Source organism: Peromyscus californicus, unplaced genomic scaffold (genome assembly GCF_007827085.1).
Source record: "Peromyscus californicus insignis strain IS unplaced genomic scaffold, ASM782708v3 Scaffold_4__1_contigs__length_199733344, whole genome shotgun sequence".
Taxonomy (NCBI): domain Eukaryota; kingdom Metazoa; phylum Chordata; class Mammalia; order Rodentia; family Cricetidae; genus Peromyscus; species Peromyscus californicus.
Window position 1 is genome coordinate 102,046,626 of NW_026294562.1, and position 237,839 is coordinate 102,284,464.

The window sequence follows — 237,839 nt, forward strand, 5'->3', positions numbered from 1 at the left end:
GTTAGGAGTTAAGTAAATGGTGGTTGAATTAATAAATAAATCAATCAATAGGACAAGTACACAGACCATATAGATAATCAGTTCAAATGCAAAGAAAAAATATACATTAAATTAAGTGAAAGGCAAAAGATAAATGGAACTTTCAGAAGCCATCGCAGCAAGGGATGCTCCCACACAGTGACAGCCACATGAAGGAAGAGCCTTGACATACTGGCCTGAGTTCTTGCTTCTGCCACTTCCAAGCTACAGGACTTCTGTCAAGTTGCTTCCCACCTGCACCTGTTTTCTCATCCACAAAACTGGCCAACCCAGAAGACTCCTCCCAAAGAACAGATGAAAGGTAACTGAAGTAGCAGATGCTGTGCAGGGTATGAAGAGCTGGAGGAGTGACGATTGTCACTTGCAAAGGCCAGACTGGGAAAAAGTGGTTGGAGCTGAAGCCTAGCAGAATCCTTCATATAAAGCTGCTCAAATATACACACTTTAAAAAATAAAAAGTAGAGCCGGGCGGCGGTGGCACACGCCTTTAATCCCAGCGCTCAGGAGTCAGAGCCAGGAGGATCTCGGTGAGTTCGAGGCCAGCCTGGTCTACAGAGAGAGATCCAGGACAGGCGCCAAAACTACACAGAGAAACCCTGTCTGGAAAAACCAAACTAAATAAATAAATAGAAAGTAGGACAAAGGCTGGAGAAATGGCTCAGTCCTTAAGAGCACTTGCTGCTCTTACTGATGACCTAGGTTTGGTTCCCAGCACTCACATGGCAGATCACAACTCCAGTTCCAGAATACACAGTGAACATTCCTACATGCAGGCAAAACACTCATACACATAAACTAAAAATGAATATAAAAGAAATAAAGAAGGGCTGGAGAGGTGGCTCAGAGGTTAAGAGCACTGGCTGTTCTTCCAGAGGTCCCGAGTTCAATCCCCAGCAACCACATGGTGGCTCACAACCATCTATAGTGAGATCTGGTGCCCTCTTCTGGCATGTAGACAGAACACTGTATGTGTAATAAATAAATAAATCTTTAAAAAAAAAAAGAAGAAAGAAAAGTAAGGCTGGCAAGATAGCTCAGCTGGTAATGGCTCCTGCTGCCAAGCCTAACAACCTGAGTTCAAGCCCCAGCTTCTCACAAGGTGGAGGGAGAGAACTGACTCCTGAAACTTGTCCTCTGACCAACACACACACACACACACACACACACACACACACACACACACACACATACACACACACATACACACACACACACACACACAGTGTATTCAAGTGGACACATGCATATGCAAAATAAATAAAATATAATAATAAATAAGTATACCAATAGCAACTGTTTGAATTGTGTCCCCCTCAAAACAACAACAAAAACAAAAAATGCCCATGTCCTCATCTTAAACCTTATACTTGTGAATGTGACCTTATTTGCAAATAGGTTCTAGGCAGATCGGATTAAATAAGGATTTTGAAATGAGATCATCCTGGATTTAGGTGGCCCCTAAATCTAATAAGTTCATAAGAGAAAGTTATGTTTTTCACTTTTTTCCAGTATTGGGGCTTGAACCTAGGGCCTTTTATGTGTTAGCCAAATGCTCTACCTTTGAACTCAGTGCAAGCTCTGTGTCCTTGAGACATAGAGAGGATGACATGGTCATATACAACTATATACAACTGTAACCCTAGCACCCAGAGTCTAAATAGGAAGGGTTGAAAAGTCAAGATCAGTCAGGGCTACATTGACTGCATATCTTCAAAGCAGAAGGGAGAAGCTGGGCTTGATGACTCACACCTTTAATCACGAGGCAGGGGCAGACAGATCTTAGTGAATTTGAGGCCAGCCTGGTCTACAAAATGAGTTCCAGGACAGCTAAGGCTACTCAGAGAAGCCCTGTCTCCAAAAACAAAAACAAAGTGGGGTGGGGGAGTTGGGCATGGTGGCACATGCCTTTAATCCCATCACTCAGGAGGATGAGACACACAGATCAGCCAGACTGATTTACAAAGCAAGTTTCAGGCTAGCCAAAGCCACATAGTAAGACTCTGTCTCAGGAAATAAAAATAAATGAGTAGGAGTTTGGGGTGGAGGTGCTGAGAGATGGCTCAATGGTTAAATTACTAGCTGCTCTTCCAGAGAACCCGTGTTTGATTCTCTGTATCCACATGCCAACTCACAAGCATCTGTAACTCCAGTTCCAGGCGATCAGACACCTTCTTCTGGTCTCCACAGGTACCAGGCACACAAGTGGTACACAGACATATGCAGCCGAAATACCCATGCACATAAAAAAAATTTAAAGCAATAAAAGAAAATAAAAATATTTTTAATCCCTCCAGATAGATTCAAAAAAGTCCCTTTTGGAAAATGTTTGTCGGGTCCCTTATATACAGGGAAAACCACCTTTAACTCCCCCCATCAAGACAGGGTTTCTCTGTGTAGCTTTGGAGCCTGTCCTGGAGCTCACTCTGTAGACCAGGCTGGCCTTGAACTCACAGAGATCCACCTGCCTCTGCCTCCCAAGTGATGGGATTAAAGGCGCGCCCCACCACTGCCTGGCTCCACCTTCAACTTTTACTAATTTCTAGTTAAAATTGAGAATTTCTTCAGTTCTGTCTATGGACCACCACGAAACGATAGCAATCCCTATGACTGATATAGAAAGGTAAGATGCTTTCCCACACACTAGACTCTGAGCAGATCTGAAAATGATGCTCACTGAAACACCTCCCTTCACTGTTAGACATCTACCAGCTCGCACTACCCCAAACATTAACAAGAAGCACTCAGACAGGTGGAGGAAGAGAACTGACCAGATGTTGTCCTCTAACAACTGTCCATATGAACACTGTGCACACCCCACAAATCATAATTTTAAAATGTAAGTAGTGAGTCAAGTAGGTGTGGTAACACACTCCTCACTGTCCCTAAGAATGATGCCCTTGAGAGTCACTCAGATTGTTAACATGCATCAGTCACTGAAGAGTACAGTGTTAAACTGTATAAATGGCCTATGGCTGTTTAATCATTCATTCATTGGAGGGTTGACAGTTGTTTGCACTGTGACGGATAAAATAAAGCTGCTATGTACATTCAGGAGTAGTTTTTTTTGGGGGGAGGGGTTGTTTTTGTGTGTGTGTGTGTACCTAAGTTTTTGTTTCTCTGAGATATATGTACAGCAGGGTGATTGCCAGGTGCAATGGTTTGAATACCTCACCCACATTCACCTCTTAGAAAATTTTTCTCCAATGTATCAAAATGAGACATTGGGCTAGAAGACAAGTACATGTTTTTTTGGATTTCTCTTTCTTTGTTTATTTTTGAGACAGGGTCTCTCTATGTAGCCCTGGCTGTCATGGAACTCAAGTTGTTAACCGGGCTAGCCTTGAACTCTGCTTCTCTAGTGCTGGGATTAAAAGTGTGTCTCACCATGCCCAGCTACATTTTTTTTTTTTTTTTGAGACAGGGTTTCTCTGTGTAACCCTGGCTGTCCTGGAACTTACTTTGTAGACCAGGCTGGCCTTGAACTCAGATATCGGCCTGCCTCTGCCTCCTGAGTGCTGGGATTAAAGGTGTGCGCCACTACAACCAGCAAACCTGGGTCCTCTAGAAAAACAGCCGATGCGGGTGCTCTTAACCACTGAGTCATCTTTCCAGCACCTTAACTGCCCCCTTAAAAAAATCCATTTGCATGTTTCATTTTATAAGAAATTCTTGGGGCCCAGCAAGATGGCTCCACAGGAAAAGGCACTTGCTATCAAGACTGACTACCTGAGTTCTGTCCCAGGATTCCGGAGTCCACATAGTAGAGGAAGAACCAGTTCCCTGACCTCCGAATGCTTTCTCTCTCTCTCTCTCTCTCTCTCTCTCTCTCTCTGTAACTGGCTTTTTCTTTTAGGCCACTAAACAGCTCCCAAATCATGACACAGAGACTTATTACTAGTTTTGAATGCTCAGCCTAGCTTAGGCACATTTCTGGCTAGCTCTTTTAACTTAAATTAACCCGTTTCTTCTTATCTAGTTTTGCTTTGGGGCTCATTACCTTTCTTACGTCTGTACATCTTACTTTCACTGCGTCTCTATGGCTGGCTGTTCCAGGAGAGGCGCAAAGCTACACAGAGAAACCCTGTCTTGAAAAACAAAAACAAAAACAAAAAAACAAAAAAACAAAAAAAAAAAGAAACCCTGTCTTGAAAAACCAAAAAAAACAAAAAACAAAAAAAACATGCATGAAAAATAAAGAAAATGAAATAAAAACTTTCAAACTTTTCATAATGACTATTATTTTACATTCCTACCAGCAATACACGATGATCCAGTTTCTCTACACCCCCTGCCAACATTGGTATTATGACTTTTTAAACTGTGTGTGTGTGTGTGTGTGTGTGTAGGTGCTGTGTTTAATCAATGAATTTCCAGGAACACATACAAACCAAATTCCTCACCAAAAAAGAGCTTTTTAACCTTAAAACTAGGGAAACACTGGAAGGAACAAGAAAACCTTGCATTGTCTTTTAAAGGGCAGTAAATTTAATGTTGTCTGTTCAGGAAGTATTTTACTGTTGTCCCAGGTTGGAGAGCTTCCACTGATGACAGAAAACTGAGGCTTTGAGAAACTCTTGGGGTGTGGCTGGGCCTCAGAATCTTGGTTTCTGCAGACACATTTCTCCCCAACATGTACAATCATCCTACCCACGATTCATCTCCAATTTCATAGCTAGCTTTGACTTAGAAGTTCTTCGGGACTCCCCTTAACTCAAAGAGCAGTTTCGTCAAAGGGAGATGCAGGTGTCACTGGGTGAGGTACTTCTCTCTGTGGTGGCCATTCACAATGATGGAAAAGACAGAGAGCACTCTCTTGGTATCTAGTCGACTGTTTTTGGCAAGGGAATTGGTGAAGCTGGCTTCAGTGGGGAAAAGCTTCCCTTTGCTGTGATATCCTTCAGGCTGTTCACTTGGATGGGCACTTAATGTAGGAACACAGAACAGCAAGAGACAACATGGATCCTTGAGTTCTTCCACTTGTAACAACTTCTTCTCTGCTTAGTCTAACTTGTGGCATGGTGACCTCCAATGCCACCTGTCTGAACAAGGGGCCTCCTAAGTGTGGCCAAGGGCCTGACCACACATGTGTAAAGAAGCACTGCAACTATAGGGACATCCCAAACTCAGCTCTTAAACTTTCATCTGCTCCGGGAGCTGCATAATTGTGGTTTAAATGGTTACTCTTTATCTATTTGTCTTTAATTTTATTTGCATGCTTGTAGCTGAAGTTTCCTCCAGTCCTGCCTGGCCCACGGTCAGGACAAATCTCTCTCACCCACCAGTCCCACAGCCGCTTAGACCCAACCAAGTAAACACAGAGACTTATATTGCTTACAAACTGTATGGCCGTAGCAGGCTTCTTGTTATCTAGTTTTTATATCTTAAATTAACCCATATCTATTAGTCTATAAGTTGGCACGTGGCTCGTGGCTTACTGGTACCTTACATCTTGCTTCTCATGACAGTGGCTGGCAGCGTCTCTGACTCAGCCTTCCACTTCCCAGAATTCTCCTCTCTCCTTGTCCCGCCTATACTTCCTGCCTGGCTACTGGACAATCAGTGTTTTATTTATTAACCAATCAGAGCAACACATTTAACATACAGAACATCCCACAGCATGTGCTCCTACCATGTATGTGCATGTGTATGAGTGTAGGTATTCGTGTGCCACAGCACAGGATCAGATGACAACCTTGGGTGTGGGTCCTCATCTTCCACCTTGTTTGAGGTAGGATCATTGTTGGCAGTTTCTCCTGCTGTGCATGCCAAGCTAGCTGGCACAAGAACTTCCAGGGATTCTCCTGTGTCTGCCTCCCATCTTCTTCCCACAGAGTGCTGCAATTACAGAGGCTCAGGCTATGTGTCTGGCGTTTATGTGGGTCCCGGGGATTTGGACTCACATCTTCAGGCTTGCTCTGAAAGTGCTTTTACCCACTGAGCCATCTCTCCAGTCTTCTCTCTACTTTTGGAAAGTCTGTAGATAATTACCCTTTGTCAGTCAATCCAATAGGAACTCTGTGCTTTAAGAAAAAGAAGATGAGGGTAGGCAGTGGTGATGCACACACCTTTAATCTCAGCATTCAAGAGGCAGAGGCAGGTGGATCTCTGTGAGTTTGAAGCCAGCCTGGTCTACAGAGTGAGTTCCAGGCCAGCCAGAGCTACACACAGAGAAACACTGTCTTGAAAAAATAAAACAAAACGAAAAGTAAAAGAAGGTGGAAGAAAGAGAGGGAGGGAGAGAAGGGAGGAAGAAAGGAAAGAGAAAAAAACCTGTGTTCTTAGACCAAATTCATCCAGTTCTGAGGTTTTCTCCTAAAATTGAAATGTATTTGTCCTCAATTGGATGTATTAAGAAAAATGAAATATGTCTGCGTTTTACCCAAGTTAGTTTGAGACACTGTCTTCTTTAAGGGCAGGAAACAACATCCCAGAAGACAAAAGCTAACACTTTGAGAACACTGAGAGAAGAGACTTCCCAAACTATGGAGGTCAGGGATTTGTGTGTGTATGACTTACAGTCTAAACATGAAGAGGGCCAGCAATGTGGCCAACCAGAGTATATTGCATTCACTGAAGACGGATAGTCTTCTCTTCATAAGACCAACAGATGCTGGGGTATTAGGAGCCCAAATAATATTCAGGCCATAAGATTCTGAGTTGGGCTTCATCTGATTTAAGGTGAATAAAGTGAAGATAGGTGTGGTGGGACACACCTCTAATCCCAGCCCTTGGAAAGTGGAGGATCAGAAGTTCAAGACCAGCCTGGGCTACATGAGACCCGTGTCAAAACAACAAAGGGAATAAAGTATTGTGTAATTTCTGTTCCCCTAAAGCTGTGACATAAGACTGATGCTCAGAACACAATCAACAAGAAAAAAAATAAGATAGGGAACTACATTGTACATGATGAACTTGCTTACCAACTAAAAATTGATGGGAAACTAAACCCATGTCAAGATGCAGATCTGTAAACATTATCCCAGAAAGGTGTACTTCTTAGAAGAGAAAAATTCAACCAAAGATAAGAAGTTGGGCCCGGCGGTGGTGGCATATGCCTTTAATCTCATCACTTGGGAGGTGGAGGCAGGTGGATCTCTGTGAGTTCGAGGCCAGCCTGGGCTACAGATCCAGTTCCAGGAAAGGCTCTAAAGCTACACAGAGAAACCTTGTCTCAAAAAAAAAAAAAAAAAAAAAAAAAAAGAAGAAGAAGAAGAAGTAGAAGTTGGAAATGTCATTACTATTAAGTTTGTGCTATGGATTTTTGAAATTTATTGACAATTTGCTTAACAACTGTCCCCACTGTCTCATGCTTTCCAGAGCATCAAGTGGCCCAGTGACCCCTTCTTTTAATAGTCTTTTATTATTTTGTGGGCCCCTCTTTTGACCCTGTGGATATTTTTATCTTCATATTTATATCATTATATTTATATCAGAAATTATTTTTCAGGTGAAGATTGCTGGGGCTCAGTGCAAGTGAAAATGGATAAGTTGGAAACAGACTTAATGAAATTGTCAAACTGACCTAATGACATTTGTTCTGGTAAATTAGCTACTCAAGGTAAAAAATGGTCGAATGACATATATCCATGTAAAAGTCTGGGTCCAAAACGATAAAAGAACAAAAAAGAAAAGACCACATATGCTGATGCTCTGGTTAACACGAGACAATGGGGACAGTTGTTAAGCTGGGAATGATGGTGCACATCTGCAGTCCAGCACCTGGAAGGCTGAGACAGGAGGATCATGAGTCTGAGGCCTGCCTGGGTTACATCCTTACATCAAAAAGAAGAAATGGTCGGGGACGTACCTTAGTCAACAGAGTGCTTGCGTAGCATGCACAAAGCCCTAGTTCAATATGGCATCAATGAGATATAGTGGATTACAAACCTGTAATCCCAGAATTCTTAGGGTGACAGCAAGAGGAATTAAGCCATCCTCAGCTACATATTAGTTTGAGACCAACCTGGGCTGCATGAGACCCTGGAGGGAGAGGGAGAGAGGGAGAGAGGGAGAGAGGGAGAAAGAACTATCAAATCACCACCATATTATTATTTGGTTATTCAATCATTTTTCATCAATACATAATTTCACTATGTATCTATTTGTGATCATTCTGATTATGGCTTAGCAAATATTCACTGCACTTCCCTCTACTGAGAAGGGCGCAAAGCCCATTCAAGTTGGGCTGGGCTATGTGGCTTATTTTGGCCTGTGGAATGTTCCTAGACTTAACAAGAGCAGTGGCCTTAAATGGGCTTGTGCTGTTTGACTTGGCTCTCGCACCTCAGGGAACTGCCATGGAAAGAGTATGCCCTAGGGAGACTCTGATCCAAGTTGGACGAGAACATGTGGAGCAGATCTCCGTCTAGTCCCAGACTGGAGTTAACTCAGTCAGCCCACACAGGAGGCAGAGCTGCACACCAGGCCCAGCCCAGATCTGCTGCTCAGCAGGCAACCTGCAGACCAGGACAGTGAGTTCGAAGGCCATGCAAAAGACTAAAGCAAGAAACAACTGCAATTATGATGAAGGATGGGTGGAACGAGGAAGCCCACGCGCTTCAAAGCATTGATGAGGCTCTGTTTTTCAGACTGGGCCTTGAGCTCACATGTGTTCACCGATATATATATGTTGTGTGTGCTATCATTTATTGCTGGGGGATTTCTTTCTGTATGCTGTGAATATATGTTGTTCCCATTGGTTAATAAATAAGCTGCTTTGGCCTATGGCAAGGCTGCTTAGAAGCAGGCTGGAAATCCAAAGAGAGATACAGGAAAGAGAAAGGCAGAGTCTAGAGAAACGCCAGCCACCACCGAAGGAGAAGCAAGATGCCAGCAGACTGGTAACACCACGGCCATGTGGCAAAACATAGATGAATAGAAATGGGTTAATTTAAGATGAAAGAGCTAGTTAGCAAGAAGCCTGCTTCAGGCCATACAGTCTGTAAATAATATTAAGCCTCTGGATGATTATTTTATAAGCAGCCATGGGACCAAGGGGCTGGGCAGGATCAGAGAAACGCGGGACTGCTGGGCCAGCCGGGACCAGAGAAACCTTCTAGCTATAGTTTATTAAGTTTTTCACAGTGAAATAAAAGAGAGAGCGAGAGCGAGAGTTTATGTAAGAGAGAGCCAGCAAGACAGCTCGGCACACAAAGGCACCTCCCAGCAGGCCTGACAACTTGAGTTCGCTGACCATAAAGATAAAGGATCAAGTGTGCTGGGGGCCAGGGGAGGGAGGAGGCAGAATTTGAAGAAAGACATCCCTACCTAACAAAAGTTGAACAAAAGAGACAAGAAAGGAAATTTCCTAGATATTTTCTTCCAGGTTCCAGGACATCACAGTGTCTTGAGATGACCAGATCTGTCGTGTCTGTCTTGCAACCTCTGGGTGGATACAGCTCAGGGGAGAGATAGAAAGGCCCTGAGTGACAAGTTGAGCCCATGAGTCAATTCAAGGACTCTTCTGATAGGAGAGGTATAAAATGTCTGTGGGTTGCTGGGCAGTGGTGGGGCACGCCTTTAATCCCAGCATTTGGGAGGCAGAAGTGGGCGGATCTCTGTGAGTTCGAGGCCAGCCTGGTCTACAGATCGAGTTCCAGGATAGGCTCCAAAGCTACACAGAGAAACAGAGAAACCCTGTCTTGAAAAAAAAAAAAAAAGTCTGTGGGTTAGGTGACTTTTTATTGGGAAGACTCAGTTATCTTCTCAAACTGTCAACACACCGGATTCCCCCTACCCCCGCCACACACACACACAGTATTAAAAAGACTGACCCATCTGTAAAGCCTGGAAGGTCTGTTTCATGTCCCCAGACTGACAGCTTGGCACCTCTGAATTAACCAGGGGAGGAAGCCACTGATACTTTCAGCACTGAATCCCAAGGGCTCCTCGTTTCTCCCAAGGATGCTTCCTCTACGCACGTTCCAAGGTGGCCATCTCAGAATCCTTCCCTCCCCCTGCCCACACTATTTAAAAGTTTCTTTCCCTCCCCATTTCAACATTACTGAAGTTGGCCATCTCCTCCCGGGATGCTGGCCACGGTGCAGCAGGGTAGCACACTTTCCGGAATTGAGTCGCCTTACTTCCTTGCTTGGACATTCTCCCTATTACAGTCTACTTTATATCCGCACCTCTGTGACATGGCTCATGGTCGATGAGACCTTAAGACAGAGGCACTAGAACAGACAGGAACCAGCCTTCACCGTGTCAGCATCTCCCAGTCGCACTATACTCTGATGCGGGCCTCCAGGTGGGAGCTGGACTGCCAGGTCTGCCGCCCTACCAGCGCCACCTGCCGGCTAAATCCCACCCAATCTATCACATCTTCTATTTCAAGAAATGGCTCGATCCTCCACCACCCACGAAAGCGAGTTGTCGTAGGTTGTTGCCTCGTTGTGTAATCTGCGAATCGAAGGCAGGGCTTTGCATATGCTAAGGAATTTCTCTACCACTGAGCTGTACTCTCAGCCCCACAAGTGAGTTTTTCAAAAGATAAATCACGGGACATGGAACTTCAGGACTGCAGGGAGTAGAGAGGGTACTGCCCACATTTGTCATCGATCCCTGCTCAGGAGGCAGAGGAGGGGGTAATCTCAAGTTCTAGCTTGCCTGGGTTACATAGTGAGTTCAAGACCAGCTTAGGCAACTCAAGTGAGATCCTATGTGGTGGCCCACAGAGGCTTCCTAGGGAGACCTTACTCAGGGTCAGAGAATCTGAGCTTGCTTTACCCAGCAGGGCTGCAAAATAGGATGATTTGGCCAGGGGCGTGTTTACCAGGTATTTGGAAGGGTCTACACTTGGCTGTATGGTGTGCTTTGATCTTGATAGGGGGATGTCTTTTGCCTCTCCCATTGGCATATTATAAAAAGCTCTTTTTTTTTTTTTTTTTTTTTTTTTTTGGTTTTTCGAGACAGGGTTTCTCTGTACAGCTTTGCGCCTTTCCTGGAACTCACTTGGTAGCCCAGGCTGGCCTCGAACTCACAGAGATCCGCCTGCCTCTGCCTCCCGAGTGTGCGCCACCACCGCCCGGCAAAAAGCTCTTTTGAATAAAGCTCTGGGTGGCTGGATATTGACCCAGGGCCCTCCCGAAGCTATCCTGTGTCTCTGTCTTTCTTATCATCTCTTTCTATCTTTCTACCTAATATTTCCTCATTCCTCTCTCCTCCACCCAAGAACCCTTTGAAAGGTGGGAGCATGTCGGAGCTGGACTCTGACAGACACCCACAATCCTATCACACAATAAAAGAGAAACAAAACCCACAAACAACAACAAAACATCTCTCCAAGGTTTTTTTTTCCTTTTTATTCTTATTTATTTTTATGTGTAGGCGTGTCTATGCACCATGTCTCTGAAGCCAGGGGAGGAGGGCGTTGGATGCCTGGAACTGGAATTAGGACAGTTGTAAACCACCGTGTAGGTGCTAGAAACTGAACCCAGGTCCTCTGCAAGAACAAGGAGTGCTTTTTTTTTTTTTTTTTAAAGATCACTAGATCTGTTTTTATTTTTTGTGAATGGGAGGAATAACGGATGCCATGCACATGCGTGGAGGTCAGAGGGTAACTCGAGGAAGTTGGTTCTTTCCACATGGCAACAGGGTTTAATTCAGGTTGACAGGTTTGGCAGCAGGTGCCTTTACTGAGCCGTCTTAATGGCCCCTCATTGTAGATTCTTTTTTTTTTTTAATGCCGAATGTCATTTATTGAAGGAGGGAGGAGGTCTTAAATACAGGCTTACAGCACAATGGGAGAACCCCAGAGGGCAGAAGTTCACTACCGATGTTTTACAATCTTGCATCTAAGCTGTTAATGCCCATTATGCAGGATACACAGACAAGGAACTTCCCTTAAGCATTCAGGAGGTGGAACCCAGCAGGGAATTAGCATAGGGAGGATATCAAGGTCAAGGTCAGCAAGCAAGGGAACAGTTACCCAAAACGGGGGCCAGGACCCTACAGGTCCCCCTTTTACTAAAAAATGAACTTCTGACTTAGGCTGCATGGGAAGTCAGCAGGTCACCTTACCCATCATGGAGACACCTGCCCAGGCTACACAGGCGCTCTGTCTTAGGTTGGTGAGCGCCCCCCAGGCATTACCCATCTCTGAATACTCATTATCATACAGGCTCAATCGTGTGTGAGTTGCAGAGTTAACTGTTGCCAAAGATCTCAAAGTGGCACTGGGCTTGCAATCTGTGTGTTCAACACAGAAAAGACCAACAGAGGTCCTAACCCACCCATAGCCAGTAGGCTAAAGGCAACTGAGCCATTCCCTTCCTTAACAAGCCTTACTGCAAATTGGAGTCCTTGTAAGATGGTATCCCAAAAGCGAATGGAACTTGAGTTTATAAATTTATAATTTTCAAAGCCAATCGAAATGTATATAACTATTGAATTAAATTTATCATGCCCAATAGAATGAAAGATTAATTAACTGTTGTAGCTACTTTTGCTGCCAGGTTCTCCACTGTGCTAGCTGTAGCAAGCAATTATGAAGTGGTAATCCCAGAAACAGTAGCAGCAGTGGCCGCCACTGCTATAACAGCAACGACGGCAGCAGCGATGTCAAATTCTCTTCTGGAGCGTCTGGACTCCGACAGACACCCACAATCCTATCACACAATAAAAGAGAAACAAAACCCACAGTACATGTTTTTCCTGTAGCTGTTCCTGATGGGTCTCATCTGGACTATCCAGGATGCCAGGGGCCATTTCCTGGCTTCCATGCAAACTCTTTCCTCAGGACTTGAGCTGGACTAGAGGATATCAATCATGTGAGAATCATCGAGGTCTTCTGAGATACTGTGTTCTGAGAATACCAAAGCCATATCTAGGAACTTCAGAAGACCCTACCATCCCCTCCTCATCTTAACCCATCTCCTCTTTACAAGGAACAGGTTGTTAGTCAGAACCACCCACCAGCCAAAGAGGTGATTCATAGTTGACGTCCAGGCTTGTGACTCAGATAGTCTCCTGTGGAAGAGCAGCTATAAAATGTCACAGAATGAAGCTGTTACCTGGTCTTCAACGCGGCAAAAGTCCTGTTCTGACAGATGGGTGCAGTGATGCAGTACCAAATATGTCCACAAGAGTGCAGTAGCGCCTCTAACCACCAGCGAGAGCTGGTCTTCAACCACCAAACAGTTCTTCAAGGTACTTTATTTATCCTGTAAGAGCAGGAAGGACAGATGGAGGTCTGTGGATGAAGGCAGATAACTTGATGTGCTTTTAAATTGCATTCTTAGGCTGAGAATATAGCTCAGTTGGAGAAGTTCTTGCTGAGTGTGGTGGGCCAGGGAGTGGCACTATGAGGAGGTACGCCCTGGTTGGAGGAACTATGTCACCAGGTCTCAAATGCTCAAGCCGGGCTCAGTGGTTCACTCTCTCTTCCTGCTGCCTGCCGATCCATATGTAGAACTCTCAGCTACCTCTCCAGCACCATGTCTGCCTGCACACTGCCATGCTTCCCACCATGACGATAACAGACTGAACCTCTGAACTGTAAGCCAGCACTAATTAAATGTTTTCCTTTCTAAGACTTGCTGTGATCAGGCAGGCAGCGGTGCATGCCTGTAACCCCAGCACTGGGTAGGCAGAGGCAGGTGGATCTCTGTGAGTTTGAGGCCAGCCTGGTCTACAGAGCAAGATCCAGGACAGGCACCAAAAATGCACAGAGAAACCCTGTCTCGAAAAACCAAAAAAAAAAAAAAAAAAAAAGACCCTGAGCAAGGACAAAAGCGCTGAGTTTGATACCCAGCACTGGGTAAAACTGAATGGGGGTTGCATGCCTGTAATCTGCGAGCACAGTGAAGGGGAGGCAGGACGATCAGAAGGGTTTTTCCTTTGTTTGCTTTCTTTTTGTTTTTTCAAAACAGGCTTTCTTTGTGTAGCCCTGGCTGTCCTGGAACTCACTCTGCAGACAAGCCTGGTCTCAAACTCAGAGATCCGTCTGCCTCCAGAGTTGGAATTAAAGGTGTGTGCCACCACTGCCTGGATTGACACTTCTTATATATCCTTCCAGAAATGTATTTTTTTACATATTTAAACACACACACACACACATACCCTGACTCCACATCAAGACAAAAACCTGTGAGTCCCTAATAGGAGCTTAATAAACATTCATGGATCCAATTCAGAAGACTAAAGAGCACAGACAGTGACATTATTCTGTGGCTAGTACAGGAAGGCCTTGACACTGGGAGACTGGAGGGAGCTCAGAGCTCAGTCTAGGGCTTTCAGGAGGACTTTCTTGGGGTGGTAGCTCTTGAGCTGTGTTCAGAAAGATGCATCTGAGCATATGAGTCTGTGGGCAGTTAGGATGCCTGGCAACTCACAAGCCAGCTCAGGATCATTTTAACAAGGGGAACAGGCGCCATGGTCCTTAGGAGCACCAACTCTAGGAAAGGATATTTTGATCTGGGACCCACAAGCCTGTGTCATTTATGAGGTCTGTGAAGCTGGATGCGGTGGTTGTTATGAAACGGTTCTCGGGAGGCCTTGGCGGGTTGGACTAAGGTGCCCCGGTGGGTGAAGGAGACATACCATGTGAACGCCAGGAGCGGCGGTGTGGCAAGGTGGAAAGTGACTCATACCATGCAGACACAGCATCCAGGTGGAGAGTTTATTATTAAAGGGGGTGGGGAGAGAGAGAGAGAGAGAGCAGAGGCGCGCACCTTGTGGTAATACAGAGAGGAAGGAAGAAGAAGGAGTGAAGGGGGAGGAATTCTTTCTTAAAGGAAATGAAGGATGGTGTCAGGATGCTGGGTGGGCCAGCGTATTATCTGCTTAAAACACATTGAGATCCTATCTCACAAATAAAACAAGGCTAGAAAGATGATTCAGCAGTTAAGAGGACCTGAGTTCAGTTCCTAGCACCCACATCAGGTGATTCACAACTGCCTGTAACTCTAACTCCAGAGAACCCAGCACCTCTGGCCTCTGTGAGCACTGGCACTTGTGTGCATTACCTACACGCAGACACACACATCTACACAGGTTAAAATAATAAAAATAAATATTTTTTAAAAAGCACCCTTAATGAGTGAACCTTAATTTCCTTCATTTATGACTGTAGGCAGTGATAACAGTGACTGTGACTCTGTTTCTAGCAGAAATCACAGGTATTTTCATACTACTATTTGCCAAGAATAAAATCAATCTAATTAAGAACAAAGAAAATTACACTCATTTTGGGCACAAATTTAAGCAACATTTTTTCCTTCTTTTGAGACAGGGCATCATGTAGACCGGGATGGCCACAAACTCACTATGTAGCCAAGGATGACCTTGAACATCTGATCTTCCTTCCTCCATCCCCAAGTTTTGGGATTACAAGTGTGTACCACAACTCCCAGTTTATCCAGTGCTGGGAATTGAACCCAGGATTTTATACATGCCAGGAGAACACTCTACCAACTGAGCTACATGCCCAATCCTCAAGCAATCCTGAAAATGTGCTCCAAGGCTTTACAAAATAGCAGCTGTATTTACAGCTTTAAACAAGAGTCAGAAGTCACAGTACCTCCCTCCCAGAAACAAGATGAGAGGATTTCAGGAGAGATATGTTTAAAGACATTAAGGCCTATGTGATGCTCACTGGCTGTGCTTCCACAGGACCAGGGTTCAATTCACAGTTCAATTCGAGGGAGGCCTTGCCATGTGGATATGGCTCCCAACCTTCTCTAACTCCAGTTCCAGGGGATCTGATGCCCTCTTCTGGCCTCCTTAGGCACTGAATGTACATGCTGCATAGATGCAGGAAAACACCTATGCACATAAAACAAAAATAAATAAAATCTCTCTGTTTTGTTTCGTTTTTTTTTTTCTTTTTTGAGACAGGGTCTCTCTTTGTGTAGTCCTGGCTGTCCTGGAACTCACTCTGTAGACCAGGCTGGCCTCAAACTCAGAGATCCACTTGCCTCTGCCTCCTGAGTTGGGGGACTAAAGGCGTGCACCACCATGCTTGGCTTAAATAAAATCTCAACAAAAAAAAGTTAAAACACTGTACTGTGGGGACACTTCATATAGAAATAAAAAACCAGCTGAGTGGTGATGGTACATGCCTTTAATCCCAGCACTTGGAAGGCAGAGGCAGGCAGATCTCTATGAGTTTGAGGCCAACCTGGTCTACAGAGTGAGTTCCAGGACAGGTTCCAAAGCTACACAGAGAAACCCTGTCTCAAAAAACAAACAAAAAAGAAAAAGAAATAAAAATCCTGTGGCTGGAAAGTTGGCTCAGTGATTAAGTCACTGGCTGCTCTTCCAGAGGTTTGGGGAGTTCGATTCCCGGCACTCACATGGCAGTTCACAGTTGTCTGTAACTTCAGTTTCAGGGGATCTAATGCCCTCTTCTGACCTTCGTAGACACCTGGCCCTGGTGGTGTACAAAGATACATGCAGGCAAAACACCCATACACATAAAATTAAAAAGTAAAAACCTTTCAAAACAAAAAAAAGGAATAAAAATATCTATTGACTCTTTGTTTGGTTTTTTTCGAGTGACATACTATGTTATTTTGTTGCTGAGGGCGGTACCCAGAGCCTCCTATATCTTAAGCAGGCCCACCCAGTTTCTTCTTGAATAAAATTCTGCTCCCTGGAGCTTTCCTGTCTCATCAAACGTGCAGTGCATTGTTTCATACCACCATCAGCATGTGCTCTCCTCCCCACAAAACCGAACCTGGCCACTCGCCAGAAGATGAGCACTGGACAGAAGCTGGGCTGGTCCCTATCCTTCCCTGGGACTTTCTCTACCACTGACAGGTGGGCAGGAAGAAAGCAGATATGGAGACTCGGGGTGAGATAGGAGGAACATGGTTCATTTAAACTAGACTTAGCTTTCTGTGCAGAGAGCCTGACCTCTGTTTGACACTAAAAGTTCCTCAGGTACACTTATGCCTGTTTGCAATTTATGCCATTTTATGACTGGAGGGTAAATATGTTAAAATTCATTTTTAAATTACTCATAGTTCTACTGCAAACACATAATGAAGCATAGTCTCAAAAATACTCAGTGTTGTTACCAGCAGTTGAATGTGGGATGGGTTGCTTTATGGACGTGAAGGTTTTGAACTGTGTGAAAGGGTCAGGGCACAGCAGATGAGAAGTCTCTGCCTTGGGCAGTCCTGTCTTGGAATAGTTTGTCTGAGAACACTGAGACCATGACTCCTTTCCTCCCCTCCCCTTGCAAGCAGAATCTTAGAAAATGTCTATGGCGGACCCAGACAGTTAGGAGGAGCTGGGCCTTGAGCAAGGTTGCTTTATATAGGACGTGAAAGGGCCAACAAGATGCCTAAGAAGGTGAAGGTGTTTGCTGCCAAGTCTAGGAACCTGAGGTGAATCCCTGGGATCCACACCGTGGAAGAGATCCAACTCCCACAGCTGTCCTCTGATCTCCACAAACTTACCATGGAATGTATGTGTGCATGTATACACACACACACACACACACACACACACACACACACACACACTAAACAAACAAACAAACAAACAAACAAATAAATAAATAAATGCAGTTAAGATTTTTTTCATCAGGTGTGGTGGTGCATGTCTTTGTTCCCAGCACTCAGGAGGCAGAAGCAGATGGATGAATCTCTATGAGTTCCAGGCCAGCCTGAGTGACACAGTGAGATCCTGTCTCAAATAGTTTATTTATTTAGGGACTAAAAAGATGGCTCAGTAGTTGAGTGTATTTGCTGGTCTTGCAGAAGACCAGGCACACACACATACATATTTAAAAAAATAAATCTCTTATATGTATTTTTAAAAGATTATTCATCAAATGATTTTTTAAGATTTATTTATTTTATTATTTTACATGTGTGAATGTTTTGCTGATATCTATGTATCTACACCATGAATGTGCCTGGTGCCCAAGGTCTATCAGAAGAGGGCATCAGATCTACTGTAGGGACTAGAGTTACAGAAGATTGTGAGCTGCCATTTAGGTGCTAAGAACCGAACCCAGGTCCTCTGCAGAGCGATAGTCTCCAGGCCAGACTCTGATCTCTTGCTTGATAGCCATTCCTGGAATGTATCAAGGGATTTCCTTAGGCCATCTGGAACAACAGGTCTGATGGGAAAGCACCATCCTTGGCTCCTCCGTTGGCCACAGGCTCACAGCTCTTTTAAAGAAGGCAACAGTCTCAACGCCGGCGAACGCTGCCACTCAGCAGTTACCACTTAGATCTGGTTCAGTGCCGGAGCCATGGCTCTTTCAACTTTGCAGACTCAAAATTACAGGCCTCTCCATCCTCCAGATTATAGGTTACAGCACAGAGTTCCTCCCTCAGCAAGGCAAACAGCAGAAAAGCTAGCTCCAGCTTGACTTTCTGTCTTTTTCCCTCTCATTGGACGTTGCTAAAAGCAGCAAGATTGGAAAATCAGACCATTCAGAATTTTCTTACCATTTCTGAACTTCATTACTACACCTCTAGCTACAACCTCAGTGTGTAGGCGACCAGCCTTGCATCGCTGGAAGATTGCCCCGTGAAACCACAGCTGGTGGTATCTGCAACCTCAGGTGGTACCTCCCGGTAAACGTGGGCTCACCCTGTACTTCAGTTTAATTAAGAGAGTATGCTGGGAGTGATGTTTGCCACTTCTAGGCCTACGCCTGAAGGATGGCTAGCAATTTCTGACTTTGCATTCTTGGGATCTAGCTATCACATGAAGAAGCCCACATTTGGACAAGGTAGTCAGGAGGACACAGGTATTTTGTTGAGGTGCTTCATGTGTTAGCAAAGTCATCCTGGACACTTAGCCTCAGGCACCATTTCAGTGCAAACAGACCTAGGGTGCCGAGGTTCTAGAAGTTTAAGGCCATCTTCAGCTACACAGCGTGTTTGGGACCAACCTGGGTTACATGAGACTCTGTCTCAAGCACATATTTACATGCACACACACCAAATAGAAATCAAAAATTCATATTTTAAATACTTTCTATGCAATATGGTGATAATTATTCTTTTTATCAGTCCTTGTTCCCAATCTCTTACAGTGTTGATGCAAAATACATATCTCACTCCAAAGGGAAACGACAGAGTTTATTCTGAGCCAAATATGAATGACTAGGGCCCAAGAAAGACAGATTCTGGTCACCCTGAATGACATGTTCTGCATAGAAATGGTTCAATGAGGGGTTGGAGAAGTGCCTCAGAGGTTAAGAGCACTGACTGCTCTTCCAGAGGTCCTGAGTTCAATTGCCAGCAACCACATGGTGGCTCACAACCATCTGTAATGAGATCTGGTGCCCTCTCCTGGCCTGCAGACATACATGCAGGCAGAACATTGTATACACAATAAATAAAAAAATCTTAAAAAAAAAAAAAAGAAACGGTTCAATGAATGTATAGTCATATAAAATGGCAGTCATACATCAACTCATTTATCAAATACATTTTTGGGGGAAGCAGGTAGGTGGGCTACAGAAAAGCAGAGAAAGCTCTGCAATAAGTGTTTATTTGTTTTTGACAAAGGGTCTCATGAGACCAGCCTGGCCTCAAACCCTGAGACACAGCCAAGGATGACCTTGAACTGGCTCCTGATCCTTCAGCCTGTGTCTCCCAAGCGCTGGGATGACAGGTGTGCACCAGCAGGCACAGCTCTGCTAGAGGTTTTAGATGCTATCTGGTGACACCCTTAACTGTTGGGTTGGTGGGAGGCAGTAGTCTGCTAAACTAATACATTCCAAAGGTTTTACCTAATCATCGAAAGAGATGTTGGATCAGATGCAGAAAATGGGCAGGAAGTGGACATTAACGGGACTAAATAGTCCACAATCATTTGGATCTGAATCTGCAACATTCCCACTCTCTACAAGCAGGAAGCTCTAAACTATCAACAATCCTGCAATCTTCAACATGTGGGTAGCCTTTCCAGGAGCGTCCAATCACATGGGCTGCTGTACCTCAACAGAACATTTCTTAAACACAAACAGACTTGGGGGGTTTCTGCCCTGGAGTTCCACTCTCAGGAGTTCTTTCTCACTTTTCCTTAGTAAATCTCTTCTCACGCTGCTAAAAAATGTAACAAACAAAAACCTTTGATTTTGGGGTTTATTTCCGTTTTCTTGTCTAGTTCTCTGACCAGTTCTAGTAGGTTTTTTTTTAAAACCAGTTTCTTTTAACTTATTTGTCTGTTTGTACTCACATATTTATTTCTTTGAGAGAGACGGAGATGAGTCTGGCCAAGTTCATGCCTGTGTGCCCTCGCAGAGGCCAGCCCGAGAGACTTGGTTCTCACCTTCCACCATGTAGATTCCAGGGATTGAACTCGAGTTGATGGGCTTGGCAGCAGGCACCCTTACCTCCTGGGCCCCCTCACCGGCACCGCCAGACACGTTTACTGGACACTATTCTAACGGTGGTAAGGATTTTATTGAGAGAGCCATTGGAGCCACAGGTGCTTCTGAAAAAGGCAGTTGCCACCACAGAGGAAGCAGCCAAGACTTAAGACCTCTGATGACAGGGACCTTGCTGAGTGGACTTGACCTCCTCCTGCCTCAGACAGCCGGACAGCCACCCTCGGAGGTGCCAAGATGGCTGGCACTAGATTCGGCATACTTTGAGCCAGAAACACTAAAAGCTGCCCAGAAACTCTGCTCTCTGGCAGCTGGGAGTCTATAATGCTTGCAGGTCCCCATTGGAGGACGCTCCGCAAGTGTGTGCTGTCCCAGAAACATCCCCCCCCCCCCCCCCCCCCCCCCCCCCCCCCCGCACACCTTTTGTTCAAATGCAGTGTCAGGAGTTTTGTCTTCAGAACCTTCTGCACTTGTTTCTCAATAACAGTGTCCACAACTTAAAAAAAAAAAAAATCTCTTAATACTCTTACTAGCTCTGGAATAACCAAGCACCTGGTTAACAGAAGGGATTGCAAATATCCTGGCTATGTTCACTCAGCTGCGAGGCTAGAGAGATGACTCGGGCTGAGAGTGCTTTCTGTTCTTGCAGGGAACACAGGTCCTTTCCCAGCACCTACATTGGGAGCCTCACAACCAACTTAACTTCATATTCCAAGGGATTTGATGCCCTCTTCTGGCCCCCAAAGGCCACCTGCTAACCTGGATTGGTAGCACCCACTGGTAATCTGTAATTCGAGCACTAGGAGGCAGAGGCAGGGGAACTGTGAATTCCAAGGGCCAGCTGGGGCTACACACTTAAGTCCCTATTAAAACACACACACACACACACACACACACACACACACACACACACACACACACACACACACACTAGAAAACAGTGAGTCCCTCATTCCCAGGCCCTATATCTGTCCTCATGTTAATTCTCACAATGTTCCCTAGAGCTGGACAGTGTTCTCACCCACAGGTGGGAGAGGAAAAGAGACTGAGAGGTGAGGCAATGTTCAGAGTCTCCTGGGGGGGGGTGACAAGTCAGAAGAATAATGGGAGGGGGGTCCAGTCCAGAGCAGCCACCGGCTCTTCTTCTACCCACCATCCCAAGGTAGGAAAGGAGCCTCATGCTTTTCCAAGGATGGAAAAGCCTCCTGCCCAGTCTACAGAACAGTACGGCTTCACGATGGCTCAGGATGGCTGTCATTCCCACTTGTATGTTCTCTCCTCAAACACACACAGCGGCAAGCTCTGCCTCTGGGCCTTGCTCGGGACACTGGACACACAGAGAGAAGAGGTCCAGTCACTCTGGCTGGGTCTTGTTGCCTGCCTGGGGAGCAAGGGGAAGGCAAAGAGGCTTTGAGGGCCATAGAAGGAGACATTTAGGAGGCACCAGCCATGGACAGGGCTGACCTATGTGAACCATGTGCTGGATCCATCCTGTCCCTCTACGGTTCTCACCATCTCCACTCAGGTCTGCTGGGCTGGTAGGCACACGGTTTGCCTCGGAATGGAACCTCAGTCATGTTCCCCACAGTGCGTCTTGGCCCAGCAGGATTTGGGGACAGCAGTCTGCTCCGGAGGTCTGGTTGCCATGGAGATGCTTCATCTTCCCATAGATCTATACTGTGGGTGAACACAGGTGGTGCTAAGAAGTTCGGTGGTTTCTTTGCTTTGTGTGGTTTCTCCCTTCAAAACAGAATCTCATGTAATCCAGGATGATCTGGAACTTACTACCTGACTAACAAGGACTTTGAACTTCTGATCCCCCTATCACTGCCTCCTGGGTTCTAGGATTACGGGTGTTTGCCACCAAGCCTGATTTACAAGAATCAAACCCAGGGCTTTGTGTTTGCTAGGTGAACACTCTACCTACTGATCTATATCCCAAGGCTGGGGGATGCTACACAGAAGGACCTGACAGTGTGAGATCAATCTCTGCCTATACCCAGGAGCACTGCTAACATACACACATACTACCTGATACACGTTATCTGTCTCCCACTGGCAGAGATTTTTCAACCATGGAAACAAAATATTTTCTGTTGAGGGTCAGGAACATACCATCCCCATTTCAGCACAAGCCCCTGTAAGTTCCTGCCAAGCTCCTCCCTGCAGTGAAAGCAGATCAAACTCCAGGGTGCCCGTTGTCCTGGACAGGTCCGGCACCCTGGTTTGCTCCTGCTTAGCAGCAAGCCACCTGGGGAAAAGGAAAACTTCAGTGTTCCCATCACACTGATCGTGTGTTAAAGATCCTCTTCCCAGAAGATGAAGTCAAATCCCTAAAACTCAACGGGAAAAACAAAATCAAAGTTAAAACTACTACAAACAGAGCCAAGCATGGTGGCACATGCTTTAGTCCCAGCACTCAGGAGGCAGAAGCAGACAGATCTCTGTGAGTTTGAGGCCAGCCTATTCTACATAGTGAGTTCTAGGACAACCAGGGCTATGTAGAAAGACCCTGTCTCAAAAAACAAAAAACCTGTTACAAACAACATGAAACTCAGAACTTTCCTACAGAATTCTAGAGCATGGGAATGTTCTAGCAGGGTCAAGTCAAGAGGAATGCTGGCCAAAGATGAAAGACCCATACTGGGGACTGGCCCAGTAAAGGAGCCCTTGCCCATCAGGCATGAGACCCTGGATTCCATCCCAAGTTAGGTGAAAAAAGATGGGACTGGAGAGACGGCTCAGCTGTTAAGAGCACTGGCTGCTCTTACAGAGGACCCAGGTTCGATTCCCAGCACCTACAGAGCAGCTCACAGCTGTCTCTAACTGCAGTTCCAAGAGATCCCATGGCTTCTTCAGGACTCAGTGGACACCAAGCATGCACATGGTATACAGACATACAAGCAGGCAGACAAAACACTCAAACACATAAAATAAAAATAAATGCATCTTTAAAAGAAAAAGTGGGGGGTCGGGGGAGAAGAAAAAGAAGAAAGCCTTGACAGCTTCCCTCGGAGAAAAGAACATGAATGATAGCCGGGCAGTAGTGGCCCAGGCCTTTAATCCCAGCACTCAGGAGGCAGAGGCAGATGGATCTCTGAGTTCAAGGCCAGCCTGGTCTACAGAGCGAGTTCCAGGACAGCCAGGGTTCTTGAGAAAGGACCTGTCCAGAACGATCGCTACCTGGAGCAGAAGGAAAGCCCTGAAGCACACCAAAGCAGATCTTCAGAAAGCACGCCAGAGCCCTTGAAGCAGAGCTGGAAGGAACCCTCTCTTCTCAAAGCCAGCTGATCTCCCTGAAGTTAAGGACATGGTCTTCGGCTGGAAGTGCAGAAGGGTAGGGAACCTCTTCATCTCCACACGGAGCGCAGGTGAGATGCAGCATAATGGAAATCGACTAGATGTGAGCTTCTAGAAGCAGCTCCTCACCCATCTAATGGTCCCGATGGTGCAATTCAGAAAGAACTCACACCCCCATTTCTGGGGAGCTACTTACTGTCTCTTCCGAGATTCTCAATGCCTGCCCTTAAGCTGTAGGGCTTCTCTCCTGCATTTCCAAATCTGGTGTTTCTACAAATCTCAACTGGGAAGTTCATGGCAAGATATCTACCTCCTCCCCATATGAGTCAGGGCTGTCCAGATAAATAAAAATGGTGGGAGATACTTTCCCATATAAAGAGACTTACTTCAAAGAATTGGCTTGCTAAGGTTGGGGAGGGAGGTTACAATCTGGAAGGCAGGCTGCCAGACAGAAATCTCAGGCAGGAGCCAAGGCTGCAAGTCAGTCTACTGTCTTCTTCAGGGAAGCCTCTGTATTAACCCAGCTTTAGACTGTGTGAAGCCCACTCACATTATTCAAGAATGTTTGAGTATATCTCCTGCAGCGTGGTGGTGAGACACGCCTTTAATCCCAGCACTCAGGAGGGAGAGGCAGGTGGATCTCTGAGTTGGAGGCCAGCCTGGGCTACAGATGGAGTTCCAGGACAGCCAGGGCTGTTATACAGAGAGACAATGTCTCAAAAAACACCCCTATCCCACCCCCACCAAAAAGAAAAACCAAAAACCAAACAAACCAAATGGATGTTTTTCTTTTCAGCAGTTCTCAACCTATGGGTTGTGACCCCTTTGGGCATCACATATCAGATATCCTGCATATGAAATATTCATATTACAATACATAACAGTAGCAAAATTACAGTTATGAAATAGCAATGAATTTTTGGCTTTTTGTTTGTTTGTTTGTTTTCTGAGACAGTGCTTCTCTGTGTAGCCCTGGCTATCTTGGAACTTGCTCTGTAGACCAGGCTGGTCTGGAACTCAGAAATTCACTTGCCCCTGCACAATGAAATAATTTTATGGTTGGGGGTCACCACAACATGAGGAACTGTATTAAAGGGTCACAGAGTTAGGAAGGTTGAGAACTACTGCTTTAGGTAAATTCAAGTGATTGTTCAGGTTATAAACATCTACAAACTATTCTTATACCATGCATAGATTCCCATTTGATTAAGTAGCTAGGGAAGGGGTTGGTGTTTGGGCCAGGTGGTGGCTATAGCCCAGCCAGATTGACACATGAAACTGTCACAGTCAATCTTTTCCAGGAAGCCCGGCTGGCTGAATCCCTCCCAGGTGGCTTTCCATCAGGAGGTCATTGTTTTACCATTCACATGGAATGAATTTTTTTTTCCCCAGGACACACCTAGAAAAACAAAGTATGTTAACTTTTTTTCCCCCCCAGTTTTTGGTTTTTGGTTTTTGGTTTTTAGAGACAGGGTTTCTCTGTGTAACAGTCCTGGCTGTCCTGGAACTCACTCTGCAGACCAGGCTGGCCTCGAACTCACAGAGATCTGCCTGCTTCTGTGTGCTGGAATTAAGAAAGTATGTTACTTGCTTGTTACCTTTCTCACTGCTGAGACAAAATGCTTGACAAAGCAATTTAAAGAAGAAAGTGTTGTACAACTGGTGTGGGTTCACACCATTGTACATCTGGGCCACTGCACATCTGGTGTGGGTTCAGCAGGTCTGTGGAATCAAGGCACAGAGGCACCTTAAGGATGAAGTTAGCCTTTCCAGCTGCAGGGGGGACCAGTTTCTCAGGACTGACTCCTCGTGTAGCTTAACAAAGGGCTTTTATTTATTGTTCTCCAATTTATACCTTTTAGCAAGTTGATTTCATATTCCAAAACCTCTTATCCCCCCCCAAAAAAATCAAGCTCCCCAAAGGGACAATGCCAAATGCAAATTCTCAGTTAAGGAATACCTGTGGTTTTCCCGGTTGTTTCTCAACCAAGTTTGCATAGGCTTTGTACCTTTAGAAAACTCTCAGACAAGATTCACACAGAAGGTACCAGGAGACAGAAGGTAGCAATCACAAAAGGCAGATTAAAGCTAGGTGCTAACACTCTTGGAGTCAAACCAGCTGCAGCTCTGCAGGAATTCCCCCAACAAGAAAGGGCTTATTTTTGGCTCACAATTTGAGGGTTCAGTTCATCACGAGGGTAAGGCATGGCAGTGAGCCTGAGGTAGCGGGTCACATGCATCTGCAGTCAGGAAGCAGAGAGAGATGTGCCAGGGCTTGGCGGGACCTGGAGAGAAAAACTCCAGCTACAAATGGCGCCCAACGGGTTGGCAAGAGTTTCCACCTAAAACCTGAGAAAAAAGATTCTATTTTTTTTTTCCGAGACAGGGTTTCTCTTTGTAGCTTTGCTAGCAAGAGTTTCCACCTAAAACCTGAGAAAAAAGATTCTATTTTTTTTTTCCGAGACAGGGTTTCTCTTTGTAGCTTTGCGCCTTTCCTGGGACTCACTTGGTAGCCCAGGCTGGCCTCGTACTCACAGAGATCCGCCTGGCTCTGCCCCCCCGAGTGCTGGGATTAAAGGCGTGTGCCATCACCGTCCGGCGAAAAAAAGATTCTAAAACGGACCTAAAAACAGCTTCCTAGTTGTCTCTCTCAAGTTGGCGGTTTCCTGGCATGCGTTTGACCGACAGTATGGCGGGAATGAGGCGTCTACAAGTGGCACATTATGATGCGTGGTAGATTTACTCTTTGCTAGTACAAAAAAAAAAAAAAAAAAAAAGAGGTTTCTGGGCTACAGGATGCTTTGATAGAAGCATAGAACCACTGTTTCTAAGAGTTGATGGCTCCCAGAGCTGGCAGTGGCCCAGAGCTGGTGGTAAATGTACCACCTACCACCGTCATGTTGGGAAGCTGAGGTGGGCGGAGTCACCAGCCAAAGCTGCTATTTTAGCCCTAGTAATGCTGCTGTTTAAAACAATAGATTCACAATAAGACAGATTCAGATGGAACAAGACTTTAAATGCTTTACAATTTTACAATGTGTGTAAAAATGTATGTGGGCTTGGAAGAGAGAGAAAAAGGAATGTATACAGTTATATAAAGAAATAGACAGTTCTTAAAAATAAAGTCTTTAAAGAGACAGTAAAGGTAGTATAAAAAGATGGATATTACACAGAGAATCTGGATTGTGTTGTCTTTGGGATTCTTAACTGCAGAAAAACATTTGATTGTAAAAGCTGTTGAGTTAAGCCAAAATGTATATTTTAAAGATACCTTGACTTCAAAATTTGGATCTAAGGATATGTTGCTTTGGAAAGGAGGCTCTGCTTTTGTTTCCACAGAAAGCCAGAGGCTATGGATTTGTTCCAGATTAAGATACATCAGGTTTGACCAGCCAACACCCCCTGAAAGGTCTCTGATGACACCATGGCCCAGATGATCCAACATCCAGAACAGTTTCAAGGTAACTGGCTCAGACAATACACCCTCATGGACTACTCCATAATCCTAAAATTTTCTTTGTGTCCCCATAAGATACATCGCCCCCCTCCAGCAAGAAGTAGTAAGAGAAGCTACGCCCAAATTCCCAAATATACCAAGCTGGCTTTGGAAATGGAATTGGCTCACTCCTTCTCTAAACCCAAATATAATGCTAAAAAAAAAAAAAGGTTAAGAAATTCTTTTTTTTTTTTTTTTGGTTTTTTTTTTTTTTTTTTTTTTTTTTTTTTTTTTTTTTTTTTTTTTGGTTTTTCGAGACAGGGTTTCTCTGTGTAGCTTTGCGCCTTTCCTGGAACTCACTTGGTAGTCCAAGCTGGCCTCGAACTCACAGAGATCCGCCTGGCTCTGCCTCCCGAGTGCTGGGATTAAAGGCGTGCGCCACCACCGCCCGGCTTTTTTTTTGGTTTTTTGAGACAGGGTTTCTCTGTGTAGCTTTGCGCCTTTCCTGGAACTCACTTGGTAGTCCAGGCTGGCCTCGAACTCACAGAGATCCGCCTGGCTCTGCCTCCCGAGTGCTGGGATTAAAGGCGTGCACCACCACTGCCCGGCAAGAAATTCTTTTGTTCCATATCAGAAGAGCCCTCTGGTGTGGAACAGAGAAAAACCAATATTTTTATTTAAATCAGGTTGATTATAAATGTGATCTCTTTCTAAAGAAGAAAAGGGGATACAATATAGATATGATAGGATGAAAGGGTAGATTATTGAATCTACTTTTAAAGAGCAACTTGTTTAAAATGTTTTACATTGCTATGGATTTTAGTTTATTGATACAAGTTTAAACTTAATTTTGTTATACTGTATATATATTTCTATTCTCATTTGAGGTATTATGTTTATGTAACTCATTCAGATTATAATGGATAATTAAGGAATACAGATTAATAATTAGTTTTCTATGATAGTCAAACTTATAGTCATGCTGTTTACTAGGTATACATAGATACAATTCAATTAGGTAGGTAATCTTCAAACACTTCAAAGACCTACAGAATATGGCATTTAAAATGTTTATAAAATTTAGACTTTCTGGACAATGAGACATGTCTGCTCCTGGCAGCACCGATTTACTTCAGAGAGGAGGATGGGCATTGAAGACACTCCATATGGAGTTTATTTTCACCTTGGCAAAAATAGCCATTTGGGCAAGAAACTGTTCTTGCCTGGACTACTTGATCAACTGGATATGCAGGACCCATAGGAAGGTGACCACTGAACTTTGCTTGGCAAAATGGTCCTTCAGGTTCCTGCTTTGCAGAGGAAACTGCCAGACATTCTACAGGACACAGAGAGAAATGACTGAGAGACTCTAGGCCTATGGACTGAAGACAGATGCCCCAACTTTACAAAGGAACATTAGGTGACTGTCCAGGCGGCCAGCTGTCTCTGTCTACCCTGCAAGACTCCCGAAAGTTGCTTGCATCCTTCTCCTGTTTCTCAGGTAATAGTATATCCTTCTGGAGTCTTTGATGTAGTTGAAGACTAGAGTTATAATTTCCTCAGTTATGATAAAAGATAAGTTAGATATAAAACCTTAGACTCACAAATATAAGATAGATAGGATATCTTCTTTAATATTGTAACTGTAATTCTTGCTTGATAATTGTTTTGTTATATGTAATTTTACTATGTTAAAGTTAAAACCTTCCTTTTTGAAAAAAAAAGAAAAAGGGGAAGTGCTGTGGATGATTGATTGATAAATAAAACACTGATTGGCCAGTAGCCAGGCTGGAAGTATAGGCGGGACTAACAGAGAGGAGAACTGAGAGAACAGGAAGGCAGAGAGGAGAAGACACCAGCCTACCGTCCAGGGAGCATCATGTAAAGGCAGCAGGTAAAGCCACAGAATACATGGTGACATATAGATTAACAGAAATGGGCTGAGTATAAGAGTAAAAGCTAGACAATGGTAGGCCTGAGCTAATGACCGAACAGTTTAAATCATATAAATGTCTGTATGTTTATTTTATAAGTGGGCTACGGAACTGCTGGGGCTTGGTGGGACCCAGAGAGAAAAACTCTAGCTACAGAGATGGATGCTAGTCTTTAATTTGCTTTCTTCTTTTTAGTCAGTCCCAGACTCCAGACAATGGAATGGTGCTACCTCAATTAGCCTAACTCTGCTCATAGAGGATTGCTTCTAGGTGGTCCTAGATCCTGTCAAGTTGTCAATCAATATCAACCATCAGTTACCCTGAGCGACCACATGATGTTGGCTCAAAATCTTGAAACACTATGAGGCTGTTAAGTCATTTTGATATGGGAAAAGGTAGTGTGTCTCTGAGTTTGATGAAGGTTTCCACACATCAGCTGGGCTTTCACTCAGGAGTTAGAGTGCCACACACACACGCTGTCACCTAAAACTTCCACTGAATCAGTGGCCCTGAGGTCCTTGTTAATATTCTGACCCGCCCCTTGGAAACTCGCCATTGGGGCCACCCTGCGTCCTGATGTAAAAGCCTGATTTAAGGAAAAAACCCCCCCCTTTCCTCTTTCTCTGTCAAGTTGTCAATCAATATCAACCATCAGTTACCCTGAGCGACCACATGATGTTGGCTCAAAATCTTGAAACACTATGAGGCTGTTAAGTCATTTTGATATGGGAAAAGGTAGTGTGTCTGTGAGTTTGATGAAGGTTTCCACACATCAGCTGGGCTTTCACTCAGGAGTTAGAGTGCCACACACACGCTGTCACCTAAAATTTCCACTGAATCAGTGGCCCTGAGGTTCTTGTTAATATTCTGACCCGCCCCTTGGAAACTCGCCATTGGGGCCACCCTTCGTCCTGATGTAAAAGCCTGATTTAAGGAAAAAACCCCCCCTTCTTCTCCCTCTTCCACTTTCTCTCCATTCCCATGAGGTGTGCACCCTCGACCCCCCTCCCTCTCTTCCTCTCTCTTCTTTCTGTCTTTCCCTATCTTTCTATCAGATAAACTATTTCCAAGTGGATGCAGCGCCTGGGGTATGACTTTCCACGTGCCTCTCTCCGCCACCGCCCGGGGCAGCATCTGCCCAGCATAATTTCCCTCACAAGTGGGATAATCCCCTGGCCCTGCGGGACTTGTCTTGTAAATTTGAAGAATGAAATTCACAGACCACAGGAGGATGGATTTTTAAGATAGATTCATAGGTAGGAATCTGAGGGCAAGAAGGCAGAGTCCCTGGATAGAAGGAGTGGAAACCTGGGAACAAGGCACTGTTGAGGCCCACCTTTGAGTTAATAAGGCTTTACGAAATGGAGGCACGGAGGTGGAGGGTACATTGACCATTATCACTGGCCCATTAAGGAGGTGTCCAGGTCCAGGGCAAGTCACATCCTCACATATAGTTTCGAGAAAGTGATGCTCATTAAGGAAGGGGAGGAGAGATACGGATAAGTCAGATCGGTCTTCTGGCATTTCCCACCTCTGGTCAGGGAAGAACCAGACATTTTGGCTTAAATGTTTCTGGTATCTCTGGCCTTCAGCAAGGGCAGATGGCTGAAAGAGCCAAGGGCGTTTCCAGCTTTAGCCAACGAAAAATTGTTTACTTTTGGATTCTTTTACCCTAAAACAGCCTGACCAGTTACTTTCTCTAATTTTCATCAATTTAATTATTATTTCTCCAGAAATTTGAATAATTTATATACTTAATTACCTTAAAAGCCTCTTTTTTTTTTGGTTTTTCGAGACAGGGTTTCTCTGTGTAGCTTTGCGCCTTTCCTGGAACTCACTTGGTAGCCCAGGCTGGCCTCGAACTCACAGAGATCCGCCTGGCTCTGCCTCCCGAGTGCTGGGATTAAAGGCGTGCGCCACCACCGCCCGGCAAAAGCCTCTTTTGTAGGTAAACAATACAAACCCAATAGCCTGATGTTTAAAGAGAAGTGTTGTACCCCTTTCTCAAGTCCCCCAGAGGCCACCAAGGAGCCAGTTTCTGGTGCAAACATATAAGGATCCTTTTATTCAGGTTCAACCTGGGCCGCTGCACGGCAGATGGAAGGAAATGTGGCAGCGGCCATGAGCCCAGGTGTAGAGGGTTTTTAATAGGGAAAAACCACAAGCCAGGATTGGCAATTTGGGATTGGGTAGAAGGGATATGGGGCAAGGTAATTTTTTGAAACCATTGGGTTAGACTTTTGGCGGGGAACCACAACCGTTGAACAGGATTATCTGGACTGCTCAGCAGGATTATCTAGATATCTTCAAGGGCCATAAATCACAGACAAGAAGTCTGCAGGAGGATACTGCTCTGTATCCGTTCGAGTTGTCATAGCACATTCCTGAGGTCCTTCCTGGAACTGAGTACAGCAGGTGGTCTGAGATGGTGGCCCTTCCCTAAGATGGAGCCTGTAAAATCAAGTCTAGGCCTTCCCAGAAGGACCTGGAGAGATGGCTCAGCAGTTAAGAGCAATTACTGCTCTTTTGGAGTACATGAGTTTGGTTCCCACCACCCACAGGGCAGCTCACAACTGTTATGATATTGTATGTGCTGGCGGTAGATCCTGGCAGGTAGAGCCTAGGTGCCACCTGGTGGGTGAGAGACAGAGACGCCATGCAGACAGTGCTCAATGAAGAGTTTTATTTGGTGGGGGGAAGAGAGAGGAAGGAGAGGAAGAAGGAAAGGGAGATATGGGAGGGGCAAGGGGTTTGAGAGGTGTGTACCTTGTGGGAGGAAAGCAGAAAAGAAAAGAAAGAAACGGGCGGAGTTTCCCCTTAAAAACAGGCTTTTACATCCGGGCATAGGGTGGTGCCAAGGGGCGGGATCAGAATATTAACATTTCTCCATTTTTGATTATTATAAAAAAGAGGTGAGTTGTGAGAGCAAGTAGGGAAACAAGGGCCCTGAATTCTCGAGGCTACTTCAAGCTGATGGAGGGGAACCGGGAGTTACTTATGGTGGGAGGCGTGAGTGAAGAAGCATCCAGTTTGCTGTCATCATGGAGATCTCAGGCGTCTGTTCCTTGAGTGAGCTGTGTCACTGTGAAAATCTCAGGCATCTGCTCCTTTGAATGTGCTGAGGGGGCAGGTTACTAGGAGAAAAAAAAATGGATTGTTATCATTGGCCTCATGAGCTGTGCTAGCCATGGGTGGAGTGATAAGAATGGACAGGGAAGTGCCCTGGTTGTACAGAAGCAGCAAAGTGTGAATGAGTGAGACAGGAGAGCTGGTATGTCCTTCACTGGCACATCTTGGAAAGCCAGGTTCCAGTTGCTGGTCGGGTGCCTGCCTGAGCCTGGAGAGGTGGTACCAGCAGTGAACTGAGGGATGTGTTCTTCAGAATTGTACAACTGTCTGTAACTCCAGTTCCAAGGGATCTGATGCCCTCTTCTGGCCTCTTTGGGTTCCTGTACATACATGGTACACATACACTCACGTAGTTAAACAGACGGGCATATTAAATAAATACATAAGCCAGGAGGTGATGGCAAACGCCTTTAATGCCAGCACTCTGGAGACAGAAGTAGGTGGATCTCTGTGAGTTCAAGGCCAGCCTGGTCTACAGAGCGAGTTCCAGAACAGCCAGGGATACACTGAGAAACGCCGTCACAAACAAACAAACAAATAATAAAATTAAATAAACCACTGGGGACAGTGAGACGGCTAAATAGGAAAAGGTACTTGCCCCAAGCCAGATGACTGAAGTTTGATACCCAGGACCTACAGGGTGGAAGGAGAGGACCGATTCCAAAAAGATGTCTCTGACTTCCGCACGCCTGTCATGGCATGTGCACACACATTATAGGCATATATATTTGCAATTTTTTTTTTTTTTTGGTTTTTCGAGACAGGGTTTCTCTGTGTAGCTTTGCGCCTTTCCTGGAACTCGCTTTGGAGACCAGGCTGGCCTCGAACTCACAGAGATCCGCCTGGCTCTGCCTCCCGAGTGCTGGGATTAAAGGCGTGCGCCACCACCGCCCGGCGTATTTGCAATATTTTTTAAAGATGTGTGTGTGTGTGTGTGTATGTGTCGTCTGTGTGAGGGCATGCCACATGTGTGAGGGTGCCTGAGGAGTCCGGAAGAAGGTGTGAGAGTCCCCTGGAACTGAAATTACAGGCTGATGTAGGTGTTGGGAACTGCACTCTCCTGAGCAGCTGGTGCTCTTAACTGCTGAGACATATCTTCAGTGCTGAATTTTATTTATTTATTTACTTCTTGAGACAGCAGGATTTCACCGTGTAACCCTGGCTAGCCTGAACCTCTCTATGTTGACCAGGCTGGTCTCAAACTCACAGAGATCCATCTGCCTCTGGGATTAAAGACACATGCCCTCACACCTGGTGTGATATATATTTTTTAAAGTAAAATAACAATGAACCAACAGTGTCTGGCTGGGGGCTGTGCACACTGTACAGTCAGCACTGGAAGGTGGTAGTCTGATGCCAGCCCAGGTTTCACAGTAAGATCCTTTCCTTACAGAAAGGAAAGAAAGCAGTCCTATGAAATTCTCTGCAGCTCTGCTGGGGTCTGTCTGCCTTTCTGAGTCACTTGGAAAGGCACAAAGTTTTCTTCTCTTCTGGCTCTTTCATGCCAATGCTGGCCAGAGCCTGAGTGTCTTGTACAATATTAGTGGGACCAGCCTTAATATTATACATCCCAGGAGCTCAGGAGAGAGAACTACTAACAGTGAGGACTATTTTTGGGAATATAGTCCACTCTATAGTCCACTTGCTTTAATTCCTCTGGCATAACATCCTATATACACAGCTTCAGTTCTGTTCTCATGCTCCTTTCTTGCCTGATTTCTCTCTATATTTATCTACTGTTCCCTCTAAATTCTACCTTAATTCTCTCGTCTTAATTCTGCCTCATCTAGGTCCTTTTCATCTTGTTCTTACCCAGCTAGTACTTCCCCATCTGGCTCTTCCTCATCTTCCATCTCGTCCACACGTTCTCTCTTAATCCGCCTTATCCCTCTCTGTTCTCTGTCTCTAAGTTCTACACATTCCTCCTAAATCTCCCAAGAATCCAGTTATAAACGCAAGCAATAGCAAGACCCTGGTCAAGCAAGGTCACCAGGCTTGAATTCTACAGGGTCATAAAGGCAGGTAAGAATTTTCCTCCGGCAGTGACCACCAGGTTTCCAGGGTCAAATGGAAGGGTGGTAAGAATCACATACAGGGGCAGTAATTGTTAATTATCATTTGCAACCTAAAAGGGAAGTGACTAATGGGGAAATGAATTAACTGAAGACTAAATTCAGGTAATATCTAAGAAGAGGGTTCTTATGTGCTCTACTATAGTCTTAAATGTGATTGGTAGAAAATGTTAAGAATCTGTAAGTTGCCGGGCGCTGGTGGTGCACGCCTTTAATCCCAGCAATCGGGAGGCAGAAGCAGGCAGATCTCTGTGAGTTCGAGGCCAGCCTGGGTTACAGAGTGAGTTCAAGGACAGGCTCCAAAGCTACACAGAGAAACCCTGTCTCAAAAAACCAAAAAATAAATAAATAAATAAATAAATAAATAAATAAATAAATAAATAAATCTGTATGTGGCTAGGTCAATGGGAGAAAATAAAACTGCCTTCTTTTTGCCTGTGGCTCCTGTCCAAGCTATCTGCCATTTTTCTGCAGGGTAGGGGAAAGTGTGCTCGGTCGCTAGGCAACCTGTGTACAGCTAGATACCTCTGGTGATACTTAAAGGGAGATCTGGAACTAGAGGTAAGGTTTGAGAAAGGAGGAAGTTAAGTTTAATTAGCACATCTGCCAGGCCTTCTCAAACAGGTAGTCTGGACACTTAAGTCTGTTTTTAGAGAGTACAGAGGTATCTCTGATAAGGTACTTTCCTCCATCTGGGGATGGTCCTGGCCAGATGCTGTTAATGATGATAATTACAGGGAGGCTTGAACTGGGCTTCTGACTGTGCATAGCTGTCAGAGCACAAGGTTATCTAAATATTCCATTAGTAGAGAGGAAATGGTGCCCAATAAATGATGGAAAAGCTACAATAGCATACAAGAAACTCATAGCAGGAAACGGCTGATAATCAAAAGCTAAATGTCACCAAGGCTCCTGGAGACTCAGCTTGACCTCTGGAAGGCCCTTGGCTTCTTCCAGGTATTAGCTTTGTCATAATCAGCTGAAATCCTACTTTGTGTATTTTTGCGGCTTGCAGCATGAGTGTGCTTTCACGGGTGCATTAGGATCCTTATCTCCAAAGCTCCTCTCCTTGCCATGTCTGCCGTGTGGCTGACCTCCACGTCAGCTTAACTCAAGCAGCACAGATAGCTTTTCGGTTTTTTTTGCGGGGGTGGGGTGGGGTGGGGGGGTGTCCTTCTTTCTGTTCCTCTTGGCTATCGCTTGTCTCCCTAGAGTTTTTCTTTTAAACTTTAGTAATGAAATTGTCCTCAAGCTTTAAAAAAAAAAGAAAAGAATGGAGCTGTGGAAATTGCTCAGTGGTTAAGAGCACGTACTGCTCTTGTAGAGGACTTGAGTTTAGTTCCCAGCACCCACACTGGGAGGCTCACGATCTATAATTCCAGCTCCATGAGATCCCAAACCTGTGGTTTTCTCTGGCACCTGCACTCACATGCACATGCCCACCACCACCACCACCTCCACATAATTTTAAAAAAAGAACTAGGGGGGTTAGAGATATGGCTCAGCAGTTAAGAGCACTTGTTAATCTTTCAGAGGACCCAGGTTCAATTCCTAGCGCCCATATGACAGCTCACAACCATCTGTAACTCCAGTTCCAGGGGGCCAACACCCTCTTATGGCATCCTCAGGCACTAGGCATGAACACAATGCACAGACATGCATGTAGGCAAAACATCCATACATATAAAATAAAATAATTAAATCTTTAAAAAAAAAGAAAAAGAAAAAGAAATAGGGCTGGAGAGGGGGCTCTGTAAGTTAAGAGCACTGGCTGCTCTTCCAGAGGATCCATGTTCAATTCCCTGCGTCTACATGGCAACTCAAAATGATCTGCAACTCAAGTTCCTGGGACTCTGGCGCCTTCTTTCGGTGTCCGTGAGCACGAGGCACACATGTGGTACACAGATACACATGCAGGAAAAAAAAAAACATACACATAATTAATAACAACTTTTTAAATTAATAAAAGAGATACAAAACAGCTACTCAACAGCGATCACCAGCGGGTCTATGAACTCCCAGGATTTACATTAAAAAGGCGTTTCTCTCTCTCACCTGCATTTTTTTTTTTTTTTTTTGGAGACAGGGTTGTGCTGTCCTGTAATTCTAGATCCTCCTGCCTCAGCTACCCAAGTGGTGAGATTACAGGCATGCACCGCTGCACCCTGTTGACTCACACCTTTCATTAATCTCCTGAAGCCAGCCCAACACTCCAGGGACACGTGCCAAGTCTTGCAGTATCGGTATCTGTGGCCTTAGTTTTCCCAGCTTCCTTCTCCCTTCTTCTTGTCTCTGCATCCTTCTCTATGAGGCTGATGGAGAATCTTCTCCCTGAACTCTCTACACTGCCGTTGGAGAACCTTTCCTGTTTCTTCTGGTTTGCTAAATCTGGAGAGTGTAATCTAGATGTTTGTACCATCCCTCCTCCCCTCTTGGTGAAAGATGGCTAGTTGCCTATCTGGGGGCAGGGGGCGGGATGGAAGAGTTGGCAAGGAGCCAGGCACTGGCAGGACCCAGGTCCCCCAGGTCCAGATTCTGAGGTCAGCTTGCCTGGTCATCCCTTCCCCTCCTCTCTCCCTGACTTCTTTCGTTTCTTCCCCAATCAACTCACAGGGTCCTTTTGCTCCACCCAGACAGAAATTGTGGGGTAGACAAGGAGGCACTCTCAAATGTTGGTCTCTGGCAGCTCTGTAGTCCCTAAAGTTTGCCTGGGTGTAGGCAGGTGGGAGCATCAGCAGGTGGCACCCTGTAGTGTCACAGTCCTCCGGAATGACTCTGGTATCAGGACATGAAGCCCTGCAAGTGATAAAGATTTTGGGAAGCCTTAGGCAGTCGGGATTCCTCAGTCCCTGGCTGTGGCTGGCATTTCAGCTTTGAGGCAGGCCTACTTACCAGGGGTCCTCAGCCCTTGAAAGCGGTCAGTGTTACAGCTGACCTGAGGTGTCTGAGATCCTCAGCCCTGAAGACTTCACAGCTCTCTGGAAGCCATGACCAGGGCTTGTCACAGCCTTTGCTCTTGCCCAGTCTCAGCTCTCCTAGCTCTCTTGCCATCTCTCTGTTTCTGTCACCCCGCTTCCCGCCCTGGCCACTCTTTAAATGTTCAGCTGCTCTTCTTCAGCGGTCTCGCAGCTGACTGCCTCGCCACTTTGAGGGCCACTCTGCTATCCCAGATGTTTCTTCCCTTCCGTAACCAGCTGACACGCAGGACCGACAGTAGCTAAGAAACTGGGAGAAGCTTCCTATAAGGCCTAATGTGCAACACCAGAGAAGGAATGTGCCTTTAGGTGACTAGATGAGCCTGAGCGACCCACTCATACAGCCGGAGACCTCATGTTTGGACCATTCACCGCCTGGCGGTTTCAGAACCGGTCACGGCTACGGAGGTTTACTTTTGGACCAATCACACCTTTGCCTCTGGAGAGCAGGCCCTCCGACCAGCCACCAGGGGGCGTGTTTCCCTCGCGCGTAGGTGGAGACTGACGGTGGCAGCCGGTTCATCTAGAGTTCACCGAGCCTTGTAATCCAAACTCCTGGAAGCAGCCCCGGCTGAAGCTGCTTTCAGGGGCTGGCGTCATCAGCCGTTATCCTACGCACTTTTTAAGCTCACTGTGGAGACTTCAAGACGAGCTTGCAGTGGCATAGGGGTGGACCTCCTGGCTGTTGACTCAGCCCTTTTTTTTCCCCCCTCAAGACAGCCAGAGCAGCAAGGGAAACCCATAAGCGCTGCTAATGAGGGAGTCCGATCACCCTATCCCCAAACCTTTGCTTATGTCCAGGAAGGTGAACATCAAAAGGAGTGTCTAAGTGAGAACTTAATTCATTATCATCAATAGTAATAGCGATTATAAGTTTTAGCAGTTCGACCGGCCAAGGGTCCCAGGGAGAGAGATAGCTCCCTGCCTCCTTTCCTCCCGTTTCTGTCCACTCTTTCCTCCTTCCCTCCACCTCCCTTCTCCTTCTTTTCTTCCATTCCTATCTTTCCCTCCCTCCTCCCACCCGGGCTATAGGGAGCAGAAGAGTTAGTCAGAGCTGGGTAGGTTGGGACTTTCCAGAGACCAGAGAATGAGTTCGAAGGCACGGAGATGAAAAACAGAGTGTTTTGGAAGGTGTGGTTCCTGGGGCTGCTGAGAAAGGGGATAAGCCCCTGGCTAAGAGGATCAATTGTGGTGAATCCCCTAGAGAGGCACGCACCGCACGGAAGGGCTGGCGCTCTGGGGTGGCCCTGGGTCAAGATGAAAGAGACCCAGGAGCCGAGAAGGGAGGCTTAAGGAGCCAGGCTGCACAGCCGAGGCTGGGATGATGGGCACAGTCTTCGAGGCCTCAGAATGAAGACTTAGCTCCGCCTAACGCTGGAGCAGAGAATCTGCCTGCCCCTCATCCCGTTTTCTCTGTCCCACCCTCCTCCCAATCCTAGCTTGGAGACCTAGGTCAACACCACCTCGGAATCACCAGGTGACCTGACCAGGAACTGAAGGGCAGAGGAGATCTCAGTCAGGAAAGCTGGGGAGGGGACCGGACCTGCGGGTGACTTTCATTAGGGCCAGTGTGGCCCTTCCCTGCCCCTCCCTTCAGGGCCCCACTTGGTAGCTCTTTCCTGATCCCCTTATCTCTGAGGCTGCAGAGCAGAGCCCCACGGCTGGAACCTCCTTGGGAATGCTGGTCTGACTGAGGAACCATGAGCCCTGCAACTCCGGTAAGGAGGAGTTCTCTGGGACAGGAGGAAGTTGGGGTGATGGCCCTTCCCAAACGGGTGATGCCCGGGTCTCTGGCATTCTCTGTCTGCTCCTGCACAAGTGGGAATTTTGGATTGAGTTAGTCAAAGTAGTGAACCTGGCAGATCCAGGTAACAAAATATTCCTCTTCGTCAAGTCCAGCCTCTGATTCATTTCCACTGTGCCCTAGACCTTCTAACCCACTAATCATGTGACTTAGCCTCCTTTCTTGAAAGTATTGCCCACCCCCCCAGGTAGTCACTATACCACAACGTCTAGGCTGCCACCCAATCTTTGTTATTTATATCTTGCCAGTCCACATCTTCCTAACACCTGCTTGTCTTCTAAATGTACTGAAGACTCCTGAATTTTCTACCAGCACTTATGTGGAGTTCTCAGTTCCACACTGGGGAAATGCTACTGACCCTTCAAGACCCCTCGGCCTCTGGGAAGCCTTTCTGAACATCTTGGGTGAAAAGGAACTTCCTCCTGGTTAAGCCACCCTTTCCATTGACTACTTCTACCTCCAGTTTCCTCCAATAGACTGGGAGTCAGGGATGGACTGGGAAGGCAGGCTTCTGCTACCCAAGAGCCCTATGGTGTTTAACACAGATAGAGAATGCTACATCCAAACCAGGGCAGAGCCTGGCTTCTCTCTGCAATATATATATATATATATATATATATATATATATATATATATATAATTTTTTCACAGATTTTTGTGTGTGAGGTGGTGTGGTGAGACATCTAATATGTAGCCCAGGATAGCTATATTATGGAGTTATGTAGTCAGGGCTAGCCTGGGATTTCCAGTTCTACTCATGTCAGCATCCCAAATGTGGGCCACCACATTCAGTTTTTTCTTCGGCTCAAGTATAATTTCCACTTAATTTTCTTTCCAGGGGGTAGTGTTTTCTTCAGTCTGCAAAGGACTTGGGCTCTTTACATGGGTCAAGCCTTGTGGGGCACACGACCATGGGTCTAAGCTGGGACAAAGGTGTTCAGTCCTTTGGTTTCAGAAGAGCGTTTCTTTTCTTTCTTTCTTTCTTTCTTTCTTTCTTTCTTTCTTTCTTTCTTTCTTTCCTTCTTTCTTTCTTTCTTTCTTTCTTTCTTTTTTTTCGAGACAGGGTTTCTCTGTGTAGCTTTGGAGCCTGTCCTGGATCTCGCTCTGTAGACCAGGCTGGCCTCAAACTCACAGAGATCCACCTGCCTCTGCCTCCCAAGTGCTGGGATTAAAGGCGTGTGCCATGGCAAGTTTCTTTTCTTGAACAACACACAGTTCTCTTACTGAGAGAGATTAGAGCTAGAGCTTCATATATAGTTTGGGGAGCACAAAGTTGCTCAATATAATCAATTTGGAAATGTCTATGATGATTGCGGGTGTGGAACTCTCTTACGCTTGAATAACAAACTTTAAAAAAAATTAAAATTACATTTCTCTCTGTGTCTGCGTGTGTGTGAGCACATGTATGTGCACCAGTGTAACCCTGCACTTGTGGAGGTCAGAGGCAACTTGGGAGACTCCATTCTCTTTCCACCATGTGAGTCTGGGGGTAGAACTCAGGCCATCAGGCACCTTTGCCTGCTGAGCCATCTTGATGGCTCAGCAATCTTTCTTTTCTCTATTATAATTATTGTGAGGAATCTTGCTATGTAGCCCAGGCTGGCCTTGAGCTCCTGGGCTCTCCTGGGCTTGAGGCATCCTCTAGGCTGAGACTCCAGAGCAGCAGTGAGTACAGGCTGCCATGTGCTATAGAGATTGGACTTGTTTGTGGTTTTGCTTCAATACTGGAGATGGAACCTGAGGTCTAACCCATGTTAGTCAAGCCCTCTACCACGAGCTTTATCTCCAGCCTCCTCCTCCTCCTCCTCCTCTTTCTTTCTTTTTTAAATTTTGAGATGGAGTCTAAGTTGCCCAGACTGGCTTTGAACTCATTCTGTAGCTCAGGCTGGCCTTGAACTTGTGATCCTCTTGCTTCTCAGCCTCCCAGGTATCTGAGGATTATAGATCTATACTACAGATCCCTTCATCCTTTCTCTTTCTGACTCTCTTCTCAGAATGAGACCTCAAGCTGTACATTCTTTTTGTTTTCATTTAAAATTTATTGTTTTTGAGACAAGGTCTCATTATGTAGTCTGGGAACTCTCTCTTAGACCAGACTGGCCTTGACCTTTGATGATCCTCCAGGCTCCAGCACTTGCCTCCACCTCTTGAGAATGTCAGGCCAGGCTTTCAACCACACATTCTCTCTCTCTCTTTTTAAATTATTTGATTATTTTTATGTGTGTGGGGATGTGAATGGCTATGCGTGTGCACGCGGAGGCCACAGTTCAACCTCAGATGCCTTTCTAGGTAGCCATCCACCTTGTTTTCTGAGTCAGTGTTTCATGGTCAGGCGAGGCTGGAAGGCCAGTGAGCCCCGGGGATCCACCTGTCTCTTTCTCACTGCCATACTGGCTTTTAAAATGAGGGTTCTGGGGATCTGAACTCAGTTCTTTGTGCTGAGACATTTCCCTTACCCCTTCAGGGTTTCTCTGTGTAGTTTTGGTGCCTGTCTTGGAACTCACTTTGTAGACCAGGCTGGCCTCGAACTCACAGAGATCCGCCTGGCTCTGCCTCCCGAGTGCTGGGATTAAAGGTCTGTGCCACCACCGCCCGGCCATCCACACATTCTTAAGAGAAATTATTTTATGTCAAGGATGGAGTGTAGATCAGTACTTAGCAGGTCCTGAAATACATCTCTAGTACCAAAAGGGCAAAAGTATTTTATGAAAATAAGTGAACAAATAAATGTCCTAATTAAGTTGGGTGTGGCGGTACACACCCGTAGACCCAGCTGCTCAGGCAGATCACTTGAAGGGCAGCCCTGGAAATATAAGCAGATCCTTGTTACAAAACAGACAAGAAAAGGAGAAAGGAAGAAAATAAAATTATATGTGTAGCCTTTTTTACTTACCCCTTCTGGGGTCAGCACAGAACTGCTACTCCAGGCAGCTTCTGCCCCGTGTAGGACTGCAGACTACAAATCCCAGCATGTCTCGGTCATTGAATTTCTCCACGCCACGCCCCCTCCCTGGGAGTGAGTTGGGTCTGGAGGGCGGAGCCTGGGGGCAGCTAGGCCCCAGGCACTGCCTGGGGAGTGCAATGCCTCAAGCTCTCTAGGGTGTGCAAAACGCAGGTACGACTGGCTGGGGCCGCAGCTTCATCGAGTAGCGGGCGTTTGTGGCAGCAGTTACCCCAACAGGTGTGGACAGGTGGGTGTGCATCCAGGGGAACCTGAGAGGGAGTGTGCACCTGACTCTCTTGTAAGATCTACGTCAGAACTTGGAGAGGGGAATGAGCCAGAGGAGAAACACAAGAGGCCAAGGCTTCCACTCTAGGTGTGCCAGCCCGAGTTGCGCAGCAACAGGTGTGAGCAGGTGGGGGAAGGGCAGAGGCGCCGCTCTTAAGTAAGTCCTCCTTTAATAAGAGAAGGCACCTGGACTTTTGTGCAAAGCTCCATCACATACAGGGATGTGTCACTTGCCCCGACCCTCTCAGTTCGACCCCCTGTAAAGTGAAGGTCTCCACCTAAAAGGGCTGTCTGGGGGAGGTTTGCAGCGGCTGGCAAACTTCGCTGCCTTTTAGAATCACCTTGGGGATGGGGTGCCTTTAAAGACTAGCAGTGCTTGCCCCCACCCCCTATCCCCAGTTATGATTCTGAGCCGGCCTGATCCTGCACGTTGTGCGGTGGTTTTTCATTTGGTTGGTTTTGGTTTTTTTGAGACAGAGTCTCACTGTGTAAGTCTGGCTGGCCTGGAACTCGTTATGTAGACCAGGTCAGCCTACAATTCACAGAGCTCTTCCTGCCTCTGCCTCCGGGGTGCTAGGATTAAAGGCTATGCCACTACACCCGACTGGCATTTCATGTTTTAAAAGCTCCTGGAGAGAAGCTGAGGTGGCTGGGTGTGGATCCGAGCTCCTTTGCTTCGTAGTCAAGGTTGGACCTCTCCAAGGCCCAGTTTCTCCGTCTCTAAAACAGGAATGATGGCGAGGATGGTTGGGAAGCTGAAGAGAGATAATGGGCGAAGGCAGAGAAATGCACCGGGCACACAGTGCTTAATGGCAGTGTTAGTGTGTGTACTTCAGAAATGGCTCTTCCTAGCATGGAAATTCATTGCCCCGACTCTGATACTGTGTGCTGGTCCCATTTCCAAATCCAATGTTCTAACATTTTATGAGCTTTAAGAATTCCACACTTCATCTTTACCTGCCTCACTCAGGCCAGAGGTGCACGGAGCAGGGACTTGGCAAGGTTCTGGAACTGAGCCTGGCCTGGCTCCCATCCCCACCCCCACCCGTCCTATTGCGTGGCTGCCTGCTGACCCCAGCGGGACAGTGTGCCCATTCTCTGCAGGAGCAGAGCCTTGGGGGGTGGGGTGGGGGTGGGGCAGAGGGTGCCTAGCCTGTGTTTGTTTACTAAGGCAGCCTTGCATGGTTCCTGGATGACTCTCGAGGGAGGGCAGGGCTGGGGGCTTCGCTCTCAGGAGCTGCATTGAATTGTGAGGTCTGTGTGTCCCGGCTCCTCTGACAGGTCCCGCCCGACTCCACCCTGGAAAGTCCTTTTGAAGAAATGGCCCTGGTGAGGGGCGGCTGGCTGTGGAGACAGAGTGAGTGATTCTGGGTTAAGTCCTTGTCTGCCTTGCACCTGATTCTGGGGCGGGGCGGAGGGAAACGGTGTGTTCTACACATCATGGCGAACCTTTCTCCCCTACACCAGGACCCTTGGCCTCCTCTTTATTCATGCTCTTCCCATTTCTGGCTGTTTAGTAACACTGCACTCTTCTAGACCGCCTAGATTTCCCTCGTTTGGTGAACCCCTTCTGCCCCTGGAGCACTAAGCTGGGTCAGAGGCTCCCTTCTCCACACTAACTTACAATACAACTGTTCTCACTGGTCAGGATTCCCGCCTCCCTTTCCCAGCCCATACTGGCCCTAGCCTCTAAACTGCGCATTCCTCGGGGTACTGACTAAGTTTGATGCCTTGTGTGTGCCCCAACCCAGGTGGGACACAGACCAAGGCCCAAAGCAAAGTGAGATACATCTCTTTTTCAGAACCATAGCTCTAAGAAGTCCTCTTTTGAGGGACATGTTGTGAGGCTTTGGGTGAATATAAAGTTTCATGTAGCCCCAGTTGGCCTCAAACTCACTATGTGGCCAAATATAACCTTGAACTCCTGTCTCTACCATCTGAGTGCTGGGATTACAGGCAAGTACCACCATGCCTAATTTTATTATTTTCTCTGAGATGGGTCTTAGTAGTCCAGACTAGCCTTGAATTCCTTGAGTGCTGGAACTACAGGTGTGGGCCTCCACACCTGGCTAGGAAGCCCTCTAATTTTTTTTTTTTTTTTAAGAGACAGGGAACTCTGTGTAGCTTTGCGCCTTTCCTGGAACTTACTCTGTAGCCCAGGCTGGCCTCGAACTCACAGAGATCTGCCTGTCTCTGCCTCCCGAGTGCTGGGATTAAAGGCGTGCGCCACCACCGCCTGGCCCCTCTAATGTTTTATATGTCCTATTACCATTTCAGTTGTAAAATGTCTAGAGCCACAGTGGCCCCAGCCACCTCCCGCCCCCCCCCCCCCCCATCATCCAGCCAGTGCTGTAAACTGAAGAGGAGCTGGCTTGGAGAACTTTGGGTTAGGAGCCCCCAGTGTCCCTCACCCCTGTCCACTCTCAGTTCATTTGGTTTGGCAGACACCAGTCCTGCTGGGTTTTAGGACCTCATGTGGGGAAGTGCAGACCCCAATGTGGTGCAAGAGGCAGAGACCCATAACTGTCACTCAAACCGTAGCTAAGAGACAAGATAGAGGCTTCCAGTAGGGAGAGGTCTTTGCCTTTGAAGAGATGTGGGCTTTTCTGGGAAGCGCCCACAAGTTGGTGTGAGCGGCCAGTCATAGTCCAACACTTCTATTGAGCCCCTTCTGTGGTGGCTGGCAGGGCTGAGAAATAGAGAAAGGAGGCCTTGTCCTCATTTTAGAGGGTAGATAGACAAGAAAGAAGTGATAGTCATGGGGGCCAGAGCTGAAGGGATTTGGGGAGCCCATCTGGGGCTCTTGTCCCTAGCAAGGTAGGGTTCAGCGTCCCTGGTGGGTCCGGAATATCATGCAGGCTCCATCCTCCGCCGCTGGAAGCGGAATTGGTTTGCTCTGTGGTTGGACGGCACGCTGGGTTACTACCATGACGAGACGGCACAGGACGAGGAGGACCGCGTGCTTATCCACTTCAATGTCCGAGATATAAAGGTCGGCCAAGAGTGTCACGGTGAGCAGAAGCACTTCTTTGATGGACCTCTGCCCATGTCGGGGTTTTTCCTGTGTCTGAGAACTGCAATTGGAAGGCTCTTGGTTGCTTTCAGAGAGCTCCCACAAATACCGCTCTGGGCTTTTGCCAACTGTAGGTCAGTTAGCTGAGTCTGGTGCTTGGTTGAGTTCCTGCCCTATGCTTTACCCCAGGGGTTAGTCCAGATAAAATACCTGCGGGTACTAGAGAGTGGTTGAAGATGAAATAAGGAAGCTCAGAGAAGTGATGTAACTGGCCTAGAGTCACACAGTGAATCTAAAGCTTCAACCAAGACTGAAGCCATACTATAGTACAGTAACTGAGAGATGCTCTCGGAAGGCGGTAATGTGGAAAGGCTGAAAGGGTTTGGAGGGTATAACGGACAGATTCTCAAGAAAGTATGTGGGATCAGAGGCTAGCAATGACCAGCAAACAGGACCCCAAGAGTCAATTCCTACCACTGGGTGTGGTTTCCTGGGGTGGGGGCAGCTAGGGCCTATGTTTCTGGAATCCTCATGTGTGTGTGTCTTCTTTCAGATGTGCAGCCCCCAGAGGGCAGGAGCCGAGACGGCCTGCTGACAGTGAACCTCCGGGAGGGTTCCCGCCTGCACCTGTGTGCGGAGACCCGGGATGACGCCATGTGAGTGGATTCACAGGACGTGTGGAGTGGGATCTTGGGGTGCAACCAGAGAGGGGATTAAGGCCAGTTAGCAAGGTTTTGTCACACAGGCTGAGCACAGGACAATGGTATAACTACTGGTAAGTGGTGCATACACAGAGAACTCGGAGACAGAGGCACACCTGTCTCGGGTAGTGGCTCCCTGACGTTTGGAATCAGACATTTGGCAGCCGGTGAAGTGATCCCTCACTCAGACTGATTGAAAGGAACAGGCATACCCAGTGGCATCTCAAAAGACCTGCTTGTAAGAGATGCCCTGATGGTGGGATTCTGAGCTGAGGGGTAGGCCTAGACCTGCCATCAGAAAACGACTGGCGGTGTCTGAGCAGGGCACCCCAATATTAGATGCAGCCCATCCTGGGAGGCTGAGGGCATCCTCCTCAGTGCCATCTATTCCCTTACATTCTTTCCCCTCCTACCCTCAGCCTGAGCAGCTGGGCCTCTGCCCTGGAGGAGAAGGAAAGAGATGGGTGTGGGGGTGTGGGGGCAGCCAAGATCTGGGCAGATAGCACAGAGCGGCCTTGTCCACCCCAGCCAGATGCCATGGCAACCAACAAAGGCCCAATTGTCCTGGATCCACTGGGCATTCCTGAGGCATGGGTCACGGCTTGGGGAAACTGTGCAAGTTAGAATGTAGAGGTGGGTTGCAGACAGAGCATCACTCAGACATGCAAGACTCAGAAGTCCTCTAGGACACCCCTGCCCCAACTCATTGGGATAACTGAGGAGAGGAGGCTGGACTAAGAGTTATTAGCTTGCCAGGTGGTGGTGGTGGCACACACCTGTCATCCCAGCACTCGGGAGGCAGAGGCAGGTGGATCTCCGAGTTAGGTCAGCCTGGTCTACAGAGAGAGTTCCAGGACAGCCAGTGCTACACAGAGAAACCCTGTCTTATAAAAACAAAAACAACAAAAAACAAACCAAACAAAAACCAAACCCAACCACCAACAAAGAGTTATTAGTTTACCTCCGGGCCCACCCACGTGACTAGGGCAGTAGAGCGGTTGCCTTTGTTTACCTGAGAGTTGGGAGAGGTGGGGCTAGCGGCTGGGTTGGGGATGAGCATCTACAAGGTGGGAGCCCCATAAGCCTACCCTGCAAACCTTTCCTTTACAGAGCATGGAAGACAGCACTGTTGGAAGCGAATTCCACCCCGGTGAGCCCCTCCTCTCCCCTCCTCCCCCCGCCTCCCCCCTGCCCCACATGCCATGGAATCATGGGTGACTCAGACTCGGTCTCTGCCTATTAGTTCAGTCTGGAGTGGAGAGATTCGTGCAGCCGCAGTCCCCTGGAGTCCCCCGTGGAGAAGGGAGGAGTCAGCAGGGGCTCCCAGGAGGGAGGGAGAGAAGCCTCCATGAAGACTTGGAGGATTGCAGGGAGGCCAGAAGAGAGGGACATGTGTCAGTCAGGACGCCACTCAGAACAGTCCTGTGAGGTGGCCGGCTATTGTCCCCTCTCTGGAGATGGTTAAGACAGGCTCATTCGTCCACACGACAGATATGGATTGGGTTCTTACTATGTGTCAGGGGCCACGCCAGGGGCCAGGGATGGAAGCAAACGAAGGCACGTAGTCTCTGCCCTCCTGCACACAGCCTGGAAGGGGCTAGATATAGACACAGCTAATTAATTCATTATTCCATGTTGATATCAGCCACTGCTCTGATGGCAGAGGCACGCAGTGTGCGACCCTTTCGGTGGTCTGATCCAGGTGTGAGTTCACTTCAACCTGAGACTTGAAGGATAAACATAAATTGGGTGAAAGGTGGGGCTATGGTGAAGGAAACAGCTTTTTTTTTTTTCCAGGTAAGAGGGACCAGTATGTGCAAAGGCCCGAAGGGGTTAAGATGTCAGGTGGGCCGGGGCGGTGGTGGCACATACCTTTGATCCCAGCACTCAGGAGGCAGAGCCAGGCGGATCTCTGTGAGTTCGAGGCCAACCTGGTCTACAGAGTGAGATCCAGGACAGGCACCAAAACTACACAGAGAAACCCTGTCTCAAACAAACAAACAAACAAACAAACAAACAAACAAACAAACAAACAAAGGATGTTGGCTGAAGCCCAGGAATGGGGTGAAGGATAGTGGGGAAGGAGAGCTTGTGAGGGGTCAGGCCTGTGCCTTGTACTAAGAATATTGGTTATATTATTTTTTACTTGGAGTATGACTTTGAATTTCAAGCTAGCCTTGAACTCATGTAGCCCAGACTGACCTCACATTTGCAGTGATCCTCCTGCCTTAGCTTTCCAAGTGCTAGAATTATAGGCATAAACTGTCATGCCTTGCTCTAAGAGTGCTGGTTTCTGCTAAGAGCACCAGTAAGCTGTTGACAGTTTCTAAGCAAAATGAAAGAATGGGCTGACCAGATCCGAGCTATCTTTTAAAATCCTTGAACTCATTTGTTTGTACGTATGGTGTGCCTGTGTATTTGTGGGTGTGCGCACAGGTGTGTGGAGGCCAGAGGTCAACCTTGGGTGGTGTTCCTCAACAGCCATCACTTTATTTTATTTATTTATTGATTGATTGATTGATTGATTAGTTTTTGGTTTTTGGAGACAGGGTTTCTCTGTGTAGCCCTGGCTGTCCTGGAACTCCTCTGTAGACCAGGCTGGCCTCGGACTCACAGAGATCTGCCTGCCTCTGCCTCCTGAGTGCCACTGCCACCACCACCTGACTCAGCTGTCACCTTATTTTATGACTGGGCTGCTCACTGGGACCTGGGGCTCACCAGTTTAGTAAGACTGGCTGGTCAACAAGCCCCAGGGGATCCTCCTGTGTTTGGCATCACGGCTTTTTACATGGATGCAGGAGATGGAAGTCAGGTCCATCTTGTGCTTGCGAGGCAAGCACGTTATAGACTGAGCATTCTCTTCAGTCCCAGACTTGTATTTTCAAAAAGCCATCCTGGAGCTGGTGTGGCAGTGTGGGCTTGTGATCCCAGCACTCAGGAGGCAGAGACAGTATAACTACAAGCTTGGGGTCACTCTGGACCAGAGAGCCAGACCCTGTCTCAAAAACAAGCACAAAAAGGCGGACTGGTAGGGAGGGAGTGAACGGGAGGGTGAGAATGAATAACCAGGGACCAGCCAGGAGCTGGGGCCAGTCTCCCGGCAACAGGCTGCAGATCTGGATGAAGTCTTGCTGGCCGCCAGGCTGAGGAGCCCAGGCATTTAGGAGATGCAGGTAAGAGTGCCTAGTGACTGGTGGAGGTGAGGGTCTGAAGCGTTGCCTGAGGCCCAGCGTGGGCCCCCACCTGCCGGACTCCAGACTCTGCTTGCCGCTTCTGCCTGTGGCACGGTTGAGACTTCTCTCACCTGCAGAGTGTCCTCTGGGAAGTAGCAGAGAAGACAGTTAGAAACCCTCTTGAGTATATCCACCTGCGGAGGGCCAGACACTATGCTAATTACCTGGCATGGCTATGTCACTTCATCTTCCAACAAGGGCTGGGGTGGGTGGCAGTTGGTTTATTAGTCCCACTTTACAGATGGGGAAGCTGAGGTTTAGAAAGGAGAAAAGGCCCGTTCAGAGTCTGACAATCCTAAGTCATTGGAGGAGCCTTCACTGGAGACTTGCTTAGCGGACTTAGTAAGGAGGCTGGCATTGGTAGGAGGAGCTATGTGAGCAGAGGCAGGGAAGATGGATTTGTGTGTGTGCGTGCTTGCAAATGTGTGCATCTAAGGGCTGGAGTCTGGCCTGGTTGGAAGGTTTACCATGGAGGGAGTGGCATTGGAGAAGTGACATCTGAGGTCATCAGGGTCATGAAGGGTCTCAAAGTCTAGTTGGAGAAATAGATCCCCCCCCCCCCCCCCCCGAGGCTGCAGTCAGACACTGGGGGCCGCCTTGGGTTTTCAGGTGGGAGGTGGATGTGAGAAGCTAGAAGTAAGGAGGACCAAGAACCATCAGGGGCAAAGAGCCAGGTCGGCTAAGCATCCTCTGAGCTCCGAAGTCCCGTCTCCCCCGCCCTCCCCCACCAGCAGGGCCAGTCAGAGGCACTGAAGACTCAGGAAGGAGGTGAGGGCTGACCGTTCTGCACTCTGTGACTCTATGAAGCTGTCTTGCTCCCCTCTGCCTGTCACCTCTCCCCTCTGCCTGTTCACTTGCCTGCTATACTGACCCCTCACCTCTGCCTGTCCACCTGCCTGCTGTACTGACCCCTCACCTCTGCCTGTCCACCTGCCTGCTGTACTGACCCCTCACCTCTGCCTGGCCTTCCATGCTCCCTTCTCTTTGCTCCCCAAATACACATTCCTGTGGGCTCTGGCTTGCTAGGGCTGGTGCTTATGTTTGTATCTGTGTCTGTCTGTCTGTTCACATCCATGTCTGTGGGCTTCTTTGTCCCTGAGTCTATGTAGGAGTGGCCTGTGCTTTGTATCTCCACATGCCCCACTCTGGGAGGAGGCTCGTGGGGATATAGTCACAGATGAGGCTGGAATTATGGGGGTAAAGAGCCTGGGATCCCCATGTGCATGAAACGGAGGCGGGGGAGAAGGAGGCCATTGTTCCTTCTTCCTGAGTGGTTGACACCCCTTTCCCCGGCTCTGACCTTCCCCAGCACACGAAGAGCTGGCATAGGACACTGGTAAGGGCCTGGTAACGTCTCCCAGTCTCTTAAGGTGTAAAGGGCATCTGACATCTCCCTCCCTCTCCCTTCTTGGGTTTCTGTGGCTGGAGCAGGCCCCAGCTGGAGCCACCGTCCCACCCAGGAACCGTCGGGTTTGCCCGAAGGTCAGGTGTACGACCCTCTCCTGGAAGCCCTGTAAGGTTGAGAGGCGGATCTGGGTAAGTGCAAGCTCAGCCCTTCCTGCCTCCTTTCGGGCCATCAGGATGAGCCTCCAAAGCCACCTGTCCCATCCCTTCCCTGTTCACGGACATCAATGGCTTCCTTCCTCACTGGACCACAGCTGGCTTTCAAGGCCCATGGTATCCGCCCAGACTTGCAGGCCACATCTCCTCACCCCTGTGCTTGCTCTGCCCTCTGCTGCAGCTGCCCTAGTTCTAACCTCCTGCGGATACCCATGCTGTCCTCTGCTGCCCGAACCCTTAGCTTCTTCGTTCACCTGGCCAGTTGATGCTCACCCTGAAAGAACTACCTCAAAGGCTGCCACCTCCTTAGTGAGGACAGCACTGTCACTGGTTCTTAGCACTGGCTTCATTCTGCCTGGCCTAAGAGTCACTTTATTCCCCTCTGCTTAGACCCTCTGAAACTGGAACTTCCTCCAAGGCAAGGACCAGGACTCATTTGCTCTGCCCAGGGAAGCCCAGCACAGGGCTGGGTGTACAGCATGTGCTCAGTCAGTGCTCAGTGATGGGGGACAGTCTTTCTAAGGAACTGGCATAAACAGGTCACAGAATGAGTAAGGAAAGAAAGGAAGGGACTTAGTTTGGGTCTATCCTTGCCCTGGATGTTTCTTGGAATCAGAATGTAGTACTTACTTTTCTTATCGCTGTGACCAAGTATCTCACAAGAAGCAACTTAAGGAATGAGAGATTTATGTTGGTTTATAGTTCGAGGGTACACTGTTGAGGGGAGGGAGGCATGGTGGTGGGAATCTGAGGCTGCTTGCTCACATTCAGCCAGAGAAAGGGGAATGCCAGTGTCTGGCTGGCTTTATTTCCCCTTTTTAGTTTGTCTGGAAGTCTAACCCATACCATAGGGGGGTGCTGTCCTATTCAGAGGGGTCTCTCGTCCTTAGTTAAGTCTCTGGAAACACTGCACAGACACACCCAGAGGTGTGTCTCCCAGGTGATTCCAAGTCGTTAAACTGACAATGAAGATCGGCCAGCACACAGGTTCTGGATCTCCATTTTTTCTCTGTCCCCAGGGCTCAGCATCACACCTGGTCTAGTGCTATGTGAGTGGACATGGGAGCTTGTGGTCTTATGTGGTCAATTGCAAACTCTTTTTCTTGCTCATTGGTGCTGTGTTTTAGACTTGCTTAGGGACTTCCATGACAGCAACAAATGTTGGTATCCTCTGCATGCTGGAACCTCCTAAGTCTAGGGTGGGGCCTAGGAACTGTACTATATTTATGTAAATATTTTTTGTGGTGCTGGGGATTAGACTCAGAGCTTCACACATGCTAGGCAAACACTGCTTTTAACACTGAACTATATATACCCCTAGCCTGGAAATCTGCATGTTCAAGACTGACTTCTGGGGTTGGGTTTGTGTCTCAGTGGTGGAGTACATGCTTAGCATGTGGGAGGCACTGGGTTGATCCCCAGTACTGGTGATGGGGTGAGGCTTCTGGTGATTGTGGCATGCAAAACAACTGAGCCCAGAAGTACTTGGTCAATAGATGCCATTTTGCAGGAGTCTCCCAGGATTAATGAGCAACATGTTCTGAGAGGTTAACTTAGCTTGATCAGTGTTACTCAGTTCATCACAGACAGGCATGGGACTTCAAGTGGCAAGGCCTAAAAAATGGGATTTGAAAGGCCATAAACCTCAGAACACAACACCTTTAGATGAGGCCAGGTTATTTACATGTAACTCACTGATGGGACAGCACTGTCTCCTCCCACAGGAGGGGCTGGACCATGGGAGAAGCCCTCAGGCTTCTGTTCAGGAGGTCTCTGGGGTGACCTGCCTGTTGCCAGGTGCTCTGAGTTTTCTTCTGGGCCTCCCAGAGCTGGAGGGTAGGGACAGGAGCCCTGGAGAGACATGAGGTTGTATTTTCCACCCACTCCAGAGCCTCACAGAGGCCAGCTCATTGTAGCTTCAGGGCAGGCTCATGGAGTAAGGTTGATTCCTCGCCCTCCTTAAGGATTCTTCAGTCTTCTCTGACTTCCCCCCACCCATTCCTTTGAAAAACACCCCTCCCCACCAAGATCCCTCTAGTGTCCAAGCTGCTAAAGCCAGTGGCTTGCTCTCTCGGCATCAGCCAATAGGCTGTCAGAAGAGCACATTGTGAAGATAGAATCCCAAGACCTTGTGTGAAAGAGAAGGGTGCCAAGAGATGGAAATGCAGCCCAGTGGTACACGCCTGCCTAACATGCATCAGGCCTTGGGTTCAAACCCCAACATCACACGGAAGAAAATGCTGGGTTTGGTGGCATGTGCCTATACTCCTGGCATCCCAGGCTGTGTATCACACACCCACTCGCCCCTAAGAGCAAAGGTTCTAGAGTCAGGCTTAGTGGTGCATTCCTGTAACTCCAGCACTTGGGAGGCAGAAGCAGGAAGATCAGGAGTTCAATGTCATCCTCACCTACATAGTGAGTTCAAGGCCAAGCTAGGCTGCATGAACTCCTGTCTCAGAAATGGGGTGATGGCCCAGTCGGGGGAGTTCTTGCCATGAGAGCGTGAGGACCTGGTTAGCCCCCCAGCACCCAGGTGAAAACAGCAGTGCCTTCCACTTTCTCAGTGCCAGGGAGGCAGAGACAGGAGGGTGCTGGGGGCTTGCTGGCCTGGCAGGTGGGGTGAACCAGCAAGTTCCAGGTTCAATGAGAAACTATCTCAACAATAAAGTTGAAGTGATTAAGAAAGACCTTGTATCAACCTCTGACTTCTACATACACACACATCTGCATATATACAAAAGGGCAAAATGGAGAAGGAACCCTTTAATTAATGTGCCCACATGATTTCTTGGTTCAGGTGCATGGTGGTGGCATTTACAGATGAGAACATTTCCAGAACAGCTGTGAGATGGAGAGGTAGCACAATCTGTTTGTGTTAGTAAAGCTGGACACAAACATACCTTTTTTCTGTTTTAGTTTTTTTGAGACAGGGTTTCTTTGTGTAGCCTTGGCTATCCTGGAACTAGCTATGTAGACCAGGCTGGTCTCGAACTCAGAGATCCACCTGTTTCTGCCTCCTGAATGCTGGGATTAAAGGCGTGCACCACCACCGCAGGTACGAACTTCTAAAGAGAGTTGTGACATTCTGGTGTGAAGCCTAGTGAGAGACACAAAACCAGAAGGGGGCTAAGAGGGAGTGTCCCAGGAGATAAGGGGGCCCTGACCCCCTCCAGGTTTGCTACCCCATGAGTAAAGTGGCAGGTATGGATTGGCAGTTACTGTTAATCATGCATGTATTTACCAACTCCTGTCATGTGCTATCTCCTGCTGGTGACACAAACTGAGGGCCTTGTCCTTAAGTGGCACACATCTGGGGATCAGGTGGAAAGGTTAAGACAGAAGACAAGGAGGAGACTATCCAATTCACAGAGAACCCAGGAAGAAATACTTCTGAGACCAGGAGGGCTTCCTGGAGTGGGTGACTTGTGAGCTAGGCTCTGGGAGGTTGGTAGAAACCTGAAGGGGAGGGCAGCACTCCCCCCACCTTCTGCCTCAGCCCACAGCACTGGGTACTGGAGACAGCAATGCCTGTCTTTAAGGATCAGAGGTGGTAACACAGGACAGCACCTCCCTTGGGACCCGCTCTGCAGTAGATGCTGGATGATAGTTATTTCAATTACTTCTCTTCCCTACTCTTCCTTTCCTTTGCTCCAGTCCTCCTTTAATTGATGCCTAGGGCTTGGCCACAGTTCTCTCTCCCTGTGACTAGGAGAGTAATCAGGTTTCTCCAAGTGAAAGGATGGTAGAGTTGTTAGACCTATAAAGGGAATTTGGGGGCCATGGGAAATTTGAGCAATGTAGGAAGTCAAGGTAGGAGAAAAGGCATCATTGGGAGCTGGATGTAAAGGTTGAAGTTTTAGAGGAGGAGGGTTATGGACTCTTATCGGGAGGCAGTGCCTTTCCCATTAGCTTCCTGGTACCCGGGGAGGAGGGCGGCCACAGGAGAATGAAGGGGTCAGGACCAAACCCAGACCAGGAAGTTCCTGGGCATTTGACCTGACCGGACTTCCCAGGTACGCGTCTACAGCCCGTATCAGGACTACTACGAGGTGGTGCCCCCCAACGTGCACGAGGCCACTTATGTCCGCAGCTACTATGGGCCACCTTATGCAGGTAAGCACCCCCGGCATGCCTACCCTCTGCCCACCACAACCCTGCACCAGACCTTGTCCATGACCTATCAGTGAAGACTAGGCTTTGCCCTTTTAGGGTACATGTACTTTTCAAATCCTCAGAATTCCAAGATTCTAAACAGCCATCCCTATTCCTGCTCTGATCTCCCAGCCTCCACAGACCCTATTCAGCCAGACTGCCCAGCAATGACATTCCTGTGCTGCTGGCGACCCCAGGTGGCTATTGCAGGAATGGCAATCACCTTCCTATTCCCAAGGTCTTGGTTACTAGTGTCCATCCTCAGATATTGCAGAGATCCCCAGGCGCCTAGGGATCCCGAGGTGTCCTGTAGCATAGTCCCAGCACCATGGTCACTAAACATCAGTGTTTAGTGTTTGACCTGTAGGACTCAGTGACAGGTGCGCTCAAAGTCTGTTCCTCTGGTTGCGGAGCAGAATGAGTTCATACCTCAACGTGGGACTGGATTAGGATCCCAGGGGCTGACCCTGACCCTCTGGCTCTTCTTACAGGCCCTGGTGTGACACACGTGATAGTGAGAGAGGATCCCTGCTACAGCTCGGGCGCCCCTTTGGCCATGGGCATGCTTGCCGGGGCTGCCACGGGTGCTGCTCTCGGTTCCCTCATGTGGTCGCCTTGCTGGTTCTGAGCCCTGGGGCTCTGACCTCTGCAAGTGCATGTAGAACACAAGACCCCTTTATGGGTCTTGGACTACCCTCTGCTACCTACCATTTAAACCCTGTCTCTCATTCTGACCTTTTCCCTTCCATTAAGCTCTCCACCCTAGCCCCTTCCTCTCAGCACTTAGCCTCCTTCCCTCTCAGAGGAAGCTAACATCTTAGGCAGACTTGGCTGAAATCCTCACCTATTGCCAAGCACCCCCATAAACCACACGCAGAGCTATTTCTTCTAGATACAGCAAACATGACTTCATTTGGCTCCAAGTGTCTGAGGGATGGAGATCACAAGAAAACAACAAAGCTAGTTACTAGTCTGACAAAGACACGCGGGGGCAAGGAGCAAGGCAGCCTGGGTGCCGCTGGCAGCAAGAATGAGTAGAGAACATCCTGACTCGTCTAAAGAATCAAAGAATACAGTTGGCTTGGTGTTGAGGCAGGGTTTGGACTGTGGTGTCCTCCAGGCCAAGGAGCTTGCTGGATAAAGGTGATGAGCATTTTATGGAGCAAAGTTTCACGATTTGAACTATAATGAGTATCTTGCCTGTTTTGTTAGTACTGGCACATATTCTTTCTCCATACACGAAGTTTGGCACCGTCTTCCCACTACTAGTTTCCCCATGATAGTTGAGCTAACCCCCTGGGTTTCCTGGCTGTGGGACAGGTGAGCTCCTTGGGACCTCCAGCCTTAGGAAGTTGCTTCCATTAGGAAATGCCTTTCTGATCCCAGGAGCTCAGCTCTACTGTGACTGTTACCATCTGAGGCTTTTTCTCTTCCTTCACTCTGGGGTGGCATTATTTCACTCTGGTGCCTGATCCACCTTGGCACCATCCTGGGGAACCCCTCATGTGCCTGCCTGTATGTGGCAAGCAATCTCTCCATTTGATCCTGTTCCACACTCTTCCACTACCCTGTCCCAGTTGCCAAGAGAAAAGCTAAAATCCCTCGACCGGTAGCTAGTATCCCCACTAGCATTCCCTGTAGATGAGGGTAGGCTCCATTGGCTCAGCTGCACACACTAATAAAGACGTGACTGTCCCCAGAACTGGCTCTGCTTCTTTTGTTCCTCCAGGGGATGTCCTGTTTCCTCAGGGCATCTCTGTGACCCACCATTTACTGATAGAGCGCATTATGAAGTTGGATGGAATTGGTGACAGCATGTGTGCAGAAGAATTTGTGACAACTCAATTCTTTTTTTTTTTTTTTCAAGACAGGGTTTCTCTGTGTAGCTTTGTGTCTTTCCTGGAACTCACTTTGTAGACCAGGCTGGCCTCGAACTCACAGAGATCAGTCTGCCTCTGCCTCCCGAGTGCTGGGATTAAAGGTGTGTGCCATCACCGCCTGGCTGTGACAACTCATTTCTAGACTTCGCTTTCCCTACCCATAACACGGCAGATGGAAGCTGGCCATCTCTGAGGACTCAAAAGGAGAGGCTATGCTAAGGTCTCTGTTCTATGCTCTGAGCTGATGGATAATCCAGGGCTGGCACTACCTGCTGAGACCTCTGATGTTAGAATATTTGTATGACTGTACACACACGCATGCCATAGTCAACAGCTGGAGTGTCTTTATCAATCTTCACCTTATTTTTGACATGTCTCACCAGTTTGGCTAAATTGACTGGCCAGTAAGCTTCAGGGATCCTCTTGTCTCTGCCTTCCCATGGCTGAGATTAAAGGTTCATGCTGTGTCACCCAGCTTTTTACCCAAGTCCTCATGTTTGTGTGACAAGGACTCTGCTGACTGAGCTACCCTCTCAGCTTCCTGAGTTAGGATTGTTTCCACAGTAGCTTCCTTACCTTAGCAGGACCAATTAATTGTTCTCATAGAAACCTGGTGGCGAGGGACAAACAGAACCGCATCAGGCTTCTGGAGGCTGTCAAGTAGCAGAAATCGCTGCTAAAACGGATTTAAGCCAAAGAAAGGAACACATAGGGCAGCCAGGGCTAGAAGCTAGATTCATGAATTGAGAATGAGACACCTCTACACTGAGGAAGCTGTCATCTGTCTCAAGCATAGGCACTGAGAATGAACATGCTGTGGGGTATTTGTACACTGTGTGAAAATGTATGCTGTGATTGGTGTAATAAAAAACTGAAGGGCCAATAGCTAGGCAAGAGGTATAGGTGAGAAGGCGGAGTCGCCAGCCAGGGACCAGGGATGGAGAGGAGACATGGAAGAAGCAGGATGGGTGGTACGTGATAGAATGCAGATTAATAGAAATGGGTTAATTCAAGTTATAAGAGCTAGTGGGACAAGCCTAAGCTAAGGCTGAGCTTTCATAACTAGTCTCTGTGTCATCATTTGGGAGCTGGCGGCCCAAAGAAAAATCTAAGACCATAGTATCAAGTTGAGTAGAGGGGGCAAATCTTAGAGGTCCACAAACCACAGGGCCAATCCCCAAGCCTCATCTCACTGCAGTAATGTCCCTGTTTTCATCAACACTTCTTTCTCGTGGTAACTGTAGTACACTAACGCTAGCTCTGCAGACAGCGGCCCTGTAAGTTCTCCGGCCTGTGGCCTCTATTTCTGTAACGGGGCAGCAGAGTCAGATGTGCCTGATCCAAGGCAGGGATCTCCTTTGTTCTGTACATGGCCAGAGAGTAAATACTTCAGACTCTGGGGTCATAAGAACTGTTTTATGCGTTCAATTCTATCTGAATGGTTTAAAAATATGCTAGAGTTCCAAAAAACCTTAAGTTGATTTATTTTTGGCTTTTTGAGACAGGGTTTCTCTGTGTAGCTCTGGTGGTCCTCGAACTCAGGACCCACCTGCTATGGCCTCCCGAGTGCTGGGATTAAAGGCGTGCCCTGCCACAGCTGGTTAAAGCTCAGGTTTAAAACCAGCAACGGGCTAGTGTGGTCAGAAGCCCTGCTTGCGAGGTCATGTGCCCCCCCAACCTATGACTTTATAACCCATGCCAACCTTGAACTCACAATCCTACTGCCTCAGGCTTCTTAGTACTGCATTTACACATACGCATCATTGTGTCAGCTAAAAGTAATTAGTCATTCCTTGCCTAAGAGCAACATAATCTCTTCACCAAGTCAACATCAGAGTATACATGGTATAACTTATGACACAAACCTAGCTATAAAGTCTGTGTGTGGTACCGTCTACTCCCTGCTGCTGTCATAATCAACACAACACCACAAGCTTAACAAAAAAGAACGCTATGACCAAGAGACATAGTGACCACATGTGGAAGGGTCTGGCTGGTATAATTTTGGTAAGCAGAACTACATTTAAAAATAACAGTTGCCGGGCGGTGATGGCACACGCCTTTAATCCCAGCACTCGGGAGGCAGAGGCCGGCGGATCTCTGTGAGTTCGAGGCCAGCCTGGTCTACAGAGCAAGATCCAGGAAAGGTGCAAAGCTACACAGAGAAACCCTGTCTCGAAAAACAAAACAAAACAATAATAATAAAATAAATAAATAAATAAAAATAACAGTAAGTAAAACAGCAATACAGATATTTATTATTGCCATCATGTATTATACATAATTGTATATACTCTACTTTTATGTGACTGAACACACAACAGATTATACTAACTTTAGCACAGACAACAGATGTTTTGTAGAATCACCCGGCATCATTTTTGAGCTCAGTTGGAACTGTATGAGACCTTGTTTGATATGTGGTCCACCACTGACCAAAATGTCCTATCTGGTGCGCGACTGGTTTACCCTGCCAACTGCTACCACAGTAAGGGCTCTCTCTCTCTCACACCTTGAAAAGATTTCAGACTCCCTGTTCCCCTTACGTCTGTTCTTGTTATTCATTTACTTATTTTACTTCAAGTGCATTTTATAGTTCTAGAAGGGAAGAAGCATATGCATACTCAGCACACTGGCAGGAATGGGAAACCAAGTCAGTAACTTTTTTGTGTGTTTTATTTATATATATACTTGGCAGCAAAATTGTGTTTTAAAAAAAAAAAATCGAGACTGTGAATACACTTTACTGCTTCAGCTGAAGAACCCCAAGCCAAATGAAAAGCTGCATACTGGTTACTTTCAAAGATAACATAAGAAGAATCAAATGCAACAGTTAGGAAGACAATCACCCCCCTTTTCAGAAATCACAATTCCTTCAAATAAAGAATGTGAACCATCTGCCATGTTGAATTGATATTTATTTCAGGACATGCCATGTCAAAATAAAACAAAAGAGTCAATCCTTGCTTTAACAGTAATATGTATTATAAAAGCACTTTACAACTCCATCCCATCTTTGAGTATAAGTTACAGGGTATGTGGGCTAATGATTATCTGAAAGTATTTCTCTATTCAGATCCATAATCCAAGTGCTCTCCAAGTATTACAAGGTGACAGTGAGTGAGAAGAGGAGAAAGAGGAGGAGAAGGGGTCAGGTTTTCCCAGTTAAGGATTTTGTTGCAATGAGGAGGTGAGGAAGTGTGAAGTTATTTTTGTTGTCTTTTCATCTTTATACTGTGTTAATGCTTACAACATAAACTCAGCAGGCTTCTCCTGAGCTAGAACTCAGAATGTTTTCCCTGCAAACAATGTATTTACAAATGTGTTTATTAACTTACACAGCAATCTCACAATAACTAGTAAAGATTAAAAGGGTGCACTCCTAGTATATTTGTTTGCAACGTTTCAAGGGAAATACATATTGCCATGGTGATGAAGCTCTAAATACTCAACAAAACACCTAAAAATTCAAAGTTAAAAAAAGGCAAAGAAATAAATATCACCAAAGAAAAAGATTAATTGTAGCTTAAATACAAAACTAAATTGCTAGTTAACTTATTTATATAGATCTAATAAAAAGCAAAAACAGCTCGAAAGACCCAACATTTTAGAAACGCTAAAAAATAAGGCATAAATCTGCATTATAGTGACTTTTATTTTCATTCTCTCCTTTCCCTCTTAATGCAAGCTTTCTTTGATCTGCCTCTAGGGGCTTGCAAGGAAATTATTTCCATATTCAAATTCGACCTCAAATGTACAGAGCAGGAGTATTTGCTATTCTGTGAGGGTTCTTTTGTTGGTAAACTTTAGATATCATTATGTCTACTAGCTACAACAGTTTTCTTCATGCTGTCAATTTATTTTTTTCCAGTTGGTTCTTAAAGGAAATTGACTTTTACAATGCCTTCTCTTCATAGCATTTTGTAGAAAAGAAACCCAAGTGAAATCTATTGCTTTAAAAGGTGATTTTTTTTTTTAAGACGATTAAAAAATTTGGGGAGAACTGTCTGAACTTTTATAAATTCTCCATGATGAAATAAATATTGAAAAACAGTTCTGAAGTACTTGGCTGCTTTTCTCTCCCAGAGTCTAAAGCTCATGTGAAAGGGTTACCTGTTCTGGTCAGAAACATGTTTTATGCACCTTTACCTGTAAGCACTCAGTCAATTCATTAGGAATCATTTTGAAGACACAACAGAACCCTTTCCTCATTCAGGCACTGCCCATCATTAATAGCAATAGCTGAGTTCTGACCTCAAAGAAGGTCTAAGTAGTTTATATCAGTGCTCAAGAATAATTTTGGACATTGTGGCTCATGGCCTGGAGCCAATGGCATCTATAAAACTAAGGATAATTCCAAAGGGCTTGGTTGGACTGCTGTTTGCCACCTCTTGTTTGTTTGGGGAGGGTATGAACAGGGAAAGGGAGAAGCAAGAGATAAGAAAAGCTGGGAGACAGAAAGAAGGTAGCAAATGCTGCTGTGAACACACTGCTCCTTGACAAGCCATACTCACACTGCTGAGATTTTCATCATTTTAAAGTACATTATCATAACATTAAAAAGGGAAAAAATGTTAAGAAAATGTATCTAATCCTCAAAGTTATCACGAATATGCTGAATTGTTTGGCTTTTAAAAATATAAATAATGAAGACACTGACTTTTTTGTGCTTGTGAAGCTAATAGATCATCTCCACGAAACAGGCAGCAATGATGAATTGCAATACGTTATTACTGAAGGGAAAAGGTTCAAGCCAATATTCACACTGCAGTCAATGAAAGAATATGGGGGCCAAAGCAGTGAGCTTCTGCAGAAGGGTTGAAGATGCCAGGGGAAGATTAGCAGGAACAGCCTCCTTCACTGACTGGTTGCTCCTGAGGCTTTTCCAGTTTTATGTCAATCACTGAAACAAAAGTTAAGGAGTCATATACAGAAAGTACAATTCTAACTCTGCTGAACTCTGACATCTCTGGCAAGCCCTTTCTACCTGTATTTGACTTCAGACCTATTCAATCATTACCTTTTAGATATATGTATCTCTTATATGTAACAAGACTCAATGAAATGAGCCCTATTCATGGTAATCTATTCTAAGAAAATTATTCTGTATGAACAAGAAAACTATATGAAGATGATATTCCTTAAAGAATTATATATAGTAAGAGTTTGACCATACCCTACAAAGTAATTCAAATAAGGGGGAAAATTTATAATGTTACTCCAACTCAGTAGAATTTATATTAAAAGTAATAAAAATACTAAAAAAAAAGTAATAAAAATAGTAAAGACTTGAAAAATATTAAACATTTAGAAATGTGAGTCATAGAATACAGTGTCATGAAGTCTTCAGCTTAATAAACTTGGCTTCATGTGAAAATATCCAATCAAAACTCTTAGAAATAACTGATTGGGCTGGAGAGATGGATGGCTCAATGGTTAAGAGCACTGACTGCTTTCCCAGAGGACCTGGGTTTAATTTCCGGCACCCACATGGCAGCTCACAACTGTCTGTAACTCCGGTTCCAGGGGACTGGACACCCATGGCAAAACACTAATGCATATAAAATTAAAAAAAAAAATAAAATAAAAAAAAAAAAAAAAAGGAAATAACTGATCATTAGATGTGTTTTGTTATGTCCTGTTCTTACAATAAGACGCTACAACACAGTTTCATTCTGAGTTATTTCTTGTGCCAAGTCTGGAAAAACCCAGAGTCAAAGGGATTTAAAATGCAACATCAGGAGACTGGGAGTCTTTGTTTGCTTAATAAAAAGCAAGTGAGGAAGTCTGGAGATAAGTTTCAGCAGTTTAGGGTGCTTACTACTCTTCAGAGGATCTGAGTTCAGTTCTGAGCACTCACGCTGGGTGGCTCACAACTATCTGTAACTCCAGCTCCAGGGGACCTGATGACCTCTTCTGGCTTTTGTGGTTCTGCAAGCAATCTTAAAAAAAATAAAGAGCAAGAGGGATGGAGCTGCAGCTCAGTTGGCAGAGGCATGCTCTGCAGGTAGGAAACCTCGGTAAAACCCCCGGTAACACATGAAGACCTACTTAGCCAGTACATGCCTATAACCTTTATACTTGGAAGGTCAAGGGTCAGAAGTTTTGAGGCTACCCTGAAATCAAGCCTATCTCAAGACCAAAATAAATAAATAAATAAGTATTCTAAACAAACTCCACCCCACCACAGAACAGAAAAAAAGAGCAAGGGAGCAAGCAACAAAATCTGAATTACAATAAGAAGCTAGGTCCATCTGGATAACTGGGTCTAATTTGCTACAGAAATCCTGAGTTTCTGTGCATCTAGGAAACCAATTTTTACATTCAAGATAACAGCCAACTGTGACAGTTAATCTTGATTGGCAACTTGACCAACTCCTTAACATCCAGGAGATGAACGTCTGAGTGTCTGCGAACATTTCCAGAGAGGTCTGAGGTGGAAAGACCCACACTGGATATGGATGACATCATTTCACAGGCTGGGGTCCTGGACTGAATAAATATCAGCATTCCCCTCTGCTTCCTGACTGCAGAAGAACATGGCCAACTGCCTCGCCCTCTCAAGTGAGTGACTCTGCTGCTGTATCTTCCCACTGCATCCTACAGTGAGGCAACACAAACCCTTCCATCCTTCCTGCTTTTGTCAGGTTCGTTTGTCCCAGCAACAAGTAAATAATAACTCACCTAAGTAAGGCTCCAAAGAGGAGTAGTAACAGTAATTTTTTTTGTTTTTTGAGAAAGAGCCTCTCTACACAGACCTGGCTGTCCTGGAATTCACTGTGTAGATGGAGGCCTGCATGCCTCTGCTGGGGTTAAAGATGTGTGCCACAATGCCTGGCTAGCCAGTAAACTTTCCTTAAGAAACAAAAAGGATACTGTCTTCTCGGCTTCTGTCCTGCGTGCTTTCCATTCCAGGTAAAGCTGCAGCAACACGTCGGAAAAGCTGTGGAAGAGAAAGTATTAAGATGATGACCACAGGATGGCAAGGAGAGGATGCAGCTTTTAGGTTAGAAGACAGCATCAAGAAGGCAAACTAACAGGTGGTGGTGGTACACGTCTTTAATCCCAGCACTTGGGAGGCAGAGCCAGGAGGATCTCTGTGAGTTCAAGGCCAGCCTGGGCTACAGAGTGAGTTCCAGGAAAGGCACAAAGCTACACAGAGAAACCCTGTCTCGAAAAACCAAACCAAACAAAAAAAAAAAAACACCAAAGAAGGCAAATTAAGGCCTTCAAGATAACTGTTAGTAAGGATTTATTACTGTCATCTTATAGCTACTATATAGTGATAAAAAGTCAATTCATAAAAAAAATTATTAAGTATATATACACCCAACATTAGCACACCAAAATATAAAATGTTTAACAGATCTGAAACAATATACAGTAACACAATAATAGGACAAGGGAAACTATACTGTTGACATACACCAGATCTGCAGGACCAGAAAAGGCCATAGTGAATGCAGGGACATGAGGGATCTATTTTATTCCCTTTCTTTTTTTTTTTTTTTTTTTTGTTTTTTTGAGATAAGGTTTCTCTGTGTAACAGCTCTGACTGTCCTTGAACTCACAGAGATCCTCCTGCCTCTGCCTCCGAGTGCTGGGATCTAAGGCGTGCGCCACCACTGACCAGCCCCATCTCAATTTTTACCCCCAGGCCCAAACTCATCTAATATGTAATCCTTATCCTTATTCACCCAACGTCTCTCCCAACCTTACTAACTAAAATTAAAGTCTACTCCATACTACTTATGGTTGTTTATCCTTAACAGTTATTGAAGTCAATAGCTATAAACTATGAACTAGATAGTATGACTTCTGCACAGTGGTGTAACCAAACAGCTATAGTTTCTCTCTAAGTCAATATCCTACTCAGGGAACAATACAGAGCTTACACCAGACACCCTGAACTTCTGGACCACACACTCAATTCTAGCATATCCAAGTCCCACCTGAATATCGCAAGTAATTCAACTGGAAGAATATAGAAAACAAACAAACCCAAGAAACAAAATAACACCATTTGTAAAACCCCTAAGCAGTAAAACTATCGAAACCCAGATGGCATAACTCCTCTAAAAATTATTAACCCTACAGTAAATGGCAACTAGTGAAACCAGATGAAACCCCAGAGAACTCAATGTAAGATATTATGTTCAACATGAAAACAGCTGAACAAAATAGGTAAGGTGATGGATGATATAAAAGAGGGATTCAACAAAAAGATATACTGCTGTGAGATGTCTTTCTGTATGCTGGAAATATGTGTTGCTCTGATTGGTTGATAAATAAAGCTGTTTGGCCTATGGCAAGGCAGCTAAGAGGCAGGTGGGAAATCAAGGAGAGAGACAGGAAGAAGAAGGGAGAGGCAGAAAAGACGCCATTCTGCTGTCCAGGGAGCAGCATGTAATGGCACACAGGTAAAGGAACACATGGGGACATATAGATTAATAGAAATGGGCTGAGTTCAGTTATAAGAGCTAGCTAGCAAAAAAATTGAGCCATAGGGCATGGCCATGCAATTTGTAATTGATATAAGCCTCTGTGTGTTTACTTGGGTCTGAGCGGCTACGGGACCAAGTGGGACTGGAGGAAACCTTCCAAATGAAGAAAAACCAATCTGAAATGCTGGAAAAGTATAGTAAAAGTCAAATAAAAAGCTTCACGGAAAGTGTCAGTAATAGAATGGATCAAGGAGAGGACAGAATATCTGAGCTTGAAGAAAACAATAGAAACTCTAGAGTGCACACAAACTCATGGAGAAGAAACAACATAAATGAATAAATAGGTTCTTGAAGAATTCAAACAATAAATAAAAAGAAGCATTCCTAGAATCAAATGAAAATGAAAACACAACATACCAAACCCTTGAGATACAATGAATGCAGTTCTAAGAAGGAAGTTTATAGCTCTAAGTGCCTACATTAAGAAATCAGAGACTCAAGTGACTTAATGATGCACCTTAAGCTCTAGAAAAAGAACAAGAAGCCAAATTCTAAATCAGCAGAGGGAAAGAAATCACTAAGATCAAGGCAGAAATTAATGAAATGGGACCAAGAACAAACAATGAAAAGAGTTGGTTTTTTTGAAAAGGTAAGATGCTGGGCATTGGTGGCACGCCTTTAATCCCAGCACTCAGGAGGCAGAGGCAGGCGGATCTCTGTGAGTTCGAGGCCAGCCCAGTCTATAGAGCAAGATCCAGGAAAGGCGCAAAGCTACACAAAGAAACCCTGTCTCGAAAACCAAAAAAAAAAAAAAGGGAAAGAAAAGACAAACCTTTAGTCAAACTGACCGAAGGGAAGACCTTTGTAATTAGTAAAATTACAGATGAAAAGGGATTTGTTACAACAAATGTCAATGAAACTCAAAAAATTATTAAGTCTTACATAAAAAAACATTCCACTACAATGGAAGAGCTAAAAGAAATGAGTAAATTTCTAGAGGCATATGACCTTCCAAAATTAAACCAAAATGAGACAATTTAAATAGATCTGTAACAAGCAGTGAGACTGAAGCAATAATTTATAATCTCCCAACTAGGCTGCTTAAACAAGGACTGAACAATTCCAAAAACAGCTGACATCACAATGTAGATGGGGAAAATCTTATTGGGCCCCACTCCTAGAAGAGCTATAAGCAATTAACAACTTCTGAAAGAGGGAGGATTAGTCTTCTCCAGAAATGAGCCCCCTAAAGGTTATCCAATACCAGGTAGTCAGCCCTAGAAACATATGTGCAAGTGACACTGAATGGACTCAGTAAACTATTTATATATTTAGTTGTTTATATGTGTGATGGTTTGAATGAGAATGGCCCCCATAGTCTCATATATTTGAATGCTTGGTCTGCAGATGGTGGAACTGTTTGGGAAGGATCAAGGGTTGTGGCCTTATTAGAGGAAGTGTGTCCCTGGGGGTGGGCTGTGAGGTTTCAAAAGCCCAGCCATTCCCACTTAGCTAGCTCTCTTTCTCTTCCTCCTGCTCAAGGATCAGATGTAAGGAAGGTCTCAGATACCGCTCTGACATCATGCCTGCCTGCCTGCCTGCCTGTTGCCATGTTCCCCGCCATGATGGTCACAGACTCACCTTCTGAAACTACAAGCAAGCCCCCAATTAAATGCTTTTTCTTTCCCCCCCAAGACAGGGTTTCTTTATGTAGTCTTGGCTGTCCTGGAACTCACAGAGATCTGCCTGCTTCTGCTTCCCAAGTGCTGGGATTAAAGGCGTGTGCCACCATGCTCAGCCTAAATACTTGTGTTTATATCCATAGATTATTCATGCTGCTCTGAGCCTTGTTCACAAAATTTTTCTGCAGCTGGCAGCGGCTATAGTGGCTAATACAGAGACTAATAACTGGTCAAACTGCTGAGAATAAGCGTGTGAGTGCTCACTAACTCACCTCCACCCCCAAGGCTCAGTGAACATCTCAGAAAAGGGGTTGAAGGAATGCTGTGAATTGCTGTCTTCTTGATGTGATATGGCCTGTGCATCCATGAACTAACATTAACTGTGGGTGCCTAGATTTGTACAAGTACAAGCCAGTCAAAATCTCAGCATGGGTTGGGGAGGAGCTAACAAAGCCCCACTCTTAGTTGAGGAGCTATTCCCACCGATGGTTGTTGGGGACAGAGAATCCTCCCCACAACCTTTGGGGATGTGGTCACTGGTACTTTGCCATGCCTCTGCCTCCAGAGTGCTGGGATTAAAGGCATGCACCACCACTGCCCAGCTGCCTTTTGTAAAATTTAAATATCAGCAGTTTATAAAGAATGAAGTAATCAGAATGTACTTTTATAGTAAGCAAATACTAGTTTTCATGTATTAGTCTTGACTACCAAATTCTGAAATAAGGAAAATCTACATTTAAGACAATAAAGCAGGGATTAGTGAGACTATGGGAAGTTCAAAACTTTACACTCAGAAATATTGCAATCATGATGAATTTGTTATTCTGTGTACAATCTGAACAGTTTGTAAATATTTTCTTTTTACAAAAACTATGCCAGCTATTTTTTCTCACTCTCTGAATTCTAATTGCTGTTGCTAAGGGAAATAAAACCTTATACTAAAGATCAGCTTACTAACAATTATTTCACATTTTCTTAATTTAGGATCAAACATTCACACTCAAAGAAAACTTACCTGCTTTACATTGTATCCTGCCTTTGCACTGGTTTCAATAAACATAACGTTCAGCTCTTTGGCTTTCCTCTCTCCTTCTTCAATTGACACTTGCCTATAGAAAAAAAATTTTTAAATGACAAATGCTTATTTATTCATTTGTTTTTTGAGACAGGGATTCTCTTTGTAGTTCTGGAACTCCCTTGGTATACTGGGTTGGTCTCAAACTCAACTCACAGAAATCAGCCTGCCTCTGCCTCCCAAGTGCTAGGATTGATCAAAGGTATGTGCCACCACACCTGGCAACAAATTCTTATTTTTGAAATATGAAATCGTAAGATTATAAACAAAGTTCTATTGATGTTGGTTATATAAACAGCCATTAGTTTGGAAACTTAACTGTCTATAGCACTTAAGAGCTATACATGTCTGTGTTTGTGTGTATATTTATGTTCCACCGCCATACTGGAACTGAACTTAAGAGTCTTTTTTTTTTTTTTTAGACACTTTTTTTTAAAGATTTATTTATTTATTATGTATACAATGTTCTGTTTGCATGTATTTCTGCAGGCCAGAAGAGGGAGCCAGATCTCATTACAGATGGTTGTGAGCCACCATGTGGGTGCTGGGAATTGAACTCAGGACCTCTGGAAGAACAGCCAGTGAGTGCTCTTAACCTCTGAGCCATCTCTCCAGCCCAAGAGTCTTTTTTTTTTTTTGAGATAGAGTTTCTCTGTGTAGTTTTGGTGCCTGTCCTGGATCTCAATTTGTAGACCAGGCTGGCCTTAAATTCACGGAGATCTGCCTGGCTCTGTCTCCCCAGTGCTGGGACTAAAGGTGTGCGCCACCACTATCCGGCAAACTTAGACTCTTAAACATGCTAGGCAAGAGCTATACAAATGAGCATATACAGCTTAATGACTTTTTTAAACTATATTTCATGTGTATAGGTGTTGTGCCTGCATGTATGTCTATTTGCCACATGCATGATTAGTACCTACGGAGGCTTTCAGAAGAGGGCATTGGAGCCCTTGGAGCTATAGCTACAAATGGTTGTGAGCATCATATGGGTCCTAGGTATTGAACCCAGGTCCTCTGGAAAGAGCGACCAGTAGTCTTAACCTCTGAGCCACCTCTCCAGCCCCTTAATGACTTAAAAAGAAAAAAAGACAAGCATCTCAGGGTAGGTGTGGTGCATGCCTTTAATTCCAGCACTCAGGAGGGAAGGCAAGAGTAGGCTGATCTCTGAGTTCAAGACCAGCCTGGTCTACAGAGTGAGTTCCAGGACAGCCAAGGCTACACAGAGAAACCTTTTCTCAAAAATAAAGAAATAAAAAATAAAAAAATAAAGAAAGAAAGACAGAAAGACAGATAAACAGAGTCTCTTGTAGCCGAGGATGACCCTGAACTTCTGATCCTCTTGCCTCAAACCTCACAAGGTACTAGAATTATATGGACACGCTGCCATGGCATTACACAGTGCCTTTGAGTGAACTCAGAGCTTTGTGCATGTTCTAAGTTAAGTCCTCTACAAACTTAAGTACATTGTCAGCCCCAATTTAACAATCTGTGTGTAGCCGGCAGTAGTGGCACACACCTTTAATCCCAGCACTTGGGAGGCAGAGCCAGGCGGATCTCTGAGTTTGAGGCCAGCCTGGTCTACAGAGCAAGATCCAGGACAGGAACCAAAACTACACGGAGAAACCCTGTCTGGGGGGGAAAAAAAATCTGTGTGTGTGTGTGTATGTGTGTGTAGGTCCTGGTGACTGTACCTGGGTGAATATGTGCCAAGATGAGAAAAGAACAAGTTATGCTTCCCTACAGTTATCTACTACAGTCGCTTGAACAGGGTCTCTCACTACTAGGCAGGCAGTCCTAGCAATCTTCTTGTCTTTGTGCCCCTAGTGTTGGAGTTAAGAAGGCATGGCCACACCTGGCTTTTTAAGTGCTAGGAATCTGAACTCAGGTCCTCATGCTTGCACAAGTGCTCTTTTTTAAAAAAATTAATCAATTTTACATCTTGACCACAGCCTCCCCTCTCTCCTCTCCTCCCACTGCCCGCCTCCTCTGTATTTGCTCAGAAAGGGGCAGGACTCTCATGGCACACCAAGCTGCCTTGTAAGACCAAACACTTCCCCTGTATTCAGGCTGGGCAAGGCAATCCAGCATGAGGATGAGGTTCCCAAGAGGCAAATCACCAGGGCCAGCCCCTGCTCCCACTGTTACGAGTCCACAAATAGAGCAAGCTACACAACTGTCGTATGCAAGGTGCCTTGGTTGTTGGTTCTGACTCTATGAGTTCCCATGAGCCAGGGTAGCCATTTCTGAGGGCTTTCCTCTGACGTTCCTGATACCTCCAACTCCCAGCTCCTACAATCCCTCCTCCCTCTCCTCAGCAGGACTTCCTGAGCTTGGCCCAATGTTTGGCTGTGGGTCTTTGAACCTGCCTCTATCAGTCAGTCACTGGATGAAGGCTCTCAGCTGACAATCAGGGTAGTCACCAACCCGATCACAGGGGATGGCCTGTTTAGACTATGCATCCACTGCTGCCAGGAGACTTAGCTGGGGCCACCATCATTGTAGGCTCCTGGAAGTTTCCTTACAGCAAGTGCTCTTATCCACCAAACTATCTCCCTAGCCCCATTGTGGTGGTAAATAAAGTTGCCTGGGGTCAGAGCTATTAGAGCCATAGCAAGTGCGTGGCAGTGGTGGCGTACGCCTTTAAGGACCTGGAGGGCGGTACATACAGGCAGTGACGAGGCAGTCACATGATTGGGTTTACAACCAATCAGAAGCCAGAACAGAGAGACTTGAGAGACACACAGGAAGTAGGGCTCTCTTTCGGAGAGCTCTCTTGGCTGAGGAAGATCCCTGAATCAGGAAGGGTGAGGCTCTTGGCTCTGACCTCTTGGCTTTCTTCTCTGAATCGGCTCTGTGTTTCTTGTCTGATAAAACCGTTGAATTACATCTACACTGAATTACATTTACACCCCATAAAACTAAGATTTACTTTACTAATTTATTTTTATTTGGCTGAACTCTTTGGATGCTTTTGTTTAGAGGTAGAATCTCATGTATCCTTGGCTGGCCTAGAATTTATTAGCTCAAGATGATTTCTGATCTTCCTGCTTTCACCACTCAAATGCTGGGATTACAGGCATATCTTACTTAACACACCTGGTTTTAAGCAGTGCTGGGGACTCAAATGCAGGGCCTTGTGCATGTTAGGCAAGTACTCTACCAACTAAGTGATACCTTCAGCCCCAATCTTTTCATTTAAAAACCATTTGTCTGTGTACCTGTGTGGGCACACATGCGGAAGTCAGTTCTCCCCTTTCCCCATGTGGACCCCAGGGATCAAACTCAGGTCATCCAGCTTATGGTAAGTGCCTTTACCTACTGAGCCATCACCAGCCTGCCCTTCTTTTCACCTTTAGAAAGTTTGTGATTGGGCTGCATGTGGTGGCTTATACCTATAATCCCAATTCTCAGGGAGGGAGGAAGATCCTGAGTTCAAGGTCAGCCTGGTCGATATGAGTGCTAGGCAAGCCTGGGTTTAAGAGTAACACCCTATCACAAATACACATCCAAAATAAATAAAACAAATCTTAAGAGGCTGGGATGTGGCTCAGTGGTAGAACACTTGTTTTACACACTGTCCTACATTCAGCACTGCCCCAAACAAAAACCATCTACAAAACAAAACCTGCTTTTCCCCCTTAATACCAAATCACAAAGGGGCTAGAGAGATGACTCAGTGGTTAAAGGTACTTGTTGCTCTTGCCAGTGACCCAGGTTTGGTTCCTAGTACCCATATTGGGCAGCTCACAACTGTCTCTAACTCCAATGAGTCTGATGCCATCTTATGGTCTGGGTGGGCACCTGAGCACATGCAGTAGGTATACACATACACATAAATAAAAATTAAAAAAAAATAAAACATTAAAAATATTAAACCATATGCATTTAGCCTTGTGACTCTAAATTTTACATAAAAACTTTTCATGCCAATTTGCTGCTATAATTTATGTAATGATTTACCAACTGTTAAAAATGTAAACTGAGCCGGGCGGTGGCGGCGGCGCACGCCTTTAATCCCAGCACTCGGGAGGCAGAGGCAGGCGGATCTCTGTGAGTCTGAGGCCAGCCTGGTCTACAGAGCAAGATCCAGGAAAAGGCTCAAAGCTACACAGAGAAACCCTGTCTCAAAAAAAACCAAAAAAAAAAAAAAAAAATGTAAACTGTGCCAGGTGGTGGTGGCTCACGCCATTAATCTCAGTACTGAGGCTGAGGTGGGCAGATAGGTTTCTAAGTTTGAAGTCAGCCTGGTGGTCTACAAGAATAAGTTCCACGACAGCCAAAGCTACACAGAGAAACCCTATCTCAAAAACAAACAATTTTTTTTTTCCCAATTATACTACCAATTCTATTTCTGCTACTGGGCAGAAATAGGCTTAACATCTCCAAAATTCTTTACACATAGATCACACTCCAACATTTTAGTTAACAGCACAAGTTCATCACCTGAATTTCAATATTCAACTCACAAATGAGTAAGTAATAAATAGTAAAAGCTCCACTAATTAAACAGTGTGGTCAAGACTAAAGCAGAAAGAATATGTAAAAGACTACTTATGAATGCTGAAAGCCATGCACATGAATTCTACAGTGAATGTTAATACACTTTGCATCTTGTGACTTGAATGAGCTTTGCTCATTTGACGAAGGTGTTACAATCAAGCTATTCATACTCAGCTAAGCCTGGTGCAACCACACAATCAAAAACCCCACATCACTGAATTATAATAAAATTATATGAACGTTTCTAAGACGACAAGTATGTGTTTTTAATTATTATGAATATTTTTTAAAGATAAGTTACTTGATGTAGTTTGCTCTTTAACAAAACACTGCTCCATTTATTAAACCTTAAGAAAACAGAAAATATTTGCTGGCTTCATTTGTAACAATTCTGTAAAAGAGCTGTTTATGGGCTTAGACAAAACAAATGTATCTCCCTTAAAAAGGGGGGGTATAAAATGAAAGGTCTACTTTTCAAAAACAATTTTTAGTAAACAAACATGCTGCTTAACATAGAAACCAAACATTCAGTTATTTCATACCTCTTATCAGCAAGATCTGTTTTATTTCCTACTAGCATGATGATGACATCACTTCCTCTTTCTGTTCTGACATCATCAATCCATTTTGTAGTTTGCTGGAATGAGTTAACATCTAGCATTGAGAGTGGACAGAGGGATTAGTGTCATTGAAAATGCTACCCCAGTTAAGGACAACACTTCCCACAAACACTCTGAAAGAGGGAAGGGGGACAGCACATTAAGACCCCATTTTTAATGTGCCTGCAACGTAACTCCATTTTACCTGATTATAACTGTCTAAATCTAAATGAGTCTGAAGAAAAAAAAAAATCCTCAAAGCTCATTTTAGAGAAAAGTTTTTTTTTGACAATAACCAAACTATTGTAAAGCACTACATAATTATAAAAACCAATGCTTTCTGACATCTAAAGACAGCTACAGCAGATAATATGGTGTTACATTGCCACAATGCTTTTTTTGATCACTTATACTAGTACATACCAAACATGACAAAGAAAGCATTTCAAAATGATGTCAGCCAGAAGTCCCAACACATCCAGAAAATTCCTGAAGGCTTTCAACACCACTGTGCTTGCACTGCTTCCTCAGTTTGTGATCACTTTAACCACATTTAAAAAAATCCTTTCTGAGCTGGGCACGCCTTTAATCCCAATACTCGGGAGGGAGAGGCAGGCGGATCTCTGTGAGTTCGAGGCTAGCCTGGACTACAGAGTGAGTTCCAGGACAGGCTCCAAAGCTACACAAAGAAACCCTGTCTCGAGGAAAACAAACAAACAAAAACAAAAAACCCCACACAAACCAACCAACCAACAACAAAAACAAAAAACAAAAAAAACAAAAAAAAAAAACCCTTTCTTCTGCCTCTACCTGCTTCTTCCTGGGATTAAAGGTGTGCCACGGAGCCTGGTTCTTACATTTGTTTTATATTAGAGTCTATGTGAAGTGACCTTAAGCTAATTAGTTTGATTTATCAGGCTCACTTCTAACAGAATTCATTCTTGTTAAGTATTCTAGCTAGAATACTTCAATATACTTTTTAGCAGCTAAAGTAACAAATTTATTAGTGTTTTAACCACATTCATGGAATTTCAGAAGAAAAATATGACAAGCTTTGGTTAAAGTAAACACAAACACTTTAAAGCTACAAAACCAGCCAATGCATTATAATGAACATTATTTTTTTTAAAAAAGTAGCAACCTAAAGTAAAGCTGCAAGAGGAGAAAGACTGCATACAGCACATATCCAAAAAAGTTAAGAAAAAAAGAAGAAAAATACATTGTGGAATATAATTTTCTTAATTTTGCCACTGTAATTACTGTTTAGTAACTATGACTTTTGAGTGAATACACAAAAAATTTCTGGTAATATGACTAGCTGAAATCAGCTGCTTAGACATAACAGTTTTTTGTTGTTGTTGTTTTTCGAGACAGGGTTTCTCTGTGTAGCTTTGCGCCTTTCCTGGAACTCACTCTGTAGCCCAGGCTGGCCTCGAACTCACAGAGATCCGCCTGGCTCTGCCTCCCGAGTGCTGGGATTAAAGGCGTGCGCCACCACCGCCCGGCTAGACATGATAGTTTTACACAAGTCCAAGATGCTGTATAACCTTGTTTTTTCCCTATAAATTATGGACTAGTCTATGGAATGATGTTAAGTATTGCCTTACATGTGTAATAAGACAATTTACAAAGATAATTTCAACCAGAGAGCAGTAACCAATGCCCCATGGAAAATTTATAGTCACTTAAAGACCAAAAGGCATTCAGGTTTTGAAGAAAAGAAAAATACTGTTTCATTTCCCATTTAAATTATTTTCTTGGAGAGAAATGAAAGTTTAATTGGTTAGCAACAAAGAAAACCAGCCACAGAATCCACATATTCTAACAAAAATGACTAACAGAAAAATACACATTATGCTTCTCTGTTTTTCTCTATGTAAGAGAATGACTGGAAGAGGGAAGCAGAGAAAACGCTAGCTGGTGGAAACTTTAAAAAGCCTCAAAAGAAGCCATGTAGGATCTGGAATACTTGGCAAGAGGCTTAAATACAGATTATCTTTGAAATCTGAGATAAATTAATGAATAATATTCCTTTAACTCTAATTATGGGATAGTTTATGGATAAGAAAATAGTACAGAAGCCTTGAAAAAGATTCACAAGTAGATCTGAAGGTGGAAACACTGGCATAGAGAAATAAAGCATATTGGTACAAACACGGAGGCAAGTATTTCTGACTTGGCTAGTCTGTGATACAGTTTGCTATGATAAAACATTTTACATGCCAGTAAGGAAAACAAGCACGAGACAAAACATGCATGCAGCTAAGCTAAAGGTTGAAAGAAGATTAGAAATGCATAATTCCCCCCACTCACTTGTGATATCATAAACAACAACTGCCACAGTGGAGTCACGAATGTAGCTAGGAATCAAGCTCCTGAACCGCTCTTGACCTGCTGTGTCCCATAATTGCAATCGCACCTAACAACAAAATCAGTCAAACAAGCAAGAAAAGTAAGAAAGGTCAACCTATTGCAGTATACCTACTTGTGATATCGTAAACTACTACGGCTGCAGCAGAGTCACGGATGTAACTGGGAATGAGGCTACGGAAACGTTCCTGACCCGCAGTATCCCACAGCTGCAGCCTGATCTGTGGGATGGGAAAAAATAAATAAAAACAAAAAACAAAACAAAAACCCGAAAAACTAATACTTAAAAAAAGGAATGATTTTGTAATATGAGTAGTAGACAACTCATGTAGAGTTTTAATGCAGAGGAATGAAAACAACATAAAACTCAGTATTATGAAGTTGCTTGTTCTGAAGGTACAATACTGAAAATGCTTTGTGAAAGATTTCACACAATCAGAAACAGAGCTTTCACCGCTCCCTGAACTTTGAATCCCAGTGTCTTCCAAATGACAAAAAGTAGGGTTGATGTTCAAATACTGACCATAAAAGAGATGAAGGTAAATGTTAACAAAAGCTATCAGATGACAGAGTAAAGAAAGGAAATGCTTCTCTAAAAACCTCTCTAAAGCTAAGATGTGTGTTTCCTGGGTCTGTGACTACTATGTGTATGCTTCTTCTATACACTTCTGCCCGGAACATTATGCATAATGGGGAAGGAGAAAGAAAAAAAGAGAATATATTTTTGCAATCTTACATAAAAATGCTTTACTTTTTTTCTGCCACATCCACATTATAGAAAATCCTAAAAATAAGTTTTCTTACCCAGACAAAGCAGTTTCCAAGCTCTCAAGTTTTAAGAAAAGCTATATTATATGTGAAAACATCCAAAAGGAAAAAAATGACATACTTCAGAAATAAGAAAAAATATTAGAGGTAATGTACTATTTTGGAGTTATTTTGGATACATAAAGTTATTCACTATTTAAGTGATGATAGGAATCTCTTCAAGGAGGAGTAGGCCAAAATATAATTTTCTTTAAGGAACACTCAACAATAAGGAAGATAAAAATCTGAAAGATAAATATGTATTTCCCCTATTTAACCACTCTGTTACATGTTCTACTCAGACGGTCTTTAAGTTCACAAATTATGAAACCTTTCTGAATAACCTGAGTGGTGCTCAAAAGATCCTGAGTGGTGCTCAAAAGATCTTTAGTAGCTCTAATTTCTTCATGAAAATTCCTTTAATTCTCTTATAAATTGATCTGCTGTTCTTCTCCTAAATCAAGACAGCAAAATAAACCTAAGGACATCAGGATTTTACAAACAAATTTTGACTTTCTTCCTTTGGATATGAAATGGAAGAAATCAGAGTGCCAAAAACAACTCTGTAATAAATTTTTTCTCAAGATCTAATATTGATGATTTTGCTAAGCACTTTTGATAGTGACAATTACTGACTACAGCTGTGATTCTAGTTTTCCAGCCTGGAGTGTTGCAGAAAACTGCACACTCAAAACATTACTCACTGTTCGATCCTCCAAGTACATTGTTTTTGATAAGAAGTCAATGCCAATTGTTGCCTATAAAACAAAACAAAAGAGTTAGCAAGTGATAATAGCTTGGTTGTAGCCAACAGTTTAGGTTATAAATAGGATTTATGAATTTCAAAGAAATAATGAATATACACATAACCACACTTTAGCCAAGTGAGAACTTGCTCTGTGTTGGAGACTAATTACTTCGAGCCCTTTATGTGATCAACTCTCATCCTCATTCATTAAAGATAACTCATTCTCATATTAATTTTTCTCATTTTATAGAGAACAAGACAATGGGGACAATTTCTGGTATATTTTTACCAGAATATTCAAATATTTGAATACAATCTTAGTCTGAATAACCTAATGCTCCCAAGTCAAAATGGCTTTATCTGCTCCCACAGCAATTTTATGAAATACTGTTGATGCAAATGTAACCATGCCTAAACTTCCCACATAATGGCTTGTTCTGGTGCTACAGAGAGCCAGAGACCCAGAAGTATGATTTTCAGAGGGACATGACTCTTCTAATATATAAATAATGTATTAAAGTAAGGAAAACAAATTTTCTCTTTATCATTCAATGCTAAGTATTTCCTGTGATCCAAATACAGTGCAAAATATTGTGTGCCTGGTTAAATAATAATTTTAAAAGGCAAAAACTAGAAAAAAACTGGACAAGTTAAGGAAGTCTAAAATTAAACAGGAAGATAAATTAAAAACGACTGGGACATGGGGGCTGCAGTGACAGCTCAGCAGTTAAGAGCAGTTCTCTTGCAGGAAAGCAGGTTCAATTCCCAGCACTCACATGGTTCACAACCATCCATAACTCCAGTTCCAGGGGATCCAATGCCCTCTTCTGACCCCACGGGCACAAAGCATGCCCGTGGTGCACAGACATAAAAGCAGGCAAAACACTCACATATAAAATAAAACGAATGAGGGCTGGAGAGATGGCTCAGAGGTTAAGAGCACTGACTGCTCTTCCAGAGGTCCTGAGTTCAATTCCCAGCAACCACATGGTGGCTCACAACCATCTGTAATGAGAGTTGGTACCTTCTTCTGTATACATAATAAATAAATAAATCTTTAAAAAAAAAATAAATAAAAATAAAACGAATGAATCTAAAGGAAAAAGAGGAAAAAGGAAAGAAGTGGCTGCATGATGGCATGTCCCTTCCTGCTTCTGATCCACTGACAAGTGAACTGAACTAGTTAGTCCACTACAACTGTCCTGTCATGATGGCCTGAATCCTCTGACATCATAAACTGAAATTAATTCCCAATCTCAGACTTGGATGAATTCTCTATTACAAAAAAAATCTAGTATCACTTCTAGTTCCCTCCAAGATATTAAATATAATTTTTCAATAGACTTTGAAAGAAGCAAACTGAGTAAGGCTAGGATTATGGACAAGATCATTTATACTTTGTGTTTATATAACCATTTACACATTACTGAAATTATTGAAAGCACTTTTCCCCCTTTTTTTGGTTTCTCTGTGACAGGGTTTCTCTGTGACTGTCCTGGAATGGAACTCAAGAGATCCACCTGCCTCTGCCTCCCAACTGCTGAGATTAAAGTCATAAACCACCATCGCCCATAGAATGCACTTGTGTATCTGTGATTGCATGTAAATAAATGAACTTTTAAAAATACCTTAACCGCCGGGCGGTGGTGGCGCACGCCTTTAATCCCAGCACTCGGGAGGCAGAGCCAGGCGGATCTCTGTGAGTTCGAGGCCAGCCTGGTCTCCAAAGTGAGTTCCAGGAAAGGTGCAAAGCTACACAGAGAAACCCTGTCTCGAACCCCCCCCCCAAAAAAAATACCTTAACCAATTCTTGTAACATTAAGAAATAAATTGAATAAATTGGCAAAAACAAAATACCTGATAGGTGTTGTCAAAACTGTCATACATGAATCTGGTGATCAAGGATGTCTTTCCAACTATAATAAAAGAGAGAGATTTGAACATATTTAATGCATTAGGTTCCCAGGCACTGCTCAAAGAATTGTAATTACATTGAATGGAAAATATATTCAATGGTTTTATCCAAAGTTTGCTGACAGGGCTTTCTCAATAACAGATAATTATCTTTTCATATTAAGGGCACAGGCAAAAGTATTTACCAAAAGTTGAGGAAAATAAAACAATCATGTTGATATTCCAAATTCACAAAAGCAAAAGCAGGTATTACTTGAACCCAATGGGAGAAGAAACAAACAATAAAACTCACAGCAGCTCATGCTCAATTTTAGTGACTCAAACGTGATCCATAGGAGTAAAAAGCACTGAAGGACAAATAGTCCTGAGATGGGTCATCAGGGTCGGTCTTAGGACCCTAAGATTGTTAAAATGGCATGTGAAGCTGTTCTGAAACTCATCTAGAGCTCAGATCAGTTATGGCCTGGCAGATTCTGTTTCACTGGTAGGGAAATTACACTGGGATTACAAGCCTGTGCCATTGTGTCTGACTATAACTCAACTCTGCATTGGAATTTTTAGGAAAAGCGTCACTTAGACTGAAATAGTAGAGTACTGGGAATTTCCTCACTAATGACTGTGTTCTCCAAGAACAAGAACCACATCTAATTACTTTTCTATTTCTCCTGTCACGTCACATAGACTCTAATATAAAACAATTGTAAAAGCCAAGCTCAGGGGCACACACTTTTAATCCCAGGAAGAGGCAGGTAGATCTGTGAGTCAAGCTCAGCCTAGTCTACAATATGAGTTCCAGACTAGCCAGGGTTACATAATGAGACCCTGTCTCAAAAGTCTCAAAGCAACAAAACAAAACATAATAAATTCTTTAAGTTAGAAAGGAACCAGGTAAATAAACTTCTCAAATGCTCCCTAAAATGTAAATATTTTGGGCAAGGGCTAAAAACCACTCAGTCACTGACATTTCAGTATGATTTTAAAAAGTGTTTTCTTTAAAAAAATATTATTTTAGCTTAAATTATGTATGTATGTACCTGTGCATGGGTAGGTGGGGGTACATATATACATAAGTGTGGGTGCCTATAAAGGTCAAAGGTGGCAAATCTACTAGGAACTGGAGTTAATAGTTGTGAACAGCCTGAAATGGGTGCTGGGAACCAAACTCAGGTCCTCTTCAAAAACATATGTATTCTTAACCTCTGAGACATCTTGCCAGCCTCAAGTTTTTATCTCAATACAATTTTTAGAGACTGGATCTTGACTTTTTTTTTCTTTCTTTTTTTTTTGGTTTTTAGAGATAGGGTTTCTTTTTTTTTTTAAAGATTTATTTATTTATTATGTATACAGCATATGTGACTGCAGGCCAGAAGAGGGCACCAGATCTCATTACAGGTGGTTGTGAGCCACCATGTGGTTACTGGGAATTGAACTCAGGACCTCTGGAAGAGCAGTCAGTGCTCTTAACCTCTGAGCCATCTCTCCAGTCCCCGAGATAGGGTTTCTTTGTTTAACAGTTCTGGCCTTCCTGGTACTCTCTCTGTGGACCAAACTGGCCTCAAACTCACAGAGATCCACCTACCTGCCTCTTCCTCCTGAGTGCTGGGATTAAAGGCATGTACCACCACTGCCCAGCTTTTTTTTTTTAAAGATAGTTTTTTTTTTCTTTTTTCTTTTTCTTTTTAAAATATATATAGCTCTGGCTATCCTAGAATTCTCTCTGTAGACCAGGCTGGCCTAGAACTCAAAGAACTGCTTGCCTCTACCTTCTGAGTACTAGGATTAAAGGTGTGCAACATCATGCCCAACCAAATAAAGAATCCTTAACAGCATGTGTAAGATCTCAACATTCATTACAACAGAACACTCTGAGAGAAAAACAAACAAAAATAATCAAGAAAACCTAAATAAATAGAAGGATATATGATATAGCTGTAAGGAACAATCAATGGGGGCTGAAGAGATGGTTGCCCTTGAAGAGGAGGTTCCATTCCCAGCACCTACAAGGTGACTCCTATCCCAGGGGATCCATTTCCCTCTTCTGGACTCTGTGAGTGCCAGTCACACGTGCAGGCAAAACATATGCATACATTAAATAAATAAGAAGAATCTATGCTAAAATGACTCCCCAAATCACACACAACACAAGCCCTGTTATAACAACCTTTTGAAAAGACTACCAAATCAATTCTAAAGTTTATTTAGAAATACTAGTAATTTTGAATAGTTAAAGCAATCCTGATAGCATTGAACAACTTCAAAACTAACTATGATCAACTGTCAGAGTCCAGACAGTATGATAGTGGACACTGGCTTAAAGACAGAAAAATACAACAATGGAACACAACTGGGTTCAGAAATAGATAAAAATCTCTAGGCAGTTGAATAAACATCTCTATTCCTCTGAGACCAAAGCTCTATTTCCTCTGACTCACACTCTTCTCCAAAAGGGACAGAGATCAGACTTTGTATTTCCTTCCATCATAGTATCTTGAGAATATTAAAGGAAAGTTCCAGTTTTAAAAAGCACTTGTAGCTTAAACCATTTCCCTGAAATGAAACAACAGTATTTTTTTGCCAGACATGGTGGCACATGTCTTTATTCCCAGCACTCAGGCGGCAGATGTAGATGGATCTCTTTGAATTTGAAGTCACTCTGGTCTACATAGTGAGTTCTAGGACAGCCAAGGCTATGTAGAGAGACCCTGTCTCAAACCCACGCTCATAACAGCATTTAATTCTCGACTATGATACTGTTACACATACCAGATGTTTTTAGTATTATGAACTTTTATTCTTATTCTCACTCTACAGAAAACTGCAGGGAAAACCTTTGGTCTGTGTGGGTGACACACATCTACAATCCTAGAACTCAAGAGGCAGAGCCAAGAGGATTATAACAAATTCAAAGCCACTATGATCTTCATTATAAGTTCTAGGGCAATAGCAAGACTGTCTCCCCACTCCACCCATACGTGAGCGAGTGCACACACATACACACTTTCTTTGCTCTCAATGAAAGTTAACAAATGGGCTAGAGGTAGCTTAGTAGTCAAGAGCACTTTTGTTCTCATAGAAGATCCAGGTTCAGTTCCCAGGACCCACACTGTGGTTTACAAGTATTCCTAACTCCGCGATCCAATAATGTCCTCTTCTGATCTCCATAGGCAGCAGACTCATACATATAAATATTTTTTTAACTTAAAGAAAAAAAAAAGAAAATTAGCAAATAATGTTACAACTAAAAAACTAGACAACCCTGAAATGTTCAGAAGTAAGGTAATACACATCTTTGCCCAAGCTCAGCTTGAACTTATCTATTCAGGTAGGTGGAACCATAAGGTGCTTGCCACAGTACGTACTCCATTGGTTTTGTTTTAATAAAATCTTAGGAGAAACCAAACCATGATTCAGTCTGGCTCTATAGAAAATGGATTACTGTGTTTTTTTGAGACAGGGTGCCTCGATGTACTCCTGGATGTCTTGGAACTTGCTATGTAGCCCAGGCTGGCCTCCAACTCACAGAGATCTGTCAGCCTCTGCCTCCAGAGTGCTGATATTAAAGGCCTGTGCCACCATGCCCAGCTGTCTCATTGTGTTTTAAAATATAAGAGTAGGCTGGGCAGTGGGGAGGCAGAGTCAGGTGGATCTCTGTGAGTTCGAGGCTAGCCTGGTCTACAGAGCAAGATCCAGGATAGGTACCAAAACTACACAGAGAAACCCTGTTTCGAAAAAACAAACAAACAAAAAACACGAGACAGCCAGGCGGTGGTGGCTCATACCTTTAATCCCAGCACCGGGCAGGTGAATCTCTGTGAGTTCAAGACCAGCCAGAGCCACACAGAGAAACCCTGCCTTGAAAAACAAACAAAAAGACAAAAACAAAAAACCCAGATAAACAAAGCCACCCTAGTCTTAGCTAGAGCAGTAAGAGAAGGATCATAGGAAAGGCAGAAACTCTCTCATAGATGACAGAATTCTATACTTAGAAGACTCTGGACTCCTTTTTTGGGGGGACAGAGTTTCCCTGTGGAACTCTGGCTGTTCTGGAACTCAGTATGTAGTCCAGGCTGGCCTCCAACTCAGAGATTTACCTGCCTCTGCCTCTTGACTGCTGGGTTTGAAGGCGTGTGCAACTACCACTTGACATGACATGACTACGGACTCTACCAAAAACTCTTAGATCTTATACTTTCAGTAAAAGTGTAAGATACTAATTAACACACAGATCTGTAGCTTTTCTCCATACCAGTAACAAATTTATTGAGAAAGAAACTAGGGAAATATCTTATTTAAATTGAAATTTTTACTTTTAATTTAAGTTTATTTTAAAAATTTAAAGGAACAAACTGTTTTCATCTTTTCTATTTACTTATTTCTATATATTTGGGTGTTTTTCCTGAATACATGTCAGTGTGACATTTGCATGCCTGGCACCCAGGGAGGTCAGAAGAGGGTATTGGATCCCCTGTGACTACAGTTACAGATGGTTGTGAACTACCATGTGAGTAGATGCTGGGAGGTGAATCCAGGTTCTCTGGAAAAGCAGCCAATGCTCTTAAGTGCTGAGCCAACTTTCCACCACCACTCCGCCCAAAAATTCAAGTATCTAGTAATAAACTAAGGAAGAAAGTAAAAGATCATAAATGAAAAGAAACTGAAGACACTACACAAAGACTTCTATGCTCTACATTAGCGGAATACAATGAAAATGGATAAATTACCAGGATAGGCTGGCTCCAAAAGCTACACAGAGAAACCGTGTCTCGGGAAAAAAAAATTCACATAAACTGGTCATTAATAACATGGACCATTGGACACAGCAGCTTCCAGGATGCCGACTGAGGAGAGGAAGCTGGCAAGCGGGGGGGGGGGGGGGGGGTGTCCTCACTTCTTCCACTCGTTCTTATCACAGTCCCACTTGATGGAGAAGCCCTGAATGGGGTTGACCTTCACGTCCATCATCAGCTTGGCCAGTCTCGATCAAAGGTAGGAGGGATGGGGCTGTACACATAGTGTTTCTCCCACATCAGAATAAGAGCTATGCCCACAACTGTCTTCCACTTGTTAATACTCCTGTTCATCTCAGCAAAGCTCTAGTTAAAACTGGATGTGGTATAATTGGACTTTCTCATCTCTGGACAAGCTGCCCCAACCAGCCTTCTCCTTCAGGGCTTTCCTGCTGGCAGACAGCAGCCTAACATGGGCCACATCAGGCAAGGGGTAGTCATGCTTATCAATATAAATAGGGAGAGCATAGTCTTCACTCTTCACAACACTTTCATGTGCTCAAACACACACCGAGGTGGAAATGGCTCTCTTGCCAATTAGGCTAAGTACCCTGGTAGCCACCAACATTCTGCCACTGCTGTTCTGGTGACTATGACTACCCTCTACGCCCCAGTTGCCTGTGACTGGGAGATCTCAGATCCCCGCCCCCACCACCAGACAGGGTTTCTCTGTGTAGTTTTGGTGCCTGTCCTGGATCTTGCTCTGTAGACCAGGCTGGCCTCAAACTCAGAGATCCGCCTGGCTCTGCCTCCCGAGTGCTTGGACTAAAGTTGTGCACCACCACCACCACCACCACCCAGCCGAGATTTCAGATTTTTAAAATCACCTGTTTCACGTATGTGGGTGTTTTGCCCGTTGAGGACAGAGAATCTGGAAAAGCAGCCAATGCTCTTAACTGCTGAGCTTCTCTCCAGCCCTAGCATTTTATATTCTAAAAACATTCTGTATAAGAATCTAATACAGTCAGTTCCATAAATAGTATTTGAAAACCATTGTCTTTCATAAGAATAAATTCCAAGTGACTGATCAATTACCTTTAGCTTAGGTAAATACTCCTTCCTATGGAAACAAGCTTCACACAACATTAAATTCTGTAATGTTTTTCTTCCTATCCCATCATTATAATAGCTTATGTAACAGTGAATCAAGTAAAAATGTGTGATTAGGATATTCTAATTAATAAAAAAGGTTAAGGGGCTGGAGGGATGGCTCAGTGGTTAAGAGCACTGGATGTTCTTGCAGACGTCCTGAGTTCTATTCCCAGCAACCACATGGCAGCTCACAACTGTAACTTCAGTTCCAGGGGATCTAACACCTTCACACAGACAAATATGCAGGCAAAACACCAATGCACATAAAATAAATTAAAAAAAAAAAGGAAGATTTCTTTTTATACTGAGGCAAAGAACACTAATTAAAACTAATAAATAGTGAATATTTAATTATCAATAATTATTCTATAGAGCATTATCTGTTCAATATTGAAGGGATATTCCTGAATCTGTGGAATCAGCTCTTCAAAAAAGAATTTGTCAAGTTGGGTGGTGATGGTGCACACCTTTGATCAGCACTCAGGAGGCAGAGGCAGGTAGATCTCTGTGAGTTCGAGGCTAGCCTGGTCTACAGAGTGAGTTCCAAGACAGCCAAGGCTACACAGAGAAACCCTGTCTTGAAAAATCTCCATCTCCTCAAAAAAAGAATTTGTCTACTTGGAAAAATAAAACATTCTTCAGATGCTTTCAAACTCACTCTAATATTTCTACAACTTCAGTCAGGAAATTCTTTCATATATGACTTATCTTCAGTGTTTCAACTTAAGCAAATATTCTGTTCTCAAACTCTGTCCACTAATTTTAGCTTTCATCAAAGGAACCTTATCGTCAGCCTTTATTACTAGTGTTCTAATGGAAAGTTTTCTATCTACCTTACTTCTAATCATATTTATTAATTAGAACTATTCTTAAATTTTTATTTATTTATTTTTATGTGTATGGATGTTTTGCCTGCATGTATGTTAGTATACAACGTGCATGCAATGCCCTCAGGGACCAGAAGAGGGTGTCTGATCCCCGGGACTGGAATTACAGATTGTTGAACCTATCCCCATGTGGGTACTAGGAATCAAACCTTGGTTCAAGGGCAGCCAGTACTCTTGACCACTGAGCCATCTTGTCAGCCCTTAATTAGGAGTCTTTTGTAAGAATAAAACTTTCCTTTCCTCTTAAAAATTTAGAGTAACATGGACTCATAAATTTTTAATTCTTCTGTAGGTTCAGACCAATACTATAATTATTTTGTTGCTAAAAGTATTTCAGCCTTTTCTACTGGGAACTTTTTCAGATTGGCTCTAGTTTTGTTTTGTGGTGCTAAGATCAAACCCAAGGCCTTGCACATATTCAGTAAATACTTTGTCACCGCTCTTCAGCCCTCTCAACATGCTCCCTTCCTCTTTTAAGCACCTCCTTACATTTTGCCATGACCAGAAACTCCAGGAACATCTTATATTTTCCTTGTTCCAGTCCAGAAACCAATCACTCGGAAAAGCTCTTAGAATTAAATGAATTAAAAATTGTTAAGCATTCACAACAGGACAGATAGACATATCAAATAACCAAATATTAGTTAATAGTATTACATATGAAAACAAATACACCAATACCTGAAAATAAGAACAAAGCTGGATTTAATTTTTTTAAAAAAGGGGGGAGGGGGTCTAGTTTGACTACTTAAAAAAAAGTTAGTAGTGGAGCTGGAGAGAGAACAGCTCAGCAGCTGCTCTTCCAGAGGACCTTGGTTTGATAGAAGCATGCACATGGTAGCTCAAAGTCGACTCTAGTTTGATTCCCATACATTCATATGACAACTCACAACTGTCATCGCTGAAATCCCAGGGGATCCCACACCTTTTTCTGGTCTCCACAGGCACCAGAGACATATATGGTGCAGACATACATACAGGCAAAACTCCCACACACATAGAATTTTTTTTTAATGTTAGTTTTACAGTAAATGAAGATTAAATATTTACTGTTACAGTTGTCAGGAAGTGCTAAGATGGGGTTTTTGTTGCAAAAATAACATTACACATAATTTGCTAGAGATGCCATAATAAAGAACAAGTAGCTTAAGCAATAGAAATTAATTTTTTCACAAGTTAAAGTATTAGCAGTGCTGATTCCTTCTGAGGGTGAACCTGCTCTAATCCTTTTCCAGACCTTCTTCTGTTTTTTTGGCCAATCCTTGGCCTTCCTTAGTGCATGGAAGCTTCAATATGATCTCAAACGTCTGGTATTTCCCCCTCAGTACAAATGGGGTTAAATTTCTCCAGCATTAGCTTAACTATTTCTCCAAAACTCCTCACATGCTAAGACACTGCATATTATGACCTTAACATGAACTTAGGGATATAACGTAATTTTTAAAAATGTGTATTTTTGTCTTCTTCCAAGTTTAAGGTACATAGCTTGTAAAGCCCTTGTATTTTTCTTATGACAGAAGTAATAAAACTGAATAGACCATTTTTTATTATTTGTAATAAACCCTAAACCCTAACTTAATGTCAATAAGGTGACTTCTGAGAATCCCAAGGATGAGAAACTAGTAGCCAGAACCAATCATATGATTAGAGTTGGAACTTTTAGCCCCATCTTTAGGAAGGGAACAGAAACAGAGGGTTAAGCTAAACAGTAATAGCCAAAGTAGAGAATCTTCCTTATAAAAATTTTAAAAGACAGGAACTGGAGAGGCGCTGGATTGCTAAACACATAGAGGTGTGCAAGGATTGGAAAGAGCATGGTAGCCTTAATCTCAGCCCTCTTCCCCACATACTATCCTATCTATCTTTTCCACATAATCTGTGGGGCTATGGGTAAAGAGTTCAGTAGTATGCTATGTGCCTAGCATGAGCCAGGCCCTAGGGTTTAATCCACAGCACTAAAATTCAAGGAGGTAGAAAACACACACACACACACACACACACACACACACACACACACACACACACACACACACATTAATTTATAAGCTGGCAGAGCTAAGATTTAGTTTCCTTTTTGGCTAGTTGCTTTGGTTTTGAGACAGGGTCTCTCTCCTTAGCTCTGGCTGGCCTGGAACTCACTATGTAGACCAGGCTGGCCCATCTCTATTTACCTCCTTAGTGCTGAGATTAAAGGCATGGGCTGTCACGCCCAGCAGAGTTTAGTTTTCTTAAATACAATGATAATGCTGTCATCTTTGTTTTTCTATTACTTTTTATGGTGCTAGAAATAAAAAACAGATCAAGAACTCTATTCTGAATTACATTCTTAGCTTCTGGCTTTTTGAGACAGGGTTTGACTGTATACCTGAATTTGAGTCATTATATTCCCCTTTCTTTTTTTTTTTTTTGTTTTTTTTGTTTTTCGAGACAGGGTTTCTCTGTGTAGCTTTGCGCCTTTCCTGGAACTCACTTGGTAGTCCAGGCTGGCCTCGAACTCACAGAGATCCGCCTGCCTCTGCCTCCCGAGTGCTGAGATTAAAGGCGTGCGCCACCACCGCCCGGCTTCCCCTTTCTTAACTTTGTTCAATTAATTCATATTAAGTATGAGTTTTTTGTTACTGTTGCTGTTTTTAGAAAAGCTCACTATATAGCCAAAGCTAGCACTGAACTTGAAATCCTCATGCTTCAGCCTCTGAAATGCTGGAATTACAAGTGTTACATATACTGTAAAATTTTAAATATCTATTTATTTATTTACTTATTATTTTATGTGATGAGTGTTTAGTTTGCACTTATGTGCATGTCTGGTACCCTCAGAGGCCAGAAGAGGTGTGGTATCTCCTGGAACTGGAGTTAAAGATGGTTGTGAACCACTGTGTAGGTAATGAGAATGGAGCCCAGGCCTTCTGGAAGAGCATCCAGTGCTATTAACCACTGAGCCCTCTGTCAGACACCCCAAAGGAAATTATCTTAAGAGTGCAAAACACATATGGCTAAACCACAAATTAACTTAAAAAAGACCCCCATAGATCTCACACTGTAGATCAGGCTGGCCTCAAGCTTGTGAGTGCAGAAACTACAGGTATTCTTTTTTAAAAATTAGTATTTTATAAGTATAGGTGTGTTGCCTACGTATATGTCTGTGCGTCGCTTGTGTGCCTGGTACTGGAAGAGTCCAGCGAAGGCTGGTGAATCCCCTGGAAATGAAATTAGAGATACTTGTAAGCTGTAGTGTGGGTGCTGGGAACAAAACCAGGGTCTTCTGAAGAACAACTCTCTTAACCACTGAGCCATCTCTCCAATCCCTGACTTTAACTTTTCAAACACACTATACATTGAGTAAGTCTCCATTTTCTGCTTTTCACTACTTTAAAAAAAGGTAATTTATTTATTAAAATTCTTTTGAGTGCTGCTATTCTCTACACAATAAGCTAAAAGTATGGCTATGAACAAGAAAGTCATAACCCAGGCATGGTGGCTCATACTGGTAGTACTAGCACTCATGAGACTATGGCAGAAATATCCCGAGTTCCAGATCAGCTTGTGCTACATGTGTACGTGGGGAGACCGACAAAAACACAGAGACAGAAATCCATTTGCTGGGGCTGAGAATATGGCACAGTTAGGAAAACGCTTGCCTAGTTAGTATGTATAAAGTCCATGGTTCAACGTTCAGCACTACACAACAGTGAGACACTGCCTCCTCCAGCCTACCTCCCCAAACTGACAAAAACAGTAATAGTGGGCTGGGAAGAAGCTCAGTCAGTAAAGTGCTTGCACAAGCAAGAGGATCTGAGTTTGATCCCCAAAAGCAAGGTTTAAAAGAGAAGAGGGGCTAGCCATGTAGGCATCTTATAATCTTAGCACTGGGGAGGAAGAGGCAGGTGGTTTCTTGGGGCTCCCTGGCCTGTCAGCCAGCCTAGCCTGACCAGAGAGCCAAGTCAATGAGAGACCCTGTGTTAAAAACAGGGAGGACAAGACCTGACAACATCCAATGTTGTCTTCTGACCTGCGGCATGTGCACGCACACGCGTGTACACACACACACACACACACACCACGGGGGTAGAGGGGGGCATGTGAGAGAAACAATAATGTCAACCAGGATTATTCAGTCCAGAAAGGTAGTAATTCTACAGGAAATATGGCCAACAAGAACTAAAGACCTAACATTAGAACCTGCACTGCAAAAAATAACTCAAATGGGCCTACAAGTGAAATCCAATATTATCTATAGAACAGGTAAAAAATAAAAAAATTAGTGTTTATCTCTTAAATAGAAGCAAGACAGTCAAAAATCAGTAATTTTTTGATTACTGTTTTTGAGGACTTCAGACAGGACACAGACAAAAAAAAAAAGAGATGAATTTACAAAAACCTATGTGGCCAGACAGATGGCTCAGTGGGGTTAAGGGCACTTGCTGCTTTTTTAGAGGATGAAGATTTGGTTTCTGCTACCCACACGGCAGCTCCCAACTGTCTGTAACTTTAATTCCAGGAGATCTATCACTCTCTTCTGGACTCAAGAGGGCACCAGACATGCCCATGGTTTACATATATATATGCAGGCAAAATATTCATACACATAAAAATAAAATTAGTGGTGCATGCCTTTAATCCCAGCACTCGGGAGGCAGAGGCAGGCGGATCTTTGTGAGTTCGAGGCCAGCCTGGTCTATAGAGTGAGATCCAGGTAAGACACAAAGCTACACAGAGAAACCCTGTCTTGCTAACCACCACCACCACCCCAAAAAAAAGAAAAAAAAAAAGAAAAAGAAAATTAGCAGGGCATGCTTTTAATCGCAGCACTGGAAATGCAAAGGGTGGGCAATCTCTGTAAATTTGAGGACAGCCCAGCATACGTAATAAATTCAAGGTCAAACAGTGCTAGGCAGTGAGTTTCTGTCTCCAAAAACAAAACAAAGGTGCCTGCTGCAACCTAAATTCACTATGTACACAAGACTTGTTTTTTTTTTTTTTTCCAAGACAGGGTTTCTGTTTGGTCCTTGCTGTCCTGGAACTCACTCTGTAGACCAGGCTGACCTCGAACTCAGAGATCCACCTGCTTCAGCCTCCCTAGTGCTGGGATTAAAGGCGTGCGCCACCACCCGGCTGAATTGGTAGTTCTTAAAAACTGTTGAGGACACTAAAGAATTCTGTTTATGCAGATTGCATCAGTATTCACTATACTGAAATCTAACTATGAAAAATTAAAAGTACTTAATAGATCTAAAATAGTAATAAATCTCATTGCATGTCAACATAATTTTTATGAAAAGAACTGTTTTACAAACAAAAACTTAATGAGAGTGGCATATTTTAAATTATTTGCAAAATTCCTTAATGTTTAACTCAACAGAAGACGGTTATATTCTTACAGCTGCTTCTGACATGTGTCACATACCAGGTAGGCTCTTAGAAACTACACTATTTACTTATACGGTAATAAGAGTGGAAAAGCATATAATATCTTAATATTCTGGACCCCTATGGGGTTTATGGGTCCCCCCCCTCCGCCCCACAGGTTCTTGTGAGATCTCTGGGGGTCAGTAGATCAGTTTGAGAGCTACTAGATTAGATAGTTATCAGGCCATTTTGTCCTTCTTGTAGCTTCATTTTGCAAATTAAAGAGTCCCAATGGAAATATTTTCTGTATCTTATTTTTAAACCTTAAAACTTGATAGTGATTAAGAGCACAAGGTACAAGTTTCCTATGTTAGTACTGGCCACTGACCTTTGGCAAATTACTCAACAACTTTTTATGTTTCAGCTTCCTTATCTATAAAATAAAAACAATAAACAGGACTTATTGTATATAGTGCTACTATGAAAATTAAATGTAAATATTTTTCTAAGAGGTCTGGAAAATAGAGTGCTTAATAAACACTTAAGTACTTTACTGAAAAACTCTAAGTGGTTTAATAGACCCTATCCATAAGGAATTTTCAGAGAATACTCAATACCCAATGCAAGAGGGTGACCTATACTATACTATTACAGTGTTCAATATCACTAGCCTCTTGACTCTTTTTCCCTCTCTAATACATTGAGGTTAAAAATGTTGACAGAAAAAAGGTATTATGAAGTGAAAAAAGCAGTATTAGGTATGCATGTCTCCTTGCCATCATATTTCCTAATAATCAATAACAATTACATTTGCAGTAAAAATCATTGTAAACCACTTAATGACATTCCTAAAAGTCCCTCTGGCCTTCCAGACAATAGCCTGATAATAACAAAAGATTCTCCTGAAGGAGATTTTAGGACTTATGTAGTTTAACATTCCTTTATCACATACTACTAAAATAAAGAGAAAATTGTCAAGATTCAAGCCATTAACTAGATCTGTCAAGTATTGAAGCAATTCATCTTCATTATAGAGCAGAATATCTTTCATTTGAAAAGCTAAATAAAAATCATATGACTATATCATCTGCATTATGTGACATACTTCTACAAATTATACTAACAGCAAATAAATTAATAGCTTTAACAAAAAACTTTAACCCAAAAAGAAAAAAAAGTGTAATATGCAGATAAATGTTTTTTTTAGTGAAATGGTTAATTCTCTAAATTACTAGTTCCCCTATCCAAACTCCAGCATTTGGAGTATCCTTGTATATATAATCAAATAATGTGAGTATACAATGTTATTACTAAACTATTAACTGCACGAGGGGAAAACACAGATTTTACCATAACAAAAAATATAGGCAATTAGCTTTGGCTGCTATTACATTTAACTATTGTCCTGTCATCTAATATTTCTGAGCAGCTACCATGAGACTGGTTATATGCTAGGCAACAGGGGTTCAATGAACAAACAAAGATGATAATTTTTATTTATGGAACTTGCATTCTGTTCTGCCTTGGAAAACAGACAAAACAAACACACAAAATATTATAAACGTGGTAAATGCTATTAAGGAAACAAAGAAGGCTATGCCAAAGAGTACAGTCTTTAGAAGCTGAATTGTGAATTCTAACAGACCTAAAAATAAATAATTCATAGCAAGTTACATCAATGTAACATAGACTCTACAGATCTTTGCTAATGCATAAGAAAACTACAGACACTGACCGTGAAGACAGAAATCAATCTTTCAGTGTCAAAACTATTGGATGGCATTACTTAGCAATATGATGACCTCAAAAGATAATTAACCTCACAGTTCTAAACAGCAAAAAGCATGCAAACATAATTCTAAAGTAAGCAAGTGAAATCTAAGGAGATATAACAACTTAATTTAATGTGGTATCTTGGAAGGAAAGCTGAAGCAGAAAAAGATCGAGTTTTTAAAACTAAGGAAATCCAAATAAACAATGAATTTTAGTTAATAATAAGAAATCAATATTGAGCCAACAATTTTACAAATGTACCTTACTAATGTAAGGCATTAGCTGGAAACAGGGTGCAGGATGCATAGGTATCCTCTGTACTATCTTATTTTCTGTAAATCTAAAACTGTGCTAACATATAGAAACACACACATACACACATAGCTAAATCTAACAAGACATTTATTTAGTAGCCACTTGGGAAGGCAGGAAATGCATGGAAGAGAATAGCTGATAAGTTATCTAAAGAAAGAAATGACAGAACCTGAGAGGATGATGCAAGATCTCATACCGTCAAGGCCAGGCTGGGCTATACAGCAAGACTGTCTCTCTCTGTCCACACACACATACACAAATATGAAAAAACTGTATCGAAACACATTACTTTGTTTGCCAACTTAAAAAAATGTCCTAGTGGCTGAGGATATAGCTCAGTATGTACAGTGCTCATCTACTACCACATAAAACCAAACATAGTGGCAAACATCTGTAATCCCAGCACTTGGGTGGAGGCAGGAGCATCAGATATTCAAGGCAAGCCTTGTCTATATAGTTCATTGGCTAGCCTCATTACATGAGACTGCCTAAAAAAGAAATTAATTTCAAAATAGGAAAAAGAAATGAAAATAAAATGGATTTCGTAGCTCACCCCTGAAATCCCAGTACTCAGAAGCTGAGGCAGGAGGATTCCAAATTTGAGGCCAGCCTAAGCTACCAGAATGTAAGTCTACCTTGAAAAAAAAAAAGTAATGAAAAAGAAATTAGAAGTCATAAAACTCTAATATTTACAACATAAACACTCAAGAGATTCAAAGGATACCTGGACACAGTACAAGTTAAGATCTCTCCTCATGCTAAAAACTTCAATAGAAAGATTAACGGATTTTATGCAAACTAAGTAGTCCAGTACACAATATGAGGCGGTCAACAAGCTCCCTAGACCGCACAATACGTACACTCAAACCTATTTATTAATAATGACCAATGAACTTCATTTTCTGTATGGGACTGTCCTGAAACTGCCATGTAACACTAACTGAATCAGGATCAGCTTCATGGGTTTCATCAAGTTACTCATCTAAGGAAATGTGTATTTTATTTTAAAAATTGTAATTTTATTTTTTTTTTTTTTAAAATGTAGGTGGGTGTTCATGGAGATCAGAGGACAACTTTTGGGAGCTGGTTCTCCCCTTCTTTGAATTTAGGTTGTCAAGCGTGGTGGTGAGAACCTGTTTTACTCACTGAGCCATCTTGCTGGCCTGGAAACATCTATACTTAAATATCCATAAGTAAACAGGAGGGAGACATGATCTTTCCATCCTACAAGGCTGTAAGAAGTCAAAACTAAACACACAAGAAAAATTACTTCCCAGGTCCAGCTGAAGGCAAAGTTACAACCAGTGTTAACTTGCTATAAAGCTCCAAATTGGTATAAATAGTTCAAGCTAATAATGAAACCTAAGAATATTTTCAGTTTCCACTCGAAATAATGTTTTCCATAATTTCATCTAAAATGCCAGTAGGCATTCCATGTTTGATTACTTGGAACTAATCCCCCAGTGTCTGAATTTTAATGGTTGTCATGAAAAAATATGGAGGGAAAAAGAAAGATTATAATATCTGAATCGTCGTTTGTATAACACAGAATAAAGCTGTTGGCACATATAATCTTAATGACAACCATCACAAAATTAGGACCCTGTAGCTAATAGGAAGTACAGTGACTGCAGAACCTTGACCAGGTAAATGACACTACAATTTCACTCACAAGACCCTACAAAATATTAAGTATAAAATAATCAGTTAGCTCAAATGGTATTCAAATCTAATTTAGAGAGCTAGATGACGGATCTATTACTACCCTATTACCCAAAGGCAAGCCTACAAAACAAAGATGTTTATTATTTGAAGCCTTTCTCACATGCATCATAAATATGTAATTGGAAAACACTCAAGAAAAAAAAATTAACATTTCACCCGTTAATCCCTGCTTGTATCATCATGAAGATACTCAAATGATGTTTCATGTTGAAACGAGAAAAAATGGAAGTCAGGTGAGAAAAATTCGAAGTAAACTGATCATGACATAGCATCTGGCAGAGATCGAAAAGGCATCAACACTGCCAAAAGAATCGTCAATGATGAAAATCAAAAGAAATAGGGTTTTCCAACCAGTCCCTACCCAAGGGGCAAAAATCGTCACTGCCAACGCCACCTCTTTTCAAGTCGCTTCGAGTTGAATACATTAACTCTCTGACCCTAACTAATTCTTCATTTAGGTGAAAACTGGGCGAGAATTGTTTTTTTTTTCTATGACCACCACTTCCCACCTTCCGGGAGACCGGTACAACTCGGAGCAAAGCCTCAGGGGAAAACAACGCCCAGATCCCACCCTCCTTCAGCCAAGGCTGAAGAGGGGCCTGTTCCCCAGAGTGGGGGGCTTCCCGGAGTGGGACCTCGCTCGCAGCTCCAGTGGGAACCGGGAAAAAGAGCGAGGCATAAGGGTGGGGCCCCAGAAAGCCGGCAGGGGTGAAGGAGACCACGCAGAGCCGAGGAAGAAAGGGATGGACAGGGGGCTGGGCGGGGTGAGGGCTGCGGAGGGCAGAGCGGCCCGAGAGGGCCTGGCTGCGGGCGGCGGTGTCGGGACGGCGACCGGTTAGGGTCCAAGCTAAAAGCCCGATGGATCCTAGCGAGGAGGAGCCGGGGGCGAGCAGGCAGCCAGAGGACCGCGGAGACGGGCTGGAGGGGGGGAGCGAGGCCGGCGGGGAGCCTCGGTGGCCAGAAGGGCCGCACCGGGGGCGGTGCGGGGAAGCCGCGGCCCGCTGCCAGGAGCGGGGGAGCCGCGCACTCACCGCTCTGCTCCCCCAGGAACACCAGCTTGAATTTCCTCAGCGGATTCCCGAAGTCTCCGCCCGCGGACATGATGGAGCCGGAGGAGCCGCCGCCGCCGCCTCAGCCCACAGACAGACCTCTCCCCGACCGCTGCAGCTCTAACCGGCTGACGAAGAGGGCCGAGCGGAAGGGCAGCCGCCGAGTCCTCTCGGCCCCTGCAGGAGGGCCAGGCGGAGGGGCGAGGCTGAAGGGGAACGCGACTCTCCACCGACCGGCAGCCGCCGCCGCCGCTTCCTCCCCGCAGAGTCGCCTAGCACCGTGCGACGAGGCCCGCGGCCGCGAAGGGACGCAGGGCGGTGTCGGAGGCAGCCAGGGGTGCGCTCGGGCTTCGCTAGCCTAGCGCCGTTCCTTCCCTCAGAACGCGGCGCCGAGACTGGAGGTGAGAGAGGAGGAGGGTGGCGGGGCGAGCGCCGCAGACGCGTCTGGGACCTAGCACGCGCAGCGCTCGGGCTCCCACAGCCGCCGCCGCCGCCGCCGCCGCCGCCGCCACCACCACCGCAGCCCAACCCGCTGAGTGCGCGAGCCTCTGGCGCGGTGCGGGGCGAGTCCGGGCGCGAGCCTGCCGCCCCGCCGGCCTCGGGCGTGCGTGCGTGCGTGCGTGCGCGCCCCCGGCACTGCCTTCCTGCTTTCCCCAGCTCTCCCTGCTCCTCCTGTGCGGCGGAGAAAGGGGCCGCTTAGGTTTCGACTGGCATCTGGAGAAGCCGGGAGGAGGCGGGACCGAGTTCCGGGTAAGCGAGGGGAGTGGGGAGGGGGGGGAGGGACGCTTACGTCACTGACAAGAGGAGCCAATCAGAAAAAGCGGAGAGCGGGCAGACGCGGAGTGAGGTGGCGGCGCGAGAGCGCGCGCGACCTTCGCGCAGGGAGGGGAAGGGGGGGGAAGGCAGAGGGCCCCGGCGGCCATAGGAAGTGTGGCGCGCGATTGGAGGAGGGAGGAGGGAAAGGAAGGTGGGACGGAGGCGGAGCCGGAACCAAGGTGAAAAGACCGCAGCAATGCGTGGGTGGGGTGGGGTTGTGCAAAGGTGTATCATAGGTGATGAACGGTTAACGTTGCTTCGCCTTTCCTCAGTTCTGCCTTTCACCCACTTGCTCTGTCTTTCTAAACGTAATTCCTTGCTCGGCATCTTCCTATATACATTCTCTTCCGTTGCTCCGTGGAGTTTCATAACTACCAGAAGCAGGTCTTCTCCATTTTGTGGGTGAGGAAACTGGAGCCCAGCAGGAGGAAATGACTTGCAAAATCCATATAGCCATGAAATGAAATCCAGGTTTTCTTATTTGAACCTCTGTTACCTCCTTATTAATTCCCTGGTGTCTGTTGGCTTGATCCTCTGTTGAGTGGCCCTTGTTCTTAGGGGTCGGTAACGTCACTTGATGACCATCTTCTACATGCTAGAAACAGGTTTAGATGTCATATAAACCAAACCCCTCATATTACAGATAAACGACTGCCCACATAGGGATGGCCCTTTGGAAAAGGTCACACAACATACTAGTGGGGAGCCTCAACAAGATCTCAAATCTGGGGAAGGAATGTTTAAAAGGTCATTTCCCCTTAAAGCAGGACCTCTGCCTATGTGTGCGCCTCCCTTAAATTAGCCACTTGAAACATTTTCACTTTTCTGCAGATTGTCAACCTGATTCACGATCCAATAAGATAATGGTGAATGCCATAAGAAAACGTGAACTAAGCGTAATGTGGACAATTACATAACAAATGTAATTAAATGTAAGGTTTCATCAAAATGGAATCCCTGAAAACAGTATCAGACAGAAACAAAATAGAGTAAATTATGAATTTAAAAATTAAGTAAAAGTGTTTAAGTTAAAAACATCAAAATCTTCTCAGGCTTTAATAAAAAAAAGTCTATGTATAGTATCTTATACACGTTAATGACAAGGCCAAGCAAGAACCTTTCCAAATGCAGGATGTCTGGCTGACCAAAAATAAATTTAGAGAGAAAAGAAGTTCTGAAAGTGTCATCTATTCTGATCTACCAAGGACAGGGCTATATCTTAGAACCTTCTCTACCAAAATGTACTGTCTGGAGCTGGGAATAGCTCAGGATAGAGCACTTCCTTAGCATGCTTAAAGCCTTGGGTTCAACCCTAGCACCAAATCAAGCAATCAATAATAAAGAATTAAAAATAAAAAGAATTACTTCCGGGCAGTTCCTCTCAACCAAGAGGCAGGATTTTTTGTTTTGTTTTGTTTTTGTTTTTGTTTTTTAGGGACAGGGTTTCTCTTTGTAGTCCTGGCTGTCCTGGAACTCACTCTGTAGACCAGGCTGGCTTCGAACTCACAGAGATCCACCTGCCTCTGCCTCCTTAGTTCTGGAATTAAAAGCGTGCGCCACACCACCTGGCAAGTGGCAGGCTTTTTAATATATATCTAAAATGAAAGTAAAAACTGAGTCATAACATAGATATTTGAGTTTTAAAAATATTTTAAATCACATGAATGGCTCACACCTTTAATCCTAGCACTCTAGTGACTGGTACTGGATGATGGAGAGTTTGAGACCAGCCTGGACTACCTGGCAAAACCTTGTCTAAAAAACAAAACTAGTCAAGTCTGGTGGTGCTTGATATAGTCCCAGCAGGAGGTCAAGCCTGGGTTACATGATTAATATTAGGTGGGCCTAAATTTCAGCAGAAGACACTGTCTCAAAAGAGGAAGAGGAGGAGGAAGGAGAAGAGGAGGAGGAGGAGGAAGAGGGAGAAATTGAAGTTGTTGTTTTGATTTTACAAGTAGCTTGGCAGGTTAGGTAGGACACCCCCAACAGTAACCCCGAATCCTAGCACACAAAGAACAGTTAGTAACAAGAAACTCCTTCTCAAATGCTTTTGCAAACCAAAGTGAGAGTGGCTTGTCTCTGACAAGTCCCAGGTTTTCTTTGTTTCCTGAAATAGCCTTTAGAGTAACATCTGAGGAGTCTAAGTGCTTTGTACTTCCTCCAGAACTTTATGAATCAATTCCTTCCTGTGCTTTGTTTCTATAGTACCTGGACAGCTGGGCTGTTAGGAAGAGAGGGCTGGTACAATAGAATTCTGACCTCACATATCTTAAAGGTTGATGCCTCTCTTTTTGTCCCCTTTCTCTATCTTCCTGGATCTCACAGTGTTGTCCTGGCTGAACCAAAATTCAAGCAATAATGTATCACTCTAAAGGAGATGGGACTCAGGTGCATCCAGCTAAGCTTTCGTTTTACATTGATGCATGTGTGGCTTCATTCTCCTCTGAAGCTTCTGTCATACTTACCAATTATTCCATGTAAGTCACAGATTTTGCCTTCAGAGATCCCCCTCTCCTGAGTATGGGGAATTGAACCTAGGCTCAAGAGTATCCTTAACCCATCTGCAGAGATCTTTCTTTCTATCTTTAAATTTAGTTTTTGTTTGTTTCTTTCTTTTTTCTTTTTTTTTTTTTAAGATTTATTTATTAATGTGTACAGTGTTCTGCCTGCATGTATACCTGCAGGCCAGAAGAGGGGACCAGATCTCATTATAGATGTTTGTGAGCCACCATGTGATTGCTGGGAATTGAACTCAGGTCCTCTGGAAGAACAGCCAGTTCTCTTAACCTCTGAGCCATCTCTCCAGCGCTGGTTTTTGTTTCTTTAAAGCAGAGCCTCACTGGGTGGCCTTAACTGGCCTAAAACTCACTGTGTAGATCAAACTGGCCCCAAAATTACGGAGATCCACCTGCTTCTGCTTCCTGGATGCTGAGATTAAAGGTGTGCACCACAATGCTCAGACAGAGATCTTTTTTTAAAAAATTATTTTTGTTATTGTGCATGTGTGGAGCACAACTTTCAGGAGATAGTTCTCTCCTTCCACTGTGGGTTTCAGGGATTTAACTCAAATTGCCAGACTTCCCATGGCAAGGATTTTTACCTCCTCAGCCATCTCGATAGTTATAGACATCTTAACAGTCTAAAAGGTGCCTGTGTGCATAGTAAGAGCTATAGGGTTCAACACTTGGAAAATTACTTCTGAGAAGAAGGAATTAGAGGTCTGTATTTTTTATCTTTTATTTTTATATATTTATTCTTGGAGAACTGTAATCTGAGACCTTTAAGTATGTCCAGGAATCTTATATATCAATTGTAATAAAAATGTAACTCACTTTCTTCACCCAGAGAGGAATTTTCTTCCTCCACACCATCTTTCTTTCTTTCTTTCTTTCTTTTGTTTTTATTTTTGTTGTTGTTTTTGAGACAGGGTCTCTTTATGTAGTTCTGGCTGTCCTGGAACTCACTATGTAGTCCAGGCTGGCTTTGAACTCAGAGCTCCACCTACCCCTGCCTCCCAAGTGCTGGGAATTAAGGCCTGTGCTGCCATGTCATATGAAAGAGGTCTGTGATTTCTTTTTTTGAAACAGGGTCTTTCTGTGTAGCTCAGGCAAGCCTGGAACTCATGATCTTCCTGCTCAGTCTACCAAGTGCTAGGATTAGAGGCATGTACCTCCACATCCAGTGATCTTGTATTATTCTTTATGGTAGACACTATTAATTGCCCACCTGAGAATAAACAAAGCACACATACTTTTCTTCAGCTAAGGTACAGGCACATGACACAATCTGAAGCAATCAGAAATGAAGGAGATGACCTAGAGGGTTTTAAGACAAAAATTTATGCCTTAATAAAAAGGTGCAGTTGAAGAAAACCTGCTGTTTTTCTGCCTTTGGATATGACTGTTCAAGAAATCGATAGTTATAGTTAATACAGTTCCTGTGAACATTCATATGTACCTCTGAGTGTAAAACATCAACCCATTGATGACGACTATCAGGGAGGCCAGAGGGAGCATGAGCCAATGTATCAATTCTGGAACTTGCCTTTCTCTGAATTTCTTTTTAGTAAAATGATAAATGTCCTTATAATTGACAATGTCTTTATGGTATATAGATACTTTACATTTCTTTGTATTATGAGAGATGAAATTGTCATCTTTGATTCTCAAAGCCCTAACACAGTTTCTTGAATGTTATGCCTGTGATGTTGTGTACATAGCTATACCATAGTAGTAGTTATCAAGATGGAACTGCCTTTTCCTGTTTACTACTCCCTAAAAAAGATTTATTGCTCTTATAGAAGCAGGAAATCAATAGAAAGAGAAAAAATGTCCAGGTAAAAGGACTGGAACCACATTGCTCGTATTTGAAACAAATAATAATAGCTCTGGCAGGAATTCAAATTCCATCAAATGTGATGGCCATCCAACCCACTCTACAGTGGTAATCATTGCTAAAAAATAATAGTGGTTCAATAAATAGCATAAAAATGAAGGATGCTCAATAACTCAAGGAGGCCAATTAAAAGAGTACAATTACTATATAAAGTGTGTTTAAGTTGTCTCATTTCAAAAGGACCATACAGAAAAAAAGAGTACCTTATATTAAAACCTTTTGTCAGTAATTAGCATGCGCAAGGCCCTGGGTTCAACCTCTAGCATCCAAACAAACAGACAGAAGCCCCATAGAGGGAAAAGAAACCACCCTCTTTTTCAAGTATATTGACCTGTAGAATAACCTATAATTATGTACCATAAGACAAGAATAAAGATTATTTAGTGGGAGTTGGAGAGCTGGGCTCAGCAGTTAAGAGCACTGACTGCTTTTCCAAAGGACCTGGGTTCAATTTCCAGCACCCACATGGCCCCTCACAACTGTCTGTATCTCCAGTTTCAAGGTATCTGGTGTGCTCTTCTGGCCTCCCCAGGCATAAGGCATGCAAGTGTGCACTGATACACATGCAGACAAAATACCCATAGACATAAAAAAGTTTTTAAAACATTTTTTAACAGATTATTTAGTCAAAGTGAAGGAAAGGGTGATAGAACTTAAATGGAATGACCTTTCCTGTAATTATAGCCAACTCACAGCTAAGAAGATATTTCTGCTACAGATTGATCTACAGAATCTATTTTTGATAATTCAATTTTGTTCTGTTCGTGTGAATCATGGCCATGTTATGAATAATGTGGGTTTTCAAGCCTGAGAAGTGGGGTGTTGCTTCCAGGTTTTGCCATTTCAGCAGGGAAAGATCTTGCTCCTCATTATACTAGGGCCAGAATGTGTAAAACTTGATACATTGCTGGAGCGTTCCTCTCCCTGTTCTCTCCCCCACGAATAAAATCTCCTCTAAGACATCCAGGAGAATGAATCACTCCACCTGCTACTAAGAGATACTCACCCTCGCAGTGGAAGAGAACAACTGCTTTCCCTGCTGTTTATAGAAAGAACACAGCATCTCAGGACAAGAAAGTCAGAACAGCCCTGCCGCACTGAAATACCAGCAGGCAAACTGCAGCTTGCAAAGAAGCCAAGAGAACCTGCCTGTCTGTGCATGTGCACGCTCATGTGCGCGCGCGCACACACACACACACACACACACACACACACACGTTTAAACAGCACAAATTAACTAGGATATTATTATATTACATAAAAATCAAAAGGTAGGCCACAAATGGTGGTGCAGGCCTTTACATATATTTGTGAATTAAAGACCACCCTGGTGTATATAAAGTGAGTTCTAAGCCAGCTAGGGCTAGACTCAAGTGAGACCCGATCTCAAAACTAACTAACTAAATAGATGAATGAATAAGACATCAACATCATTATAGAAATCATAGCTGGAACTATACAATGATGTAATGAGCAACAACGTCTTGGGAGAAAAATCTGAACAAAGTTGCAGTTCTAAGATGATGAATTAAAGATATTTCCACCTCATTCCTTTTCTGGAACTATTCCAGTTTTTCAAAAAAATAATTCAACTGCAAACTCAGGCTCTGATATTTTTACCCAAGAGCCATAATATTTTACATTGAGAAACAAAGACTAAGCAGAAGTAACTAACTAGCTAGAGTGTAGAAAATGCTTACTGAAGGGGAAAATAACAAGAAGCAGGCCAACTGGCTAAGACAGGCCCAGAAAGGATCAGGAGTGTGAAACACCAGGTACCATGTTAGAGAATTCACACGTCAGGCGGAAAATGCAGTCAAAATAAGATATTTTCATCTCCCTGATCCTACTTTCTTTCTTCCTGGCTTCACTTGACATATCGCTGCTATTTCTGTTGTCCTGGTTTGAGACTGTCAAAGTCAGTGTGTGGGCTGGATGTGGTGGCACACACCTTTAATCACAGCATCCAGGAAGCAGAGGCAGGTGGATCTCTGTGAGTTTGAGGCCAACCTGATCTAAATAGCAAGTTCTGAGGATAGCCAGGTCTACATAGGGAGACCCTTTCTCGACAATAATAATAATAGTAATAATAGGTAATATAAAAGTGGAGTTTAAGAAGTCAAAAGGGAAGATAATTGCTAAGTCCCCTTACACAGTGTGGTACTTGCTTTGCACACACTGTCTGAGTCCTCCCACGTGCTCTGGGTGTTCTGTTGTTACTTTGCACACACTGTCTGAGTCCTCCCACGTGCTCTGGGTGTTCGGTTGTTACTTCTGTACTGTTAGAAGTCAGAGAGCTCCATGAATGGGCTTTTCCATAAACAGAAAGAGGCCTTCTTCTCTTCACACATTTCTTTTTTTTTTTTTTTGTTCTTTCGAGACAGGGTTTCTCTGTGTAGTTTTGGTGCCTGTCCTGGATCTCGCTCTGTAGACCAGCCTGGCCTCGAACTCACAGAGAACCGCCTGGCTCTGCCTCCCGAGTGCTGGGATTAAAGGCGTGCGCCACCACCACCGGCCATTTTTTATTTTTTGAGAAAGGGTCTCATTATGTAACCCTGGCTGGCCTGCAACTTGCTATGTAGACTAGGCTGACTTAAAGAGGTCTGCCTGCCTCTGCCTCCTGAGCACTGGCATTAAAGCCTGACCTCCACAGGCTTTTAATGACGGGAAGAAAAAAAAAAGACACAGCTCCCTCTTTCCCATACACACATATAATCCATTCATGAACCTCCTGGTGGGAGCTTTTCATCTGGAAGAAACAGAACACTTAACTCCAAATGGTGTGAAGAGTAGGGTTAATCACAAGTCTCTGGCTAGGACAACTCCAGGGGTGATTAATGACCCCTGGCTTAGCCATGTTGATAAGGATCAAGATCTCCTATCTTTCTGTCTTTCTGCTTGCCTTCCTCAGAATTCTGACTTGGATGTTAGGTTCTAGCAAGATAATTGACGTAGCTCAAGTTGAAACAATAAAGTACTATCCAGTCCAGAGAAAGGAAAAGCCTCTATATCTCTAAGTGAAAACATTTCCCAGCTCCCCCTAGGAAACTCCCTATTACATCTCATTGGCTAGATTAGGTCATGTATCTATCCTACAAATATCACTGCAAGAGAAGTGTGTGGAGACTGGAGAAAGATGGCTTGTTGCCACAAACCTGTGACTGTGTCAAGAGGAAGAGAGAGAAAGAAAAGACCCCTTGGCAGCCCAGCACCAGTGTTCACTCTGCTAAACCTATCGGTTTGATTTCCAACATGAGGCTGTGCCCTGGAATATGTAGTTATTCACTTATTCATTCTACAAACACTTTGATCGCTGTCTACTAACACTCCTGTTTGCACTAGAGACAGCAAAGAGAAAAAGACCTGGCCCTTGTTCTTGAGTGTCCGTCAGTCTACTGGTGTGACAAATGTGAAAAAAGTCAACTAAATGTGACACTAAAATGAATATAGAGGTAAAGCCATTTGATAACTTTATTGCATCTGCTTATTATCCCTTGTTGCTCACTGTTGTACACCAGATTAGCTGGCCCTCGAGCTTCAGGGTTTTTTCTGTTTCCACCCCTATCTCACAGTAGGAGTTCTGGATTATAGACCTACACATCCAATTTTGTGTGGTGTTTGGAGATCCAAACCCAGGACCTCATGCTTCAGCTACTAAATCATGGCCACAGCTTTGACCATTTGAAATGCATTGCTAGTCTCTTTGTTGTTGAGTCCTGTCACACACACACACACACACACACACACACACACACACACTCAGGAAGATCAAGAGTTCATGGTCAGCCATGTATTTTGAATTTGAGCAAGTCGAGGCTACATGTAACACTGTCTCAGAAAACCAAAAATAATTAAAATAATAATTATATAATTTATATTTCCAGATTTGCTTTATCGTGTGATTGTAAATCAATAGTAATTTGCTATGCTTGTGCTCTTGTTTTGCCTCCTGTTAAGAATTTAATGGAATTTAATGATCCTCAACAACTCTTGAAAAGTTAATTAAAGGAACTCTGGGACCCTTTGCATCGCTAAGTCAGTTTTGAGGGGGTATTATATATTCTGGTAGCAGATAAAGGCATGCTTTTCTGTCCTTGGCTCACAACTGTCTGCAACTCTAGTTCCAGGGGGTCTCACACCTTTGTACCAATGCACACAAAATAAAGTTAAATAAATTATAAAAAATCTGTACACATTGTTCACAATAGTCAACAGGCAGAAACCACCTAAGAGTCCACCAACAAATGAATGGATAAACAAATATTGGTAACATAGTGATGCATGCCTGTAATTCCAGCAGGAGCATCGGGTTACTGGTCATCCTTGGCTACACAGCAAGTTCTAGGGCAGCCTGAGCTACATGAGATTGGATCCTAAACGGAAAGAAAAAGAAACAAATAGAGATATATCCATAGAAGGGAATATTGTTCAGCCATAAAATTGAATAAAGTGTTGACATATTGCATGGATTAATCTTGAAAAAAATGATGTGAGGTGAATAAACTAGAGATTAGTCTTCATATAAAATGTCTACTGTAAGTAAATTCTTGGAGGCACAAATTGAAGATTATCAGGAGCTAGATAAAAGGACTAGTGGGGAGCTAGTGTTTAATGGTTATAGAGATTCTATTTGCAGTGATTGAAAAAATTTAAAGTATATTATGGTGATGGTTGTGTAACATTTTGAATGTTATGCTTAAAATAGAAAATTTTACATGTATTTTAAGTGTGTGTGTATGTGTGTGTGTGTGTGTGTGTGTGTGTGTGTGTGTGTGTGTGTGTGTGTGTGTGTATCCGTCTGTGGTTGGAGGGAAGACGCTTAGAACTGGTAGTCTCAAAGTCGTATAAACCCTACAACAAAGAAGGGTTCACTTTGGTGCATCTTGCACTGATGGGCTTTTATTATAAACTTTTAGGCTCTCTGGCTTTGAATAATGAATTATTTAATTGCCCCATCTCTAAAGAGCTCTAATTTTGAGTGGGCACTAGGACCTCGAAGAGGCTTTGGGATGACATCATCTCTAAAAACTAAAACCCACTGGCCTGCAGGGGCAGTACCAGAGACGTGCACTTCGTATGAACATTAGCTCCCAATTAACCATGATTTTGGTGGTAAATCACATCTTTCCTTGGGTACCGAGAGCTGTGGCCAAGAAGAAGCCGGGGCAGAGTCCGCAGCAGTTAGAAAGAACTGCCCCACCCACTTCTGCTGGCCACACTCAGCATGGCCACCTCAAGTTCCAGACAAGGCGGCGGCCCCTCCCTTCCCTAGAGGGGCGGGCCTTCGGAGACTAATTGAGCTTCAGTGGACCAATGGAGAAGCGGGGAGGAGCCAGCCTTGTAGGGATGAGGGCGGAGGGTGGCTTGTCCAGCTGAGCGGTGGAGGGGTGCAGCTGCCACGTTATCATCCGCCTCAAAGGCTGGATTTTGCCCGGTGTTGTGCCACCGTCAGCGCTTCCGGGTTGGACTCCAGCTAAGCAGATCAGTCTCCACTGTGACCAGGGACTGTCCGTCCCCCTCAAACCCAGACTAGTAAAAGCCTGTTGTCTCGCTCCCTCTACTTTAAGATGACTCATCGCCGCGTTGCAACTCCCAGATGAATTGGCAACGCCAGGTGTGGCTTGACACGTTTGAACTTCATATATGTATATTTTCTGGTTATGAACGTACGGGCATATTCTAGGAAGTTGGGAAATTATGAAAAGCGATGGAAAAAATAACGTATTATTCCATTAACGGAAACAATACTAATAACCTTTGTCACCCTTTTATTTTTTTTCCTGTTTAAAACAATGGGACAAACTGATTTTGTGTGTTTTTGATGTATACTGCTTATCATTTTAATTGAGTGCATGGGACGCATATTCCTTGGGTGACTGTGTCACAATTTTTATGTTTCCTAATTAAGTACTAAGCAGTGGACTCGTCAGCTAGCAATTGGCTGACTGTTCATAACTTCACCACCCCTTTGTAAAGTTGTTCTACAAGAATTACAAGATTTGAGATCCTTTAGGACTTTATAATTTCAGCAGTTCTAGACTAGAAGGATCTTGACGAACTGAATCATCATGTTTTGGGGGTGGTAATGACCTTTGAAGAAAGAAGGGAATTTTCACCTAAAATTAGGAGTGTCTAACAAACGAGTGGAGCCTTTTTCAAAACTGAGGCTTTTCCATAGAGCATCACCTCTCCTTGCTGTACCCAGTCCATTCCTAGTCACAGGAAGAAAGAAATAACAATTTTGAGCTCTGATCTTCCCAGCTGGGTTTTCTAGGTGTCTGTATGTGGTTTGACTTGCATTACACTTTCTAATTAGGCAGACAGCAGGTTAGGAGACTGAGTTTTCTTTTTTTTTTCTTTTCTTTTCTTTTTCTTTTTCTTTTTTTTTTTATGTAGGGGATGGAACCCATGGTCCCATGCATTCAATGTATGCTAGTGCTCAATAAATGCTCTACTCCTGAACTATATCACCACCATTTTTTCCCCTTGTTGAGACAGGGTCTTTCTGGGTTTCTCAGGTTGGTGTCACACTTTTGGATTCAAGGGGTCCCTCTGCCTCAGCCTCTTCAGCTTCTGGGGCTATGGGTATACACCATGATGTGCAGCTAAATGGGGGCTTCCCATGGATTTATTCACTTAATTGACTGGAGAGAAGCACTTGCCACCATAGTACCGTACCTTTTGGTACTATGGTATTAATTCTTAGTACCTTAATACTTAACACCTTTTGGTCCCTTCTATGTGGCCCTGTGAATAAAGGAACCAATAGCTCGGGGTGGTTTTGTTTGTTTGTTTGTTTAGTTAAAATAGTGTCTCATGTAGCCCAAGCTGGCCTCAAACTCACTATGTACCCACGTTTGTCCTTGAACTCCCAATCCTCCTATATTACGTTCTTATTTTATTTGTTTTAATTAGCTTGTGTGTAATGAGATTCATTATATTTTCACATATATATGTAGCTAGAGTTTTCCTGGTCCTGCCTGGCCCACAGTCAGGACAAATCTCTCTCACCCACCAGTCCCGCAGCCGCTCAGACCCAACCGAGTAAACACACAGAGACTTATATTGCTTACAAACTATATGGCCGTGGCAGGCTTCTTCTTATCTAGTTCTTGTATCTTAAATCAACCCATTTCTATTAATCTATAAGTTGCCACATGGCTCGTGGGTTGCCGGTATCTTAACATCTTCTCATGGCAGCGGCTGGCAGTATCTCTCTGCTTCAGCCTTCCACTTCCCAGAATTCTCTTCTCTGCTTGTCCCACCTATACTTCCTGCCTGGCTATTGGCCAATCAACATTTTATTTATACAGAGCAATATCCACAGCATATATATCATGCACTTTGCTCAGAGTCACCATCCATTAGGCAATGGATTTTTAATAAATGAGTGAATTCCTATGTCATAAAATACAAAGAAGTAGGAAGAACATTTCATTTAAAGTTGTTTCCAGACTATATTAACTAGCCCCTCATAAATAAAAAAAAAATGGGATGGAGCAAGAGAGATGGCTCAGTGGTTAAGAGCACTCACATGGCAGCTCACAACTGTCTTTAATACAGTTCGGGAATCCAACACCCTCAAACAGAAACACATGCAGGCAAAACACCAATGCTCATAAACAAATGAACAATGGGGCTGGATGCATAGTTCAGTGGTAGAATGCTTGCATAGCATACACAAAGCTCTGGATTGTATCCTCAGAAACACACACTTGAGCACACAGAGTACCTGTGACTTCTAGTCTTAGGCTGTCACACAGGTGATATATGCTGGAGGCTCTGAGTGGTTTGCTGTAGTATGATAATGACTTTTTTGTTTTTTTGTTTTGTTTTGTTTTTTTCAAGACAGGGTTTCTCTGTGTATCCCTGACTGTCCTGGAATTCACTCTGTAGACTAGGCTAGCCTCAAACTCAGAGATCAGCTTGCCTTTGCCTCTGAATTCTGGGATTAAAGGTGTGCACCACCATGCCTAGTTATGATAATGACTTCTTTGCTTCTGTTTTTCAGTATATATGTGGCTTTGGGGCCTTAATAGCAGCAATACAAAGGATTCCTTTTTGTTTGCAAGAAATATTTTCATTGGCATGGAACTCACTATGTAGATTAGGTTTGCCCCAAATTCGCAGCAATCTACCTGCCTCTGCCTTTCAAATGCTGGGATTAAAGGCATGAGCCGCCACCCTCAGCAAGAAAAATTTCCTTCTGTTGTAATGTGTAAGGTGTAACCAGTGGCTTAGTTCAGGACCGCCTGAACCAGGTGGGTGGAAGGGAGATGGAGATAGCCTCTCAGATGCCCTGGACCTAGTATCCCTCTGCTGGAGGAGCTCCTTGTGGCAGAGACTCTCAGTGCCCTCACACTGGAGGCTGAGCTGATCAACCAGAACTCAGGTTCTGGTTGTCCAGGAAGACATTCTCTGAAGTGCACAGGGAGCTTCCGTGCTCGTGATCCTCTGCACCCCTTTCTCCTTACCAGTTCCTATGAGCCCACTGCTTGAGCTTCCCTCTTGCAGCTTCTTTCATCATTTGGTTCTCTCTCCAGGGTGGAGCCATCACCATCACCCAGCCATAACCTGAACAACCAGAACCCCGCTGGTATAGCAGGGGCTGGCCAGCGAGTGCTGTCTCTTTCTGGCTGTTCCTAGGTAGCCAGCTCTCTTCCCATCTCTGGGCTTTTATATAGACATTTTCTTGTTAAGTATGATTTCCTTTGTGCCACAATATGGAAGCAGAAAAGCCTTACTGAAGATAATCTTGTTTGTAGTCTGAGGTAACTTTATATATCTTCACTAAAGCCATAAATTAGAGCTTTAGGGTACCATTGAAGACTTTTTTTTTTATTGTAGGTGGCCATAGAATTACTGCTTTAGAGGAAGTTTCACTTGAGATGAAACATCATCTTTTAAAGGGCCTCCCTTTGTTCTTTGTTCCCTAAGGCTTTCTCTGATGTGGTTGTGCTGAGGACGAGAGCAGGTTTATTTTTAAAAGGACCTTTTAAAGGAAAGCTAGCTTGTAAAAATAAATCCAGAAAGGCCTCTTTTTGGTATGTGCTGGGAATGGAATCCAGGGCCTTGCATATGCTAGGCTAGTGCTATACCATTGAGCTATATCCCCAGTCTCATAACTTTTGTGTCTGCATATGATTGAAGTTCCTGGGAAAATCTAAAACCTTTAGTTATAGCTAAGAACTTTAAAATATTCACATATGTATAATTCTATTCAACATTTATTGAGGCCTCATTATGCTCCGTGGCCAGTGGCAAGTGCTAAAGACACCATGAACATGAAGACTAGTCTTCCTCGAAAACTGCTCACAATCCAATGGAGAAGATACACAGATGAGCAGTACCCTGCGGTAGAGACGTGGGGAAAGGACTGAACGTGCAGAACAGGGACCACACCAGTCTTGGGAAATGGCCGTAAGATTATAGCTAGGAAAGACAGCATCTGACTTGTGTTGTGAAAGAGGCGTGGGGATTTTTCAGGTGCATGAGTACAGAAATGTTATCTTGGCAGAGGAAATTATAGGGAAAAGCAGGGAGAAGTGACAGAGTATATTATGCTTGGAAAACGTAAGATTTTCTTTTGGGTGAGGAATAGTATTTGTGTTGAAAAATGTGGGAAACAAAACTAGATAAGTATACAGATTCATGGACAGTGGCCTATGTTGTCTTGATTACCCAAGAAAAAAAAATTTTTGAGACAGGGTTTCTCTGTGTAACAGCTCTGGCTAAGACCAGGCTCTGTAGACCAGGCTGGCCTTGAACTCACAGAGATCCACCTGCCTCTGCCTCCCAAGTGCTGAGATTAAAGGCTTTTGCCACTGCCTGGCTGAAAGTCTTCATTTTTATTTATATATTTATTCCTTTAAATTTTCTATGTACATATGTGGGGAAGGGAATACATATACTACTACTTCTCTCTCTCTCTCTCTCTCTCTCTCTCTCTCTCTCTCTCTCTCTCTCGTTCATGTGTGTGTGTGTGTGTGTGTGTGTGTGTGTGTGTGTGTGTGTGTGTGTAGAGGTCAGAGGACAACTTTTCAGATTCCCCCTCTCTCCTACCGCATGAATTCTGGGGCTCAAACTCAGGTTGTCAGGTTTGGCATCAAGTGCGTTTACTCACTGAGCCATCCTGCTAGCCCTTTCATTCATTTATTTTTTGGAGACAAGGTCTCATGTATCCCAAGCTGGCCTGGAACTTGCTATGTATTGAGGATGACCTTGAATGGCTGATTCTCCTGCCTCTACTTCCTGAGTACTGGGATTACAGGTATGTGTCACTATGGTGCTGGGGACAGAATCCAGGACTTGGTTCATGCTAGGGAAGCATTCCACCAACTGAATTACATCTCCAGCCCAAATCTTAAAACTTAGAGGCCAGACACAAGTAAGTCAATATCTCAAAAAATGATGGATATGTAGGAATTTTCTGGTTATAGATATATGAAAATGTCTTTCTGGGACTTGGCATATATATTTAGGTGTTTGGATTTGATCATATAACCTACTATAGGAATCCACTTGATATTTACATTTACATTAAAATTAGGTTAAGTTAGGAATCCAGTCCCTCATTCACATTTCAAGTGCTCAGTAGCTATCTGTGGCTGGTAGATACCTGGTGGGCTCAGCAGATATAACATAGATTTCTGTTGGATAGCATTGCTATAAATGTTGGGAGTCATTAGACAATTTTGGGCCAAGAGGTACCATGGTTACATTTGTGTTTAGAAATCACCCTGGTGGCAACACGAAGAGTAGTGTGTAATAGAATAAGAAAGAGAAGATAGTTGTACAATTGTTTTTTTTTTCTTTTACTTTTTTTTTGACACATGGTCTCATGTAGTTCAGGATGGATCCAAACTCATTATGTGGCCAATAATGAATTTGAACTCTCCCTCTTTTTTAAAATCAAAGTTAAATTTAAAGATATTTTGGTTACAATTATTTTGTGTGTGTGTGTGTGTGTGTGTGTGTGTGTGTGTGTGTGTGTGCTCACAAATGAACATGTCGCAGTGCTAATGTTGAGGTCAGAGGACAACTTGCAGGAATCAGTTCCCTCCTCACATGATGTAGGACCCAGGGATGGAACTCAGGTTGTCAGACTTGGCAGCAAGCACCTTTACCTACTGAGTCTTCCCACTGACTCAAACTGGCTTATCCACTACCTACTTGAAGACGATACTTAATACTTACCTCAGAGTATAACTGAGAGTGTCCTTCATTGCTCATACCTAACCTAACTCCAAAGTCTTCCTATTTTACCTGTAGCGATTCTCGTATTGACACCTCTGTATCTTGCTTAAATCACCACCTTACTCTTCCTGCTAGACTCCGTCTCCACGTTCTCCTCCACTGTTTCACTCTTCACTGGTCCTAATTAATCAAAGCCTCTCCAACCCTTTGATCTGTGCTTCACAGTCTGACTCTGCCCTGTCTCTCTAATCTCTTTTCTCACCAGTTTTCTCAGTTTATAGTTTAGCCAAACATGGAAGTCGCCTAAAATTCCACCACTCTTTAGCACACTGGATAAATGACAGAGGCAGGATTATGCCTGAGTCTCTATTCTGTGTACATGCACCCATTCCTATATCTCTATTGTGCTACCTATGGAGATGCAAAAAAGAAATACGTTATAGCAATGGGTTATATGCAGGAGAATGAAGAAAAAAGAGGAAGTGAAAGGTCATCCTCACTACAGAGCAAGTTCAGGGCAAGCCTGGAATGCATGAGACCCTGTCTCAAACAAAACAAAATGACAACAACAACAAACACCCATCTCTAAGTAGTTCACCAGACACATATTGCCATAAACCCATCCTGGACTAAATGCTGAGAATGCAAAGATTAAGATACAACGTGTTCTTCGGAACTTACAGTCTATAAAAGATTTTTTTTGAGACAGGGTTTCTCTGTGTAGTTTTGGTGCCTGTCCTGGATCTCTCTCTGTAGACCAGGCTGTATAAAAGATCTTAAGGACTTAGATCCTGACTGCTTTATTTCAACATCTAGCAAAGGATTTATAAATCTAACCTCTAACCTCAATTTTCAGAGCTGATTGACTCTATATGAATCACTCTGACATTCAATTGCCTAATAATAACTGAGAATAGATACCTTCTATTGAGTGACTACTATGTGCAATGTGTAATGCTCAGTGCATCATTCAGCCATGAACCTGTCTCTTTAAATAATCTTGTGTTAGTTGGGGGTTCTCCAGAGAAACAAATCTAAAAGGATATGTATGTACAGACACACACACACAAATGTGTACCTATGTATCTGTATACATATCTGTCATGTACGTATTGAGATTTTATTGTAAGGAATCAGCTTTATTATTATGGAAATTGAGAAGTCTCAAGATCTGCAGAGTGAATTGGCAAGCCGGAGACCCATTAGGGTCTGAAGGCCTGAGACCCATGAGAATCGATAAATGTAGTTACACTCCAAAGGCTGGCAAACAATATAAAGTCTTATATTTCAGCCTGAGTTGGATGGCAGGAAACAAATGATATCCCATGTCAAAGGACATCAATTAGTAAACATTCTCTTATTTGGAGGAAGGTCAACATTTTGGTTCTATTCAGGCTTTCAACTGATTGGATAAGGCCCACTCACATTAGGGAGGGCAATTTGCTTTACTTATTCTATTCATTTAAAAGTTAATTGCATTCCAAAACATCATAACAGAAACATGCGGAATGTTTCACCAAGTATCTGGTTGCCACATTGCTCAAGAAAGTTGGCACATAAAATTGGCCATAATAGTCTCCTTGTCTTCTGCACCAGATGGGAGAAATAGATTTATCTACACAGCTGTTGGTGGCTCTTTGGAATTTCATTCTAGGAAGCGTAGATGAAGCACTAGGATCTTGGAAGGAATGCTGACAATAAACCACACTGTCACTGAAGCCTAATTCATATTTACCATGTTTTTTGTCTTTTTATGTTTACCATTTTAAAAAAGGTTTTGTTTTTGAGACAGATTTATCTGTATAACCCTAGCTGTTCTGGAACTTGCTCTGCAGACCAGGCTGGCCTCGAACTCACAGAGATCTGCCTGCCTCTGCCTCCATACTGCTTGCATTAAAGGCCAGGATTTTATTTTTATTTATGCTGCATGTGTGTCTGTGTTTGTAAGTATGCACATGTGAGTGTAGGTACCGGAGGAGGCCAGAGAGCATGTTCAGTGCGCAGAGGTGAAGTTAAAGGAGGTTGTGAGACTTCTGATACAGGGGCTGCAACCTAGGTCAGGTCCTTTGCAAGAGCAGCAGGAGTTCTTAACAGCTGAGCAGTCTTTCCAGTTTTTGCACCTTTTCTTTGTTAAGAACGGCAACAGTAGACAGCCTGCTCTGTGGAGTGAGTTCCAGGATAGCCAGGGCTGTTACACAGAAGAAACCAAACAACAAAACAAAGCAACAATAGAAAAAATAATAAAAAGAGATCACTACATATTTGTTATTTCACTCAATGCCGACTTTATTATGTACTCACATACTCCCTCTGCACACAGAGTTTATATGCCTAGCTTGGTATCTTGATTTTCTTATTGCTCTATAATAGTTTATACGTGCCATTTAAGGGCAGGAACCATGAGATATTCATTTTTGTGTTCCCAGGATTCTATCCAAGGAGCAAAAAGCATTTCTAGGAAAATAGTTGGTAGCTGGGTGTGGTGCCATAAATTTCTAATCAAAGCACCCTGGAAGCAAACACAAATTCAAGTCCAGTCTGGTCTACACTGGAGACCCTGTCTCAAAAACAATACAGGTCTGTTTTTATTGTGTAAATAAATGAATTGGTACGTTGACATTATCTCATGTAAGAAGGGGTGTGTCAGAGTGAAAACATTTCACATAAACAAGACTGCTTGAAATTCAGCTCTCAGTTCATAGATCCCAGACAAGTCTCTTAATCTCTTGATTTCTCAAATCTTTATCTGTAACACCGAGCAACATCTCTCTAGGAGGCTTGTGAAGAATAAAGTGAGCACAAAGTATCACACACAGTGGCCACTCAATAAAAGACAATTATTCTCAATTATTATGAGGGAATGGAATGTTAGGAATGTTCACACGGGGTTAATCAGCTCCCTAAGTTGAGGTTGCAAGTCAAGATTTCTTTCTTTCTTTCTTTTTCTTCCTTCCTTCCTTCCTTCCTTTCCTTCCTTCCTTCCTTCCTTCCTTCCTTCCTTCCTTCCTTCCTTCCTCCCTCCCTCCCTCCCTTCCTCCTTCCTTCCTTTCTTTCTTTCTTCTTAATAAATCCAGGTTTAATAAATAGAACAAAGCAACTCCAGGGTGACTCTCCGGAAGTCAGGAGAGGAATCACCGCAAGTCAAGATTTCTATGTTCTATATTAGACGCTGGAATGAATTAATCAGATACGAGTCCTAAAGGATTTCAATCATATGGGGAAGAGACAGTAAATAATATATAGTCTCATAGGTGAAATACCAAAATTATATGAAAAGCACTCGAGTAACAAAGAATGGCAACTAATACTGCCCAGAGAAATCACAGAGAGCGTGACACACCCTGGACTGACAGTGGAATTTAGGGAGAGTTCTATTCCTTGAGTTTTAAAAACTGCCGGAACCAAGTTGCTGCGGGCATAGAATCTCGGTCGGATTTTGTAGACGGACCAGATTAAGACTTTTCCGGCCGTGTTTCAGAAGCCCAGGGGTCGTGACTGCTGGGGCTGATCTTCGGTTTGCTTAGAAGCTGCAGTAAGCAAGAATGAGCGGAACCCTGGGAAAGGTAACGCAGATTCCACGCACGCTGGGCGCTGGGGAGGCGGAAGAAAAGCAGAGCTGGAAAGTGGCGGCGAACAGATATCCGGGCCTAGAACTCTGCGAACAGGCCCGCCCCAGCAGTCCTTGCGGTGCTTCACTGTCAATTCCTCCCTCCGCCGACGGTGAAATTTGCAGTCTCGCGCCACGCCCCCTCCCTTGTCACCTGGCTGCTCTTTGGCCAGGAAGAGCCCACTTACGGAATTAGGACGCCGGGATATAGCCCCCATAAATTGTCTGACCTTGGGCAGGTCGTTTTATTTTTACATTTAATCAACTTTAAGAGTCTTACCATGCTGAAGTGGTTGGGATATGAATGAAGTTATTCGGTGATAAGAGGAATATGATAATGATAAGCTACATTAAAAAAAAAAAACCTTATTTAAGAGTCTGTCAAAGAACCAACCATTTTGTTGTTACTCTTTGGCTTCCAAAATCTTATTTAAGAGGCTATGGAAGAACTAGCAGAGCCTTCATTTTTTTGTTTGTTTCCCCCTTCTTTCTCTCCTCCCAGTCCCTCCCCCACCCAGCCTTCATTCTTTCTATGAGACAAGGCTCTTAACATGTAGCCCACACTGCTCTTGAACTTACAGTCCTTCTGCCTGAGCTTCCCCCAGTGCTGGGATCACAGGCATGCTCCACTGACCTAGCCAAGTCACTATTCTTAAACCCGGTCCCTATTTCTCTCTTACCATAACAAATTTAACAGATCTCAGTTGGGCTTTTCATTTGTATCACGCTGCTTAGATTTTTGATACTCTCTTTCTCATCATATTGAGGTTTTATTTTAGGCATTAATTGTAGACATTAAATGTAAGTATAAATCCGTCATTGCCATTTATGGATATGGGACTAAACTTGAATGTCTCTAAACTTGAGTTTCTCTCTTCATCCTTTATGGAAGGACTCACTGGTTCTCTAGCCAATTTGTGAAAACAGGTCTGGTGCAAGGATAATAGAAATAAGTCAATTTCAACATTCCAGTCTATTCTCTGGTTCTGTTTGTCTTTCTTCCAAGGAATCCTGGAAGGGAGGATCAGTGTTCTAAGAATGTGTTTCCTAACTATCCATACTCCAGAAGAGCCCTTGGAAACCTGACATTAAGACCATCGTCTGACAAAGTTAGGCATTGGGGTAGTGCCTTTAATCCTAGAACTTGGGAAGTAGAGGCAGGAGGATCAGGAGTTCAAGGACAGCCTTTGTTACAGATTGAGTTTGAAGCCAGCCTAAGCTACTTGAGACCCTGTCTCAAAAAATAAAAAATTAAAAAAAAATAAATAAATAAAAAGAAAAACAAACCCAATAAGTATGATAGAGGATACTGTAAGCAGACTGAGTACTTTGTAAGGGATGAAAGATGGTGCTAATAGAGATATTGGTATTTTGTAGTCATTTGTGTAGTTTTATTTGTTCTTCGCATATTATTAAGCAATCCCAGCAGACAGAATAGATGTGGACATTCAAATGTCAGTGGTTAGAAAATCTGTGCTCCTAATGACCTATAGGAAAATAGATTTTTTTTAAAGATTTATTTATTTATTATGTATACAGTATTCTGCCTGCATGTGTCCCTGCAGGCCAGAAGAGGGCACCAGATCTCATTAAAAGTGGTTGTGAGCCACCATGTGGTTGCTGGGAATTGAACTCAGGACCTCTGGAAGAGCAGTCGGTGCTCTTAACTACTGAGCCATCTCTCCAGCCCGGAAAATAGATTTTGATGGTCAGTACAGTCATGTTGGGAGAAGACAGCCACAGGAAACACTAGACGCAGCAATATTTGAAAGAACTTAGACAAACTTGAAAGCATTGATCATTGTATTAAATATGGAGGTGCTAGTGTGAAGAACTGTGTTTATTCTGTTATACAAGAGTGGGGAACTAGGTTCAAACCATGGAAGACACAGGGAGATTGGTTTGGATTTTCTAGATGTGAGACCCTTCTGATAGTAAGAGGTGTCTGCAAATGTTTGGGTTCTGAACCAGGATGGTGTTTAAGTAGCAGATGCATTGTTATGGATGGGGCACAGGGGTGCTGTTAGCCCTATGGGTACTGGCTAAGGACAGCGAGGAGAAAGTGAAGCTTCTGGGTTTCTTTCTTATTGCCTCCTTTTCTCTTCCTCCTCTTTTGAATTAGGCTACTTTGTTTTATTTTATTGAGATAGTATCTCACTTTTTGCCCAGGCTGACCTTGAACTTCCAGGTTCAAGTGATCCTCGTGCCTCAGTCTCCCAAGTAGCTCAATCTCTAGGTATTTGTCATTTCACTCAGTTCAACTTGAAATTTCTTTTTTTTTTTTTTTTTTTTTGTTTTTCGAGACAGGGTTTCTCTGTGTAGCTTTGTGCCTTTCCTGGAACTCACTTGGTAGTCCAGGCTGGCCTCGAACTCACAGAGATCCGCCTGGCTCTGCCTCCCGAGTGCTGGGATTAAAGGTGTGCGCCACCACCGCCCGGCTCAACTTGAAATTTCTAATGGATGAATCCAAGCAAGAACTACCCAGGACAAAAGGAATCTTCCTGGAGAGGTGGTTCAGTGGTAGGAGCACTGGCAGCTCTTCCAGTTACAGGTTCACTCCGGCATGTAACTTCAGCTGCAGGGGACCCCAAGCTCTCTCCTAACCTCTGGGAACTACATACATGTGGTACATACTCAACATCAATAGAAATAAAAAATAATAAATCTAAAATCTACATACCCTTTGTAAGAACTGGAATGTTTGTCGGGGTATCGTTTAGTCCAGGAAAGAGCCATCATGTAATAGCAGAACTTGCTTTGCAATGATAGGATATGCTAGATCAGTGGTTCTCAACCTTCCTAATGCTGCAATCTTTTAATATGATTCCTCATGTTGTGGTGACTCCCAACCATAAAATTATTTTCAGTGCTACTTCATAACTGTAATTTTGCTACTGTTATGAATTGTAATGTAAATATCTGATATGCAGGGTATCTGATATGTGACCCCTGTGAAAGGGTCATTCAACCCCCCAAGGGGTTGCAACCCATAGGTATTCACTTATATAGTATACAACATACGTTTTTCTTCTCTATGAATGAGGGTAAGGATATCCATCTCACAGAACGCTTATGAGGATTAAAGGAGAGGATGTTAGGTATATGGCTGTGGTGGTTTGAAAGAAAATGGCCCCCAAAGGGAGTGACACTATTAATAATGTGGCCTTGTTGGAGGAAATGTGTCACTGTAGGGGCAGGCTTTGAGGTCTCTTTTTCTCAAGCTTCCCTCAGTGTGGAAATCAGTCAACTTCCTGTTGCCTGCAAGATGTAGCACTCTAAGCTCCACACCACATCTGCTTGCATGCTGCCATGCTCCCCTTCATGATCATAATGGACAAAACCTCTGAAACTGTAAGCAAGCCACCCTCAATTAAATGTTTTCTTTATAAGAGTTGCCATGGTCATGGTGTTTCTTCACAGCAATAGAAAACCCTAACTAAGATAACGGCTATTCTTAATGAATGACAAGCTTGTTGACTAGTATTAACATGTAAACTTCACTAGTATAAGTTGTTTTAAATTTTGACAGGTAGTATGGCAGAATGGAAAACATGAGCATTGGACATAATCAGACCTGGGTTTGCACCTATTGCTAAACCTAAAACTTTAATCAGTTGTTGTAAACCTATGGTTTTTTCCCATAAAATAGAGGAAGTTATATTTTTAAAATTTATTTATTTAGTGTGTGTCTATGTGTGGGCACATGCATGCCATGGCACACATGTAGAGGTCAGAGGACAACTTAAAGGAATCAGTTCTCTCCTGCCACGTAGGTCCTAGGCCTTCAGGCTCGGCAGCAATTATCTTTACCTGTTGAGTCATCTCGCCAGCCCTAGCAGGTATCTTAGTAGGGTCTCTATTAGAGAGCTAGAGTAAAGATTAGAACATGTGGAATGCTTGGCACAGAAGAGGCACTCAGTCACTGACCCTTTAGTAATAATATACAAACATTCTTAAATTTTCATAACAGCTCTTAGCTGGGCATGATAGCCCATGCCTTTAATCCCAGCACTCGAGGCAGAGGCAGGCAGATCTCTGTGAGTTTGAGGCTACCTTGGGTCTACATAGTGAGTTCTTGGACAGCTAGGGCTATATAGAGAGACCCTGTCTCAAAAAACTAAAAGAAATGAACATAAAACAGCTCTCATTTGCTCAACTAGGGTCCTGAACAACTGTGTTCACATCCCAGCCCAGACTGTCATTTCAAGGTATACACTAATGGATTTTTCCCTGTGACGGTTTCTTTGGTAACTCTGCACTTCTTTCTTGGTTGCTGGCTCCAGAGCTCATGGGACAAGTATTTTTGTAACCCACTGCAGCAGCTGTGTCCCCATTCATTCATTCGCTGGTGTCACTGTCCTCCTCTTCTGTTTGCAGAGCCAAAGCTGTTCATCTGCTGATTGTGCTGGCTGGGGAGTAGAGGGGGTGGGGGTATTTGTGGATTCAGTCTCAAAATAGACTACTTTTGTCCTGATAAATAATGCCAGGCACTGCAGGAAAAAGAAAGCTCATTTCCCAGAGCTGAGGAGTTCACACAATTTGAATGTCTTCCAGAAAGTTGTCAACTGTTTAAGTCTGACTTTTAGATACTTAAATCCTTAGCTATTGTAGAGACTCAGAATTCTGAACAGTCAAAAGAGAAAGCAGTCTCATCATCTAGATCTTTCTTTCCACCCAATGCCTCTTCTATCTGAAGTGACCCATTTAAAAATGTGTTCTGTTCACCCTGATTTCTATTCTATTTGTCATGTGAATGGATCTTGGGCCATCAGGGAACTTTGCATTATGTGCTGTAACTTTGTGGTCAGTGATAGGGGAGCCAACTTGAGCTCTCCAAAAGCTCTTAGTTTCCTACTCTGGCCCATATTAGGGTAAGCATATTATACACACACTTTATACGGTTTTTAAAAAGTTTTAAACTTAGTGTCTTAGTTAGGGTTTCTATTGCTGTGAAGACCATGGCAACTCTTATAAAAGAACATTTAATTGAGAGTGGCTGGCTTACAGTTTCAGAGGTTCAGTCCATTATCATCATGGTGGGGAGCATGGTGGCATGCAGGCAGGTGTAGTGCTGGAGCTGAGAGCCCTACATCTTTCAGGCAACAGGAAGTCAACTGAGACACTGGGTGGTATCCTGAGCATAGGAAACCTCAAAGCCCGCCCCCAACAGTGATACACTTCCTCCAACAAGACCATACCCACTGCAACAAAGGCATACCTCCTAATAATGCCACTCCCTATGAGATTATGGGGGCCAATTACATTCAAACTACCATACTTAGATTTATTTATTTTTAATTTTATGTATGAGTGTTTTGCCTGCATGTGTGTATGTTCACCACATGTGTGCCTGGCTACTATGAAGGTCAGAAGAGGATATGAGATCTCCTAGAACTGGAGTATGTGGGTGCTGGGAATCAAACCTGAGTCCTCTGCAAGAGCAACTAGTGCTCTTAGCCACTGAGCCATCTCTCCATCCCTTACATAGTCTTTTGTAATAGAATGAGATGTAATTAAACTTTTAAAGACCCTCTATACACTTTGCCCTTTGTTCTTTCTCTTTACATCCTTCATAATTTTTACGGCCTCACATTCTTTGAGATGCTTTTCCTAAAGTTGACTGCCCCCGCCTTTTTAAAACTATTTATTATAAATGTGTATGCGTGTGATGTGTATGTGTTTCATACACATCACACTAGGAGTTTCAGGAGTCAGTCAGGTCATCAGGTTTGCCTGGCAAGCACTTTTACCCACTGGACCATTTCATCAGCTCTCCCTCTGATGATGTACCACTAAGTACCATCTCTTCATCTGGGAGAGGAAGTGTAGCATGGTGGAGAAATGATGGACTTTAGAGCCAGAAAAACTCCACCCCCTATGCTAGCTTGGGGAGTTACTATGTGATTTTGAGGTAGATTTAATATCAGTTTTCTGCACTATAAAATAGGGTTAGTAATACTGACCTTGTTGTGATTTAGACATAGGATAGGCATTCAACAAAATAGATATGAATGGTTAATATATGGCTGGAAGGAATTCCATTTATTCATTTCTTTCTGAGTTTCCCCCAAACAAAACTTGACAGTGTACATTGTACCTGAGAGGAACAGGACATGAACCTCCCCGCTGAGGATGGCTCAGCGTAGAGCTCATTGGATGATACTGAGCGTCTCAGTGAAGTAGTAGTTAGTACTGTATGTAAACTGAAGTAGGCTGTAAACATTTTGTTCATCAGGCTTCTTCTTTTTTTTTTTTTTTTGATCTTTATTTTTATCTTATTTTTTAAAGATTTATTTATTATGTGTACTATATTCTGCCTGCATGTGTCCCTGCAGGGCAGAAGAGGACACCAGATCTCATTATAAGTGGTTGTGAGCCACCATGTGGTTGCTGGGAATTGAACTCAGGACCTCTGGGAGAGCAGTCAGTGCTCTTAACCACTGAGCCATCTCTCCAGCCCCTCATCAGTGCTTCTTAAGCACTTGTTTCAGGAGATGGTTCTTGATTTTGAACAGATCTTTAGGAAAGTCTGTAAGCTGCAAAAGCTCCGAATTTCCAGCCCTCTTCTCCAGGAAATCCTGCCAGGCATGCTTGCTGTTAATAACATACATTTTTCTTCATCATATAATACCCGTGGTTTCTTTTAGCTGTTTAATACAAGCATATCATTCCATCAACTCTAGAACAAACCTATGCTCCTTAGCTGGCATCCCCACCCCACCCCCACTCCAGCACCAGTTAATCTACTTCCTTTCCCCATAGACTTGCCCACTCTGGGTATTTCACAGGAATCTGTCATACAGTATTTGGCCTTTTGTGACTGGCTTCCTTGTTTCACTTAATATAATGCCTTTAAAAAGTTCATTGTGTTTGTTACATTTTGTTTTTATATTCCTTTTAATATGCAACGCAGTATTTGGGACTTAGAAGGCTTTTTAAAGAAACTTTGTTGCCAGGAAAAGTGCACAAAGGCCTGGCACCATAGCAATACCAATAAATAAATAAATAAATAAATAAATAAATAAATGAATGAATGAATGACTGTTTTAGACTAGCTTTAGATTTACAAAAACAAAACAAAACAACAACAACAACAACAAAACCTGTTAATGACACGAAGAGTTCACATGAATCTCACTGCTCTCTATTAACATTTTAGGGCCAGTGAGCTGGCTCAGCAGGTGAAGGCACTTACTGTCGACCTGAGTTTGGTTCCTGGAACCCAGGGTGGACATAGAGAACCAGTCTCCTCAAGTTGTCCTCCTATCTCCTCATGTACTCTCTAACCTTAAAATAAATAAGTGCATGGAAAAAATTATATTCATGGTGTAATTTCCGTGGTTAACAAACCAGTATTGATATCCTATTATTAACAAAAGCTCATACTCTATTCAGGTTTCTTTTGTTTTCATCTAATTTCTTTCTTTTTCTGTTCCAAGATCCATCCTGATATTATATTCCATTTTGTCATCATATTTCCTTAGGCTAGTCTTGACTGGGACAGTTTCTCAGATTTTTGCATAATCTTTTTACATATACATGTCAAAAGAATTGAAATTGTTGCTCATGATGAGCAGAAATTCAGACATTTAGAATTTATGATCTAGTTTATAAAAAAACTTCTATATGCCATCTTCTTCCTTAGTAAGACAGTACACTGATCTTTCAGATGGGTGCTAACAGGGCAGTGTGAGATTAACATATCGGTTGCCTCCTCTCTTGAGTATTGTTTTCTCACATGTGGTAGTATGATTATTACTGTTGCTATAGAGGGAGTCAGTGTGCTGTAAGAACGGCATAGTCTTTGGTGTGAGACAGTCTTCTTAGTCTCTTATTAGCTGTAACTTTAAAAAAATAAAACCTCTCTGGGCTTTAGTTGCCAAAAATTATCTTGCAGTATTTGAGAATTACAGAATATTTATGAAAGCCCCTCTTACTATGCGGTGAATGGCAGGTGTATACTAATTTATGGTTGATGTTAGAAAAAATGTATCAAGTTGGAAAAGGGAAACAGGATGAAAAATTGTGGGAGAGGGGTTCTGTTTTTTTTTTTTAAGCATTTTCTGAAGTGGGCAGAATAAGAAAAAAAGACCTTGGTTTGCTTGCATGATAGGTGTTTGCTAGGTAAGAACCCTTTGGTACATTTTGGTTTGTATACTGTGGGTTTTCCTCGTGAGAAGAGGTGCTTGGCATTCTGAAAGGTTAAGATCCTCATATAACTTTTGTCTTGTAGGTGCCGAGCCTGTGGAAAGATGCTGTTTCTAAGCAAGCCTTTTCTCTCCTGAGGTAAGGATATTAATGATAAATACAGCTAACAAAATAGATTCATAGCTGACATGGATGTAGCTTTCATGTCCACTATGTGTCTGCAAAGCATCTCAGGTTTTAATCCCCTGCCACATTGCTCCTTCCCCACTTTCAGCAAAAGGGGGTTCCATCCATTTCATTGCTCATACCTTGGAGTTGCTCTTGATAATGTTATTTCCCTTGTTCCACCGTTTATCATCAGAGCCTGTTGGCTCCACTTTACATGCACAGAGGCAAACCATTTCTTACCCCCCTTTTCAGCCTCATGCTTCCAGTTTTGCTAAACCCTGGGGAATTGGCTCCCATCTTCTCCCCATGTTTACTTTTTTCTCCTTCATACTGAAATTGCAGTGATTCTTACAAAATATATTCAATTACATCATTCCTCTGCTCAAAATTCTCAAATGGTAAGCTATCTATATTAACTACGGTCTTAGCGTTATTATCAAATAAAGATTTACTTACAGTTTGAGAGTGTACGGGTCATTGTGGTGGAGAAGGTGGGGCCCCAGAACAGGAGTACTGTATCCACAGTCAGAGAGCGGAGAGGTGAAAGCCTGCGCTTGGCTCTCTTTACCTTGCTTCTTTTTATTCAGCCTGGAACCCTAGCCCGTGGGATGGTGCCACCCACATTCAAGGTTGGTCTTTCCTGGTCAGTTAAACTTCTCTGGGAACACCTTCCTAGACATACCCAGAGGTGTGTCTTCTAGGTTCTAAATTCAGTCAAGTTGATAATGAAGGCTATTATATCATCTTACTCAAAATAAATTCTACAATCCTTATGGTCTACAACACTTAATAACTAAGTCTAAAGAGAGTGAAATATATTGCTTTAAAATGATATAGCTTATATAAATTCGAATTAGGTTTCAAATCCAATGTGGTTTTTTTTGGGGGGGGGGGATTCGAGACAGGGTTTCTCTGTGTAGTTTTGGTACCTGTCCTGGATCTCGATCTGTAGACCAGGCTGGCCTTGAATTCACAGAGATCCACCTGGCTCTGCCTCCCAAGTGCTGGGATTAAAGGCAGGCATGTGCCGCCGCCGCTGCCACCCGGCTTTTTTGTTTTTAAATCATATTTATTGAAGCCTTTCTCTTTTTATTCTCTTTCCATTTCAATATATTTTTCCACCATTATTTATCTATTTGATAAATACCTGCAATGATACCAAGGTATTTTACATCTTATCTCTAATGGTCACAAACATATTATACAACAAATACAAATGCCATCATTTTACAAAATGAAAAACTGACTCAGCTTAAGATAGCATTTCAGGCCCATGAGATTACCTATTATTGCCTGTATTTTAAAGATGAAATAACTGAATCACAGTGACATCAAACATCTGTGTCACAGTTTAGAAATGGTTCAGTCAGCATTCCATCACAGATTTGCTTTCCTCAAGTCTGTACCACAGTTTAGTTTCAAAGCTTCTCAGAATGCAGAAACTGGAATGCTCCAGATACCTAGTCAGCTGGACCAGAGCCATCTGATTGGCCTGTCCTCCTCTTCCCCGTGCAGCCTAGCTGTCACTGCTGTGTCGCCGTCGCCCCCCCCCTCCCCCCCTCGCGCGCCAGAGTCCACTAATACTGCGAGGCTCAGTGTTCATCTCACCCGTCCATCTGCTTCAGTCCCGTGCCTTCCCATTTCATCTCTTACTTGTTGCTGAGTTTTTTGTTTTTTTGTTTATGTCAATCCCAGCTAAGTTGATTATTCCTTTATTTAATTGTTCCATTTTCAAACTATCCATAGTAGAACTATGTAGAGACCTAACTCTATGCATTGTACAGCTTCCCATTTTTTTTTTTTTATTTTGCAATACAATTCAGTTCTACATATCAGCCACGGATTCCCTTGTTCTCCCCCCTCCCATCCCCCTCACCTTCCCCCTAGCCTCCCCCACCCCATTCCCATCTCCTCCAGGGCAAAGCCTTCCCCACAGACTGAGTTCAACCTGGTAGACTCAGTCCAGGTAGGTCCAGTCCCCTCCTCCCAGGCCGAAGGAGGACAGGAGAGGAAAGGAACTGATCTCAACTACTTAGCATGACAGGAAAAGAATTCAAGCTGAAGTATGAAAAGGTATTTGGGAAATAGCAAGCAACAGAATATGAGTAGAGCCTAAGTGGGAGATGACAGGGAGAAAAATTCAGGCTAGAGAGGTGTTCAGAAGCCAGGTTACGAAGAACCCCCTAAGCTGTACCGTTTGTTTTCACCTGTGTAGGCAAGGGAACATTCCTGGAAGATTTTAAGAACAGGAATGAAATAATCAGGCCTGAGTTTTAAAAACTCTCCCTGTCATCTCCCACTTAGGCTCTACTCATATTCTGTTGCTTGCTATTTCCCAAATACCTTTTCATACTTCAGCTTGAATTCTTTTCCTGTCATGCTAAGTAGTTGAGATCAGTTCCTTTCCTTTCCTGTTCTCCTTTTCTTGTTTTTTTTTGGGGGGGGGGGGGGGTCAAATCCAGGGCTTTGGGCATGCTAGGCAATTCCTTTACCATTGAGCTATACCCTAGCCCATAGTCACTTTTATTTTTTAAGTTTTTTTTTTAACAGACCTTGCCTCAAGTTTATTTGTAAAAACATAGGGTACTGACCTCTGTAAATACTTGTGTCATACCAGTTCATCTTGTCTTCACATTGGCAGATAGAAGCCTTTTTCTATGGGGCCTTTACAGGGACCTGGACACCTTTGGGAGTCTGAGCTGGAGCTGAAGCGTGGACCTAAGCTAGAGCTGTGGCCTCTGCCTTGGTTTGAACCTTGGACTTTGCTTGGCAGAGCCTGCAACACTTGGCCAAGTAGTTTTGATTCTGCTTCCCAGGCTTGGGGCGAGTGATGAAGTAAGACAGCTGAGGCCCTTCGGCATTTTGGGCTTAACTGTCTTAGGCTTCACAAGGGCATTAATGGCCTTTGCACGTGCACTTGTTGCCTTCACATTGTTTGCTTGTGTCTTTTTCTGCCTTTCTGTGCCTCTTGGCAAAGCACATGTTCCTCAGGAACTTGGGGTCGATGTAGTTGGACTTCTTTATCAGACTGCCAGCTCCCCAGTAATGACACAGAGGCTTATTATTAATTATAAATTATAAGCCAATAGCTTAGGCTTGTTTCTAACAATCGAATAACTTAACCCATTTCTATTCATTTATGTGCTGCCCTGTGGCTTTATTACTTTTTCTCTGTATATAGCCCATGCTGCTTCCTCCGTGTCTGGCTGTCGACTCTTGCCTTTTTCGCAGAATTCTCTGCCCTGAAAATCCTGCCCATTGGCTGTTTAGCCTTTTATTAAACCAGTCATAGTGACATACCTTTGCACAGTGTAAAGGAATATTCCACAACCGATTGACCTCCTTAAGATTATCTTTATGACTGTCCTTCCTTCCTTCCTTCCTTCCTTCCTTCCTTCCTTCCTTCCTTCCTTCCTTCCTCTCTCCCTCCCTCCCTCCCTCACCCCTCCCTCCCTCTCTCTCTCTCTCTTTCTCTGTCTCTTTTTCTTTCTCTCTTTCTCTCTGTCCCCCACCCCCCTTTTCTCTCTTGTGTAGCCCTGGCTGTCCTGGAACTAGCTCTGTAGACCAGGCTGGCCTTAAACTCAGAGATCCACCTGCCTCTGCCTCCCAAGTGCTGGGATTAAAGGCATGTGCCACCCCCATCCACCCACCCTCCCCCAGCTGTGACTGGGGTTTCTTGATGACATTTCTGTGTCATTTTTGGGATTGGCTGTGTGCGGTGTGGTTCTTGAACTTGGCCATGTCTGCACGGTAACCTGAAGCTCCCAAAGCACATGGGATCAGAAGAGGAAGAATTTTTTTTTTTGAGATTTATTTATTTTTTATTTTATATTATGGGCGTTTTGCCAGCATGTAGAGGGCATCGAGTCCTCTTGGAACTAGAATTAGAGACAATTGTTAGCTCCCATGTGGGTGCTGGGGATTGTTCCCAGGTCCTCTGGAAGATTAGTCAGTGCTCTTAACCTCTGAGTCATCTCTCTAGCCCCCAGAGAAAGAATTTTTTTTAAAACATTCTATGTATATGAGTGGTTTGCCTGCACATATATATGTGTACCATGTACCTCTTGTCCAGAGAGGCCAGAACAGGGCACTGGATTTCCTGGAACTGAAGTTACAGACAGTTGGGAGCTGCTATGTGGGTGCTGGGAACTAAACCTGGTTCCTTTGCAAAAGCAGCAAGTACTCTTAACCTCTGAGTTATTTCTCCATCCTCTAGTTCCTAGTTTTAAAAAACTCAGTTTAAATGATTCCATCTCCCTATTTCCAACTCCCTGGTTGAAGAGGTCACACTTCTTTCGACTCTTGTACACGTTTCTGTTCTGGATCAGTGCTGTCTCATGTGTTTATATTTACCATTCCCAAGTAGACCTCGTGAGAGATACTGTACTTAGTTTGCATTCTCAGGACCACTTTAACTGGTATATATTAGGTGCTTAATAATGTTTGTGGAAGGAGATAGTAAGGAAGTATCTACTGTTACATATCCTAACATAGAGCATAAAGGCTATAGTAATTTTGCAAATATATGTGAATGTCTAATTATATTCAACATACTTTTCTCTCTCTTTTTAGATTCAGAGTTTTGGGAGAGAATCCCATTTGTTCTGCAGGTAAGTGATTATTTCTTGGTTTGGTCTTCTTTCTGGAATTGACCCTCTAGCACTCTACAGTAATTTTGTTTAGAATGTGAAATGTATCTTTTAGGAGGGTGGCAGGGTCCAGATCCTTCTCTTCATAGACTAGAACCATGGACAAGAACATGAAGTAGTTATAGCAAGAGCCCTGAAGTGAGTTTGGGTTCCAGTTCTACCATTTCCTTCTTCAGTGATTAATTACTTGTTTGTTTGTTTGTTTTTGTTTTTGTTTGTTTTGAGACAAGGTTTCTCTGTGTAGTAGTCCTGGCTGTCCTGGAACTCACTCTGTAGACCAGGTTGGCCTTGAACTCAGAGATTCACTTGCCTCTATCTCCTGAGTGCTGAGATTAAAGGTGTGCATCACCACTACCCGTTTACTTGCTTGTTTATTATTTTGAGACAGAGCCTTAGTGTGTCATCTAGGTTGGCCTTAAAGAGAGTCTCCTCCCTCAGGCTTATCTGTGTTAGGATTAAAGGCATGCCTCATGCATGTCTGGCACATTCTATGACCTTTGACAGGCTAACAGGTGTTAAGATTAAAGGCATACCTTGTGTCTGGCACATTTTATGACCTTTGACTATCTTTCTGGAGCTTGGTTTCCTCAATTTAAAAAATGAGGATAATTCTACTATAAATTGTAACGAGGTATTTGAAAATTCAATGAGATAAAACATACGAATTTTTTTTCTAAATAACTAGTTTCTCTGCTTATTATAAAACTGCTATTGTCTCAAACTTGTTTTTCAAGTACACACTCAACCAGGCTAGGGCTTTTTCAGTCTTTCATTCAAAATGAGTGTCCATTCAATTTTATTAATTCAACTACGCTTAGTCTGTGTCAACTCAATTACTTTACACATTTGCATTATCTGTCATGACACATTTCAAAGCTGTTTGTGTGACCATCGGGGCTGGCAGAGTAATGATCCACATGAGGCAAAAAGGAACTCTGTTTTATTTATTTATTTATTTATTTTTTGGTTTTTTGAGACAGGGTTTCTCTGTGTAGCTTTGCGCCTTTCCTGGATCTCACTTTGTAGACCAGGCTGGCTTTGAACTCACAAAGATCCGCCTGCCTCTGCCTCCTGAGTGCTGGGATTAAAGGCATGCGCCACCACCGCCCGGCAGGAACTCTGTTTTAACATGACTCAGTAGCCATTGTTGGTTCAAGCTTCTGCAGTCTGACACTGGGCAGTTTATTTTAGGCATATATAAGTACAGTGCAATTTGGAACGAAGTTTCCTGGTGTAACACAATCCCATGTGCACATGGGGCATAATTACTTTGAAATGCTTCTCAAAGTACATGGCACTTCTTCCATGAAGATGGGTTCTACATGCGTTATCTTAAGGGCCTGGAAGGAAGATCTAGTGTGGTCTCAGTCATACAGATAGCTCAGAGGTTACCTGGGCTGTTAGCCACCTCCAGCCTGCTTGTGGGAGCTTGGTGTGGCCAGGCCCTACAGATAATGCAAGGGTCACTACCTAGGCTATTGGCCACCTCCATTCCCAGTCTTCTGGGCAGAAAACAAGCTATATATCTTTTCCCTTGAAAAGACAACTCTGCATGTTTAACATTCCTGGTTTCCCTGGTGCTATCTGTGAGCACAAGGACCTTTGTGCTCCCAACAGCTGTTTATCATGTAACTAATGAGTACCAGAGATACAGGAATAAGGAAAAGAACAAATATGAACTCAGTGTACAAGACAGTATGTAAGAGACTTGAAACATGGTAGTAATCAGAATGGTTACAGGAGTGGATAGGCACTGTTTTAGTACTGGACCCAGAGCTAGGTATCCCCAAATACAGCTTCTGTGTGTGTGTGGGGGGGGGGGGGGGGGTGAACACACGCGCACCAAGTGTGTATGCCAGAGGTTGGCATTAACTGTTTTCCTCAAGTTTTGTACAGTTTTGAGACAGTATCTCATTTTACCTGGAGCTCACTGGTTTCAACTGAACTATTAGCAAGTCCTAGGGACCCTCCTGTCTCCCCTCCCCCTCCCCACCTCAGGGATTACAAGAGTGTGCTACAGTGCTTCATTTTTTATTTTTTAATTTTTATTTTATTCTTATTTTTGGTTTTTTGAGGGTTTCTCTGTGTAACAGTTCTAGCTATTCCGCTGTTCTGGAACAAAGTAGACCAGGCTAGCCTCAAACTCACAGAGATCCACCTGCCTCTGCCTCCCGAGTGCTGGGATTAAAGGTTGTGTACCACCACCACCACCACCACCACCACCACCACCTGGCTAGTGCTTCATTTTTTGTGTGGACACCAGGCACCTGAACTTAGGTCCTCAAGCTTGCAGGACAAACACTCTGTTGACAGAGCTGTTGTCCAGCTTGAAAACATGATTATTGTGGTGGGGCTGGAGAGATGGTTAAGAATGTGTACTACTCCTGCAGAGGACCTGGTTAGTACTGTAACTCACTACTGGGTCTCTGGGGCCCAACTTTTAAGAAGTTGGAGACTAAATAAATTAAGAAAAAAATTGTCAGGAGGTGAATTTATTAATTATCTTGTAAGATTACAAAGTATAGAAAATTTAAAAGGTCCTACGTCAGCTAGGTAGACTGGTGTGATCTCACATAATGGTTATCTCAGCACTTGAGAAGCAGAGGCAGAAGAGTTGCTCCAACTTCGAAGCCAGCCTGATCTAAATAGAGAGTTCTAGGTCATCCAGGGCTACATAGGGAGACCCTGTCTCAGAAGAAAGAAAGAAAGAAAGAAAGAAAGAAAGGAAGGAAGGAAGGAAGGAAGGAAGGAAGGAAGGAAGGAAGGAAGGAAGGAAGGAAAGAAAGAAAGAAAGAAAGAAAGAAAGAAAGAAAGAAAGAAAGAAAGAAAAACTCAAAAGGTTGCAGCCCTTTTTAAAAAAACATTTTTTTTTTTTTTTTGTAAAGCCTGGTAAGCATTGTTGTGTTAAGGAAAAATGAGAAAGAACTCGCAAGAGGGCCATTGGATTCCCTGGAACTAGAGTTACAGATGGTTGTGAGCTGCCATGTGGGGGAATTGGATCTGAGTCCTCTGGAGAGCAGCCAGTGTGGAGTCATCTGTCCAGCCCCTGTAAAAGCTTTTAATGGAAGAATTAGCATTTTTCTATTTCATATACTTTCTGTGTTTTCCAGTCAACTGTGCCATGACTTTGTTTTTTGATGACCAGAAGTTTTACATTTTCATATAGGTAAATTTATTAATCTTTGATTTCTAAATTTTGTTTCATGCTTAGTGAGCTCCCCTCTACCCTAAGATTTGTCTGAAACAAAGGCTGGCCTTTTAGATTATGTAGCCCAGGCTGGCCTCAAACAGAAAGAGTTCCTTATGCTTCAGCCTCCTATGTGCTGGAATTATAGGTCTGTGTCATCACACCTGGCAGACAAGATGATGATGATTATGATGATGATGCTGTCTTCCATTTTGGAGCTGGAGATGTATTTTAGTTGGCACAGTGCTTGCTTAGCATACACAAAACCCTGGATTCAGTCCTCAGCATCTTTTTTTTTTTTTAAAGATTTATTTATTTATTATGTACACAGAAGAGGGTGCCAAATCTCATTACAGATGGTTGTGAGCTGCCATGTGGGTGCTGGGAATTGAACTCAGGACCTCTGGAAGAACAGTCGGTGCTCTTAACCTCTGAGCCATCTCTCCAGCCCCAGCCATCTCTCCAGCCCCAGTCCTCAGCATCTTAATGAACCAGTGGTGTTCAGTGGTGTGTGGTGGTGTGTGCCTGTAATACCAGCACTTGGGAGACGGAGGCAGTGGGATCAAACATTCAAGGTCATCCTTTGCTACATACTAATTCCAGCCAACCCAAGCTATATACAGTTTCAAAACTGCATTATAATGGTGTTCAGAAGAATAAGGAACAGTGTCCTGTTTCTGCCCTCAGTTACCCACTTAATATATGGGTACCATCTCAGCTGCCTCTGTGCAAGGAAAGGCCTGCTTATGGTCACTATCTTTTTCTTATTTATTTGGACATGGTAGTTCAAAGTAAATATATAGAAAGGAAGTAAATAAATGGAGCTCAGAGTACTCTTGACCACAGCATGAGCAAAAGGTAGAAGGAATATGGTATATTCGGGTCTAAGAAGCATTGAGGGGAGGACAAAAAGATATTTTGACAGAACAGTGTGGGCAGCTACCAGGAGCAAATCATGGCGGACTATGGTGATATTTTATTTGTATTAAAATGTTATTTGTGCCGGGCGGTGGTGGCGCACGCCTTTAATCCCAGCACTCGGGAGGCAGAGCCAGGCAGATCTCTGTGAGTTCGAGGCCAGCCTGGACTACCAAGTGAGTTCCAGGAAAGGCGCAAAGCTACACAGAGAAACCCTGTCTCGAAAAAAAAAAAAAAAAAAAGAAAGAAAAAAAAATGTTATTTGTATGTTAATAAATAAAGTTGCCCGGGGGTCAGAGCTATTAGCAAGCCATAGGAAAGCAGGGCAGTGGTAGCGTACGCTTGTAATTCCAGCACTTGGTAGGCAGAGCTGGGTAAGTCTCTGTGTGTTCAGGGATACAGCCATTATTGGATACACATGCCTTTAATCTTAATACCAATCATGGAAAACCTGGAGGCCTATACAGACAGGCTGTGAGGAGGCGGTCATGTGGTTGGGTTTACAACCAATGAGAAGGCAGGACAGGAACTCTATATAAAGACTTTAACACAGGGGTAGCTCTGGTTCGGAGAGGTAGGACCACCGCAGGAGGAAGGGTAAGGTTTTAGCTCTTAGCTCTGACCTCTTGGCTTTCTTCTTTGCATTGGTTCTGTGTTTCTTATTTAATAAGAAGGTTGGATACATCTACAGCGGACCACTTTGGTAGAGTATGTGGAGAACCGTTTTTATTTTGCTTTTTAAATATACATTGAGCATATGTTGTTTGCCAGGTGCAGCATTTTCTCTGTCCTTGAGGGACTTGAGTCTATTGAGTAGAGAGAATATCCTGTAATTAGATTCTCGGGGCTGGTGCTATTCCAGTTTCATCCCCATTCTCTGCTTGCATAGCTCTGCTGAAAATGCTTGTTCCAATTTCTAAAGAGAAATAATTAAAACAGAGTTGTTTACTCTTTTTTTTTTTTTGGTTTTGGTGCCTGTCCTGGATCTCGCTCTGTAGACCAGGCTGGCCTCAAACTCACAGAGATCCTCCTGGCTCTGCCTCCCAAGTGCTGGGATTAAAGGTGTGTACCACTATCGCCCAACTCTTATCCTAGGTTGACAGGTTTGGTTCCCCTGTTAGTAAACAAGAATTCTGAAGGACAGTTAGGTTTGGCACAGACAGAGTAAAGGGGAGACGTCAGTGTGGCTTTACATCTTACAACTGTGACAACTGAATGATTTTTAATCTGAAACAAGGGGTTTGGTGTCTTTGTCAGTGAAGGGTGGCCTTTCCTCCCAGGAGGCTGGGATGTTAGTGAGACAGCAGGAAATCCAGCTTTAGTGATGCAGACCAGAGGGAGAGAAGCCAGTTGAATTTCCTGGGAATAAGAGGCTTTCAGACTTACACAATTTGCAATAAAAACAACTGGTTAATTAAACAGCTCACCACTGACAGTTTGACCCAAACCTTTCATTTAAGGGGGAAATGGTTAATTTAACAGTAGTTTGAGCCAGCTTTTTAATTACCAGCAGCTCTAATTATAGGAATTGCCCCAAAGTGAATTTAAGACTGTCTCCTTGCCAAAGAATTCCCGCAGATGAGAGACTGAGGCAAGCATTTGCAGCCCTTGCAACTTGGACTGTATCATCATCTCAAAGATCACTTTCCTGTCTACTTTTTGAAGTCACTGAGGGGTGATTGAGTTGTCTCTATACTTAAGCATGGTGATTGACATCTGGGTTTTTAATTTACACAATGTTTTATTATGTAATCAGGCAGGCATGAGAGAGCTCTAACTCTGAAGCTGATCTCTTGATCTTTGTGTGTTTAGAGCCACAGAAGAATGTCACCAAGATGAGGGGACAGCCCCACAATGCACCAAAGACATGGCAACTACAAAGCTTCTGTAGACCTTTAGTAGAACCTACAGAATAGGAGATGAGATAAAGTAATTGGACCTGGATTATAAAGTCAGGGTCCTTAAAATGCTTAGCTAAGAAGTGTCATCACCGGGCAGTGAAAAGCCATCAAGTATTGAAAAATATGGCAAAACCCTTTTCTGTCTCATTCAGTGCTGACTGTATGGTATGTGGCCAATAGTGAATTCTTCTAAAAATTGCATGTATAAAATGGATAAATGGCCAAATTATTGAAAAAGAGTAATAATTTTAAATGTTTTAGAAGGACTGTTCTGTAGCTGTGGAGGGTAGAGTAAGAGTGTGAGGATGTGGATCAGCAACATTGACACCTAGTGACATTTAGTCACCTATGGCTCTGTCTGTACTCCTTCCCACTCCCTCCACACAGCAACCAAAGTGATCATTTAAAAACAAACAGAGGGCTGGAGAGATGGCTCAGCGGTTAAGAGCGCTGACTGTTATTCCAGAAGTCCTGAGTTCAATTCCTAGTACCCACATGGCAGCTCACAACTGTCTGGAACTCCAAGATCTAACACCTCACACATGCAGGCAAAACACCAATGCACATAAAATAAAAGTAAACTATTTTAAAAAATAAAATAAAATAATAAAAACAAACAAAGGGGGCTGGAGCAATGGATCAGAAGTTAAGAGCTCTTGTTGCTTTTGCAGAGGACCTGGGTTCAGTTTTCAGCACCTATATGTTGTCTCACAACCATCTGTAGTTCCAGTTCCCAGGAATCTGATGCCCTCTTCTGGCCTCTGCAGGCACTGCATGCATGTGGTGAACATACATACATGGAGACAAAACACTCATATACATAAAATAAATATGAATAAAATCTTTTTTAAAAATAGCATAAATATAATTTTTTGTTTATTGCTGTTCATGATGATATCCAAACCCCTGACAAGGACCAGCTTTGCTGGTTTCAGCCCTCCAACTCACTGTAATATCTTCGGCGGGACCCACTCCATGTCAGCCACACTCACAGCCTTTCTGCTTCTTGCATGTGCCCCATGTTAGTGTCTATGTGCTATTCCTTCAACTATACACTCATCTTCCATTTTTTCTCTAATAAACTCCTATTTGCCTGTGAAGTCTATGTTATTATAGTCTACTATGTTTAGCATATTATTATAGAAATTCAAGTGTTATTACCTAGTGGTTATCAGCATGAACTACGTAGTCAGATAGACCCAAGTGTAAGTGGTAATTCTACTTGTAGAATGACTTGGTCATTTCACCTAGTTTTGTGAGCTACCGTATTAGTTAGTTTTTCCACTGCTCCAAGCAGATACCTGACAAGAAGCAACTTAAGGAAGGAAGGGTTTGCTTGTTTCACAGTTGGAAGGTACACAGTCTGGCATGGTGGCAGGAACAAGAGACGTCTGTCACACTGTTACATAGTCAGGAGGCAGAGGAATGATGCTGGTGCTCAGCCTGCTTCCTCTTTTTGGTGTAGCCCTCCACCCCAGGCCATGGAGTGGTACCACCCACATTTGGGGTGGGTCTTACCACCTCAGTTGACCTAATCTAGAAATTCCCTCACAGACTTGCTCAGAAGCTTGTCTTTTTGGTGGTTCTAGTCCTGTCAAGTTGACAGTTAATACCAACTATCACACTGCCAGAATGATGACTCAAAGAGACTACAGAGAAACCAACAAAACTATGTGTGTGTGTTTGCAAGCAAGATATAGGCAGTAAGTAAGTCTTCCTCCTGAGCCCACTGCAATATGCATGTGTAGAGAGCCCTCTGCTTTTGCTTTTGCTTTCTGGTTTTTTTTTTTTTTTTTTGGTTTTTTTGTTTTTGTTTTTTGAGACAGGGTTTCTCTGTGTAGCTTTGAAGCCTGTCCTGGAACTTGCTTTGTAGACCAGTCTGGCCTCGAACTCACATGCTTTTTCTTAATAATGGCATATATGGCGCATATATATATATATATATATATATATATATATATATATACACACACACACCTGTACCTAGATTTTTTTGGGGTGGGTGTGTTTACTTAAAATATATATTGACTATTGTGCTATAAACACAAACACAAATAAATCAAATCACATTTTTTGTTTGTTTGTGGAAGCTGGGCCCAGACTTGAGTTGGGAGCATTAAGCAAGTGGTGAGCAGCTGAGCTGTGTACAGTACTGCATGATTCTTTTGTTTCTTTTTTTTTTTTTTTTTTTTTTTTTTGAGACAGAGTTTCTCTGTATAGTTTTGGTACCTGTCCTGGATCTCGCTCTGTAGACCAGGTTGGCCTTGAACTCACAGAGATCTGCCTGGCTCTGTCTCATGAGTGCTGGTATTAAAGGCATGCGCCTCCGCTGCCTGGCCGTACTGCATGATTTTAAGAGTTTATAGAAGTTACTAATCCATTTTTTGCTGCCTGCTTCCTTCTCTTCATAGTCTCCATCAGAAAACCTCCAAAGGTCTGGGCATGGTGGCTCATACCTGTGATCTCAGCACTTTGAAGGCTGAGGTAGGAGGAGTGCTGTGAGCTCCAGGGCAGCTTGGTTCACATAATGAGTCCCAGCCTGGGCTACAGAGTGAGACCCTGTCTTAAAAAGAACTTTTATTAATTATGGTCTGAGGTATGTGTACAGGTATGGAGGATTTGTGGTCTGTGGTGTGTGTGCAATCCGGAAGACAGAAGGCAGCTCTCAGGAGTCATTCTCGCTTTCTACACATGGGTCCTGGAGTTGGAACTCAGTCATCAGGCTTGGCAACAGCACCCTTACCTGCTGAGCCATTGCCCTCAAAAAAATAAAAACCAACAATGACAAAACCAACCAAACCAAGAATTAAAAATGTCCAAAGAATGTTGTTTGTTGAGGAACAAGAAGAAATGAGTCTCACTAAAATATGTTTGTCTCCTTGACCACCACTGACTTTTTTCAAGAGAGAATTTCCCAAAGGAAGCTGAGTGTGTGTGTGTGTGGGGGGGCTGAAGATATTTCAGGAGCTAAAAGGAGAGAAAGAAAGGGAAAACTGGGAATAACCAAGAATTACCTCCCTACATCTGCTCTCTGTCTCTGGCTTTGTCTTGTTTTCTCTTAGGTGGTATTCTCCTGAGGGCCAGTCGGCACTACAAGACAAAGCCCACTCATGGCATTGGCAGATACAAACACTTGGTGAAAACGCTAGAGGTAAGAGGCGAGGCAAGTCCTCTGTGAGCAGAGATGCGAGGATCGTGTGTGCACACAGCCCCAAGAGCTGTACAGGATATAGAGTCCTCCGTCACCTTGGGTGTTTTAGTTGAAATCATACAGGCTGAAGACGGTTCTGCCAGCTGCTGATCTTGCTCCTTGGCCAGACATAGTAAAACCCCAATTTTCAGGTTTTTATTACGATATTTTGGGGATAAAAATCTTCTTAGTACTTAGTTCAGTGTAGACCTCAGAGTGGAAATTAGAAAGTGGCATTAGTTGAGGGGCTGGAGATTTCTCAACAGTTAAGAGCACGTACTGCCACCAGGTGTGGTGGCACACACGTTTAATCCCAGCACTCAGGAGGCAGAAGCAGGTGTATCTCTCTGGTTTAAGGCCAGCCTGGTCTACAGAGCAAGCCCCAGGACATCTAGGGTTACACAGAGAAACCCTATCTCTAAAAACTGGAAGAAAAGAAAAAAAAAAAAAAAGAGCATGTACTACTCTTGCAGAGGGCCCAAGTTTGGTTCCCAAAATCCATATCTACTGACTCATAACTGCCTATAACTCCAGCTCCAGGGAGATACAATGCCTGAGGTCTCTGTTGGTACCTGCAGTCATGTGTGCATGCAAGTGTGCATAATTAAAATAATTAAAAATTAAAATAGAAACACTTTTACAAATTACTGTAATTAATTAAAATATTGATTATTTTAATAAAAATATTTTAATTGGTTAATTAAAATAAAAATTTTAATAATAAAAAATTAATTAGCATTAGTTGAATAAATGTTGTGTGGCAAGTGAGAGATGGATTGCTATTTTTAGCCTAATAGCTGGTTTTTAGAGTATTTGCAGATGTAAATATGTATGCAAACCTTGGGTCATTGCAAGTGATGACTAGGAAGCGTTACCAAACATCATTCAGTCATTTCACCTGTTTCTCTGGCCCTGATGCTTGATAGCTTCTGTAGGTGGTTAAACCTCTCTGCATGTGAGGAGGCTTTGGCTTTGAGTTTTGAGTCTGTGACTTCCTGTAGGCAGTAAAATTGAGAAGATTTTGTTGGTCTAGTTAGGGAATCTTCAACAGCTTTTGTTCTTTGGCTTATTTTAATTCTCCCGTACAACTATATGCCTGCCACTGCCTCTCTAAGGCAGAGAAGGTCTGTTGGGACCTCACAGCTGCTGAACTTGCCACCAAAGAATTTCACAAGAAGAACATTCACCCTTGAGACCTGTGTCAGGCTGGCTCCCCACAGGAAACATGTTCAGGTTCAGTTCTGCCACGTTTAAGCTTTGTGACTCTGGGCAGTTACCTTCATCTGTGTAAGCATGATAGATCCTGAAGTTATATGTAAAAAGATATTATATGCAAATTTTTCTGAGAGTTGGAATTACAGGCCCGAGACACCATGCCCAGCTGAGTCCATAGCTTTTGTCTGAATTATTGGTATGGATCAAAGCTAGGACCTTACACATGGTAGACAACTGTTCTACCACTAAGGTGCTTCCCAGCCCTCATAGCATTTGTCAGACTCTGTAAAAGTTAAGAAACTTTGGATTTGAATAGCCCAACAGTCTGGGGGCGGGGGAGTGGAGTGTGTTTCAGATAGCATGAAGCTTTGAAATGTTTAATGAACAGATACCTATTATGTAATATCCCCTATTGATGACTTGCCGATTTAAAATTGGTAGGAAAACAATTTCTTAATATTTTTGTTAGTATGTATTAATTATATATAACAGTATTTTTTGTTTTGTTCTGTTTGTTTTTGTTTTTGAGGTAATTTCTCTATATAACCCCAGCTGTCCTGGAACTCACTGTGTAGACCAGGCTGGCCTTGAACTCACAGAAATCTGCCTTCCTCTGCCTCTGAGCACTAGGATCAAAGGCGTGCACCACCATGCCTGTCCATAACAGTGGCTTTATTATGACATTTTTATGCATGTACATACTTTATTTCACTCATATACACCCCACCCCACCCCGTTTCCCTGGATCATCACCCTCTTGTTCATACTTCCTCTGCTGTTCCCATTCTGTTTCAGGGTGTGTGTGTGTGACTCAATGAATCTCATAGGAGTAGCTTACAGGAACATGGGTGAGAATATATTTACAGGAGCATGAGTACCTTACTAGTGGCTATATTACTGAAGAAATGGTCTCTCCTTTTTCCATCAGCAGACTGTATATAAGTCTGTGGGGTGAGTGTTTCCATGACAGCTGTGGACAGGCCTGGTCTTGTGTGGGTAACCACAGCTTCTGGGATTCCAGGAGTGCAGCAGCCATATCATGCCTGGAAGTCAACACCCCACATGTCTCCCCACCTCCCTTCTGACTCTTCCATTCTTTCCACCCTTTCTTCTATGAGTTTCCCAAACCTTGGAGGGGTCATATAGGTTTCCCCTTTATGACTGGGCATTCAGTAATCATTTATTTTCAGTGCTTTGGCTAGTTCTGAGTTTCTGTAGTCAGGGCTGACCACTGCAAAAAGAAGCTTCTCTGGTCAAGTGGACAGCAGCAGTGATACGTGGTGTAAACAGTTACTTCGGAGGCGATGCGGCAGGACATCTTGTTTATTTCACAGAACACTGGCAGTAGCTTCCTCACCCGGGGCTATGAGCTCCCCAGCCATGGGCTTTACAGGATCAGAAAAATAATTTTTGTGGAAAGAATGAACAGGACCTGGTTCATGCCCACAGGGAGCTCTGGTCAGCTGGCAGAGACACTGCTCCCCAGAGGGTGCTAAGAGGAGCGAAATACTATTAAACCAGAGTGACTTATGCTCCTTTTGAGTCGTGGCACTTAGAGTATATTGTTGGGGTTGTTTTATTTTAGTACATCCCCTTTTAAAAACATCCTCTTTCTAAAAAGCCTCACATAAATAGTAGGAAAAGAATTCATTTTGTTTGGGTGGGGCTTGAGGTAGCTTTTCCCCCCCCTGTTCCTTGGGATCTTTCCTCTAAGGAATTTTCTACACATACCATATGCTGAGCAGCCCCATAGCTTGATCAAAAAGGAAGCCGAGTGCTGTCTGTCTGTCTCTCTGGCATCTCCACCTCACCGGTCCCCTGGCTTACCTATATTGTACCTTTTGCTTTTCATGCACGTTTGCCTGTTTCGAGGCTGCTCCCCTTCTTCATTTAAAAAACTTCTCAGTCTTTTTTTTTTCTTTCTTTTTTTTTTTTTTAATAAACTTACGATTCTCCTGCCATAGTCTTCCCAGGACTGGGTTACAGCCATACACACACACACACACACACACACACACACACACACACACACACACACACAGCTGTCTTCAGCCTTTAAACTGGGGCAGAAATGAATCATCCCTCCAAGAAACCTTCTTGGATTTCCTGCATGGAGTTATTTGTCCTTCTGTGAGCTGCCATAGTTCCTTGTGTTCTCTGTGTCCCAGGACTCACTGTCTGTGACTGTCTGTTTTGATGGCTCTCTCCTCTTCTAGATTTCGAGATACCTAAGGGTAGAGGACACGTATCTCTTTTCTTTGTGTCCTCTGTGTCCAGCATAGGGCATGGCATCAAGCAGGGACGATAAATATTGATCCAGTGAAGTTGAAATGTGGTTATTAGAGCTGCCCCGAGGCTTCGTAAAGCAGAGGTGGCAGACAGCCTGCAACTGGCAGCAGCTGGCTCCAGACAGCCTTGGTGGTTTGGAGGGAGTGGTGCTGCCTGGTCAGGGCTGGAGGCTCCTGCTCCGGGACTGTGCGGTGCCCACCATGGCTAGCACAGTCGTGCTGGATGGTGTGGACACTGCTCTAGGAGGCTCTGCTCTTCAGGACAGCACAAGGAAAGCTTTCATCTGTGGCTTCCAGAGCTTTCGACCCGTCCTGCAGGCTTGTCACTTTTCACCCCTCTGGGGACCTGGCCTAGGGAAACTAGGATCCCTGTGTGGTCTCCTTGAAACCAGAGGCAAGGAAAAAAAAAAAAAACCAACACAAACAAACAACAGCAAACAGTAAGTTGGCAGGTCCCCATTTTTTCCTTCCCTGGTGTCTTTCTCATCCTCTTGGAGTCTAATGTCCCCAAGGAGATGTTAGTCAGTTTTCACACTCATGCTTGAAGTGCCTTTGTCTCGTTTTTACTTATGTTCTCCCTTCCCTCCTTTCAAATGCACTTCTCAGTCTCTGAGACTTTTGTTTCTTTAGAGTTGTTTTGAGACAGAGTCTAAAACTCACAGAGATCCACCTGCCTCCTCTGCCTCCTGAATGCTGGGATTATAGTGTTCCACTATTCCAGCTGCCTTCTGACTTTTAAACCTTTTGGAAAGAAGGGGCGTCTAGTTCACTCCTCTTGTCAGTGCTGGTTGACCCAATTTATAACTCTTCCCTTGGTTTCCACCCTAATCATGTGTCCTTGTCCCTGAGGAGGTAATGAGGTGGGATAGAGTGAAGCTTCTGGGGAGGCACACAGGAGGCAGGTAACACCGTGATCTGGGGAGACACACAGGAGGTAACACCGTGATCTGGGGAGACACACAGGAGGGAGGTAACACCATGATCTGGGGAGACACACAGGAGGGAGGTAACACCGTGATCTGGGGAGACACACAGGAGGTAACACCATGATCTGGGGAGACACACAGGGGGTAACACCATGATCTGGGGAGGCACACAGGAGGAGGTAACACCGTGATCTGGGGAGACACACAGGAGGAGGTAACACCGTGATCTGGGGAGACACACAGGAGGTAACACCGTGATCTGGGGAGACACACAGGAGGGAGGTAACACCATGATCTGGGGAGACACACAGGAGGGAGGTAACACCATGATCTGGGGAGACACACAGGAAGAGGTAACACCGTGATCTGGGGAGACACACAGGAGGCAGGTAACACCGTGATCTGGGGAGACACACAGGAGGCAGGTAACACCGTGATCTGGGGAGACACACAGGAGGGAGGTAACACTGTGATCTGGGGAGACACACAGGAGGAGGTAACACCGTGATCTGGGGAGGCACACAGGAGGGTGGTAACAAACCAATGAGAACCCCTCTTACACCACAGGCCAACCTCTCTCTTGGTGATCTTCTGCATACTTTCTCACACACCCATGTGTGCCTTTGCACATACCATTCCTCTCCATGAACTCATCTTCCTGTTTTCACCATGGTTCTCCTCCTGCAATATCCAGCTTGACTAAGGACAGTGAGGGATCACTTTCCAGGGCACATCTCTGCACTCAGCACTTACTTTGTCAATCTTAGCTTTCTCCAAATGCCTGGTATCCTTCTGTTGAATTTTAAATGCTTCAGATTCTTTTGGTGTGAGTTTTCTTTGACAAGTTAAAAGTAATAATAGTCTGGCTGTTGGGGAGACCCCATTCCAGCTATTAACTGTTGGTCAGAATTACAAGAAGCAGCACCAACCACTAAAGTCAAGTTCTCATGGAGCCAAAATCGTGTTAAACCACTAAACTGCATGGGCTCGTACACACAGTCCATAATCCTGTCCATTCATGGTACAGTTTATTCAAAGGCCCTTTATTTCTCTGTTAGCCACTTCTTTGTTGTTCTACAAACTGAAATTTGGGGGCATATTGTACCAATAAAGTTTCTTTATTCACCACTTTATTATTTAAAATAATAATAATAATAGTCTGGCTGCTGAGGTGGCTCTGTGGGTAAAGGTGCCTGCTGCACAAGCTGACTTTGATCCCTGGAACGCATAGTGGAAGGAGAGAACTGATTTCTGAAGGTACTTGTCCCTTCACACACACACACACACACACACACACACACACACACACACACACACACACACACACACACACACTCACAGACAGAGAGACAGACAGAGAGACAAAAAAGCTTCCTAACTGTCTAATTTACTGATCTAATTTACTCACTCACTTGCCCTTAGCTGTTGTCTAGCTTCCAATCTTGAGGTAGTAGCAGCTTAGCCATCAGAATTGTAAAGAAGGTAAGGGAGGATAATATCAGAGGCAGCATAAATGGCTTTCCAGGCTTTGGGGCAGGAGAGTAATCTGTGACTCTCATAACTCAGTTGATTTCAGTCTTTACCCAGTGGACTTTAGCGATCAAGATACCTTTTCTCTAGGAAACTTGATGCTGTTTTTACTGTTGATACAAAAGAAGTGACTCCCGTTTTTGACATCTTTATTTTGTTTAAGCATCTTTAGATATAGGTCAGTACTCACGGCCACAAGTCTGAAGAGACTGCAATCATTTCCAGAAAAATCAACAAGGTGGAATGCTTTACAGCTAATAGTCCTAGCTCACTGGAAACAAGATTGCTTTTGTTGGTCTGGTGACTGCAGGTCTAGACGTGGATTACAGGAGTGCCTTGGGGAGGCTTGTTTTATACTAGGACCCATATTCCCCCTTAAGTCTGCTCCTTGTAACTCAGTGACAAGAAATGCCATCGTTGATTATCTACTGTGTGCCTGCTCTGTGCTGAGCGTTGATGCTCGGGTGAGTAGGACTTGGTCCTGCAAAGGCAGTCAGCTGAGGAAGTTCTCACATCTGACTAAATACATGTGGTGATGCTTTACTGGAGGATTACATTAAGAGAGCAGAGATGCACAAGCAATCCTGTCATGTACATATGCATATATGTGTATGTACATGTTGAAGTACAATTTTACCTGTCAATTTCAGATACATCAATATGTAAAAGAAGTGATGTTTCCTGCAAGAGTCAATGAAGAAGTTATGGGGGTCGGCACAATAGAGATTTGTTAAATGCCATCAGTATTATTAGTACTGGCTGTGTAACAGACATCTGAGAGTATCTAGTTGCTTGGGGTACCTTGTAACACCGAGCTATCCAGAACATAAAATAGTTACCTGGGGATTTTCCAGACTCAGAGGCCTCTGGTCTCCAGATCACTAGGAGTCTTGCCCTACCTCATGTATTCTTTCAAATTATAACCGTATTGATTTTCAGACTTTACATGAATAGTAGTAAAGATGCCTTTCAGTTTTCAAAGTCCTTTCACACACATTGTCACAGTGCTTTACAATCCATGTTCACTGGACACCGGTGTGCTGGAGCCATTCCCTATCCAAGTCTATTAATAGCAGTCTTCCCCATTACAGACATACCAAATGAATAAACAGGATTCCCTAAATCCCCAACTTTTCACCTCTCTGTTTTACTTGTTGAAAATAAAGTTTCAGCTGGGCAGTGGTGGTGCACGCCTTTAATCCCAGCACTCGGGAGGCAGAGGCAGGTGGATCTCTATGAGTGCAAGGCCAGCCTGGTCTAGAGAGGGAGTTACAGGACAGCCAGGGCTACACAAAGAAAGCCTGTTTTGAAAAACAAACAAAACAAAAAAAAAGGAAAGAAAAAAAGTTTCACAAATAAAACTGGATATGAATTTTTTTGAGATGCAGAGGGCTTTTTATAAAAACCATATTTGCTCCTAGTAAAGTCTGCTTGTTATGTACAGTGCAGTATTGCATGGAGTTTCAAAGATGAACACAATTCTCTTAGACTCTGCAGTTTTAGCCTCAGAGCAAGTTTGAACACCCCATCTTTTGATTCAGTAGCACCTATGAGGTAAACAGTGCGGAGAGGAGACTGACTAATGGAGAGATAATGATGCATCTGTGGACGTGGGGCTAGTAAGTTCCCCAATTCCAGTCAGTTCGACTCTGCATTTAATATTAGTGGGCTCCAGAAATAAAAGGAAGAATGAGACACAGCACCTATTCCATGAATTGAGTTAATGATCTGCCTGCCATCGGAGACCCACAGTAAGGGCTTAAACAAGAGAGAAGTCACTTTCTCTTTCACATAGAATCAGTTAAATATACCATCATTTGTTCTGCCATACTTCCCCTCCCGCTTCTCTCATCGACTGTGATGGCAGCTCCTTCCAGAACCATCATGTCCACAGTCTAGCCGTCAAGGGTGATGGGGGAGTAGCCAACATGCTTCTTCCCATTAAGAATATATTCAAGGTGCCAGGTGGTAGTGGTGTACACCTTGATCCCAGCTCTCAGGAGGCAGGGTCTCTGTGAGTTCAACGCCAACCTGGTCTACATACAGAGTTCCAGGACAGCCAAGGCTACACAGAGAAATGCTGAAAAGAATATATTTAAGGTGCCAGTGGTGGTGGTGCACACCTTTAATCCTAGCATTTGGGAGGCAGAGGCAGGTGGATCTCTTGTGAGTTCGAGGCCAGCCTGGTATACAGAGTGAATTCCAGGTCAGCTAGGGCTACATAGTGAGACTCTGTCTCAAAAAAAAAAAAAAAAAAAAGCAACAACAAAAAAAATACAAAATAATTTTTTAAGCAGGTGCTATAACTACTGAGCTTTACAAACATTTTATTTTTACAGTATTAAAGCTGATATATTCCATTTAATTCTTATAATATACTGGTTGTTAAAGATGTAGTTTAAGGAATCAGAGACTTAGATTATTAACTTACCAAGTGACTGGTGATTTCCAGAGCTAGTATTTGAACTAAAGATGGTCAGAACCCATCTAACATCAACGCTATTTACATTTTATAGAAACTCATCAAAGGTCCCTGTGGTTGCTTACACCTTCACCACAATTTTGCTGTTCCAAATGAGGAAACTGTGTCTCCATTTTTGACACTGAATTATAAACATGCCCACCCACTGAGCATGCACTCCCTCAGATCATTACGGACTTTTCAGAGAACCATCACCAAATCATTCTGGCACTTGGCTGTCAGCCTCATTATTTTCATCTCCAGAACTTCTGGAAGCTGAATGCTGTGGTTTATCAGGGTGTTAGCACTGAGATGTTTGATGACACAAGTCTTCCCCAGTTCTCCTGCTCTAAAGGATGCCTCCTGCACTGGCAACAGACGCTCTCACTTTACAGTATAGAGCCTGGGCTTGTGCCCACAGGCCTAGCTTTCTGCCCAAATGACAGACAGTACTTAACTTTGCCATTTCCTTACTGTTGAAACCCTAAACAAGAGTTTTCTCTCTATGTCAGGGGATGAGAGACAAAATTATCTCTAAGATCTCTTCCAACTGTAAGAGAACCTTGATTCTAATTTACTTTTCTGCCAGTTCTTTGCCAGTGAGGGTGGGCAAAACCTTGCCTCCAGAATACCTGTTTTTGCCAGGCAGTGGTGGTGCACGCCTTTCATCCCAGCACTTGGGAGGCAGAGGCAGGTGGATCTCTGTGAATTCGAGGCCAGCCTGGTCTACAGAGCAAGATCCAGGACAGGCTTCAAAGCTACACAGAGAAACCCTGTATCAAAAAGCCAAAAAAAAAAAAAAAAAAAAAAGAGGTGTTCTGCTGCTGTTTGTTTGTTTATTTGTTTGTTTGTTTGAGACAGGGTTTCTCTGTGTAGCCCTGGCTGTCCTGAACTCACTCTGTAGACCAGGCTGGTCTTGAACTCACAGAGATCTGCCTGCCTCTGCCTTCCAAATGCTGGGATGAAAGGCATGCGCTACCACTGTCCGGCATTAGTCTTCTACTTGTGAAATAAAGGGTAACAATGTTAACATTCTTGTACAGGTGTGGTTAATTTCTTTTGTGGTCCATTTGGAGGATCAGAGTACAATCCTGTGGGAACGGAAGGTCGGCCACATTTCTCTGTGCCGCCTCAGTAAAACGAGGCTAGCCACAGTGCTGAGGTTTGTTGGACAGTAACCATTGTCCCTGGCACTTCTCTCCTAGCCTGCCTGCCTTTCTTGCCTATTTATCCTTGTGCCGTTGGGGTAGACTTCCAAAGCACAGCTCTATTCACTTACATCCCTTTCAGATGTCTCTCATAATTCCCCATGGCATTCACTAAGGCCTGAACTCAAGCAGTACAAATAGAGGAGAGGACCGATGTGGAGGGTGGGGGAGAGTGCTTTGAAATTACATAAACCAGGGAAAGGAGGTATAGCTCAGTGGGAGAGCGTGTGCTTGGTATGCACAAGGCCTTGAGTTTAACCCCCAGTTACCCCCCAACACACACACACACACACACACACACACACACACACACGAGCAAGCAAGCAAACAAACAAACAAACAAAAACCGCAAAAGGTTTTTTAATAGAAACTAGCATCTGGTATTACATGCGGTTAAGCTCTTGCTGGCTGTGCTGTGGCTCAGAACTGAAGTATAATATCACAATGATCTTCTGATAATGTAGTCCAGGCAGATGTAGGCCAGCATGGAAAAGCAGAGGAACCTGCTCTAGATACATATCTATTGCAGTTCAACAATTCGGGATTTTAGTTCCTGGAGTCTATCTTTTCTGGCTATGTAACTCTGGAAGACAAACCTTATTTCTGGCTTCATATTTTTCTCACACAGAGTTAGGATTGAAGTCAGGAGGATGTGCTGCTCTGTGTTAACCACTCCCATACAACGTTTTGTTCAGTGCTCAGAGCATTGTGGGATTGGTTCTGCCGTCAGGATTACTGTATTTGGAAGTCCCTTCCTCTGTCGTCCTCCTGCTTCTCCACACTGAATGCCTGCTCTCTTAGGCCGCCCTGGAAAGTGGTGCTGCTCTGTCAGGAGCAGTACTGTGGCAGCTGCTCTGCAGAGGCCGCTGAAGATACAGAAGTCTTAGATTTTCCTTTTGGAAACAGGGTCTTACTATTACAGCCTGGGTTGGCCTTGAACTTGTGGCCTTCCTGCTAGTTTCCTGGGTGCTAGGATTATAGGTGAGCACTACCATGATTGGCTCCCTCCCCCTCCTTTAATGCTGAGAATTCAGCCTGGACCCTCTTGAATATTAAGAACATGCTTTAGGGGCTGGAGAGATGGCTCAGTGGTTAAGAGCACTGGCTGCTCTTCCAGAGGTCCTGAGTTCAAGTCCCAGCAACCACATGGTGGCTCACAACCATCTACATGAGATCTGGTTCCCTCTTCTGGCCTGCAGCCATACATGCAGGCAGAACACTGTATACATAATAAATAAATAAATCTTTAAAAAAAAAGAACATGCTTTATGACTGAGCTGTATTCCAACCCCCAATAGTCTTTAAAAATGATTTTTACCAGCAGCAAGATGGAACGAATCCCCCGTTATTATTGGAAACAATGTGATGTTGACGCAGGCATGGACACAGCACCCAGCAGGACAGAATACAAGTCCAGAAGCCTCTTACCTGTGGGTATTTAGTGTATGACAGAGGTGACCGTGCATTGCTGTAGTGTTGGGTCATGTGGCCTGGCTGTTCACATGAAAGCAGGTGACCCTGGACTCCTGTTTCGTAACATACTAAACATGCTGCCAGCCTGGTCCCCAGAGTCACTTGGTGGGAAGAAAATCAGTTCCCTCAGTTTGTCCTCTGACTTACACTCATGTGCCATGTCATATGCATAGGTACACACATACACACACACACAGAGACTAATTTCAAGCAAACAAAGCATCTTAGGTTGAAGATGTAGCTAAGAGATAGAGTACATACTGAATTTAATAACCAGCACCAAAAAGAATAAAGAAAAAGGAATTTTTTTTTTTTTTTTTGCTTATAGCATAACTATCGATTTTCAAATTAAGAAACAGCACTCGAGATGGGAGGTGAGCCTCAAAACAAAGTAATGACAGAAGACAGTCACATTCAGTCTTGTTAAAATAGTGCTTGCTTTGTTCTTGTACTGGCCACTGGTAAGGAAAACTGCCTGTTCCTTCCTATGAGAACTTTAACATCTCAAAAGGGTAACCTGAGGGAAAAATAGTAAACAATTTGACTTGAAAGGTTGCTCTTAAAAAATATAAACACACTGGGCAGTGGTAGCTCTCACACCTTTAGTCCCAGCATTTGGGGGGCAGAGGCAGGTGGATCTCTGTGAGTTTGAGGCTAGCCTGGTCTACAGAGCAAGTTCCAGAACAGGCTCCAAAACTACACAGAGAAACTGTATTTTGAAAAACAAAACAAAACAAAAGAACACATTATGATTACATTTCTTCTCTCTCTCTCTCTTTTTTTTTTTTTTTTTTTGTTATAAAGATTCACTATGTAGCTCTAGATGGCCTGGAACTTCCTATGGAGACCAGGCTAGACTTGAACTTACAGAAATCCACCTGTCCCTGCCTCCTAAGGGCTGCTTACTACCATGCTCGGCAGATTAAATTTCTGATCCAGTCCTTGGACTATTTCCTTTCTCTTTGTTTTCCATTCAGCCTAAAAAGAAGAAAGCCAAAGTGGAAGTGAGAGCCATTAATCTGGGGACAGATTATGAATATGGTGTTTTAAACATCCACCTGACTGCTTATGACATGACTCTGGCAGAAAGCTATGCCCAGTATGTCCACCGCCTCTGCAACAGACTCTCCATCAAAGTTGAGGAAAGGTAGGAAGGACTCCTTTGTTTGGGATGTGTCTGGGTATCGTGCTCCACTTTTCTGTCAAGTTAGGTTTTGGAAAAATAATGTACATGTAATAAAAGCCACTCCTTCGTTACATGCCTGCCACAGCCACAGTATGGAACAGCTCATTGACCTCAGAAGTTCCCGTCCAGCCAGTCTCCTCCCTCCCACTAATCAGCTAACTAGCCCAGTTTTTAAAGTATTTACTTATGTATTGTGTATGTGCCGCTCACACAGGCCTCAGCGTGCATATGGCACAATCTGTGCGTGGAGGTCAAAGGTCAGTTTTCAGAAGTCAGTTCTTTTGCTCCCTTACATGGGTCCCTGGGATGGAACTCTGGTCATCAGATTTGGTGGCAGGTGCCTTCTCAGCTGGGTCTTCATCTCACTGCCCCTTGTTCCTGTTGTTTTAATGTCTTCAGAATATAGAAATGGAGTCACACATGGATAGCTGTTTATATCTGACCTTTTCACTTACCATAATGTATTTAAGTTCACACACGCTTTTGCAAGTTGTTTTTAAAAATTATGGCAAAATATATGTAAAACTAGTCATTTCACTACTTCTAAAATTTTTTATTGCATTCATGTGTTTATTGTGACTATGTAGGTCTGGAGATGAATGTGCCAGAGTACAAGAGTATGACGGTCAGAGCACAGATTGCAGGAGTCAGTTCTCCCCATCCGCCATGTGGGTCCGAGGGGCTCAGTTCATCAGGCTCGGTGGCAATCACCTTTACCTGCTGAGCTGTCTCACCAGCCCCATGTTAATTTTCTTTAAATGTGTATGCCAGTGATGTTATACACATCTGTAATGTGTAGTTGTTCCCACCGCCCGTGTTTGTGACTTTTCAGCTTGTAAACTGAAGTTCTGCACTTAGTAAGCAGTAATTCTGCTTTCCCTCCTCTGCTTAGCCCAGAACCGTCCCCCCCCCCCGCCCTCCCCTCCCCCGCACCAATCTGCTTATCATCTGTTTTTGATTACCCCGTAGAAGTAGAACTATACAGTATCTCTGTGTGTGTGTGTGTGTGTGTGTGTATGTGTGTGTGTGTGTGTGTGTGTGTGTGTGTGTGTGTGTGTGTGTGTGTGTGTGTGTGTTGTGACTGGTTTATTTTGCTGAGCATAATGTCTTCAGAATTCATCCATGTTGTAGAATATGTCAGAATTTCCTTAAGACTGAATACTCGATTATATACCATATTTTGCTTATCTATTCATCTGTAAATAGATGACTCTGTTCAGTTTTGGTTTTGAGATGGAGTCTCACTATGGTAACCTTAGCTGGTCTGGAACTCACTATGTAGACCAGGTTAGCTTCTCAAACTTGTAGCAATCTTCCTGCCTCTGCCTCCTAAGTCCTGAGATTATAGGCATGAGCCACCACATCCAACCTGTTTTCTTAAGTGTTTCTTTAGAAGGGTAGTGTAGTGTTTTTTAAGTTTGAACTATCAATTTTTTATTTCATGGTTTATGATTTTGGTGTCATGTATAATAACTTACTGTCTAATCCAAAGTCACAAAGCTATTTTACTAGCAGTCTCATTTTAAAGTTTTACATTAAGTGGTCCATTTTGTACTGTTTCTGTATATGGTGTGTAATTTGTGCTTGTCCCTTCCTCTTAAGAGGGAGCTGGTTTCTTTTCCTCTTTCTCTCTCCTTTCCTTTGTGGGGGTTTTTTGTCTTGTTTTGTTTTTATTTTTTCACAACAGGGTTTCTCTGTGTAGCCCTGGCTGTCCTGGAACTCACTTTGTAGACCAGGCTGGCCTGGAACTCAACAGAGATCCACCTGCCGAGTGCTGGGATTCAAGGCGTGTGCCACACCCACCCAGTGCCTTTCTTTTCTAGTATGGCTCTTCAGTTGTTCCAGTACCATTTGGTGAGGAAAAAAAAAATTTTTTTCTCCACTGAATATCTCATTGTCTTTGTTGGAAGCTAGTGTACTGTGAGTGTGTGTGTCTGTTTCCTGAAGTGATTTATGTTACATTGGTCTGTATATCTGTGCTTACACTAATGCTCCACTGTTTTGATTACTAGAGCTTGATTATGCTTTGTTCTTTTTATTGATTTATTTATGTATTATTATTGGGTTTTTTTTTTTTTTTTTTGGTTTTTCGAGACAGGGTTTCTCTGTGTAGCTTTGCGCCTTTCCTGGAACTTGCTTTGTAGACCAGGCTGGCCTTGAACTCACAGAGATCCGCCTACCTCTGCCTCCCAAATGCTGGGATTAAAGGCGTGCGCCACCACTGCCCGGTGCTTTGTTCTTTTTAAAATTATTTTTCTGTAATGGTCTTTTGGTTTTTTCTTTTAAAAGTTTTATTAATTTGTTGATATTTGATTAATTTTTTGATTATGTGTGGAGCCCGTAGGTTAGTTTGGGGGAAATTGAAATCATAATAATTTTCTCCATTGATACAGGCATTTTTTTCTTGCTCTCCTTTTGATGTATTCTCTGGAAAACTTTCGGAGAAGGAAGTGATATTTACTAACTGCCTGTTCCAGGGCAGGTTCTTTTCATATCTTATCTCAGTGTTTCTGTCCACATACATGTCCTGTGCTTTGCCTTAAATAACATTAAGTCACTTGATTAGAAATGGCTTCCCTTTTAAGTTCTTATTCAACTTAATTATGCCAAGGAGCCATTCTCAGAGTGGCGCTGGTGTGTCCTGAACACTGATCTTTGCAACAAAGAGGGGACCTCGGGCTTGGAGTCTTTGGCAAGATACCTTGCTAGGATTTGTGACATGGGTTTTGTTTTCATTGTGTTTATTTTTAACTTGCCTTCTACTTATGTCAGCTGATACGGGTTTTCCTTAACAATCATGACATAAAGTCTGACTTTCTGGGGAATCATTTACTTTCAGTGAACATGTTCTGTGAGCTTTGACTAATGTATACAGTAGAATCGGTTCCATTATAATCAAGATATAGAACATTCTGTCATTCTGAGTTCTCTGCTTCTGTAGTAGTCAACTCCTTTCCCACCCCAGTGCACGCTGACTTTTAATCTATTTCCTTTCCCTGTAGTTTTGACCTTTTCAGGATGTCATATAAATGAAAAAATATAGCATTTTCCCATTTAAAGATGGAGTAATATCGTCACGATTTACCCATATTTGCCTGCATCAGACACCTTGCTCCTTTTTGCTGCTCAGTGGCATTTCATTAGAAGAATGTGCTGCAGTTTGTCCATTTACTAATTGAAGGGCTATTGCACTTTCAGTTTTTGACAGTTATGTGTAGAGCCACTATAAATAGGAATGGGTTTGTGTGAGAGCACAAATTTTCATTTCTAAGTAAGAATGTGGTTTATGGTCATACCATAAGTGTAATATATGTTTGGTTTATAGGAGATTCTGCAAGCTTTTCTAAAAAGGCTATACCCTTAATCTCTCACCAACAATGTTTGACTTCCACATTGTTCTACATCTCACATTTCTTCTTAAATTAACTTTTTAAGTGAGATGATTTTTTTTTTAAAGAAATTTGCTTATTTTATGTATAGGAGTGCTCTATCTGCATGTATATCTTTATGCCAGAAGAGGGCATCAGATCCCACTATAGATGGTTGTGAGCCACCATGTTTCTGGAAATTGAACTCAAGACTTCTGGAAGAGCAGCTAGTGCTCTTAACCACTGAGCCATCTCTCCAGCCCTGAGATGATTTTTTAAAAGAGTTAATAACAGCTTAGGTAATTTGTTGTTATGACAAGGTTGTAAGTAGATACATACCATGTGGGTACACAAAAATGACCATTTCTTTTTTGATATTAATATATTCCCATTTTACAGACCAGGAAACCAAGGATCTGAAAGACTAAAGTCACAGAACCAGGAAGTTCTCAGGACTCTAAATCAGTTTTGTCTGATTTCCATATTTTCAATTATGTTAGGTCTAAGTTTTTAAGCCAGATTTGAACTTTTACACCTTCACAATGTAGAGTGCAGCTGTTAAAATGCATTAGAGACTTGATGAGAAGCTGTGACTTTAGCTCTCGACGGCAGGAACATTGCTGTCATTCTTTTAAGCCTGAACACTGAACGCGGGATCTAGGTTTTTCTTAGGCCTCTGAGGATTGGATGTTCTTTAGCACTCAGCACACACATCTGCCGTGTGACCTGGTGTGCTATGCATTCATCAGTTCCCTTTCCCTGACTGTGTGCTCCTTGTCGATGGGGACTGTGGTCTTTGTTTCTTTAGCAGCTAGCAAGGCCTGTCACATGGGAAACATTCCGTCATTGAAGATTGACAGGTTCTTGAATGTGACTATACAATCCAGTTGTGTAGGACATAATTCCTAAAAATTAGGGAAAGGGCTTTTAATTAATAAAACACTATTGCTGGACCACTTTTCCCATATGTGGTAGACTCTGTCCTAGACATTCTGATTAGTGCACATAATGGTTAGTCTTTGCAATAATTCTAACTCCAGCTAGGTGAAAAAGTCCTAAAGTACTTTCAGGATGCATGCACAGCTTACCTATACATGTACATGCACACACACTAAGAGAAAGATTCATAGCATGGAATAGGGTACATGAAAAAGTGTGCAATGTCAACATAATGCTTTGCTTCAGCCTGGGAAGATGGCTCAGCAGGTAATGCTTACTGTGCAAGCCTGAGAACCCCAGCACACCATGTGTGACAGCACACGCCTGTAATCTCAGCACGGGGAAGTGGAGATTGATGAACTGATGAGAGAACCTGTCTCAAAAAATATGTTGGAGAGTGATAAAAGAAGGCACCTGACATCAGCCTCTGGCTTCCACAACCGCCCATACGGGCAACTGCACCCACACACAGTGCCTATGCATGCGTGTGCGTGCACACACACACACACACACACACACACACACACACAAATAATAATGAAATTGAAGCTTGTCCATCATCCTAGATTTGAACCCATTTTTCCCTGTCTGGTTCTCAGTTCTTCTAATAGGCACTTCATGTAGTGTTTGGTATAATTTTTCTATAATGGAAATGTGATTGTGTCCTTCCCTGCTTACGACACTTCTCATTCCTTCTCACCTCATTACTTCCCACTCTCTTAGGATTAGCTAATATCTTCTGTGACTTCCTAGGTGCTCATGGCCTGGCACCCTTCCCCTATTTTAACCCATCCTGTCCTTCCCTCCTCTCTGCTTCAAGGTTGGATTTCTACTTCAAGACCTTTGCTTAGACTCTGCAGAGCTTGACTGTTCTTCTGCCTCCCCTCACCCACTTTCCTTTCTCTTTTCATCCCTCCCTCCCTCTTTGCCTTTTCTTCCTTTATTTTGAGGTAGGGTTTCATGTAGCCCAGGTTGGCCTTGATTATGTAGTTGAAGCTGATCCTTCTGCCTCCCTCTCCAGGTGCTGGGGTTAACGGTGTGTGCCGCTTTGTTTTAGTCGATTCTGTGCTGGGGATTGAGCCTGGGGCTTCAAAGCTCTCTACCAACTGAGCTACATCCTCAGCCAGCCCCAGGTTTTTCTTGGGTGTCATCTTGATTATTACTTCTTTAAGAAAGCTTATTAAATCCTTGTGCTATATATTCAGGAGAAATAAAGGGTATATATGTTCCCTTTCATAACACACATTCCTTATTCTTGTATTTATTTCACAATGTCTTTCAGATTATGTTCTGTATTATGTTGAGTTCTATAAGGCAATGCTGCTTCTGTCTTCATTAGTGGTCCAGTCCTAAGAGCTGGCCTAGTCTGCAGTACGTTCTAGGTAAATGCTGCTTGATTTGGGTTGTGTGCCAGCCCTCATGGACAAGCTTCTTAGAACAGCAGGATGGATGAATGGCATCCTGGTTTTGGCTTCTTTCTTGGCTCTTTGCTGCAATAGCTCAGCATGAAGAGCTGTTTGTTTTACCGATTCATTGCTCTGCATTGGGTGAGGTTTTCCAACTGTTGTATCACTGGGCATTCACATCGCCCAGCTTTTCAGAGATGACTCTGTTTTCTGGTGATTCTCATTTCATTTTGGTCTCTGGGGTGGGGATGGAGGTGTGGGGATAATAGCTGTGACCTTGAGTTGGAATTGGGCTAGAAGAGCAGCCTGCCAGCTTCTGTTCCAAACGCCTGCGGTCTGAATTGTGCAGCTGCCGCTCCTCCTGGTTTGCCGGCTTCCTTTGCTAAGCAGCTGCCTGGGGGACAGAAATATTCATCAAGGAGCGGCTTCAGGCCTGGAGCTGACCAGCCTGTGTTTCATGGAGTGTGAAAGTACCACTCAGCATCACTGGCTGTGAGGCCACTCTTTCTTTACCTTAAAGAAAAAGATCCATTTTCAAAAAAAAAAAAAGTTGAAGTCTAGCTTTGTGTGTTTCTGACTGTTTGTTTGGGCAGTACTGAGGACTGAATGTGATGTCTAAGGCATGCTCCACAGGCTCTCTTCCCCAGCGTTCCCTGGTATTTGCTGTGCTGGGGAAGGGAGTCCAAAGAGAGCACTGGCAACTGGGTTGACTCTGGGTTTTCACTGCTCCCTTTCTGTGTCTGACCAACTCTTTATTCTGTGTGGAGAACTGGAAAGTAAAGAGAATACAGATAAGTGAAGAAAAATTACCTGGACTTTAACTACTTAAAGACATCATCTACTTTGAAATGACCAGTTTTCTCAGTTATCCTTATTTATTCTTAGTTTTCTCATTATTCATTCAGATGGGGACTCACTGTATAGCCAAAATGGCCTTGAACATCTAATCACCCTGCCTCCACCTCCCAAGTGCTGGTATTACAAATGTGTGGAGGGAGGGGGGCAGCTGTCTTCTTCAATTGGTCTCCACTTTATTTTTTGAGGCAGGGTCTCTCACTGAACCTCGAGCTCAGTGATGCAACTAGATTGGCTGGTAAGCAAGCCCCAGGGATCCCTCTGTCCCCACCTTTCAAACTCTGGGAGCCCAGGCACTCACTGCTATACCTGAGTTTGAAATGGTGCTGGGGATCCGAACCCAGGTCCTCATGCTTGCAGAGCAGGCACTCTACTGACTGAGCTACTCCCCAGCTTCTTCTGGTCTCTTTGAGCAACTCTAGGTAAGCGGTAAGCGCCGGAGTCTTTTTTTTTTTTTTTTTTTTTTTGGTTTTTCGAGATGGGGTTTCTCTGTGTAGCCCTGGTTGTTCTGTAAAACAGGCTGGTCTTGAAATCAGAGATCCACTCTCTGCCTCCCCAGTGCTGGGATTAAAGGGGTGTGGTATCACTGCCTGTCGTTATTAGTATTTCGTTTCTCTTTAGTTTGATGAGCTTTTCGGTGAAATAAATGCAACATTAATACCTTACTTCTGCGTAGCCATTAGTTCAGTCTCACCCCCATATCGGATCCTCAGAATGTGCTCACAGAGGCTCAGATTGTAATCTCATTTACTCGTGAAGCTCAGAGGGGAGAGTGGCTTACCCAAGCTCATATTGTTGATAAATGGCAGACTCCAAGCACACTGCTCTTTTCCCTGTAGAGCTTGGCCTGCTGAAGCTAACAGAGTAGTCCCAGCCTAGGTGACTGAAATCATTCTGTCTCACTGGAGGAGTCCTCATGGCTTTCAGTGGGTAGAGGTGGGAATGCATAGACCAGCACCCACAATGAGAATTGCCTGGTCTGGAATGTTACTAGTGCTGACGTTGAAAGAGCTGTTCCAGAACTCTTGGATATAACACCTTATTTCTCCGGAGCAAGCACAGTGATCAGGGCTCACCTCCAAAGTATACCTAAGTGCTGGGCTGGATTCCCTTAGAACAGGCTCTTGTTCGGTAGCAGCAAATACGTATTATCACCAGGGTTATACTCAGGGTCTTGTGCCAGTCAGTGTCAAGGGGGCACAGAAAGGCTGTATTCCCTCAGAGTTCAGAGATGTCTGGAAAAGGTAAAGGTGTCTGCTTTCCTTGACACTGGCTGCAGGAGATATGACATGGAGCAGTGGTTGTACTCACAGATGACCCTGGTAGACGGGGTGCTGCTGGCCTGAGTGGACACTCAACAGTTAACTCTTCTTCTGCAGTTACGCGATGCCCACCAAAACCATGGAGGTGATGCGGCTACCAGCCCAAGGCAACAAAATGGTCCTAGACTCAGTCCTTACCACCCATGAGCGAGTGGTTCAGGTAGGCACTCTGGGGGTCCCCAAGTGCTTTTGCTTCTCTGGTTCCCACCCCCCTCTTTCTTTCCATTTGTCACACATTTTTTTCCTCTTGTCCTTCCTGCCCTTAAACGATGGTGTACTCCAGAGCTGGGTTCTTGACTCCTCTACCTCTCCTGTTATGAAATAGCCTTTGTTCCCCAAGCTTCATTGTATACCAATACCCCTAGGTGTACACACACACACATACACACACACCCGATCTGTTGCCTGAGCTCAAATATAGTAGACCTGGTTGTCCAGTGGCCTTTTGTGGATGTTCCACAGTGTATTCGCTGACCTCATTGTATGGAAAATTAATTGTTCAGGACAACTTCTCAAAATTCTTTGAGCCTAATCTTTAATCCTTCTTTGTCTTCTGACTTGTTTAAGATGGCACTTCATTAATTTTTGTGGCCAAGTAATATTCCATTGTATGAAATTTTATTTACATTATTTCCATTGTATTCCCCTTTTAATCCACCAAAGAACCTTATCAGCAGGGTAGTAAGACTGTTGAGGGAGCACTACCCATGTCTAAACATCTCATTTTAAAATGACTTGGAAATGTTTAAGTCTTTAACTAGTAATTTGCTTCTGATGCACGCTAGGTGGCTGTCACTTGCTGCTGAGGCCCGCAGGCTGAAGTAGGACGTCTGTAGCACTAGTGCATTGTGGGTTCCTCCTGCTGCTCCTTGATGGCTGTCCCTTTCACTCCAGCCACAGGAGCTTATCCGGATTTTCTAATGCTGCTATACAGTTCACAGTTTACTGAATGCTGCGCCTTCAGCCCTGAAAACTGACCATGCTACTGTCTAAGTCTCCTGATTTAATCCCATTTTCCTCCAAGACTTCACCCAGACATTATCCACTCCTGAAGCTTTCTTTGACTTTCCCTTGACTGAGTTAAGTTGTTATGTCTCTTGTGGTCCTCATAGTACTCTTTGTGCCTTTCCACCACACATCTGACTCACCTCTGGATTCTCAAGACAGGTCTGACACCAGCACACACACACCTGGCCAGTATGGTAAACCCAAATTGCATCAGAAAATCAGTATTGGTCTGCTTGTGACATTCCCTACCTACAGGAACATTGGCAAGCAAACATCTCAACAAATAGCAGGAAGTCCTGCGGGGACTGGGCTGAGTGTCAGCCTCTCCCCACTGGAGCTACAGGGAGTCCTGCTTGCCTGTCACCTGGCCTTCAGCGCCCTCCTTAGGCATCTTTCTTCCTTTGCAGATCAGCGGTCTGAGTGCTACGTTTGCAGAGATTTTCTTGGAAATACTCCAGAGCAATCTTCCAGAAGGAGTCCGGTTGTCAGTGAGGGAGGTAGGTGCCAGTGTGGAAAGAGGCCCCTGGTGGCCTGCGTGTACTCACAGTGAGGGTCAAGAAGTCAGTGCTGCTTGGCTTTTGAAACAACAGAGGAATGTGTATCTCAGCTGCTGTCAGGAGAGCTGTGCAGCCTGGTGGCCCTGTGACCATACTCTAAAGCCTCTGAGGTGTCAGGGATGATGCTGTGTGTACCACAGGAACTGGCCTCCATCACAGCATCCTGACATTAGGGACTGAGCCCATTACCTCCAGATTCTCTCCTTTCAGGTAGCTGAAAACCAGAAACATGTTTTTAGATTATAAACAGTATAATGCAATGGTTCTCAACCTTCCTAACACTGTGACTCTTTAATACAGTTCCTCATGTTTTGGTGACTCCCAACCATATAATTATTTTTGTTGCTACTTTATAACTATAATTTTGCTACTGTTATGAATCATAATGTAAATATCTGTGTTTTCTGATAGTCTTAGGCAACCCCTGTGAAAGGGTCATTTGACCCCCAAAGGGGTCATGATCCACAGGTTGAGAACCACTGCATCAGAGCATTACCTTAGACATTTTCTAGACTGCCAAGGCACGGTTATAGCTCCATTGAATGTATCTGGTAAAGAATGAGAAGCATGCAGAAATTAGCAACATTAGCCCAAATACTGGGTGTTAAGTCTAGTTACCATGACAATCCTTCTCATGACACAGTTTCCATTAGGTCATGTTAGCCTGGTGTCATTGCTTCATCCAGCTCGCCTTGTTCTGTGCATACCTGTCTGGTGGTTATTTCAGTTTCACAGAGATCTGTGTATGGGGTGAGAACGTGCTGGTTGTTCTAAAAATACTACAGTCCTTGTGCATGTAATCCCAGAACTCAGCAGGCAGAAGCAGGAAGATTGAGGTTTGAGGCTAGCCTGGTCTATGTAGCAGATTCAGGGTCAGCCTGGTCTCCATACCAAGATTCTGTCTCAAAAAAGCAACAAGGCTGGTGAGATGGCCCAGCATATAAAGGTACTTGTCCCCAAACCTGACAGCCTGAGGTCAGTTCCCAGGACCACATGGTGGAGGGAGAGAACTGACTCTCAAATGTTGCCCTCTGACTTCCACATGGGTAACCGTGCACACACACTCCACACACACACACACACACACACACACACACACACACACACACGCACACACGCACGCACGCACGCACGCACGCATGCACGCACGCACGCACACACAAAATATAATAAAACAAACAAAGTTTCTAGACCATATGGCTCAGTGGTAGTGTTACCTTGTATGTGGAAGGCCCTGGTTCCCAACATGATGTAAAACCAAATAAAAACCAAAAATAACTAGAAAACTTCTGTTGTGATACTTAGAGCACCCTGTTTACATATCTGTCTTGTTTCAGCACACTAAGAGGAAGTGTGATTCAGCCATGATTGCTGGTACTCAATTCAAGTCTGGGTCATGCTACATACTCATTGAGAAAGGGCTGGCTGTGAATGACCCTGTGCAGAGCTGCCCAAGGGCCCTTTTTGGATGTGTATGGGTAATAAAAGTTCTGTAGTGATTGCCATTTTTTTTCTTTCCTTGTTCCAGCACACCGAAGAAGACTTCAAAGGAAGGTTCAAAGCTCGGCCAGAACTGGAAGAATTGTTGGCCAAGTTGAACTAAACACTGTGAGCCCTTTCATGCCATCATCGGTCTCAGAGAAGTTCTTCCTGCTTGATCAGAATAAGCAGGAGAATGAATGCGTATACTGGGAATGCCTCCTGTGTCTGTGACATGCTGTGCTTGCCAGTTCCCACTTACCTTAACAAAGCCTAGGGTATTCTCCACCTAATAAAAATCTGCTGTAACCACTGTGTGTGTGTGTGTGTGTGTGTGTGTGTGTGTGTGTGTGTGTGTGTGTGTGTGTGTATGTATATGTGTTTGTGTGTATGTGTGTGTATGTATGTGTGTGTGTATGTATGTGTGTGTGTATGTATATGTGTGTGTGTGTATGTGTCAGTTATCCTGTAAACTGTCTTTAAGGAATTCTGTTTCTCCTTGTCTAAACATGTTCTTATTCCACCATACTTTTTCTTTTTTTTTGTAGACCAGGCTGGCCTCGAACTCACAGAGATCCACCTGCCTCTGCCTCTGCCTCCTGAGTGCTGGGATTAAAGGCGCGCGCCACCACCACTTTTTCAATTAGAGTGAATCCATCCTTTAAAGCAATCTGGTGTAAACTAATTGTTTATTTGTTTGTCTGAGTCAAGGTCTCTATGCAGTCCTGGTTGTTTTGGAGCTTGCTATAGAGATTAGGGTAGCCTCAAACTCACAGAGATCCACTGCCTCCTTACCCTCAACTCCCACCCCTAAATGCTGGGATTAAAGGTGTGTGCCACCGTGCCCTGTAGGAACTCATCTTTTGAAAGAACATGGCATGGAGTTTTATAATGAATTAGCGATTACAACTTTAGTGAACTCTGTATTCGTCTGTTTTCTGTTGCTATAGTGAAGTTCCTGGGGCTGGGTTCTTTATAAAGAAGAAGATTCAACCAGTTGTGATAATACACACCTGTACTCCCAGCATTTAGGAGGTAAAGGCAGGAGGATTAGGAGTTCAGGGTCATTCACAGGTACATAGTGAGTTCAAGGCCAACTTGGGTCACATGAGACTGTATCCACATACATACATATGTACATGCATACAAGATATTTGCTAAGTGTAGTGGTGTGTATCATCCCAGTGTTCAGGAGATTGAAGCAGGAATATTGCAAGTTAAAAAAAAATGACCTTGATCAGGGGCCAATAAACTGTGATCTGTTAATCAAATCCTGTCTTTGCCTATTTGGGGATTTTTGTTTGTTTTTTCAAGACAGAGTCTCACTGTGTAGCTCTGGCTGTCCTGGAACTCACTCTGTAGACCAGGCTGGCCTTGAACTCACAGAGATCCACCTGCCTCTGCCTCCTGAGTGCCACTATACTTGGCCCTATTTTTGTTCTATAAGAACTTATTGTGGGGCTGGAGAGATGGCTCAGAGGTTAAGAGCACTGGCTGTTCTTCCAGAGGTCCTGAGTTCAATTCCCAGCAACCACATGGTGGCTCACAACCATTTGAAATGAGATTTGGCACCCTCTTCTGGCCTGCAAGCATGCATGTAGGCAGAACACTGTATACATAATAAATAAATAAATCTTTAAAAAAAAAAAAAAAGAACTTATTGTGGTAACATTTACATACCACAGAACTAGTGATTGTAGGCCTAGAAAGATGCTCAGTGGGTAGGGATGCTTGCTGCCAAGCCTGGTGACCTTAGTTTGGCTCCTGGGACTCAAAAGGTAAAAAGAACCAATTCCTGAAAGTTGTCTACCCAAAACAAGTAAGTGTAATAATGCGATCTAAATCAGCCATGTAGCATATTCACAGAACTGTGTAACCACCACTTCTTGTGGGGTCCAGCTTCCGTTTAGTCAGTAAAGGTAGTTGGGAGAGAGCCATGATCATCTGTCCACTCACTGCTGCCTCCCGCTGCACTGGTGCTGCAGTGGGGGAGCCGAGCCGTTACACAGACACCGGCTGTCTTGTCCATTGGAAACGTTGTCAAATCTTCGGCTAAATCATTGTTTCTCAAACTGTGCTCATCAGGGTCTCTGCGTCAGGGTTTTTGAACACTATTCACTCAACTGCCATAGAGTTTTTCCGTCCTGTAGGTGAGGAGCAAAGGTTTTGACTTTGCATCTTACTGTTTCCCAGACGATGATGCTGTTGCTTGTCTGGGAACTTCTAGTCTAGGTGACTCCAGCGTGCCTGCTTCTCTGAGTATCAATGTCTTCCTGAAGAAGGCTGTCTTTGTTTTTGGTTTTTTGAGACAGGGTTTCTCTGTGTAGCCTTGGCTGTCCTGGAACTCACTTTGTAGACCAGGCTGGCCTCGAACTCACAGAGATCCGCCTGTCTCTGCCTCCTGAGTGCTGGGATTAAAGGCATGTGCCGCCACCACCTGGCTTATCTTTTTTTTTTTTTTAAATAGTTTTATTTTATTATCTTACTGTGTGACTGTGTGCTGGTACCCTTTGTGGTCAAAAGAGGATTTCAGGTTCCGTGGGATTGGAGTTACAGAGGGTTGTGAGTCCCCGTGTAGGTTCTGGGAATCGAACCTGGGTCCTCTACAGAACATCGTGTTCTTAACTGCTGAGCCAACTCTCTGGACCCTAGAATAACTTACTGAGCCAGATCTTGTGCTAGGTACACTGTAGCTCTCACCCCCTTACTAGGTTCTCAGGGTATGCGTGTGCCTGGGATCCCAGCTCACAGGAGGCAGAAGCAGAAGAGTTTTGCCAGTTCCAGGCCAGCCAGGGCTACATGTCAAGACTCTTAGCTCAAAACAGAACAAAACCAAAAACCAAAAAATATCACGAAGGGTAGGCTGTCAAGATTGCAGGAACCCTTAATTAAAATGTTCTACTAGGGGTGTGGGGGCGGGGCTTGCCGCCACTTCTGACAACCCGAGTTTGATCTCACAGTAGAGGAGAGAACTCCCACAAATTGTCCTGTGACTTCCACATGTGTGCCATGACACACACTTGGCCACACATATGAATATGCACATGTATGCACACACAAATCAATGTAATTTGAAGGTTAAAAAAAAAGGATATTGGAGAAAAAAAGCTCTGAATTTAGATACTGTGCTCAGCCAGGCAGGATACCCAAGCAAACTCCGCTGTGAGTATAGGCAGAATTTCCCAGTGAAGATTGATGTTCTGGTTGTAAATTGCTTGTTGCTGAGTTCTATCTATTGGGAAATATAGTAACAATATCTAACAAGGAGTATGAGGTCAGGGGTATATAACAATGTGAAGATTCACAGGTAAATAAATGCATGCACATGTACACATATGCGTGTATACACACACACACACACACACACACACACACACACACACACACACACACACGCGCGCGCGCGCGCGCGCGCGCGCGCGCGCTCTGCTCCCATAGCGTGTAGGCAGTGTCACATGCACTCCATTTCCAAACCTGGCAAACAGTCTTCTGGGTGCCCAGACTTCCTATTAACCAGTATGTGGAAATCCTGGACTCTGTCAGGATTTCATTAATTGACAAAAATATTGTCACCAAAATCCTTAGGAGCCAGCCAGCAGCCCGTGTGACTCAGCAATGTCAGGCTAAGGGCCTAGAAAGCACGCTTTGCCCAAGGTCACAGGACAGCTCCTGGCAGAAGGCAGCAGGCCTGTTTCCCATCATTCCTTGGTTCCCATCAGCACTGAGGGGTGAGTCAGCACTGAGGGGTGAGTCGGGCTTATCTCTTAACAGGAGGCAACTGGACTCTGTCACTTGGGAGCACTTGTGTCCCTGACCTAGTTCATGATTTGTCCTCCCCCGGAGTCAAAAGGCCTTTGTTACTCTGCTCTGGGAAGTGGAAATGGCTGTTAACATTTGTTCTGTCCTGGTCAGAGTGACAGGAGAGCGTCTGACCACTAGATCCTCAGGGCTCTGAAAGAGTCACAAGCATCACTGGACTCTGCAGAGGGGGGCTAAGGAGAAATGACTTCCTTAGGATCTCATATAATGAAACCAGATCGAAAGCACATCTAGCTGCAGGTTGAAAATGCCTGTCTCTTCCTCCTTGAAACAACCTTTTGTTGTTTGTTTACATTTCAAGACAGGGTTTCCCTGTGTAACCGCCCTGGCTGTCCTGGAACTGGATTAGTAGACCAGGCTGGCCTTGAACTCACAGACCTTTATAAGGGAAAAGCAGATGTCCTGTGTTGTACCCAGCTTCTGCACTCCTTCGAGGCCCCTTGTGAGGTGTTGATCCTGGTAAGCTATTGTAACCTCACTGACTTTATGTTTTCTGACCTGCAAGATGGGATCATCCCTTCTAGGGGAGTGGGCGGCAGGCAAGAGCTCAGTGAATGCTAGACTCCCTTCCCTCTGACCAGTGCCTGCTCCAGCTCACAGTGCCCGGCCCCACGCACATTACTAGGACTTTTAGAAAAGACTTTTATGTAGCTCAGTAACTTCCAAGGACAGCATGCCTGAGTCAGAAGGGCAGTTTCCCTAGTTAAGGGCTTAGTCCTTTTCCTCTGGTTGAGGATGCCTTGCTTTTCTTCCTAGGATGCCTGGGAACTAGCCAGTTGTAGATTCTGAAACGGTATATTTTAGTCACAGAGAAAAGGAGTGAATGTGTGTATTTTGGCCATTTGGGAACAGCAGCAGTGCTGAGACCCCTGGTCGCCCATTGCCAGGGCTAGTGGATTCAAGGAAGGAACGGTGTCTGAGTATGCATTGGCCATGTCTGAATTAGACCTGCTGGAAACCGTAGGCAGAAGTGGCCAACGTGTCTTGTGTTGATTTCATCTGTGCTTTGATTTCTTTGTGGTGTTTTCCCCTCCACATGACTACATCACTCTGACCTGCAAAGCATGAAATGATTTACTTAACTCTACACTTCCCTGGAACAACTCATTCTCTTAGAATAATAGCTGCTAAGCAGGAGAAGTCCCTCCACTTCCCTGAAGCTTTAAGGCCTGGCTGGAGCAGAGAAGGGAGCCCCTGCTTTCTCTGCATAGGTGATTTCAGTCTGGACTCACTCCAGGTCTCCTCAGGTTTCTGAAGTCGGCAGCCGAAGGATACTGTCTGATCACTTCACCCGAGGGCGGGTAGGAGGGGGAGGACCTTGCTTATAAAGTAAAACACACTACAGTACATTTTTGTGCCAAGCGCAAGGCCAAATGGCCAGACAAGGACCTTGCAGGGAGGAGCTAACACGAGTCGTCCCTAGGCCTAGTCAAGAGGGCACCCAGCTAAGAAGTCTTGTAACTAGAACTTTAGGGAAAAGTCCCCTAACTCTGGCAACCCAGGCAGGCTAGCCTTGGCAGCCCATCCAGTAAGACAATTAGAGAGACTGATGGCTGTGGAAAGGCAAGGGAGATTTAGTACACTGGGAAGAAGAACCTGTTTGACTCTGGGAACTGAGTTGGGCTTTGGGTTTAAATAAAAGAATTGGGGCAAGAGGTCCGTGTAATTAGACCGTTCGTTCACAGTGTAATTGCTTTGATCGTTGCCTCCGCTCTAGTTCTGTAACGTGGTCTGGAAAAGTCTTTGGGGCTGGAGAGGTGGCTCAGCAGTTAAAAGCACTTGTTCTTGCAGAGGACTCAGTTCAGTTCCCAGCACCCACACCGTGGCTCACAAGCATCAGTAACTCCAGTTCCAGGGATCTGATGCTCTCTTCTGGCCTTGGTAGGCACCAAGTACACACACATATATATGCAGGCAAAACATCCATGCATATAAAATAAATCTTAATTATAAATTTATAAAGGCACATGCATTTAATCCCAGCACTCAGAAGGCAGAGACAGGTGGATCTCTCTGAGTTTAAGCCCAGCCTGGTCTACAGAGTGAGTTCTGGGACAGCCAAAGCTACATAGAGAAATTGTCTCGAGAAACAAAACAAAAAGTCCTTGTTTGGATGGACATGCTGATTCTTATACGATCTTTTCATTTATTTGTGTTTGTTCAGACAGAACTCATTCTATACCCCAGGCTGGCTTACTACTCCCAGTATGTAACTCAAGATGACCTCAAACTCCTGGCAATTCTTTGACTCCACCTTCTAAGTGCTGGGATCTGGATGTGAATCCCAAGGTGTCTGGTAGGAGATGATTACTTCTGCTCCTGTGTAGTCGGACTTTCTGTGTCCCACCAGCCAGCTCCCGAATCACCACACAGAGACTTATTATGAAAGGTTGGCCAATAGCTTAGACTTGTCTCAAACTAGATCTTATAACTTAAATTAACCCGTTTCTTTTAATCTGTATTCTTTTATGTGGCGTGGTTACCTTTACTTTGTAAGGCCCATGTGTCTCTCTGTGTCTCCACCCTTCTTCTTCCCAGCATCCTTTGTGCCCGGAAGTCCTGCCTAGCTATTGGCCATTCAGCTTTTTATTAAACCCATCACAATGACATTTTAAAAAATATGTATTTATTTATTATGTATACAGTGTTCTGTCTGCACACCAGAAGAGGGCACCAGATCTCATTATAGATGGTTGTGAGCCACCATGTAGTTGCTGGGAATTGAACTCAGAACCTCTGGAAGAGCAACCAGTGCTCTTAACCTCTGAGCCACCTCTCCAGCCCACAGTGACATATTTTTACACAATATAATCAAATATCTCACAACACTCCTGGCTGTGACCTCACCATTGTGGAAATTACTCTCAACTGGGTGAGGGGAATGTCCTGTCCTGTCAGGCTATGCTGTTCCTAGAATGCAAGGGGGACTCGGTTTAGTGACAGGTTTAAGACAGTGAATATCCCTGTGCCTTCAGCCTTAAAGGGGGATGAGGTGGGTTAGGTAGATGTGTGAATGGCTCACGTGCTGACGCAGTCACTCAGGAGTAGAACCCAAAGGGGACAGATACAAAATGGAGGCAGAGATGCCAGGCTTTCCCATCCTGCTATTAGTGACCTTGAGGTCCAAGTGAGGAATCAATGCTTTTTAGCTAGAGCAGCTTCTGCGTTCCTGTTACAGTCTCTATTAATGCCTGGCATCACACCTGCAGGGATGACACAAAGCTTCCTTAAGGAGGCGTAGATCTTAGGGTGGTGTGGACCACCTTTAAATCCAACTCAGCTGTGGAAAACAGAACCAAAAGCCAATCCAGATAACTATGAGTGGCTCTCGTGGCTAATTTCCTTTTGTAAAGATCTGACAGAAGCAATATTTTAAAAGTCAATGCGGTTATTTGCTGTGTTAAGCACTGTATTGGACACTGAGTATCTACACAAGAACACAGAGCAGAGAACAGCTCATGCTTTAGAGAAAACTAGGTGTGTTCTTCCTCAATCTGACCTTTGTTTTCTCTGTGATAGAGTGCTGTGAGGGTTAGCTGAGAAAACAGAAGTCAGGGCAATGTTGAACACAGTGGTGAGGTCAGACTGTCTCCAAGCTCCTCAGTGGTGTTAATCCACTCAACAGTCTGAAGAGGAGAGCCTACTCTGATTAGTTTTAAGGCTTGTGAGGGTGTGTACGTATTGTTTTATGTGTGTTAGCACATGTGTGTGCACTGGCATGTGGAGCTGAGAGGATGAAGTCGGGTGTCTTCCTCAGTTGCTCTCCACCGTGTATTTTGAGACAGGGTCTCTCTTGAACCTACAGCTCACTGATTCAGCTAGACTGGCTAGCCAGTGAGCTCCAGGGATCCTCCTGTCTCTGTCCCCCAGAGCTGAGGTTACAGATGTCCCTCTGCTCCCAGCTTTTTCACAGCTGGGGATCTGAACTCAGGTCCCCATGCCTAAGTGGCAAGCACTTTGCTCACTGGGCCATCTCCTTAGCAACTATATGTACATTTTCTTTCTTTCTCTCTTTCTTTCTTTTTTTTTTTTTTTTTGTTTTTTTGTTTTTTTGTTTTTTTGTTTTTCAAGAAAGGGTTTCTCTGTGTAGCTTTGCGCCTTTCCTGGATCTTGCTCTGTAGACGAGGCTGGCCTCGAACTCACAAAGATCCACCTGCCTCTGCCTCCCGAGTGCTGGGATTAAAGGCGTGCGCCACCACTGCCCGGCTGTACATTTTCACCAAAGAGAAAACAGGTTCTAAAATGTACCTTAATTTGCTCAGAACCACACAGCTGTGACTGTCATCGCTAGGGTTCGAAGACAGTTTGCCACAGGGTTGAGAGCACAGACTGGACCTGAACTGCCTGAGCTAGGGACTTAGAACACATTAGTTATCAGCACTCAATGAATGGCGGTAATTCTGTTACCTGTTCACGACCACTCCGTTTTCTTTCTTTCCCCCTTTTTTCAGTGCTGGGTATTGAACCCAGGGCCCCCTAGACGTGAGACAAGACCTTTAGCTTAAACTCTACCTTTCCTCAGCTACATTCAATTTTCTTAGCAGGACTAGGAAGTAGGAAATGTCCCCCGTTTAGTTAAAGAAACAGGTGTGTGTAGTAAGAGTCCTGTTGGCCCAAATACAGTTCATGCCTCACTCAGTGCTGGCTAGATAGTATCTCAAGGCCCGTGTGTTACAGGCTCATCCCCAGACCGACGCTATTGGAATATGGCAGAAGCTTCAAGAGGTAGGGTCTTGGGAGATGTCTTTGGGTCAAGGAGGGATACAACCCCTTGAAAGGGACTGTAGGATTCTGGACCCTTTGCTCTTTGCTCCCAGCCATGAGGTGAACTGGCTGCCACCACCACATGCTCCTGTAATAAAGTGCCGCCTTGCCACAGGCCCAAAAGCAATGGAGCCAACTGGCCGTGAACTGAAATCTCCAAAACTGTGAGGCAAAGTACCTAGCACACCTTTCCTGTTTCTAAGTTGATTCTCTGAGGTACTTAGTTATAGTAATGTAAGCTGACACATCATGGTTTGAGCTGGAGTCCCTGAAGTTGGCTCACTCTGCTTAGGCAGCAGGGAAGCCATGCCACTTACTAAGGAAGTCCTCTCTGCTGCTATCATGTGGCTGTGTCCATGGCCTATTATTTTTACATCAGCTAATAATTTCTACATGTGATGGTAGAATTTAATGATATTTCTACTTTAATGAATAAAAATAGAAATCTTATTTTCAAATTTTATTTTTTTAGACAGGGTCTCACCATGTAGGCCTTGCTGGCCTGGAACTCACTATGTCGACCAGGGTGTCCTCATAGTATGTCACATGTCTCTGTCTCCCTGGTGCTTGGGAGTGAAGGGGTGTGCCACCATGTCCAGCTCTTTTTTTATTTATTTACTTACTCATTTTTGCAGTGCTAGTGACTGAACCTTTGTGCCTGCTAGGTGACCGACCGCTCAGCCCCTGAGCTACACCTAGCATACTTCAGCTGTGAACGTTGATCTTTTTCCAGGCTGTAGATAAGCCATACAGTCTCCGCGATGCTGTGGGTGGCTGGGATCCTGGCTCCCCTCAGCCACTAGGATAAAGAAGGGGAACAACTGACTACATTGTGCTATGCTGCTAAGCTATGCTGATCGGCAGGCTGGGGTGGTAAACATTTCGTTTGCTTGCTTTTTGAGATAGTCTACAGTCTGTAGCCCAGCCTGCTCTTGAGCCCAGGAACGCTATCCTACTGTCTCAGCCTCCCTTGCTGGGATTACAGTGTGAGCCAACACTCCCAAGCTCATGTGCTGTTTTATTTTGTGATGCTGGGCAGCACACTGAGGCCGTGCCCTTTCACTGAGCCACAGCCCAGCCTTTAGTTATTGTTTATAATTCTAAGACAGGATCTTGCTATGTTACCCAGGCTGGCCTCTAACCTAGAAGTCTCTTGTTTCATGCTTAGATTTTTTTTTAACTGCATTAAAATAAATAAATAAATAAATATGCTACTGCTCAATCACTGTAATTGTAGAGGAATGGGTTTCATCAAAATATTTCCACATATGCCTCTACTACACTTCAGTTTTATCCCTCTTCCTCCTACTCCCTCACTCAGGGTATCTTCCCCTTCCCTCATGGTACACCATCTACCTAAATGCATTTCCACTTATGATGGGAGTTTATGGGGACACAGCCCCACTGTAAATCATGTAGACACATTCCCATCACAGATTTGAATACAGAGCAACTGTGTTCCTTACTGATGGGAATTTACCCAGATAGTGCTGCAGGACACACAAGCACATGCATCTGATGATGACATGTATTCAGTAGAGGCTCTCTTATGAAATGGATTTGTACATTTTAGGTTTTTTATATTTAATTTTATTCCTGAGATAGGTTCTCACACTGTAGCTCTGGCTGTCCTGGAACTTAATGTAGCTCAGACTAGCTGCAATCCTCCTGTTTCAGTCTTCCTGAGTGCTATGATTATAGGCATGTGTCACTACATAACTTGGTGTATTTAAATTGTATATAGAGCCCACCAAATTGTCCTCCAAAAACTTAGTGATCTCCTCACTTAAAGAATATATCTGTTCCTGTTTCCATCAATACTGGTCACTTTACTTGCCAGCAAGATCAGCTAAAACTTTGTCCCCTCACCCCCTTCCCTAAAATTTCTGCACACAAGGCTCAAAGTAGGTTTTAGGGTCTACCATACTTCAGACTTGGACTGCTAACATATAGATGCCTGAGAAATGTTTGTTAATAATGATTAAAAAGCACCCCAGCTTCTGTAGCAGGGTCACCTTCCAACCCCCTTCCCATTCCCAGATGACTTCCAGGGACATGCAGAAATAGATTTGGTGGTTTCACTGACTAAAAATGAGAAGCAACTGTTGATGCTGTAAACAGGACCCAGTACCCCAAAGAAGGCATTATCAGCTCTGTCAATCTGTTGTCAAGTAGGAACATAAGCTCCATGTTGATAGTGGTTCCATTCTTCCAAAGGTCAAAGTCTGTATTTTAATGTTAAACATACTTCCAAAATGTCAGGCAAGCTTTGTGTGTTGGTTAGGCTAGGGGCAGACTCTGAATCTGTTAGTCCAACAGAGCCTGGAATATGACAGGTATCAGCTAAAAATGTTTCCCTGGTCGGTGTGGTAGCACATGCCTGTAATCTCACTATGTGGGGTGGAGGCAGGAGGATCATGAGTTTAAGGTGATCCTTGGCTATACAGCAAGTTCAAGGTCAGTCTGGACTACACAGATTCTGTCTTAAAAAAAAAAAATGTTTCTCTATTAGCTCCTGGCCCCCATTAAACTGAATAAAACACCCAGAAGTGAGGAAAGATAAAGGTTCTTATGTCACTGTTGGAAACTGAGTTCGCTGTTTGAGTGTGGCTTTATTTCTGCCTCTCACACTAGTCCCTAAGCAACAGGAAGGTCACATTATTCTTTGAATTGCACATTACTAACACACTGCCTTATAAATACTTTCTGTTGTTAAATTTGTGACTGAAAAAAGAAGGCCTGATTGGGCAACCAATTTACCTTTAGGTTGTGAATTTACTTAGAAAGTACTTGGCACACTGACTCGAGGTGGGGCAGGGGAAGTGGCCTATATCCCACTTGTTTTAAATACAAACATTGGTGGAACAGGAAAGACGAAGATATGTATGATCTGACCATAGCGTAAAACAGCTCGTGGAGACCGTCATGTGCAAATGCCTGGTGTCTGGCTTTCACCCCAGTCCAAAGACTGTCCCCAGATTTTATACCTCCTGTTGCACACTTCTACTACTTAGGGTTGCCTCTTCCCAGGGTCTCTGTGGGTGCTCATTTCTTCAGGGGCGGCCTGTGGGGGGTGGTTTAGGGTCTCAGTGATGGGCGCTGGCTTGCTCTTTCCTCCTCTGCAGTTCCTCCCGCCGCCTCGCCTGCTGTGCACTCATGCAATCCCTGAACGCCTGCACTTGTGGCTGGCACTGACGCCAGTCCTGGTGCTGGGCCATGCACTCCTGCACTGCAAAGTGGGAGGCAGCACAGCCAGAGCGGGTGATCAGCTGGTCCAGCGGGTCTTCTTCCTCATCATCTTTCTTCATCGGCCGGGTCCGGTTATGGCCCTGTGGGACTGAAGCTGACATCCTGAGGAACCTAGAGTCAACACAGACGAGGTTAAAGTACAGGCAGGGTTATACACATCTTCCTGCTCATAAACAGTCCAGTCCAGACTGCACAGTGAGGCCTGCTTCTATGCCTGCCTCCCTTAGAGACTAAGCTCCTGAAGGTCAAATACTGACCCTGATTTACCAGAGGGCCCTCCAGCACGAAGCCTGGCAGAGAGAGGGCCTGCAGAATGGTTTGAACAGAGCTGAGATAAAAGTATCTAAGCTCAATGGAGTCTGCTAGTACGATGCAAAGGAAAGGAAATGCTATCTTTTTGAAGAAGCCATTTCTGATCTACCTCAAAAGAACCAGCCTTTCTTCTTTCCTCTAGAAGAAGAACATCAAACACGTGGAAGGGAATCCAAGCACATGCAGGGCTGACACATGGGAGGAACTGAGAGTTCAGTGTCGCTGTAGCACAAGCACATGGAGGCTGGGGCAAAGGATGAGGCTGGGGCATGAGCTGCTTAGTCAACGATACCCTAATGTGAGGTGTTTTCACCCAAGAGCATCTACTTCAGCAGGCCGCAAGGAGAAAAGGCTTCAACAGAGATGACGTCACCTCTGCACACACTTTGTCACCATGGCTGTAAAGGAGCTGAAAGGACTTAGATGCCTCTTCTCTGTCTCGTTCATTAACCGGCGGTTACTAAGAGATGTGTGCCAGCTACTATGTTGAGAGTGTACAAGAGACAGCTCCTGCCCTCACGGAGTTTACAATTTAGGCAAGTAAACAAGCAATTCACAACAGTATATACATTCAGCTGGGAACACAATGGGCAGGAATAAGCCTCAAAGACTTTCTAGACCAGTGTTTCTCAACTGGTGGGTCGCGACCCTCCTGAGGGTCAAACGACCCTCTCACAGGGGTCACATATCAGATGTTTACATTGCGATTCATAATAGCAAATTTACAGTTATGAAGTGACAATGAAATGATTTTATGGTTGGGGGTCACCACACCATGAGGAACTGTATTAAAGGGTCGCAGCATTAGGAAGGTTGGAGAACCACTCTTCTAGAGGAAATGACTTCCAGGCTGAAATTCAAAGATGAATAGAAGTTAGCCAGACATGAGAAAACTATTTCTGGCTAGAGGTAGAAAGACAGCATTGGACACACGGAAATCAAAAGTTCGGTGACTGGGCTGAAGGCGTAGTTTGGTGGTAGAGCAAATGTACAACATGGGAGAGTCCACTGAATTTGATCCCCAGCACCACAAAACCATAAAACACTTCAGTGACTGGAGAAAACAGTTGAGCAGGAAATGAAAACTGGCGGAAATGATTAAATGATTGACCAGCAAAGCTTTGCAGTCCATGTTAGGAGTTTAAGACTATTATGAGTTCAAGGAGTAAGGCACAGTGGAATGAAGCACTCCATCTCTATATAAACCTCACTTGTATAGAGGCACAATAAAAGGGGAAATGGTTTTGAAACACACTGGCTGGAAACCTGCCTCACTGGGAGGAATCACCAGCAAGTCTCACACACACACACGCTTTAGGATTCACTAGGTAGACTCAGTAAACGTTACTGCCCTCGGTATTCCTTGAATGAAACGACTTCCACCCATGTTCTGAGATAAGGGCAGGCTAGATGGCTGACAGCTTGCCCTGCACTTCTGGAAAGGCATGACGATGAGGTGGAGGCAGAGAAACAAAGGCATCCAGGTCCCTTGAAGCACCTCTCCCAGTGCCGGGTCCACTGCGGCGATACCCACAGTGCCTCTGGCGCAATGATGCGTGCGCAGTGCTCACCCGCGGATGCCGAAGAGCGTGCCAGCACGTTCCGCCTCAGATGCCTAGCTCCGCAGGCACTGAGGAGTCTCGGGCTTCTCTCTGCAGGAAGCGGACCAGCGTGGGAGCGCACACACGGAAGTATGGAACCCTCTGCGCTTTCTTATTGGTGGGCTCCATGTAGAGCCCTCCCTCAGCCCCACTCTTCCGGGAAAGGGCGGAAGAGGCTGACAAATGGGGGCGGGATCATGGGGGAGATACTGTTGATGGTTCTGAGAGACTAGGTGCACATCCTCAGTTGACTCCAGGCCTGAAAGAGCAAACGGGGAAGCGTGTACCCCATGTGCCTTTTCATCAGCGAGAGCTATGCCTGGACCCCATGTCCGAAGTGAGTTACTGCATGGGTTGCCAAGTAAGCTGGAGGGCACAGGGTCCAGAAAATAAATTTCAAAACCGCATGGACATTATTTTTCATTCCCAAGACCCAGGAAACATATGCGCAGTGTGGCCCAAGCACTTAATTGTTGCCGTGAAAGAGGGAGACATTTTCTTATTTTTAAAATTACATTTGTTATTTATGCGTGTCGCCAAGGCACATGTGTGGAGAGCAGAGGACAGCTTGCAGTAATTGGTTCTGTCCCTTCAGCATGTGGGTCCCGCCTGGGATTGAACTCAGGTTGTTTGGTGGCAGGCACCTTTACTCATGAGCCATCTTGCAGGACCCAAGGGAGATTTCTCCCTCTTTCTCTCTGTCTCCCCCCCCACACACACCCTCCATCGGCAGTGCACACTTGCTGAAGTTCTTTTTCTTGGCTGTACCATCATTCTAGGCATCAGGGTGAAAAGCGAGTTATTTCGCCCAGCCATAGCCAGACAGCTCCTAACTTTTAGCCTCTTTCCCGCTGATTGGCACTCCGTGTCACTGAGTTCATCAAAAAGAAATCAGCCTTCCTAAATTCTGTGAGGGCTTGTTTTCCTGGTTATCTGTCGTTCCAGATACCATTGCTATGTTTTATATCCATTTTTGGTTTTGTTTGGGGGTATTTTTGTTTGTGTTTTGAGGGGGTAGGGGCTCACTATGTAGTGCTGCTAGCATTGAATTTATTATGTAGTTCAGGCTGGACTCAAACTTGTGACATTCCCCCTGTCTTAGCTTTCGGAGTGCTGCAATTACAAGTGTGTGCTATCCTGCCCAGCTTTGAAGCTTAATTATTTACTGTTATTATATATAATACACAGTATTATATATGCATAATAAGATATACATATTATAATGAATACATATATGTCTGATGATCTTCACCTATATCATAGAAGATGAGTTCTATTCATAACTGGTAAACAAGTTAAAATTATTCTAGTAACTTTCTCTACAAATGATAAATTACATCTCTAAAACTTTGTTGTTTTGTTTTTTAATTGGTTTTTTTGAGTCAAGGTTTCTCTGTGTAACCCTGGCTGTCCTGGAACTCACTCTATAGACCAAGGTGGCCTCAAACCCAGAGATCTGCCTGCCTCTGCCTCCTGAGTGCTGGGATTAAAAACATGCACCACCACAGCCTGGCTTTGTTTTCTGATTTATAGTCAGTCTTTCATCATATTCCCTCCCAAATTCAGTTTGTTGTTCCCATTTTACCTGACGTCAATATAAGTATGTGGGTTGGATTTTCTTGTGTGTGTGTGTGTGTGTGTGTGTGTGTGTGTGTGTGTGTGTGTGTGGTGGTGGTGTACCTATGGCTCGATTATGTAAGCATACCGTCTGTGCAGCTGCCTGCATTGGATCTTCAAGGAGATAAATTTGACATTTATTTATTTACTTATTTACTTATTTATTTATTTTGAGACTGGGTCTCACTATGTAGCCCTGCCAGGACTGAAATTTGCCATGTAGATCAAGTTGGCCTTGAAGATTCACCTGCCTTACCTCCAAAGTGCTGTGATCAAAAGTATATACCACTGGGCAGTGGTGGCATACAACTTTAATCCTAGCACTCGGGAGGCAGAGCCAGGCAGATCTCTGAGTTCAAGGCCAGCCTGGGCTACAGAGCGAGTTCCAGGAAAGGCGCCAAAGCTACACAGAGAAACCCTGTCTCGAAAAACCAAACAAACAAACAAACAATAAAACAAAAAGTATACACCATGTTGCCCAATAAGTGTTTGAGATATTCTTTTGTGCTGTAAAAGGAAATCATTTTGGAATGGTAGATCTGTCGTTGTACATAAATGTTTAATCCTAGGAAATAAAATGAAGCTTGACTTTGAATTTTCATGTGCTCATGCTTTTCTTCTTGGATTTCATCTGTTTTGTTGACTTCTGCGGTTTTTCTTCAACGGATTTCAGCAGCAGCCCAAGTGGCATCGGAATGCAGCTCAGCATTTCTCTCCCTCCATCATTTGCTTATGAATTAAAGGCTGATTTGTAGGCTGGCAAGCAGGCAATAAACACTGCTTCTTGAAATTTGTCATATAATTAGCTCCAAAGAAATGAAGTCCTCCGAGAGCAAACCCAAGCCCAGATCTTCTAAAGGCCGAGCACTGGGTGCTCCCTGCATCCCTGCTGGCATGGCTAATTCAGGCAAGAGAGTTTAGCTGGCACTTCAGTTTGTGGTATGGGAGACTTTCCAGATCCAGGTCAGCTAACCTGCGGCTGGCAATGTGGTTTGTGACGTGGTTGGAGGCAAAAATCCCATTTAACAAAGGGCTTGCAGACAGCCAGGCAAGGTTGTGCTGGCTAAGAACATGCTGTTTGAATATTTTTAAAAGACAGCTTTTCATTTGTATTTGTTTTTATTTGTGTGTTTTACCTGTATGTATGTTTGTATACCACAAGTGTGCCCGGTGCCTGCAGAGGCCAGAAGAGGGGGTTGGATCCCCAGAGACTGGAGTTATAGACAGTTGTGAGCTGCCATATAGGTGTTAGGAATTGAAGTCATGTTCCTCTAAAAGAGCAGCTAGTGCTCTTAATCACTGAGCCATCTCTCCAGCCCCTGAATAGATATTCTAATTGTCTTTTTAAACGATGACCTGTCATAAGAGAATATTGATTTTTTTTTAGGAACAGGAATATTGTGACTTTGAAACTTTTTTCTAATGAAATGTGAGAGCCTGTTGGACATGAAGAGGTTCCAGAAAATATTGATAATTGAAGACATTGTCATTGTCCTTCAGAATTCCCAGAAATTTTGAAGTATGAATGCCGGAGAGATAACAGGCTGAGGGCCCTTGGGTGTGTGTAGCTCCGACATCTCACATGAAGCACAGCTCAGTGGCATTCTGTTCTCAGTCCCTTTTGCTGGTGTTGGTTAGAGCAAGAGATGTTACATCGAAAGAAACCCTGGAGAAGGTTTTCTGAGCCTTCTTTATGTATTTTTAAAAAAACATTTCATTACATTTATTGTCTGTGTATGAGTGTGGATGCACATGCTGCATCACACATTCGGAGGTCAGAGGACAACTTGCAGAAGTTGGTTCTCCCCTTCCCCTTGTGGAGCCGTCTTGCTGGCCCCAATTGTGTGTGTGTGTGTGTGTGTGTGTGTGTGTGTGTGTGTGTGTGTGTGTGTGTCTTTTTGTTTTTGGAGGCAGGGTCTCATAGCCAAGCTATCCTTGAACTCATCCTGTTATAGAGGTTGGCCTTAAACTCATGATCTTTCTTCCTCTGCCTCTTAAGTGCTGGGATTGCAAGTATAAGCCCAGCTGCCAGCAAGTTTGGTTTTAACTTTGTGTTTTAGGCCATAGGCTTGGGCTGGGTCCTGAGTTCCCTCATGTTTCTTTCCGCACTCGCCTGTTCCTTTCACAGCTCACTGGGAGTATTAGTATCTGATTTTCATCTAGGAACTATTGCCCATGTCTTCCGGCTGTATCCTGTTTTGGGGCTGTTTTCTATGGGGACAGCTCACTTCATAATTAAGAAGATAATGGCATCTCATTGATAAGAAATGACAGTGCATCCCTCTGCACTAAAAGGAACCAAGGGGGAGTGATGGTTTCGTGGGCTTGGTAGGGAGGATTAGAGGAGATTCACAGAGAGGAGCACTTCCTGTAGTCCTAGTGTTTTCATTGAGAAGCTTTAATTGCATCTGACTTGCCTCCCTGGTGGCTTTCTTCTTTTCCATCTGTGTAGACAAGCATTCATATTTCATGTCCACAGGAAAATGCTTCTTCAAAGTTTGGGGCACCATATGCTACTTTTCCCAGGGTTCATGAAAAGAGTTTAAGTGATTTTAGTAAAGAAAAAGTATAATAACATGTTCATTTTTGTCTCCTTTTTTCTGCGTGTTTAATGCGTGTTTTCATTGTAAGGTAACACGACTGACCAAGTGTGTGAAGTGTTTGGCAGTACTGGTACTCAAGTCCAGAGAGTGTCTGCAAATTACTCATTAGGAACCTTGAGGATAATATGAAATTTCCTTAAATATGTTTTTAAAGATTCATTGTTTTATCTGTGTGTCTGAATGCTTTATTTTTATGTTTGTATGTATACCTCATGTGTTCCTGGTGCCCACAGAGGTCAGAAGAGCCCCTGGAACTGGAGTTACAGATGGTTATGAGTCATTGTGTGTGTGCTGGGTATTGAACCCAGGCCCTCTGAAAGAACAAGTGCTCATAGCCAGGAGCCATCTCTGTGGCCCCTTTAAACTGTCATAATATAGTGGCACCATAAAGGACACTTCATAACACGCTGCTACTGATCATATTTTCCTGCCTTGTTCCCTAGACAGACACACTTCCTCAAAATTCCAAACATCACATTTGAGAAATAATTACAGAAAGTTATGTAATTAAGCCCCTTTTCCACTGTGGACTTTTTTGAAGCAGAAGCAAGGAGTGGATAAATTGGTTATGTCAAAGTTTCCTACTTTTTTGTTTTGAGATGGGGCTTCATGTTGCCCAGGCTGGCCTCAAACTTGCTACATAGCTGAAGATGACCTTGAACTCTTTTCTAATTTTTTTATTTATTCTTTCACAATTTCAGACATAAATACACACACACACACACACACACACACACACACACACACACACATATAGTGGAGTCTGATCATATTCCTTTATGGTGATATTTTATTTGTATTAAAATGTTATTTGTATGTTAATAAATAAAGTTGCCCAGGGGTCAGACCTATTAGCAAGCCATAGGAAAGCCGAGCGGTGGTGTTCAGGGATACAGCCAGCATTGGAGACACACGCCTTTAATCTCAATACCAACCATAGAAGACCTGGAGGTCTATACAGACAGGCAGTGACGAGGCGGTCATGTGGTTGAATTTACAACCAATGAGAAGGCAGAACCGAAAGTCTTTATAAAGACTTTTATAAACACAGGAAGTAGCTCTCTTTCGGAGAGGTAGGACCACCGCAGGAGGAAGGGTAAGGTTTTAGCTCTTAGCTATTGCTCTGACCTCTTGGCTTTCTTCTTTGCATTGGTTCTGTGTTTCTTATTTAATAAGACGGTTGGTTACATCTACATTCCCTTCCTATTATCTACTATTACTCCCCCCATCCCTTCTTCCCAGTAAATTCCCCTCGTACTTTAAAAAAAGATGTTTTGATACAAGGTCTCTTGGAGCCAAGGCCAGCCTCAAAATCACTTAGTAGCCAAACCTTGAACTTCTGATTCTCCTGTCTCCACCTTCGGAGTGTTAGGATCATAGGGGTACATTATCATGAATTCAATGTAAAGTCATTTTATTTCTTAGTAGGTAGGATATATATATATTTTTGGTTTTGGTTTTGGTTTTCGAGACAGGGTTTCTCTGTGTAGTTTTTGTGCCTTTCCTGGAACTCACTTGTTAGCCTAGGCTGGCCTCGAACTCACAGAGATCCGCCTGGCTCTGCCTATCAAGTGCTGGGATTAAAGGCGTGCACCACCACCGCCTGGCGGTAGAATACATTTTTAAAGCTATTTTCCCCATATTACAAAAGAAATACATATTTAGTGAAAAGATATAAAAGAAAGTGAAAAGTCATACTTCTCTAACCTAAAGATAACTGTTGTGAACTTTTAGTTCACTGTATTAGTAGTAATAATAATGATGAGTAATTTTTTTTTTAATTTGCCATGGGTGGTGGTGGCACACGCCTTTAATCCCAGCACTCACGAGGCAGAGGCAGGTGGATCTTTGTGACTTCGAGGCCAGCCTGGTCTACAGAGCATTCTAGGACAGCCAAGGTTATACAGGGAAACCCCGTCCTGAAAAACCAAAACCTGGGTCCTCTGGAAAAGCAGCCAGCCATCTCTCCATCATCTCTCCATCTCTCCATCTCTCCATCATCTCTCCATCATCTCTCCATCATCTCTTCATCTCTCCATCATCTCTCCATCATCTCTCCATCTCTCCATCATCTCTCCATCATCTCTCCATCTCTCCATCATCTCTCCATCATCTCTCCATCATCTCTCCATCATCTCTCCATCTCTCCATCTCTCCATCATCTCTCCATCATCTCTCCATCTCTCCATCATCTCTCCATCATCTCTCCATCATCTCTCCATCTCTCCATCTCTCCAGCCCAAAGTCAGATTTTTTTGATGGCCTCCTATGCTGAGTTCTGCATATTATTTCATTTCATCCTTTCATCTTTAACTGTGTTACAAGAAGAAATTGTACCGTAATTCTGTTTGATAGCTTGCTTCTTATTATGTACTATATAATTCTAGGGCTGTGTGTTACACTGCACAATTTATTTTTTCAATAATACTGTAATTTGCATGACTATTATATTTTTCCACTGTTACATTCTCATACACACAGGTATTTCCAATTTCAGCATTTTGTATTTTGATAATTATAGTAAGAATACCATCTCTAGGCATACACATATGTTGGGGGCACAGAGGTCCTTGTACTCACAGAGAAGCACTAACAGAACCAGGAATGTTAATCACACAGGGGCGTCTCCTTAGGAGATAAAATCAAACATCTGCATTCCATCCAGAAAGCTAAGAGTGGATTTTGGCCCAGAGTCCGGGAGTCAAAGCCGGTTGTCAACCCAGTTCTGTCCTGCAGTCCTCCGCCTTTTCTTTTTCTTTCAACATGACAGATGCCACTGTGTCCTTTGCCAAGGACTTTTTGGCAGGTGGAGTGGCCGCGGCCATCTCCAAGATGGCGGTAGTGCCCATCGAGCGGGTCAAGCTGCTGCTGCAGGTGCAGCATGCCAGCAAGCAAATCATGGCAGATAAGCAATACAAGGGCATTATAGACTGCGTGGTTCATATCCCCAAGGAACAGGGAGTCCTGTCCTTCTGGCGTGGTAACCTGACCCATGTCATCAGATACTTCCCCACCCAGGCTCTCAACTTTGCCTTCAAAGATAAATACAAGCAGATCTTTTTGGGTGGTGTGGACAAGAGGACCCAGTTTTGGTGCTACTTTGCTGGGGACCTGGCATCAGATGGTGCCGCTGGGGCCACATCCTTGTGCTTTGTGTACCTTCTTGATTTTGCCCATGGTCATCTAGCAGCTGATGTGGGCAAAGCTGGAGCTGAAAGGGAATTCAAAGGCCTTGGTGACTGCCTGGTTAAGATCTACAAATCTGATGGGATTAGGGGTCCGTACCAAGGCTTTAATGTGTCAGTACAGGTCATTATCATCTACCGAGCTGCCGACTTTGGTATCCTTGACACTACAAAGGGAGTGCTTCCAGATCCCAAGAATACTCACATCTTCATCAGCTGGATGATTGATTGCCACTGCTGTTGCTGGCCTGACTTCCTATCCCTTTGACACGGTTCGCTGTCATATGATGATGCAGTTGGGACGCAAAGGAACTGATAACATGTATACAGGCCACAATTGACTGCTGGAGGAAGATCGCTCGTGATGAAGGAAGCAAGGCTTTTTTCAAGGGTGCATGGTCCAACGTTCTCAGGGGACTGGGTGGTGCCTTTGTGCTTGTCTTGTATGACAAGATCAAGAAGTACACATAGTTATGTCTTAGATGTTCTCCTGAGAACAGGCATGTTGTATAATACACCGTATCTTGAACAATCTGGGCCGAGTCTCTGGGCTTGTCTGTTTTATCAATGGCAACCATTTACCAGTTGAAAAGTGGGAAGCAATAATATTCATCTGACCAGTTTTCTCTTAAAGCCATTTCCATAATGACAATAATGATTGGACTTAGCCACTCCTGATAATAAAGATTAAAGAAATAAAAATTATCTAAAGACCAAAAAAAAAAGAGTGGATTTTGTTCATGACTTGGTGACCTTTTTGCTCTCTGCGGAGGAAGATGTCACCCACCTTTTGCTATATAAGCAGATCTCATCCTAATTCCCCAGAATGATTATCCCAGACTCTTCCCTCCCTAGACCATTACCCATCCTCAGGGAAGATATCACATGTACTTTATGGCCTGCTGACCTCTATGCTATCAGTCAGAGACCACACTAGGTTCTAGGCCTTTTAGCTATAGAACCCACTCTCATGGTCATATGTACTTTGTTAAAGTTTCTATGTAGTCACATCTTAAGCTTTATTGTGCACCTGGAATTGGACTGATTGTTGCCTGGAAACCTTTTCCCAAATTGTACTGTGTTTTCAATATGCTGACAATGAACTGCCTGGCATTAGACTCCCCAGAGTCTGATCCATGTTGACAAAGCCAATGTGCACAGGGTTTTCATTCTTCTCAGGGTTTGCTTCCCTGACACCTGCAGGGACCCCCTCACACATACGTACACATACACACACATACACTTGCACACATATACTATGATTTCCAGAGAAATGGTAATATTTTCTGTACCACTCGTTTGGTAAATGTGTGTGAGAGTATACCTTGGAGAGTTATCTTTTGTGTAAGTGGATTATTAAGAATTTGGAGAAGGGCCAGTGAGCTGGTTCAGAAAGTAAAGGTGTCTCCTGCCTAGCCCGATGACCTGAGTTTGATTCTCAGAACCCACATGGTGGAATGAGGGAACTGAGTTCCAAAAGCTGTCCTTCAGCCACACATTGCATGTCCACACACATGCAAAATAAATAAATGTAAAAAAATTTTAAAAAGAATTTGTAAAAAAACCAGGTGTGGTGTGGCACACTTTCAATCTTAGCACCTGGGAGGCAGAGGCAGGTGGATCTCTGTGAGTTCCAGGCCAGCCTGGGTTACAGAGAGAGACCCTGTCTCAAAAAAGCAAAGAAAAAATTTGAAAAAGGAACTGAAAAGATAGAACTGCAAAAGAGAGAAACTGTGGAAGTAGGGAAGTCTGGGAGCAAGCTACAGATGTGGGAGAAGCAGGAAGCTGTGGGTGATTATGGGGTACCCTTTTGTTTGGAGAAGTAGAAGGCATGGCCTCCAGCCCTGGGAGGACGGTGATGAACATCTCATCTGCATCTCACACGTAGGTCCCATATGTGTGAAGCACAGACTTGGAGGAAGTTTGGAGGAGTATGAGTCAAGGAGGCCTTTCATCATCTGTAATATTGTGTTCAGTTTTGAACAGCTAACTTGCCTGGACATTTCCAGTGTTGGAGGCCTTGTTGTTTCTTCTAGTTCTGATGGAAGCATGGAGATCTGGCAGGTTTCTTTTTGTTTGTTTGTTTGTTTGTTTTGTTTTTGTTTTAAAGATTTATTTATTTATTATGTACAGTGTTTCTGTCTGCATGTATGACTGCACACCAGAAGAGGGCACCAGATCTCATTATAGATGGGTGTAACCCACCATGTGGTTGCTGGGAATTGAACTCAGGACCTCTGGAAGAACAGCCAGTGCTCCTAACCTCTGAGCCATCTCTCCAGCCCCATCTGGCAGGTTTCTAATGGAGAACTCAGAGCAAGGGATTTAGATACATTTAAATTTTTTTATTTGTTTTTATTTTCTTTGTTTCTGTGTGCGTCTGCTTGTTTGCCTGCATACTATGAACATGTAGTGACCTCAGAGGCCAGAAGAGGATATTAGATCCCCTGAAACTGGAGTTACAGGCAGCTGTGAGCTGACATATGGGTGCTGGGAACTGAACCTGGGTCCTCTGGAAGAGCAGTCAGTGCTCTTAACCATCTCTCCAGCCCTGACTTGTCTAGATGCTTTAAAAAACATATGTATAAGCCGGACGGTGGTGGTGCACGCCTTTAATCCCAGCACTCGGGAGGCAGAGCCAGGCGGATCTCTGTGAGTTCAAGGCCAGCCTGGACTACCAAGTGAGTTCCAGGAAAGGCGCAAAGCTACACAGAGAAACCCTGTCTCGAAAAAACCAAAAAAAAAAAAAAAAAAACATATGTATAAAGGCTAGTCTGAGAAACCCTGGGCTGGACGGAAGAATGGCCCACTGTGAAAACACAGGACCACCAATCTGCACTAGGTTCATTTACCTATTTGGTAATCAGAGGTCTGTTCTCACAGCTAGTGATTTGCCAGACAGGGTGAGGCTGTGGCAAGTAGCCAGGCCAGAGAATGCCTTCAGTGGGTGGGCCTCCTGCCTTCCAGGGTCAGTTCCCAACAGGAGCTGGGCTGTTAGACTAAAGGGTGAGCAAATGAGCCCATAAGCCTCCCAGTCCCTTATACTGAGATCTAGACTGAGAGCCAAGGAATTCAGTTCTACCTCTGTAGCTCTGTCCCAGGAAAGGAAGTCACCAACCTTAGAATGTTTAGGGAGACAAATGAGCTAAAGCTTTCCTAAAAGGCAGCATGTGGGCAACACATAAAAACATCTCATATGGGCCGGGCGCACGCCTTTAATCCCAGCACTCGGGAGGCAGAGCCAGGCGGATCTCTGTGAGTTCGAGGCCAGTCTGGGCTACCGAGTGAGTTCCAGGAGAGGCGCAAAGCTACACAGAGAAACCCTGTCTCGAAAAACCAAAAAAAAAAAACACATCTCATATGAGGGACCGAGTGATGGGAGGTGAGGAAATGTGTGCTTGGTGTGAATTGTTGCAGGTTTCCCCCATCAGGCCTGGTGGTTCTGAACAGGGGATGAATGCTCAGCTGAAGATCTGGTTCCCCGAGGACACTAGCTGTGCGGTGACCTTCAAAGGTCGCAAAGGAGCTATGCAAAGGCTTCTCTAATGACTTCCAAGGGCAAATCACTGTAAAGATAGGAACAGAAATTAGTTATTCACAAATGCATAAATAATTCACTCAATTGGCCATTTGGATGGGCCGCTACTTCCCCGAGGACTAGAAATTCCTGTGTCAGGGCTTCTGGCTTGTTTTTTTCAGAAAAGATCTCATGTAGCCCAGGCTGGCCTCAAGCAGGCTATGTAGCTGAAGATGACCTTGACTTCTGATCCTCCAGCCTCCACCTCCTGAGTGCTAGACTATAGATACGTGCCACTATGCCTGGCTTTATACAGTGCTGGAGACGGAACCCAGGCTGGATGCATCCTAGGCAAGCATTTTACCAGCTGGAGCAGCACTCCTGGTCAGTCTTGTTAGAGATATCTAGTACTGTCTTACACAGAGGATTCTTGAGTTTATCATTTTATTTTATATATGGGTATTTTCCTGAATGTATGTCTGGGTACCACATATGTGTCTGATGTTCTCAGAGGCAAGAAGAAGGCATAGTTGTGAGCCATCATGTGAGTGCCAGGAATTGAACCCAGGTCTTCTGGAAGAGCAGCTGCCAGTGCTCTTAGCTGCTGAGCCATCCCATACACAGATGCTTTACAAGTGATCATGGGGAGAATTTTCTTTGTAGATCATCTACTCATGTGCTTTGCAAAAGACAGGAAGGGAGTCCCCATTTCCTATCAGTGCCGGAGATGACATAAAGATAGAGCTTCTTGTCTTGGTTTTTTTTTTTTTTAAGATTTATTTATTGTGTATACAGTGTTCTGCCTGCAGGCCAGAAGAGGGCACCAGATCTCATTACAGATGGTTGTGAGCCACCATGTGGTTGCTGGGAATTGAACTCAGGACCTGTGGAAGAGCAGGCAGTACTCTTAACCGCTGAGCCATCTCTCCAGCCCCCCTTGTTTTGTTTTTGTTTTTGTTGTTGTTGTTGTTTTTGAGGAGACTGAGTCTTTTAGGTCGCATGCAGTTACATAGTGAGTTTGAGGCCAGCCTGGACAATCTGAGACCCTTTCTCAAAGAACAAAAAGAGGCAAACCCCATGAAGAGACTTAGTGCTTCTGATCCCCCTGCATCTACCTCCAAAGCGCTGGACTCATAAACCAGTGCCGTGGTATCCAGCAACCCAGGGCTTCTCGTGAGCTAGGAAGACAATACGCCGTTGACTGACGTTCCCAGTGTTATCAGTGCCTCCCCCGTGCACTGGATCTAACTATGGAGCCCAGACTGGCCTGGATCTCACTCTGTAGACCATGCTAGCTTCTAACCTGGAGATCTTCCTGCCTCTGCTTCTCTGGTGCTGGCATTAAAAGCATGCCATCATGCCTGGCACTACTGTCTTCTTATGCTGTATGTTTCTGAGGCAAGAGGCTACTGTAAATATTCAGAGATGAGAAATAAATGGCTTCCAAAATAATGAAATCTATGGGCATGTTGCATATTACATTATTACTCCACTCTGGGTCTTATTTAATCTTGTTTACAGGAAGCGTCTTTCTCTGCACTAGGCTTTCTGAATTCAATGTCCAATGGCAAGCCTTTCTCTTGACCTTTCTGTGACATAACACTAGGTTTTCTTCCAGTCCCGAAGCTGCTGTGTCTTAGTCTCCTTCTTCTACCTTTCTATATTGGTGAGTTGGGGCTGGCCAGATGATGGCTCAGGGGTTAAGAATGCCTGCTGTGCTTCCAGAGGACCCAAGTTCGATTCCTAGCACTCACATCAGGCAGTTTACAACTACTTGTAACTCCAGCTCCAGAGGATCCAACACCTTCCTTTGGACTCTGGGCACCCGCATTCATACATGCACATATACACATAATTTAAAAAGAAAATAAATGTTAAGTATCAACGTATCTACGAAGTCCTGGGCCCTCAGCTCCAAACCTAGTTTCTCTCTCGGTCACCAACTCTACAGCTTTTTAAACCCTCCGTGATGCATCTCCTTCAACAAGCCTGCATCTAATCTTTCTCAACAGTTCCACTGTCTGGGGACCAAGTATCCAAACATATGAGCCTCATCCAAACGACCACAACATCTAAAACATGAGGACGCCTTAAAAAAAAAAAAAAGATAATTGTTACTAATAATGCAGGAAAAAAACTAAAGCTTCCAGCATATTTCTGATTGGAATATGCACTTATTTATTATTATTAGATAAAATGAGAAAGCAGCTTTTTCATTTTAAATTATATGTATGTGTGCCCTTGTGAATAGGCATGTGCATGTGAATACAGCTGCCTGTGCAGCCCATAGGGGTGGAAACTCCTGGAGCTGGAGATGGGTACCAGAAGAAGGCATCAGATTCTTGGAACTAGAGTTACAGGCAGTTGTGAGTGGCCATGTGGGTGCCGGGAACCGAACGCAGGTCTTCTGCAAGAGCAGCGAGTACTCTTAACTGCTAAGCCACTTCTTCACCCACTTCCTATTTTCTTTTTCATAACCCACTGAGGCCAATTAGTGCTGTTCACATGCACACAAGTGTGGAACCACCTACTCGGGCACTCACAGTTGGGGCCGCACCCTCAAAGAAGGATGAGCCTCCCACCCCCGCCCCGGGGCGCCATCAACTGCCAGTAGTTCCTCAGCTGGGGAAAAACAGGAGCATGTGCCTGCCAGCCAGGCAAGGGTTCTTCCAGCGAGTGCCACCGCCTGCCCAGTGTTAGATTTTCTTGGTGAAACTCCCCTTCTCCTCCTAGTGTATGTCGCCAAGTTCATGGCATCAGGATGATCTGAGAGCAAATTAAGTGAAGCGTTTGTACAGACAGATTTCGTATGTTAAAGCGCTGTCAAGGGCAAGTTCGCAAATAGACGCGTAACTGTGGGAGCTTGCAGGGGCTGGTTCTGTCTCGGCAGGTGTTGCAGATCAAAGACAACACTTCTTCATGTTGACAACACTTCAACACTTCGCACTTGGCCTTCAAACCCCCCCAGCACAACACACCTCCCAGGATCCTAGTCGGCCTCACAGTGAGACTTGCTGAGCCTCTCAGGCCATCTTTGTGGACACCGAGTGGAGGGTGGCTCGCAAATGCCGCCTACCTTCCGGGTCCTTGGACTCTAACCCAGCTTGTCAAGGTTGGCAACAGGTGCCTTCATCCGCTGAACCTTCTCACCAGCCCAGGACCATCCTCTTTAGGCCAGTATTCTACAGAAAGAACAAAAGCCTGAGTTTTGTGAAATCCATGGAGAGCAGCATTCTCTTTAGCTGTCTGTATTTTCTTTCCGCGTTTGGTGACAGATGCCGAGTTATTTAAGTTCAGCAAGACTCGGACTACGTCAATGAGCTTAATGGGGCTGGCTCCACCCCTATGTGCTAGGTGCAGGTCACCTGGTGACTCTTACCTGGAATGTAGGGCTTCGAAGGGACTGAACTGAGCTACCCTGTGGCCATTAGTGTTGCTGACAAACTGCTTACTGTGTTGGCAATATGGCAGAACAGAAAGAAACCAGTGTGTTTTTAGTCATTTGTAAATGACTTTATTACTTAACCGGCTCCAGAAATTCAAAAGATGTTTTTATCTCCTCAGCTTCCTGGTCCATCTGCAAAGTAAGGCCCAAAATGAGATAATGGACAGGAAAGCTGCTGGTATATGCATTTTTAAAATATCAGTAATTATTATTATTGTTCACTCTCAGCTAATTAGAGTAGACAGAGAAAAATGAAAAATCTTTTTGGTCAGACATTGTACTGGTGATTTCTATTCTTATAATTTTTAAAACATACAATTATTATGTACATAACTACAAAAACTGAAACAATATTGAATTATAATTGTCTGTTCTAAATTATTAGGATTAACAGTGTTATATATATATATATATATATTTTTTTTTAATCAATCTTACTTTATGCATATGGATGTTGTGCCTGCATATGCATGCCTGGTGCCCTCAGAGGGCTTTGGTTCCCCTGGAATTGGAGTTACAGACAGTTCTGAGTCAACATGTGGGTGCTAGGAATCAACCTGCATGCTCTGGAAGAGAAACCAGTGCTCTTAACCACTGAGCCATCTCTCCAAGCCCAGTAGTTTCACATCTCTCTCTCTCTCTCTCTCTCTCTCTCTCTCTCTCTCTCTCTCTCAATATATATATATATATATATATATATATATATATATATATATATATATTTAAGATAAGCTCTCAAATTCATTAACCCCCTGCCTCAGCACTGGAATGGTGAGACTCACCACACCTAGTTCTATATATGTATCTTCTTTTGGGTTTGTTTTTCAAGACAGGGTTTCTCTGTGTAACAGTCCTGGCTGTCCTGGATCTCGCTCTGTAGTCCAGGCTGGCCTTGAACTCACAGAGATCCATCTGCCTCTGCCTCCTGAGCGCTGTGATTAAAGGCGTGTGCCACCATGCCAGGCTATATTTGTGTATCTTTTACATCTTGTTGAAACTTGCACTTGCATCTGTGTACTTACACATTTATATAAACAATGTCTTATTTATCTTAGTTTATGTTATGTGCAATTGGGTTCATTCTATATTTATCATCCCCTGGTTTATCTTGGAGTTTTCCCCAGGCGAATGCACATAGATGTATTTTATAATTTCTGCGTAATGTTCTGTATCTATTCCTGCATATAGGGTGTAGCTGTCCCCTTTAAGCTCAATGACATAGTCCAAGTCTTATTGAACTAACACATCATTTCAGTTTTACAAAGGAGGATGCCAGGACCAAAGGACCAAGGAAGTCACTGTAGGTAAAAATACTGCTCTATGACAGTAAAAATTAGATTGTACTATTTCCAAAATGCATGCTGTTTCTATGGTATTAGTGGTTCCTACTTTTCACTGAGAAAGTAATAAAATGCTCCTCAGAGGAAAAGGCATAGAGTCAGAACTTTATGCATACAACTTAGAGATTCAGAGAGACAAAGCCTACTGAAGGATGTGTGTGCCCCCGCCCCCCAGGAGCTGACTCTGCACTGAGCCATGAACACGGCTAACGGGGCTTCATTCCACTTGTGATAGTTCCTCTGTTTTCTTCTGGAAGTGCACCATTGATCCTGGTCAGAGGTGCTACAAACACGTATTCATGATGGCCCTCTCTTACTCTTGTGGGCAATACATTTCTCAGACTCGGGCTTGGGATGGTGGTGACAACTGTATTCCCAGCACTCTGGAGATGGAGGCAAGAAGTCTGGAAGTTCAAGTCCTCCTTAGCTACAGAGTGAGTTTGAGGTCAGCTTGGATGTAAGACCCGTTAAATAACTCTTTTCCCCTCAGACTCCCTTGGATTAATGAAGGTTAATAGCAGGGTTCTACTTTAGAAATTGCTTTTGTTTTTGTTTAAGATTTATTTTTATGCCGGGCGGTGGTGGGGCACGCCTTTAGTCCCAGCACTCGGGAGGCAGAGCCAGGCGGATCTCTGTGAGTTCGAGGCCAGCCTGGGCTACCAAGTGAGTCCCAGGAAAGGCGCAAAGCTACACAGAGAAACCCTGTCTCGAAAAACCAAAAAAAAAAAAAAAAAAAAAAAAAAAAGATTTATTTTTATTTGTGTGCCTGTATGCCACCTGTGTGGGTGCCTAAAGAGGCCAGAAGAGGGCACTGGATCCCCTGGAGCTGAAATGACAGGCATTTGTGAGCTGCCCACCACGGCCCTCTGCAAAATAGCAAGTGCTCTCAACCAGTGAGCCGACCCTGGGTCCCACTCTTTGTGCTGAAAGAATACTAAATTCCTTTGAGCTGTGGATTCTTGTTCCAGGTTGCCACAGGGAAGAATCAGATTTGCATGTGCTGTTCAGACAGTCTGGGGTGACGTTATCACGTCCAGACCTCTGATCCCTTAGAAAGAGGAGTATCAGTAAAGAATACTAACCCTGACCAAGGGTGAGGGGACATGCCATTGGTCCTTCTACCTTATTCATTGGGACAGGCTCCTCAGGGCAAGCACTTAAACCCCGAGCCATCTCTATTTCCTCTATTTCTCCAGCTTCCATATTTTCTTTTTGTTTGTTTGTTTTTTTGAGACAGGGTTTCTCTGCAAAGCTTTGGAGCCTTTCCTGGAACTCACTCTGTAGCCCAGGCTGGCCTCGAACTCACAGAGATCTGCCTAGCTCTGCCTCCTGAGTGCTGGGATTAAAGGCATGCAACAACACCACCCAGCTCCATATTTTCTTTTTAAAACAAAATAATGCCAAGTAACTTTGACACCTTTTGAACACTATAAATATTTACTTATTGGTACAAAAACAAAATGAATTCACATTTGGCCATACTGGCATTTGTTTTTTTTTTTTTTAAAAAAACAAAACATACAGACAAACAAGCAAAAAACTACTAGGTGTAAAATGCTACTCAATCTGAGATTTCACTGCCAACTTTAAGGTATTAATTTAAATATGTTATTGAATTAGAAACAAGACGGGAAGCAAGAGGAGGGTGTCATTGGCTTAATCCGTACAGCAAGTGACTGTCCCTGAGTTCCTGTTCTAGGGCTTAGGATCCCACACGGCCATCACACCACACACACACACACACACACACACACACACACACACACACACACACTTTTATTTATTTATTTATTTATTTTTGAGACAGAGTTTCTCTGTGTAGCCTTGGCTGTCCTAGAACTAGCTCTGTAGACTAGGTTGGGCTCAAACTCACAGAGATCCGCCTGTCTTTGCCTCCCAAGTGCTAGGATAAAAGGTGTGAGCCACCACTGACTGGCTACACACGCTTTTTAAAAAAGAATTATTTGAAATATGTTTGTGGTATGTGAGTGAGTGTAGGTGCCCGTGGAGGCCAGAGGCATGGGATTCCCTTGGAACTGGAGTGAGCTGGCTAATGTAGGTGTGGTGGTTTGAATGAAAATGGCCCCTATAGGACCATAGGGAGTGGCACTATTAGGAGGTGTAGCCTTGTTGGAGTAGGTGTGGCCTTGTTGGAGGAAGTGTGTCACTAGGGGTGGGATTTGAGGTTTTAGAAGCTTAAGTGAGGCCTAGTGGTTCACTGTCTCTTCCTGCTGCCTGCAGATCCAGATGTAGAGCTCTCAGCTCCTCCCCAGCACTATCTCTGCCTGCATGCCGCCATGCTCCCCACCATGACGATAGTGGACTAAACCTCTGAACTGTAAGCCAGCCCAGTTAAATGTTTTCCTTTACAAGAGTTGCCGTGGTCATGGTGTCTCTTCACAGCAGTAAAGCCCTAAGACAGTAGGGATGGGAATCAAACTCAGGTCCTCGGCAACAACAGCAAGTGCTCTTCACCACCGAGTCTTCTCTCCAGTCCCCGCACCACTCTGCTTTCCATAAGGTCTCCGGAGTTGATGTCCTGGTTGGGACAGGTCCCTGGTTCTCTGTCCTTTTGTCCATTGTGAAAGTCGGCTGCGAAGACCTGTTTCTCGGCTTTCCAGCGCCCCCTTGTGACTTCTGGTGAGAAGTGCCTCCTGTATTGCCTTTCACTCCATACCGAAATCTTCACCACAGATAAAGGCTTCTTTGGGGAACATGTCTTTTTGTGCGTGTCTATTATTTTTAAATGGTTTCAATCCTGCAGACCATTTTACAAGAATCATTCAAAAGGTGACGTGCACCTGTAATCCCAGTGGCTGGGACACAGGGATCGAGGGTGGAAGCAAGTTTAAAACCACCCTGATCTCATATTAAGTTCCAGTGAGACCATAAAAAAGTGGGGAGTGATTTCATCAAGATGGCTCAGTGAGTAAGGGAACGTGCTGTCACGCTTGGTGACATGGGGTGATCCTTAGAGCCCACATGACAGACAGAGAGGACCAGTCTCTGTACTTTGTATACCCACATATGCACGACATCCCCGCCCCCACACACAAGTGCACTCATGCATGTACTTCAAAGTAAATGTAAGAACATTTTTAGAAATGGGACTGGAGAGATGGTTCCAGAGTAAAGTGCTTGCCCCATAAGCATGAGGTACTGAGTTCAGATCCCCAGCACCATGTAAAAAGCTAAGCAGGTCAGTGTGTGCCTGGAAGCTCATTGCCGGAAGGTGGAGACAGGAGGATTTGGGAGACTTGCTGGCCAGCCAATCTAGGCAATCTGTGACCTCCAGGTTCAGTGAGAGACCCTGCCTCAAACAAGTGAGATGGGGTTCTGTGTGTGGCTATGTGCAGGTGAGTACGGTTGACCAGGGAAGACAGAAGAAGGGGTCGGATCCCCTGGAGCTGGAGTTACCAGCTGTTACGGGCTGCCCAATGCGGGTGCTGGGAACCGAGCTCAGGTCTGGCTCTTAACTACTGCAATATCTTTCTAGGCCCCAGAAAATGTACCGTTCTAACGTAAGATATTAATAGACACTGTGTGCAGGGAATATGAGAACTTTCTAAGCTTCCTTGTTTTTCTGAAAATATAAAACTATTCTGCAATTTTAAAAAATCAGCCAAATAAAGTTGTTTTTAGAAAAAAGAACTTACTCCACAGCCAAAGCTCGCTTCACCCTCCCTGTGTAGCCTAGGCTGGCCTCAAACTCAGGGAAGTCCTCTCGCCTCAGCCTCCAAAGTGCTTGGATCATCGATGTAAGCCATCATAAAAAAACAAAACAAAACAAAAACCCCAAATAAAACACTGTTTTTAAAGACAAGTCTCACTATTTAGCTCTAGCTGTTCTGGAACTTGTGATGGTGAACATTAGGTTTAGAGCATACATTTACTTGTGCTAGGCTTAGGAAAACAAAATGTTTTTAACGTGTATACTCCGTGAGGAAGTTGCTCCTGTCTTGAATGTTATCTGTCAGGAGGCTGGAAATGGACCACTTCCTGGTGCAACTGGGCTATTCTTAGAAAACTGCTGACTGTTATAAAGTATTTCACTGCTTCAGCTGTTCCTACAAGGTAATGGGTCACAAAATTAAATAAGCTAAGTTCTGCTTTTGTATGAAGCACTTGCTTGGGTGGCTGAGTCACCTGCTGGACGCCTGTTATAAAATCAAGCCCTAGCTGGGCAGTGTGGCAGGCAGATCTCCATGAGTTCAAGGCCAGCCTGGTTGACCGAGCAAGTTCCAAGATAGCAACTTTGTGGTGTTTGCCTTTATAATTCTTTGGCTAACTATAGCTAGGACCTTACTTAGAGAATTCTCTGGTTTGGTCTTGGCCAGTCTCTTTTTAATAAAAAGCCTCTAATTTACTAAAACTAAAACTTGAGTCAGACTGGTGAATCTCTGAACGACCTCAGGCTCACAATGAATTCACTATGTAGTTCAGGCTAGCCTCCAGTTCACAGAGATCCAATTCCTCTGCTGAGTGCTGGGATTAAGGGTATTGTACCACAACACCTGGCTTTGTTCTGAAAATTTTAAATTCAAGGTAGTTGCTGTACTAAAATAAATAAATTAATGAAAATGCTCAGGGACTCCTGTTTCTGGGCTGTGTGGCCTTAATCGGGTCACAGAACCAGCTATGGGCACACCAGAGCCATTTGTTCAAGATAGAAAGACTACAATTCCCAGAGTGCCCCTTGTGGTTGCTCCTGGCAACCACAGAATGCAGACTAACAGAGGCTGAAGTCTGAGGAAAAACTGATCCACTGCTACCAGCCATGGGGCTGGATTACTATGCTGTGCTCCAGGTCACTCGAAACTCAGAGGATGCCCAGATCAAGAAGGCGTAAGTGGGTGGAGTCGGAGCCTGGCTCCTGCTGAGGCAGTCCCACCCTGATGCCCGCCAAACTGCTTCCCTGTGCAGTTTGGGGCAGCAAAGGGGCACCTCTTTCCTCTTGCATACCTTATCCTGGCTCTGGGCTGGTCAGGGCACAGACTGGAAATGCAGACACACCCTCAGTGCACCAGCGGGCTCCCCATGCCCAATCCCCCTGCCCCTTATCTCCTTTTGGGACATGTCTGAATTTCTGGCTATGAAAGGAGGACAAAGGACAATTCAGACCTTCCCCTGAGTCTCATGGAGGTCCCAGGACCGTGACCCAGAAATGACCTGGACAAGTGGATGTTACAGTTTCCATTCTGGTCATCATATGGGTTTTTGTCACTGGCTGATACTCATCTCTGAATACCTCTGTCAAGTCTCAGGGACTTTGTGACAGTCTAGATAGGAGTGTGATGGTACCTGCCCATAATCCCCAAATAGTCCGTGGTCAGCCTGGGCTGTGTGAGCTGCACAGCAAGGCTCTGTTCAAAAAAGCAAAGGAGTGAGTAAGTGTGGTTGGGGCGGGGGACATCTAGGACAGAAATCAGGCTGTATATCTGAAAAAAAGTTTTGGGCAAGAATTTATGGAACCTTCATCTCTTGGGTTGTGCACAGTGCAGGCCATTGTCATGGAGCATGGATTGTTATAAAGGAAATATCTGGTGCTATGTTGAGAGTCAGGAAGTTCCTTGGGAGGCTATCCCGATAATTAAGCCAAAAGACAAGCCTTGAAGGAGGATTCAGGCTCTGCGGTGGGCTGGAGGGGGAGAGGAAAGGCTGAACTTGACAGTTAATTGTGTCATCAAAGGTATGAAATAAAAAGGAAGCACCCGAGGCAACTCAAGGTTTGGGGGTACACTCGCTGCGTGTGTTGAACAAGGGGGTGCTGTTCTGAGAGCTTCCTACCATTGTTTTTACTTAATCCTCAAGTGACCCTGAGAGGTAAATGCCATTGTCATCCCAGGAGCTTGTATGTGACAAATGGAGTCAGAAATCAGACACCATCCCTGCCTGCGTGGGCCAGGGTCTTGTGTGGACTGGAGTGTCCAGTGGGGATAGAGAAAGAAGATAAACTCAGTAAACAATTGAGAACAATTCGATACAGTGGATGATGTCACCCTCTGCTCAGGGCTTTCACTGGCTAGTGATTTATCAAGTGGAAGGTTGCCAGGAGAGAAAGCAAGCAGCCAGTGGGACTCATCAAAGGAATGATTACCGTGGCAAACAGAGAAGCACAGCTTAGTTACTGCAGGACCAACTGCGCTGGCTAGTTTTATGTCAACTTAACACAAGCTAGAGTCACTGGGGAAGAGGGACTCTCAAATGTCCCCACCAAGGTGCATTTTCTTAATCAGTGATTGATATGGGAAGGCCCAGTCCGTTTTGGGTGGTGCCACTCCTGGGTTGGTGGCCCTGGGTGCTATAAGAAAGCAGGCTGAGCAAGCCATGAAGGGCAAGCCAGTAAGCAGCACCCCTCCATGGCCTCTGCATCAGCTCCTGCCTCCAGGTTCCCTCTTGAGTTCCTGCTCTGACTTCCTTTGATGATGGAAGATTTGATTTGATTGTAGAAGAGTAAGATACAACAAGCCCTCTCCTTCCCAAGCTGCTTTAGGTCATGGTGTTTCGGCACAGCACTAGAAACCCGAGACACTAAGCACAGCACACTCAGGCAAATCAACCTTCCTGAACCTGAGCTTCTAATCTTTAAAAACAAACAAACAAACAAACAAACAAACAAACAAACAAACAAACGTGGAGGAGGAGACAGACCAGGGAGACAGGGAGACAGTCCAGTTGGTAAAGTGTTCACTGTATGAGCAGGAGGACCTAGAAGCACATGGAAGAAGCTGTGTTTCGCTTGTAACCCCGACTCTGGGCAGGAGGGGACAGTGGTGAATTCCTGCGGCTTCCTGGACAGTCAGCCTGGAGAGTCCCAGGTCAGCGGGAGACTGTGTTAATAACTGAGGTGGACAGAGGACCAACAGGAGAGGTCGTCCTCTGGTCTCCACACACATGTGTACCTGTACAGTCACACACATACACAGAACACACATTTTTTTTTTAAAGGGCAGGAGTTGTTTCAGTATTAAAATGGGATCAGATGAGACAATGTATATGAAAATGTCCAGAAATCACTGGTAGATGGAAGCGTGTGAGGTAAGAGCAATGAGAGGGATTGCATGGTCTAATGACAGCCCAGACCCTTCCACTGTAAAAGCTTTCAAGGCTTCAGCTACACCGTGTCATGAGACAGGCAGGTCCCTGGCACTTGAGGACCAGCTGCTGTAGTAGAACTTGTGAGCCCCAGGACAGGGAGAGACTCTGTCTCAAAAGAAAAAAAAAGGTGGGAAACTAAAGTTATACACATACAGGCATACACACACTCACAAAATACTCAGCCTTTATAATAAAGTCTCCCTGCTGATTACTGATCATCGAGTTATCAACTTCTTCAGGATTACTCATTTACTCTTTTATTAGCATATATCCATGTGATGAATCCCCTGTTTCATGATGACATTTGCATCACACACACACACACACACACACACACACACACACACACCATTCGTTAGTTTGTTTTCAAGACAGGGCTTTTCTGTGTAGCCTTGGCGATCCTGGAACTCTGTAGACCAGGCTGGCCTCGAACTCACAGAGATCTGCCTGCCTCTGCCTCCCGAGTGCTGGGATTAAAGGAGTGTGCCACCATTGCCCTGCTATTTGTCTGTTTTTGAGACAGGGTCTACATAGCCCTGGCTAGCCTGGAGCTTGCTATGAAGAACAGACTGGCCTCAGGCTCACTGAGATCTGCCTGCCTCTGCCTCCCAGGCATGTACCACCACACCTGGCATCATGCCATACATGTTGAACCATGACTTCATCCTTTCTCTCCCATTCAAGACAGCTGATGAGCAAAGAGATGTTATTGCAGAGAAAAAGTAGGGCCTTGAATCTTAGCTTGTCTTAGATTGTCTGCTGAAGGCAACAGGGAAGTGAAGAGATTCACTAGGAGAGTGATGTCAGAGCATTTTAGGAGAGAAAGAAAAGGGAGAGAAGAGAGAGGAAGGAGGGAAGAAGAAAAGGAAGGAAGGAAGGAGGAAGTCGGGGGAGGGATAGAAGGAGAAACCCATTTGCAGCGTGCGATAGGGTAGAACTGGAGAGGGTTCTTGTGGTTACAGGGAGACATGGTTCTGCCCCAGCTGCAGGAAGGAGAGGCAGGGCAGAGCGTTTAAGGAGAGAAACTGATGAGATTCGGTGACTAATGGGAGTCCAAGACTGTGCTTAGATTTCCAGCTGTGGCACCTGGGGAGAACTGAGGGTCCTGTTTGGGCTGTGCATCTGGCATGCTTGCATTATCTGGGAGAAGACAGTGAAACACAGTGGCACCCAAGTGTCTGCAGCTCAGGGAAGCGGCCTGGTAGGAGATGGGCATCAGCTGTGTGAGAGGTGAGCTCCGCCTGCAGACTGTGAAATGAGGAGAGATGCCATGGAACTCCAGGCGCCTGTGTGGGAGGGCTGGGCAGGGACAGGAGCCCTGATCAGATCCCGCAGGGGCTGTGTGGGCTCAAACTGGGACTGAGTGACTTGGGCATCCGGGCTCGAGGGTTTCTTTCTGCCCTCCCTGCAGCAGCAGGCTTCCTTGCCCACACGCCTCCCCTGCACCTCCTTCTGAAGGGGAGCGAAGCAAGAGGTTAGAGAAGGAGAGGGCGTCCTTACATCACTGCTCCCTTCCTACGGGCTCTCCCCATGCTGCTCACATCTCTGAAATGACAGCCTCGGCTCCTGCCAGGCCATGTCCACAGCCTTCAAGATTCAGTCCAGCTCCCTGCTGTCATGCCTAGAAGTATGGATGGTCAGCATACCCCAGGATGTCTTTGTGATGGATGGTCTCCTGGCCGCATCCTGGTGAATGATCCCTTTGCTAAACTCTCCACAGGTCATCTACCCCATCTCTTCTCTTGATGCTATGTTGCAGGCGTCCCGGGACTGAGTGGTGGGATGGCAGAGAGTAAGTGGGGCAAGACTGAGCACAGGGGTGGAAGAGAGTCCCAGTGGGACCTGAGGGCTTGTCATCCACCTGAGAAGCCTGTGTTGGTCCTGGTCCTCTGTGAAGTAGACACCAAGATAGAATGAAATGTCAATAGTGTATGGCAGGAACCTGTTCTGGGAAGAAGCAGAGAGAGACTGCAGACTTCATTGAAAAGAAAGGGAAGGCGGTGTTAGGTAGAGGGAGCTAAGTGTGGCCTGTGGGGGAATCTTCCAGCCAAGTCGATAGAGGCTATTGTGGTTTGAACAAGAAGAATCCACCCCTTTAAAGGCTCCTATGTGAAAGGCTTGCCTCCTAGCAGGTTGTGCTTCTGGGAAACAACTGGCTTGTGATGGTATAAACTTCATCATTAATTAATTAATTAATGGATTAATCCCTTCATATTGGAATAGGCTCTCACAAGAAGAGGCGGCTCTCTGGAGGTCAGCCTTTGATGTCTTGTCCCCAGACTCCCGCTCTCTGTTCCCCTTCCCTTCCCTCTCCCTCCTGTTTCTCTCTTTCCCTCCCCTCTCCCGTCCCCATTTCCTCCGCCCCCTCCCCCTCTCTCCTCTCCTCTCCCTCTCTCCTCTCCTCTCCCTTTCCTCCCCCACCGCTTCTCTTTCTGGCTCTCCTTCCTGGCTGCCATGCAGGTGAGCAGCTTTGCTCCTGCCATGACGCTCAGCCAGGAAGCAGCAGTACCAGCCGACCATGGATGAGAACTGTTAGCCAAAAGAAGTGTTTCCTCTTTCTAAGTCCCTTTTCTCCAGTACTCTGTCACAGTGACAAAAAGCTAATGGGGGGCCGGCCGCCCTGTGTCTCACAGGTGGACCATCACCAAGTCTCCGCCGCATTAGCTCAGATGTCTAGGCAGCCGCTGTCAGGGCTGCTGGTCAATTGTGCTCTTGCCCCAAGTTCTCTTCCAAAAGATCTGAGCAGCACACCTCACAGCTGCTGGCATCTGTGCCCCTCTCCACGGTTCATAACAAAGCTAGATAGCCAAAGTCCGCCCTGAGCCATGCTCCGGCCCTCCGAAGCAGGTCGGAGGCAAGGGCTTGCCTCACCTCCCTCCTCTAGGTACCGGAAACTTGCCCTGAAGAACCACCCGTTGAAGTCAAACGAGCCGTCTGCACCAGAGACATTCAAGCAGATAGCAGAAGCCTATGATGTCCTGAGCGACCGTGAGTGATGGTGGGGCTGTCTGTCCCCCACCCCTCCAGTAAGACCATTCCTCAGGTTTCTAGGCCATCAGGTTTTCTGCAGAGAACAGTCCAGAGTAAGCAACCATCCTCCCTGCCCAGCATCTGGACAAACAGAGCAAACCAGGCCGTCAGGGGGAGGGGCTGATCGCTCACCCAGCTGAGGCAGTGCCTCCAGCCCGCAGAGAGGAGCCCCCCTGAGGTTCTGAGGAGTTTGCTGGCTGCCGGGCAGAGGGCTGAGGAGGAGCAGGCATTCTCATTTTTCCTGCCCAGGGGCCTCCAGGGACAGTGAGAGCAGAAAGTCTCAGAGAGGCTTAGAGCCCTTAGGAAATCTCTCTCTTTGGATATCAGTTGTGTGGGGCGAGAGTGACTCACCACACAGCGAAGAACAGCCGGCTTCTCTAGGGGCTGGTCTTGGGGGCCCGGCCGGCTTCTCTAGGGGCTGGTCTTGGGGGCCCGGCCGGCTTCTCTAGGGGCTGGTCTTGGGGGCCCGGCCGGCTTCTCTAGGGGCTGGTCTTGGGGGCCCGGCCGGCTTCTCTGGGGGCTGGTCTTGGGGGCCCGGCCGGCTTCTCTGGGGGCTGGTCTTGGGGGCCCGGCCGGCTTCTCTGGGGGCTGGCTTGGGGACTGTGAGCGTGGCTACCATTCACAACAGCTAGACTATGACTTCTCAAGCCCTGACTTTTCAGGACTCTAAAATTTGCAAGTTCAGAATTCTTAGATTCTAAAATTTTAAGGTTTTAGAATTCTAGTCTCCCTCTCAAGACTGAGCTGGGCCAAACCTAGCTGACCTTCATTCTCCCAGTTCTTCTCCAAGACCCAATTCAGGCAATTTTTTCTCATTGCTTTTCTGGGCTGTCTGGCCACCCTACAGACTCTGTAGGATGGATGGACGACTCTAAACCCACACAGAGCGACACTGACGCTCTAACTTCCAGACACTTGCAGGCAGCAGGCTGCAGGAGATAAGGCTGTCCCTTGCCCACCACCTTCCCCAGCCCTCCCACTGTCTCCCTGCCGCTCCAGTCACACGTGCCCTGGATCCCTCCTCAAGGTCACATGTGTCCACAGCTGTGAAGAGAGGCATCTATGACAAGTTTGGTGAGGAAGGCCTGAAGGGCGGGATCCCTCTGGAATTTGGATCCCAGACTCCATGGACAACGGGCTATGTCTTCCATGGCAACCCTGAAAAAGTGTTCAACGAGTTCTTTGGGGGAGACAACCCCTTCAGTGGTAAGAATTCCACCCTACTCCTTGCCTCACTGGGAAAGGACAAAGCTGCAGAAAATACCTTTCTTGGTGGTTATGTTGGTTGCTTTTTATTTATTTTGTTTGCATTATTATTATTGTTGTTGTTGTTGTTGTTATTATTATTACTGAAACATGTATCCCAGGCCAGCCTTGGAGTCGATGTTTAGCCAAGAGTGACATTAAACTCCTGATCTCCTGCCTCCCAAGTGCTGGGATTATAGGCATGTGCCACCATGCCCGATTTGCTTTTTTTTTTTTTTAAATTTCAGATTTGTTTATTTTATGTGTGACAGTTTTGCCTATAGGAATGTGCACACGTGTGTGCTTGGTGCCCGAGGAGGTCAGAATAAGGCATTTGATCCCCTGGAACTGGAATTAGGGGTGGCTGTAAGTCACCATGTGGGTACTGGGAGCTGAATCTGGATTCTCTGCTAGAGCAACAGTGCTCTTAACTGCTGAGCCATCTCTGCAGCCTCCTGGGTTTGAGCTCGTTCTGTAGAGCAGGTAGCTCCAGATTCATTTTGTAGTCGAGCTGGCCTTGCTTGAATCCATGGCAATCCTGGTTTAGCCACCCGAGTGCTAGGATTACAGGTGTGACTCACCACATCCAGCCTGGTTTTGTCTCTTTGAGAAATAAGCACAGGACAGGGAAGGAAAAAAGATTGTTTATTTATTTATCCGAGGCAGGATCTCTCTCTGTAGCCCAGGCTGACCTCAAATTCTCCAGTCTCCCCACTGCTGGGATCACACATGTAAACCACCACACCAAAATTCAAGCAGAGCTTCCTGAGGATATTCTAACCCTCCGTGTCCTTTCCTCTCCCTGATGCAGCTGCTCGCTGTTAACATCCTTCATGCCCTTCTGGAGCTCTTCTCTGCCTTTAAAAATAGTCTGTGGTGCTGAGGATTGAAATCAGGGCCTTGTGTAGTCAGGGCAGTGATTCTCAACCCGTGGGCCATGACCCCTTTGACAAACCTCTATCTCTAAAAATATTTACATTACAATTCATAACAGTAGCAAAGTTAGAGCTACAGAGTAACAACGAAAATAATCTAATGGTTGTGAGTACAACGTGAAGAACTCTATCAAAGGGTCACAGCATTAGGAAGGTTATGAGCCACTGCCCTAGGCTAAGACTTTATCGTGGAACTACCTCCTTGGTCCTTTTTAAAACCGAACTTTTACTACATGTATTTACAGTGTGTAAATCAGAGGACCACCCTCAGGCGTCAGTTGTCTTCTTCCGCCTCGGGCACTGGTGACAAGTGCCTTTAGGTGACAGCCATGCCACTGGCTCCCAGCCATCATAGCCCCAGCCATCATAGCCCCAGCCATCATAGCCCCAGCCATCATAGCCCCAGCTACTGCACATTCCCTACTGTTGATGGTCGATTCGCCATCTAGCTTGACGTATTCATTCTGTGGTATTAACCATGAGGGACAGGGTACGTAACATCCAGCTCTGACTACAGAGTTCAAAGGGCCTCTCACTCCACAGTCTACAAAGGGCCCCACATCTAGCAATATATCATAGTGACCAAGGCCACAGGTTCTGTGGCCAAGTGGTCCTGTGGTATAGGTCCCATTTTCATTACTCACTAGCTGTGGAGCCAAGAGCATTTTGCAGAGCCCGATTCACAGCGGACTCTCCTGTAAACAGAAGTTTCTGTCCCACCAGCAAACCACGCAGGACACAGAAGCCTCCGGCTACACTCTCTCAAGGTTTAGCTGTTGCTCATCTTAATGGTATAGGCAGGGCAAGCGTTACCCCTTACCCCGAAAAGAGACTGAAAAACTGAGTTCCAAAGGATTACAGTTCTCCAAGCAGATTGGGAAGGGTATCTGTCTCTCACTGCAATCGGGCTAAAGGCAAGGGCATCAGGCAGGCTTTTGGATGGAGGGCAGGCAGGGTAGGCGAGGTTGAGGGAAGGAGCTTGAGGCATGCTGGTGACCACTCACAGTTGCCGTGGACCACCAAGTCCTTCTTCCTATCAGCTAGTAACTCCAGACAGCTTGAGTCTGGTTTGCCTAGAGCCGTCATGGGAGTGAACAGAGAGGGGCCAGTAGGGCCTGGGGAAGGGTGAAGTGGACAGGCAGTTCTGACCCAATCTGCCTGAATGGAATCTTCTCTGCACTACCAGGATCTCCCACTTAGAGCGATGCCTCTGTTCACTCGGCAGGAACTGCCAGCAGCACCTTGCTCTGTCAGAGTCCCAGGGAGCACTGGGGCCTGCAAGCCTGATGCTCACTGGTCTGTAGCTAAGGGTAGCTTCTTGAAGCCAAGTGTGGTGGCTCACACCTGTCATCCCAGCATGCAAGAGACTGGGGCAGGAGGATTGCCTTGAGTTCAAGGCTAAAACCAAAATGAAACGAAACAAGCCCTTGGTGTGGCACTGAGGGGTGGGAATATGATGTGCTGAGTCCTATTCCTGGGGCAGTAAAGAGATTCAAGGGAATACAGGGATAGGGACACGTGTGTGTGTGTGTGTGTGTGTGTGTGTGTGTGTGTGTGTGTGTGTGTGTGCATGCGCGTGTATGTATGTGTGTGTACCTGTCAGTCTATCTGTCTGTCATCTGTCATCTGTCTGATCTGGCATTTGGACTTCATTTCTGTTACTCATCTTCCTATCTCCTTTAGAATTTTTTGATGCAGAAGGAAATGATATAGATTTGAATTTTGGGGGGCTTCGGGGCCGAGGAGTCCAGAAACAAGACCCTCCAATCGAACGAGACCTCTATTTGTCCCTGGAGGACTTATTCTTTGGCTGTACCAAAAAAATTAAGATCTCGCGAAGGGTGAGTACTCACCTTGCTCCTCTTCGAAGGTACCACCTAACCCTACAAACCTCCCTGTCACCTCCCCGCCCCCACCAGGAAACTTGGCGATCCTTTCTGATGGAACCATCGGCTCTCAGACCAAGAGACTCAGCAATTTTAGATTTCAGAATTCTAGAATCTGAAATTTGAAATGAGTAACAGAGGGGATTCACCCTTCTTTCTGGTACTGAAGTCACCTCTACAGCCATCTAACGGGGACAGGATCCTTCCCTTTTCAGTCCAGAGGAGTAGATGTGGGTGCAGTCGTCTATGAATTTCATTTCAGACCACATCCTGAGGAGAGTGTGCATGGCCACTCCAGGGCGGGCCGGGAGGTGGGCTGGGACAGTCTCTAAGGTGACGGCTTAGGGAAGACCCTTGTAAGTAGCTGCTGCAGCATTCAGTCTTTGGCCTGACCCCGACCTGTGGTCCAGCCCTCTTCCTCCCCTTTGCCTGGGGGAGATGCCCATTGTGGCCATGCTTTCCAAAGGCGGCACTGTGGGCTCATGGGATTGGGGACATGATGGGGGCATGCTTTGTGTGAGGTTCAATATCTTGCCTTCTGAGAGGTCTGCTGCACTCTTGTGACTGGCCTCCTCTTTTCTTCAGAGAAACCAATAACTTCCTAGAAACTGAAGTCTGGGTCTCTAACGGTCTTGTACTAGACAGTGAGGGGCCGTGGAGCCTGGGGGAGGGGAGGGAGGACTTTGGGATTAGTTCAGACTTCTGGGATTTGGAGAGAGGCACCTTTCACTGTGTTCCTGTTGGTGACTGGTGTCTCAGGCCACAGTCTGAGGACATGCCTTGCCTTCAAGAGCCACAAGCTCTCAGATCCAGTGGCAATGGGAATGGCTCTGGCAGTCCGTCCTCACTGCTACGGGTACTATCGGAGCACGGACTCCACAGAGCCTACTCTGAGCCAGCTCCCCACCCCCACCCCTATTGCCCTAGGTGCTAAACGATGACAAGTATTCCTCCACCATCAAAGACAAGATCCTGACAATCGACGTGAGGCCTGGGTGGAGGCAGGGCACACGCATCACCTTTGAAAAAGAAGGGGACCAGGTGAGAGGGAGAGAAGCTGGCTGAGGTCAGTCTTTAGGTTCTAGTTGGGGGTGCTGAGAGGGAAGAAGACTATGGTTTTTCCTGTCGCCATATGTTGTGTGATATCTTGTTTGTGTTCTGACAAATAAAGCTTGCCTGGAGATCAGAGGGCCAAACTAGCCATTAGCTTACCATAGAGGCCAGGCCGTGGTGGCACACACCTTTAATCCCAGCCCTTGGAAGGAGGAAGCAGGAAGATCAGGAGTTCAAGGCCACCCTGGGCTACACGAGATTGAAGCAGTCTAAAAGAGAAACAGAGCCAGGTGGTGGTGGCTCACACCTTTGATCCCAGCACTTGGGAGGCTCATGTCTTTAATCCCAGCACTAGGGAGGTGGAGACAGGTATATAAGGCGGTGGAGACAAGATCTTGGCCCCCCTCCCGCCCCAATTCAGTCTGAGATTTCATAGAAGTAAGAAGTTTCTAGTGGCTGCTGCTCTGCTTCTCTGATCTCCAGGCAAGCTTTACTTGTCAGAGTACAAACAAAATACCATACAACACCTACAAAGCTCTGGTCTAGTAGAGTGAGATGGTCTCTAGAGTCCCATCCCAAGGACAGAGCCTCGAAATGCTTCTGTGAATGCATCTTGGGATTATTACCATTTTACACAGTGGGAAAACTGAGGCCCCAAGATGGAAGGGCCCTGCTCAAGGTAAGAACACAAAAAGCACCGGCGGTGGTGGTACACGTCTTTAATCCCAGCACTTGGGAGGCAGAGGCAGGTGGATCTCTGTGAGTTCGAGGCCAGTCTGGGCTACAGAGGGAGTTCCAGGACATCCAGGGCTACACAGAGAAACCCTGTCTCAAAAAGCCAAAACCAAAACCAAAACAACAACAACAAAAAACAAAACAAAACAAAAAAATCCTCAAAAAACTAAAAGAAGGGCATGGGGACATGTTCCTACCACTCAAGAATGGAGACCTGGACTTGATCCTCAGCACCAGTGGTGGGGCAGGCACTGCTGTAGTCCCAGTGCTGGCAAGGAAGAGAGACGGAGTCTCCTCGCGGTTTACTGGCCAGCCAGTCTAGCTGAACTGGTGCGCTCCAGGGTCAGGACATAGGGTCAAAAAACACGATGGACAGCAGTTGAGGAAGACACCGGTGTGAGCTTCTGGTCCCCCAGCACATACATGAGTATGTACACACACACACACACACACACACACACACACACACACACACACACACACTCCCCTCCAGTGTTCTTGGGTAGTAATCCTCAAGAAAGTCCAAGGAGAGAGGCCACTCAGAAGCATTTCATTCATAATGATTTGAAATTAAAACACTTATTTGTGGAAACCATCAAATTATTGTGCTAGGGATGCTGAGTCCTTATGTGCTGAGATGAAGTGGAGTGATGGAGAGCTCAGAGCCGAGAGAGACGAATTCCCTTGGCCATACCCGCCCTCTTTCTCACCTGTAAAACACCTGCTTCCAACTATCACCCTTCAACTTGGTTCACTGGGAGTCAAAGCTACCCAGGAGGCTACGGCAGGGGGATCACTTGAGCCTAGGAGTTCAAATTCAGCCTTGACTTGGTGATTATGTCAACTTTGGTGACATAGTGAATCCCAGGCTATTCTGGGCTACCAGAGCAAGACCCTGCCATAAGCAATCATACAAGCAAACAGATACCCAGTGCCAACATCTCCCGCTCCGGGCAGCGTTTCCCAACCTCCCCACGAGGCCCAGGGTCTCCTCAGAGCCCAGACTCTGGGCCTCCCTTTATCCTGGCCTTGAGATTACTGGGGAATCACTGTCGGGCTGATTCTCACACTGGGAGCTGCAGCTGGCCCCACTTTCTGTCTGCAGTGGCCAGAAGAGAGGTTGGTGTCAGGGTGCCTCACAGAAGCAGAGAAATCACTGCTGAGCTACTGTCAGGCAGGGAAGCTGTCTGGCCCTCAGCTCAGTGTCCAGCTGTCACACAGGGAAGTCCCTGCCCCATACCACTGAGGACGTTTACTTTGGGTGTGCTCCTCAGTAGAGAAGTGCTCTGGGAGTGGGGAGTGCTCCGGGTCGGCTTCTCTAGGGAGTAGTCCTAGGCCACACCGAATGCCTCCTCTAGAAAAGTGGGTGTAATTCCCCATTGCGCAGGGGAAGACCTGGAGGCAAGGAGAGGCAGACACTTGGCTAAGTCATAAAAGCAATAAAGCTGTTACTCCTTGGCTTTCCCTGCCCAGGGCCCCAACATTATCCCGGCTGATATCATCTTCATCGTAAAGGAGAAGCTGCACCCTCGCTTCCGCAGGGAGCTCGACAACCTCTTCTTCGTGTACCCCATCCCTTTGGGCAAGGTGAGTGGGGACGGTGCAGAAGAAGGCATGGGGACCCAGACTGAACCCCACTTGCAACAGCTTAGGCTTCTTCTTCCCCAGCCAACTTCTGAAAGTCACAGGAACCCACAGCACACGTCTCCCTCCTTGGCACTGGGTGGATCTGTGTAACTATTCCTTCTCACCCACCTCCTCATCTTCCACACTGTCCTGATCCTGCTGCTGTCCCCACTGTCTCAACTTACCCAGCTGGTACTTGTCAAGGTACTGCTGTTGACACATTATTGGCACTGCAGGCCTCAGGGTGAGCACACCTGCCTGGTTGGGGCACTTTCATACCTGCCCACCTCACTCCGGAGGCTCTTCAGCGGCTCTGTGGCCTTCCTCCCACGGAGCTTACACTCTGCATCACCAATCTGACCTGCCTGCCACACTTCAGACTAGAAGGCAGGTCACAGCTCACTCACAAGTAGCTCCTGAACAGCCTTTTGCCTCCCTGGTGTCCAGCTCAGGGTTGGAACCCAAGTAGGCTCCTGAATGCTTTCTAAATAGAACGGCTGTGGTGACACTCTGCACACACACCTCTTGTTCCAAACTCCTCCAGGCTCTCACCTGCTGCACCGTGGAGGTGAAGACCCTAGATGACCGTCTGCTCAACATCCCCATCAACGACATCGTCCAGTGAGTCCATCCGCCTAGTCACAAGAAAGGGTGGGCTGAGACTTGGAGCATGGAGCTGCGCAGGCTGCACCCACAGAAGGGTCTCCCTCAGGCTGAAACTCAAACCCACCCTCCCCTCTGGCTGAGCCGGGGGCTGTGCTCACCCTACAAAAGGAATGCCTTTCTCTAATATGTGTGAAGCCCCGTAGAGGCGGGGGAACCCCATTGTCGGCCACTCTCTCGCCTCCGTCCCCCAAACGTCTCATCAGAGTGTGCAGCAGTAGCCCCCAAGTCTTTTACCTAGAAAGGTCCCAGAGAGGGAAGGTTTGACTCCGCCCCCAGAGTCTGCTCTGCTCCTTAGGGAATGTTGCACAATTCCTGGGGTGTGATGTTCAGAACAAGCCAGTCTCTGCTCCCACCTGTTCTGGTCTGTGAGACCTGTCCACGCACTGGGAAGCTGTGGTAGCAGCCCATTCCTGTGGTCCTGTGAGGTGGGGGGGTGCGGACTCACTGGACACTCTGAGTCTCCTATGATCCTTTCTTTCATCCTTCCCTCTCTCAGCCCTAAGTACTTCAAGGTGGTGCCGGGTGAGGGTATGCCACTGCCTGAGGACCCTACCAAGAAGGGGGATCTCTACATTTTCTTTGACATCCAATTCCCCACCCGCCTCACACCCCAGAAGAAGCAGATGCTACGCCAGGCGTTGTTGACCTAATTCTGGGGCACCTGGACAGGAGCAGGGATGGAGAGGACTAGCTGGGCCTCACCCACTCCCACTCGCTCCACCCCCACAGCCCGTGAAGATGGGGAAGCATGAGACCTTAGGCCGATACAATAAAGATTCCTTTCCTATCCTCTATGGCCTGGAGTGTGCTGGAGAGAAGCTTCCTGCTCCATCTTCCTGTAGGCCCTCAAAAAGTTAGGCACCTCGGGCCCCATTTTGGCTTCTTAGGCATGGACCGGCCCTGTCTAAGGTCCCTCTGCTCTTGACATTTCGCAACATGAGTCTGTAGAGGGAACCCTCCCTCTATGGACTGTCCTGTCTTGAGAAACAGAGAGACAGGAAAAGCCAAGTACAGAAAGCCAACACTGCACTCTGGTATCCATGACTAAGCTGTCACTAGGACCTTAGGCCACTCTGTACAGACTCACAAGCTCAGTTAGAGTCACACCAAGAACGCAGTGCCTGAAGAGCTCTGCTCTACTTTGGGCTCTGGTTCCGTGTCTGTGAGACGGGTCTCAGGCTACCTCTGGGCCAGTGGTCTGGGAGGCATGCCCTTGGGCTCTGTCCAGGTCTGCCCCTGACTCTTGCATTGGTTACTAACTCATCTTGTTAGTAGAGCTTACACCCTGCCTACAGGTGTGAGGACTGGGGTCACTGGTGTGAAAGCTCTTGGTAGGCTCATGGTTAGATTACAGAGAGGGTCACAACATCATTGCCCAGGTGGCCTGGAGGAGGTCCGACTTCTGGTGCAGCCAGGGCTGGGTACCCCACACAGGTACTTTAAAGTCGTCAAAACTGTGTTCCTCTTCCTGTCTGGGGTTTGAGTTTAGGCTGTGATAAGGTCTAGGCTCATGGGCAGCAACCAGGTTCAATGGCTTCCGAAATGTGAGGAAAAAAAAACCCAGATTATCTACATTGCTTAGAATTCTGCCATTCACTGTGCTATGTTAGCTTAAGGATTTTTCCTTTTGACTTTTCAAAAAAAATTTTTTTTTGTTTGTTTTTCAAGATAGGGTTTCTTTGTGTAACCCTGGCTGTCCTGGAACTTGCTTTATAGACCTGGCCTTGAACTCACAGATCCACCTGCCTCTGCCTTCTGAGTATTGGGATTAAAAGCATGAACTACTACACCCAGTTTTTGTCCTTTTAAATTTTAAGGCAGGGTTTCAGGTAGCTGAGGCTGATCTTGAACCCCTGGTCCTCCTGCCTCAGCATTCCACACACTGGATTATAGGCATGTGCCACCATGGCCAACTGAAAGACTTTTTGTTCACTTTTAAAAGTGGGTGTTCAGTTCTTGGCAAGTGTTTTGTCTTTGAACCTGTTCAGTCTGGTCCCTGCTGGCCCCAGACCTCTGGGCTTAAGTTACCCTACCGCCTGCAGTCAGTCATCTTTGAACCACCACGAAGGCAGGAAAACCTTGAGACAGGTTAAGGGTGGTGGTGCATGCCTTTAGTCCCAGTGTTCAGGATCTCTGAGTTTAAGGATAACCTGGTCTACAGAGTGAGTTCCAGGATAGCCAGGATTATACAGAGAAACCCTGTCTCAAAAAACGAAACTAAGAAATGAGACCTAGCTACCATACGGGCACTGGGTCTGGAACCCAGGTCCTCTGCGACAGTAGCTAGTGTCCCTGACTCCTGAGCCGTTTCTCCAGCCCCGGGGATCCATGTTTTACAGTAAAGATTTCAACCCTTCCATAATGACCCGTGGAACAGATGTCGGAGTGGATCACTGCCCTCTGAGGGACCGACAGAAGGTGGTTGTAACTGCCTGCTCTGGGGGCAAGCCTCCAGCCCTATAGGGAGGTTGTGGAAGTAGGACTCCCTGCCTTCTCTAAGGCCACTGCTGCTGACCCTCCTGGAGGGCTCTGTGGGAAGCCTGGCTTCCACCAGATCTTTATGAGATCCCTGTCATCTCAGGACCTGGGCTACCTAGGGAGGCAAAGCAGGGCTTATCACACACCCACTCATATTACTGAGGCTTCTGGTAGATTTTTCAGTGAATGCCCCCCCCTTTCTCAGGTCATCTGATGGCATTCCCCATCGTAATTCCAGTGGTCTCACATCCACACCACATGTCTGAAGACACTGCTGGCAAAGGAACCAGCTGACATACTGCGTCCCCCACTTGTCCCGTCTGTTAGCAGTTGGTAGACATGCCTAGGGTAGTAACTGTTCCCCGAAGGACTTAGAGTGGCCAGAACTCCATTTGTTGTGTCCTTGTGTGGGGAAGCAAAGAGCACCAGGCTGCACTCCCGGCCCACCCCCACTCTGGCTGGATTTCTCAGAAGCTGAGAACTGGGGGCACTCTGGGAGACAGTCTAACAGACTGGCCTCTTACCAAGCATGGGGAAGGTCTAGCCTTCTAGCTCTGATCCCAGCCTGCTAGGGTGGAGGGGCAGAAGCCACAGCAGCTTTAGGCTAGAAGGACATCCTGTTGTCTGGGTCCGACTTCACAGCGGCCAGACTCAATTCCCCAAGGACCCTTGGCACTGTATGTCTTGTCTTGGCCCTCACCTGAGACAGGCATAAGATGGCTGAAACCTGTATAAGATGGGCCTTGGGGACTTAACAGGCCCAGACTTGTTCTGGGACCTCACAGCCCCTGCTCCTTGAAAAGTAGCCCTGCCTCACTCTCCTGCCTGAGGACAGCTGGAAAGAGGACAAAGTGACATCCCCGGACAACCTAAGCCTTGGCTGGTTGCCAACCTTGGGAGAGGGTAAGACTTCCAAGAGAAGTCAGATATGGTGGCTGTAATCCCAGCTCTTGGGAAGCTGAGGCAGAATTGTCATGAGTTCCAGACCAGCCTGGGCTACAGTGTGAGACCCTGTCTCAAACATCAAAACAGAACAAAATCCCTACAGGCTGATGTTTTCCAGGGGGCCTGAGCTCAATCCTTCAAGGGGTCAGGCCTGCCCTGCCCCCCTGGTTCAGAGCATGCCTCAGGGTGTGATTATTGTTAGGGACAGCCTCACTTGCCCTCAGGTCTATGACATGGGGAGGTGGGTTACTATGTGTGAAATAGAGTAAATCAAGCCCCAAAGAATGGAAGGTTCTGGAGTTTCTCTACATCTCCCAACAAGTTGATGTGGAGGGACACAGGTACTTTCACTGTGCGGATCAACAGGCCTGGCCAGTGTGGGTGGGATGGCAGTTCTAGAGCGTCAGGTGCTGAGTGACAGCTTACAGGGCCCACGAGGGCGGGGCGGGCAAAGGCTCTGCTGTCTCCCTCGGCTGTTCCACCGTTACCTCAGCCTAGGCTGCATCTGGAGGAATGGACTAGATTCCCCACGAGCCCCTCCCCCGATGCTGGAGGTGGAATGTGGGTCACATCCCTTTTCAAAGTCACAGGAAGGGTCCTCCCCTGCCTGCCAAGGTGCTGAAGAGGCCCATTGGCCCAAGACCTCTATACACAGCTTATGAGAGATAGAAGACACCACGGTTGAGCTTGCTTTATGGGCGAAGGCTGGCTGAGCTGGGCTGGGGATAAAGACAGGGGTCTGGGTTTAACTGTTAAAATGACTAAGGGCTTGGGGTCTTGGCTGGTGTCAGGCATTCTCACTGTGGGGCCATCAGCACTGAGGCACAGGGAGATGAGGCGGGAAGAGAAGGGAGGTGAGGGAAACGAAGGACCGGGAAGTGGGGCTGGGCAGAGGATGAAGGAAAAGGCAGGGCAGGGCAGGGAAGGGAAGCGGGGTCCAGGTCTGCAGCAGGCGGTGCTCAAAAGGGAGACTCCCGGGACTCGTAGGCAGCCATCAGGGCCCTTTTGAGCTGCTCATAGGTCACAAACATCACTACGTTCCAGGACCCCAAGCGGAGGAAGGAAGGCATGAACCTAGAGAGAGAAAACACAAGTCATGGAGGTACCTCCACCCCCTGCTTCTACCACTGGGCCTAGCCAGCCAGCCAACCCAAGGACTCTCTCAAAGGAGACTGAGAGGATCTGGTGAAGAGCCCCACAGCTCTGTGCCCAAGAGCAAAAATCCCGAGTACCCAGCTCACTAGTTCTGCTGTGCTGGGGGCAGAACCCAGTGCCTGCTAGGCAAGCACTCCACCACTGAGCCATCCTACCCCCAGCCCGAACCCCCACTTTGACCTCTAAAAAACAGAGGTGACAGCAACTATGGGATGTGTGACATGTGGCTGCATCTCACTTCCAGGGGGCTCTCTCCCTCCTGTAAGGCCTGGAGTTGGGTGTGGGGGGGGATCAGCGGCTCACCCCTTGTAGAAGGCTCGGGGCCCCTCCTTCCGGAGCATGGTAAGGGCACAGTGGCCTGCGCTGTGGTACTGGCCCAAGGCAGAGTTCATGTATCTCGTCTTGACCACATCGACAGGGGAGGCGATGACCGTGGTGCAGAAGCCCGCCCCGAAGGCGGAAGTGAAGTGGCAAGGGAGGTCATCTGCCACAAAACAGCAGGAAAGGCTGTTAGCCTCCCAGCCCTCACCCATCACTGCAGAGGGAAAGGCTGTTAGCTCTCCCAGCCCTCACCCGTCACTGCAGAGGGAAAGGCTGTTAGCTCTCCCAGCCCTCACCCATCACTGCAGAGGGAAAGACTGTTAGCCTCCCAGCCCTCACCCATCACTGCAGAGGGAAAGGCTGTTAGCTCTCCCAGCCCTCACCCGTCACTGCAGAGGGAAAGACTGTTAGCCTCCCAGCCCTCACCCGTCACTGCAGAGGGAAAGGCTGTTAGCTCTCCCAGCCCTCACCCGTCACTGCAGAGGGAAAGGCTGTTAGCCTCCCAGCCCTCACCCATCACTGCAGAGGGAAAGAGTTTTAAGGAGAGAGCTTTTAAAGACACAGATAGCAGCTGGGATCTCTTAGGAGGACTTAAAAGATTCTTTTGGCCAATCTAGCCTGTTTTTCTTTGTGCAAAGTGGGGTCTTCATCCCCACTTTGAATGCTGAATTTGAATGGTAAGAAATATAAACTCTATAAGCAAAAGGCTAAGAAGATGAAAAGATGTGGCCTTCAGGGAACTAGACAGTTCTTATTGACCCTAACATACCTGTCATGAGGTTGGCCTTCAGGAGAGTATCCTTGATGAGGTCATAGGTCACCAGCTCAGCACAGTTGACAATGGCATTACGGGCGACATTGGGAGAGGTCCCTGTAGAGGGAGGAGAGCGTGTGTGAGCCCAGGGTATGGGAGAGGGGAGGGGAGGGCAGGGAAGCCAACACCCAGCACACACCTTTCCAGAGGCCCCGGATCCCCTCCTCTCGTGCGATGGTCTTGTAGGCTTCCACAGTGCTCTGGTATCTCCTACCACTGCCAGCCCGGGCCTGAGCCTGGAAGCGCACCTTTACCACATCGGTAGGCTGGGCCACAGCGACAGCCAGGGCACCTGTGGTGCTACCTGCCAGGAGACGGCTCCCGATGCCTGCATCTGTGGGCGCACAGGGGGTCAGTGGCCAGCATGGCGCGCACTCAGGTATACCACACTCTTGCCCGACCGCCATGCCACTAGACCACTCTTGCTCTACGAAGCCCTCACAGGGGTATAACAAGGAGCAACACAAAACGGAGGCAGTCCTTTCTCAAATGTGTTCGTTTAAGCTACTTGGCAGCCTCGGAAAATCAGTCAGTCCCATTTAACAAATGTGAAACCCACGACCAAGAGAAGTGACTTCTCCTAGCAGAACCGGACTTGAGAGGCAGGCTCTCAGCCGAGCTCTACCTCTCCTACAGTGTGATCCTGGGAAAGGCATCCTTGTCTTCGGTGCCCAGTTTCCTGACCTTAGGAAGGTATGGTGATACATCCTTGTGATGCCAGCACTTGGGAGGCTGAGGCAGTGAACTCACGGCCATGTGAACTCCAGGCCAGCCAGGGCGGTATAGTGAGACCCTGTCTCAACTCCCTCCCCTCCAAGGAGGGCACATTTAGGAGATGAAAGAATGCTGGCTGAGGGGGCCAGAGGGTGTGGCTGTCGTCTCTCCATTGTGCCCTTGGCCCAGTCCCTCCCCCATTTCAAGCCTTAGTTTCTCTGTCTGTGACCCAGGAGGCCACTTACTGCCATGGTGGTTGTGAGCCTATCAAGGGCTCATACCCTGCTCAGAGCTGAGACAGCCCTGGTGCTCAGATAACAAGGAACCGGGGTCACTTCCACTCCTCCGATCCTCCCAGGGGTCTTGGGAAGCCTAAGGGAGCCATTCAGCTATTCAGACTAAGGCCCACTCATCCGCTGTGTCCTGGCTGCACACTCACGCTCCGAGCCCTTGGTGTAGAACTGTTTGACAGAGTCGTAGAGGCCGATGCGGACAGAGGCAAAGCTCATCTGGCGCTGCAGGCCGGCGACCAGCCCGTTGTAGAGGCTGCGGGGGCCCTCGGTGCGCACCATGGTCAGGATGGTACCCAGCACGCCGCGGTACTGGGCGTTGGCTGCGGTGCGCACTAGCCCTTGACTTTCTCCTTGGATCTGAAAGGCCAAGATGGAGTGGCTGTGGGCACAGGCAGATGGTTCTGCCATCTCCTGCCAGCTCTAGGCTCCTCATCACCCCCGAGGAGGCTGACCCGGGGAGGGAGCAGATTAGGGAGCACCAGGAGTCTCCTGTCATCCTCACCTGCAGCCGGACTTTGGCAGTATCTAGAGGAAAGGTGATGAGATCCGCAATGCAGGCGGCTGTCCCAGCTCCCAGGAACTTCACGGTGGCTGTAGGGGGCACATCTGTGGCCTTGAATCCAACCATGATTCTGATTTCCTTCTACCTCCCAGAAGATGGAGAAAAATTGGAGAAGTGGGAGCCTTCAATCAGCAAGACGAGACAGAGGAACTCTGCCGGAATCTAAGCCAAAAGAAGAGAAGAAGCCCTTCAGTCACAGCATCCCCTGGCCTCGCTCCCTGCTCACCACTACCTACCCCTGCCTAAAGGCACCAAGGAGGTCTCAGGGGTTCCAGGAGGGAAACCCTGGGAGAGCTCCAAGAGTAGTCAAGTGGGGTCTGGGAAGCAATTCCTGCCAAGGAGCCGAGATTCTGTGAAGGGCTTCCTCTTATTTAGTGCAGGGACTATGGCTTCCGGGTCATCCTGAGACCGCCTCACAGCCACCGACCGGCTCCCGATCTGCTGACACAGACTGCAAAGAGCAGGGCCACATTCCCGTTCTGTGGGTCTATCCCCAGGGCTGACAGAAGTGAGGGAAAGCTCTGCCAGAGCAGGACCTGGCAAGCCAAACCCCACAGGCTTTTGTCCTGGGTTCCTAGGCAGGGGAGGTTCGGGCTGGTATGTAATTACTGAAGGAAGGAAGACATGTTAATTCCATCCTTGCTAGCCCCCACAGCTCAGGCCCTCTGCGTCCCCAGGTGCAGGTTCACAGAGGTGCACTGCCCACCCTCTCCAGGCTCACTGGCAGGCACAGGGCAAGGCCAGGAGACCCGGGGCAGCCAGGAGGTCTGTTTGTTTTCTCCCAGTGCAGGGAAATCCTCAGTTCTCGGGGGTGGGATGGGAGGTGCAGGTCACAGCTGCACAGAGGACATAGATACAGGAAACCTGAAGCTCCATTTTGTTCTGAGAGTTGGAACACCACCCTCCTCACTCACTGCCCCAGGAGGAAGTGAGCCCAGCTCCCAGTGGGGGAGGGTGACCTGCTTCTTCGCCCTGCTCTCACTTCTCTGATTTCATTGGAGCAACCGCTCGGAGGCCAGCTTGATTGGCTGCCTGTGTTACCAGGGCTCAGGAGGAGAGCCCCGGCTGGAGGAGGGAGGATGTGGTGGTAGTCACCTGTGAACACAGACAACCATGGAAACAAAACAGCTTGGGACAAACAGGGCCATCAGAGCGACTCCCCAGAACAACGGGTTCAAGAGCACCTCTGGGGCAAAGCCAGATTCACGTGCCTTTGAGTCTCGGCCCCTGGGGCTCAGCGAGACAGGAATCAAATGGCAAATTGTAAGGGTGGAGGTGCTTCTCGACTCCCCAGGGGGGACACCTCCTTCTCCTCCTCGGCTGTGCTCCACGCTTTGACTCCACTGCTCCTACACGCACAGAACCCTGAGAAATCCTGAGAGCAGACCGGGAGGCAGCTGCCCTCCCTGTTAGACGAGGAAGCTCAGAACCATGTCTGCGGGCTCCAAAGCTGCTCCGTTTGTTCTGATCTGTAGTGCCTCTCTCCTCCTCTCCTCCTGTTTTCTCAGTGCCAGGCTCTGGTGGGGCCCTTCACAACGGAAACCCTTTCACGCCCATTAAACAGTTCTGAGAGGCTTTTGAACAGACCTCTTCTAAGCATCAGTGACATGAGGCATGAGCCCACTGCATTTCGGCCTGATCTCAAGCTAAGGGGAGCGTGGTGTGAAACCCAGAAAGATGAAGTCTCAGTTGCTGTCCAAACCAAAAACATGTGGCTCGGCCGCCATTGTGAATGCTGCTTAGGGGTTTCCAAAGGTCAGGCCCTTGAGGGTTGGGTATAGAGGCAAAGATCATCTGTACTAAAGCTCCTACTACAAGTAAAACCCAGGCCTAGAGAGTTAACCGTGCGAGGCATGGTGGTGCATGCCATTAGTTCCTGGCCTTGGGAAGCAGGCAGATCTCTGAGTTCAAGGCCAGTCTGGGCTACATAGGCCAACCAAAGATGTGTGGTGAGACCCTGACCACACCCCAAAAAAACAAAACAAAAAAACCTGTTTTATAGGACTAGACAAGTAACCACTGTAGGTAGTAAAAAACTCACACCCAATTTCTAATCTCACTCACAGGGACGGTCAAAGAAGGGAAGTTCAAACCAGCAAGATGGGAAAAGCTGCTTGCCACTGAGTCCGAGGAACTGAGTCTGATCCCTGGCACTCATGTGGTAGAAGCTGTCTTCTGACCTCCATCAGCATGCCCTGGCACCCACGTGCCCTCACACACACACACACACACACACACACACACACACACACACACACACACACACGAAGACAAAACATAAACAAATACACAACCAAACACCCAATAAACTCCTGCCCCCTCTGCTGCTGACTGCCAGGGCGACCCAGAACCAGTTCCTTCCCACTTGGGTTAGGCTCTGCCTTTAGACACCGCAGTCCGCCATCTTTGAGGGCCAGAAGCTGACCAGGATGACGAAAGTGCTTACTGAACTGTGAAGAGCCACTTGCTAGGGTGGAGGAGGGTATTGCTTGATGGTCCTGCTGACTGCAGCCCTAGACCCCAGGCCCGAGAGAGGACAGTGGGCTTCCTTAGCCTGGCTCTTACCTGGTGCGGAGCTTTGAGGTCTCACACTGAGGCCTCCAGGATCAAGCTTCTCTAAAGGTGTCCCGTTCTTCAAAGCTGCCAGTGGCTATCATGGCCTGATCCCCGCGGGTTTCCATAGAAAGTGGCTGGGAGACGGAACTCTTAAAGATCATACTATGTGTCCTGTGGGTGAGAGGAAAGAAGCCACGTTTAGAAAGGGATGTTCTCTTTGCAGGACCACAGCCTCCAAGGGACGGGTCACCTGCCACACAAGGCCCGTTTCACTCAGGGCAGCCGGGCTCTAGTTAAGTGCACCCTGGGGCAGAGCGGGGTGGACTCAGGAGTCTTTCCTCCCACACTCTGGGTGATTTCCAAACTTCTTTCCCCACAGTTGTGTAGATAGGCAGCCTCGCTGTGCTGGGAAACGGTCTCTTGACTGTTGAGTGGAGCATTGTGCTCTTTGTGTGCGGTCATGATAAGGCAGGCTCAGGCCCTCGGTGTCCCTACTCCCACCTCTGGCCTCGGGCAGATTGGAGAGTCTGACAGTGGCCAATTAATCTCCAGGCCTCCTCCAGGCACAAACAACCCCAGAAACAAGAACAGGCTTTAGGGCACATGGCCCAGAGAAGCCTGGTGACAATCGGTCTGGTCTTCGCTGACGTGGAAGGTGTGTGTTGTGTGTGTCGTTTCCCCCCACTCACACACACACGCCCCACACCAAAAGGCAGGTTGTGTGCATCGGGGCCGAGGGGAAGGAGTGGATGGATAAAGGCTAACCTACAACCCAAGGGACGCCAGAGACAAAGAACAAAGGGACAGTAGGAGGGAAGAGACAGAAAGGAACGAGAGAGGGCAGGCAGGCTAGGACTCCAGGGAAGGGAAATCAAAGGGCAAAGAGAGATGGAGAGGGAAGGCACAGGTGAGGCCGGCGCAGGGCTGGGGCCACGCTCACCGGACCGCAGGAGAACACGGAGTGGGGGCGGCTGTGTCCGACGGCGGGCGAGTGACGGCTGCCCAGGGAGCGCTCGATCCGAAGGCACTGCGGGCGGGGCTGACAGTGGCTGCGAACCCACGGCTGCAGAACTTAAGCCTCGCGGGCGTGGTCGGGGCGTGGTGTGGCCGGGGCGGAGCCAGGGTGGCCCACTCTCCCGGGTGAGGGGGAGTTTCCATCTATGGTTGTCTGGGCGTCTAGTGTCACCCCTGCTTCCGCGAGGGCAGATAGCCGTGTGGGTCCCCCGGTCTCCCCCGAGGGTCCCGGCCTCTGGTCCCCAGGCCTCCACTCTCATTGTAAGGACAGCCAGACTGACTGGCTCGCGACCCCCACGCCCTGCAAGCCACCTGCGGACGGGGCGGAGCGCGGGCTCCAGGGACCGGAACCAACCCGGGCGCGGCGGTGGGGTGAGGCTGGCGTTCCCGCCTTGCGCCGCTCCCGTCTGGTCCCTGGAGACCCGGGCACCTAACGGCTGGGGTGGGGCGAGTGCACCCGGCCTCACCTCCTCCTCTCTGTGCACCGCCCGCAGCCAGGCCGGCGCCCGGCAAGGGAGAGGGCAGAGCCCGGCCTGCTGCATTCCGAGCCCGGGGATGACAGACTCAGCAGGTGGACCGGACCTCAGCTAGATAACTTGTAGGGGTGACAGACACGAAAACAACACTCGAGCCCTGTGTCCGGGACTAATGTGCATTGTGAGAGGAGGAAGCAGGTCTCAGTTGGTCTTTGGACTGTGTTCCTGCTTTGGTACTCTCCGGCTTTCTTCTTTTGTTTTGATTCGTGTCTGCCCCAGAGACTCGCTTTAAAGAAGTTAGCTCAGGGCGTGGAACTCTTTTTGCTTGCCTAGGAGTTAGGCGCCCTAAGAACAGGAAGCGGGAACCAAGGGCCCGAATATACTGTAATAGAGGCTCAAGTTGGTTTGGGCTGCTATGGAAAGTGCAGTGGGAGGAGGGGATTGAGTGAACCAGTGTAGAAAGCAATGACTATGTGCCAGCTAGGCGAGGACACCTCATACAACCCGTCCAAACTGTCGTTAACCTTTATTTTCCAGAACAGGAACTGTACCAGGCCCCCAGACCTTAGCACAGCTGACTCCATGATGGAAGTACCATTCAGGCTGTAAAACTCAGAACGGAGCTGAGCACCCAGACAGCACCACCAGCCAAAATGGAAATAAAGACCTAATCCATCAAAGTCCACAGTTCTTCGAAGTCTCTAAATAGACTAACCTTGTTTCTCGGCTTCTGTCGTTCTGTTTCTGGTTGTTTTTGTTAACTGAAGTATGTCAACTGCAAACCGTTTTTGTGCTTAAAAGCTCACCCAGAGAAAGGTTCAGTGCCACACTGGGATAGCTACCCAGTGTAGCTAGCTAACAAAGGCTTTCTATTGGCTTATCGGTCTGAGCAGTCTTCTCCGGTGGATACCCCACAACAAAACCAAATCCAAAGAGATGAAATCCCTTGCCTAATGGCACACAGTGGCGCACTCCGGCTTAAACTCTGGCCACTTGGAAACCAGGTAGATAATGTTCTGTCCGTCCAAAGCAGAAACAAGGATACAGAAAGTAAGGCAGAAAACGATTTCCCTCACTGTGGCTGGAGTCACCTGGCTGGTCTTTTGCTCTGGATTCTGACTCTGGCTGTGGTGAAGGGACCGCCAGGGTTCTTGGCGAATTTGTGGTGGAGAGGGAGATCCAGATGGATCCCAAAGCCTGAATACCAAGGTATTGTTCTGGTAGCTAAAAAATAAAGATTTTTTATTTATAATATTTAAGAATATATATATTTAAAATGACATAAAGTTGAAAAAACAAACAAAAGACCCGTTGAAACCATGCCTCAGTATGTAGCCCTTAATTTATGATCTTGTGCCTCAGCCTCCCAAATGCTGCTACCACATCTTGTTTAAAGTTGAATTAAATATTTTTTTCCTTTTCTTAAGACAGGGTCTTGCTGTGTAGCCCTAACTGGCCTGGTACTGGCCATGTAGTCCAGGTTGGCCATAAACTTGAGGCAAACATCTTGCCTCAGCTTCCCCAATGCTGGGATTATAGGTATATGCCTCCTGCCTGGCAAAAGTTGGTTTATTTAAAAACTACTAGCTGGGCAGTGGTGGACACACACCTTTAATTCCAGCACTTGGAGGCAGAGGCAAACAGATCTCTGAGTACGAGGCCAGCCTGGTCTACAGAGCGAATTCTAGGACTACACAGAGAAACCCTGTCTTGAAAAAAAATTAATAACAAAATATGGTAAATAATGATGCTGATCTTAAAATACTAGTCTGCTACTTGCTGAAGTTTTCAATCTTTGGGCAATAAAATAAACAGAACTCCAACTCCGGGTGTGATTCCTACATAACGACATACTGAGGCATCCTGTTCAGATGGGCTAGATTCATTGGTGAAAGGAGCCATGGAAACAAACTGTGAGCAATTTATTTTTATTTTTGGTGGTGTACAAGATGTAACTTTTTAATTTTTAAAAATTACGCTTATGTGTTGTAAGGTGATTAGATTACCTGCTAATCTGTCTTATCAGCTCCAATATGTAACTTTATTTAGATCTCTACTGCAGGTCACAGGGTCTAAATCAAGGAAGCCTCCACAGTATAGGAGACTCGGAAAACACTGAGTTGTTCTCACTGGGGAAGCTATATTTGTATTATGACGTGGACATGGAATTCTGCTTCTCAAAATCTCTTTGTACTCCATACTTGTCCTTTACCAGTGTTTTGAAACTTCCTGAGTTCTTTGTTTAGGAAGCTGTTCAGATCCTAAATGAGAGTTTGACATTGTTGATGAGAGATTTCCTGTCAAAGAGTTGAGTCAAACAGCAAAGCAGCTTATGGGAATTCACACTTGTGGTAAAGCATTTGGGAGGCTGAGGCAGGAAGGGTATATAAAGGCTCAGTCTCTCTCTATCTACTATCTACCTACTATCTATCTATCTATCTATCTATCTATCTATCTATCTATCTATCTATTATCTATCTATCTATTATCTACCATCTATCTATCATCTGTCATTATCTATCATCTATCATCTATCTACCTATCATCTATCATTATCTATCTATCTATCTACCTATCTATCTATCTACCTATCTATCTATCAATCATCTATCTACCATCCATCCAGCTATATCTATCTATCTATCTATCTATCTATCTATCTATCTATCTATCTACCTATCTATCTATCAATCATCTATCTACCATCCATCTATATCTATCTATTATCTATCATCCATCTATCATCTATTATCATCTATCATTATCTATATCTATCTATCATCTATCATTATCTATCTATCTATCATCTATTATCATCTATCATTATCTATCTATCTATCATTATGTATCGTCTATCATCTATCATCTATCTATCATCTACTGTCTATCTATCTACCTATTTATCATGTATCTATCTATCATTATCTATCATCTGTCTATATCATCTATCATCTATCTATCTATGATCTACTGTCTATCTATCTACCTATCTATCATCTATCTATGATCTATCTATCTACATCTCTCCTTCCTTGACGCCATGGGCTTCTGCATCACCACAGGCCTCCAAAACACCTGGGCCAAGTGAGTGAATGGAAACCTGTGAAACACTTCCTTATAAAGTTGATTTATTTCAGGAATTTGGAATAGTGACGGAAAGATGACTGACAACATTAATCGTTAAGGAAATCCAAACCAAAACCATGATGAAGTGCTACCTCATACGTATTAAGATGGCTACTATTTTGAACCCCAGAAAGTAATAAGCACTGATTAGGATATGAAAAAATGGAGCCCTTGTGAGAAGGTAGGAGACAGTCCAGGGGGGCGCTGTCTCCATCTTTTAAAATTTTTCCCCCGTTTTTGAGACAGGCTCTCACTGTGTAACCCTGGCTGGCCTGGAGCTTGATATGTAGACCAGGTGGCCTCAGACTCGAAGATCTACCCGCCTCTGCCTCCTGAGAGTACTAAGGCACGTGCCACCATGTTCGTCTTGGTTTTGGAGGCTGGGGCTCACTGATTTGACTAGGCTGTCTGGCCAGTGAAGTCCAGCATCCTCCTGTGTCTGCCTCCTCAGCATTGAGATTATTCAATTGTGGGAGTGCAGGGGATTCGAACTCAGGTCTCCATGCTTTTGCCACAGAGCACTTTACTAACTGAGCCATCACCCTGTCAGCCCATGCTTCTTTTTATGTGGCCCAGGTTTGAGTGGACCTGGGAAGCAGAGGCTGTAACCAGCGTGGTTCTCTTCTGATGGTTGAAGCTGCTGGGTGGGTGCAGCATTCGGCTACTTGCTCAGTAGCTGCCAAAGCCTTCACCTATGTTGGCTGTAGTGGTAACGACCTTGGAGCAAACCCTGTGTCTTCCCCAAAGCAGTCAAGATCAGAGCCCAGTTGGAATTGCTGCTGCTGTCCCCCAAGTCTGGTAGACATGTGAGCCATGTTGCTGCTACTCCTCAAGTTAAGCAGGTGGTAGTGGTGTGTGTAGGTGTGTGTGTGTGGGGGGGGGGGGTGGCGACACACACAACAGCTTTGACCCAACCATTTTTGTGGAGACTCTAGGAGCTGTCAGCTTCACAGCCACTGCTCCCAGGACTCCCCCAGATGTTGTCATGGCAGCCTTGGCTACGTTTAAGATCTCACAGCTACCCAGGAAGACCTTGACCCATCCTCAAATGCCCAGTGGTTTACATACACAATAGCTCCTGGCTTCGTGTGTGTGTGTGTGTGTGTGCCTGGATTCGTGGATGTGCATGGGTGGGGTAGGTAGGATGGGTGGGTGGGGTGGTAATAAGCTATAAAAGGAGAAAGGGGACCATGACAGGAGAGACGGTTTTAAGGAGGGGTTGTAGGGAGGATAAGGGAACAAGGTGACAGGGTGGTGGTATAGGGACTACTGACAGGCCTGAGCAGAGTGTAGGGAAGACAGAGAGAAGAGCAGGGGAGGAAGATCAACCAAACCGAGTGCTTTAAGAAAAACGCCAAAATGTCTGGGTGTGGTGGTGCATGCCCTTAGTCCCAGTGCTCCGGAGGCAGAGGCAGGTGGATCTCTGTGAGTTCAAGGCCAGCCTGCTCGAGGGAGGGCAGGGCTGTTATACAGAGAAATCCTGTCTTAAAAAAACCAAACCCCTGAAAAAGAAAAAAGAAAAATGCCAAAATGAAGGCCTTTAATTCCAGCGCTCAGAGGGCAGAGGCAGGAGGATGGATCTCTGTGAGTTCAAGACCAGCTTGGTCTATATAACAAGTTTCAGGACAGCCAGGGCTACATAGAAAGACACAGTCTCAAAACAAACAAACAAACAAATAAATACACGGAAAGGAAAGAAAAGAAAAATGCCCACGTTTCAATGTTAATTTAAAAATACATTTTTACTCAGAAGATTTCCATAGTCAGTTATCATCTATGGTGTCACCTCTGTCATTGAATCTAGGTTCAAACTAGTTTAGTTCTGCTGGATACACTAGAAGAATTTCAGGAAAAGCTGATTTCCTTTTTTTAAGGTTTTATTGATTTTAAAGTGTGTCTATGTATGTGTGAATGCACGAGTGTGTATGAGTGGAGGCCAGAAGCCTTGGGTGCCCCCAAAACTGGAATCACCCGGGGTCGTGCACCACACGGGTGCTGAGACCAGAACTCAGACTCCCTGCAGGAGCACTGCATGCTCTTAGCTGCTGAGCCACCTCTCCAGCCCTTGGGTTTCTTCTGAATGTCTTGACTGAGGGTAGACATATGTTGGTTGTGGGGTCACAGAGCCCAGGAGTCCATCTCCCTGGTGGAGGGGGGTTCTGCTGTTGAGTTGACCTTCTCATGAGTTCACACCAATTCCTAGAGGTTGAAGTTGAAGCCGGGACTACAAGGGTGGGGTAAACAGTCTTTGGAGTCCCAGAACTAAAGGCCTTTAGATGCACGGGTTTAACCTCCTCTTTTAAGAAGTGGACAGAGGGTGGAGCTCAGCTGGTAGGGTGCTTGCCTAGCACGAAGTTCTGAGTTTGATTCTCAGAACAAAACAAAAAAGCCAAAGAATTTGCCCAAGGGTCCTCAGACTACTCATTTAATTTTATCTTCTTGTCTCCAAAAGCCTGGACCCAAAATTTCTGGGATCCTTCTCTCTATCAGAATCTTTCAGGTTAGGCTTGGTGACACACTCTTGGAATCCCGTACTTGGAGGGCAGAGGCAGGAGATCTGTAGTTCAAGGTCCTCTGCTACATGGTAAATTCAGGCCAGCCTGGACTACGTCAGACTGTCTCAAAAACTAAACCAAGACCACCCCAACCTCCCAGTTCCTTCTCCCCCTTCTTCTCTTCTGCTTGCCCACTCCTCCTCTTCATCTGCACAGTCTCCTAATAACACAGAAATGAATAGACAGTTCCTGACCCCCGGGGGACTTGAATGAGAGAGCAGTTTAACAGTGATTTACACATGTGAGTCAAGTCAAAAGAAAGAGGGCCTTCTAAATGCAGGTTTTTATTTGAAGGCTATGAGGGACATTAAGTCAAGATAATTTCTTTTTGATTGCTTCAACTATCTAGTTTGTATGAGTAGATGATCTCAAGTTACAGCTGAAACTTGGGCATGCTGAGGTACAGTTTTTCTCAGTGAGCTGAGTCTGGGCAGGAAGGAAGAAATGACATTGCCAAGCTCCTCCTGTATTCTTAAAGTTTTTTGTTTTTGTTTTTTTCCCAGGGTTTCTCTGTATATTGGTCCTGGCTATCCTTGAACTCACTCTGTAGATCAGGCTGGCCTCAAACTCACAGAGATCCACTGACATTTCTCTGGGAGGACACTGAAAAGCAAGGGCTCTCTGTGGCTAGGTGGCTAGTACAGTGAGGTGGGATGAGGCTTGGAGACTGGTTCTTCTCTTTCTTTTTTCTTTTCCAGACCGGGTCTCATGTGTCTCAGGGTGACCTTGAACTTGCTATGGAGCCAAGGTTGGACCTTGAACTCCTGATCCACCTTTCTCTACCTCCTGCGTGCTGGCATCACAGGTGAGCATCGCCATGTGTGGTTTATGTGGTGCTGAGGGTCATCCTCAGGGCTCTGCATGCTAGGCAAGCGCTCAGCCGATGAATTCCATCTCCAGCCTGGAGCCCCTTCTGATGTCCATCAGAGCCAACCAAGCTCCTAAGAAGCAGGCCGAGACTGTACGACACTGGAAGGCACAGCTGGACAGATGTGCACTGTCTGAGTTGCTTCTCCATTGCTGTGATGAAATACCACGACCAAGGCCACTTAGAGAAGGCAGTTTTATTTGGGGCTGACCGTTCCAGAGAGAGTCCGTCTTGGTGAGGGATCTGGCAGCAGGCCCGGTGGCTGGAGCAGCCACTGAGAACTCACATCCCAAACTGAAAGCAGGAAACAGAAAAACTGGGATGGCATGAGTCTCTGGACTCCCAAAGCCAGTCCCCATGGCACACTTCTTCCAGCAAGGCCGTATCTTCTAAGTGTCCCCAAACAGCCCCCAACAACGGGGGACCAAGTATTCAAATGCCTGGGACATTTGGGGACATCTCCTTCACACCACCAAATGCAGTTAAACTCTTCTTTCTTTTCCCCATGTATTCCTTTGTTCATTGTGTTTGTCCATGTATACATTCACATGTATGTATGAGCGCGCCTGTGGAGGTCAGATGATAGCTTGGAAGAGTCAGTTCTCTCCTTCCATCCACCACGTGGGTCCCGGGGATTGAACCCAGGGAGCCATGCCGTTGCCGGATGTGCGGTCTTCAACTTGGAAGTTGGTCCTGTGCTTCAGGACTTCCTCTTGTAGATGGAGGAGGTACATTGTCTTAGCAGCCAAAGGCAGTGAGAGAGAAGGAAGTCCAGGCGAGTGGAGCCAGCTGGGTCTGTGGCCACCCTGACAAGCGGGACTTGAGAAAATCTGTCGGAGAGAGAAGGCCGGAAAGCAGCCGTTCTTATTTCCCTTAAGGTGGGAATTCTTTTAATTGAGTCAAAGCAATTTCCTAAAGATTCTGGGTCCTGCTGCTTTGGACTGATGGACAGGTAGTGCCTCTTCTCCTGACCCACAGCCCTTTGCCGTTACCAGGCAGCAGGTTCCCATGGCTTCGGTCATCCGTGGTCCTCACCATGCTGGTGTGCATGGCCTCACCGCTAAACTGCATTTTCGCCAGGCTTCCTCTTTGGACAAAAAAAAATCTCTCCTAGAGCAGTGTTTTCGTGTTTACATTTGTAGACAGGCATTGTTCTATAAAGTGCTTCCCTGCCCTGCTTCTCATTCGATCCTCCCAACACCCCGAGGTAGACAGGCAGGGACTGTTACTCACTGTACATCCTCCATCCTCCATAGTCCCGGGTGGGCCCAGCCGGACCTGCTTATATGGGCCCAATGTTTTCTTTTTCCTTTCTCATTTTCCCAGAATCTTAATGGAGACCACTTGGCGGTCTCATTACAGAAGGGCAGATGTCCTCGGGTGACTGTGAAGGCTGTCATCATAGCTTTGTGCTGAAGATGAAATGTCCCTCGGGCATTTGAGGTGATTCCACTACACAGTGGGCTGATCTTCCCAATGCTTGCAGCCTTTCCACTTTCTTTTTTTTTTTTTTTTTTTTGGTTTTTCGAGACAGGGTTTCTCTGTGTAGCTTTGCGCCTTTCCTGGAACTCACTTGGTAGTCCAGGCTGGCCTCGAACTCACAGAGATCCGCCTGGCTCTGCCTCCCGAGTGCTGGGATTAAAGGCGTGCGCCACCACCGCCCGGTGCCTTTCCACTTTCTTATTCATCGTCTAATCCTACATTTCTGGGGGGTTGGCAAACCTCCCTTTTGTCCAAAGGAATCGGATTTTCTTTTGCCTAAATGTTAGGCATCCAACCGGAAGGGCTTTAAAAATTAATATAATTTAATTCCCATCAGGTCAGTGCAAAACAAAGGTGTTTTAGGACAAAACACGGAAGACTAAAACTTTCCTCCTCTTTTAGTTCAGTTTCTTGAATCAGCAATGAGCGCAGAGTTCTGTAATGTGTGTGGGCCTGGGTCGGCTGGGTCCGCTGGGTCTGCTGGGTTCACTGGGTCTGCTGGGTCCATTGGGTCTGCTCGGTCCACTCGGTCCATTGGGTCCGCTGGCAGAGAGCCGCGGCTTTATTCTCTTCTAGGCAGCCTTTTATGAGGAAAGCACCAAGTAGCCCGCTTGCCGTGTTCAAAATGGAGATTCCCGTAATACTTGGATTTTCATCAAGGCCCGTTTCAGCTGCTCGTAGGTTACAAACATCATCACGTTCCAGGCTCCCAAACGCAGAAAGGAGGGCACAAATCTGAGGAGAGAAACAACTACCACGTGAGGAAGACCAGCTAGGAGGCACAGGCACACCTACCGCGCTGTCCCCAGGCCGGACGAAGGCTGCTTGTCACAATTCTTTTCTGAGATCCGTTTTGGCTTTGCTGTCTCTGCTGAAGGGATTTTGGCAGGAGTTGGAATCAGAAAAGGAAAGAAAGCTAACTTTAAGGCAGGTTACCATGTGAGGAAACTAATTCTCACAGGTCTGTGGGCTCACTCTACTGGTTGCAAGTCCTTTTTTGGAAACTGAGGCCAGAGAGGCTGAGGAACCACAAAGTTGGTAAATAGCACTGTCGAGTTGGGACACAGTCTGACCCAACTCATCCTGATGCTAGGGGCTTTGGGCCGGTTTACATCCAGATTTCCACCCAGAGAAGGCCCAGGCTAGGACATCAAGAAGTGGCTACAGGTCAGGGTGGAGGGAGCATGGTACCAGAATCAGCTCATCTCCAGAGAGCTCTGCTCAGGGAGTACCCTGGGAGAGAGGTCCACCTATCTGTGCTTCTCACAGGCAGGGAGGAGCCTGGCCTCTGGTCCCTCAGGCCAGACACTCCCCAATTGCTCCCTCTTGGGCCCCTGGGTTCCTGGAGGATCAAGTCACCATGCCCTGATGATGCCAGGCCCTCTTCTGTCCCTTTAAACACATTGCCCTTCCCTCAGCTTGGGTTATCTTTCCAGTCTGAAGGGTTGCTCTTCATGCTGTAGGATTCAGTTGGGCATGGCAGCCATATGCCACAGCATTTCCTTTGTGGGGGAGAGTGTGAGATAAGGCCTTACTATGTAGCTCTGGCTGGCCTTGAACTCAAGGCAACCCCTGCATCAGCCATCAAACCCAGCTTGTCATGGCAGTTCTTGAACCTTCACAAGGATTATATCACTGTGGCAATATTATCCAAACTTTGGAGGCGAGTCAAACCTGGGCTAAAATCCTGGCTCCTCCAGTTCCTCATCTTGAAGTAAGGACAGTAAACCCTGGGTGTGTGGATATGCCTGTGATCCTGGCCCCTGAGAAGTGGAGGCAGGAAGATCGGGGGTTTGAGGCCAGTATAGGCAACAAGAGACCTTAAAATAAAATAAAAGAGAAGGTGTAGTAGTACCTCCCTTACAAGGTTGTCACATGGTTAACTGAATCCGCGGGGACAGCACCTAGCCCTGCTCAGTCAATGCTGCTTACTTGTCTATGATTCCTCGAGGGAGACATAGGGCAGAGCCTGTTCAATAAAGGTTTGCCAAGTGAAAGAGTAAACTGAGGCACTAGCTGAAAACATCCAGGCAAACAGTGCTAGGTGACAGGTTGAGTGTGTTATTTCCAGACATGAGAACTTGCAGTGGTTTCTGTTTGTCTGCTGGGTTCAACTAAACACCACACACCAGGAAATATAAGCTAAAGGCATTAATGTGGGAGCCAAGCCAAGACCTTACCAGTGGGTAGGAAGCACCACACGGGTATGGCTTTGGGGCTGGGGCTCGGCCATTTTGTGATCTTGGACAAGTTACTATTTTGAAGTGCATTGTGGGGAATACTACCTAGTTCAGAAGGTTGCTGCAATATGCTATATAAAGTACCCAGCACAAGGCTCAATGTAGGGGCTTGGCTTTCAGGATGATGGTGAATAACCCGCACTATTGAATGCTTGCTCTGTTTGGATCTTCGGATGATTAAAAAAAAAAAAATGGATGTGCCAACAGTCTCAGCTCCAAGGAGCTTGTGTGCTAGTGTGAAGATGAATTTAATTTTGTAGGAGGTGGAATTATCGTAGCAGCGGATCAAATAGTATTGCTGAGGCTCATGGAAAGGAGGGAAAACTTCCGTGTGACAGTGTGAGGGTGGAGGTGGTATTTGGACTAGTCTGCAAGAGTGGCTGAGATTTAGACTATGTAGACATTGAGGGAAGGCCAGCCCTGTGGGCTGTGCTGCTGCACGCAAGGATGCATGCCCCTTGTGTGCCCTTGGACTGAGTTTGAACCCTGGAACCCATGTAAAGGTTGAAGGAGGGAACCAACTCCACACAATTGTCCTCTGACCTCCACACATGTGCTGTGGTACATATACACACATGTACCACACACACACACTAATGATTATGATAATAATGATAATTCTTTTTAAAAATGCAAAGGGACCCTGAGTGTTGGTTAGGAGAATGGTACTTACACTGCAGTGAGTGTGGTGGTGAATGGCCAGGGCAGCAGCTGTGGAAAAGCCCCCTACCCGAAACATTTGGAGACAAACAATCATTTTATCTGGCTTTGGCCTACTTTTTCTTAGAAAGGCTTCTGTTGTAGGCACCTGGGATAAGAGAACCCCCAAAGCCAGGTGTGGTGGTACAAGCCTATAATGCAGCGTTCAGAGGTGTAGCCAGGGGGATCAGAATGTCAAGGTCATTCTTGGCTACGTAGTGAGTTCTAGGCCAGCCTGGAACTCATGAGACTCAGTCAGAGAGGAAGAAAAAGGGGGAGAAGGAGGGAAGAAGAGAAAAAGGTGGCAGCTTACCCTTTGTAGAAGGCTGTGGGGCCCTCCTGGGCCACCATCCTCAGCATACAGTGTAGAGGGCTGCGGTACCTGCCTGGGGGAGCATTCATGTATCTGGTCTTTACCACGTCCACCGGAGAAGCCACCACTGTGGCACAAAAGCCTGCTCCAAAGGCGGACACGAAGTGACAGGGGAAGTTGTCTGTAGAAGGGGGGAAGAACATTCCAGGGATGGAGCATGTGCGCACGCTTTGCAGATGTGGTCACTGTCTGTCTCCAGTGCAACCTTGACCTCGACCTCCGGAGCACAGTGCCCAAGGCTGAGCTCTTGGTTAGTCTTAGCAAGCTAGAACCGAGCATCCCTGAGTAAGAAAGCTACAGAGCTTTTTTCTTTTAGGCAATTGAAGTCAGAGAAGGCAAGTGGCCATCACTTATGGATACACTGAGTTAGGTGCTGGCCCTGGAACCCAGGCTCTGGCCTGGAGCCTAGGCCTCTTTCTTCATCACAGTCCTGAACGGAGCACTGCTCCTCTCTCTCTCTTTCAGGATCCCTCTGAGTGGCGCCCACTGCCGTCTCCCCGCCCACGCTCACCAGTGAACAGGCGAGAGTCCAGCAGCTTCTCCTTGATGATGTCATAGGTCACCATCTCAGCACAGTTGACAATGGCGTTTCTGGTGATGTTGGGCCACGTCCCTGTCAGGAAGGCAGTGGGGCCTGATGAATGCAGGGCTCCAGCTTGGGGACAGAGCCCTCTAGCAGTGGTCTCAGCCAGGGGACCACACCTCAGCCAAGCAGATCCCACTTTTTATCAGCTGTTAAACTCCTGCACCTTCACAAACAGACACCCACTGCTTGGCTGCATTTGGAGCATAATTTGCACTCTGTCAAAATTTCAACGTGCCTCCCTGAGACCCAGGAGCAGCCAGGAAAGGAAATTTTTCATGGAGGAGGGAGGCAGAGCCCCTGGGACAGTGACAGGAGGTATGGCAGGGCGCTCAGAGACAGGTGTCACCCGGGAGAGGACAGGCTTGGCGTGAGTGGGACACCAGCAAGAGTGCATTGGCAGCGCTGTGACTTGGGCATCCTGCCCTTAAACACCACAGGGCCATTTTTCTCCTGCAAGGACTCATGGGAATGGTGGTCCAAGTGCAGGAGGGATTCTGGCGATTGCCAAGGGCTTAGCACACAGGGAACTCTACAGTCTTCACTCCCAAGGAAGTCACTCACACACGTCACTGCAACTGGCTCCACGGCTGCGTTTCTCCATCCTTCTGTGCCTGCACTGTGTCCTCGGGAGGCTCTCCCCTTCCGTCTCTACACCTTGGTCTTGGAGACCAGCTTTTTTCTGGAGCCAGCTCAGCCTCTCCCACCTCTGGCCTGCCTCCTGGCCCCCTGCCTGTGATACAAGCTGCACCCTGGCCTCCTTAGCTCCTCTGCGGTAAAGCCCTGAGGAGTGGGTGCCCTGTGTTCCCTTCTGTTTCTCTCAGGGTGGCCTACGCAGATGAGGACTGGTGAGGTGAACAATATTTGAGGTCCAGTGGCTGGTGTGTGAGGTATTGTATTTGGGCGTTCTTAGGGTATTGAACCGTGCTTCGGGAGTTCCTCCTTGCTGGGTTCCCTGTCTCAGCCCTCGGGGAGGGAAAGCTCTGCCCAAGGATACTGCGTTTACCTTTCCACAGGCCCCTGACTCCTTCCTCCCTGGCGATGGTTCGGTAGGCATCCATAGTTCCTCTGTATTTCCTCTCGCCTCCAGTTCCCAGGCGTATCATGGCTTGAAATCGGACCTTCACCACATCCGTGGGCTGAGCACAGGTCACTGCCATGGCTCCCGTGGTGCAGCCTGCCAGAATCCTGATGGCGATGCTGGAGTCTGGGGAGGGCAGAGAGAACCGTGAGTCCTTAACACTGTCAAAATCTCGCCAGGGTCTGTCACCAGCTTCCCCATGCCCAACTAGCCTTGTTGGACCACGCCATGTCCTTGACCCACACGCCAGCTGCCAGCTGGGCTTCCTGCCCACCCCTGTGTGTCCATGGGTGCCCCTGGGTGTCCCTAGGTATCCACTGGTGTTGGCACTCACGTTCCGCTCCTTTGGGGGTGTAGAACTGTTTGACAGAGTCGTAGAGGCCGATTCGAATGGAGGCAAAGCTCATCTGGCGATGCAGGCCAGCAACCAGTCCGCTGTAGAGGCTGCGGGGACCCTCGGTGCGCACCATGGTCAGGATGGTACCCAGCACGCCGCGGTACTGCACGCTCTGCGCCCCTGGGTTCTCCCCCTGGATCTGAGGGACAAGCATAGGGCCCGAGGAGCTGATGGGCGGCTGGGGAAGGGGGTCTGTGTGTGCAGGGCCCCTGCAGAGTCTTAGAACTAGCATGCTTATCACAGCTGAGTGTGCATCGTGGTGAAGTTCACAAAGCAGCGATCACTTACGTGGCTCCTCCGTACGCTGAGAGGCCAGTATGCTTTCCCTATTTTACAGTAGATGGCTAGAGGCTTACCCAAGCCCACACCATTACTGCCTTACCTTTATTTTCCACTTTATGGCTTACAAAGCAAGGGTGAGAAGTAAAGAGCCCTGTCACATCATATCAAGGCATTTGGGTTGTTTTGGTCCCGAGGGATGGCGGTGGGGACAGAACAGTGTAGGGAGTGGCCTTCCCCCGGCACACGCTGTGCAGAAGCAGCCCCTTCTTCCTCATGAATCACAACCGCTGGCCAAAGGCACCCACCTGCAGGCGGACCTTGGCGGTGTCCAGGGGGAAGGTGAGGAGGTCAGCGAAACAGGCGGCAGTACCGGCCCCCAGGAACTTCACAACTGTTGTGGGAGGCACTTCTGATGGCTGAAGTCCAACCATGGTCCTGGTGGGATGGGCCTGGTTCCTTTGGTGTCTATTGAGGTCCAAGGAGGGAGGTTGCCTGGCAATCCTTTGCTTCAGTTTCTGGAGGCAGCTGCAAGAGACAGACCAAGGGACACATGGCGCCTAGGCTGTCTGGCTCTGTCCTGTGTCCAGGGACCCGGCAACATTCTGAAGGGGCTTTACAAAGTGAGAAGCCGGGGTGCTGCCACACTTAAGATGCCTGAACTTGGCCCATAAAAATCCTGCCTTTCACACCTAATCGCTGTCACCTGCACAGAGGGTTGAGGAGGGAAGCTGACAGGGCTGTTGGCACCTTCACTGAATGGCTGAAGAAACGGAGGTCCTGGCAGGCAGCAGGCCTGGTTCTGACTCCACCGGCACCCTGTTCTCCCAGGGTCTTGCTGTCTCCTCTCTGGTCAAGCTCTCTGAGGTACCCCATGCCTCTTTCTCAAACGGGGGAACATTCCTTGTGACCCAAGGAAATAGTCATTCATCCTGGACTAAGCCAGTTCCCCTTGAAAGGACGCCTTAGCCCCGCCCCCTTTAGTGGGCACTGCACTTAGGGCCTCATGTAAGGCAAACCCTCTACCCCTGAGATACATCCCTAGCACGATCTCTCTTTTTCTTTTTTCAATTTTTAAAATTTTTAAACATTTTTTTATATTTTGTGTATGAGTGCTCTGCATGTATACCTGCAGGCCAGAAGAGAGCATCAGATCCTATTGTAGATGGTTGTGAGCCACCCTGTGGTTGCTGGGAATTGAACTCAGGTCCTCTGGAAGAGCAGCCAGTGCCCTTAACCTCTGAGCCATCTCTCCAGCCCTTTTATTATTTATTTATTTATTTATTTATTTATTTATTCATTCATTTATTTGAGACAAAAGTTTCACTAGGCCGGGCGGTGGTGGCACACGCCTTTAATCCCAGCACTCGGGAGGCAGAACCAGGTGGATCACTGTGAGTTCGAGGCCAGCCTGGTCTCCAAAGCGAGTTCCAGGAAAGGCGCAAAGCTACACAGAGAAACCCTGTCTCGAAAAACCAAAAAAAAAAAAAAAAAAAAAAAAAAAAGTTTCACTAAATTTCCCAGGCCAATCTGAGATCATCCAGCTTCAGGCTCTTGAATGCTGGGATTGTATGCCTGTACCGCCATGCTTGACCTGGATATACCTCTCTCTATATATAAAAGAAACAGAGCCGGGCGGTGGTGGTGCACGCCTTTAATCCCAGCACTCGGGAGGCAGAGGCAGGTGGATCTCTGTGAGTTCGAGGCCAGCCCGGGCTACCAAGTGAGTTCCAGGAAAGGCGCAAAGCTACACAGAGAAACCCTGTCTTGAAAAAACCAAAAAAAAAGAAAAAAGAAAAAAAAAAAAGAAACAGAATCCTCCTCAGTTCTTGTTGCTCCCATCTCTGTAGGGTTTCCTGACTGGTGGTCTGTTGGTGGACCTGGGCCTCGGGTACTTGTTGCTGAGCTCTCTATTTCCCAGTGGCTGAGGGCAGTGGTCTGACACATGAACACTTCTGCTGTCTGGGGTGGTTATGACCATTCTACCTAGCTTGGATCCTGTACCCTCTCATGCCACCAAGGAACCCTTCTCAGATGAAGACAAAATCTCAGGAGAATCTCAGTCTTAGGTTAAGGCAACACACAAACAATGCTAGTGTGTGCATGGGTGCATGAACACACACACACGAGTCGTGGTCTCATGAGTATACCTGTCTTTCTGCTGGTTACCGAGGGATCTTTTGATGGGAAGGGCTCGATTTAGCCTCAGTTGTGCAGGGAAACTGGTGTACCATCATGGGTGACCCCACGTTCTTGCGATTGGATTTCTGGGCATCAGGCCTTCTGTGTTGAGGCCATCTCTTGGCAGTCACTGATGTACTAACTCAGACACTCTCTTAGTGTGCTGAAGTCCTGCATCCATCAATGACCCATCCCGAGAGCCAGGGCCAGACTCAGAATTGTGAACAGTTCCTACAGGGCAACAGGATTCAGGGCCAGTGGTTAGGAAATCTGGGCTCTGGGCCTGTCTTCTAAGGCTTACCTTAGGTACATTTACCTGGTCTTGGGCCAATGAGAATATATATGTATACATGCATACACACACACACACACACACACACACACACACACATACACACACACACACACACACATATCTTAGTTCATCAATAGTGAACATTCAGGTATCAAAGGGTAGGGGCCAGGTCAGGTGATTTCTCAGGTCTTCTCTCAGGTCCGCCATATATAACTCTGGTTTCCTCTGTGATGCCGCCTCAGTCTACACATTCAGAAACCAAGGACTCAGGCTTACTCTCTCTCCCTGAAAAACCCTGTCATTGGGAAGGAGCTGGTGTGAAGTGAAGTGACTATTGGCTGGTCAGCTATTTCTTGACCACCATACCAGGCACTGGCAAGCTACACATGGAACAGGTTTGGTTGGCTCTGTCTTCATGGGGTTTGAGTTCCAGTCAGGAAAAGGAACAGGCAGTGAAGGAGATGGGGCTGGGTAAGTCGGATATGAACTGAAACTGGAACTCATAGCTGCGGGGTTCCAGTCTGGAAGCCGGGTCCTAGTGTAGAAGATTGGCTTTTGGACTCTGCCCCGGGGAAGGACTGAGGCAAAACTGAGAATCAGTCCCCTTTCTCTCTCTTTCTTTCTTTCTTTCTTTCTTTCTTTCTTTCTTTCTTTCTTTCTTTCTTTCTTTCTCTCTCTCTCTCTCTCTCTCTCTCTCTCTCTCTCTCTCTCTCTCTCTCTCTCTCTCTCTTTTTAGTTTTTTGAGACAGGGTTTCTCTGTGTAGCCCTGGCTGTTCTGGAACTTACTTTGTAGACCAGGCCGTCCTTGAACTCACAGAGATCCATCTGCCTCTGCCTCCCAAGTGCTGGGATTAAAGGCGTGCACCCTCCCCCGCAGCTCCATGCTTCTTTCTCCCCCTGCTCCTTTTCTTTTGGTAGGGCCTCTTGTAGCCCAGGATGGCTTCAGATTCTCTATGTAGCAAATGATGACCTTGAACTTCTGCTCTTCCTGTCTCTTACTTCCCAAGCACTGGATTAAAGGACTGCATCACTGTACCCAGTTCATGTGGTGCTGAGGATCAAACCTAGGGCTTCTGTATGCTAAGCAAGCGTCTACAGTTGAGCTACATCCCTGGCCCTGATTGTTTACATCTTAAGGGCCACTAAGCTCTAGACGGATTATACACTGACTCAGGAATGTTGGGTCTAAACAGTGGAGACAGGAGGTTTTCCCCATTGGAGACCTACATCCAAGCTTTTATCAGTCAGAGCCTGTCACTCTCCTGGTTGTAGACAGTCAGCCCGCTCCTCATTTTATCAAGAACAAAGTCTAACATCTTGGTCATGGCCTACAGGGCTCTTTGTGAGGCTCCCCTCTC

The 237,839-nt window shown here is 45.3% G+C and overlaps 7 protein-coding genes and 2 pseudogenes across 17 annotated transcripts; 4 read left to right on the forward strand and 5 right to left on the reverse strand.

Moving 5' to 3' along the window:
* Window positions 1–42,039: 42,039 nt before the first annotated feature.
* Plekhb1 (pleckstrin homology domain containing B1) lies at window positions 42,040–56,581 on the forward strand. 4 transcript variants are annotated; one of them, XM_052762351.1, is made up of 8 exons: window positions 42,040–42,182; window positions 43,502–43,577; window positions 45,079–45,231; window positions 45,787–45,889; window positions 47,045–47,084; window positions 50,599–50,703; window positions 54,741–54,840; window positions 55,371–56,581. In XM_052762351.1, the coding sequence occupies exons 2-8, from the start codon at window positions 43,541–43,543 to the stop codon at window positions 55,505–55,507; spliced, it is 675 nt and encodes a 224-aa protein (XP_052618311.1). In that variant the 5' UTR covers window positions 42,040–42,182; window positions 43,502–43,540; the 3' UTR covers window positions 55,508–56,581. The 4 variants fall into 4 exon arrangements, with proteins under 4 accessions (XP_052618311.1, XP_052618312.1, XP_052618315.1 ...); XM_052762352.1 differs by having other exon boundaries at window positions 42,040–42,172; XM_052762353.1 differs by having other exon boundaries at window positions 42,077–42,106.
* Window positions 56,582–59,659: 3,078 nt separating this feature from the next.
* Window positions 59,660–96,395, reverse strand: Rab6a (RAB6A, member RAS oncogene family). Of its 2 annotated transcripts, none has more exons than XM_052762357.1 (8): window positions 95,855–96,395; window positions 78,842–78,900; window positions 76,941–76,994; window positions 75,545–75,650; window positions 73,003–73,114; window positions 67,901–67,994; window positions 63,636–63,702; window positions 59,660–61,662 (listed from the first exon to the last, which is right to left on the reverse strand). In XM_052762357.1, the coding sequence occupies exons 1-8, from the start codon at window positions 95,922–95,924 to the stop codon at window positions 61,598–61,600; spliced, it is 627 nt and encodes a 208-aa protein (XP_052618317.1). In that variant the 5' UTR covers window positions 95,925–96,395; the 3' UTR covers window positions 59,660–61,597. The 2 variants fall into 2 exon arrangements, with proteins under 2 accessions (XP_052618317.1, XP_052618316.1); XM_052762356.1 differs by lacking the exon at window positions 75,545–75,650 and adding an exon at window positions 75,373–75,478 and having other exon boundaries at window positions 95,855–96,391.
* Window positions 83,783–95,848, reverse strand: LOC128125203 (cytochrome c oxidase subunit 4 isoform 1, mitochondrial-like; annotated as a pseudogene).
* Window positions 95,923–161,581, forward strand: Mrpl48 (mitochondrial ribosomal protein L48). The gene is made up of 9 exons (XM_052760192.1): window positions 95,923–96,209; window positions 96,283–96,622; window positions 124,120–124,172; window positions 128,775–128,812; window positions 137,920–138,008; window positions 150,126–150,295; window positions 158,282–158,384; window positions 159,640–159,729; window positions 161,318–161,581. Exons 1-9 carry the CDS (start codon window positions 95,923–95,925, stop codon window positions 161,390–161,392), a joined length of 1,245 nt encoding a protein of 414 aa, XP_052616152.1. The 3' UTR covers window positions 161,393–161,581.
* Window positions 161,582–172,443: 10,862 nt separating this feature from the next.
* On the reverse strand, window positions 172,444–175,095 carry LOC128125208 (cytochrome c oxidase assembly factor 4 homolog, mitochondrial). Its single transcript, XM_052762365.1, has 2 exons — window positions 174,984–175,095; window positions 172,444–173,211 (listed from the first exon to the last, which is right to left on the reverse strand). The coding sequence occupies exon 2, from the start codon at window positions 173,199–173,201 to the stop codon at window positions 172,938–172,940; it is 264 nt and encodes an 87-aa protein (XP_052618325.1). The 5' UTR covers window positions 173,202–173,211; window positions 174,984–175,095; the 3' UTR covers window positions 172,444–172,937.
* Window positions 175,096–175,240: 145 nt separating this feature from the next.
* Window positions 175,241–210,783, forward strand: Dnajb13 (DnaJ heat shock protein family (Hsp40) member B13). 2 transcript variants are annotated; one of them, XM_052762359.1, is made up of 8 exons: window positions 175,241–175,350; window positions 200,703–200,806; window positions 201,893–202,054; window positions 204,712–204,869; window positions 205,842–205,955; window positions 208,176–208,289; window positions 208,873–208,949; window positions 209,491–210,783. In XM_052762359.1, exons 1-8 carry the CDS (start codon window positions 175,304–175,306, stop codon window positions 209,642–209,644), a joined length of 930 nt encoding a protein of 309 aa, XP_052618319.1. In that variant the 5' UTR covers window positions 175,241–175,303; the 3' UTR covers window positions 209,645–210,783. The 2 variants fall into 2 exon arrangements, with proteins under 2 accessions (XP_052618319.1, XP_052618318.1); XM_052762358.1 differs by lacking the exon at window positions 175,241–175,350 and adding an exon at window positions 195,449–195,565.
* LOC128125207 (ADP/ATP translocase 2-like) lies at window positions 181,006–183,064 on the forward strand (annotated as a pseudogene).
* A 2,310-nt stretch (window positions 210,784–213,093) lies between the features above and the next one.
* Window positions 213,094–219,896, reverse strand: Ucp2 (uncoupling protein 2). 4 transcript variants are annotated; one of them, XM_052762360.1, is made up of 8 exons: window positions 219,773–219,896; window positions 218,842–219,003; window positions 216,217–216,438; window positions 215,861–216,071; window positions 214,847–215,041; window positions 214,663–214,764; window positions 213,876–214,056; window positions 213,094–213,491 (listed from the first exon to the last, which is right to left on the reverse strand). In XM_052762360.1, the coding sequence occupies exons 3-8, from the start codon at window positions 216,340–216,342 to the stop codon at window positions 213,377–213,379; spliced, it is 930 nt and encodes a 309-aa protein (XP_052618320.1). In that variant the 5' UTR covers window positions 216,343–216,438; window positions 218,842–219,003; window positions 219,773–219,896; the 3' UTR covers window positions 213,094–213,376. The 4 variants fall into 4 exon arrangements, with proteins under 4 accessions (XP_052618320.1, XP_052618324.1, XP_052618321.1 ...); XM_052762364.1 differs by lacking the exons at window positions 218,842–219,003; window positions 219,773–219,896 and adding an exon at window positions 217,141–217,188; XM_052762361.1 differs by lacking the exons at window positions 218,842–219,003; window positions 219,773–219,896 and adding an exon at window positions 216,998–217,107.
* An 8,491-nt stretch (window positions 219,897–228,387) lies between these two features.
* Window positions 228,388–234,439, reverse strand: LOC128125703 (mitochondrial uncoupling protein 3). 3 transcript variants are annotated; one of them, XM_052763345.1, is made up of 6 exons: window positions 234,314–234,439; window positions 233,664–233,865; window positions 233,255–233,455; window positions 232,177–232,278; window positions 231,606–231,786; window positions 228,388–229,088 (listed from the first exon to the last, which is right to left on the reverse strand). In XM_052763345.1, exons 1-6 carry the CDS (start codon window positions 234,437–234,439, stop codon window positions 228,974–228,976), a joined length of 927 nt encoding a protein of 308 aa, XP_052619305.1. In that variant the 3' UTR covers window positions 228,388–228,973. The 3 variants fall into 3 exon arrangements, with proteins under 3 accessions (XP_052619305.1, XP_052619307.1, XP_052619306.1); XM_052763347.1 differs by lacking the exon at window positions 233,255–233,455; XM_052763346.1 differs by lacking the exon at window positions 232,177–232,278.
* Window positions 234,440–237,839: the final 3,400 nt, after the last annotated feature.

Excerpts from the sequence above, each read along its gene's own strand:
- LOC128125703 (XM_052763345.1), bottom strand. The coding sequence starts at position 234,439 with ATGGTTGGACTTCAGCCATCAGAAGTGCCTCCCACAACAGTTGTGAAG. Across the intron at positions 232,279-233,254 it reads AGTCAGGGGCCTGTGGAAAG|GGACGTGGCCCAACATCACC; the intron begins GTAAACGCAGTA and ends CCTTCCTGACAG. Across the intron at positions 231,787-232,176 it reads GGACTCTCGCCTGTTCACTG|ACAACTTCCCCTGTCACTTC; the intron begins GTGAGCGTGGGC and ends CCCCTTCTACAG.
- Mrpl48 (XM_052760192.1), top strand. The coding sequence starts at position 95,923 with ATGATGGAGCCGGAGGAGCCGCCGCCGCCGCCTCAGCCCACAGACAGA. Across the intron at positions 138,009-150,125 it reads ACTTGGTGAAAACGCTAGAG|CCTAAAAAGAAGAAAGCCAA; the intron begins GTAAGAGGCGAG and ends TTTTCCATTCAG. Across the intron at positions 159,730-161,317 it reads TCCGGTTGTCAGTGAGGGAG|CACACCGAAGAAGACTTCAA; the intron begins GTAGGTGCCAGT and ends TCCTTGTTCCAG.
- Ucp2 (XM_052762360.1), bottom strand. The coding sequence starts at position 216,342 with ATGGTTGGATTCAAGGCCACAGATGTGCCCCCTACAGCCACCGTGAAG. Across the intron at positions 216,072-216,216 it reads CTGCCAAAGTCCGGCTGCAG|ATCCAAGGAGAAAGTCAAGG; the intron begins GTGAGGATGACA and ends TTGGCCTTTCAG. Across the intron at positions 214,057-214,662 it reads GAAGGCCAACCTCATGACAG|ATGACCTCCCTTGCCACTTC; the intron begins GTATGTTAGGGT and ends GTTTTGTGGCAG.
- LOC128125208 (XM_052762365.1), bottom strand. The coding sequence starts at position 173,201 with ATGTCAGCTTCAGTCCCACAGGGCCATAACCGGACCCGGCCGATGAAG.
- Dnajb13 (XM_052762358.1), top strand. The coding sequence starts at position 195,498 with ATGGGGCTGGATTACTATGCTGTGCTCCAGGTCACTCGAAACTCAGAG. Across the intron at positions 200,807-201,892 it reads CTATGATGTCCTGAGCGACC|CTGTGAAGAGAGGCATCTAT; the intron begins GTGAGTGATGGT and ends ATGTGTCCACAG. Across the intron at positions 208,950-209,490 it reads CCCATCAACGACATCGTCCA|CCCTAAGTACTTCAAGGTGG; the intron begins GTGAGTCCATCC and ends TCCCTCTCTCAG.
- Rab6a (XM_052762357.1), bottom strand. The coding sequence starts at position 95,924 with ATGTCCGCGGGCGGAGACTTCGGGAATCCGCTGAGGAAATTCAAGCTG. Across the intron at positions 76,995-78,841 it reads GTTTTGACAACACCTATCAG|GCAACAATTGGCATTGACTT; the intron begins GTATTTTGTTTT and ends TTTGTTTTATAG. Across the intron at positions 75,651-76,940 it reads TGTACTTGGAGGATCGAACA|ATCAGGCTGCAGCTGTGGGA; the intron begins GTGAGTAATGTT and ends CCCATCCCACAG.
- Plekhb1 (XM_052762351.1), top strand. The coding sequence starts at position 43,541 with ATGGCCCTGGTGAGGGGCGGCTGGCTGTGGAGACAGA. Across the intron at positions 45,232-45,786 it reads GGTCGGCCAAGAGTGTCACG|ATGTGCAGCCCCCAGAGGGC; the intron begins GTGAGCAGAAGC and ends GTCTTCTTTCAG. Across the intron at positions 54,841-55,370 it reads CTATGGGCCACCTTATGCAG|GCCCTGGTGTGACACACGTG; the intron begins GTAAGCACCCCC and ends CTCTTCTTACAG.